This window comes from Loxodonta africana, unplaced genomic scaffold, assembly GCF_030014295.1.
Source record: "Loxodonta africana isolate mLoxAfr1 unplaced genomic scaffold, mLoxAfr1.hap2 scaffold_29, whole genome shotgun sequence".
Taxonomy (NCBI): domain Eukaryota; kingdom Metazoa; phylum Chordata; class Mammalia; order Proboscidea; family Elephantidae; genus Loxodonta; species Loxodonta africana.
This window is the reverse complement of record NW_026975011.1, coordinates 249,840-538,197: the sequence shown is the minus strand read 5'-3', so window position 1 is coordinate 538,197 and position 288,358 is coordinate 249,840. Positions and strand designations below refer to the sequence as shown.

Genomic DNA, 288,358 nt, shown 5'->3' with positions numbered 1-288,358 from the left:
AACTATTCTCAGAGGTCTCTATCCGAGAGGAAAATGCCCAAGAGTCCACAACATCTCAAGCAAAAAGTCCAAGCTCTAGGCCCAGGGAGACTCCACAACCATCAGAGAGGTCTTTTCCCTCAGCTTCCACTGAGCAGACATCTCATTCATCCAGCTAAGGGGCTGCTCCAGAGAAGCGATGGGTCAGGTGTGCATATTTCACCCAGGTGTGCTCGGTCAAGGGAGTGGCTGTTGCCTGGCAGACCAAAACCTCCTTTGCCCCCATGGGCAAGATGCCCCAGGTCTTTGAGGCTGAGCTCTCTGGGGAGAGCACCATTGGCTCTGTCCTCAGTCTGGCCAACACTGAGTCCCTGGTCAGCACTCTGGGGCCCCGGCGGGAGGGGCCCCAGGCCAGCACAACAGTGCCCAGTGTCTGAGGAGAGGAGCATGGGGAGAGCCCCTGCGCAGCCACCCCGGAGTGGCTAGTGACCCATGAGCTCCGCTTCCGCCGCTTGGCCTGCTGCCTTGTGTTCAAGTCTCAGGAGGCCCTGGTGGCTCACAGGGAGCATGACCCAGGGCTTCAGCTGCCAGGTCTTCTGTGAAGGGCTGCTGGAGAAGCAAGTGCCATGCTTAGCCCAGTTCAGGCCTGGAGGCTGCCACCAGCTGGCCAGGTGCCAGCTGATGGCCTCCAAGAAGAGGGAGGTGAGGGAGAAGAGCATGGTCTGCAGGAGCTGGAGGAGCAGCTGGAGAGGCAGAGAGAGGAGCTGAAGAGGCTGAGGCACCAGCTGGTGGGGTTGCAGAGGTGGGGGCCAGGCTGCAGAGGGTGGGGGCACAGCAGCAAAGCCAGAGAAGAAATAGTCTGAAGACCTGCTAGCACCCTGGGCCTGGGAGGAGCAGGGCATTTGTGCTGGGAAATGTGGGTCCTGTCACCAGCTGCTACCCAAAACATATGTGGTTTGAATCTACCCAGCGGCCCACGGAAGAAAAACCTAGCCATCTACTTCTGTACTATCACAGTCATTGAAAACTCTATAGAGTGCAATTCTACCCTGAAACAACTGGGTTCACCATGCGTTGAAATCAACAACAGAACCGTAGGTTTTTGTTCTGTTAAGGCCTTTATTCAGGCTGCTTTAACCCACTTGCTCTGTAAGAACCTCTCCTCCTGGCCCTGTGTCCCCACCCACCTACTCCAAGTGCACGGAGAGCTGCAATCCTAGGGGGACCTGGATGGAAGGAGCCCCAGGACAGCTGACTTCAGACACCAGGTCTGCTCAGAGGTTCCCCTGGCCCAGGAGAGTAGAGGACAGGCCTCATCTGGATGGTGAGGTCTTGGAACCCTGAGAACGAGCACAGCATAAGTAGGGGGAGAGAAATGGGATTTCAGTGGGACTTGGGATGCTGCTCTAAGGGAGCTCCAAGGGAGGTGTGCTGGTGAAGGGGGTGTCTCTGAGTTCTTTGCATATAAAGAACCAGAGAGAAGGCAGGCTGTGAGGAAACCTAACTATAGGTGAGCAGTGGGCATAAAGCCCTAACCAAGGACTCTGGGTCGCTTCTCAACATCCTCCAAGCAGAGAAAGCAGGAAGTCCTGGTTAGAAAAAGAGGAATAGGTGGTGAAATAAAGAGCTCACCCCATTCAAGTCTACTGCCCTCACTGGGGGAGTTTGGGTTTATTGCTGTGATTTAGTGTTGTTGCCTCTTTGGAGGATTGGGAGGTGGTTTAGGAAAACTCTCCTGGGTGTCACCCTTTTCTGCATAACACTAGATCTAGTAGTGTCTGCATAACTCATGCAAAGGATGAGTTCCTAGGATGTAAGGGAACTTTTTTTTCTTTTAAAAAAGCTTTTTCTGTTTGATTTTGCACATATCAATAACACTAGCTTGTTCTTTCTTTTTTTCTGTGGTATAATTTGGCCGATCCTGAGTTCAGAGAACTGGAAGAAAAAGACTGGGCTGGAACTATAGGAACAAAGGCAGACGAGGCCTCTTAACCCTGGGAGAACACAGATGGTTACAGGTGAGGCCAGCAAGGGGCAGATTCAGGCCCAGACTGTATAATGAGCAGAAAAGCCCAACTCTTAGACACATCATCAAGTCCCAGGACCTGGGAAGCCCTGGAGATGCCAGGGGCATGTCAATCCTCCTGGGAGATAAGACCCCAAATGGCACAGGGAAGCCTTCAGGGGCAAGGAAGGGAGGGCAGGGCCTCCAGGACGGGCATCTCCATCCACAGGCTGCCCTATATATATTTCTCAGTGACAGTAATGGCTTCTGTGAGGGATGGGGTCAGAGGCAGACAGAAGCGAGAGCTTTGAAACGGAGTTAATTCTGCCAGTACCTGAAGGTGAAAAAGGAAAGCCTGTGATTCTCAGAGGTACAGAACTATGAGGGGGCTGACGTATACAAGGTGGGCAGAGGTGTTTGGAGAGGTCCATCTGTCCAAAGACTTATGACCATAGTCTTCATTATCCTAAAAACAGCAATTTCCCAGTTAACTTCCTCTACGTTTAAACCAAACCCAAACCCATTGCCACTGAGTCCTGATAAAAGGCCTGGAGTGCGCAAGGGTGGTTTTTTCAGTAGAGCAATGAGGGAAGGAAGGTGGTAACAGCATACCAGACAAAGAGACTCTTCTTTGTGCCTTGTTATACTCAGTTGCACATGGTGTCCAGCGGTCATCTTTGCGTATACACATGTACATGCATTAAGGGTAACTATATTGAGCCTCACGGAATTCTTTTTGGTCCTTTCTAGGGATAGAGATCCGAACAGGTCACTGGCTCCATATACCAAACATGAAATCTGCAGAGTCTGACTTTTATACAGTCTGTGCTTGTGTTCTCTATCCAGGGATTAAAATCTTTGATCTGACATTAAAGATTGTTCTTTTCCCTATAAGAAAAAGAGGAAGACCCTCAACAAAATGGATTGACACAGTGGCTGCAACAATGGGATCAAACATGGCAACAATTGTCAGGGTGGCGCAGGATGGGGTAGTATTTCCTACTGTTGTATATAAGGTCATTATGAGTCGGAACCAACCTGATGGCACCTAACAACAACATTAAAAAAAAGTTTTAAAAATATATCTGTCATATTTTACAACTTGCAAATATCTTATAATCTTATTATGACATACGTAGCAGTACAAATTTGTAAAGAAGTTATAACACAAACCATCCCTACACAGGTATTTTGCTCCTGCTCCCCCAAGGTGTCCAGTGTTCAAAGACACATGAGTGTCCTTCCTTACATTTCTCTTTTCTGGGAGACATGTTACAGTTGTACGTATCCATGTAGATCTATTTGCATGTTTACTGTTACAGAACCTTTCACACAGTCTACCTACATTACTCCTTGCCCCTTTTTTCACTTAACATATGGCACTAATGCTATCTGTTTGGTTCTTCTAATTTTTTAACTCATATTTATACACAAAGAACGTAAATAAATGGCAGCAATGATGGTGTGCAACCTATACACTTTCATATAATTCTACAGAAATGAAAACACATACCATGTATGGTGGTTAAGCATAGTCATTTCAGTATGTTCTAGCTCCCCACCCCTTGTCCCTTCCCATAACTGAATCCAAGATAGTTCATATCAACAATCAGGTAAATGTTCTATCTTATTATTCTTGCTTAAACTGTCATATTCACACATGCAAACAAGCGCATCTACTCATTTATGCACATATATATACTCGTACCCAAATATATTCGGTTATTATTGTTTTACCCATATGGGCTCACTTTATATATATACTTCTCTGTATCTTGCTTTTTTTCTTCAATAATACTTCACAGTAATTTTACTTACTAATCTTCTATAGCTCTATTTCATTCTAATGACAACTATGTATTATTGTATGATATGGTTGTTATATTATTATTCTAATATTATTAGAATATTTGAATATAATATATTAAAATTTTATTATAATATCACATCATCAATGGACACTAATTTTATTTTTCCTTTTTTGTCATTAATAATGACCATCCTTTGTATATACTACGTGGAGCCCTGGTGGCATAGTGCTTAAGAGCCCAGCTTCTAACCAAAAGGTGGCAGTTTGAATCCACCAGCTGCTTCTTGGAAACTGTATGAGGCAGTTCTACTGTGTCCTTAGGGTTGCTATATACTATAAGATTTGCGTCTGTGGGGTAGATTCTAATGAGTGAGGTTTCCAGTTCAAAGAATGTTTTAAAAGCTTAGAGCCCTGTCTATGTCTTTCCCCTAAAAGGCTATAATAACACACCTGTCTTTGTCATCTAGTGCTGCTATAACAGACATACCACAAGTGGATAGCTTTAACAAAGAGAAATTTATTCTGTCACTGTCTAGTAGGCTACAAGTCCAAATTCAGGGTAGCTTTCTATCTCTGTTAGCTCTGGAGGAAGGTCCTTGTCATCAGTCTTTTCTTAGCCTGGGAGCTTCTCAGTGCAGGAACCTCAGGTCCAATTGCTTCCCTTTCCTTTTATCTCTTTTAAGGTAAAAGGTGATGCAGGCCACACCACAGGGAAACTCGCTTTACATTGGATCATAGTAACGGTGTTAGGATCCCACCCTAATCCTCTTTAACATAAAATTACAATCACAAATGGAGGACAATTACACAATACTGGGAATCACAGCCCAGACAAATTGATATACACAGTTTTGAGGGGACATAATTCAATCCATGACAGCACCTTCCAGCCACGTCTGAGGGCATCCTTCTTCCCACAGCCCACCCAGCCATAAGTGGTGTTGATTTTTAAATTGTGCCAGTATCACTGGGATTTTGATTGATATTTTCTTAACTATCATTGTTTTTGAAACTTTGATTATGTTTATTGGGTGTTTGGATTTTTTTCTGAATGGTCGGTTAATTGCTCATTACCAACAGTTCTGATGAGGGCCACAATACACAGACCCCGAAAAAATGGGAGAAAAGCAAAGAACAGAACTCAGATTATTGAAAAGTCCAGACTTACTTGATGAGTTGAGACTAGAGGATTCCTTGAGATTATCGCCCTGAGAAACTCTTTAAACCTTGTACTGAAACTATCCTCTGAGGCCATCTTTTAGCAAAATAGCAGATTGGCACACAAAATAAAGGGTATTATCCATCAGTATGGCACTCCATTAAAAAACCATTATATGAGGCCAAAATGTCAACCATTACTCTAAAGCAAAGGTGAGAACATAAGGGGGCAGGGAAACTAGAGTACTGGAAATGGAACAACCAGAACACAATTAAAGACACTGTTGACCACATTGTGAAAAATCTGAACGATTTTTGTGGAAATTGTCAGATGGGAACCTAATTTGCTGAGTAAAGTTTCACCAAAAACAAAACATTATTTAAAAAAATCATTGCTCATTTTCCAAGTACCAAATTTTTGCGTCTGCTTCATTTAAAGTAGGAGTAGTTATTAGTCCTTTGTCATCTACACTTCAAATTTTTTAATCTTTTGCTTATCTTTTTTTTTGCAAGCTCTTTTCCCTTCTTCAATAATTGAAATATTTTATGCTCAATTACATCTACCTTTTCTCTTATAATTTCTGGATTTCCTATATAGGTTAAGAAAATCTTACATGTAACTTCCTAATTTTCTATTAAGATTGTTGTTGATTTATATATTACATTTGTAAATCTATGTGGTATTTTGGTACACTTTTCTATAAGGACAATCGGTTGAGTCAGCACCATTTATTATATAAATCATAATTTTCCCTGGTTGAAATATCAACTCTGTCTTCGTGGTTATTAGGATCTCCCTATGGATTTTCTATTTTGTTCCATTGGTGTATTTCTCAGTTCCTAGTTTTTTTTTTAGTATAAACCCTGGTGGCGCAGTGGTTAAGAGCTATGGCTGCTAACCAAAAGGTTGGCAGTTCGAATCCACCAGGCGCTCCTTGGAAACTCTATGGGGCAGTTCTACCCTGTCCTATAGGGTTGCTATGAGTCAGAATCGACTTGACAGCAATGGGTTTGGTTTTTTGTTTAGTATAACGTATTAATTTGTTCTATTCAATGAAAGAAGGCTGCACTTACTATCCTTTTTCATATTTTGGTTGTCTATCGTATAAGGACCCCTGGTGGTACAATAGTTAAGCACTTGGCTGCTAACCGAAAGGTTGACAGTTCGAACACACCCAGCAGCTCTACAAGAGAAAGACGTGGGGATCTGCTTCTGTAAAGATTACAGCCCCTTCCCTCCCCCCTACCCCCCCAAAAAACCTAAGCGGCACTTCTATTCTGTATTCAGTTCAACAGACAACTATTTTGATATTCTAATGGAAATCGCATTATATACATATCTTAGTTTTGAAACACTTGACTTTTGTTTTACAAGTCTTCACGTTCGGGAGAACAGGCATTTTTTTCGTATTCAATCAGGTTTTGTTTTATTTACTTCAGTAGATTATTTTCTTCATATAGATCTCCTACCGTTTCTATCAAAACATTTCCCTAAGTATCTTATTGTTTTTGACACTATTTGGTACAATCAAATAGCAGAGGAAAGAGAATGGTCTATCCTTCCCATTTCCATTTTTTTGGGTGCTTATTTCTGGTCAGAAATATAGCACTGATTTTGGTATATATGTCCTGTATCCTGCCACTTTATCAGCAATTTTATATTCGTCCTCTAGGTTTGCAATTATATCAGCATTAAAAAAGTTTTAAAATCTTTTAATAGTTACCCTCGTTATTTAAAATTTCTGGCTTATTCATACATCAAAACTATATTCTGGGATAGAAGTAATTATAGCTATCTTTGTTTAGTTGCAAACTTTATCAAAATGAATGGACTGTTTTGTAGTTTATCCCACATCTGCTAAGTTTTGGGATAATTCATTGTGCACCAGTAGATAACAAACACATTGACCTTGCCGACCATGATTGCATTTAGGTTCGTGGACAAGTTGAGGAGAGTTTCATCTTCACCTATTCTTTGATGGATCCTGTCTAAGGCCAAAATTACCTGTTCTTCGCATGTTTCATGAAATCTGCTGAGAGTCATCCAGGCCTGTTATTTTCTTTGCAGGAAGATTTTTAACTCTAATCCATTTTCGACTCAACGGCAGCAGGCGAGTAAAACAATCCATTTTGCTTCATGGAATCTTCTGGCAATAATTTATTAGACAAGTTTCCAATGTGTGCTCTAGGCTGCTGGAAAGCCATCTTTAAAGATTATGTGGATATTCACTCTTTTCAGCCTTATCCAAACTCTTAATCAATCCCAGATTCTCCCCATTTCCACAAAGGTTCTTTCCTGCATCCACTCCTGGTACCAGTTCCCTCATCTCAGACTTTGTATTTTCTGAAAAGAAATGAACAGTGTGCTATCCAAGCAGTGTCGTGTCCACCGGCTCCTGAGAATACTGTCTTCAAATATTCTTTTATTTTCTATTTTTGTCTGTACTTATTACTTTCTTTTTCATACCGCATCCTTATTGTTTTAAAGTTCTGCTTTTCATGTCTGGGTCTGAAACTCAGCTGGGATTGCCTTTGTGTGTGGTGTGGTGTCCAGTTGCATGTGGGGATCAAAAGGACACATTTTTCAGGAGGGTGAGGATGGGGAGGGTGCTGACACATTGCAGGGATCACAAGAAATGTCACGGAACAATTTGTGCATGAATTGCTGAATGGCAAATTAATTTACTACCTAAATTTTCACCTAAAGCACAAGAATGTTACACACATACATCCCCATCCCCACACAGGCACATTTTGGAAGTAAAAGGCAGAGAGAGGCAGTTGGGGCGGTTGGGGCGGCCACAGTGGGTGCTGCGCTTGGGGAGAGGAGCGCTCCAGGGCTTCACCGGGTCCTGGGCCCAGCAGAGCTGGCAGAGGACCGGAGCCTGGGTCCGGTGCCTCTGGCGAAGGACCAGCTCCCCTCATACCTGCCAGCCAGCCTCTAGCCCCTGCTCTTGTCCCTCTGGGTCTCCGCCGCCAGTCTCCTCATTGCTACCACTAAAATTTAGGGGGAAGCCAACGCCACGGAGAGGGCAGCCCAGAACCTGGACTTCAGGATTTCCACGCGCACCGCCCGGCCTGCAGCACTTCCGCTGCGAATCGGTCAGCTGTCTGGTATCCCTAGGACGCTGGGCACGGGTGAGTGAGTTGTGATCACACATGGGCTTCTAAATCCACCCATAGGAGGCCCCGGGGGGTGCACTTCTGGGAGGAAAAGGCCAGGCCAAAGAGGCCACACTGTCAGGTGGACCCTCTCTTTCCAGGCTGGACTCACCGGCTGCACCGCACCGGGAAGAGTCCTCCCAAGGGCTCACCCCTAAGGCCACGATCAGACTTTGGGGATCCCCAGGCTCCCAGAGCTACAGTACTGCACGGGGAGGGTAAGGTAGTGCTTCCAGGCCACCTCCTGGCAGCAGTTCCTCCTGAATGTGACCCATTTGCCAGCCTGAATTTCTTGCACTGTTTTTCCACCAGCCTGGCATTCTGCAACAGAAGCTGCAGGGAGAGTTGCTTCATGAAGCTGCTTTGCACTGAGGTCCTGAGCCTGTGCACTCTCAGCACGAGATCCCATGATTTTAGTTGGATGATTTCTTTCCAATGACATGTTTTCCTAGATTTTCTTCTCCCCCAGCTCAGATTTTCTTCTCAGCCCTATCTATTTCTTTGTCCTTTTCCTCCCATCTCCATTTTGTTGGCTCCTAAGACATCTCTCAGTTCTTTTGCCCCCACCCTCCCTTGACCCTGCCACTGTAGACCCCTCCCTGGAAGACCCCCATGGAAGGTGCTAGAGAGTGATTCATGGGCCTCCAGCTGCTCAGGAACTTGGGGAGGGGGTATCTAGGGATCTACACTTCTAAGAAGCTCTTCAGGTAATTCTGGTCCTGATGCAATGGAAGGTTTTATTTTAGAGGTCAGCTGTGAGCAGGCCCCTACTGAGCATGGCTGTGGCAGGTTTCCCACACACCCCTCTGCTTTGCTCAGTCTGGGGGGAGACAGAAGATGGTAGAGCTAAGCTGCAAGGATTTCCTGCAGCAAAGCCTGCCCTGGTCTGGGCTAGGCAATTTGTTTCCCCAATTCTCATCACTAGCTGTGAACAGACCGTTCTCTGCTCAGACTAAAGAAGAATAACAAAATGAGCTCGAAACAGTAAATGCCTGCTTGAAGCCCTAGTTGCTAAAAAAGGGGGAGGGGGAGGGGGAACAAGAACCCAAAGGATGTGAAATGAGCCTCCTCTTTTGACATCCTGCGTGGTCCCTAACTTTCTCATCTTCCACCTCCCAAGACTGTACAAACTGAGTTCAGATCCTGGAATAAAGATCCCCAGGAATATTGCTGCTTTCATCACCCCGTGAGGGTTTCCCCAGTGCTGGCCAAAATAAGGTCTGAGAATCCTCCAGGGGCTGCCCAGGCCTGTGTACTGGACATTCAACACACCGAGGTTCAGAACCACTTCAGCTTCCCAACACTCGGGCTTGACCCCAGGGACCTGACCCAGAGGATGCTGAGACTTTCTGAAGTCAATACTCCCACCCACTCCTCAGGTTCTCCCCATCTGAGCCTCAAGATCAGTCAGGCCTCATGTCCTCTCAGCAGCATTCCTGTTAAAGGATAACTAAAGGTACTGTAAGGATCCCTGGTGGTGCACTGGTTAAAGTGCTCAGCAGCTAGCCAAAAGGTTGGTGGTTCAAACCTGGCCAGCCACTCCACAGGAGAAGAGGTGGCAGTCTGCTTCTGTGAAGATTTACAGCCTTGGAAACCCTATGGGGGCAGTTCTACTGTGTCGTACAGGGTCTCTGTGATTTGGAATCGACTTGATGACAGTGGGTTTGGGTTTTTAAGGGCACTGTGGGTTTGTGCTCTATACCCTGAGAACCTGCCCCCTCTGAAAGGTGGAAGGAGCTACTGAAAGGACACCATCGTAACCGGCATAAGCCACAGCCCATGGTGCTGAGGGAAAACTGGAAGGGAGAGAGAGGTGGATAAGTTAGAAAGGCCCGGTTCTGTAGGCAGCCAGGGGCCAGGGTGACCTGAAGCCACAAAGCTGACCAGAGACGAAAAGCTTCAAGCCCGCCCCTCCTGAGTCCATTTCTTCTTTCAGAGAAGAAAGTCTTTCCATGATCTTATTGGCTAGTCCTGAAAGGCCTTTGCTTTAACATGAAGGAGCCTCCAAAGCCTCTTGGGGCAAAGAATGACCCAGGAGACCCTACCAACCACACTCCATCCTTCCCGCAAGTCAGAGGGCCAGTAATTTCAGCCTTCCAGCTACTCCACCGATCTGATGACTTGAAACAGGATTTCACTGAAGCTCAAACATGACATAGACTGGACATACTCCTGGGTTCTCTTCTCACAGCTGATCGCCTTGTTCCTAGTTTTGTTACTAAACTTAGATACAGAATGAGAAGGGGAGCTTGTGGAATGCCTGGCATCTTAGCGGCAGTTTCTTTTTTTCTTGAAGAGAGAAGAGGTGAAAAGAAGGCAGCATTTACTGTGTCCTTTTCCATGAGTCTCAAGGAATTCTCACAAAGACCCTCTCAGGTAAGGACTGATGGGAAGTGCCTTGCTTTTCTTTTAAACTTTGCCCTGAGGCGCTTTGATTATGGAGTACATACGAAGAATTTTCCCCTTAGGGAAGCATTCTAATTCTTACCTAGACTGTAAGCAGAATGACGACATATTAAGCGCTAAGCTTGGTACATAAGGGAGTGGGAACCCCTCAAAGCAGGCCTGTGGAGAGGTTCATTCATGATTCCCTGGGAGGCACACCCATTGCTCCAGACATCTTTGAAATGCCTCCCTGGGGAAGGCCTTCAGGGCTGATTCCTGGCCACGTGGGAATTCAGTCCCATTTTTCTGTTAACAATGCTCATTTGGGGTCCAAAATGACATTAACCGGTGTCTCATTTCCAAGGCCTCTGCTGTGAGTGTGACTAAGAGATAATATGTGAATTCTTAGAAAATCCTGCAAGAAAGGTGCTTTTTAAATTCAGTATTTTTCAAACCAATGAAGTTTTCATTCTTACTGAAAAAGGAGGAAAAAAAATGCCACAAACTTGTGGCGGGGGGAGGCCGGGCGGGGATATTTACAATGAACATAACTACCTAAGGATAGGCATTCAGAATATGTTAAGATCCCTCTCAGTGAATAGAGAAAAAGCAAAAACCCAATGGAGAAGAGTCACTAGAAGGCAGATTATAGCAGAGGCACCTAAAATGGCCTATAAACCCAAGCTCCTCAGAAGTAATCAGGGATCAGCACAGAGACCACACAGAATGGTCCTTCCCACACAGGGAGCAGTCCAGGGCCAGGCCCCTGAAGGAATGTGTTATGAAGCTATCACTGAGAAAAGAGGATCAGTCTATACCACCACTGGGGCCCACTCGGCATCCTGCATGCCTTTGATGAGAGTTGCCCAGAGCACCTATGTTCTGCTTCTGGTTAAAGGAAAAAATCAAGTGATCTTATGGAGTGTGGTTTGGAAAGCATTTCTTTTAGTCCAGCTTCTCAAAATGGGTTTATGCTACCCAAGAGGAGAAAATCAGAGGGAAAACCCATACAGTGCACAGATGGGCAGACGACCTATCTATCTCCCTGGGGCCAGCCCTGAAATCCTATAGCCTATTTCAAGGTGGCACAGCATGGCCATATTGAGAGGGAAATCTCCATGGTTCCCTGAGATGAGCTCACAGCTCTGCCCATGCCCTGGCCCATTCCAGCACCACCTCTCGCCCCAGAATCTAGGATTTAGACTTGACTAATTAGCTCACCACTTAAAATTCATTGCTCAAAATCCATTTCCTTATTAAGGGTCAACCTGACCACCCATTTAAAATTGCAACCAGAAAAACTCTTCCCTCCCATTCACACTCACATGCTCCCTAGCCCTGCCCTATTTTATTACTAGCACTTATCACCTTTAACTGTCTTAGTCATCTAGTGCTGCTGTAACAGAAATACCACAAATGGATGGCTTTAACAAAGAGAAATTTACTTTCTCACAGTCTAGTAGGCTAAAAGTCCGAATTCAGAGCACCAGCTCCAGTGGAAGTCTTTCTCTCTCTGTCATCTCTGGAGGAAGGTCCTTGTCACCAATCTTCCCCTGGACTAAGAGCTTCTCTGAGCAGGAACCCCAGCACTGCTTTCTTAGTGTTATGAGATCTCCAACTCTCTGCTTACTTCTCTTTCATTTTATCTCTTGAAATAAAAGCTGGTGTAGGCCACACCCCAGAGAAACGCCCTTTACATTGGATCAGGGTTATGACCTTAGTAAGGGGGTTACAATCTCAACCTAATCCTCTTTAACATAAAATTACAATCACAAAATGAAGGACAACCACACAGTACTAGGAATCATGGCCTAACCAAGTTGAGACATATTTTGGGAAGACACAGTTTGATCCATGACATTCCACCATTTGCCCCCTAACCAAATTCATGTCCTTGCTACATGCAAGATGCACTTACCCCATCATATTACAGGAAGAGTCTTAAATCAGCGCCGAGTCTAAAATCCAAAAATTCCTCTAAATCTGTGAAATCTAGAATATAAGTTATCTGCTTTCAAATACAGTGGCAGAACAGGCGCAAGGTGTACATCTCCATTACAAATGGAGAAACTGGAAGAATAGAAGGGGTAACAAGCACCAAGCAAGTTAACAGAACACATTACATTAGCCCTAAAGGTTTTGCAGATAATCCTCTGTTCTCTGAGACCATTTACACAATGGCCCAGACCTCTGAACTCTAGGTATTGGCCACACTCTCCAGATTCTGAGTGGAAGCCCCAGAGCCCTGGGCTTCAGCTCTGCCTTCCTGACCCACTGGGATGGCAACTCTGCTCCCTCAGCTTTAGTCATACCATTCTCCTGGTCCATCTGAGTGGCAACTCCACCCTTAGAAACATCAGAAGCCATGGCTTCACTTTGAAACCCCAGAGGTCAAGGCTATACCTTTTGAGACTAAGGCAGCTCAACTTCTGACATTCCTTGTCTCTTTAACCTCTGCTTTTTGGCTTCTTGGCCTCTCGGCCCTCTGGCCTTATGCACACATCTGTCCTATTGGGGCAAGTGTTCCAAAGCTCACTAGCTCCCCCAATAAGTGCCTGGAGGCACCCCACTCTGCTAGGAAGCCTCCAGCACACAGGCTTTCTTGCTCCATGGGTCGACTCCAGTGCTGCCTGGCCCTGGTTTCCTGGGTGTGCTGCTCCTGGCTCCCTGCTGCTGCTAGTTCTCTGCTGCTGTTTCTCACCATCTGTACCTTCTCGGGTGTTACCAGTTCTCCTCACTTCCTTCTGAGTCTGTCCATTCACAGTTTCAAAACCACTTCCACATTTTAAGTATCTGTTAGAGCAGCACCTCATTCTCTTGGTATCAAATTCTTTCTTAGTCATCTAGTGCTGCTACAACAGAAATACCACAAGAGGATGGCTTTAACAAAGAGAAATTAATTTTCTCACAGTCTAGTTGTCTGATGGTCCAAATTCAGGGTGTCGGCTCCAGGGGCAGGCTTTCTCTATCAGTTTTGGAGGAAGTCTTTGTCACCTTCTCTAACTGTGCCCTATTTTATTATCAGCACTTATCACCTTTAACATAATAAATATTTCCTAGTTTATTACATTTATTATCTATTGTCTCTCCACTGGACTATAAGCTTAGTGAGGACAGGAATTTTTGTGTGCTTTATACACTGATATATCCCCCAATCATAGGTAGAACACTTCCTAGTGTAGTATGTTTTAGGTAGTTCAATATCTGTGGAATGGATACATGAATCCAAAGAAAGGCAGCTCAAACAGGGAAACTCTCTCCTATCTCTTCTCCCAATAATGGAGGCACAGCTGTCACATCTCTGGTGTCTCCAGGGCTTTCCATGCCTCTGACTTGAAGCCGAAGCTGTAGACTGGGATTTCCTGACTACTCTTTAAGCTGGAGACATGCACGTGAAATGCTCCATGTCCCCCTCCCACCACTGAGATTCATATTGACACCCCTCACCCAGGCCCAACCAACATCCCCCCTCTTTTTTGCTCTTTTGGGCACTGGATGCATCTGATCTTCTGAAGTCAGCAAGGGTTAGAGAGCCCCATGGAAAGAAAGAAAGGTCACCCCCGTGTCAAACCTATGCCCCAAAAGAGACACCAAACCCATCAGAAAATCCCAAGCCCACAGATCTTCTCAATCAATATGTCTCAAAGATGTCTCCTACAGAAGAATTCTGTGCTGACCATAGGTCATGGAGCCTCACCAGGTCTAGGAGGAGGGAGTCACAAGTTGGGCCTGCATGTATTGAGGTCAACACTTAAACCTGTGCTTCACATAGAAGTAGACTCGGCCACTTCTGACTTCACCAATCCCTGTTACTCTTCTTTGTACCTTGGTGGGCTGAACACAGTAAGGAGCTTCTGGGAACTCGGCCATGGCTCTGGCTACTGCTCTGATGTCCCCGTTGGGGTTGGGAATGAAGGATGGTTGTTCTAGGCACCTCTGATCCCCACCCCTCTCAGAGGTCTGGCCAGAAGAATTGATGTAGATGTTTCCTCTTTATTCCCTGAATCTTCTTGAATCTGAAGTCTTCATTTGGATATTCTAGGATCTCTCTCCTCAGACTGGGATCCATGGACAAGCAGCACTGGTAACACCTGGAACTTTGATGGAAATGTAGACCCTTGGGCCTCAACCCAGACCTCCTGACTCAGACTCGGCATTTTAACAGGATCCTTAGGTGATTTGGGTGCACAATGAAGTTTGGGAAACACCATGGCTGACCGGGATCTCAGAGAAGTCAAATATAATGCATGTGAGTTCTTGGGCCCTTTGCAAAATGGACTGTCATCTCTGAGGTCCGGTTTGGCCCCATCTTCCTGTCAGTAAATGAAATCTCTTTGGTCCCTCCCCAGGAGATAAGCTTCCCCAGCCTTCTAGTTGAGATCTTAGAGAGAAGTACTTAGTACCAAAGGACATGAAAAATAAACTTGAAAGAAAAATGTGTTCATTTCCAGGAGAAAAACTCAGTGCAAAGTGTTGCATTTATACTTGGTATATTTTGAATCTTAGAGGAATTCACAGTTTAAATAATTCTGTTAAAACACTTTTTGTTGTTTGCTGAATTAATGTCTACTACCGGGATTTTTTTTTTTTTTTTACTGGGACATGGAAACAACACTGATTTGCTCAACCTTGATAATGTGAATTTATCATATTATTTCAGGAAGAAAATGCACGTTTCTTCATGAACATGTAATTTAAATAGGGAATCTGCAGAGTTTTATACGTGTGTCTAATGGTTTAAGCAAGGATAATGAGATAAACTTAACAGATAAACACTAAGAGATTCTTAGTGTTAATTCCCTTGGATTCACTTGTCGGAAAAGACAGAGGAGAGTTAAAATGTGTAGAAACAGTATGCTTCAAAAGCATTAAAGATATGTCTTTTCATTTCTGTAGAGTTGTATGTGACTGTTTATAGTGTGTACCGCCCTGGTGGCACAGTGGCTAAAAGCTCGCTTGCTAACCAAAAGATTGGTGGTTCAAATCCACCAGCTGCTCCTTAGAAATCCCAAGGGCAGCTCTACTCTGTTCTATAGGGTTGCTATGAGTCAGAATCAACTTGCCGGCAGTGAGTTTGGGTTTTTTGTTTTTTAAGTATGTTCCCATTTATATATGAGTTAAAAATTAGAAGAACCAAAAAGATAGTGTTACTGCGATGCCTGCTGACTTATGGGAAACAAGATAAATTGTCAAGTGAAGAATGGTGCAGAGAGAGGCGGAGCCAAGATGGCGGACTAGGCAGATGCTACCTCGGATCCCTCTTACAACAAAGACACGGAAAAACAAGTGAATCGATCACATACATAACAATCTATGAACCCTGAACAACAAACACAGATTTAGAGATGGAGAACGAACTAATACGGGGAAGCAGCGATTGTTTCCAGAGCCTGGACCCAGCGTACCAGTCAGGTACGGCACAAGCACAGAGAACTGCTGCACCCCCCTGAACTAACCCCGGGAAGGGGACCAGCTGGTTCCGTGTGCGGCGTGGGACGCAGCCGGTAGGAGAAGTCCCCGGGAGGCAGTGACTGGTCTTGGAGCAGGAAGAGCAGTGTCCCAGCCGGAGAACCATCCCGCCGGGATTTGGACTGGATGCAGGTATGGCATAAATACAGAGAGCTGCTCCACCCCCCTGAACTAACCCCGGGAAGGGGCCCACCCGGGTCGCGCGGGCGGCGTGGGATGCAGCCGGTAGGAGAAGTCCCTGGGAGGCAACGACTGGTATTGGAGCCGGGAGAACAGCGTCCCAGCCGGGACACTCAGTGACGGCACAAGCACGGGGAGCTGCTCCACCCATCTGAGCTAACCCCGGGAGGCGGCCCAAGTGGTTCGCGAGGGTGGCACGGCCATGCGGCCGGAGGGACGAGAAGTCCCCGGGAGGCAGCGACTGATTTTGGAGTCAAGAGTGCACCGTCCCAGTAGAGGAGCCTTGACGCTGGGTGTGGGGCTGGAAGCGGAGGATCTGACCGTGACTCCAGCGGGCCGGACCCCCCGGGGGCAATCTCCACACAGCCAGCACACATAGGTGATGCGCCCGCGGGAATCTCAGATATAATAGTCATTCCAAGCAAGACAAGCAACTCTGGCTATATTCTGAGGTGCTACTCTCCTATCTCTCTGTTCCCTCCCCCACCCTCCCCAGGCGGCTTCATTAACATCCGAATAGCCTGAGCCAGAGGGAGAACTCTGATAGGGATCTGACTGCATTATTTTTAGCGGATTTTCTGGAAAAACTACTTTCCCAGTGATGGCTCGGAGTCAACAATCCATATCAAACCACTTAAAGAAGCAGACCATGACAGCTTCTCCAACCCCCCAAACAAAAGAATCAAAATCTTTCCCAAATGAAGATACAATCCTGGAATTATCAGATACAGAATATAAAAAACTAATTTACAGAATGCTTAATGATATCACAAATGAAATTAGGATAACTGCAGAAAAAGCCAAGGAACACACCGATAAAACTCTTGAAGAACTCAAAAAAATTATTCAAGAACATAGTGGAAAAATTAATAAGTTGCAAGAATCCATAGAGAGACAACATGTAGAAATCCAAAAGATTAACAATAAAATTACAGAATTAGACAACGCAATAGGAAGTCAGAGGAGCAGACTCGAGCAATTAGAATGCAGACTGGGACATCTGGAGGACCAGGGAATCAACACCAACATAGCTGAAAAAAAATCAGATAAAAGAATTAAATAAAATGAAGAAACCCTAAGAATTATGTGGGACTCTATCAAGAAGGATAACCTGCGTGTGATTGGAGTCCCAGAACAGGGAGGGGGGACAGAAAACACAGAGAAAATAGTTGAAGAACTCCTGACACAAAACTTCCCTGACATCATGAAAGACGAAAGGATAGCTATCCAAGATGCTCATCGAACCCCATTTAAGATTGATCCAAAAAGAAAAACACCAAGACATATTATCATCAAACTCACCAAAACCAAAGATAAAGAGAAAATTTTAAAAGCAGCCAGGGAGAAAAGGAAGTTCTCCTTCAAGGGAGAATCAATAAGAATGAGTTCACACTACTCAGCAGAAACCATGCAGGCAAGAAGGGAATGGGACGACATATACAGAGCACTGAAGGAGAAAAACTGCCAGCCAAGGATCATATATCCAGCAAAACTCTCTCTGAAATATGAAGACAAAATTAAGATATTTACAGACAAACACAAGTTTAGAGAATTTACAAAAACCAAACCAAAGCTACAAGAAATACTAAAGGATATTGTTTGGTCAGAGAACCAATAATATCAGATATCAGCACAACACAAGGTCACAAAACAGAACGTCCTGATGTCAGCTCAAATAGGGAAATCACCAAAACAAACAAATTAAGATTAATTAAAAAAAAAATACACATAACAGGGAATCATGGAAGTCAATAGGTAAAAGATCACAATAATCAAAAAGAGGGACTAAATACAGGAGGCATTGAACTGCCATATGGAGACTGATACAAGGAGATATAGAACAATACAAGTTAGGTATTTACTTAGAAAAATAGGGGTAAATAGTAAGGTAACCACAAAAAGGTATAACAGCTCTATAACTCAAGATAAAAGCCAAGAAAAACGTAACGACTCAACTAACATAAAGTCAAACACTATGAAAATGAGGATCTCACAATTTACTAAGAAAAACGTCTCAGCACAAAAAAGTATGTGGAAAAATGAAATTGTCAACAACACACATAAAAAGGCATCAAAATGACAGCACTAAAAACTTATTTATCTATAATTACCCTGAATGTAAATGACTAAATGCACCAATAAAGAGACACAGAGTCACAGACTGGATAAAGAAACACGATCCATCTATATGCTGCCTACAAGAGACACACCTTATACTTAGAGACACAAACAAACTAAAACTCAAAGGATGGAAAAAAGTATATCAAGCAAACAATAAGCAAAAAAGAAGAGGAGTAGCAATATTAATTTCTGACAAAACAGACTTTAGACTTAAATCCACCACAAAGGATAAAGAAGGACACTATATAATGATAAAAGGGACAATGGATCAGGAAGACATAACCATATTAAATATATATGAACCCAATGACAGGGCTGCAAGATACATAAATCAAATTTTAACAGAATTGAAAAGTGAGATAGATACCTCCACAATTATAGTAGGCGACTTCAACACACCACTTTCGGAGAAGGACAGGACATCCAGTAAGAAGCTCAATAGAGACACGGAAGATCTAATTACAACAATCAAACAACTTGACCTCATTGACTTATACAGAACTCTCCACCCAACTGCTGCAAAATATACTTTTTTTTCTAGCACACATGGAACGTTCTCTAGAATAGACCACATAATAGGTCATAAAACAAACCTTTGCAGAGTCCAAAACATCGAAATATTACAAAGCATCTTCTCAGACCACAAGGCAATAAAACTAGAAATCAATAACAGAAAAACTAGGGAAAAGAAATCAAATACTTGGAAACTGAACAATACCCTCCTGAAAAAAGACTGGGTTATAGAAGACATCAAGGAGGGAATAAGGAAATTCTTAGAAAGCAACGAGAATGAAAATACTTCCTATCAAAACCTCTGGGACACAGCAAAAGCAGTGCTCAGAGGCCAATTTATATCGATAAATGCACACATACAAAAAGAAGAAAGAGCCAAAATCAGAGAACTGTCCCCACAACTTGAACCAATAGAAATTGAGCAACAAAAGAATCCATCAGGCACCAGAAGAAAACAAATAATAAAAATTAGAGCTGAACTAAATGAATTAGAGAACAGAAAAACAATTGAAAGAATTAACAAAGCCAAAAGCTGGTTCTTTGAAAAAATTAACAAAATTGATAAACCATTGGCTAGACTGACTAAAGAAATACAGGAAAGGAAACAAATAACCCGAATAAGAAACGAGAAGGACCACATCACAACAGAACCAAATGAAATTAAAAGAATCATTTCAGATTATTATGAAAAATTGTACTCTAACAAATTTGAAAACCTAGGAGAAATGGATGAATTCCTGGAAAAACACTACCTACCTAAACTAACACATTCAGAAGTAGAACAACTAAATAGACCCATAACAAAAAAAGAGATTTAAACGGTAATCAAAAAACTCCCAACAAAAAAAAGCCCTGGCCCGGACGGCTTCACTGCAGAGTTCTACCAAACTTTCAGAGAAGAGTTAACACCACTACTTCTGAAGGTATTCCAAAGCATAGAAAATGACGGAATACTACCCAACTCATTTTATGAAGCCACCATCTCCCTGATACCAAAACCAGGTAAAGACATTACAAAAAAAGAAAATTACAGACCTATATCCCTCATGAACATTGATGCAAAAATCCTCAACAAAATTCTAGCCAATAGAATCCAACAACACATCAAAAAAATAATTCACCCTGATCAAGTGGGATTTATACCAGGTATGCAAGGCTGGTTTAATATCAGAAAAACCATTAATGTAATCCATCACATAAATAAAACAAAAGACAAAAACCACATGATCTTATCAATTGATGCAGAAAAGGCATTTGACAAAGTCCAACACCCATTTATGATAAAAACTCTTACCAAAATAGGAATTGAAGGAAAATTCCTCAACATAATAAAGGGCATCTATGCAAAGCCAACAGCCAATATCACTCTAAATGGAGAGAACCTGAAAGCATTTCCCTTGAGAACGGGAACCAGACAAGGATGCCCTTTATCACCGCTCTTATTCAACATCGTGCTGGAAGTCCTAGCCAGGACAATTAGGCTAGACAAAGAAATAAAAGATATCCGGATTGGCAAGCAAGAAGTAAAGTTATCACTATTTGCAGATGACATGATTATATACACAGAAAACCCTAAGGAATCCTCCAGAAAACTACTGAAACTAATAGAAGAGTTTGGCAGAGTCTCAGGTTATAAAATAAACATACAAAAATCACTTGGATTCCTCTACATCAACAAAAAGAACACCGAAGAGGAAATAACCAAATCAATACCATTCACAGTAGCCCCCAAGAAGATAAGATACTTAGGAATAAATCTTACCAAGGATGTAAAAGACCTATACAAAGAAAACTACAAAGCTCTACTACAACAAATTCAAAAGGACATACTTAAGTGGAAAAACATACCCTGCTCATGGATAGGAAGACTTAACATAGTAAAAAAGTCTATTCTACCAAAAGCCATCTATACATTTAACGCACTTCCGATCCAAATTCCAATGTCATATTTCAAGGGGATAGAGAAACAAATCACCAATTTCATATGGAAGGGAAAAAAGCCCCGGATAAGCAAAGCACTACTGAAAAAGAAGAAGAAAGTGGGAGGCCTCACTTTACCTGACTTCAGAACCTATTATACAGCCACAGTAGTCAAAACAGCCTGGTACTGGTACAACAACAGGCACATAGACCAATGGAACAGAATTGAGAACCCAGGCATAGATCCATCCACGTATGAGCAGCTGATATTTGACAAAGTACCAGTGTCAATTAATTGGGGAAAAGATAGCCTTTTTAACAAATGGTGCTGGCATAACTGGATATCCATTTGCAGAAAAATGAAACAGGACCCATACCTCACACCATGCACAAAAACTAACTCCAAGTGGATCAAAGACCTAAACATAAAGACTAAAAGGATAAAGATCATGGAAGAAAAAATTGGGACAACCCTAGGAGCCCTAATACAAGGCATAAACAGAATAGAAAACATTACCAAAAATGATGAAGAGAAGCCCGATAACTGGGAGCTCCTAAAAATCAAACACCTATGCTCATCTAAAGACTTCTCCAAAAGAGTAAAAAGACCACCTACAGATTGGGAAAGAATTTTCAGCTATGACATCTCCGACCAACGCCTGATCTCTAAAATCTACATGATTCTGTCAAAACTCAACCACAAAAAGACAAACAACCCAATCAAGAAGTGGGCAAAGGATATGAACACACATTTCACTAAAGAAGATATTCAGGCAGCCAACAGACACATGAGAAAATGCTCTCGATCATTAGCCATTAGAGAAATGCAAATTAAAACTCCGATGAGATTTCATCTCACACCAGCAAGGCTGGCATTAATCCAAAAAACACAAAATAATAAATGTTGGAGAGGCTGCGGAGAGATTGGAACTCTTATAAACTGCTGGTGGGAATGTAAAATGGTACAACCACTTTGGAAATCTATCTGGCGTTATCTTAAACAGTTAGAAATAGAACTACCATACAACCCAGAAATCCCACTCCTCGGAATATACCCTAGAGATACAAGAGCCTTCATACAAACAGATATATGCACACCCATGTTTATTGCAGCACTGTTTACAATAGCAAAAAGTTGGAAGCAACCAAGGTGTTCATCAACGGATGAATGGTTAAATAAATTGTGGTATATTCACACAATGGAATACTACGCAGCGATAAAGAACAGTGACGAATCTCTGAAACATTTCATAACATGGAGGAACCTGGAAGGCATTATGCTGAGCGAAATTAGTCAGAGGCAAAAGGACAAATATTGTATAAGACCACTATTATAAAATCTTGAGAAATAGTAAACCTGAGAAGAACACATACTTTTGTGGTTACGAGGAGGGGAGGGAGGGATGGTGGGAGAGGGTTTTTTATTGATTAATCAGTAGATAAGAACTGCTTTAGGTGAAGGGAAAGACAATACTCAATACATGGAAGGTCAGCTCAATTGGACTGGACCAAAAGCAAAGAAGTTTCCGGGATAGAATGAATGCCTCAAAGGTCAGTGGAGCAAGCGCGGGGGTCTGGGGAACATGGTTTGCGGGGACTTCTAAGTCAATTGGCAAAATAATTCTATTATGAAATCATTCTGCATCCCACTTTGAAATGTGGCATCTGGGGTCTTAAATGCCAACAAGCGGCCATCTAAGATGCATCAATTGGTCTCAACCCACCTGGAGCAAAGGAAAATGAAGAACACCAAGGCCACACGACAACTAAGAGCCCAAGAGACAGAAAGGGCCACATGAACCAGAGACCTACATCATCCTGAGACCAGAAGAACTAGTTGGTGCCCGGCCACAATCGATGACTGCCCTGACAGGGAGCACAGCAGAGGACCCCTGAGGGAACAGGAGATCAGTGGGATACAGACCCCAAATTCTCATAAAAAGACCAAACTTAATGGTCTGACTGAGACTAGAGGAATCCCGGCGGCCATGCTCCCCAGACCTTCTGTTGGCACAGGACAGGAACCATCCCCGAAGAAAACTCATCAGACATGAAAGGGACTGGTCAGCGGGTGGGAGAGAGATGCTGATGAAGAGTGAGCTAATTATATCAGGTGGACACTTGAGATTGTGTTGGCAACTCTTGTCTGGAGGGGGGATGGGAGGTTAGAGAGAGAGGGAAGCTGGCAAAATTATCAAGAGAGGAGAGACTGAGAGGGCTGACTCAAGAGGGGGAGAGCAAGTGGGAGTAGGGAGTGAGATGTATGTAAACTTATATGTGACAGACTGATTGGATTTGTAAACGTTCACTTGAAGCTTAATAAAAGTTATTAAAAAAAAAAAAAAGAATGGTGCAGAGAAACATGGGGGTAGAGTGTGACCTAATCTCCAGAAAAGCAAACAAACCATAGAGTTACGTGTGTACCTATACATATGTGTTCCAGCAAGCAGGAATGTGTGAAGAGGTACACATGTGTCTTTGAACATGGACACCTTGAAGAAGCAGGTAAAATTTACACATGTGGGGATCGCTCTTATTATAATTCTTATAAAAATCTGTCTTGTTAAATGTGTTATAATAAGAATACAAGAGTTTTCAAAGTAAAAAAATCATAGAAATATATACATGTATATATTTAAAGTAGTTTTATTGGCTGTTATTTTATATAGGGAAAACACTGTCATCAATACTAGATTCAGAGACTTTCATCACTGGATGAAGAGCAAACCCAGAGACGGAACAAAAGTCCCAGCAAATCTCTTGCTTGTTTTTGGAGCTAATGACCTCTTCTGGTCTCTGTACCTGCAAATGGCCAAAAAGAGTTCTGTCAGGATTAATGCAGTCATTGTTCAAACATCTACTGCATGTACATGTCTACGGGGTAAGGAAGAATGATGGATACCATGTGTGATTCATTAAGTAACACGTGGACCATTAGACCGTTCTTTCTGTGATGTCCCACTACCACGTTCCTCCCCTTGTTGATCTACTGGAAAACCCACGGTATACATTGTAGGCCTTTTTTCAGGACTCAACGTAGAGGAAGTTAACTGGAAAGACATCTTTTAAAGATAAAGAAGATTTTGTCCACTAGGTCTTTAGACAGGTGGACCTCCCAGGCAACCTCTGCATGGGATGGGAATGCAAGACCCCTCTCACTCAGTATCTCTGAGCATTTCAGTCTTTCTGTTTCTTTATCAGGAGACTGCAGAATTTACCCACTTCAGAACGCTTGCTGCCATCAACCCCAACCAGTCCCTTATAGGACCCCTCACTTCCACTCTGAGAAATAAAAGTAGGAGAGCCTGCAGGTGGAGGTGCCTGTCCTGGAGGCCCTGTCTATCCTTCCTTACCCCTGAGGGCTTCCCTGTGCCAACTGGGGTTTCATTTCCCAGGGTGGACATACCTCTGGCACCTCCAGGGCTTCCCAGGCCCTGGAACTTGATATTGTGGATGAGATTTGGGCTTTTCTGGCCCTGTGGAGCCTGGGCCTCAAGCTGCCCCTTCCTACCCTCAACCTTTGGTTATCTGTACTCTGGCTGTCTTCACCAGGATTAGAAGGTCTTGCCTTCTCTTTTGCTCCTTTCATCTCAGTCAGGCTTTTCTCTTCCAGTTCTCTGATCTCAGGGCAGTTCAGGCTAGACCACAGAAAAGAGAAAGACCAAGCAAGTGTCATTCATTATGTGTGGAGGCTGCTGGGAAAGAAATTGACTGTCATTCGTTTAGGGCTTTATGCCCACTGCTCACCTGCAGGCAGGTTTCCCCACAGCCTACTGTCTCTCTGGTTCCTTCTGCCACAAAGAACTTGGTGATGCCCCCTTCACCATCACACTTCCCTTAGACCTGTCATTACAGAGGCTCCCTCTCAGTCTCCCAAGTCCCACTGAAATCCCATTTCACTTTCCCTACTAATGCTGTGCTCATCCTCAAGGCCTCAAGAGCTCACCATCAAGATGAGGCCTGTCCTTTCCTCTCCAAGAGAGCCTCTGAGCAAACCTGGTGTCTATGGTCAGCTGTCCTGAGGTTTCTTCCATCCAGTTCCCCCTCGGGCTGGAGCTTTCCTTGCAGTTAAGGTGGTGGAGTGGGGTGGGGAGGAAGGCACATGCGAGGGTTTTACAGGTGCAGTGGGTGAAAGGAGCCTGAAAGGACGTCTTTCCAGAAGGGCCCACATTTTGAGGCCATGTCTGCCCCCTCTGTAGCCAGGTCTGCCACATCTGCAGCAGCACCAGTAGGTGCTGTAGCCTCTCCAGCCCCTATCTCTGCTCCTCTAGATGCTCCTGAAGGTGCCCGGCTCTTCTTGCCAGGACTCCAGGATGCTGACTGAGGCTTAGGTATTGTGTAGACTGGAAGCAGAGCCGATGGGGCTGTCTTTGAGAACTTGGCCTCAAGACTGGGGCAATCTTGCCCACGGAGGCATGGGTTGTTTTGGTCTGCCAGACCAGGGCTACCCTCTTCACTGTACACACTTGGGTGAAGTACACATGCTTGACTCATTGCTTTTCTGGAGTAGCTTGATGAATGAGATACCTGTTCAGAGGAAGCTGAGGAAAAAGACCTCTCTGATTCTTAAGGAGTCTTCCTGGGCCTGAAGCTTAGACTTTTTGCTTCTGATATTCTAGCTTAACTGGCACTTTCCTCTTGGGTTGAGATTTCTGATAACAGAGAGTTAATTTACATGAATCCTCTGGGCACTGGGTCCTCAACTGTAACCCAAGACCCTGGTTTCAGGTGTTCCTGGAGGCCTCTCCGTCATCACTATCCTCCATCTCTGCAGGACCTGTGGTTTCTTCCTTTTTCCCTGGGAATCTTCCACCTTTGGGGAACATCATAGTGGGAGACCAAGTCTCCTCTGGGAAGTCTTTTGTGATAATAACACTTCATAACAGAAGTCTATAGTCCTTCAAAGGACTATAATACATTGACAGTTTCTATCGCAAAGAGAGGGTCTCCACATTAATTTTTTTGCCATTTGTTGCATGCCAAATGAAATTGTTCCTTTGGAACATGAAAATGACCTCATTTGTGTGAACTTTCATAATCACACATGACTTCTCTGAGAGACATTTTCTATGAAAGTGATTTTCATAATAGATTTAGAGTGTAAACAATAAAACAGGAGAAATTGTCATCACTTTTTAAACTCTTTTCAGCCTTCTTTTAAGGGAAGGGTTTTTATAGGAGGAAGCATACTTAGAATAATTTGTATTTTATACATATATAAAGCTTCTCCTTGTATCCTTAACAACCCAGGGTAGAAGGTTAAAATTGCCTTTTTCTGAACAGAAGACCCTTACCATGTTATGAGAAGCACTCCTTCAGGGTGAGGCAGAAACAGATGTCCATTTCTGAGAGTTTTGATGCCACAAACCTCAGGTGGACAACACACAAGAACCTCACCTGAGTGTGTCTTGGTGTGTTGTAATGTCAGCCTAAGGGTCTGTGTACATTTCTGAATATGAAGGAAGGATTGGTGAGTTAATGAAGAAATGAATAGAAGCAGTTTGGGAGGGGAGTGGAAGCTCCAGGGACTGACAGAAGATGGGATGGGGGACTTGTCAAGAGGGTGTCAGAAAACCAGGAAGGAGCAGGAAGCAGGGCCAGTGAAGGGCAGCATAGGCTAGGGGGCAGCAGAGATAATGGCAATGGGGAGAGCAACAAAACTGGCCTATGATACAGTGGGAAATTAGTAATCCTAGATGAAGCTCAGGTTAAGTCAAGTAGGAATGTAAAAAATTGTATCCTGTAGCTATCTTTGCTGTGAGGGATTGTTAGGCCCTTGGGGAGAGGTGGGGAGGAGACATAGGAGGAGAAGATGAGTTCCTGGGTCTAGGGAAGGAGTCTGAAAGATCTTCTTCTGCCTTAACAGGCTGGGGCTACATAGCTTACAATGATGTGGGCCCTGTGCTTCTTCACACCACCCACTCCTAGAACCTCTTGAAAATTTTCTTAGTTCTTCACATAGTATGTTAATTCCATCTCATTAGAAAATATAATAATGCAATACACTTTTCCCTAACCACCCTTTCCTCAATCCTACATTCTCTGTCCCAGTTGTCCACTGGCTTCCTTCCTTTCCATCAGGTTTGAAGGCCAGAACAATTGAGTATTTTTTCTGCACTTATTCCAGAAATTTCTCAGAATCCTTAGTTTGATCATTGATTTATTCCTGCATTTCTTATTGACATTAGAAACTTTGGGTAATTATCTACTAAATGACAGGAAATGTTTTCTTAGGTCAGTCCTCCTATGACCCTATCTGTTCACCTCAAATCCTTCATCTTGTCCTCTCATGGCTCCCTTTTCTGTGGAAATCAGGTCCCCTAGTTTTTTTGTTTTTTTTTTTTTTTTTTTAGTTCACTAGCTCTTATCCATCTGGGAGATTTTTCCTCCCACCCTTATTTAGAGTCTTAGAGAAAGGCCTCTTTTTCTTTTATCACTGATTCATTCTGTCTGGGTGAAGATGTCCAAAAATAATGGTATTCTGAAGGATCTCTATCCCTCCTCCCAGTTACTGATGATATCTGAATCTTTCATGACTTGGAGATTCTGCTGCAGTCCTGAATTTCCGTAATTTGCTATCTAAAGACACTCTCCTGCAGGAGACCTCAGATCGACACCCTCTCCAAAGAGCAGTTGACATCTGAGTGAGCACCAAGACTTCCATAGCCCTTGTGTGACATCATAGTTGTCACTGCTCAGTTCTATGGGCCCAGTTTGAAGCAAAGCTGGGCAACAACAAAAATATGGCAACAGTTGAAGTAGGGGCTTGGGGACTGGGAGGAGGGAGATTATATATTAAAAATGAATTAAAACTTTTCCCTGCACTCAAAGAGGTTACCATCCCTTGGGAGGGAGAGATAGCATACAGGGAATGAAAATAGTGTGATGGGCAGTTGCTTCCACCAAATCCTCTCATTTAACTCAGTTTGAATCGTCTCTCCAGCCCTGGTCATACAACATCCACTCTGCATCCTTCTCAGGTCTCCTTAGCCTCTGAGGCTTCACACAGGCTGCTCCCTCTGACTAGAAGATGTTGTCTCCCTTCCCATCTGCTGGCCTACTCTCCCTGGTGAAGTATGTGGTGAAGAGAACTGACCTTGTTGGAACAGGTTAGGCTCATGACCTCATCAAAAAGCACTAAGACTCAGGACTTTTATGCAGCCAGAATAGGAGGTTTAGGAGTTGACTTGGGAAAGGCCATGACCTCTGCTTCTTCCAGACTCTGTTTTTGTTTTGGATGCCATTTAGAAAAAGATCCTGGAAATGGGGAGATCTATTATGGAAGAAATTAGGAAAGTTGGGGTGGTGGTGAGGGAAGTGCTGACTTCTCGGTGGAAAATAGAAATTTCAACACGAATACTCTAGGGGCTCGCTTTGTGTGACTCCAAACTATACAGGAGGGAGGACTGGTTGGAAAACAGAGCAAAAGATATTCTGAGCCTGTTGACAAATGCTCCACTGGCTTCACTCTGTCTCCTCAGAATTTTCTCATCAAGCCATCCCTCACCTTGTACTGAAGCCTCTAGAGAATTCTTGGGGTTTCCTGGATTCTGGGCCTTTGTCATCCCTTAACTATCCAATCATATTCCCAACTTGACTCAGGCATCACTTCCTAGTTGAGATCTCCCCTGACTCTTCTGGTAAACTTGTCCGCTTCTTGCTCTGTACGCCTTTGTATTCAAGATGCCCTTTACCACCACATAAAACACAATTCCATTTACTTGCCACAGATGGTTTTAGAAAGGTCTACACATTCTTCCTCTCTCTGTGTCCATGCCTTCTGTGAGACTCTGGAGCGCCTTTCATCAGCAACAGGAGTCTTTCTGCACCCTCAGTTGAGGCTGACCTTAGGGTTGCTTTGGCCATTAGGATAGTAGTAAACCAGACACAAGGAGAGAGTTGAAAAGACTTTGCATTGAGACTTGCCCTTTTGTTGCTCTTAAAGCCTGAGAACCCATGGGAACAGACCCAGGCCAGCCTGCTGGATGATGGGAGACCATTGGAGAGAGGATCCAGCAGTTTCACTGAGTTGATTTTAGACGAAATGGCTCCTAGCTCACCTGGAAGCGAACTGTAGACACATGAGGAATCCCTGCTGGGAGTCACTGTGCCTGGCCCAGATAGGAAGATCCCCAAGTTGACAACTGGAATAACTATGCGCTTAGTAAATGGTTTTGCTTTTAAGCACTACATTTTGGAGTCATTTGTTACACAGCAATACATAACTGATACAACTGTTACCTTGGATCTTTCTCTGATCAGGCAATGAGAGACCTTCTCTGAGTTATTTTGTCATCAAGAGTACATGGCATAGGGTCTGACATGTAGTCAGTATACAGTAGATCTTCGTTGACTTAATGGATAAATGAATAATATGAATCATAAGTGTGAATCTGCACAAAATAATATGTGAAAAAAAGCATGATATTTCTTTAAATAAACCGAATTCCAGCTCAGAGCTGACGGCTTACAGAATTGGGGGGGTGGGGGGGGGTGGATTTTAACCTTACTTATTTTTAGGTTTCCTCCTCACCCAAATATGCAATAATTCCTGGGGTCTAATGAAGGACCAAGGTTTGGAGACAGGCTTCAAAACACCCATTGCCCCAGCCTACGTGGGTGATTTCTCTAGAAGTATTGGCTCTGCTCCGTCCATTCCTAGCTGAAGCAGGAGAACCTTGGCAGGGCTGCGAACACCATGATGGGGTTTGTGTACCTATGTGCCTGCATTATCCTTTGAGGTGCTGCCATCTACCCCAGGGCACTATCAAGAAGCAGGGCCAACCCCTTTCCTATTTCTAGGACTCTGCTATCCGACCCTCACCCCTCCCCTGGGCTTCAGTTCACACAGTGTGATTACTCCAGTGAGCTGAGGCTTTTACAACAGGCTCTTCAGAGTCTCAAAGTTTCAGAGGTTCAACCCTGTGAGTCCAACTACCTCCTTGAAATGAGACAGGCAAGGAAGAAAAATATAGGAAAATTTTATTTTGAATTTAATGTCTCAATAAATTTTCTTGCCATGTGTTTTGAAAGCATCCTGCCTAAAAATTCCCCCTGTTCTCTTACAATTTGCAAGACAGTGAAAAGGGAATGTTTGATTGCATCATAATCTGCAGAGGATGTAAAGCACACATGGGGTCCATTCCTCCCGATGCTCACACTAGAGCACCCCACCCACTTGGAAATTTCTGCAAGTATTTCGGAGTCCCTCACACGTCCACAATGAACAGCTTTCAAATTCTCCTAAGCAGGAATTATTACTGTCACAGCCTGTGACCCAATAAGCAAGGTTATGTATGGGTCCAGTTGTGCCTTCCCACTAATCTACAGTGCACAATTTCACCTGTCAACCACCACATCAAAGACGTAGTGAAACCCATGTGAAATTGCTCTCCATACATTGTTGCTGTTGTGTTGTTGTTGTTAGGCGGGTCTAATCAGTTGCAGCTCATACTGACCTTATGGACCACAGATGGAAACACTGCCCAGTCCTGCACCATCCTCACAGCTGTCACCATGTTTGAGCCCACTGTTGCAGTCACTGTGTTAATCCTTCTCATTGAGGAACTTCCTCTTTTTTGCTGAGCTTCTACTTTAACAAGCACGATGTCTTTGTCCAGGGACTGGTTCCTCCTGATAACATGTCCAAAGTACGTGAGACGGAGCCTCGCCATCCTCGCTTCTTAAGAGCACTCTGGTGTACTTCTTCCAAAACAGATTTGTTTCCACTTCTGGTAGTCCATGGTATATTCAATATTTTTTGCCAACACCATAATTCGAAGGTGTCAATACTTCTTCGGCCTTCCTTATTCATTGTCCCAGCTTTTGCATGCGTATAAGGCGAATGAAAATACCATGGCTTGGGTCAGGCCCACCTTAGACCTCAGAGTGTCATCTTTGCTTTTGAACACTTTAAAGAACTCTTTTGCAGCCAATCTGCCCAATACAATAAGACATTTGATTTTTTTTGACAGCTGCTTTCCTGGGTGTTGATTGTGGATCCAAGTAAAATGAAATCCTCTACAACTTCAGTCTTTTCTCTGTTTATCGTGATGCTCCTTATTGGTTCAGTTTTGATGATTTTTGTTTTCTCTATGTTGAGTTGCAATCCATACTGTAGCCTTGTTCGCTTTCAGCAGGTAAGCTTGTGTCATCTGCATATTTCAGATTGTTAACAAGTCTTCCTCCAATCCTGATGCCCCATTCTTCTTCATATAGTCCAGCATACAGATTGAATGAGTATGGTGAAAGGATAGAATCCAGATACACACTTTCCTGACTTTAAACCAAGCAATATCCCTTTGAATGCCTCTTGGGCTATGTAGAGCTTCCTCATGAGCACAATTAAGTGTTCTGGAATACCCATTCTTAGCAATGTTATCCATAATTTGTTATGATCCACATAGTCAAATGCCTTTGCATAGTCACTAATACACAGGTCTTCCTGATATTCTCTACTTTCGACCAAGATCTACCTGACATCAACAATGATATCCCTAGTTTCACATCCTCTTCTGAATCTGGCTTCAATTTCTGGCAGTTCCCTGTTGATGTACTGCTGCAAATGTTTTTGAATGACTTTCAGCAAAATATCACTTGCATGTGATATTAATGATATTGTTTGATAATTTTTGCATTCTTTTGGGTCCCTTTCTTTGGAATGGGCACAAATATGGAACTCTTCCAGTTGGTTGGTCAGGACGCTGTCTTCCAAATGTCTTGACATAGACGAGTGAGCACCTACAGCTCTGCATCCGTTTGTTGAAACACCTCAATTGATATTCCATCAATTCCTGGAGCCTTGTTTCTGGCCAGTGCCTTCAGTGCAGCTTGTACTTCTTCCTTCAGTACCATCGGTTCTTGATCATATGCTAACTCCTGAAATGGTTAAATGTTGACCAATTCTTTTTGGTACAGTGATTCTGTGTATTCCTTCCTTCTTCTTTTGAAGCTTCTTCTGTCATTCAATATACTGCTCATAGAATCCTTTGATATTGCAAGTTGAGGCTTGAATTTTTTCTTCATTTCTTTCAGCTTCAGAAATGCTGAGCATGTTCTTCCCTTTTGGTTTTCAAACTCAAAGTCTTTGCACATGTCATTATGATACTTTACTCCATCTTCTCAAGCTGCCCTTTGAAATCTTCTGTTCAGCTCTTTTACTTCATCATTTCTTCCTTTTGCTTTAGCTACTTGCAGTTCAAAAGCAGGTTTCAGAGCCTCTTCTAACATCCATTTTGGCCTTTTATTTCTTCCCTTTCTTTTTAATGATCTTTTGCTTTCTTCATGTATGATGTCCTTGATGTTATTCCCCAACTCCTCTGGTCTTCAGTCATTGGCATTCAATGAGTCAAATCTATTCATGACATAGTTTCTAAATTCAGATGGCATGTACTCAGGATCATTTTTAGGTTCTCATGGCCCTGTTCTAATTTTCTACAGCTTCAACATGAACTTATATATAAGCAACTGAGGGCCTGTTCCATATTCAGCCCCTGGCCTTGTTCTGACTGATGATACTGAGTTTTCCATCCTCTCTTTCCACAAATGTTCTCAATTTAATTCTTGTGTATTCCATTTGACAAAGTCCACGTGTATAGTCTTCATTTATGTCATTGAAAAAAGGTTTTTGCAATGAAGAACTCATTGGTCTTGCAAAATTTTATCATGGGGTCTCCAGCATCATTTCTATCACCAAGGCCATATTTTCAGCTACTGATCCTTCTTCTTTGTTTCCAGCTTTCACATTCCAATCACCAGTAATTAACAATGCACCTTGATTGCATGTTTGATCAATTTCAGACTGCTGATGTTAGTAAAAATCTTCCATTCTTCACCTTTGGCATTCGTGGTTGGTGGGTAAATTTGAATAATAGTCTAATTAAGTGGTCATCCTTGTTGACATATGGATATTACCCTATCACTGACAGCATTGTACTTCAGGATAGATCTTGAAATATTCTTTTTGACCATGAGTTCGATTCCATTACTCTCTAATCTGTCATTCCCAGCATAGTAGACCATGTGATTTTCAGATTCAAAATGGCCAATACCATTCCATTTCAGCTCACTAATGCCGAGGATATCGATCTTTATGTGTTCTATGTCATTGTTTGACAACTTACAATTTTCCTAGATTCATACTTTGTTCATTCCATGTTCTGATTATTAATGGATGTTTGCAGCTGTTTGTTCTCATTTTGAGTCATGCCACATCAGCACATGAAGGTCCAGAAAGCTTTACTCCATCTATGTCATTAAGGTCACTCTACTTTGAAGAGGCAGTTCTTCCTCAGGCAAATTTTGAGTGCCTTCCAAACTGAGGGGCTCATCTTCCAGCACTCTATCAGTGTTCCACTGCTATTCGTAAGGTTTTCAATGTCCAATTTTTTTTTACAAGTAGACCGCCAGGTCCTTCTTCCTAGTCTGTCTTAGCCAGGAAGCTCTGTGGAAACCTGTCCACCATGGGTGTCATGGTTAGGGTTGTGTGTCAACTTGGCTGGGCCATGATTCTCTGTGGTTTGACAGTCATATGATGTTGTGATCACTCCCATGATAAGATTTTTTAAGGGGGAATCACCTCCTTGATGGAATCTGCCGTGAGTAGCCAAATAGTTGAAAGGGAGTTTCCTTGGGCATGTAGCGTACATTGACTATAAGTGGATATTCTGGCAGGGCTTGTGGGAATTTTCTCATTCAGAATCCTGCAGCTGGCCCCTGTTCGTCTGACTCTGGTTCTTGAGAGTTGAGCTAGCAGCTCCTGCAGTCTTGCCTGCCAATCTTGGGATTCCTCAATCTTCACAGCCTGCTCTCCAGCCTGCCGATCTTGGGTTGGCCAGCCCCTGTAGCAACATGAGTCAGGAGAAGCCTGTATTGTAAACTATGGACTTGAGACATTCCACCATCTACAACCACGTTAGCCACTTCCTCAATATAAATCTCTCTCTGCATATGTATTTATATGTTTTACTGATATTGCTTCTACCCAGCCTAAGACAATGGGTAACCCTGTTGATATTTGAGAGATCAATAGAATAGCGTCCAGCATCACAACAATATGCAAGCCGCCTTAGTACCATAAAATGACAGACAAAGGGAGACACCACAGATTAGCAAGTAAATACAATTAAGCCCCCGTATACCTTTTTTTCTTTTTTTTTAAACCTTGCTCCAACAACACAGTTTGTTGTCCTCTGAGGGCTTACATATTGCCGTGATGCTGGACGCTATGGCACCGGTATTCAAATACCAGCAGACTCATCATTGACAGACGGGTTTAAGTGGAGTTTCCAGACTAAGGCTGACTAGGAAGAAGAACCAAGTGGTCTACATCTGAAAAAGAGTTAGCCAGTAAAAACCTTATGAATAGCAGCAGAACATTGTCTGAGATAGTGCCAGAAGATGACCCCTTCAGATTGGAAGGCACTCAAAATATGACTGGGGAAGAGCTATCTCCTCAAAGTGGAGTCAACCTTAATGATGTGGATGGAATCAAGCTTTCAGGACCTTCATTTGTTGATGGGGCACGACTCAAAATGACAAGAAACAGCTGCAAACATCCATTAATAATTGGAACATCGAATGTATGAAGTATGAATCTACAAAGATTGGAAATCATCAGAAATGAAACAGAGTGCATAAAGATCAATATCCCAGGCATTAGCTGAAACGGACTGACATTGGCCATTTTGAATCAGAAACTCATATGGTCTACTATGCCAAGAATGACAAATTGAAGAGGAATGGCATTGCATTCATCATCAAAGGAACATTTCAAGATCTATCCTGAAGTACAAAGCTGTTAAGAAGGAAGACCAGTTAATGTGACTATTACTCGGATTTATGCCCAGTGTTACAGCTAGCCTGTCAATCCATCTCATTTGTTGAGAGTCTTCCTCTTTTTTGCTGACCCCTACTTTACCAAGCATGATATCCTTCTCCAGGAAATGGTTCCAACCACTGATATGTCCAAAGCATGTGAGATGAATTCTCGCCATCCTTGCTTGTAAGGAGCATTCTGGCTGTACTTATTCCAAGACAGATTTGTTCATTCTTCTGGCAGTCCATGGTATACCCTATAATTCTTTCCAACACCATAATTCAGTGGCATCGATTCTTCTTATTCATTGTCCAGCTTTCACATGCATATGAGGTGATTGAGTATACAGGGATCTCTAGACTTTTCGACACACACATATCAGTATGTATGGACTTCACCGTACAACGCACTAGGAATAAGGCCTCAAAAGTTGGGCATTCATAAGGAGCGTCTTTGTTCCTTGGAGGATGCTTACAAGTATATGTCTTTTGGTGAGCATATGTACCCATTTCTAATGGGTATTTATGTAGAAGTAGTATTGCTGGTTCGTAGAATATATGTATGTTCGCAGCATTAGTAAATGCGGTCAATTAGATTTTTAAGTGGTTGTACCAATTTCCACTCCCACCAACAGTAGTTGCAATTGCTCCATGTTCTACCCCCTAGTTTCCATTATCCATCTTTTTCATTTTAGCCATTCTGGTATGTATATCACATTATGACATTTTATTCGAATTTCTCTAATAACTAAAGAAGTTTAGTCCCTTTTCATATATTTGTTGGTGATATAGTTATCACCTTTTATAGAGAGTTTAAATATTTGCTTCTTTCTTTTTTTAATTTTTATTGTGCTTTAAGTGGAAGTTTACAAATCAAGTCAGTCTCTCACAGAAAAACTTATCTCTACCTTGCTACATGCTCCCAATTGTTCTCCCCCTAATGTGACAGCCCACTCCCTCCCCCTACTCTAGCTTTTCGTGTCCATTCCACAAGCTTCTAACGCCCTCTACCCTCTCATCTCCCTTCCAGACAGGATATGCCAACATAGTCTCGAGTGTCCACCTGATCCAAGAAGCTCACTCCTCACCAGCATCCCTCTCCAACCCATTGTCCAGTCCAATCCATGTCTGAAAGGTTGGCTTTGGGAATGGCTCCTGCCCTGGGCCAACAGAAGGTCTGGGAGCTGTGATCACCAGGGTCCTTCTACTCTCAGTCAGACCATTAAGTCTGGTCTTTTTATGAGAACTTGGGGTCTGCATCCCACTGTTCTCCTGCTCCCTCAGGGGTTCTCTGCTGTGTTTGTTCCCTGTCAGGGCAGTCATCACTTCTTGCCGGGCACATCTAGTTCTTCTGGTCTCAGGCTGATGTGGTCTCTGGTTAATGTGGCCCTTTCTGTCTCTTGGGCTCGGAATTACCTTAAGTCCTTGGTGTTATTAATTTTCCTTTGATCCAGGAGAGTTGAGACCAATTCATGCATCTTAGATGGCCACTTGCTAAGGTTGAGGACCCCAGATGCCACTCTCCAAAGTGGGATGCAGAATGTATTCTTAATAGATTTTATTATGCCACTTGACTTAGATATGCCCTGAAACTATTGTCCCGAAACCCCACCCCTGCTGCGGTGGACTTCGAAACATTCGGTTTATTCAGGAAACTTCTTTGCTTTTGGTTTAGTCCAGTTGTGCTAACCTCGCCTGTATTGTGTGTTTTCTCTCCCATCAGCTAAAGTACTTTTCTATTATCTAATTAGTGAATACCTCTCTTCTGCCCTCCTTCCCTCCCCCTTCTCCTAACCATCAAAGAATATTTTCTTCTCTGTTTAAACAGTTTCTCCAGCTCTTATAATAGTGGTCTTATACAATATTTCAGTCAGCATAATGCCTTTCAGATTCCTCCGTGTTATGAAATGTGTCACAGTTTCATCACTATTCTTTATCGAAGCGTAGTATTCCATTGTGTGAATATACCATAATTTATTTGTCCATTCATCCATTGATGGGCACCTTGGTTGCTTCCACCTTTTTGCTATTGTAAAGAGTGCTGCAATGAACATGGGTGTGCATATATCTGTTCGTGTAAAGGCTCCTATTTCTCTAGGATATATTCCAAGGAGTGGGATTGCTGGATTGTATGGTAGTTCTATTTTTAGCTTTTTAAGGAAGCGGCAAATCGATTTCCAAAATGGTTGTACCATTTTACAATCCTACTAGCAATGTATAAGTGTTCCAGCCTCGCCAGAACCTCTCCAAAATTTATTATTTTGTGCTTTTTGGATTAATGCCAGCCTTGTTGGAGTGAGATGGAATCTCATTGTAGTTTTGATTTGGATTTCTCTAATGGCTAATGATCTGTTAGCTACCTGAATGTTTTCTTTAGTGAAGTGCCTGTTCATATTTTTCCCATTTTTAAATTGGGCTATTTGTCTTTTTGTAGTTGAGATTTTGTAATATCAAGTAGATTTTAAAGATCAGGCGCTGATCAGAAATTTCATAGCTAAGAACTTTTTCCCAGTCTCTAGATAATCTTTTTACTCTTTTGGTGAAGACTTTGGATGAGCTAGGTGTTTGATTTTTAGGAGCTTCCAGTTATCTAGTTTTTCTTCTGCATTGTTACAAATGTTTTATATACTGTTTATGCCATGTATGAAAGCTCCCAACATTGTCCCGGTTTTTTCTCCCATGATCTTTGTTGTTTTCGATTTTATATTTAGGTCTTTGATGCATTTTGTGTTCGTTTTTGTGCATGGTGTAAGGTATGGGTCTGGTTTCATTTTTTTGCAGATGGATATGTAGTTATGGCAGCATCATTTTTAAAAAATGCTTTCTTTACCCCATTTAACTGTTTTGGGGCCTTTGTCAAATATCAGCTGCTCATATGTGGATGGATTTATACCTGGATTCTCAATTCTGTTCCATTGGTCTATATATCTGTTGTCATACCAGTACCAGGCTGTTTTGACTACTGAGGCAGTATAATATGTTCTAAAATAAGGTAGAGTTAGACCTCCCACTTTGTTCTTCTTTTTCAGTAATGCTTTACTTATCGGGGTCCTTTTTCCTTTCCATATGAAGTTGGTGATTTGTTTCTCCATCTCATTAAAAAATGTCGTTGGAATTTGGATCGGAATTCCTTTAAATCTATAGATGACTTTTGGTAGAACAAATATTTTTACAATGTTAAGTCTTCCTATCCATGAGCGAGGTATGTTTTTCCACTTATGTAGGTCTCTTTTGGTTTCTTGCAGAAGTATTTTGTAGTTTTCTTTGTATAAATCTTTTACATCTAACTTAAGATTTATTCCTAAGTATTTTATCTTCTTGGGGGCTACTGTAAATGGTATTGATTTGATGATTTCCTCTTCAATATTCTTTTTGTTGGTGTAGAGGAATCCAACTGATTTTTGTATGTTTATCTTGTATCCTGATGCTCTGCTGAACTCTTCTATTAGTTTCAGTAGTTTTCTTGAGGATTCCTTAGGGTTTTCTCTGTTTAAGATCGTGTCATATGCAAATCGAGATACTTTTACTCTTTCCTTGCCAATCTGTATGCCCTTTGTTTCTTTTTTTTAATATTTTTTATTGTACTTTCAGTGAAAGTTTACAAATCAAGTCAGTCTCTCACTTATATACACCTTACTACATACTCCCAATTACTCTCCCCCAATGAGACAGCCCCCTCCCTCCCTCCACTCTCTCTTTTTGTGTCGATTTCGCCAGCTTCTAGCCCCCTCCGCCTTCCCATCTCCCCTCCAGACAGGAGATGCCAACATAGCCTCAAGTGTCCACCTGATGCAAGTAGCTCACTCCTCATCAGCATCTCTTTCCAACCCATTGTCTAGTCCAATCCATGTCTGACAAGTTGGCTTCGGGAATGGTTCCTCTCCTGGGCCTACAGAATGTTTGGGGACCATGAACGCCAGGGTCCTTCTAGTCTCAGTCAGACCATTAAGTCTGGTCTTTTTATGAGAGTTTGGGGCCTGCATTCCACTGTCCTCCTGCTCCTTCAGGGGTTCTCTGTTGTGTTCCCTGTCAGGGCAGTCAACGGTTGTGGCTGGGCACCACCTAGTTCTTCTAGTCTCAGGATGATGTAGTCCCTAGTTCATGTAGCCCTTTCTGTCTCTTCAGCTTGTAATTACCTTGTGTCCTTGGTGTTCTTCATTCTCCTTCTATCCAGGTGGTTTGACACTCATTGATACAACTTAGATGTTTGCTTGCTAGCCTTTAAGACCCCAGACGCCACACTTCAAAGTGGGATGAAGAATGTTTTCTTAATAGATTTTATTTTGCCAATTGACTTAGATGTCCCCTGAAACCATGGTCCCCAAACCCCTGCGTGTGCTTCGCTGACCTTCTAAGCATTCAGGTTATCCCGGAAACTTCTTTGCTTTTTGTTTAGTCCAGTTGTACTGACCTCCCCTGTATTGAGTGTTGTCCTTCCCTTCACCTAAAGTAGTTCTTATCTACTACTTAATTAGTAAATACCACTCTCCCACCCTCCCTCCCTCCCCATTCTCATAACTACAAAAGAATGTGTTCTTCTTAGTTTAAACTATTTCTCAAGACCTTATAATAGTGGTCTTATACAATATTTGTCTTTTTGCAACTGACTGATTTCACTCAGCATAATGCCTTCCAGGTTTCTCTGTGTTATGAAATGTTTCACAGATTCATCACTGTTCCTTATCGATGCGGAGTTTTCCATTGTGTGAATATACCATAATTTATTTATCCGTTCATCCGTTGATGGGCACCTTGGTTGCTTCCATCTTTTTGCTATTGTAAACAGTGCTGCAATAAACATGGGTGTGCATATATCTCTTCATGTAAGGGCTCTTATTTCTCTAGGGTATATTCCGAGGAGTGCGATTGCTGGGTCGTACAGTAGTTCTATTTCTAGCTTTTTAAGGAAACGCCAAATTGATTTCCAAAGTTGTGTTACCATTCCACATTCCCACCAGCAGTGTATAAGAGTTCCAATCTCTCCGCAGCCCCTCCAACATTTACTATTTTGTGTTTTTTGGATTAACGCCAGCCTTGTTGGAGTGAGATGGAATCTCATTGTAATTTTAATTTGCATTTCTCTAATGGCTAATGATCGAGAGCATTTCCTCATGAATCGGTTAGCCGCCTGAATGTTTTGTTTAGTGAAGTGTCTGTTCATATCCTTTGCCCAATTTTTAATTGGGTTGTTTGTCTCTTTGTGATTGAGTTTTAGCAGAATAATGTAGATTTTAGAGATCAGGCACTGGTTAGAGATGTCGTCACTGAAAATTTTTTCCCAGTCTGTATGTGGTCTTTTTACTCTTTTGGTGAAGTCTTTAGATGAGCATAGGTATCTGATTATTAGGAGCTCCTGGGTATCTGGTTTCTCTTCGTCTTTTTTAGTAATGTTTTATATTCTGTTTATGCCTTGTATGAGGGCTCCTAATGTTGTCCCTATTTTTTCTTCCATGATCTCTAGCGTTTAAACTTTATGTTTAGGTCTTTGATCCATTTGGAGTTAGTTTTTGTGCATGGTGTGAGGTATGGGTCCTGTTTCATTTTTTTTGCAGATGGATATCCAGTTATGCCAGCACCATTTGTTAAAAAGACTATCTTTTCTCCAATTAAGTGACACTGGGCCTTTGTCAAATATCAGCTGCTCATATATGGATGGATTTATATCTGGATTCTCAATTCTGTTCCGTTGGTCTATGTGTCTGTTGTTGTACCAGTACCGGGCTGTTTTGACTACTGTGGCTGTATAATAGGTTCTAAAATCATGTAGAGTGTGGCCTCCCACTTTGTTCTTCTTTTTCAGTAATGCTGTACTTATCCGGGGCTTCTTTCCCTTTCATATGAAGTTGGTGATTTGTTTCTCCATCTCATTAAGAAATGTCTTTGGAATTTGGATCGGAAGTGCGTTGTATATATAGATGGCTTTTGGTAGGACAGACATTTTTACAATGTTAAGTCTTCCTATCCATGAGCAAGGTATGTTTTTGCACTTATGTAGGTCCCTTTTGGTTTCTTGCAGTAGTACCTTGTAGTTTTCTTTGTATAGGTCTTTTACATCTTTGGTAGGATTTATTCCTAAGTATTTTATCTTCTTGGGGGCTATAGTGAATGGTATTGATTTTCTGATTTCCTCTTTGATGTTCTTTTTCTTGATGTAAAGGAATCCTACTGATTTTTGTGTGTTTATCTTGTAACCTGATACTCTGCTGAACTCTTAGTTTCAGTAGTTTTCTTGAGGATTCCTTAGGGTTTTCTGTGTATAAGATCGTGTAATCTGCAAAAAGAGATATTTTTACTTCTTCCCTGCCAATCCGGATGCCCTTTATTTCTTTATGTAGCCTAATTACTCTGGCTAGGACCTCCAACACAATGTTGAATAATAGCGGTGATAAAGGGCATGCTTGTCCGATTCCTGTTCTCAGAGGAAATGCTTTCAGGCTCTCTCCATTTAGAATGATGTTGCCTATCGGCATTGTATAAATCCCCTTTATTATGTTGAGGAATTTTCCTTCTATTCCTATTTCACTGAGAGTTTTTATCATAAATGGGTGTTGGACTTTGTCAAATGCCTTTTCTGCATCAATTGATAAGATCATGTGGTTTTCATCTTTTGTTTTATTTATATGGTGGATTACATTAATTGTTTTTCTAATATTGAATCAACTTTGCATAAATTTTTTTTTTTTATGCATACCTGGTATAAATTCCACTTGGTCATGGTGGATTACTTTTTGATATGTTGTTGAATTCTACTGGTTAGAATTTTGTTGAGGATTTTTGCATCTATGTTCATGAGGGATATAGGTCTGTAATTTTCTTTTTTGTGAGCTGTCTTTAGCTGGTTTTGTTATCAGGGATATGCTGGCTTCATAGAATGAGTTAGGTAGTGTTCTATTCTTTTCTGTGCTTTGAAATACCTTTAGTATTAGTGGTGTTCACTCTTCTTTGAAAGTTTGATAGAGCTCTGCAGTGAAGCCGTCCGGGCCAGGGCTTTTTTTGTGGGGAGTTTTTGATTACCATTTCTGTCTCTTTTTTTTTTGTTATAGCTCTATTTAGTTGTCCTACTTCTGTTTGTGTTAGTTTAGGTAGGTAGCGTGTTTCTAGGAGTTCATCTATTTCTTCTAGGTTTTGAAATTTGTTATAGTACAGTTTTTCATAGTAATCTAACATGATTCTGTATTTTCAGTTGGGTCTGTTGTGATATGGCACATCTCATTTCTTATTCAGGTTGTTTCCTTTCCTGTATTGCTTTAGTCAGTCTGGCCAATGGTTTATCAATTTTGTTAATTTTTTTCAAAGAACCAACCTTTGGCTTTGTTAATTCTTTCAGTTGTTTTTCTGTTCTCTAGTTCATTTAATTCTGCTTTAGTTTTCATTATTTGTTTTCTTCTGGTGCCTGATGGATTCTTTTGTGGCTCTCTTTCCATTTGATCAAGGTGTAGGGACAGTTCTCTGCTTTTGCCTCTTTCTTCTTTATGTATGTGTGCATTTATGGAAATAAATTGACTTCTGAGCACTGCTTTTGGAATTGTTTTCCGTCACGTTGCATTCTATCAATTTCTTTATTCCCTTCTTAATGTCTTCTATAACCCAGTCTTTTTTGAGCAGGGTATTGTTCAGTTTCCAAGTATTTGATTTCTCTTCCCTGATTTTTCTGTTATTGATTTCTACTTTTATGGCATTATGGTCTGAGACGATGCTTTGTAATATTTTGATGTTTTGGATTCTACAAAGGTTTGTTTTATGACCTAATATGTGATCCATTCTAGGGAATGTTCCATGTGCACTAGAAAAAAGTGTACTTGCGGCTGTTGGGCGGACTATTCTGTATAAGTCTATGAGGTTAAGTTGGTTGATTGTAGCTATTAGATCTTCCGTGTCTCTATTGAGCTTCTTACTGGATGTTCTGTCTTTCACCGAAAGTGGTGTGTTGAAGTCTCCTACTATAATTGTGGGTGTGTCTATCTCACTTTCAATTCTCCTAAAGTTTGTTTTATGTATCTTGCAGACCTGTCATTGGGTGCATAAATATTTAATATGGTTATATCTTCCGGGTAAATTGTCCCTTTATTCATTATGTAGTATCCTTCTTTATCCTTTGTGGTGGGTTTAACTTTAAAGTCTATTTTGTCAGAAATTAATATTGCCACTCTTGCTCTTTTTTGATTGTTCTTTGCTTGATATATTTTCAGTTTGTGCCTCTAAGTCTCAGGTGTGTCTCTTGTAGGCAGCATATAGACAAATTTTGTTTTATCCAGTCTTCGACTCTCTGTCTCTTTATTGGTGCATTTAGTCCATTTACATTCAGCGTAATTATAGATAAGTATGAGTTTTATGAGTTTAGTGCTGTCATTTTGATGACTTTTTTGTGTGTCATTGACAATTTCATTTTTCCTCTCAATTTTTTGTGCTGAGAAGTTTTTCTTTGTAAATTGCGTGTTCCTCTTTTTCATAGTAGTTGAATTTATTTTTTGCTGAGCAATTATGTTTATCTTGGTTTTTATTCTGAAGTATGGAATCGTTAGGCATCTATGTGGTTACCTTAATATTTACCCCTATTTTTCTTAGTAAAAACCTAACTTGTATCATCCTATATCACCTTGGTTTCCTCTCTATATGGAAGATCTATGGCTCCTGTATTTAGTCTCACTTTTTTGATTATGGTAATCTTTTACATAATGACATCAATGATTCCCTGTTTTGAGCATTTTTTTTTAAATCAATCTTATTTTGTTTTTGTGATTTCTCTATCTGAGTTGACATCAGGATATTCTGTGACCTTGTGTTGTGTTGGTATCTGATATTATTGATTTTCTGACCAAAGTATTTCCTTTAGTAACTCATGTAGCTTTGGTTTGGCTTTTGCAAATTCTCTAAACTTGTATTTATCTGTAAATGTCTTAATTTCACCCTCACATTTGAGAGAGAGTTTTGCTGGATATATGATCCTTGGCTGGCAGTTTCTCTCCTTCAGTGCTCTATATATGTCATCCCATTGTCTTCTTGCCTGCATGGTCTCTGCCGAGTAGTCTGAACTTATTGATTCTCCTTTGTAGGTGACATTCTGTTTATCCCTGGCTGCTTTTAAAATTTTCTCTTTGTCTTTGGTTTTGGCAAGTTTGATGATAATATGTCTTGGTGATTTTCTTTTGTGATCTATCTTGTATGGGGTTCGATGAGCATCTTGGATAGATATCCTTTCATCTTTCCTGATGCCAGGGAAGTTTTCTGCCAACAGACCTTCAACTATTCTTTCTGTGTTTTCTGTTATCCCTCCCTGTTCTGGAACTCCAATCACATGGAAGTTATTCTTCCGATAGAGTCCCATATGATTCTTAGGGTTTCTTCATTTTTTTAAATTCTTTTATCTGATTTTTCTTCAACTATAAATTTTTTTTTTTTAATATTGGTGTCAATTGTCTCATCCTCCGTCGTCCCCACTCTGAATTCCAATTCCTCGATTCAGCTCTTCTGACTTCCTATTGAATTGCCTAATTCTGTAATTTTATTGTTAATCTTTTGGGTTTCTGAATGCTGTCTCTTAATGGATTCTTGCAGCTTAATAATTTTTTCACTATGTTCTTGAGTAATCTTTTTTGATTTCTTCAATTGCTTTATCAGTGTGTTCTTTGGCTTTTTCTGTAGATTGCCTTATTTCATTTCTGAGGTCATCTCTGATGTCTTGAAGCATTCTGTATATTAATTTTTTATATCCTACATCTGGCAATTCCAAGAATGTATCTTCATTTGGGAAAGATTTTGATCCTTTGATTTGGGGGTTTGTGGAAGGACTCATGGTCTCCTTCTTTATGTGATTTCATATTGACTGCTGTCTCTGAGCCATCTGTAACATATTCTAATGATTTATTTTATATTTGCCAACTGAGCCTTATCCTCTTGTTTTGTTTTCTTTCAGTACACCCAGATGGGCTACTAGATTGTGCTATCTTGATTGTTGTAACCTTTGAATCACTTATGTCCTATTACCAGATGATTTGAGCTGTTACCAGGTATATGAGCCCATGAGTCCTTTCAGTATTTTTTAATACAATCAGCTTATGTGCCCTGATAGTGAGTCACCTAGTGTGTGGTGTAGACTCTCACCTATTAACTTAGAAGAGTAGTGGTGATGGTTGTATGCACCAGATTCTAATAGCAGAAGGGGGTCACGCTCCGAGGAGGACAGGGTTCTGACAGCCTTCTTCCATGTGCCAGTGAAGTAGGAGTGTCTCTATTCTCTCGCGCTCTCTGGTGGGTGGGCTCTGCAGCTGTACCTTAGGCATGCAATGGTTGTATCTCTGAAGATTTCTTGGCGTCGCTATCCTCAGACCCCTTTAGCAGGTGGCTAGATGGTGTGGGTGGAGCTTCAGCTGTCAGTTCCTTGTTGTGGATCAGTGAGGGCTCTGTTTAGTAGGTAGAGAGGTAGCAGACCTCCAAAAGTTGCCTTTCCACTCCTCAGCTAAAACAATGACAGTCAGATCTCTATGAGAATTGCCTTTGCTTTATAATAGCCATCTGGTTCCCTGTAGGGATGAAAGCCAAAGACTGTGGATCTCTTATGCTTGGCTGCAGCTGGTTCTGTATTATTTTCCCAGTTTAGGGAAGTCAGGAAAGGATTTTTCTCTCAGTCCAGGAGAATAGGTTAGAAAAAGAAGAAAAACAAACAAAACCCCCACAGAACACTTCACTCCCTGACCCAGAAAATTCCAGTGTTGATGAAGCCAGCTGGGGCAGGGAGGGGAGGGATCAGGTAGACAGAAGAGAGTAGTGTGGCAATATAGACAAAGTTACTTATCTTGTTTGGTGAGAACTGTTTTATCTGAGATTCCAGAGTGATGTGTATCCTGTGTGCACTGGCTGGGTCGAGAATGCCCCTGAAGATTAGGGCTGCATTCCATGCTTTCGCTGTCTCAGGAAGCCACGATCAGCTCCTCCGCTCTTAGTCGAAAACACGGCTCCAAGGTATTCTGTCTGGGACAGTGCGCTCCAGGCTCCAAAACCAGTCACTGGTTCCCTGTGTTTCCTTGTTCTCCTGTCAGCAGCTTTGGTGTGCAGCCTGCGTGTGCTGGCTTGGTCCCCACTGAGGTTACTCCAGGGGCTTAGAGCTGTGTCTCATGCTTGCCCTGTCTCAGTAAGCCATGATCAGCCCCACCACTCTGGCACCAGGGAACCGCGAGAACTCAAGGCTATGGCTCGGGACACCGGCTCCAGAAGCAGTTGCTGAACAGCGTGCAGCTTTTCACTCCCCTGTCACTCAGGTCAACTCCTTAGATCTGTGTTTCATTGGCCAGGGTTCGTAGATTGTCATGTATGTAATCAATTCATTTGTTTTTTCGAGTCTTTCTTGCAAGAGACATCAGCAGTAGCTTCTACCTAGTCTGCCTAATTGTTCCCCTCCGCCCTTTGTTTCTTAATCTAGACTAATTGCTCTGGCTAGGACCTCCAGCACAATGTTGAATAAGAGTGGTGATAAAGGGCATCCTTCTCTGGTTCCCAAACTCAAAGGGAATGCTTTCAGGCTCCCTCCAATAAGATGATGTTGGCTACCAATAGCCCTTTATTATGTTGAGGGATTTTCCTTGTATTCCTACTTTGCTGAGAGTTTTTATCACGAATCAATGTTGAACTTTGTTAAATGTCTTTTCTGCATCAATCAATCACTTGATTCTTGTCTTTTGTTTTATTTATATGATGGATTACTTTAATCGTTTTTCTACTGTTGAACCATCCCTGCATAACTGGTATGAATCCCACTTGGTTGTGGTGAATTATTTTTTTTTTCATACGTTGTTGAATTCTATTGTCTAGAGTTTTGTTGAGGATGTTGGCATCTGAGTTCATGAGGGATATAGGTCTGTAATTTTCTTTTTTTGTAGTGTCTTTACCTGGTTTTGGTATCAGGGATATGCTGGCTTCGTAGAATGAGTTTGGGAGTATTCTGTCCTTTTCTATGCTCTGAAATACTTTTAGTAGTTGTGGTGATAGCTCTTCTCTGAAAATTTGGTAGAAGTCTGCAGTGAACCCATCCAGGCCAGGGCTTTTTTTTTTTTGTTGGGAGTTTTGGGTACCTTTTCAAGTTTTTCTTTTGTTATGGGTCTATTTACTTATTCTACCGTTTTTGTTAGTTTAGGTAGGTAGTGAGTTTCTAGGAATTCGTCCATTTCTTCCAGGTTTTCAGATGTGTTAGAGTACAATTTTTCATAGTGATCTGATTCTTTTAATTTCTATTGGGTCTGCTGTAATATCGCCCATCTCATGTCTTATTCAGATTATTCGATTCCTCTCCTGCTTTTCTTTTGTCAGTTTGGCCAGTGGTTTATCAATTTCGTTGATTTTTCAAAGAACCAGCTTTTGGCCTTGTTAATTCTTTCAATTGTTTTTCTGTTTTCTCTTTCATTTAGCTCTGCTCTAATTTTTATTATTTGTTTTCTTCTCTTGCCTGAGGGTTTCTTTTGTTGCTCTTTTTCTGTTTGTTCAAGTTGTAGGGATAATTCTTTGATTTTGCCCCTTTCTTCTTTTGGATGTGTGCATTTATTGATATAAATTGGCCTCTGTGCACTGGTTTCACTGTGTCCCGAAGTTCTTACAGGAAGTATTTTCATTCTCATTGGATGCTATGAATTTCTTTATTCCATCCTTAATGTCTTCTATAATCCAGTCTTTTTTGAGCAGGGTATTGTTCAGTTTCCAAGTGTTTGATTTCTTTTCCCTGCTTTTTCTGTTATTGATTTCCACTTTTATGGTCTTATGGTCAGGGACGATGCTTTGTAATATTTTGATGTTTTGGATTCTGCAAAGGCTTGCTTTATGACCTAATATGTCTTCTATTCTAGAGAATGTTCCATGTGCACTAGAAAAGATAGTATACTTGGCTACTATTGGGTGGAGTGTTCTGTTTGTATCTAGGAGGTCAGGTTGATTGATTGTGACATTTAGATCTTCCACGTCTTTATTGAGCTTCTTTCTGGATGCCCTGTCCTTCACCGAAAGTAGTGTGTTGAAGTCTCCTACTATTATTGTGGAGCTGTCTATCTCAGTTCTCAATGCTGATGGAGTTTTTTTTTTATGTATCTTGCAGCCCTGTCATTGGGTGCATGAATATTTAATATGGTTGTATCTTCTTGGTATATTGTCTGTTTAATCATTACATAGTGTCCTTCCTTATCTTTTGGGATGGATTTCACTTTAAAGTCTATTTTTTCAGAAATTAATATTGCCACTCCTGCTCTTTTTTTATTGTTGTTTGCTTGATATATTTTTTTCCATCCTTCGAGTTTTAGTTTGTTTGTGTCTCTAAGTCTAAAGTGTGTCTCTTTTAGACAGCATACAGATGGATCGTGTTTTTTAATCCATTCTGCCACTGTCTGTCTCTTTATTGGTGCATTTAGTCCATTTACATTCAGAGTAATTATGGATAGGTATCTTTATGAGTTTAGTGCTATCATTTTGAAGTCCCTTTTTGTGTGATGTTGACAGTTTTCTTTCCCACTTAACTTTATATGCTGAGTAGATTATCTTTATATATTGTCCTTTCCTCATGTTCGTTGTTGTTTTTTTTTCTGCTGAATCTTTTTTATTATTATTATTTTATTTTGATGTGTAGGATAGTTTGTCTCCTTTGTGGTTACCTTATTATTTACCCTTATTTTTCTAAATTTAAACCTAACTTTTTTTTTGTATCATTTGTCTTCTTGTCCATATAGAAGATCTATGACTACATTTCTTAAAAAAAAAAAAATTCTTAGTCCCTCTTTATTCTTTTAGTGTTGTCTTCTTTTACATAATAACATTACTGTTTCCCTGTTTTTAGTGGGTTTTTTTTCTTGATTTATTTTTGTGATTTGCATGTCTTGGTTGACTTCTGATTGCTCTGTCCAGTGTCCTAGTCTTGGGTGGATACATGATATTATTGATTTTCTAGACAAAAAACTCCCTTTAGTATTTCTTGTAGTTTTGGTTTGGTTTTTACCAATTCCCTAAACTTCTATTTATCTGGAAATGTCCTAATTTGCCTTCATATTTGATTGACAGTTTTGCTGGATAGATGATTCTTGGCTGGCATTTTTTTTCCTTTAAGTTTTTATTTATCTCATCCCATTGCCTTCTTGCCTGAATAGTTTCAGCCGAGTAGTCCGAGTTTATTCTTATTGGCTCATCTTTGTAAGTGACTTTTCGTTTATCCCTAGCTGCTCTCAAAATTCTCTCTTCATCCTTGTTTTTGGTAAGTTTGATTATAGTACGTCTTGGTGACTTTCTTTTAACTTCTACCTTATGTGGAGTTCTGTGAGCTTCTCGGATAGATATCTTCTCATCTTTCACAATATCAGGGAGTTTTTCTGATAACAAATCTTCAACAATTCTTTTTGTATTTTCTGTTATCCCTCCCTGTTCTGGTACTCCAATCACTCGTAGGTTATTTCTCTTGATAGAGTCACTCATGATTCTTAAGGTTTCTTCATTTTTTTAAATTCTTTTATCTGATTTTTCTTCAAATATATTGGTGCCAAGTGCTTCATCTTCAAGTTCAGAAATTCTGCCTTCCACTTGCTCAATTCTGATCCTCTGACTTTTTATCGATTTGTCTACTTCTGTAATTTTATTGTTAGTCTTCTGAATTTCTGATTTCTCTCTGTCTATGGATTTTTCCTGCTTATTAAATTTTTCATTATGTTACTGCATAATCTTTTTAATTTCTTCAACTGCTTTATCTGTGCATTCCTTGGCTTGTTCTGCATATTCCCTGATTTCCTTCCTGTTGCCTTATTTTGTATCCTGCCTCTGGTAAGTCCAGGAAGCCACTTTCATCTTGAAGATCACTTGATCCTCTGTTTTGAGAGCTTGTTGAGGTGAACATGCTCTCTTTTTTTATGTAACTTGATATTGACTGTTGTCTCTGAGCCATCTATAAGTTATCGTATTAGTTTATTTTATGTTTGCTTTCTGTGTTATACCTTCTTGCTTTGTTTTGTTTTGATATGCTCAAACTGGTTGCTTAAGTGAGCTAGCTTTGGTTATTTTTGCCTTTGGAGCTCTGATGTCCTGTCCCCATAGGGCTAGAGCTGTTATCAAGTAGATCAGCTCAGGAGCCCATTCGTTTTCTTGTATGAATTCACCTCAGATGTCCAGGTAGCTGATCATCAAGTGTGTGGTACAGGCTCTGTCTTACAGTCGTAGAGGGGCTTGGGTGATTGGTGTAGGTACCGGTATCTGGTTGCAGCAGGGTGTCACGCTCTGAATGAGGCAGGGAGCTGAGAATCACCCCCCAAGTGTCTCTGAGGAAAGCATGACCCTGTACTCCAGAGTGTACAGGTAGGTGCGTTCTGCAGACTGACCATTGGCACCCCATATTTTTGGTTGTAAGGGCTGGGAGGTACCAGTTATCCCTGGTCCCCTGTTGCAGGTGGCTTGGTGACCTAAGTGGAGCAAACAGTCCTTAGGCCCGTGATGTGGGTGGGTGAGGACCCTGTTTAATAGGCAAAGCAATGTCAAACATTGAACACCCACCTCTCCGCCACACAGCTGAAACAGTTGTTCTCTGCCAACAAGAGCCTATTCTCCTGATATAGGTCCACACATGTCCATGCAGAGAGGAATGTACTCAAAGTCCATGGACTGTTTATGCCTGGACAGGAGCTGCTTCTGTCCTGAGCTCCCCTGGTTAGTGGAGCTGGCAAATTTTTATTCCCCCATTTGCAAATTTATTTCTTCTCCAAGGCTGGGTGGATGGCTCTAGGCACTCAACAGTGCCTATTTCAGGCCCGGGGAAATCAGCTGCTGAATCCAGCTTGGACGTGGGGGGGGGGGTGCAGTAAAATATTGCTAGTACTTAGCTTTTGCAGAGATCACCATTCTTCTCTGGTTCTGGAGGTGTGAGTAGGCTGTGTGGCTGGCTGCTTTTCCCTGTGGAAACTATGGCTGAACACTAGTACCAGGCTGCCGCCCGCCACTCCCAGAAATGGTGCCTGAGGGCTCCATGCGATTCAGTTCCAGTAATTCCTTTCTGCTTCTTAACTGTGTCTTACTCCCCCTGCCCCTCAGTTCGTTTTCTAACCTTGCCTTTGATGTTCAGGACTCCTAGCTTGTCATAAATATACTCATTTCGCTCGTTTTTTGGGGTGTTTGTTGTAAGAGAGCTTGCTGGAAGCGTCTATTCCACCATCTTGGCCCTGCCCTGCTTATTTCTTTCTTGAACTGTCTCCTTTTTTTTTTTTTTGTATCAATTTTCCATTGTTCTTTATATATTATGGAACCAAGCCCTCAGTAGGATGTATGTATTGTAAATAACTTTAACCACTTGCCATTGGGTCGATTCTGACTTATGACGACCTCATGTGTTGCAGAGTAGAATTGCTCTCCATAGTGTTTTTAAGGCTGTGAACTTTCAGAAGCAGATCATCACACCTTTCTTCCAAGGCTATCCTGAGTGAGTTCAAACTGTCAATCTTTTTGTTAGTAGTTACTTAACCATTTGCTCCACCCAAGGACTTCTACTCTGGGGTCACACTTTCCTTTTCTTATTGATGTATTTTGATGAATTCGTTGTTGTTAGTTGTTGTTGAGTTGGCTTTGACTCATGGTGATGCCAAGTACAACAGAACAAAACGTTACCTGGTCCTGAGTTATCTTCATGATCTTTGGTATACTCTAGTCCATTATTGTGGACACTGTGTATTTTGAGTGCTTTCCTACCTAGGGGCTTGTCCTAGGCAGGGTTCTCCAGAGAAACAAAACCAGTTAAGTGTATAAATATATATGTAGACAGATTTATATCAAGGAAATGGCTCATGCAGTTGTAGAGGCTAGAAAGTCCTAAGTCTGTCGGTCCAGCTGGAGATTTCTTCTGACTCACATAGCTGCAGCGGCTGGCAAACCCAGAATCAGCAGGCCAGACAGCAGACCTCTGTCTCACAGGATGTGGAGGCTGACATATCCCAAGATATGCAAGTAAGCTGCTAGCTTAAATCTCAAGAACTGGAGTTTAGATGAACAGGAGCCAGCTGCAGGATCCAGAGCGAGCAAAAGCCCATTGAGACTGCCAGAAATTCCACCTATATTGGATACAGGCCACACCCATAAGGGAATTCCCTTTCATCTGACTGGTTGCTAATAACAGATCTCATCATGGAAGTGATTATAGTATATCACATCTCATTATGGAGGTGATTACATCACTACATTGCTACCAAACTACATCTCAACTGCCAAAGCACTGAGAATCATAACTCAGGTAAGTTGATATACAACCTTAACTATCACAGGGCTCATCTTCCAATACTACATCAGACAATATTTTGCTGTGATCCATAGGGTTTTCATTGACTAATGTTCTGAAATAGGTTGCCAGTCCTTACTTCTTAGTATGTTTTCCTCAAAAAGCTTCTCTGAAACCTGTCCACCATGGGTAAGGAAGCAGGTATTTGGAATATCAGTGGCATAGAAGGTGAATAGAAGTCCTAACTTTTAGTAGTCTAATAGCCCTTCATAAGAATCATGACTCACACTTTGTTTAGCTTTCAAGTTTACATTCCTGTACACACACAATCCTCCTTTTAATAATCTCACACCCACCCAGTGCTTCCTAAAGAAACTCTACCTTCGATAAGAGGGTTTTACTCCATAGTTCTTTAGGGTATTCTGTAAAACACCATGGCTTGAGTCAGGCGCACATTAGTTTTCAAGGTGACATCTGTGCTTTTGAACACTTTAAAGAGGTCTCTTGCAGCAGATTTGCCCAATGCAATGTGTCGTTTGATTTCTTGACTGCTGCTTCAGTGGGTGTTTATTGTGGATCCAAGCAAAATGGAGCCCTTAATGACGTCAACATTTTCTCACTTTATCATGATGTTGCTTATTGGTCCAGTTGTTAGGATTTTTGTTTTCTTTATGTTGAGATGTAATCCGTACTGAAGGCTGTAGTCCTTGATCTTCATCAGTAAGTGCTTTAAGGCCTCTTCACTTTCAGCAAGGAAGGTTGTGTCATATGCAAATCTCAGGTTATTAATGAGTCTTCCTCTAATCCTGATGCCTTATTCTTCTTCATACAGTCCAGCTTCTTGGATTATTTGCTCAGCATACAGGTTGAATAGGTATGGTGAATGGATACAATGGTGATGCACACCTTTCTTGAGTTTAAACCATCCAGTATTCCTTGCTCTGTTTAGATGACTTTCTCTTGTTCTATGTACAGGTTCCTTATGAGCACAATTAACTGTTCTGGAATTCTCATTCTTCCCAATGTTCTTCATAATTTGTTATGAGCTGGAGTAGGTCTCAGAAATAATGTGCTGTTTCTTCTGCTTGGTCCTGCATGGCTGCCTACTTCCCTAGCTGGTAGCAGCTAAGGCCTGTCTCAGAAACACTCTCTTAACGTGACCCACTTAACGTGAGTCTTCACACTGCTCCATCTTCTTTCCCATGTGTGTCTCCTGCCCTCCTCAGTGGCTGGGAAAATGATAGTAGTCCGCTGATGAGATTTATTCTTTTATTATACTTTATTTTATCATTTGTTTTTATAACACAGTACCATTAAAATCCAGGATAAGAAAAACGTTTGTATGATGAAAGTGGATAATCTCAAACTGTGCCCACAACAGAGGCCTCCCACTCCTCTGGCTTACTGTATTTTCTCCTTGTTTATTTGCTCTTCCCTCTTTCCTGATGGATGCATGGGACTACTGAGCTTCAGGACTCCTCAATTCTGCTTTTCATACCAGTGTTACTGTAATCTTGGGTTCATGGGCTGCCTTGCCACAGATTTACTCATTCTGTTTCTGTTAATTATTTTATTACTTAAAATTCTCTCATGAATTTTTCCTGCTTATAGAAGAAGTACATTCTATTTCTTGAAAACTTGGAAGCAATGGGAACATATGCAATAAATAACAAGAAAACATACCTAAGACATAGAATAAATTATTAACATTCTGGTATGTCTGTTACCTTGCTTATATTGGCATGTATGTGAATTAGAGACCCTGGTTGATGCAAATGGTTAATATGTTGAGGTGCTGACAGAAAGTTGGAGTTCAAGACCACCCAAAGGTGCTATGAAAGAGAGGTCTGGCAGTCTACTTCTGAAAACTCAGCCACTGAAAACCCTATGGAGTACAGTTCTACTCTGGCACACTTGGTAATCATCATGAATCAGAATTGACTCAATGGCAACTGGTTTTATGTGTGTATTAGAATACACATTTATGTATATTAACAAAGATTATATCCTGATATTTTCATTCAGTATTAGCCCTTTCCCATGATAAAGTTTTTTTTTAATGAGGCCATTAAATTACTTTATAATATTCTGTGTGCATGTAGTGTATGTTTTTAGCAATTTGACTATAGTTGCAATAATAAATGTGCGTGTTTCTAGTAATCTTCAAGCTATACTTACATCTTTTTAACATACATCTCTGCCTTTAAATCTTTTTGTTTAACTATTGTTTAACACTCTTTACACCTAAGAGATGATATCAGAAGCAGCCCTGATCAATTTTTCTCCCTCTTACTCAGGAAGCCCCTTAATGTATTCTAAGATATCAACTATGATTTCATGCACTTATCCTTTGTTTATTTTTCATTCAGTAAATATATTCCATGGGCCAGAAATAGTCTATGTTATGCAGATACAGTGGTGAAAGGTACGCACTGTCCCTGTCATTGTGGAGGGGACAACCCAGTGCAGGTGGGAGGAGCACTGGGGAAATGTAACAGAGACAAAGGACAGATAACCCTCCAGGAACCGCACTGGACTTCAGAGAGCTTTGTTGGCTGCTCTTCACCTGGCAGGCTTCTAGATACCAGAGTACCCTCGGGTTCAGTACTTACCCCTTTCTCCCTATTGACACCCTCTCTCTAGGATGCCTCAGTGAGTTCACCGCTGTCTATTTGTAGCTAAGGACGTGAGGTTTATACTTCCATCCATTGAAACTCCTCCTGGTCCAGACTTATATATTCAAATGTCAGCCTAACAATCCGTATTGACCACTTTATGCATTATACTGATATGTTCCTCATATGGCCATCATGAAAAGCAAATATGAAAGAAAAAGCACGAAAGTGCCTGGTACCAGTGTAGGTGCTCAATGACCATTAGCTGTTGGTAGTATCCTTGACATCTCCATGTGGGGTGAAGTTTTATTACCTGACATCACCATGTGGATGTCTAACAGCTACACCACGTTATCTAGGCTATAAAACAATTCCTGGTTCCAACCACCATTCCATTCTTATCAATGAATTTCTCAAGGCTTCGGTGATGGGAGTGGTGTTTTTCCACACAATGGACATGCTTAGGAATGGTTGGCCAGGGCCTACACAATAAATTGCTCCAGCATTCCTTTGGGTGACCATTGAGACAAGTTTCAGCCAACGAATGTGGCAAAGAATTAGAACCACTCTCAGCTGTTCATGCGAGTACTCTCAATCCAGAATATCTGGTAAATCAACTGTTAGGGATTGAATTGTGTCCCTCCAAAATGTATGTGGAAATCCTAACCCCTGTACCTGTAAATCTGACCTTGTTTGGAAATAGGGGGCCTCCTTTTATTATGTGAATGAGGTCATACCAATGTAGGGTGGGTCCTAAGCCTAACTCTTCTTAGTTATAAAAGGAGCAGAATACACACAGACACAAACAGGCGAAAAGGAAGACAGACAAAGAAGACAGATGCATCCACAAGGCCAGGAACACAAATGATTGCTGGCATCTACTAGAAGCTGAGGTAGACAAGGAAGGACCTCCCACTAAAGACATGCCCTGAATTTGAACTACTACCTACTGAACTATGAAAAAATAAATTTCTGTTCTTTAAAGCCATCCAGTTGTTATTTTTTATTATGGAGGGACTAGGTAACTAACACACATACCCGTACTTATAAGTTCACCCCAGTGCAGAACAATTTTCTTCCCTCCTTGGTCTAGCCCACCTGAACCTCCTCTTTCCCTATCAGTGTCCTTTGCTTTCACCTAAGAGTTATGACAGAGTCCGCTTGATGCTGATGCATTGAAATTTCAATTTATTTTCTATTTATGATTACTATTAATTCCAATATTTTCTACAGTTTTCAGTGGAGACAGTCTTATAATCTATAAATAGCAGTTATACTTTTTCTCTTTTTGTACTAGCTTACACTTCCACTGTTAAATGTTTAATAAAAATAATGATAGAAGCATCCTTATTTTATTGTTTATTAATTTTAAAGAGAATGTCCCACACGTCACCATGAACTATCATGCTAGTTGTGGTTTTCCACGTTTGGGGACTCCTTTTCTGTTCCATGTTTGCTCCTAGTCCTTATCTCTCCGTGTGATTGGATTTTATCAACCTGCTTTGCCCCCATCTCTTGAGGTGAACATATGTCTTCTCTTCTTTCACCTATGCATGTGGTGAATGAAATTATTAAATCTTTAATGTTCACTCAAATTTGTATGCCTACAATAAACCGCCTTGATCATGGCATGTTACATGGTTTATACTTTGCTGGCATCTTATGTAGGGTTTTGCATCTCAGTTACTGAGTGTGCTTGTCCTCTAACTCTTCTTCTACCATCCTTCTCTAATTTGTTATCTTTTTTAAACTAGCCTTAAGGATCAAGTTAGGGGAGTATCTCATGGTTTTCTAATCTCTGTTGACTATGTAAAAGATTAAAATTACTTTTTCTTGCATGTTTGCTGGAACCTGACTGGAAACGATCTAGGTCTACCATTTTCTTTGTAGGGAGATCTTGAACTACTGACCCATTTTATTTAGTTGTTAAAGGCATCTTCTGGTACTAATTTACTTAGAAAAAATTCTGATGCATGTTATAGGTTGCTCAAATCTCATCTTTAAGTATTGATTATCAGGGCTTGTAGCCTCATGCAAGCCAGTTCATCAATCCCAGATTTCCCCAAAGTCAGGCTCTGCAACTATTGCCAGTACCAATTGCCTCATCTAAGACTTATTTGCAAAGAAATATACAACAGTAGGCTCTCTAAACAGTTGTGTATCCGCAGCCTTCTTGAGTCCAAATGTGAGGATACAGTCTTCTAATACTTTTTTCGTAATTGTTCTTTTCTTAAATTTTTTCCTTTTTTCACTGCCAACCCCCCCCCCCCAGCCCCAATCTAGTAGTTTTAAAGTTGTGCGTTTCAGGTTCAAGTCTGTAATCCAGCTGGGATTCTGTGTGTGCTGCATGTGTTCATCAAAAGAACAAGCTTCTAGAAGCAGAAAGCAGGCAGTGCGACTGTTGAGCGGTTGGTGGCGTGGCAGGGAGGGGAGCTGCTGCTCATAGAGGGAACCCGAGGGAGGCAGGAGATGCCGGGCTGCCCACTGCAAGCCCACAGGCTCCAAAGAGGAGGAACCTGCGTGCGCCATGAGCCTTTTGAGACAGGCCCAAGCCCACCCAGCCAGGTGCTAACCTTGAACCTGCCAGGCTTGCGGGTTCCACCAGGACTAGGGGAAGCCTAAGGCCATGGAGGGCAAGGCCTAGGGTCTGGACCTGGGAACTGGTTCTGCCACGTGTGATCGCAGCGCTTATGCTGGGAAGGAGGGCAGGAAGCGTATCACAAAGTGCGTCCGGACGATGACCCCGTAGGGTGGGAGTTGTGGTCACCCACGGACTCTGGGTCCGCATAAGGAGGCCCCCAGGGTGCAATTCCAGGAGCAGAAGGCAAAGCCACAGAGGCCACAGTGCACCTCCCCGATGTTCCCCAGGGGCATTGACCCAAATTTGGGGAGCAGTCCTTCCTCTGGGCTAGGGACTTTGTTTCCTCCACTGTCATCACTGACTGTAAGCAGACTCTTGTCTACGCAGACTAATGAGGAATTATCAAAATGAGCTGCAAACTCCGGATTTGTTTAGGATCATAAATTAACACAAAGAAATACGCCTTTAGCAATAAGTGCCTGCTTTAAGCCCAAGTTGCCTTAAAACAAGGAATTTCATTCAGCTCCTCTGCTAATCTAGTGACTAGGAACAGGATCTCACAGGAACTCAAAGGTGTGGGGCACTAGAAATACTCCTAGGTCTGTCTGCTCAGGGCTGATTGCCTGGTTCCCAGTTTTATTATAAACCTTAGATACAGACCAGAAGAGAAGTTTGGGGCTTGACACCGACATCTTAACACCATTTCCTGTTTCTTGAGGAAGGAAGAGGTAAAATCAGTTAGCGTTTACTGTGTCCTTCTCCATCCCCGGAAATCCTCATGAAGACCTTCTCAGGTAAGGACTGACAGGGAGTAGATTGGTTTACTGTTCGACTTTGTCCTTGAGTCACTTTGTTTATGTCCTGCATGTAAACTATTGTGCACTGGTGGGAGCATTCTAATTCTTGTACAGAATGACTAGAACCCGTGCAGAATGACTATATTGTGCCTCCCTCAGGCACCCCTGTCTGCACAGCACCCCCCACCCCCAGCTGCCCAACTGCCTCTCTCCTGGCATTCTGCTCCTAGAAGCATGTTCTTTTGATGCAGAGATGCAGCACACACAGAATCCCAGCTGGATTACAGACTTGAACCCGAACACCTTATGCAGAATGACTATGAACCCCTAAGCTTAGTACTAAAGCAGGTACTTACCCTTCAGAGAAGGCCCTGGGGTGGGGGGTGTTGATACATACATTCCCCTGTGCTCCTGCTGCTCTAGACATGCCTGAAATGCCTCTCTGGAGAAGGCCTTTGGAGCAGGCTCATGGCCCACATAGGAATTCAGGCCTATTTTGTTGTTGTTGTTGTTGTTAGAACACCTCATTTAGCTTTGAAAACATTATTATCCAGTTTATTCACCGTATTGAGTACAAACATCTCAGATATTTTCAAAATTAACCCCATTCTCTAATACTAATTTGCCACCAAGAGCGTATTCCAAAGTGTTTCCAATAGGCTAGAAAATCTTTCCAAAGAGGAGACTCCTGCGCCGTGTTGTACAGTGACAGCAGGGATGGCATAATATGTTTACCCAGATACCTATCACTTTTTTTTTTATTATTGCGCTTTACTTGAAACTTTACAGAACAAGTTAGTTTCTCGTTCAACCATTTATACACAATTGTTTTGTGACATTGGTTGCAGTCCTCATGATGTGTGAGCACTCTCCTATGCTCCAGTTCCCCATTTCCATCCGCCATGATTCCTGTTCCATCCTGCCCTCTTTTCAGTGCTTTTGGGTCGGTTTTGCACTTTTGGTCTCATGCACATGATTGAACTAAGTATCATTTTCTTCACTTGTGTTATTGTTTGTTTTATAGACCTGTCTAATCTTTGGCTGAAGGGCGAACTTCAGAAGGTACTTTCCACTTTGTTGCTTTCCATAATTCCTGAAATTCCAAGTCTACCACCTGAAGAACTTCCTTTAATGTTTCATTTACAACAAGTCTGGTGGCGATGAATTCCCTTAACTTTCCTTCACCTGAGAATGTTAGTATTGTTCCTTTACACATGAAGGAAATAACAGGATATAGAAAGCTGGGTTAATGTTTCCTTTCTTTCAGTGTTGAAAAAATGTTGTTTTCACAGCCTTTTGGCCTCCATAGCTTCTGATGATGAATACAGAGTCATTGCAATTGTTTTTCCTGTGTGAAATGAGTTGTTTTCTCTCTAGCTTCTTTGAAGATATTTTCTTGGTCCTTGTTATTCCACAACCGACAGTGAGGCATTTGGGCATAAAATTATTTGAGTTTAACTTATTGCAGTTTGCATAGCTTGTTGAATCTGTAAGTTTATGTCTTTCAACAAATTGGGAAAGCGTTGAGCCAGTATTTCTTCAAATACTTTTTCCTACACCACATATTTTTTTTACACCTTATGAAATTCCAATAAATAAATGTTAGATATTTTTGGATATTTTTTGAGGCTCTGTTCATTTTTTTTTAATCTTTGTTCTCTGTTTTCAGATTGGATATTTTCTATTGAACTGTTTTCAACTCATTGATTCTTTTGTCTGTCAACTGCATTCTGCTGTTGAGAAGATCAAGTGAATTTTTTATCTCTATTATTGTGTGTTTCCTGTCTAAAATTTTCATTTCATTGGTTTCTATTTATTTCTCTATTTATCTCAAGTGTGCCTGTTACTTCTTGAGAGTGGTTAAAATAGCTTTTTAAAGTTTTTGTCTATGATTCCAAGACTGTGTGCCTTACTTAAATCTTACAGAAAATGTTGATGTTGTTTATTTTAGCAATCACATGACCCAGTTATGTTTAGGTTGCAGGTTCTTTCCCACCTTCTGTATGCTGTGGCTCAGATGTCAGTTCAGATTTTGAAGACTTTGCAGTGATATTTGGATGTAATCTATGGGAGCGTCACTCAGTCTGGGACCTTGTTGGTGTTCTAACCCATAATGCAGTTCTCAAAGGATTGATCTACTTCTTAGGGTCAGAGCAAAGCATATGCAACTGTGGGAGTGGGGAGGGGTATGAAAAACAACTTTATGGTATCCCTCTCTTGAGCCGCCTGGTCTCTGTCTCTCTGAGGCTCTCTGCTGTCTGAGAAGCTACCTTCCTGGTCCACTGGCAAGAATGTTGGGGCTTTAATCTCTTCATTCTGCCATGCGATTAAGTGACTGGGTCTGCCTATGAGGCCAAATAATGGTAGGATAGAGAAAACGTAACGGAAATTCCTCTACATTATTTGGAACTTATACACTCTGGTCAGAGAGAAGGCACACTGTTTCTGATGATACTTCGAAACAGGTATGGAGAAAAAGGCCGATGGCTTTTTTAACAGGTCGATGGCTGCATACTAGGTGTTATGGATTGAATTCTGTCTTCCAAAAATGTATATCAACTTGACTAGGCCATGCTTCCCAGTATTGTGCGATTATCCACCATTTTGTCAGCTGATGTGATTTTCCAGTGTATTGTAAATCTTACCTCTATGATGTTCATGAGCGAGGATTTGAAGCAGTTATGTTAAGGAGGCAGGGCTTAATCTACAAGAGTAAGTTGTGTTTTAAGCCAATCTCTTTTGAGATATAAAAGAGAGAAAAGAGCAGAGAGACAGGGGGAACCTCAGTACCACCAAGAAAGAAGTGTCAGGAGCAGTGCAACCTTTGGACCTAGGATCCCTGTGCTGAGAAGCTTCTTGTCCAGGGGAAGATTGGTGACAAAGCCCTTCTGCTAGGACTGACAGAGAGAAAAAGCCCTCACCTGGAGTTGGCACCCTGAATTTGGACTTATAGCCTCTTAGACTGTGAGGGAATAATTTTCTTTGTTAAAGTCATCCGTTTGTGATATTTCTGTTATAGCAGCACTAGATATCTAAGACATTAGGTTCAAGAAGATGTAGATTTCCTAGCTCTTTCACTTCCAGGGACACTATCACTAAGTAGGCAATGCCATAAATCCATGCAACAGACTATTCTGATTACTGCTTTGACTCTGCTGTCCATTATGGTAACCACACCCACCTTGTGTTTGTTGATTGAGTGCGGCCACTTGGATGCTACCACCATGGGGTCCAGTCAACTGCATTATAGTTAGGTGTCTTAATTCAGTTAGGGCAGTTCTCACTGTGGACTCTTACTTACATAAAATAGCAACCACAGAAGTCTTCAATAATGCTGGGGCTCCCTTCCCAAATTTGTACCTCACCGCTACGGTAAAAAGAGAGTCCTCTGGGCACTCCATGTGCGGGTCCGTGGGTTCAGCCTAAGAAATCCATTTTGACATGCCAATTTCCCTCATCCTTTGGATACCTTCTCCAACAGTATACAATGGCAGATCTGCCATTTCCACTTGATTTATTGTAGGCCACCACTTAATCCTTGCTTCAGAGAACCAACCTAATAAACCATTAGATCCTTTTCTAACCTCTCAAGCTGAAACACTGAATGAAGAATCTATGCTTCTGGGCTTATATCAATAAACTCATACTAATCTACCTTTATGTTGCTTGCACCATTATCCCACACCCATAATAGCCATTCCCACACCAATTCACCTGGTTTCTGTATGTATATATTGGAAAAATCAAGCAGTTCTTTTGGAGTTTAGCATACCTTCTCCTGGGTCACACTTCATAGTTCACCTTTTGGGGCTTGTTGGGACTGAAGTCTAGGTATAGGTCTGGAAGCAAAAATGGGCAGTGGCAGTGGGATGTTCAGCCGTGTCTTATAAGGCATCTGCCTAAGGTGATGCCCCAGGCAATGCCCCAGACACCACCCCAGGAGATAACTCAAACAAGACACTTCAGGCACAGCTGGGGCAATCTCATCAGATGGAAGTGGAAAGGATAATTGTTTTACTGGGAAGGGTGGCTTAGCAGACAAAGATAGAGAATTTCTTCAGATGGGAGTAAGAGGTCTGGTTCTGTTAGGAAGAGCGATTCAATAGAAATTGGAGGTTCATTGTCCCCCGCTTCCTGACTATCTGCCCATATGTCCTCATCTGAAGTTTCAGGATCCCATTTCTTCCCAATCAGTGCCCTCACTTTAACTTCAGACACCATTTGAGGCTGGATATTCAACTGGCTCTTTAATTCAGTCACTCTTATGATAAGAATCTGAGTTTATTTTTGGCAGCATTAGCCTTGTTACTATAAGAAATATGGTTTTCTTTCTGGGCACAAGCTGCAGCTTTCAGATCTTGTATGTGGTGTTTGAGCTTTGAGCCCATTTCTTTCTTTCACCAGTGTGGCTAGCAAAAGCAAAACCAACCAAGCAGCTTCCTTATTATTCTCATTCTGACAAAATTATAGAAAAGTATCCAATATGTGATCAGCTAGAGCCTTGTCTCTCACAAATATTTGATCCAGTGTAGTGGTATTTTGTGTATTTCTATTGCCACCTCACGCCATGGATTAGCAATAGCCTGTTTACTACTGGAGACTGTCAACAGTGCCTTTAAGACTAGCCAGACTTGAGATCAATTCAGAAAACTCATCCTTAAGATTTGGTTCCTCTAGAACCACTGTAGGTACCAAATGTCTTAGCCTGGGATCTCTAGAGGAGCAAAACTAGTGAAGAGGATATATATATATATATGTGTGTGTGTGTGTGTGTGTGTGTGTGTGTGTTTATATATGTGTGTGTGTTTATATACATATGTACATGTATATATATATATATATATATATATATATATATATATGGAAACCCTGGTTGTGTAGTGGTTAATAGCTACAGCTGCTAACGAAAAGGTCAGCAGTTTGAATCCACCAGGCAGTTCTTGAAAACTCTGTGGGATAGTTCTCCTCTGTCCTGTGGGTCACTATGAGTCGGAGCCGACTTGACAGCAATGGGTATACACACACACACGCACACATACATATACATAAATATATGCATATATACATACACATGTTAGTTGTTGTTGCTGTTAGATGCCTCACAATCATTGCTATGTTTGAGCCCATTCTTGCAGCCATTGTGTCAGTTCATGTTGTTGAGCGCCTTCCTCTTTTTTTCTGACCCTCAGCTTTACCAAGCACGATGAGCCTCTCCTGGGACTGGTCCCTCCTGAAAATATGTCCAAGGTACGTGAGATGAAGTCTCGCTATCCTTGCTTCTAAGGTGAATTCTTGGTGTACTTCTTCCAAGATGGATTTGTTTATTTTTCTGGCAGTCCATGGTATATTCAGTATTCTTTGCCAACACTGTATTTTAAATGAATCAGTTCTTCTTTGGTTTTCCTTATTCATTCTCCAACTTTCTCAAGCAAGTGAGGTCATAGAAAATATCATGGCTTTGCTCAGTCACACCTTAGTCCTCAAAGTGACATCTTTCCTTCTCAACACTTTAAGAAGATCTTTTGCAACAGATTTGCCCAATGCAATACATTGTTTGAATTCTTGACAGCTGCTTCTGTGGGCATTGATTGTGGATTCAAGTTAAATGAAATGCTTGATGAGTTCAGTATTTTCTCTATTTATCATGGTGTTGCTTATCGGTCCAGTTGTGAGAATTTTTGTTTTCTTTATGTTGAGGTCTAATCCGTACTGAAGGCTTTAGTGGTTGTTCTTCATCAGCAACTGCTTCAAGTCCTCTTTACTTTCAGCAAGCAAGGTCGTATCAACTGCATATCATAGGTTGTTAGTGAATCTTTCTCCAAAACTCATGCCATGTTCTTCTTCTTACAGACCAGCTTCTCAGATTATTTGCTCAGCATACAGATTGAGAAGTATGGTGAAAGGATACCACCATGACACACAACTTCCTGATTTTAAACCACACAGCATCCCCTTGTCCCACTCAAATGACTGCCTCTTGGTCTATGTACATATTCCGCATGAATACAGTTAAGTGTTCTGGAATTCTCATTCTTTGCTAAGCTATCCATAATATTCATGAGCCACACAGTTGAGTGTGCTTGCATAGTAAACAAAAATAGGTAAACATCTTACTGATATTCTCTACTTTCAGCCAAGATTCATCAGACATCAGAAATGATATCCCACGTTCCATGTCTTCCTCCGAATCCAGCTTGAATTTCTGGTAGTTCCCTGTCTATGTGCTGCCGCAACTGTTTTTAAATTGTATTCAGCAAAATTTTTCTTGTGTGTGATGTTAATGACATTGCTCAATAATTTCCGCATTGTGTTGGACCACCTCTCTTTGGAATGGGCACACGTATAGACCTCTTCCAGTCAATTGGTCAGGTAGCTGTCTTCCGAATATATTGGAATAGACAAATGAGCGCCTCCAGCACTGCGTCTGTGTGTTGAAACATCTCATTTGGTACTCCATCAATTCCTGGAGCCATGTTTTTTGCCAATGCCTTCAGTGCAGCTTGGAGTTGTTCCTTCAGTACCAGCAGCTCTTGATCCTATGCTACCTCCTGAAATGGTTGAACGTCGACCAATTCTTTTTGGTATGGTCTGTGTATTCATTTTATCTTCTTTTGATGTTTCCTGTGTTGTTCGATTTTTGCCCATAGAATCCTTCAGTATTGCGACTAGAGGCTTGAATATTTCCTCCAGTGCTTTCAGATTGAGAAATGCCAGGTGTTTTCTTCCCTTTTGGTTTTCTAACTCCAGATCTTTGCACATTACATTATCATACTTTACTTTGTCTTCTCCAGCTGCCCTTTCAAGTCTTCTATTCAGCTCTTTTACTTCATTATTCCTTCCATTCTCTTTAGCTACTGTACGTTCAAGAGCAAGATTCAGAGTCTCTTGTGACATCCTCTTTGGTCTTTTCTTTCTTTCCTGTCTTTCTAATGACTTTTTGTTTTTTCCATATATGATGTCCTTGCTATCATCCCACAACTAATCTGGTCTTCTATCATTAGCGTGCAGTGCATCAAATCTATTCTTGAGATGGTCTCTAAATTTAGGTTTGATATACTCAAGGGCATACTTTGACTCATGGACTTGTTTTCATTTTCTTCAGCTTCAACTTGAATGTGAATATGAGCAACTGATCAGCTGTTCTGCAGTCAGCCCCTGGCCAGATTCTGACTCATGATATTGACCTTCTCCATCATCTCTTTCCACAAATTTGATTCCTGTCTATTCCACCTGGAATGGTTCATGAGTATAGTCACTGTTTATGTTCCTGATGAAAGGTATGTGCAATGAATAAGTCATTGGTCTTGCCAAATTCTATCATGTGAGCTTCAGTGTCATTTCTGTCATCAATACCTTATTTTCCAACTGCTGATTTGTCTGCTTTGTTTTCAACTTTGCATTCCAATTATGTAATTATCAGTACATCTTGATTGATTAATACATCATGTTTGATCAATTTCAAACTGCAGAACTTGGTAAAAACCTTCAACTTCTTCATCTTTCACATTCATGGCTGGTGCGTAAATTTGAATAATAGTCTTATTAACTAGTCTTCCTGGTAGGCCTGTGGATATTATCCTATCGCTGGTAGTGTTGTACTTCAGGATAGATCTTGAAATGTTCTTTTTATCAATGAATATGATGCCATTCTCTTCAACATCTCAATCCTGACATAGTAGAACGTATCATTGTCTGGGTCAAAATTTCCAAAACCAAGCTATTTCAGCTCGCTGATGCCTAGGATATTGACCCTTATGCATTCCGTTTCATTTTTGAAGACTTCCAATTTCCCTAGATTCATAATTCCTTCATTCCACATTCTGATTATTAAAGGATATTTGCATCAGTTTCTTCTCATTATGAGTTGTGCCCATCAGGAAACGTCATTAAACTGGGATCTACTTTGAGGAGATAGCTCTTCCCCACTCATATTTTGAGTGCCTTCCAACCTAAGGGGTTATCCTCTGGCATTCAATCAGACAGTGTTCCACTACTATTCATAAGGTTTCACTGGCCAATTTTTTTTGAAATAGATCACTAGGTCCTCTTTCCTAGCCTGTCTAAATCCAGAGCTGCGCTCAAACCTGTCTACCATAGGTGAACCTGATGGTATTTGAAATACCGGTGGCGTAGCTTCCAACACCGCAGCAACATGAAAGCCACCACAGTACAACAAACTGACAGAAAAGTGGTGGGAGTTAAAAATCAGAAGAACCAAAAAGATAGTGCTCCTTCCACGTCTGCTGATTTAGAGGAACCATGAGAAATTGTCAAGTGAAGAATGATTCGGAGAAAAGCATAGGTAGTGTGACCTAATTTCCATAAAAACGAACAAACGAACATATTTACATGTGTCCCTGCAAAAAAGAAGCTTGTAAAAGGGTACATATGTATCTTTGCACATTGGACACTTTGGGGGAGCAGGTACAATATACTTATGTGGGGATGGCTCTTATTATAACTTGTATATACAAATCTCTATTGTTAAATGTGTTATAAGAATGTAAAACCTTTTAAAGTTTAATAACATCATACATGTGTGTGTGTATTTAAAACATTTTTTTTTGACTATTGTTTTATATATGTCTTTTAGTTATCTAGTGTGGCTATAGCAGAGATACCACAAGTGGATGGCTTTAACAAACAGAAACTTATTCTCTCACAGTTTAAGAAGCAAGAAGTTTGAAGTCAGGGCACCAGCTCTAGGAGAAAGCTTTCTCTCTTTGTGGCTCTGGGAGAAGGTCCTTATCATCTATCTTCCCCTAGTCTAGGAACTTCTCAGCACGTGGACACTGGGTCAAAAGGACATGCTCCACTCCAGGCACTTCTTCCTTGGTGGTATGAGGTCCCTCTCATTTCTGCTCATTTTTCTCTTTGTATCTCAAAAGAGACTGACTCAAGACTCACCCTAATCCTGTAGATTGTGTCCTCCCTCATTAACATAACTGCCTCTAATCCTGCCTCATTAACATCACAGAGGTTAGAATTTACAACACATAAGTAATCACATCAGATCAGAAAATGGAAGACAACCACACAATACTGGGAATCATGGCCTGGCCAGGTTGACACACATTTTGGGGGACACTATTCAATCCATAACAATAGAGAAAACACTGTCTTCAATGCCAGATTCAGAAACTTTTATCAATCTATGAAGGGCAAACACAGAAACTGAACAAAATTCAGACCAGCGAATTATTGCTTGCTCTTGGAACTAATGACTTCTTCTGGTCTCTATACCTGGTAATGGCCAAAAAGAATTCTGTGAGGATTAATTCAGTCATTGCTCAAACATCTACTGCATGTACATGTCTATAGTTAAGGAAGAATGCTGGACACCTTGTGTGATTCATTAAGTAACACAGGGATCATTGGACTACTATTCTCTTTCTCTGGTATGCCACTATCTCCTTCTCCCCTTGTTGCTCTCCTGAAAAACCCACACTTGTATATTCCAGGCTTTTATCCAGGATTGAATTTGCAGGAAGGTAAAGATATAAGTTTAAAAGATAAAGAAGATTTTGGCCACATTGTCTTTAGACAGTTGAACTTCCCAGCCAGCCTCTGTGCAGGATGGGAATTCACAATCCCTCCTACTCAGTACCTCTGAGCAGGACAAGATTTCTGTTTCATTATCAGGAGACTGTGGAATTCACCCCTCTTCAGAAAACTTACTTTCCTTTGCCTCAAACTGTCCCTCTCAATCTGTCATGGTCACTCTGAGAAATTCACACGGGCAGCCTGTATGGAAGTGCCCATCCTAGAGGCCCTGCGTTCCCTTCTTTGCTCCATAGGGCTTCCTCTGACACTTGAGGTCTCATCTCCCAGGGAGTACACACCTCTGGCACTACCAGAGATTCCCAGGCCCTGGGATACTATGGATGGGACTTGGAACTCAATCTGTTTCTTCCCATCCTCACTTTTGGTTATCTGTGTTCTGTCTTCACCAGATTTAGTAGGCCTTGTCTTCTCTTTGCTCGTTTCATCTCAGTCAGGCTTTTCTATTCCACTTCCTTGATCTCAGGACAGATCAGGTTAGACCACAGAAAAGAGAAAGACCAAGTAAACATCACTGATCTGGGAAGGGATTTGATTCTCACTGGTTTAGGGTTTTATGCCCACTGCTCACCGGCAGGCAGGTTCCCCCCAGAGTCTGGCTTCTGTCTGGTACCTTGTACTACAAAGAACTCAGTGACGAGCCCACCTTGACAATCACACCTCCCTTAGAGCTATCTTTGCAGAGGCTCTTTCTCAGACTTCCATGTCCCACTGAAATCCCATTTCTCTTTCTTTTACAAACATTGTGCTCATTCTCAGGGCCCTGAGACCTCATCTGCAGATGAGTCTTGTCCTCTTCTCTTCTTGGCGGGGGGAGCTTTTGAGTGGACCTCATGTCTTTGGACAGCTATCCTGGGGCTTCTTCCATCCTGGTGCTCTAGGGCTGGATCTCTCCATGTACTAGAAGGGGCGTGAAAGGGGCACAAGGCTAAAAGGATGGATCTTCCAGGTGAGGTGGGTTTAAGAAGCCTGAATGAAGTTCTTCCCTGAAGGGTGCATATTTTGCAGTCCAGACATCCTGCTTCTCTCAGTCTGAGAGTCCTAACACGTCTTCAGGTGCTTTCTCCTTTGATCTTGAGGCCATGCCTGCACCCTCTGCAGCCAGGTCTCCCACATGAGTAGCAGCACCAGTAGGTGTGGTAGCCTCTTCAGCCCCTGTCTCCTCCTTCAGATGCTCCTGGAGGTGCCTGGCTCTTCTTGCCAGGACTCCAGGATGCTGACCAGGGACTCAGTGTTGGCTAGACTGAGAGCAGACCTGATGGCACTCACTTTCTTCAAAAACTCGGCTTCAACACCAGGGTCCTGTTGCCGACAGGGGTGTGAGATATTTTGGTCTGGTCTGCCAGACCATGGCTAACCCATTGATCTTACACACTTGGGTAAAATACTCATATTTGACCTATTGCTTCTCTGGAGTAATTTGTTGAGTAAGAATTCTGCCTAGTAGAAGCTGATGAAAAAGACCTCGCTGATACTTGGGGAATCTTCCTGGGCTTGGAGCTTGGGCTTTTTGTTCTCATATTCTACCCTGAGTGACACTTTCCTCTTGGGTTGAGACTTGCAATAATGGAGAGTTAATTTACATGAGCCCTCTGGGCTCTGGTTTCTCAACTGTGACCTAAGTCTCTGGTCTCAGGGGTCCCTGGAGGCCTGTCCATCACCACCATCCTCCACCTCCACAGTCCCCATGGTTTCTTTCTTCTTCCCCAGGCACAGACCATACTTTAGGGAATTTACTCTGGGCAATAAAGTCTCCACCAGAAAATTTCAGTGGTGGTACTATCTTATAGCAAAAGTCTATAGTTTTTCAAAAAATTATAATACATTGATTAAAAAAAAAAAAAAACTCCAGTATTCTTTTAGTAGATTCCAATTCATAGCAACTCTGTAGGACAGAGTAGAACTCCCCACAGGGTTTCCAAGGAGCGGCTGGTGGATTCCAACTGCCAACCTTTTAGTTAGCAGCCAAAGGTTTTTTCAAGGATAGTTTGTAATATAAACAGAGGGTCGCCACATTAACAAAATTTTTTTTTTTTTTTTGTATTTGTTGGATGGAAGTGAATTTGCTCTAGGTGGAACATGGAAATTACCTCATTCTCCACACCTTCATGATAATACTTGGTTTCTCTAAAAGCTGTTTTCTATGAAAGTTATTTTTTTTAGTAAATTTAGAGTGTAAACATTGAAACAGGAGAATCGGTCTCCTCTTTGTAACTTGTTTTCATCCTTCTTTTAAGGGAAGGATTTTCATAGAAGGAATTATACTTAAAGAGACAACGTAATTTGTAGTTTTCTGTATAATTTAAAACTTCTCCTCGTACCCTTAACTAGCCTACACCAGGAGATTAAAATTGCCTTTCTCTGAACAGAAGCCCATTACCATGTCCTTCAGAGTGAGGCAGAAACAGAGGTCCATATTTGAGAGTCTGATGGCACAAACCTTAGTAGCCAAATCACAACCATGCCTCCTGTGGGGGGGGCGGGGCTTGTATATGTCAGCATAAGGGTCAGTATTTTTCTGAGTATGAGGGAAGGATTGGCGATTTAAAGAAGAAAGAGAAGGAGTTTGGGAGGAGAGTGTAAGCCTCAGTGACAGACAGAAGATGGGGTGGGGGATCTCTCAAAGGGTGTTAGAGGTCAGTCAGAAAACCAGGAAGCAGCAGGAAGCCGGGCCAGTGGAGGGCAGCACTGGGTGGAGGAGGACAGCAGAGGTAATAGTAGTGGGGAGGGCAACAAAACTGGCCTGAAAAGAGTGATATATGACTGATCCTAGATGAAGCTCAGGTTAAGAAAAGTAGGAAAATAAAAAATTCTATCCTGTAGCCATCTTTGCGGTTAGGGGTTGTTAGGCTCTTGAGAGAGGTGGGCAGGAGACACACAGGAGGGGAAGGGGAGTTCTTGGATCTAGGGAGGAGTATACAGCCCTTCTTCTGCCCTCAATGATGTGGGTTCTGGGCTCTTCAACCTACCACTCCCAGAACCTCCTGAGAAATTTCCTTAGTTCTTCACATGGTATATTAATTCCATCTCATTAGAAAATATAATAATTAAGTATGCTTTTTCTTACGCACCCTTTCCACCATCCTATACTCTCTGCCCCAGTTGTCCACTGGCTTCCTTCCCTTCCATCATGTTCAGATCCAGAACAATAGAGTGCCTTGTCTGCACCTATTCTGGAAAGCTCTCAAACTTACAATTGAATTCTTTCATTTCATCCGTCATTTATTCCTACATTTCTTATTCACAAAATAAACTTTGGTTAATTATCTACTAAATGACAGAAAGTGTTTTCTCAGGAGAATCTTCCTTATGACCTTATCCATTCATCTCAAATCCTTCATCTTGTCTTACCATGGCTCTCTTTTCAGGTGGAAGTCAGACCTTTTGTTCTGTAGCACTCAGCAATCTGGGACAATTTTTCCTCACCTTTATCCAGAGTCTTAGAGAAGGGCCTTTTCCTCTTGTGTCACTGTTTCATCCTGCTTGGGTGAAGATGTCCAAACATAATGGTCTTCTGAAGGACCTTTATCCCTTCTCCCAGCATGACCTTTGATAACCTGGGGACTCTGGCTTGCTCCTGAATTTCCTTGATTCAGTAGCTACGGTTTCTCTCCCACAAGACCTGAGGTCAACACCCTTTTCAAAAAGCAGCTGAGAGGGGGCCAAGATGGCGGACTAGGTGGACGCTCCCGCGGATCCCTCTTGCAACAAAGACTCGGAAAAACAAGGGAATCGATCACATACATAAGAATCTATGAACTCTGAACAACAAGCACAGACTTAGAGACGGAGGACGAACAAATACGGGCAGACAGCGACTGTTTTCAGAACTAGGAGCCAGCGCACCAGGCAGGTGACCTTCGGAGCTCGATCTGGGGCAGAGCCCAGGGGGGCAGACGGCACAGAAAGGGGGCCCACCCCTTCCCCCCCGAACCCATCCCGGGAGGAAGCCTAGCAGGTTGGCGCGGGCGGCGTAGGGGCGCAGCCGGAGGGAGAAACACCCGGGAGGCAGTGACTGATCTGAGAGGGGGGAGAACAGCGTCCCAGCTGGGGTGCCCTGCTGTCCGCCGGGAGTTAGGCGAGAAGCCGACGGGGCGCACGCGGGGGGGGGGTCAGCTGTGTTTCCCTGGAGTGACCCCAGGGCGGGGCCCACGCGTTCGTGCGGGAGGACGCGCACCCAGTCCGCGCGTGTGGCACGGCACACCAGAGGGAGAAATCCCCGGAGGTGTCTGGTCTCAAAACAGGGAAAGCAGCATCCCAGACGGGGAGCCATTCCGCTGCGATCTGGGCACGCGCGCGCGAGCGCGGGCGGGGCATGAGCGCGGGGTCCATTTTTATTACCCTGAATTGACCCAGAGGGCGGGAACACCTGGTCGTGCGAGTGACGCCCTCCCAGTTTGCGCGAGAGGTGCGGCACACTGGAAGGAGAAGTCCCCGGGAGGAACTGATTGGTCCCAAAGCGCAGAAAGTAGCATCCCAGACAAAGTGCCGCCCTGCTGGGGCTTGGGCGCGCGCACGAGCGGGCCGTGAGCGCGGAGTCCATTTTTATTGCCCTGAATTGACCCAGGGGGCGGGCCCACCTGGCCGTGCGGAGGAACTGATTGGTCCCGAAGCGCAGAAACTAGCGTCCCAGACGGGGTTCCGTCCTGCTGGGGCTTGGGCGCGCGCACGAGCGGGGCGTGAGCACGGAGTCCATTTTTATTGCCCTGAATTGACCCAGGGGGCGGGCCCACCTGGCCGTGCAGGTGACGCAACCCAGTTCGCGCGAGAGGTGTGGCGCTCCGGAAGGAGAAGTCCCGGGGAGGAAGTGACTGGTTCCCGAACAGGGAAAGCAGCGTCTCAACCCGGAAGTCATCCCGCTGGGATTTGGGCGCGCGCACAGGCGGGGCGTGACCGCGGGATCTAATTATAATCGCCTGAATAGACCCTGGGGGCGGGCCCACCCGTTCGTGCGGGAAACGCCCACCCAGTGCCCACGAGCGGTGCCGCGCACCGGAGGAAGTCCCCAGGAGGAAGGGACTGGTTTTCGAGCAAGGAAAGCAGTGTCCTAGCCAGGGACCCGTCCAGCCCGGATTTTGGCAAACGGGGGCGGAGCGTGAACGTGGTGTTCAGCTCTATATTCTGTGGTGCTACACTCCTAGCTCTCAGATCCCTCCCCCACCCTCCCCAGGCGACCCCATTAACATCCGAATACCCGGAGCCAGAGAGAGAATTCAGATAGGGATCTGACTGCATTTTTTTTTAGCTGACTACTGGGAAAATCTAGTTTCCCAGTGATGGCTCGGAGACAGCAGTCCATATCAAACCACATAAAGAAACAGACCATGACAGCTTCTCCAACCCCCCAAACAAAAGAATCAAAATCTTTCCCAAATGAAGATACAATCCTGGAATTATCAGATACAGAATATAAAAAACTAATTTACAAAATGCTTAAAGATATCACGAATGAAATTAGGATAACTGCAGAAAAAGCCAAGGAACACACTGATAAAACTGTTGAAGAACTCAAAAAGATTATTCAAGAACATAGTGGAAAAATTAACAAGTTGCAAGAATCCATAGAGAGACAGCATGTAGAAATCCAAAAGATTAACAATAAAATTACAGAATTTGACAACGCAATAGAAAGTCAGAGGAGCAGACTCGAGCAATTAGAATGTAGACTGGGACTTCTGGAGGACCAGGGAAACAACACCAACATAGCTGGAAAAAAATCAGATAAAAGAATTAAAAAAAATGAAGAAACCCTAAGAATCATGTGGGACTCTATCAAGAAGGATAACTTGCGAGTGATTGGAGTCCCAGAACAGGGAGGGGGGACAGAAAACACAGAGAAAATAGTTGAAGAACTCCTGACACAAAACTTCCCTGACATCATGAAAGAAGAAAGGATATCTATCCAAGATGCTCATCGAACCCCATTTAAGATTGATCCAAAAAGAAAAACACCAAGACATATCATCATCAAACTTGCCAAAACCAAAGACAAACAGAAAATTTTAAAAGCAGCCAGGGAGAAAAGAAAGGTTTCCTTCAAGGGAGAATCAATAAGAATAAGTTCAGACTACTCAGCAGAAACCATGCAGGCAAGAAGGGAATGGGACGACATATACAGAGCACTAAACGAGAAAAACTGCCAACCAAGGATCATATATCCAGCAAAACTCTCTCTGAAATATGAAGGAGAAATTAAGATATTTACAGATAAACACAAGTTTAGAGAATTTGCAAAAACTAAACCAAGACTGCAAGAAATGCTAAAGGAGATTGTTTGGCCTGATGACCAATAATATCAGGTACCAGCACAATACAAGGACACAAAACAGAACGTCCTGATATCAACGCAACTCAAACAGGGAAAGCACAAAAACAAACAAATTAAGACTAATTCTAAAAAATAAATAAATAAACAAAATAATACATACAACAGGAAATCATGGAAATCAATAGCTAAACGATCAAAATAATCAAAAAGAGGGACTAAATATAGGAGGCATTGAACTGCCAGATGGAGAGTGATACAAGGCGAAATAGAAGGATACAAGTTAGGGTTTTACTTAGAAAAATAGGGGTAAATAAAAAGGTAACCACAAAAAGGAATATCAATTCCATAACTCAAGAAAAAAGCCAAGAAAAACGTAACGACTCAATAAACACAAAGTTAAACATTATGAAAATGAGGATCTCACAAGCTACTAAGAAAAACGTCTCAGCACAAAAAAGCATGTGGAAAAATGAAATGGCCAACAACACACATAAAAAGGCATCAAAATGACAGCACTAAAAACTTACTTATCTATAATTACGCTGAATGTAAATGGACTAAATGCACCAATAAAGAGACAGAGAGTCACGGACTGGATAAAAAAACACGATCCATCTATATGCTGCCTACAAGAGACACACCTTAGACTTAGAGACACAAACAAACTAAAACTCAAAGGATGGAAAAAAGTATATCAAGCAAACAATAAGCAAAAAAGAAGAGGAGTAGCAATATTAATTTCTGACAAAATAGACTTTAGACTTAAATCCGCCACAAAGGATAAAGAAGGACACTATATAATGATAAAAGGGACAATTGATCAGGAAGACATAACCATACTAAATATTTACGCACCTAATGACAGGGCTGCAAGATACATAAATCAAATTTTAACAGAATTGAAAAGTGAGATAGACACCTCCACATATATAGTAGGAGACTTCAACACACCACTTTCGGAGAAGGACAGGACATCCAGTAAGAAGCTCAATAGAGACACGGAAGACCTACTTACAACAATCAACCAACTTGACCTCATTGACTTATACAGAACTCTCCACCCAACTGCTGCAAAATATACTTTTTTTTCTAGCGCACATGGAACATTCTCTAGAATAGACCACATATTAGGGCATAAAACAAATCTTTGCAGAATCCAAAACATCGAAATATTACAAAGCATCTTCTCAGACCACAAGGCAATGAAGCTAGAAATCAATAACAGAAAAACTAGGGAAAAGAAATCAAATACTTGGAAAATGAACAATACCCTCCTGAAAAAAGACTGGGTTATAGAAGACATCAAGGAGGGAATAAGGAAATTCTTAGAAAGCAACGAGAATGAAAATACTTCCTATCAAAACCTCTGGGACACAGCAAAAGCAGTGCTCAGAGGCCAATTTATATCGATAAATGCACACATACAAAAAGAAGAAAGAGCCAAAATCAGAGAACTGTCCCGACAACTTGAGCAAATAGAAAGTGAGCAACAAAAGAATCCATCAGGCACCCGAAGAAAACAAATAATAAAAATTAGAGCTGAACTAAATGAATTAGAGAACAGAAAAACAATTGAAAGAATTAACAAAGCCAAAAGCTGGTTCTTTGAAAAAATTAACAAAATTGATAAACCATTGGCTAGACTGACTAAAGAAAAACAGGAAAGGAAACAAATAACCCGAATAAGAAACGAGAAGGACCACATCACAACAGAACCAAATGAAATCAAAAGAATCATATCAGATTACTACATAAAATTGTACTCTAACAAATTTGAAAACCTAGAAGAAATGGATAAATTCTTGGAACAACACTACTTACCTAAACTAACACATACAGAAGTAGAACAACTAAATAGACCCATTACAAAAAAAGAGATTGAAATGGTAATCAAAAAACTCCCAACAAAAAAAAGTCCTGGCCCAGATGGCTTCACTGCAGAGTTCTACCAAACCTTCAGAGAAGACTTAACACCATTACTATTGAAGGTATTTCAAAGTATAGAAAAAGACGGAATACTACCCAACTCATTCTATGAAGCCACCATCTCCCTGATACCAAAACCAGGTAAAGACATTACAAAAAAAGAAAATTTTAGACCTATATCCCTCATGAACATAGATGCAAAAATCCTTAATAAAATTCTAGCCAATAGAATCCAACAACACATGAAAAAAATAATTCACCCTGATCAAATGGGATTTATACCAGGTATGCAAGGCTGGTTTAATATCAGAAAAACCATTAATGTAATCCATCACATAAATAAAACAAAAGACAAAAACCACATGATCTTATCAATTGATGCAGAAAAGGCATTTGACAAAGTCCAACACCCATTTATGATAAAAACTCTCACCAAAATAGGAATTGAAGGAAAATTCCTCAACATAATAAAGGGCATATATGCAAAGCCAACGGCCAATATCACTCTAAATGGAGAGAACCTGAAAGCATTTCCCTTGAGAACAGGAACCAGACAAGGATGCCCTTTATCACCGCTCTTATTCAACATCGTACTTGAAGTCCTAGCCAGGGCAATTAGGCTAGACAAAGAAATAAAGGGTATTCAGATTGGTAAGGAGGAAGTAAAGCTATCACTATTTGCAGATGACATGATCGTATACATGGAAAACCCTAAGAAATCCTCCAGAAAACTACTGAAACTAATAGAAGAGTTTGGAAGAGTCTCAGGATATAAAATAAACATACAAAAATCACTTGGATTCCTCTACATCAACAAAAAGAACACCGAAGAGGAAATAACCAAATCAATACCATTCACAGTAGCCCCCAAGAAGATAAAATACTTAGGAATAAATCTTACCAAGGAAGTAAAAGACCTATACAAAGAAAACTATAAAACTCTGCTACAAGAAATTCAAAAGGACACGCTTAAATGGAAAAACATACCCTGCTCATGGATAGGAAGACTCAACATAGTAAAAATGTCTGTTCTACCAAAAGCCATTTATACATACAACGCACTTCCAATCCAAATACCAATGTCATACTTTAAGGGAATAGAGAAACAAATCACTAATTTCATATGGAAAGGAAAGAATCCCCGGATAAGCAAAACATTACTGAAAAAGAAGAAGAAAGTGGGAGGCCTCACCCTACCTGATTTCAGAACCTATTATATAGCTACAGTAGTCGAAACAGCCTGGTACTGGTACAACAACAGGCACATAGACCAATGGAACAGAATTGAGAATCCAGATATAAATCCATCCACGTATGAGCAGCTGATATTTGACAAAGGACCAGTGTCAGTCAATTGGGGAAATAATAGTCTTTTTAACAAATGGTGCTGGCATACCTGGATATCCATTTGCAAAAGAATGAAACAGGACCCATACCTCACACCATGCACAAAAACTAACTCCAAGTGGATCAAAGACCTAAACATAAAGACTAAAACGATAAAAATCTTGGAAGAAAAAATAGGATCTACCCTAGGAGCCCTAATACAGGGCATAAACAGAATACAAAACATTACCAAAAATGATGAAGAGAAACCCGATAACTGGGAGCTCCTAAAAATCAAACACCTATGCTCATCTAAAGACTTCACCAAAAGAGTAAAAAGACCACCTACAGACTGGGAAAGAATATTCAGCTATGACATCTCAGACCAGCGCCTGATCTCTAAAATCTACATGATTCTGTCAAAACTCAACCACAAAAAGACAAACAACCCAATCAAGAAGTGGGCAAAGGATATGAACACACATTTCACTAAAGAAGATATTCAGGCAGCCAACAGATACATGAGAAAATGCTCTCGATCATTAGTCATTAGAGAAATGCAAATTAAAACTACGATGAGATTCCATCTGACACCAACTAGACTGGCATTAATTCAAAAATCACAAAATAATAAATGTTGGAGAGGCTGCGGAGAGACTGGAACTCTCATACACTGCTGGTGGGATTGTAAAATGGTACAACCACTGTGGAAATCCATCTGGCGTTATCTTAAACAGTTAGAAATAGAACTACCATACAAACCAGAAATCCCACTCCTCGGAATATACCCTAAAAATACAAGACCCTTCACACAAACAGATATATGCACACCCATGTTTATTGCAGCTCTGTTTACAATAGCAAAAAGCTGGAAGCAACCAAGATGTCCATCAACGGACGAATGGGTAAATAAATTGTGGTATATTCACACAATGGAATACTACGCATCGATAAAGAACAGTGACGAATCTCTGAAACATTTCATAACATGGAGGAATCTGGAAGGCATTATGCTGAGCGAAATGAGTCAGTTGCAAAAGGACAAATATTGTATAAGACCACTATTATAAGATCTTGAGGAATAGAAAAAATGGAAAAGAACACATACTTTTGTGGTTACAAAGGGGGGAGGGAGGGAGGGAGGGAGGGAGAGGGCTTTTTATTGATCAATCTGTAGATGGGAACTGCTTTGGGTGAAGGGAAAGACAACACTCAAAACAAGGAAGGTCAGCCTAATTGGACAGGATTAAAAGTAAAGAGGTTTCCGAGATAAAATGAAAGCTTCAAAGGATAGCGAAGCAGGGGCTGGGGTCTGGGGAACTTGGTTTGAGAGGACTTCTAAATCAATGGGCAAAATAATTCTATTATGAAAACACTCTGCATCCCACTTTGAATTGTGGCACCTGGGGTCCTAAATGCCAACAAGCAGCCATCTAAAATACATTAATTGGTCTCAACCCACCGGGAGCAAAGGCAAAGGAAGAACACCAAGGTCACACGACAACTAAGAACCCAAGAGACAGAAAGGGCCACTTGAACCAGAGACCTACAATATCCTGAGACCAGAAGAACAAGTTGGTGCCCGGCCACAATCGATGTCTGCCCTGTCAGGGAGCACAAGAGACAACTCCTGAGGGAGCAGGAGACCAATGGGATACAGACCCCAAATTCTCATTAAAAGACCACACCTAATGGTATGATTGCGACTAGAGGAATCCCAGAGACAATGCTCCCCAGAACTTCTGATGGCACAGGACAGGAACCAACCCCGAAGACAAATCATCAGGCATGAAAAGGACTGGTCAGTGGGGGGGAGAGAGATACTGATGAAGAGCGAGCTAATTAAATCAGGTGGACACGGGAGAGTGTGTTGGCAACTCTTGACTGGAGGGGGGATGGGAAGATAGAGAGAGATGGAAGAAGGTAAAATTGGCACGAAACGAGAGACTGTAAGGGCTGACTCAATAGGGGGAGAGCAAGTGGGAGAAGGGAGTAAGATGTATGTAAACCTACATGTGACAGACTGATTGGAATGGTAAATGTTCACTTGAAGCTTAATAAAAATTTAAAAAAAAAAAAAAAAAAAAAAAGCAGCTGAGATCTGAGTTAGCACCAAGGCTTCCGTAATCCTGTGTGACATCATTGCTGACACTGCTGAATTCCATGGGCCCAGTATGAAGCTAAACACGGCAACCAGAAAAACATGAAACTGTCAGGTAGGCACTTGAGAAGTGCTAGTACCAAAGTGGGAAGAAGGAGATTAAAAAAAAAAAAATAGATACCAAAAATTAATTGAAACTTTTCCGTGCCCTGTAAGGGGTTACTATCCCTTGGTGGGTAAAGAGAGCACAGGGAATAAAATAAAAAAAAAAAAGGGGGGAATGGTAACGGTATAATGGGCAGCTGCTTTCTCCCAATCCTCTCAGTTGGCTCTGTTGGAATCATGTCTGTCCAGCTCTGGTCATAAAATATCCATTCTGAGCCCCTCTTAGGTCTCCTTAGCCTCTGAGTCTTCACACAGGCTCTGCTCTCTGACTAGGTGATGTTCTTTCCCTTCCTGTCTGCTGGCCTACTCTCCCTACTGAAGTGTGAAGGTGAAGAAAACTGACCCCATTGGAACAGATGAGGCTTATGACTTACCAAAAAGCCCTAAGACTCAGGAGTTTTGTGGTCAGCCAGAATGGGAAGTTTGGGAGTTGACTTGGGGAAATCCCATGACAGACTCTGCTTTTGTTTAGGAGGCCATTTAGAAGAGAAACCAGCAAATGGGGAGACCATTTGAAGAAGAAATTAAGAAGGTTGGGGTGGTGATGAGGAAGGAGCAGACTTCTCCAAGGAAAATAAAAGTTTCAACATGGAGATGGTAGGGGCTTGTTTTGTGTGACCCCAAAAGACAGAAGAGGCAGGAATGGTAGGGAAACAATAGAACACAAGATAATCTGTGACTGTTCACAAATATAACAAATGCCCCAGTGTTTTCAGCCTGTTTCCTCAGACTTTTCTCATCAAGCCATCTCTCCCCTTTTACTGAAGCCTCTGGAAAATACTTTGGGCTTCCTGGATGCTCGGCCTTTTTTCACCCCTTAACTATTCAGTCATATTCCCAACTCGGTTCAGGCATCACTTCCTGGTTGTAGTCTTCCCTGAATCTTCTCCTGGTAGATGAGTCCACTTCTTGCTCTGTACTCCATTGTACCCAGGAAACCCTTTACCACAGCATAAAACACAATTGCATTTACTACACATTCTTCCTCTCCCTGTGCCCATGCCTTCTATGAGGCTCCGGAGCAGCTTTCATTAGCAGCAGGAGTCTTCTTCTACCTGTTAGTTGAAGGCCGACCTTATGGTTGCTTCAGCCATTGAGATAGTAGCAGAGATGATACAAGGAGAGAATTGAAAAGATTTTGCATTGAGTCTTGCCCTTTTGTTGCTCTTAAACCCTGAGAACCTGTGGGAATGACCCCAGGCCAGCCTGCTGAATGATGAGGGACCATTGGAAAGAGGATCCAGCGGTTTCACTGAGTTGATTTTAGGCAAACTGGCTCGCAGGTGACCTGGAAGCAAATTATAGACACATGAGTAAGCCCTGCTGCGAGCCACTGTGGCTGCCCAGATCAGAAGAACCCCAAATTGACAACCTGAAAAATTGTGAGCTTAGTAAATGCTTGTTTTTTTAAGACACTACATTTTGGAGTCATTTGTTACACAGCAATACGTGACTGATACACCTGTTAACTTGGCCGTTTCTCTCACCAGGCAGTGAGGTAACTTCTCTGAGTCATTTCATCACCGAGAGCATCTGGCCTAGGGTCTGATATGTAGCTGTTTATACAGGAAATCTTTGTTGACTTAATGCATGAATGAGTAATAACGAATTGTAAGTGTGAGTCTGCACAAAATCATGTATGAAAAAAAGCATGATTTTTTAAAAAAGAAAATGAATTGAGGCTCAGAACTACCTGCTTACAAAATTGAGGGGAGTTTTTAACCTCACTTACTTTTAGGGTACTCCCTCATCCAGATATGCAGTAATTCCCAGAAGGGCCAGTGCTTGGAGAAGACCTTCAACACACCCATTGCCTCAGCCTATGTGGGTGATCTCTCTAGAAGCATTCGTTCTGCTGTTTCCATTCTCAGCTAGATCATGAGAACCTTGTTGGGGCTGTCAACAGCATAACAGGATTTGTCTACTTATGTGCCTGCATCAGCCTTTGAGGTGCTGTAACCTGCTCCAGGGGAGTATCAAGAAGGATGTCCTACCCCTTCCCAATGTCTAGGACTCTACTCTATGACTGCCACTCTTCCCTGGGCTCCAGTTCACTCAGTGTGATCACCCCAGTGAGCTGAGACTTTTACCACAGACTTTTCAGAGTCTTCATGTTTCAGGGCTTCAACACTGTGAGTCCAGCTATCTCCTTGAAATGAGGTAGGGAAGGAAGAAAAATGAAGGAATATTTTATTTTGAATTTAATGTTACAATAAAATTTCTTGCCGCACATTTTTAATGGGTCCTGCCTAACAATTCTCTCTGTTCGCTTACAAGATGCAGGACGATGAAGAGGGAATGTTTGTTGTGTCATAATCTGCAGAAGGATGCAAAGTGCACATGGGGTCCATTCCCCCCGATGATCACACTAGAGCACCCCACCCATGTGGAAATCTCTGCAAGTGTTACTGAGTCCCTCACACACCCACAGTGAACAGCTTTCAGATTCTTATAAGCGGGAATTGTGTCCTAACACCAGCTGCTCCTTGGAAACCCAATGGGGCAGTTCTACTCTGTCCTATAGGGTCTCTGAGTTAGAATTGACTCGATGGCTAAGGGTTTGGTTTTTTTTTCAGGCGGGTGGTGGGAGTTTGATGTCAGTTCCATAATCGTTTTATAAAAAAATAATGACAGGGTAGGAGATGAAAGCATCAAAACAAAACTGAAATGAAATGGCTTTTTCACATTTATTGACCCCACAGAGTTTCTTTGAAGTGTTTACTTTTCACTAGGTTCAGAGGAAAGAGAGAAATCTTTGTGAGAGAGATATGGCTTGAGATAACACCAAAATTACACATTTCCCTCCCTAATGTTAGGTTACATTAAGAGCTGGTTGGCTGGTTTATCATCTGCCTGGTCCACAAAAACAGAAGGCCCATGCAGGCAGGAACTTGTCTGTTGTGTTTGTCAGAGTATCCTGGCACCTGACACCTAAGAAGTGCTAAAAAAGGATTTGAGTGAATGTGGGTGGGTTTTTATAAAAAACACTGTGTTGCTGTCTTTATTTAGTTAAATAGTGAAAACAGGGATAAAGAAAATGGAAGGCGATTATTTGTATAATTTATAGTTACATAAAATGAGAATAGAACTTGAATAATGAAGAGATAAAAAAATCATATGTACAGATCGAATGTACTCCCTTCACATTGCTTTGGAGGGAGACATTTTAAAATGGATTGTTTTTTCCCTACTGATTTATAGGTTCTATATATTAATTGAAAAGATAGTCTTTTAGGAATCACAAATATTTCTATTGAGATGCAATTCACATGCTGTAACACTGCCTTTGAAAATGTGCACAATACCGTGGCTTTAGTATATGGGCAGACTTGGCACAACAGTCACCACTGTCTAGCTTCAGAATATTTTCAGTACCCGGTAAATAAAGGCCCTTGTCAATAAAGTCACCCACATTACTCCTTTCCTCCAAGTCGTAGCAACCACTAATCTACTTTCTGTCTGTGTTGGTTTGTCTGTTCTGAACATTTCATGTAAATGGAATCATATGCAATGTGGTCATTTGTGTTTGGCTTCTTTCATTTAGGGTAATGTTCTCGAGGTTCGTCCATATTGTGGCATGTATCAGTACTTGATGTCTTTTTGTGGCTGAGTAATATTCCAGTCTATGAATATACCACAGTGTGTCTATCAGTTCATAACATTTGGGTTCTCTCCATATTTTGGCTGTTATGGATAACACTACTATGAATATTCTGTGTAAGTTTGTGTGTGAACATGCTTTTGATTCTCCTGGGTACAGGCCTAGGAGTGCAATTGCTATGTTGTACGGTAATTCTATGTTTAACTTTCTGCAGAATTCCCAAAACATTTTCCAAAACAATTGGATCGTTTTGCACTTCCACCAGCGATGTTCCAGCTTCTCCACATCCCCGCCGACACTTGTTGTCCATCCTGTTGAGTTTAACCATCTTACTGGTTTTGAAATCATAGTACACTTTAGTTTAGATTTGCATTTCCCTGATGACTAATGAGGTTACGCTTCTTTTCATGTGCTTATTGACAGTTTTTATATCTGCTTTTGAGAAATCTCTATTCAAATCCTTAGCCTGCAAAATTTTTTAGCTTTTTGCCTGTATTTTTACTATCTTCATATACTTTTTGATATGCCAAAGATCTATAGATCTTAACAGTTTTAGTCTTCATATTTTGGGATTTTTAGAAAGTCTTTCTCTTTTATCAATAAAAAGAAAACTAAAACTTCTAAAATTTTTATGGTTGCATATTTTAATTTTAAATATTTGATCCATCTGGAATTTTGTTTTGTGTAAGGTATAAGAAAAAGGATGAAAACATTTTTACAGGTGGTCTGAGTGATTACCAAATTGTTGCAAACCCTCCTTTTCCCATGACCCATATCTTAACTGCATTTTCCCGAAGTCCGTACAGAGACACCTTTTTACAAAGGGAGGCCACCATTCCCAGCCATTTCATTTTAAGGTTTGTTTTGCTGCAATTAAATCCCCCCCCCCAAAATCTTATCTACACACCTTTTATTTTAAGCTAATACAAATTTTGTGTGAATAGGACCTTGGTGAGTGTAAGATGGGCTTGAATTTATAACTGGTTCCATGTGGTGCAGCCCAGCAGACGGACAGACAGAAGCAGGGGCTGCAGAGGAGACAGAAGCTATGAGAACATGAGCCTCTAGAGATTTGCTGTGGAATTTCACATAAAGCTCTAGACTTTTCTGTGTAAACTTATCATCATATATGGACATCACCTTAGAACAGACAGAGAATAATGCTTTAAAAGTTAGACATTCCTAAGGAAGGTGTTCATTCCTTAGCGGATGCTGAGAAGTGTATGTGTTTTGGTGAAAATATGTACCCATTTCTACTGGGTATGTATCTAGAAGTAGAATTGCTGGGTCCTAGGATATATGTATGTTCACAGCTTTTGTAGATACAGACAAAACATTTTTGAACTGGTTGTACCAAATTACACTTCCACTAGCGGTAGATTAGAGCTCCAGTTACTCCATGTTATACCCAATCGTTGGTATTTTCCATCTTTTCCATTTTAGCCATTCTGGCGTGTAGGGGATAGTATCACATTGTGGCTTTTTATTAGAATTTCTCTGATAACCAGTGAAGTTTTGTCACTTTTCATATGTTTTTTGGCCATATAGAAATCTTTTATACAGTGTTCAAGTATTTGCTCATTTTTCTATCAAACTGTCTGCTTTCTTTTTCCTTTTTTCTTTTTGGGTTGTTCTTTATGTATTTCAGAACCAAGTCAGTGTAGGATATATGTATTGCAAGTAACTTCTACCACATGAATTCACCCTTGTGGCTTGTCGTGAACTTTCTTTTACAAAAACAAGCAAATGTGTAGACATAAAAGTTTATTAGGGGTTACCAGGGGCAGGAGGGAGGAAATAAAGGGGTGTTCCTGCATATGGAGACTGAGTTCTGGTTAACAGTGGTGGAAAAGTCACATTGATTAAGGGCAGGGTTGCATAGCCAATTAATGGTAATTACTGTCAGTTGTTCAATTACCAAAGGTTGTGTGGTATATTTATAACAACAATAAGCAGCTGCTGGGGCAACGGATGAGGCGTATTCTTTATTATACTTTTCTCTATTTTCTAATTTGTTTTTGTAACATGCTACTGTTCAAATTAATAAAATGTTTGCATGGTGAAAGGGGATAACAAGGTCTATCCCACCCATTACATCCTTCTAAGGTTTAAATGAGGGACTACATGCCATCAGCAGAGGCTCAGCCTTAGTTGGCACTCGAGAAATACTTGATTTCTCCCACTCTTCTGGCTCACTGTCTTCTCCCCTGGTTTATTTGCTCTTCTCTTCAGAGCTGGAAGCATGTGACCACCAGGCTTCCCGACACCATCCTTCTGCTTTCCATACCAATGTTATTGTAGTCTTGGGTTCCTGGGCAACCTCTCCACAGGTTTAATACTTTCATCTCTATTAATTTATTATTTAAATATATTCCTTTAATTTTGTCCTGCTTATAGAGGTATATTCTAGTCATTGAAAATGTGGAGACTACCCTAACACACATGGGAACACCATGAGTAAGAATAGACTCCACGGCAATGGGTTTTATATGTGTATCACACACATTTATGTATATTTACATAAATATTATATCCTGCTCATTTCACTTAATATTAGCCTAATTTTTTTATTATATTCAGCTGTGTGCAAGGAGTATAAAATTTTAGCAATTTGACTATAGTTGAAATATTAAATGTGCGTGTTTCTAGTAATCTTCAACCTATTCTTAAATCTTTTAACATAGATCTTTGCTATTGAACCTTTCTATTGAATTGTTATTCAGCATTCTTTAACATTAAGAGAGAGTCTCAGGATCAACTCAGATCATATTTTCTCCCTCTTACACACGAAGGCCCTTAAAGTATTCAGAGATTGTCGTTGTTGTTGTTAGGTGCCGTTGAGTCGGTTCCGACTCATAGCGACCCTACGCACAACAGAACGAAACACTGCCTGATCCTGCGCTATCCTTACAATCATTGTTATGCTTGAGCTCATTGTTGCAGCCACTGTGTCAATCCACCCTCTTTTCCACTGACCCTGTATTCTGCCAAGCATGATGTCCTTCTCCAGGGACTGATCCCTCCTGACAACTTATCCAAAGTATGTAAGACGCAGTCTCGCCATGCTTGCCTCTAAGGAGCATTCTGGCCGCACTTTTTCCAAAACAGATTTGTTCGTTCTTTTGGCAGTCCACGGTATATTCAATATTCTTTGCCAACACCACAATTCAAAGGCGTCAACTCTTCTTCCGTCTTCCTTATTCATTGTCCAGCTTTCACATGCATATAAAGTGATTGAAAATACCATGGCTTGGGTCAGGCATACCTTAGTCTTCATGGTGAGTCTTTGCTCTTCAACACTTTGAAGAGGTCCTTTGCAGCAGATTTGCCCAATGCAATGTGTCTTTTGATTTCTTGACTGCTGCTTCCATGGCTGTTGATTGTGGATCCAAGTAAAATGAAATCCTTGACAACTTCAGTCTTTTCTCCATTTCTCATGATGTTGCACATTGGTCCAGTTGTGAGGATTTTTGTTTTCTTTGTGTTGAGGTGTAATCCATACTGGAGGCTGTGGTCTTTGATCTTCATTAGTAAGTGCTTCAAGTCCTCTTCACTTTCAGCAAGCAGGGTTGTGTCATCTGCATAATGAAGGTTGTTAATGATTCTTCCTCCAATCCTGATGCCCCGTTCTTCTTCATATAGTCCAGATTCTCGTATTATTTGTTCAGCATACAGATTAAATCGGTATGCTGAAAGAATACAACCCTGACGCACACCTTTCCTGACTTTAAACCAATCAGTATCCCCTTGTTCTGTCTGAACAACTGCCTCTTAATCTATGTAAAGGTTCCTCATGAGCACAATTAAGTGTTCTGGAATTCCCATTCTTCCCAGTGTTATCCATAGTTTGTTATGATCCACACAGTCGAATGTCTTTGCATAGTCAATAAAACACAGGTAAACATCCTTCTGGTATTCTCTGCTTTCAGGCAGGATCCACCTGACATCAGCAAGGATATCCCTGGTTCCATGTCCTCTTCTGAAACCGGCCTGAATTTCTGATAGTACCCTGTGGATATACTGCTGCAGCCGTTTCTGAAAGATCTTCAGCAAAATTTTGCTCGTGTGTGATATTAATGATGTTGTTCTATAATTTCCACATTCGTTTGGATCACCTTTCTTGGGAATAGGCATAAATATGGATCTCTTCCAGTCAGTTGGCCAGGAAGGTGTCTTCCATATTTCTTGGCATAAACGAGTGAGCACCTTCAGCGCTGCATCTATTTGTTGAAACATCTCTATTGATATACCATCAATTCCTGGAGCCTTGTTTTTCGCCAATGCCTTCAGAGCAGCTTGGATTTCTTCCTTCAGTACATTGGTTCCTGATCATATGCCACCTCTGGAAATGGTGAATATCGACCAATTCTTTTTGGTATAATGACTCTGTGTATTACTTCCATCTTCTTTTGATGCTTCCTGTGTTGTTTAATATTTTCCCCATGGAATCCTTCACTACTGCAACTCGAGGCTTGAATTTTTTCTTCAGTTCTTTCAGCTTGAGAAACACTGAGCTTATTCTTCCCTCTTGGTTTTCCATCTCCAGCTCTTTGCACATGTCATTATAATACTTTACTTTGTCTTCTTGAGAGGCCCTTTGAAATCTTCAGTTCTTTTACTTCATCAATTCTTCCTTTTGCTTTAGCTGCTCGACGTCTGAAAGCAAGTTTCAGTCTCCTCTGACATCCATCTTGTTCTTTTCTTTCTTTCCTGTCTTTTCAGTGACCTCTGGCTTTCTTCATGGATGATGTCTTTGATGTCATTCGAAAACTGGTCTGGTCTTCGATCACTAGTATTCAATGTGTCAAATCTATTCCTGAGATGGTCTCTAAATTCAGGTGGGATATTTTTGCTCTCGTGGACTTGCTCTGATTTTCTTCAGTTTCAGCTTGAACTTGAATATGAGCAATTGATGGTCTGTTCCACAGTCTGCCCCTGGCCGTGTTCTGACTGATGATATTTAGCTTTTCCACCGTGTCTTTCCACAGATGTAGTCATTTTGATTTCTGTGTGTTCCATCTGGCGAGGTCCATGTGTATAGTCACCGTTTATGTTGGTGAAAGAAGGTATTTGCAATGAAGAAGTCATTGGTATTGCAAAATTCTATCATTTGATCTCTGGCATTTTTTTCTATCACCAAGGCCGTATTTTCCAACTACTGATCCTTCTTTGTTTCCAACTTTTGCATTCCAATAGCCAGTAATTATCAATGCATCTTGATAGCATGTTTGATCAATTTCAGACTGCAGCAGCTGATAAAAATCTTCTGTTCCTTCATCTTTGGCCCTGGTGGTTGGTGTGTAAATTTGAATAATAGTCATATTAACTTGTCTTCCTTGTAGGCGTATGGATATTATCCTATCATTGACAGTGTTGTACTTCAGGATGGATCTTGAAAATTTTTTTTTTTATTAACTTTTATTGAGCTTCAAGTGAACGGTTACAAATAGAGTCAAACTGTCACATATAAGTTTATATACACCTTACTCCATCCTCCCACTTGCTCTCCCCCAATGAGTCAGCCCTTCCAGTCTCTCCTTTCGTGACAATTTTGCCAGCTTCCTACTCTCTCTATCTTCCCATCCCCCCTCCAAACAGGAGATGCCAACACAGTCTTAAGTGTCCACCTGATACAAATAGCTCACTCTTCATCAGCATCTCTCTCCTATCCACTGTCCAGTCCCTTTCCTCTCTGATGAGTTGTCTTTGGGAATGGTTCCTATCCTGGGCCAACAGAAGGTTTGGGGACCATGACAGCTGGGATTCCTCTAGTCTCAGTCAGACCATTAAGTATGGTCTTTTTGTGAGAATTTGGGTCTGAATCCCACTGATCTCCTGCTCCCTCACAAGTTGGGGACCTTGATTTAGGCAGAACCGTTTGTAATTTGGTATCCAAAGTCGCTCTCCCACAGGAGACCTCAGACCCACAACCTCTCCAAAGAGCATTTGGGATCTGATTGAGCACCAAGGCTTCCAATAACCCTTGTGTGACATCATCGCTGACATCGCTGAGTTCTAAGGGCCCAGTTCGAATCTAAACACCGCACTAGGAAAAAATATGGCAACTGTTGTGGGAGAGGCTAGGAGGCTGGGAGGAGGGAAATTATATCTTAAAAATGAATTGAAATGTTCACTTAAAGAAGTTATCATCCAAGGGGAAGGGAACTGTGAGTTGAGGGAACAGAAGAGTATAATGAGTCGCTGTTTCTCCCAAACCTCTTCTCTGGCCCTGAATCAAATCTCTCCAGCCCTAGAAACACAATGTCCACTCTGAACACCTCTCAGGTCTCCTTTGCCACTTAGCCTTCACACAGGCTGTTCCCTCTGACTAGCAGATGTTCTCTCCCTTCCTGTTGACTGGTTCCTCCTCGAAGGTACCCAGTCTGTGCTCCTGCTTTATGTATTCAGAGCAACTAGTAATCCTCCATCATAGCACTGAGTCATAGGAGATGCTCATTTTCCAATTTGTGTCTTCCAAATGGGTTGTAAATAACTTGGGGACAAAGATGGGGTCTGCCTCATATTTGGCAGTCCCAGAAATTGAGACAGAGCCTCACCCATAGGAGATACTCAATATATATCTATTGATGAAATAAAAGAAGACTCTTCCAAAAGACTCACCCTTCGTAGCCATCCGTGCAGAATGGAGTTTTCGGTCTGTTGCCTGGAGGTACCATCACTCAGTGGTGGTGTCTAGGCCACTCTCTCTTGACCTCCTGACTCTAAACCTTGTGAAGCCTCTTGGCCTGTCCACATGCTTCTCCCTTGGAGCCACTAAAAAGGGTAGGATTACATCATCACAGAAAAGCACTGAGACTCCAGACGTCTATGGTCGACCTGCCTGGGAGGCTTAGGAGAGCCCTCTGGGAAAGGTCCACTGTCCTCTACTTGATCTCCTTTTTTGTCCAGGGGGCAATTAGAAAAGGAACAAACAAATCGTTGAAATATTTTAAGGCAGGATTTGGGAAGTTGTGCTTGGTAGGTAGAGGAGAGCCTGAGGATTTGAAGGAAAATGAAAGATGTCAACGTGGGAGCAGAGGGCTCTTTTTGTGTGACTACAGATGGTAGAATGTGGACAAGTGGTTGGAAGTATTAAAAAAAAGAAAATCTCCTAACCATCCACTCTTATTTCAAAATTTAGGTCAAGCATCACTTCCTGGTGGAAGCCTTTCCAACCCTACACCTGGTAGAATTTCCTACCCTGCTCCATACTCTATTGTATTTAAGATGCCACAACTAGGGACAAACTTGATTGCATTTACATGTTGTGATGGATAGTAAAAATGGCCACATGTTCTAATATGTATGTATCCATACTTATTATATGACTTACAGCTCCCTTTCTCAAGAGCAAGATTCTTCCTCCACTCCTTGAATTTGGACTGATTTATGATTGCTTTGGCCTTTGGGACAGTACAAAGACTAATAGAAGCAGAGACCAGATATAATTAGACACATCATGGCTTGCTCTCTTACCAAAAACCAAACCCATCACTGTCAAGTATATTCTAACTCACAGTGACCCTGAAAGACAGAGTAGAACTGCCCCATAGGATTTCCAAGGCTGTAATCTTTACAGAAGGAAACTGCCATGTCTTTCGCAGAGCAGCTGGTGGGTACAAACTGATTAACTTTCCTTTAGCAACTGAGCCCTTAACCACTGCACCACCAGGGCTCCTCCTTGCCCTCTTGCTGCGCTTCAAACCCTGAGAACCCATGGGAACAGCCCAGGCCACCCTAATAAATGACAAGAGACCATTAGAGAGAGAATCCAGCCCTGGTCATACAGTATCTACTCTGAACACCTCTCAGGTCTCCTTACTCTCTGAGGCTTCACACAGGCTCTTCGCTGTGACTAGAAGATTTTTACTCCCATCCCATCTGATGGCCTATTCTCTGGTGAAGCATGGTGGTTAAGAGAACTGACCCCATTGCAACAGCTTGGGCTTATGAGCTCACCATAAAATGCTAAGACTCAGGAATTTGTGGTCAGCCAGAATGGGAGGTTTAGGAGTTGACTTGGGGTAAGTCCATGACCCCTGCATCTTCTGGACTCTGCTTTCACTCTGGAGCCCATTTAGAAAAGGAGCTAGCAAATGGGGAGAGCATTTGAGGAACCAATTAAGAAAGTTGGGGTGGTGATGACTTCTCAGAGGAAAACAAAGGTTTCAACAGCGAAATCCTAGGGGCTCGTTTTGTGTGACTCCAAACTATAAACAGGGAGAAGTGGTTGGAAAACAGTAGAACAAAAGATGATCTGCATCTGTTCACAAATGTACCAGATGCCGCAGTGGCTTCAGCCTGTCTCCTCAGACTTCTCTCTGGAGAAGACACGGGGCTTCCTGGACCTGGGCCTTTTGTCACCCCTTAACTATCCAATTTTATTCCCAACTTGGTTCAGGCATCACTTCCTGGTTGCGCTCTTCCCTAAATATCCCCCTGGTAGATTTGTTCACTTCTTGCTCCCTACTCCATTGTACCTGCAAAACCCTTTACCACAGCATAAAACTCAATTGAATTTACCTATTGTGGTTGATGTAAGAAATGTCTACACATTCATCCTCTGTCTGTGCCCATGCCTTCTATGAGACTCTGGAGCGCCTTTCATTAGCAGTAGAAGTCTTTCTCCACCCCTTAGTTGGGGCTGACGTTATTATTGTTTTGGACATTGGGATAGTAGAAAACCTGATACAAGGAGAGAGTTGAAAGACTTTACATTGAGACTTGCCCTTTTGTTGATCTTAAACCCAGAACTCATGGGAACAAACCCAGGCCAGCCTGCTTGATGATGGAAGACCAGTGGAGGGAGGATCTAGCAGTTTCACTGACTCGATGTTATGAACTGGCTCCCAGCTGAACTGGAAGCAAATTGTAGGCACATGAGGAAGCCATGTTGTGAGCCACTGTGGCTGGCCCAGATCAAAAGAGCTCCAAATTGACAACTTGAAAAATTGTGAGCTGGAAAATTGTTGTTCTTTTAAGACACTACAGTTGGGGTCATTTGTTACACAGCAATACATGACTGATACAACTGTTAACTTGGCTGTTTCTCTCACCAGGCAGTGAGGGCACTTCTCTGAGTAATTTCATCATGAAGGGCAACTGGCATAGGGTCTCACATGTAGCTGTTATATCGTAAATCTTTGTTGATTTCATGGACGAATGGATAATATGAATTGTAAATGTGAATCAGCACAAATTCATGTGTGCAAGAAAACTTGATATTTCTTTAAATAAACTGAATTCCAACTCAGAGCTCTCTACTTACAAAATTGGGGTGAAATTTCAACTTATTTTTAGTGGTATTTTTAGTGTTGGTTTATTTTCAGGGTACCCCAGGGTCTAAAGAAGAACCGAGCTTTGGGGAAGATCTTTAACACAGCCAGTGCCCTAGCCTATGTGAGTGATCTCTCTAGAGGCTTTGTCTCTGTGGCTTCCATTCCCAGAAGCAGCATGAGAACCTTGGCAGGGCTGGGAACACCATAACGTGGTTTGTCTACTTATGTGCCTACATTACCCTTTGAGGTGCTGCCACCTACCCCACGGCATTATCAAAAAGGAGGCCTCACCACTTCCCAATGTGTAGGTCTCTGCTGTTTGACTCCCACTCTTCCCCTGCGTTCCAGTTCACTCAGCATGATTACTCCAATGAGCTGAGACTCTTACAACAGACTCTTCAGTCTCAAAGTTTCAGGACTTCAACTCTGTGAGTCCAGCTACCTCTTTGAAAGGAGGTACGGAAGGTTGAAGAACGTAGGAAGACTTTATTTTGAATTTAATGTTTCAATAAAATTTCTTGCCATGCATTTTCAAAGGGTTCTGCCTAAGAATTCCCTCTGTCCTCTTACAAGATGCAGGACGATGAAGAGGGAATGTTTGTTGTGTCATAATCTCCAGAAGGATGTAAACTGCACAAGGAGTCCATTCCCCCCGATGCTCACTCACACTAGAGCACCACGCCCACGTGGAAATCTCTGCAAGTGTTACTGAGTCCCTCAAAAATCCACAGTGAATAGCTTTCAGATTCTCATAAGCAAGAATTATTTGTGTCCATTATTTGTGTCTTAGACCAGGCACTCCTTGGAAACCCTACTCTGTCCTACAGGGTCACTGTGAGTCGGAATTGACTGCAAGAGAGTGGATTTTGTTTTTGTTTTTTTTTTTTGGGGGGGGTGGTTGATGTCAATTGCAGAATAATGTTTAAAAAAAATGTTGACTGCGTAGTAGGTAAAACCAACACGATCAAACTGAAATGAAATATCTTTTTCACACTTACTGACCTCACAGTTCCTTCGAAGTATTTACTTTCCACTGGGTTCAGAGGAAAGAGGGAACTCTTCACGAGAGAAACACAGCTGGGACACCTCCAAAATTACGTGTCTTCCTCCTGATGTTAGGTAACATTACATGCTGTTTGGCTCGTTTATCATCTGACTGCTCCACAAAAATAGAAGACCCATGCAGGCAGGACCTTGTCTGCTGTGTTGGTGAGAGTATCCTGGTTCCTGGCACCTAAGAAGCTTCCAAAAATGATCTGAGTAGGTGGGTTTTTATAAAAACCATGGTAGTGCTCTGCTTATGTAGATACAATAGTGAAAACAGGCATAAGGAAATGGAGACTAGGACTTGTATAACTCAAAGGTATATACAATGAGAACAGAACTTGTATAATGAAGAGATAGAAAAAATTAGATGTACTAATTGAATGTACCTCCTTCACTTTGGTTGGAGAGAGACATAATAAAATCGGTTTGTTTTTCCCCTACTGATTTATAGGTCCTATATATTTAATCGAAATATTAGTCTTTCGGGAGTCACAAATATTTCTATTGAGATATAATTCACCAGCCATAGCATTGACTTTTATAATGTGCCCAATTCCGTGGTTTTTAGTATATGGACAGAATTGTGCAACAATCACCACTGTCTAGCTTCAGAATATTTTCAATACCCTGTAAATAAATGCCCTATATATTAGTAGTCATCTTCATTACTCCTTTCCTCCAAGACGTAGCAACCACTAATCCACTTTCTCTTTGTTGGTTTATTCTGGACATTTCATGTAAATGGAATCATGCACCATGTGGTCATTTCTGTTTGGCTTCTTTAACTTAGCATAATGTTCTTGAGGTTTGTCCATATTGTGCCATGTATTAGTACCTGATGCCTTTTAATGGCTGAGTAATATTCCATTTTATGAGTATACTATAGCTTGTCTATCAATTCTTGACTTTTCGATTCTCTTCACATTTTGGTTATCTATAAATAATTCTACTATGAAAATTCTCTTGTAAGTTTTTATGTGAACATGCTTCAGTTCTCCTGGGTACATACCCAGGAGGGGAATTGCTATGTTGCATGCTAACTCTATGTTTACCTTTCTGAGCAACTGCCAAACTGTTTTCCAAAACGATTGGATCATGTTACATGTCCACCAGCAATGTATGAGGGTTCCAGTTTCTCCACATCCTCACCACTTGTGTTGTCCATCCTATTGATCTGAGCCATCTTAGTGGTTTTGAAAGAATAGTGCGTTTTGGTTTTGATTCGCATTTCCCTAATGGCTAATGAGGTTCAGCTTCTTTTCATGTGATTATTGACCATTTCTATATCTTCTTTTGAGAAATGCCTATTCAAATCCTTAGCCTGCAAATTTTTCTTCAGATTTTTGCCTGTATTTTTGCTTTCTTCATATAGTTTTTCATATGCCAAATATCTATATCTGTATCTTACCAGTTTTAGCCTTCACAGCTTTAGGATTTTTAGAAAATCTTTCTCTTTTACCAATAAAAAGCAAACAAAAACTCTCATAGTTTCTTCTAAAATTTTTATGGTTGCATATTTTGCTTTTAAATATGTGATCCTTTTGGAACTTCATTTCCTGTAAGTTATGAGAAAAAGGATGAAAATAATTTTACAGATGATCTAAATGATTACCAAATTGCTGCAAACACTCCTTTTTGCCTTTTTGCATAAACCTTATCTTAACTGCATTTTCCCATATTCCGTATAGAAAAGCATTTTTACAGAAGGAGGCCCGCCATTTCCAGCCATTTCATTTTAAGGTTTTGCTTTGCTGCAATAGAAATCCCTTCTGTACCTCATCTACACAGCTGTTCTTAGAGCCAATAAAATTTTTGTGTGAGTAGGACTCCGATGAATTTACAAGATGAGGTTGAAATTTATAACTGGTTCTGTGTGGTGCACCCAGCAGAAGGACAGACAGAAGCAGTAGCTGCAGAGGCAACAGAAACTATAAGAACATGAGCCTCTGGAGATTTGCTGCAGAATTTCACAGAAAGCTCTAGACTTTTCTGTATAAACTTATCATTATATATGGACATCACCTTAGAACAGACAGAGAATAATGCTTTGAAAGTGAGGCATTCAGGACAGAACTGGGGAAAAATGTAGAAAAAAATTCTAATTCAAAAAAAAAAAAAACCCAGAATTACTAGCTTGACAGAGACTGGAGAAACCCTGAGAATATGACCCCCAGACATCCTTTTAGCTCAATAATGAAGTCACTCCTGAGGTTCACCCTTAACCAAAGATTAGACAGGCCCATAAATCAAAATGAGACTCCTGGGGCATACCAGCCCAGGAACAGGGACTAGAAGGCAGGAGAGGACAGGAACGCTGGTAATAGGGGACCCAAGGTCAAGAAGAGAGAGTGTTGACATGTCTTGAAGTTGGTAAACAATGTCATAAAACAATATATGTCCTAACTGTTTAATGAGAAGTTACTTTGCTCTGTAAAACTTCATCTAAAGAACAATTAAAAACAAAAGTTAGGCATTCAGAAGGAGGGTGTTCATTCCTTAGCAGATGGTTAGACTTATGTGTTCTGGTGAACATATGTACCCATTTCTATTGGGTATGTATCTAGAAGTAGAATTGCTGGGTCATAGGATATATGTATGTTCACAGCTTTAGAAGATATGGCCAAAGCATTTTAAAGTGGTTGTACCAAATTACACTTCAACTAGCAGTAGATTAGAATTCCAGTTGCTCCTTGTTCTACCAAATAGTTGGTATTTCTTTTTTTTTTCATTTTAGGCATTCTGGTGTGTGGGGGGGGTTAGGATCACATTGACTTTTTATTAGAATTTCTCTGATAACTGGTGAAGTTTAGTCCCTTTTCATATGTATGCTGGCCATACAGAAATCTTTTATAGAGTGTTCAAATATTTGCTCATCTTTCTATTGAATTCTTTTTTTTTTCTTTATGAATCATCCTTTATATATTCTAGAACCGAGTTTGTAGTAGGGTGTATGTATTGCAAATAACTTCTGCTTCCACATGAATTCACCCTTGTAGCTTGTCATGAACTTTGAAATTAAAAAGCATGCCTTTTACAAGAACAGGCAAATGTATAGAGATGAAAGTTTATAGGGGTTCTCAGGGGCAGGAGGAAGGGAATAAAGCGATGTTATTGCATACGGAAACTGAGTTTCGGGTTACAGTGATGGAAAAATCACACTGATTAAGGGTAGGGTTGCACAGCTGGTTAATTTCTGTTGATAGTGTGTACACCTGTACAACTTGTTCACTTGGCAAAGGTTGTGTGTTATATTTATAGCAATAACAAAAATGTGTAGCTGCTGAAGCAAAATGATAGTACTCAATTGATGAGATGTATTATTATACTCTTCTCTATTTTCCCAATTGTTTTTATAAGAAAAAAAAATTTTTTTATAAGAAGTTACTGTTAAAATCAAAGGTAATAAAACGTTTGCATGATGAAAGTGGATAGCAATGTCTATTCCACCCATTGTGTCCCTCTGAAGTTTAAATGAGGAACTACATGCCACTAGCAGATGCCCAGCCTTACTTGGCACTCAGGAAATATTCATTTCTCCCACTCCTCTGACTCATGGTCTTCTCCCCTTCTTTATTTGCTGTTTTCTCTTTCCAACTGGTTGCATGTGACCACCATGCTTCCTGACTCCATCATTCTGATATCCGTACCAGTGTTATTGTAACCTTGGGATCTTGGGCAGTGGTGAAAGTTACACACTGTCCCTGCCATCAAGAAGGGGACAAGCCAGTGTGGGGGTGAGGAGCAGTGGGGAAATTCGGCCTAGAGAAAGGACAGACCACCTTCCAGGAACCACACTGGCCTTCAGAGAGATTTGTAGGTTGTGGTTCATGTGGCTAGCTTCTAGATGTCAGGGTGCCCTCAGACTCGGTGCTTAGTCCTCTCTCTCTCTATTGACGCCCTCTCTCTGGGATGCCTCAATGAGTCCACAGCCATCGGTCTGTAGCTGAGGACGTTAGATTTACACCTCCAGCCATTGCAGCTCCTCCTGGGTCCAGACTCATACTCAAATGTCAGCTTAAATCTCTGTTTGGGCCTCTCCATGTATAAAATTTGCATTATAATGGTACGTTCCTCATAGGGTTATCATGCAGAACAAATATCTTAGGAAAGGAGAAGCCCTTACTAGAGTCCTGGCACCAGTGCATGTATTCAGTAAGTGTTAGCTGTTAGTATTGTTACTTAACATCTCCATGTGGATATCTAACACCTATGCCATGTTATCAAGGCCATGAAACAATTCTTGGTCCCAACCCCATTCCACCCTTATCAATGAATTTCTCAAGGCTTGAGTGATGGGAGTCTGTGTGTTTTCCCACACAATGGACATGGTTATGAAAGGTTGGCCAGGGTCTTCATAATAAGTTGCTCCAAAGTTCATATGAGTGACTATTGAGACAAGTTACAGCCAACTAATGCAGAAAAAAACGAGAACCACTCTCAGCTGCTCATGCTAGTATTCTCAGTCCAGAATATCTGGTGAGGGTGCTATTATGGACTGAATTGTATAACCCCAAAAGGTATGCTGAAATCCTAACTGCTGTACCTGCATATTTTTGGGTACCTGTAAAAGTGACCAGATTTGGATATAGGGGATTTTTAAAATTATATTGATGAGACCATACCAGTGTAGAGTGGGTCCTAAACCTAGTCCCTTCTGAGTTATAAAAAGAGCAGAATAGACAGACGCACTCAGTGGGAGAGGAAGACAGACAATGGAGCAGATGCATCTACAAGACCAGGAACACAAAGGGTGGCTGGAAGCTGCTAGAAGCTGAAGTAGACATGAGCCATGCCCTGAATTCAGAAGCTGAAGTAGACATGAGCCATGCCCTGAATTCAGGCAGGTAGCCTCCTGAATTGTGAGAAAATAAATTTCTATTCCTTAAAGCCACCCAACTGTGTTATTTTTTTCTTATAAATCCAGCCCAGTGTAAAATAGTGCTCTTCCCTCCTTGGTCTAGTCCACCTGAATCCTGCTGTTTCCCTATCAGTGTCCTCTGCTTTCACTAAGAGCTATGACAGAGTCGGCTTGATGCTGCTGCATAGAAATTCACTTTATTTTTTACTTTATATTTATAATTAACTAGTATTAATTCTAATATTTTCTATGGTTTTTAAATTTTTCTCTGCAGACATTCCTATAATCTATGAATAATAAGAGTTATATGTTTTCTTCCTTTTTGTTTTTGTACTAGCTTGGACCTCCAGTGTTAAATATTTAATAGAAATAATGAGAGAAAGCATCCTTATTTTATTGCTAACTAATTTTAAAGAGAAAATCCCACATTTCACCAGGAACTATCATTCGAGTTGTAGTTTTCCACATTCGGGAACTCCTTTTCTGTTCCATCTTAGCTCAGAGTTCTTATATCTCAGTGTGATTGGATTTTATCACTGCTTTTTCACCGTCTCTTGAGGTGAGCCTATGTCTTTTCTTCCTTAACCTACACATGTGGTGAATTAAATTATTAAATCTTTAATGTTCACTCAAGCTTGTATGCTGAAAATAACCCCCCTTGATGCTTGCATATTACTTGCTTTATACTTTGCCAGATTTCTTTGCCAGCACTTTATGTAGGTTTTTGCATCTCAGTTGCTTAGTGTGCTTGTCCTGTAACTCTTCTTATACCTTCCTTTTCTAATTTGGTATCAATATTAAAGTAGCCTTAGGGAACAAGTTGGGGAGCATCTCATAGTTTTCTCTTCTTTATTGGCTGTGTACAAGATTGAAATGATCTGTTTTTTGCATGTTTGCTGGAACCTGCCTGAAAGTCTTCTACCAGACCCAGAAGCAGTTGGCCATCGAGTTGATTCCATCTTTGTAGGGAGATCTTGAACTACTGACCCATTTTGTGTAGTGATTAAAGGCCCCTTCTGGTGCTAATTAGAAAAATTTTCACTGCATGTTTTAGGCTGTTAGGATTTCATCTTTAAATATTATGTGGTTATCACCATTTTCTGCCTCATCCAGGCCAATTCATCAATCCCAGATTTTCCATTTTCACAAAGTAAGGTGTGTATCTACTCCTGGTACCAATTCCCTTATCTAAAACTTATTTGCAAAGAAAGATACACCCCAGCCACCTTGAGTCCATAATGTGAGGTTACACTCTCACATTATGTGATTTTTTTTTTGTAGTGGTTTTTGGTTAATTTTTTTCTTTTACATCTTCTGTAATTGTTCTTTTTCTTAATTTTTTTTCATTTACTTTTTTTTTTCATTTCCCACCTATCTAGCAGTTTTAGGAAACCTGGTGGAGTAGTGGTTAGGAGCTACAGCTGCTAACTAAAAGGTCAGCAGTTCGAATCCACCAGGTGCTCCTTGGAAACCCTACAGGGCAGTTGTACTCTGTCTTTAGGGTCACTATGAGTTGGAATGCAGTAGACAACGAGTTCTGTGTTTCAGCGGTTTTAAAGCTGTGCATTTCAGGTTCAGGTCTTTAATCCAGCTGAGACTGACTCTGGGTGCAGTGCGGTGAGATAACCAGTTGCATCTCTGCATCAAGAGAAGGCGCCTCTAGAACTAGGAGGCAGGGAGGCGGCAGTTGGGCGTTTGTGGGAGAGGGGGCGGCAGGGATGTTCAGAGAGGGGCACCCGGGGGAAGCACGAGCTCCCAGGCTGCCCCACCCCAAGCTCACCAGGAGCAGGAAAGGGCTGGTTTCAGGAGCCTTTTGTGACAGTCCCAGCCCACCCAGCCCCAAAGGACTTCAGACCCACCAGGCTGGCAGGCCTCACCAGAACTAGGGGAAGCCTAAGGCCATAGAGGGTGAGACCCAGGGTACATACCTGAGCCTGATCACAGCGCTTATGGTGGGATAGGAGGCCAGAGGAGGCATATGGGGACTTGGGTCCACGCAGTGGACACAGAAGGGTGGGAACTTGTGGTTAGCGTCAGGACCCGAACGTGGAGGCCTTCGAGATGCACTTCCGGGAGGAAAAGGCAAAGCCACAGAGGCCAGACTGCCTGGCCCCCGCCCCTGTCCCCCCTCCTACGGCGCCAGACTGGACTCACCGCCTGCGCTGCCCTGGGAGGGCTTCCCAGGGGCGGTACTCCTGGTTTGAGGAGCCAGAGAGCCTGCCCTGGTCTAGGCTAGGAAATTTGTTTCCTCTGGTCTCATCATTGGCTGTGAGCGGACTCTGGTCTGCACAGACAAAAGACATTATCAAAATGAGCTCAAGACTCCAAATTTGACTTAGATATCATAAATTAAAACAGAGAAATACAACTTTAGCAATAAGTGCCTGCCTGGAGCCCAAGTTGCATTAAACAAACAAACAAACAAACAAACAAACAAACCTATACAAGATCCCAGAGGTAGAGAGTGGTAGGACCCTCCCTCTTATGTCACTCTCCTATGCTCCCAAGCTTTCTCATCTCCCACCTCCCAAGACTGTATCAACTGCTCTGATATTTTTAGAATGAAGATTCCCAGGAATATCACTGCTCCCACCCTGTGAGGATTTCCCCAGTGCTGGGTTAGATTAAGACAGAATCCTCCTGAGGCTTCCGGGTCCTGTGTACTAGAGGGTCAACACACCGAGGTTCAGAGCCACTTCATTTTTCCTGCAATTGGGCATGACCCCAGGACATGACCCTGAGAGAGCTGACACTTCCAGAAGCCAATGACCCTCTCACTGAGTTTCTCTCTGTCTTGGTCTCAGGATCAGTCAGGACATCTTGTCACCTCAGGAGTGTTTCTGTTGAAGGACACCTAAGCAGCACTATGGGTTTGTCCCTCACACCCTGCAAACCTGCCTCGTCTGAGTGGGGTGAGGAGCTACTGAAACATTGAAATCATTAAAACTAGCAGAAGCCACAGCCCATGGTGCTGGGACAAAACTGGGAGGGAGAGAGAGGTGGAGAGGTATAAAGACCCAGTTGTGAAGGTGACCAGTGACCATGACATCCGAAGCCGCAAAGCTGACCAAAGCTAAATGGCCTCAAACCTGCTGCTCCTGAGCCCATTTCTTCTTTCAGTGGAAAAAGCCTTTTCCTGCTCTTATGCAACTGGGCTGGAAGGGCCTTTGATTTATAACATAAAGCAGCCTCCAGAGCCTCTTGGGGCAAGTGATGGTCAAGGAGGCTCTGCCCAATCCCACCCTGCCCTTCCCACTTGGTCAGAGGACCAGGAATTTCAGTCTTCCAGCTCCTGGGCTGATCTAGTGACTTGTAACAGGATTTCACTGGACCTCGAAACTTTGAAAGATGGGAAATACTGCCTGGGTCCTGGTCTCATTACAGAACTTACATACAGGATAAGAAGAGGAGTTTGGGGCTGGACACCTGACATCTTAGCAAAGGTTTCTGTTTGTTTAGGAGGGAAGAGGTAAAAAGAAGGCAGTGCCTAGTACATCCTTTTCCATGTATGTCAGGAAATCCTCAGGAAGACCCTTTCAGGCAAGAGGTGATGGGAACTGCCTTGGTTTATTTTTAAACTTTGCCGTTGAAGCATTTTCTTTATGGAGGGCATGTAAAATATTGCCCACTCGAGGAAGCACTCTAATTCTTATCTAGACTTTGTACAGAATGACTATGTATGAAAAGTAAACTTGGTACTTCAGCAAAGAGCTTACTTCTCAGAGAAGGCCCATGGGGAGATTTATACCAACTTCTGTGGTGCTGCCATTATTCCAAGGAGCCCTGGTGGTGCCAAGGTTAAGTGCTTGGCTGCTAACCGAGAGGTCAGTGGTTTGAACCCACCCAAATGCTCAAAGGAGTAAACATCTGGCAATCTTCTCCCATTAATATTGCAACTCGGAAAACCCTGTGGGGACAGTACTGCCTTCACACTGGGCTGCAATGACGCAGAAATCCACTCGATGACACCTAGCAACAAGAACAAGTCATTGCTACCAATATGCCTGAAACGCCTCTCTGGGGAAGGCCGGCATTCAGAGCCAGCTCATGGCCACATCATAATTGAGACTCATTTTTTTGTTACCACACCTTATTTTGGGTCCCAAAATATAGTTTCCAGTTGCTTCACCAGACTTGACTACAGACACCTGTCAGATATTGTCAAAATTAATTCCGTTCTCTTATACAAGAGTATATTCCCAAGCGTTTCCAAGAGACTGGAAAAACTTTCCAAAGAGTCATGTCCAGAGCCATGTTGTGCAGTGACTACAGTATTAACACAGTATATTTACCCACATAGTGCCCACGTTTTCTCCTTTCCTGAAATACGGCTGAAATTCCAAGTCTACCACCTGAACCACTTCCTTTAGCGTCTCTTTTAGGAGAAGTCTGGTGGCGATGAATTCTCTCAGCTTTCCTTCCCTAAGAATGGCACTATTTTTTCTTTAGTCCTGAAGGTAATGATCGGATATAGAAATCTGGGGTAATGTTTCTGATCTTTCAGTGTTGAAAAAATGTTGTTTCACAACCTTTCAGCCTCTGTGGTTTCTGATAATGAAGAAAGAATCATTCAAATTATTTTTCCCATGTGAAATCTATTGTTTTCTCTCTAGCTTTTTCCTGGGTATTTTCTTGGTCTTTGTTATTCTGCAGTTGATTATGATGTACTGTATTTTTATGCAAATAATGCACACAGTATAGATATTTTTTGAGAACTGAGCCCTCCCCTTCCCAGGTGCTCTTATAAGAACAGTACCTGATTTTATTTATTTTTTACATGTTGGTGTAAAAAATTAGCATAGCATGCTTGCAAATATGCCATTTTTGGGGGAAGCGTGTAGTTTGCAAAAAACACGTAACAATATTTGCATAAAAATATAATACTTTTGCATAGAATTCTTTAGGTTTAACCTGTTGGGGTTTGCTGAGCTTCTCAATCTGTAATTTTATTCTTTACCCAGTTTGGGAAGTGCTCACCTAGTATTTCAACAAATCCGTTTTTCTACAGAACACATTTTCTCAACTTCTCCTGGAGTTCCAATAAATAAATAGGCTTTTTCTCTAATTCTTGAGGCTCTGTTCATTTTTTCCATATTTTTTCTCTCTTTTCAGAATAAACATTTCCTTTTCAATATTAAGCTTTTTTTCTCCGTCATCACCATTCTGCTGTTGAAACTATCAAATGAATTTTTTTATTTCCACCATTGTATTTTTAACATATTAAATTTTTATTTGCAAATAGCATCTATTTATCTTTCCATTTATTTGAATATTACCCCTGTTATTTCTTGGAGAATGATTATAATAGCATTTTAAAATCTGTGTCTTATAATTTCGAGACTATAAGACTTGCTTAAATTTTATGGAGATTTTTTTTTTTTAACAGTCAGTTGACCCAGTTATATTCCAGCTGCAAGTTCTGTCTTGTCTTCTGTATTCTATGGCTCAAATGTTATTTCATTTTTTGAACCATTTGCAGCTATATTCCAGTCTAGTCTATGTGAGTTCCACTCGTCTGGAATCTTGATGGTCTTCTAACCCATACTGCGGCTCTTAAAGGATTTGATAACCCTTCTTAGGGTTAGGGCAATGCATATGCATCTGGGGGGTGAACCAGGAGTTCATAACAAGTTCATAGAATCTCTTTCTTGCACAGCCCCCAGTCTTTATTTCTCTGCTGCTCTCTGAGTTCTGAAGGAGTGCTTTCCTGGCCCACTGGCAGGAATGCTGGGGTTTTAATCTCCTCATTCTGCTGTGCACATAAGTGACTGGTTCTACCTATGGGGCCAAAGCACTGGACAACCAGCAGTTTGAACCTGTCAAGAAGTGCCTCAGAAGACAAGCCTGGCGATCTGCTTTTGAAAAGTCTCAGCCTTTGAGGTAGAATTGACTAGGTGCCAATTAACAGCAGAGAGAGAGAAAATATAATGGAGCATCCTCTACAATATTTCGCTCTTCTGTACTCTGGTCAGAGAAAAGGATTCTCCTCTACCAGAGTTTCAGGTGTCTGCCCATCTGCCCACCTGCCCGTCTCTCTCCTTTACGAACCGTCTGTCCCATTTACATGAGAGAGGGCTTCTCTCGAGCTGTTTCTGTCCACAATGGGTGTGCAGCTCTGAGATTTAGGCTCATTTAATTTCAACCTCTGGAATGTTCATACTTTATATTCTGGTTCCCCTCAACCCCATCCACCTTCAACAATTTCCTTTGCAGAGTCCTAAGATAGTGTCCCATGCATTTGTCCAGATACTTAGCTGTCAGATACCAGCATAGCCACTGGGGGCAGTGCTGTTGTGGTTGCGGGGGAGGGACTGTACACTGAAGGAGCTGCAAGACCTGGCTGCCTTGTGTGAGCAGGACGGGGGTGTGCTGAGGGACGAGTGCTGAAGGTGCTGAATCAAGGGGAGTTTAATATAAAGTTGGGTCAAGGAGAGTTTGTTGATATGGGGAACTCTCTCCTAAGAAGGATTTTTTGCCATAGCGAGGGCTCTGGAAATGGGCTTCATAAGCTGTGGGTTTGCTCTTGGATGCTTGGAAAAGGCAATGGCCCACTATCTATGAAATAGAAATGCCAGTCCTGCTGTGTCAGATGTGGGAAGATGGGGTAAAAGTCTCCAATATGTGTCCGTGCCAGAGTTAGTTTCTATAAGACCATTTCTCAGAGGTCCTGAAGGACACCCATTTCATCAAAATAGTAAGGAATTCAGAGATGAGGGGAGCAGCAACAACACTGAGCTCACTGATATCTGTCTTCTCTAGGGGGTCCCTGGGTGCCACAAACAGTTCAGAGCTCATCCACTAGCTTAAAGTTTGGCAGTTTGAACCCACCCAGGGATACCTCAGAAGACAGGCCTGGTAATCTCCTTCTAAAGGGTCACAGCCTTGGAAACCCTATTGAGCAGTTCTACGCTGCACACATGGGGTTGTCGTGAGTTGGAAATGACTTGACAGCAACAAACAACAACAATTCTCTATTGGCTGAGATTGTTAGTGGGAGCTGGGCTACCTCATACCAATATAAGTAATGGGATCCCAGCCCAACAGAGGCCAGGTAGAAGTACTTACCTGTCAGAAACAAGTTTTTTGTGATTACAACAATGGCCAGCAGGTCAGAGTATTAGTTACCTATTGGGGCATAATAGATTATCCCCAAACTTAGCAGATGTGAGATAAATGGAAAAATATTCAATTCATGCTGATAAATTTGGAACTAGACAAAGATTTTGGTAAGACTCAACATACTTTTAAGGTGAAGGGTTAAACCAGAAATTTAAATAACTGGTATAAGTACAAAAACAGATTTTCAAAATAATGATGATATAATTGCATACCCGAATAAAAGACAAGTACTTCAAAATCAATGGTTTCTCTCCCATGTGGACATAAGGGACTGAAATTGGCAAGGGTGGGAAGGGCTGATCGTTCTCTTTCCCCTAGTACTTGACAGTGGCAAACTGTGTCCAAAACTATAAAATATTTAGGAAAACATTGTTTTGACTGGAGCAGCAAAGGACCTATACAAAGAAAACTAATGTATTAAGGTAAATAAAATGGAACCTGAATATGTGCATAAAATATGCCATATTTCCAAATGGGAAGTCTTGTTAATTAAATGGAGGTCCCAAAACTAATACATAAATGGAATGCATTTCCAGTTAGAATATTCAGGTAGTTGTTTTTTAATTGTATACACTAATCGTAAGCTACAAATAGTACAATAGATAACAAAGAATGTTGTCGTTTGGAGCCTTGGACAAGATTTTTGACTCATAGCCCTCCCATTTGACTGCCCAATAGGCTTTTATAGGCTGTAATCTTTACGGGAGCAGACCGCCAGGTCTTTCTCCCTCAGAGCCAGTGGATGGGTTCGACCTGCCAAACTTTCTTTCATTTAGCAGTCAAGCACTTAGCCATTGCAACAGCAGGGCTGCACTACCAAAGAATAGACAAGAAAAACATGAAATAGCAGAATAGTAACAGATGTCTACCCAATCAAGTAGCAGAACAAATCAATATTACATAGCATAGAAACTGACAAGTAGACAATTGCAATAGAAAATCTACTAAGAAATCACAATAACCATTCATACAAAGGTGGTGTGAAAATTGTATTTATTTAATAAATGGTGCTGACTCAACTGATCTGGGGGACAAAACTTGCAAAAATATGATACACAAATCATAGGTTTGGAAAATTATGTGAAAGTAGATAAGGATTAATAAAAATTTACATTTTACACAGAAGGATAAAGGTTAAGTACTTGAAAAATGAGCAGTGAATTCAAACAGATCATTCAGAGCAAATCCACATGCCCAATATACATAATCCAAGTTGCTCAAAAACACAGGTAGTTAAAAAAATATTAAGGTGTCAGTGAAACTGGCCCAATTTAAAAAGCAACACCACCTATAGCTGGCTGGGCTGTGGGGAGAATGAAACCCTGAGACATGGCTGGAAGGGTGCTTTATGACAGCCTCTAGGGGAAAGACATGGCCATGGCCCTGTACTTTTAACATTCTTTGAACTGGAAATCTCACTCCGTGGAGTCTACTCCACAGAATCGAATCCTATACTATACAAAGGCTGTTTATTATTAACAATGACAAAACATTGACTGTCCGTTGGTGGTGGAATGATAGAGAATGTATGGTAAAACTACATCATCAATAACATAGGGAGTCATTAGAATGAAAAAGAGCTGTCGTAGTTAAGTAGGAGAAATCTCTGTGAAGTGTTATTAAAGTTTACTGAAAAAATTAAGGTGCAGAGAAGTATATAAAAAACGAGCACATTTGTGTAAAACAATAGCAATTGTTTGAATACGCTTGAATACCTGTTCACATATATGTGTGTGTATAAATGAACAGACGAGGGTGCATGTATGTCTGTGTGTGCTTATTTAAGTAAGGATAAGACAGACTACTTACCACATGGTCGAAATGAATTACCTTGGCTTCACTCGTGGGAAAGAATGGGGGAGGAGAGCTGGAAAATGCAGGAAGAGTGGACTTAAAAAGCTTAGGTGATAAAATGTTTCCATTTTAGTAGTGTTACGTATGAGACGAACAAATCTGTCTTGAAAGAAGCTGGAATGTTCCTTAGAAGCAAGGATGGCTTTAGACATGTTATCAGAAGGGACCAGTCCCTGGAGAAGGACACCATGCTTGGTAAAGCAGAGGTCCAGCGAATAAGAGGAAGACCCTCAATGAGATTGACTGACAGTAGCTACAAGAGTGGGCTCAAATATAGCAACCAGGACCAGGCAGTGTTTTGTTGTGTTGTGCATAGGGTCGCTGTGAGTCAGAGCCAACTCGATAGCACCTAACAACATGTCTAAGTCTAGATAAAGTGTACTATAATTGTTATTATCTATTTAATTTATGTGTGTAACTTAGAAGACATAAAAATGTAGAGTTAGTGCCATATCTAATGACTTACAGAGAATCAAGATAGAATGTCAAGTGAAAGAAGGGGCAAGAGCAATGTGGGTAGAGTGTGACCAAGTTTCCATAAAAGCAAACACCCCAGCAGATCTACTTGTGTACCTGTGACTGTGTATACATGTCCCAGCAGAGAAACCTAGGGAAGGGTACACATGTGTCTATTAACGTTGGATACCTCGGGGGAGCAGGAGCAATATATACATGAGGGTGGGACTCTGCATGTAATTTTTCATTATACAAATTTGTATTCTTAAACATGTAATGAAAAAGAATTTCATAGCTTTGGAAATCAGTAAGTGACATAGACATATATTTTTAAATAGGTGAAAATTCTCTGTGACAGACAAAGATTTTAATCACTGAAAAGAGAGCATACCACAGACAGTAATAATCACAATCAGTGGATTTCTTGCATGTTCCTGGAGCCAATGTGCTCTTCTGGTATCTGTAACTAGAAATGAGCAAAAATAATTTGGGGAAGTCAATCACCTCTTACAAACACACATCTACAGCTAAATGAAGGAGAATGGACACCATGTGCAGTTCACTAGGTAGCTCATGTGCCTCTAGAAGATTCTCTTTCCCGGATATGCTGCCACTACCTCCTCCCCACCTTGCCACACCGAATAACCCACCCTTGTGCATTCTAGACCCTTTTCAGGACTGAGCATAGATGACGTCAACTGAGAAGATAGTTGAAGAAGAGAAGAGAGTTTGATGAAAAGATTTCAGAAAGCAGTACCTCCCCAACCAGCTTCTCCCCAACCTGGGAATGCCAACCTCTCCCACTCTGATACCTTTGAGAATCTCTGATTTTCCTTTTGGATCCTTAGGAGACTGCCAAATTCACCTGTCCCAAAAGCCTTCACTGCCCTCTATCTCTGACGCTGTTCTATTCAGGAGCTGTCTCTGTCACTCTGAGAAATCCACACAGGACAGCCTGTGGTTGGAGGTGCTCATTCTGGAGGTCCTGCCCTCCCTTCCTGTGCCCCCGAAGGCTTCCCTGTGACAGTAGAGGTCTCATCTTCCAGGGAGATGGCTATGTCCCTGTCATGTCCAGACCTGGGACCTGATGCTATGGCTGAGATTTGGGCTTTTCTGTCCACTACTTAGTCTGGGCCTGAATCTGCCCCTTTCCACCCTCACCTCTGATCACCTGTGTTCTTGCTGTTCTCTCTGGGTTTAGAAGCCTGCCCTCTGTTTGCTTCTTTCCTCTGAGTCGACCTTTTTCTTCAATTCTTTGACTTCAGGACAGGTCAGGTTAGACCACAGAAAGAAGAAAAAAATATTAGCAAGCTTCATTAACATGTCAAAAACCTGAAAGAATAGCTTGATTTAGAGGAGAGGAAAAAGTTCCAAAGCTCTACTCCTTACCTTAGGACATGCTATACAGAAAATATCCTGCAATCACTGGATCAACTCTTATCCAGAAATGGAAAACACCCAGGAGGATTTTTCTACACCAACTCCCCTTTCCACTCCCGTAATCCTAATCATAAACCCAAATTCACCCTGGGAAGACAGAAGACATGACCGGGGTGAGCTCCTTTTCCTCCACCCCGCCCTCCTGTCCTCCTTCCAAGCCCTGCTTCTTCCTCTGCCTGCAGGCTGCTGGGAAGGGACTCAGAGTCCTTGGTTTAGGGCTTTATGTTCACTGCTCACCTGCAGGCAGGTTCCGCACAACCTGTGGTCTCTCTGATTCGTTCTCCTGCAAAGAACTCAGTGACACCCCATGACCGTCACACCTCTCTTAGAGCTCTCCTTGCAGGGACCCCTTAGCCTCCCAAGTCCCACTGAAATCCCATTTCCCTTTCCCTACTTATGCTATGCTCATCCTCAGAGTTCTGAGACCTCACCATCCAGGTGAGGCTGTCCTCTCCTCTTCTGGGCCAGGGGAGCCTCTGAGGGGACCTGGTGCCTGCGGTCAGCTATCTGGGGTTTCCTCCATCCAGATCCTCCTAGGGCTGGAGGTCTCTGTGCACTCGGGGTGGGAGGGTGGGTATCTTCCAGGGGAGCTGGGTTAAACGAAACTGAATGGAGGTCTCTCCTGAAGGGCCCACATTTCCAGCCCAAAGGCCCTGCTCCTCCTAGTTCGGGGGTGCTAGAGGGTCTTCCGGCACTTCCCACTCTGGCCTTGGTGCTGCACCTGCGCCCTCTGCAGCCTGGCCTCCTGCCTATGCAGCCTCACCAGCTGGTCCCTCAGCCTCTTCAGCTCCTCTCTGCTTCTATAGCTGCTACTCCAGGCGCCTGCAGACCACTCTCTTCTCCCTTACCTCCCTCTTCTTGGCGGCCATCAGGCAGCATCTGGCCACCTGGTGGCAGCATTCGGGCCTACAGGAATCTGGAAGGCATTATGCTGAGTGAAATTAATCTGTGGCAAAAGGACAAATACTCTATGAGACCACTATTATAAGAACTCATGAAAAGGTTTAAACACAGAAGAAAACATTCTTTGATGGTTAAGAGGGTGGAGAGTGAGGGAGAGGGGGATTCACTAACATTGTGAAAATGTCAGTTCTACCCAAAACCATCTACAGATACAATGCAATCCCAATTCCAAAAACAGTTTTTTAACAGTAACTGTACTGGGTTTTGTAGACAAATCTTAGGTGAAGGGAAGGACAACACACAATACAGGGGAAGTCAGCACAACTGGACTAAACTAAAAGCTAAGAATTTTCCTGATCACAACCAAATACTTTGAGGGACAGGATAGCAGGTTCGGTGGTCCGGGGACCATGGATTCGGGGGACATGTAGGCAATTGGCATAAGGAAGTTTATTAAGAAAATGTTTTGCATCCAGTGTCGGTGAATGGCATCTGGGGTCTTCAAAGTTACTAAGCAGCCATCTAAGATTCAGAGATAAGAGGTTTGGGAGAAACCACAGCCCATGACACTCTGTTATCATTCCCTGAACTCACATTTCTCTTTCCAATAGAATGGTAACCTATTTGAAGGCAGGGAAAACTTTCAATTCATTTTTATTACATACTTACTATTAAGTTTCCCCCAATCCTCCCAACACCTCCAAAAGCTGCCATGTTTTTCTTGTTTAGGTTCAAACTGGGCCCTCGAAACTGAACAATGTCAGCAATGATGTCACACAAGTGTTGGGGGGCCTTGGTGCTTGCTCAGATCCAACTGCTCTTTGGAGAGTTTGTCGATCTGAGGTCTCCTGTGGGAGAGCAATTTAAGCTACCAGTTCACAGAGAGTGATTCCTCAGTCGGAGTTCCCAACTCGTGAGAGCTTGGAACAGAGGGGTGAACATCCTTTGGGGGACCTTTTTTTGTTTGTTTGTTTACCTTCACCCAGTCAGGATGAAATGGCAATATGGAAAGGAGAAACCTCTAAGACTCGAGGCAGGGGTGGGAGAAAAATTCTTCCTGATTGACCGGACGTGCGTGGCAAAGAGTCTGATTTCACCAGACAAGATTTGGAGACAAGATACAGATTTTGAATGAGGAGATGAAGTGGCTATCCCAGAGAAAGTACTTGCTGTCATTTAGTAGACAACAAAACTGTGATATGAATAAAGGAATGAGCGAGTGAACCAAAGAACACGACTGTAACTCTAAGGCCCTTTCTGAATAGGCACAGACAAGCTACTCAATTGTTCGGGCTTGGGAACCTCCTACTTTATGTTGAGGAAGCCACTGGGCAACTGGGAGGGGGGCAAAGAGTGTTTAGGGAGATCAGTTATTCATTTTTATCATATTTTCAAATAAGATTGAATTAATATGTCATGTCAGGAATAACGAAAGAAGTAAAATTTCTCAGGAGCTTATGAAAGTGGGTGGTGTGAGGAAGCACTGTATCTGTACCACTGTGAACTATGCTGTCCCAGCCTGGGCTTGGGCAGAAGAAGATTAGGACAGACCCCATCCCCCTAGATCCAGGGAATTCCCTTCTCCTCTTCCAAGGCTTAACACCCAGTCACAGCAAAGCCTCACTTCAGGATAGTATTTTAAATCCCTACGCTACTTAGCTTGAAGTATAGGTTAAGGAGGTGAAGGTGCCTAAGTGATGCAGTTTGTGCTCTACAGCTAACCTACAAGTGGGCGGTCTGAACTCACCCAGGAGTACTGGGAAGAAAAGATCTGGAGATCTGCTTCTATTAAGATTACAATCCAGAAAACCCAATGGAGCAGTTCTACTCTGTAACACATGGGGTCGCCACAAGTCAGAATAGACTTCATGGCAAATGACAACAAACTGAACCTGAGCTTCTGTGATTCCTAATTGTGCACCCTTTCCTCAGGCAGTGTCTGCCCCAGCCCTGTTTCCTGTTTCCTCCTTGGTCCTCTGCCTGGCCTCTAACTTGCTTCTGACAGATTTTGCTACTTTTCACCTCATGCCACACTCGCTCACCCAACCTGGCTCCGTCTGTTTTCTTTGTTCATCCTGAGGTCTCGAATCCTTCCCTCATGTTCAGAAATGTGCATAGATAGACCTTATGTTGACACATACAACCCTCCTAGACACACACAGGTGAGGTGGTTGTGTCTTAGCCTCTCAGGTTTGTGGCATCAAGGCTTTCGGCCGAACATATGTCTTCTGCAGCACTCTGAAGTCACTCATCTAATAAGGACGTGGTAAGGGGCTTCTCTTCAATTGCTTTCAAGAGGAAACAATTTTAACCTGTTACTGTGGCTTCGTTAAGAAGGTACAAGGAAGAGGTATACCTGTCAGGGTCTTAACTAAATATACAAATTATTCTCTAACTTTTAAGTATAATTCCTTCTATGAAAGGTTTCCCTTAAAAAGAGGTGAAAATTTCTCCCATTTGCGTGTTTAAATTTACTAAGAATATCACTTTCGTAGGAAATTCCTTTTGGAGAAGTCACAAAATATTATAAAATTTCAAGAAAATGAGGTCATTCCCATGTTCCAAAGGAGCAAATTCACTGAGCATTCAGCAAATAAAGGGGGGAGGGAGCACATTGGATGATCCTCTATTTACAAATATAAAATCCCAAGATGTATTATAGTGTTTTCAGAGTGTACATCTTTGTTCTAAGGTACTACTACCGTTAGTGTCATTGTGGCCAGGGGATTCTGTCTCCCACAGCAGCGCCCCCAAGAGGAGTGAGAGATCCCAGGATGGAAGGAGAATTGATGGGGTTTTCCAGAGGTGGAGGATGGTGGTGATGGGCAGGCCCCAGGTATCCCTAAGGCCAAATCCTTGGGCTCATAGGTGAGTCTTCCCAAGACCCAGAGATCAGGTAAATTAACTCTGTTCTCAGAGGTCTCAACCCAAGAGGAAAGTGCCATGGAGCCAACAACATCCACAGCAAAAAGCCCACGCTCCAGGCCCATGAAGATTCCACAACCATCAGAGAGGTCTTTTCCCTCAGCTTCTGCTGAGCAGACCTCTCACTCATCCAGCTATGGGGCTCCTCCAGAGAAGTAATGGGTCAGGAGCCCATACTTCACCCAGGTGAGCAGTCAAGGGCATGGCCGTGGCCTGGCAGACCAAAACCTCCTTTGCCACCATGGGCAAGATACTACAGGTCTTTGAGACCCAACTCTCAGAGGAGAGCACAATTGGCTCCACTCCCAGTCTGACCAACACTGAGCCCCTGGTTAGCGCTCTGAAGCCCTAGCAGGAGGAGGCCCACACCCCAGAGCTCAGTTTCCAGGGGAGAAGCATAAGGAGAGGCCCCATGTGGCCACCCTGGAGTGGCTGATGACCGGTGAGCATGGCTTCCACTGTGTGGCCTATTGCTGCGTGTTCGAGTCCCAGGAGGCCCTGGTGGCCCACACGGAGCATGGCGTGAGCCAGGACTTCAGCTGCAGGGTCTTCTTTGAAGAGCTGCTGGAGAGGTGGCTGCCACCCTCACCCCAGCACAGGCCCCAACGCTGCCACCAGCTCGCCAGGCATTGCCTGATGGCCACCAAGAAGAGGGAGGTGAGGGAGAAGAGAACGGTCTGCAGGTGCCTGGAGGAGCAGCTGAAGAAGCAGAGAGAGGAGCTGAAGAGGCTGAGGCACCAGCTGGAGAGGACGCAGAGGCAGGAGCCCTGGCTGCAGAGGGCACTGGTTTAGCACCAAGGCCAGAGGCCGAAGTGCCTGAAGACTCTCTCTCCAGCCCCCTGGGACTGGGAGGAACAGGGCATTTGGGCTGGAAATGTGGGTCTTCTCATCAGCTACTACCCAAAAGGTTTGTGGTTTCAACTCACACAATGGACTGTGGAAGAAAGGCCTGGTGATCTACTTCCTTATTATCACAGTCATTGAAAACCCTACTGAGTGCAGTTCTACTCTGAAACAAGTGAGGTCTCCGCGAGTTGCAATCAACACCATAGCAACAGGTTTTTGGTCTATCAAGACCTCCATTCAGAGTCCTTTAACTCACCTCCCCTGTAAGAACTTTCCCTCCTGTCCCTATGTCCCCACTGTCCCATGCCAAGTGCATGGAGATCTCCAGCCCTAGAGGGATCCAGATAGAAGAAGTCCCAGGAAAGTTGACCGCAGACACCAGGTCCACTCAAAGGTTCGCCTGGCCTAGGAGAGGAGAGGACAGGCCTCATCTGGATGGTGAGGTCTTGAAACCCTGAGGATGAGCACAGTGTAAGTAGGGAAAGAGAAATGGGGATTCAGTGGGACTTGGGAGGCTGAGAGGGGGCCCTGCAAAGACAGCTCTAAGGGAGGTGTGATGGTGGAGGGGGTGTCACTGAGTTCTCTGCAGTAGGAGGAGCCAGAGAGCTGGCAGGCTGTGGGGAAACCTGTCTGCATGCGAGCATTAGGCATAAAGCCCTCAACCAAGGACTGCAGTTTCCCTTCCCAGCAGCCTCCAGGCAAAGGAGAAGGAGGGCCTTTCAGGAGGAGAGAAGGACTGGTAAAGTGAGCTCACCCCATCCACTACTGGCCTCACAGGGGAGTTTGGGTTTGTGATTAGGATAAGTTGTTGTTGCCTCTTTGGGCAAGTATAGTGGAAGATGGTTTGGAAAATTCCACTGGGTGGTCTCCTTTTCTGGAAAACTGTAGATCCAGTAATTACTGGGTAGTTCCTGCACAGCATCTCCCAGGAGGTTAGGGGCAAAATTTGGAACTCTTTCTTTTCTTTAAAACAGGTTTTACCCTCTGACTGTGAACATGTCAAAGACATTTTTGGTTTTTCTTCTTTCTGTGGTATAACCTGGCCTATCCTGAGATCAGAGGACTAGAAGAAAAAGCCTGACTGAGATGAAAATAGCAAAAGAGAGGGCAAGAAGACAGACGATCAGAGGTAAGGGTGAGAAGGGGCAGATTCAGGCCCAGACTCGATAATGAGCAGAAGAGCCCAAGTTTCAGCCACAACAGCAAGCACTAGGAACTGGGAAACCCTGGAGGTGCCAGGGGTATGTCCTTCCCTCGGTGATGAGACCCCAAGTGGCACAGGGAAGCCCTCAGGGGCAAGGAAGGGAGGGCAGAGCCTCCAGGACAGGCATTTCCAACCACAGGCTGCCCTGTTTATACTTCTCAGAGTGACAGACTCTCCTGCGAGGGACATGGTCAGAGGCGGAGGAAGCGAGGGTTTTCAGGCGAGGTGAATTCTGAAGTCTCCTGATGATCAAACAGAAAGCCCTGGATGCTCAGAGGTACAAGAGAGTGAGGGGGCTGGCATTCCCACAGTGGCCATAGGCTGGCTGAGGGGGTCCTACTGTCCCTGGAGCTACTGGTCAAAATATTTTCCTTAAAAGCTGCATCTTTCCAGTTAACTTCCTCTATGTTCAGTCCAGGAAAAGGTATAGCATGCAAAGGGTACGTTTTCCAGCAGAGCAACAAGTGGAAGGAAGTGGTAGTGGCATATCAGGGAAAGAGAATCTTCTAGTCGTCTATGAGTTACCTAGTGAACTGCATGTGGTGTCCAGCCTTCTTCCTTTATCTGTAGACATGTACCTGCAAGAAACGTTTGAGGAGTAACTTCATGGACCCTTACAAAATTCTCGCTGGTCATTTCCAGGTGTAGAGACCAGAAGAGCTCATTGTCTCCAAGAACAAGCGTGAAATCTGCTGGATCTGACTGTTGAGCAGTCTGTGGTGTGCTCTTCTTCCAGTGATTAAAATCTTTGTGTCTGTTGTTAAAGATATTTTCCCCCTGTTCAAAAAAAATCCAACAAAATGTTTTTAAAATAATGTATCTATGATGATGTTTATCAACTTTCAAAGCTCTAAAAGTCTTTTGTATAACACCTCTAAGGGTACAGATTTGTATAATGAAAAAGTTACAATCATGGTCCCACCCTCATATGTAATTTGGTCCTGCACCCCCAAGGTGTCCAAAGTTAATAGACACATGTGTATCTTTCCCTACATTTCTCAGCTGGGACACATACACACAGTCACAGGTTCACAAGTAGATCCCCTGGTTCGTTTGCTTTAACGGAAATTGTGTCATACTCTACCCACAGTGCTCTGTAAATTGCTGATTCCCTGAAGGTCATTAGGTATGACACTAACACTACCTTTTTGGGTCTTCTAAGATTGAACTCATATTTACACATAAAGCATTTAAATAGATGAGAACAATTACTGTGTACACTATCTAGACTGACTCATATATAACACTACTAAAGTGGAAACACATATCACCCGTGCTTTCTAAGTCCACTCTTCCTGCATGTTCTAGCTCTCCTCCCCCCCAGTCCTTTTCCAGAAGTGAATCCAAGGAAATTGAGGTTAACAATGTGGTAAGTAGTCTCTCTTACCCTTGCTTATACAAGCACACACAGACACAAATGTATCTTCGTCTGCTCATTTACACACTCACATAAACACAAACAGGTATTCAAGCATATTCAAACAATTGCTATTGCTTTACCCAAATGTGCTCATTTTATACAGACTTCTCTGCACCTTGATTTTCTCCTTCAGTAATACTTCACAGAGATTTCTACTATTTAACTACTCTAGTTCTTTTTCATTCTAATGACTCCTAAATTTTATTGATTTAGCTCTACCATAAATTATCTATCTTTCCATCATCCATGAGCAGTCGATTTTTTGCCATTATTAACAATAACCATCCTTTGTATACTAGAGGATTTGCTTCCATGGGATAAATTCCAAAGGGTGAGATTTCTAGGTCAAAGAATGTTTCAAAATTACAGAGCCATGTCCATGTCTTTCCCCTAAAGGCTGTCATCATGCACCTTTCCAGCCATGTCTGAGGCACCCTTCTCCCCACAGCACCCCCGGGCCCCAGCCATAGGTGGTGTAGATTTTTAAATTGTGCCAGTTTCACTGGGACTTTGATAATTTCTTCACTACCAGTGTTTTTGAACAACTTCGATTATGCTTATTGGTCACTCGTATTTGCTCTGAATGGTCTTTTGAATTCATTGCTCATTTTGCAAGTCCTCAATTTTTGTCTTCCTTGTATAAAACGGAAATAGTTGTTAATCCTTATCATCGACATTTCCCATAATTTCCCAGATCCATCGCTGATGTATCACATTCTTAGAAGTTTTTTTTTTTTTTTTTTTTTTACCCAGAATGATCAGTTGAGTCAGCAGCATTTATAAGATAAACCATAATTTTCCTGAGTTGAAATACCACCTCTGTATTAACGGTTATTATGATAATCTCTGTGGATTTGCTACTTTGTTTCCTTGGTCTAGCTTTCAGTTCCTATGCTATGTAATATTCCGTTAGTTGATGAAGCAGCCTCCTTCTTTTTCATGTTTTTGTTGTCTGTTCTTTGGTATCTATTATACTATTTGCATCTTAAGATTACTGTATACAATTCAACAAATAACGAGGTAAATATTCTAATGGGAATTGCAATACATTTGTATGTTGATTTTGGGGGACTGCCATTGATTAAACAAGACTTCCCATTTGAGAAAACATATTTTTTGCATTCTTAAGGTTTAATTTTATTTCTTCCTCTACATGAACTTTCTTCAAATAGATTCTTTTCTGTTCCGGTCAAAACAATGTTTTCCTAAGTAGTTTATGATTTTGGACACAATTTGATGCAATCATGTAGTAAAGAAAATTGTCTTTATTCCTCCCACCCTGATACTTCCAATTTTGGGCACTATGTCTAGACTGGAGAGAAGTCATTGATTTTGGTATATTTGGCTTGTCAGTTTACCAAAATTTTTATCCTCATTTTCTAGGTATGCAATTATATTTTCATCATAAAAAGAAGAAAATCTGTTTTAATATTTAATTCATTACTTAACTTTTCTAGCTTATTAATTCACCTAGAAAAGTATGTTGGGTCATAAAAGTAATAACAGTATATTTGTCTACTTCCAAATTTTATTAGCATAAATGGAGTATTTTTCCATTTATCTAATATCTACTATGTTTTATGATAATTTTTTATGCCCCAGTAGATAATATATTGACCTGCTGACCATTACAGTAATGACATACACCTTGTTTCTGATAGTTAAGTGCTTCCACCTGGCTTCTGCTGCTCTGGGACCCCATTATTCCCATTGCTACTAGGCAGCTGTCTCCCACCCACAACCTAAGCCTCCAGAGAACAGACATCTCTAAGTTTCACTTTGCTGCCACTCCCCTGCACCATGCATTCCTTATTGTTCTGATGAGAGGAGTGTCCTTCAGGACTTCTCAAAAATGGTCTTAAGAGAACTCACTCTGGATGTCCATGTGTTGGAGACTTTCCCCCATTTTTCAACATCTGACACAGCAGTAACGGCATTTTGATGTCATAGAATGTGGGCCATTGCCTTTTCCAAGCTTCCAAGCACAATCCCTGTAGCATATTAAACCCATTTCCAGAACCCCCACAATGGCAATAAATCCTTTTTAGGAGAGAGTTCCCCCCATATCAACAAACTCTCCTTGACCCAACTTTACATTAAACTCCCCTTGACTCAGCACCTTCAGCACTCCTCCCTCAGCACCCCCCGGTCCTGCTCACACAAGGCAGCCAGGTCTTGCAGCTCCTTCAGTGTACAGTCCCTCCCCCTAACCACAACTAACACTTCCCCGGTGGCTATGCTGGCATCTGACAACTAAGTATCTGGACAAATGCATGGGATGCTATCTCAGGACTCTGCAAAGGAAATGGTTGAAGGTGGCTGCGGGAAGAAACCAGAACATAAAGTATGAATATTCCAGAGGCTGAAATTAAATGAGCCCAAATCTCATAACTACACTCAGGTTGTGGATAGAAATAGGTCCAAGACAATCCTTCTTTCTATCATGTGGGGGGTAGACGGTCTGTAAAGGAGAGAGATGGGCAGGCAGGCAGGGGGGCAAACACCTAACACTCTAAGTCCAAAGAGTGTAGAGGAATGTCTGTTACGTTTTCTGTCTCTATCATACCATTATTTGGCCCCATAGACAGACCCAGTCACTTAACCGCGTGGCAGAATGAAGAGATTAAAGCCCCAACATTCTTGCCAGTGGACCGGGAAGGTAGCCCATCAGAAGTCAGAGAGCCTCAGAGAGATAGAGAGGAAGCAGCTCAAGACAGGGATTTCATAAAGTCGCATATAAAGTCACCTCTAAGTTGACTCGACGGCAATGGGTAAGTTGCCCATTCATAGATCTGATCCTAAGAACCATTGCAAACCTTTGAGCACTGTATTATGGGTTTGAACACCATCTAGGTCCCAGACTGAGTGGCACTCACATAGATAAGTCCTCAAAATATTTTAGTCCTCTTAAGCTTTGAAAATTCAAAAGACATTTGAGCCACAGCATACAGGAGATGAGACAGAACTTGCAGCCTGAACATAACTGGGTCTATTCCTTGCTAAAACAAGCAAACAAAAAAATGACAATTTCCATAAGATTAAAGCAGGACTCATAGCATTGGCATAACAGAAAAAGTGTAAAAAGGTATTGTAACCGTGCTCTAAGAAGTAACAGGAAGAGTTTTTTTTTTTTTTTTTTTTTTTTAACAAATGGCAATGTAAATATTATCACTAAAGAAAAAGAAGGTATTTACAAATGACAATTTTTGATGTGAGAAAAATTTAGGTATGAATACACTAATAGAAATTAAAAATTCACTTGATGGCTCAATAGCAGAATGTAGATGGCATTCTGTGTAGGTGTTAAGTATTTGAAAAAATCTGGGCTGAACAGTTCCCAATTTTGGTGAAAGACATAAACTTACAGATTTAAGAAGCTCAGGACATGCCAACAAGTTAAATTCAAAGAACTTTATGCCCAAATAAGTCATAATCAACTGTAGAATAGCAAAGACAATGAAATGCCTTGGAAGAAGTTAGAGAGAAAACAACACATTTCACAAAGGGAAAAAAAATTTTTCAATTACTCTACATTTCTCATCCGAAACCATGGAGGTCAAAAGACTGCAACAACATTTTTTCAGTGCTGAAAGGAAAGAATCTTTAACTCAGAATTCTATATCCAGGGAAAATATCCGTCAGGAATAAAGGAAAATAATGACATTCTCAGCTGAAGGAACTCTAAAGAGAATTCATAACCACCAGACTTAGTGTAAGCACTAAAGGAAGTTCTTCAGGTGGCAGACTTGGAATTTCAGGAATTATGGAAAGCAGCACAGTGGTAAGTATCTGGGTGAACACTCTATGCCAACCTTGCTGTCGCTACACAACATGGCGCAAGACTGCCCTCTTTGGAAAGTCTTTACAGCTTGGTGGAAACACTTTGGAATACACTCTTGGTGGCGTCTCAGTACTAGAGAATGAAATTTACTTTCAAAATATGAGAGATGTCTGTAGCCACATCTGGTGAAAAACTGGATAATAACATTTTGGACACCAAATGAAAGACGGTAGCAAACAAACAAACAAAATGAGTCTGAATTCCCATGTGCCCATGAGCCGGCTCTGAAGGCCTTCCCCAGGGAGGCATTTCAAATACATCTGGAGCAATGGCAGCAACCTCTCCTCGGGCCTTCTCTGAAGGGTAACCACTTGCTTAAGTACCAAGCTTAGTGGTTAACACATAGTCATTCTGTGGACAGTCTAGCTAAGAATTATAATGCCTCCTTGAGAGGAAAGCATTTTAAACAAATGACATAAACAAGTGCCTCAAAGACAAAGTTATAGTAAACCAAGGCATTTCCCATCAGTCTTTTTACCTGAGAGGGTCTTTGTAAGGATTTCCTGTGGCTCAGAAAAAAGAACAGAGTAAACTCTGTCTTCTTTCACCTCTTCCCTCCTCAAGAAACAGGAACTGGTGCTAAGATGTCAGGGGTCAAGCCCCAAACTCCTCTCCTGGTCCCGTATCTAAGTTGTGTAATAACACCAGACAGTCAGCTATAAGAAGATGAACCCAAGGAGTATTTCCAGTCTGTGACAGGTTTGCCTTCCAGTGAAATCCTGTTTCAAATAGCTAGACCATCAGAGGAGCTCTGGTCCTCTGACCTGAGAGGAGGACAGGGTGGAGTTGTCAGAGCCTCCTTGACCATCATTCTCCCCAAGAGGTTTTGGAGGCTCGTTCATGTCATAACTCAAGGACTATTACTGCCCAGTTGCATAACTGCGAAAAAGACTTTCTCCTTTGAAGGAGCAAAGGGCCCAGGAGGGGCAGGTGTGAGGCTTTTCTCTTTAAGTCAGCTTTGTGCCTTCAGGTCACCGGCCCCTGGCCACCTTCACAACCGGCCTTTTGAACTCATCCTCATCTCTCCCTCCCAAATTCCCCCAGCACCCTGGGCTGTGGCTTCTGCAGGTTTCAATGGTGTCCTTTCAGTAGCTCCTTGTCCCCCGCTGAGGGAGCAAACCCACAGTGCCATTAAGTGTCCTTCAGTATGAACATTGCTGAGGGTACACGATGGTCTGACTGATCCTTAGACCCAGATGGGCAGAACTTTGGGTGGGGGGTCATTGTCCAGAAGTCTCAGCTTCCTTTAAGTGGCTCCAAAGTTCAGTGTGTTGACTGCCCAATACACAGGTGGGGGAAGCCTGTGGAAGATTCTCAGTCCTAGTTTCACCCAGCACTGGGAAAACCCTAAGGGGGGAGAGCAGTGATATTCCTGAGGATCTTTATTCTAAAACTCTCAAAGCAGCTGATATAGTCTTAAGAGGTGGGAGATGAGAAAGCTTGGGACCATGGGAGGGTGGCAAAAGAAGGAGACTCCTATCACTCCCTCTGTGGTCTTGAGTAGTCCTTTCTTCCTTCCTCCCTTCCTTCCTCACACCCTCCTCCTTCCTTCCTTTCTCCTGCTTTTCCTCCCTTCCCTCCCTCCCTCCCTCTGTCGCTTCTTTCCTTCCTTCCCTCCATCCCTCCCTTTCTCCCCCTTTCTTCCCTCTTCTTCTTCTTCTTTTTTTTTTTTTTTTAATGCATCTCGGGCTCCAAGCAGACATTTGTTGCTAAAATCGTATTTCTTTGTGTTAATTTATTATCCTTAACTCAAATCTGGAGTATGTAGCTCATTTTGATAATTCCTCTTCTGTCTGCACAGAGAAGAGTCTGCTCACAGCCAGTGATGAGAGGGGAGGAAACAGTTTCCCTAGCCAGGGCTGGCTCTGCTTTTTCGCCTACTAGGGGTGAGGCCCCTGGGGGTGAGGCCCCTGGGGAGCCTTTCCCAGGGAAGCAGGGCAGGCAATGAGTCCAGCCTGGGGCTGCAGCCAGGCTGTGTGGCCTCTGTGGCTTTGATTTCTCCTCCTGGAAGGGCACCCTGTGGACTTCCTATGGGAGGACAATGAGTCCATGGGTGACCACAACTCACCCCTCCTTCCTGTCCTCTGGACCCACGTCCTGATAGGCCTCTTGCCCTCCTTCCCAGTATATAAGCGTTGTGATCAAGCGTGGCAGGAAAAGTCCTCAGGGCCAGACCCTGGGCCTTGGCCTCCATGGCCTTAGGTTTCCCCGAGTTTTGGTGGGACCTGTAGCCTGGCGGGGGTCTGGGGCCTTGAGGTGCTGGACCGGCTGGGCCTGTCCCAAAAGGCACAGGAGGCCGGGCTCTGTCCAGCAGCCCCGCGTTTGCGGTGGGGCTGTCCGGGACCTCGCGCCACCCTCGCGCCCCTCTCCGCGCAGCCCCGCCCCCCCCAACTGCCCAACCGGCGCCCTCCCCGCCTTCTGGTTCTAGAAGTGTGTCCTCTTGCTGCGTAGATGCAACTGGGCACCGCACTGCACACAGAGTCAATCCCACCTGGGTTGAAGACCTGAACATAAAACCCACAACTTTAATACTACCAGATGGAGGAGGAGGGAAGGGATGAAAAAAGAAAGTAGAGAAAGAAAGTTTTAGCAAAAGGACAATTAGAAAAAAAGTATTAGAAGATTATATGCTCACATTATGGATTCACGGAGCCTGTGCACACAAAATTGCTTGGATAGCACACTGTGATATCTTTCTTTGGAAATAAGACTTAGATACGGGGATTGGTGCCAGGAATAGTTGCAGAGGCTGACTTTGGGAAAAGGGGGGAAAATTGGCATTGATTAGTTGGTCTGAATGAGGCTGAAAACCGTGAAAATCAAGATAATATTTAAAGATAGAATTCTAGTAGCCTAGAACAGGCAGCAGAAATTTTTCTAATTACTACCAGAAGAGGCCTTTAATCACTAAACAACATGGATCAATAGTTCAAGATCTCTGTACAAAGAAAATAATAGGCCTAGATAATTTTCAGTCAGGTTACCATCAAACATGCAAGGAACAGGTAATTTTAAACTTGTACATAGGCAACAAAGAATAGAAAACCATGAGACACTCCTCCAACTGGATCTTAAGGCTAGTTTAATAAGGATAACGAATTACAGAAGGATGGTAGAAGAAAAGTTACAGGACAAGCTGACTAAATAACTGAGATGCAAAAACCTACGTGAAGTGCTGACACAGGAAATCCAGCACAGAATAAAACATATAATATGCCATGATCAAGATGGTTTATTGTAGGCACGCAGGTTTGAGAGAACATTAAAGATTTAATAATTTAATTCACCACATGTATAGGTGAAAGAAGAAAAGACATAGGGTCACCCGAAGAGATGGGACAAAGCAGTTGATAAAGTCCAGTCCCTGTGAGAGATAAGAACTCTGAGCAAACACGGAACAGGAAAGGAGTTGCCTGACCTGGAAAACTATAATTAATACGGTATTAATGGGAGATGTTGGACATTTCCTTTAAAATTAGCAATAAAATAAGAATGCTTTGTATTATTTTTATTAAACATTTAAAATGGAGATCTAAACTCATACAATAAAAAAAGACACAAAAAAAGAAAGAAAAGGTATAACTTTTATCATATGTAGATTACAGAGCAGTCTCCATAGAAAAAAATTCAAAACTATAGAAAGTACTGTAATTAATAAAAATTAATCATACATACGAGGAAGCCTCGTGGCACAGTAGTTCTGTGTTCAGCTGCTGAGTGAAGGATGGGCGGTTCAAACCCACCAGCCGCTCTTCATCAGAAAGATGTGGCAGTCGGCTTCTGTAAAAATGTACAGCCTTGGAAACCATATGGGGCAGTTCTACTCTGTCCTACAGGGTGACTACGAGTTGGAATTGACTGGAAAGCAGTAGGTAATCATAAATATAAAATAAGAATATGTGTTTTCACCACAATTAAAAATCAATCAATCAATCAAATTTCTATCCGTCAGCCCGAAGCCGACCCTGCCAATGCTCTCGCGTGAGGGCAGAGGACACTGATAGGGAAAGAGCAGGATTCTGGTGGGCCGCACCGAGGAGGAAGGGGGCAGGGTGGTTCAGTGGTTGAATTCTTGCCTTCCATGCAGGGGACCCCAATCAATTCCCGGCCCATGCACCGCACGCACGGTTACCACCATCTGTCAGAGGAAGCTTGCTTGTTGCTGTGATGCTGAACAGGTTTCAGCAGAGCTTCCAGACTAAGATGAATGAAGAAGAAAGAGGTGGCAATCTATTTTTGAAAATCAGCCAGTGAACACACTACGAATCACAACAGTCCCATCTCATTATGTACAGCATCACCATTAGTCAGGGGCTGAGTAAAGAGCAGCTAACACCAACAACGAATACCAAGGAGGAAAGAACATTATTTTACTTTGGGCTAAATTTATCATCTTGGTGCCTGTAGGAGTTACCATAACAACAGCAAATAAACGACTATTGGGTGGCTTTAAAAGAGAAATATATTTTCTCACAGTTTAGGAGGCCAGAAGTCTGAATTCAGAGCATAGCTCCGGGCAGGGAGGGGAGGTACTTCCTCCTCTATTTCAGCTTCTAGAAACTGCCAACAATCCTTAGAGTTCCCGCACTGTAGAGGCATTTGTCTCCACTGTCTGCCTTCCTCTGCCTCGTGTGTATTTCTGTGTCTATTCCACACATTTTCTTAGCTCAGAAGTGACTAGGTTTAGGACCCACGGTACACTGTTATGGCCTCATTAACATAACAAAGGGAGCCCACTATTTACAAGCTGGGTCATATTTACAATTGCAGGAGTTAGAATTTCAACACATATTTTTGTGGGACACAATTCAGTCCATAACAATAGTCTTACCAGATATTCTGGATTGAGAGTCCTAGCACGAGCAGCTGAGGATGATTCTAATTCTTTGCTACATTAGTTCGCTAAAGCTTGTAGCAAAGTTTGCCCATTCAAATGTCTAAGCAATTCATTAGGTAAGACCCGGCCAAACTTTCCTAAACATATCCACTGTGTGGAAGAAAACACATACTACCATCATGGAAGTCTGGAGAAATGCATTAATAAAAGTAGAGTAGGGCTTGGGACCAAGAATTATTTCATGGCCTTCATAACATGTGATAACCGTTAGACGTCTACCTGGAGACGTCAGGTAATAATACTAACAGCTAACACTTATTGAGTACGTGCACTGGTGGCGCCAGGACTCTTGTAAGAGCTTCTCCTTTCTTAAGATATTTGTTCTGCATGATAGCTGTATGAGGAATGTATCATTATAATGTACATTTTATACATGAAGAGGTCGATACAGAGATTTATGCTGACATTTGGGTATAAGTCTGGGCCCAGGAGGAGTTGAAATGGCTGGAGGTGGAACCTTGACTTAAATAATAAATAAGTGAATAGAAATGGAAGCACTACATCTGTGGAGAGGCTGCCCATGAGCCCAAGATTACAGTGCATTGGTAAGGAAAACAGAATTGTGAAGTCCTGAACCCTGTAGCCATATATAGCCCTCAAGGTCTTAGTAGAGCAATAAGGAAAAGAGAGAGAGCCAGAGGAGAGAAGAACACATTCCCTGAGTGACATAGGAGGCTGGGCCCTCCGCTATGTTCACATGTCATTCCTCATTTAACCCTTAGATTGATACAGTGTGTGAGATAGGTATTATTACTCACTTTTAACATTGCAAAGGTTTTATTTTCTCTGACTTAACAGTAATGAGTGTTTATGGAAACAAACGAGAAACTAGAGAAAAGTATACTTAAAGGGGAAATCTCATCAATTGACTACTATTATTTAGTCAGACCACTGAGGAAGTTGTTGTTAGGTGCCATCCAGTCATTTTTGACTCATAGTGACCTGATGTGACAGAATAGAACTGCTCCATATGTTTTTCTGGACTGCAATCTTTATGGAAGCAGATTGCCAGGTCTTTCTCCCATGGAGGTGCCTTGTAGGTTTCAACTGCCAGCCTTTCAGTCAGGGAGCACTTAACCTTTGCACCACCAGGGCCCAGGAGATATGCATGGAAAAAGAAAATAGAACATCATTAAAAGAGTCAAGCAGAGAGGCGGGGCCAAGATGGCGAACTAGGTGGACGCTACCTCGGATCCCTCTTGCAACAAAGACTCAGAAAAACAAGTGAATTGATCACATACATAACTATCTACAAACCCTGAACAACAAACACAGATTTAGAGATGGAGAACGAACAAATACGGGGAACCAGCGACTGTTTTCGGAGCCTGGAGCCAGCGTCCCAGTCAGGTAACTTTGGCGCCGGGCTTAGGCCTGAGCCCAGGGGAGATGAACACAAAATCTTGTGACGGTGCAAACAAGGGGCGCAGCCCTACCCCCTGAACCGACCCCGGGAGGGGGCCCAGCCGGTCCGCGAGGGTGGTGTGGCGACGCGGCTGGTGGGAGAATTCCCCGGGAGGCAGTGACTGGATTTGGAGCCGGGAGTGCAGCATCCCAGCCGGGGAACCTTGGCGCCGGGCTTTTGACTGGGCGCTGTCACAGCGCAAGCACCGGGCGCAGCCCTACTCCCCTGAACTAACCCCAGGAGGGGCCCCAGCCAGTCCGCGGGGGGGGCGCGGTGACGCGGCTGGTGGGATGAGAAGTCCCCAGGAGGCAGCGACTGATTTTGGAGGCGGGAGTGCGGCATCCCAGCAGGGGAACCTTGACGCTGGGCTTTGGACTAGCAGCAGAGGATCTGACCACGGCTTCAGCAGGCCAGACCCTCGGGGGCAATCTCCACACAGCCGGCACACATGGGCGACACACCCCGTGGGAATCTCAGATGCAATAGTCATTCCAAGCAAGATAAGCAACTTTGGCTATATTCCGGGGTGCTACTCTCCTGTTTCTCTGAACCCTCCCCCACCCTTCCCAGGCGGCTTCATTAACATTGGAACTTCCTGAGCCAGAGGGAGAATGGCTCCGGCTCCGTGGAAGCTTTGCTTTTCCCTTTTTTTTTTTGTTTTGTCTTTTCCTAACCCATTCTTCCGGCCTGAGAGAAGGAACCACAAAAAAACCAGGGACCAAAAATCCATCCCTAATTGGACTAAAAACACAGAACTAGCTACAGCCAAACATGATCCAAATCTCGGACTTTCATCCTTAAAGGGAACAAGGTGGCAGTTATAATCCAAAGGCAGTTCTGATAGGGATCTGACTGCATTTTTTTTTAGCGGATTTTCTGGAAAAACAAGTTTCCCTGGTCTGATATCTCTGCTTATTCAATAGAGCCCTAACTGACCCACAACAGGGAACTGAGGGCTGAAGCTCCCCCAGACCACCTAGCCTCTGGCCTTAGGGGTCTAAGGAGGGTGACACCTACCAATCAGTAGAGGTACTTGCATTGGGGGCCTAAGGTACAGCTGCAGTGCCCTCCCACCAAGGTGCTATAGGAATAGAGACACACCTACCTCACTGACACCTGGGGGAAGCCTGTCAGCATCCTGCCCCCCCCCGGAGGGTGAACCCCAGCTGCTAATAAAATCTGGTGCACACAACTGTCACCACTAATTCTCAAGGTGGATAGGTGTTAGGGTGCAGTACACACTTGATGACCCAAAATCAGATTCTACTCAATAATAGTGAATAGACTCAGGCATATATATCTGGCAACAGCCCAAACCAGCTGGTAATAGGTCATAAGTAAGTCAAGGGCTACAACAATCAAGACAGCACAATCTAGTAGCCCATCCATGTATATTGAAAGAAAACAAAACAAGACTCAGTGAGCAATTATAGAATAAACCACTAGTATATCTTAGTGATGGCTCGGAGACAGCAGTCGATATCAAACCACATAAAGAAGCAGACCATGAGAGCTTCTACAACCCCCAAACAAAAGAATCAAAATCTTTCCCAAATGAAGATACAATCCTGGAATTATCAGATACAGAATATAAAAAACTAATTTACAGAATGCTTCAAGACATCAGGGATGATCTCAGAAACGAAATAAGGCAAACTGCAGAAAAAGCCAAGGAACACACTGATAAAACAGTTGAAGAACTCAAAAAGATTATTCAAGAACATAGTGGAAAGATTAATAACTTGCAAGAATCCATAGAGAGACAGCATTCAGAAACCCAAAAGATTAACAATAAAATTACAGAATTAGACAACGCAATAGGAAGTCAGAGCAGCAGACTCGAGCAATTAGAATGCAGACTGGGAAATCTGGAGGACCAGGGAATTAACACCAACAAAGCTGAAAAAAAATCAGATAAAAGAATTTAAAAAAATGAAGAAACCCTAAGAATCATGTGGGACTCTATCAAGAAGGATAACTTGCGTGTGATTGGAGTCCCAGAACAGGGAGGGAGGACAGAAAACACAGAGAAAATAGTTGAAGATCTGCTGACAGAAAACTTCATTGACATCATGAAACATGAAAGGATATCTATCCAAGATGCTCATCGAACCCCATTTAAGATTGATCCAAAAAGAAAAACACCAAGACATATTATCATCAAACTTGCCAAAACCAAAGATAAAGAGAAAATTTTAAAAGCAGCCAGGGAGAAAAGAAAGGTCTCCTTCAAGGAAGAATCAATAAGAATAAGTTCAGACTATTCAGCAGAAACCATGCAGGCAAGAAGGCAATGGGATGACATATACAGAGCACTGAAGGAGAAAAACTGCCAGCCAAGGATCATATATCCAGCAAAACTCTCTCTGAAATATGAAGGCGAAATTAAGATATTTACAGATAAACACAAGCTTAGAGAATTTGCAAAAACCAAACCAAAGCTACAAGAAATACTAAAGGAAATTGTTTGGTCAGAAAACCAATAATATCAGATACCAGCACAACACAAGGTCACAGAACAGAACACCCTGATATCAACTGAAATAGGGAAATCACAAAAACAAATTAAGATTAATTAAAAAAAAATGCTCAGAACAGGGAATCATTGAAGTCAATATGTAAAAGATCACAATAATCAAAAAGAGGGACTAAATACAGGTGGCATAGAACTGCAGTATGGAACTCTTATACACTGCTGGTGGGAATGTCAAATGGTACAACCACTTTGGAAATCTATCTGGCGTTATCTTAAACAGTTAGAAATAGAACTACCATACAACCCAGACATCCCACTCCTCAGAATATACCCTAGAGAAATAAGAGCCTTCACACAAACACATATATGCACACCCATGTTTATTGCAGCTCTGTTTACAATAGCAAAAAGCTGGAAGCAAACAAGATGTCCATCAACGGATGAATGGTTAAATAAATTGTGGTATATTCACACTATGGAATACTATGCATCGATAAAGAACAGTGACGAATCTGTGAAACATTTCATAACATGGAGGAACCTCGAAGGCATTATGCTGAGTGAAATTAGTCAGAGGCAAAAGGACAAATATTGTATAAGACCACTATTATAAGATCTTGAGAAATAGTATAAACTGAGAAGAACACATACTTTTGTGGTTACGAGGTTGGGAGGGAGGGTGGGAAAGGGTTTTTTACTGATTAGTTAGTAGATAAGAACTGCTTTAGGTGAAGGGAAGGACAATACTCAATACAGGGAAGGTCAGCTCAACTGGACTGGACCAAAAGCAAAGAAGTTTCTGGGATAAGCTGAATGCTTCAAAGGTCAGCGGAGCAAGGGTCGGGGTTTGGGGACCATGGTTTAAGGGGCCTTCTAAGTCAATTGGCAAAATAATTCTATTATGAAAACATTCTGCATCCCACTTTGAAACGTGGCGTCTGGGGTCTTAAATGCTAACAAGCGGCCATCTAGGATGCATCAATTGGTCTCAACCCACCTGGAGCAAAGGAGAATGAAGAACACCAAAGTCACACGACAACTAAGAGCCCAAGAGACAGAAAGGGCCACATGAACCAGAGACCTACATTATCCTGAGACCAGAAGAACTAGTTGGTGCCTGGCCACAATCGATGACTTCCCTGACAGGGAGCACAACAGAGAACCCCTGAAGGAGCGGGAGAACAGTGGGATGGAGACCCCAAATTCTCATAAAAAGACAAGACTTAATGGTCTAACTGAGACTAGAGGAATCCCGGCAGTCATGGTCCCCAAACCTTCTGTTGGCACAGGACAGGAACCATCCCCGAAGACAACTCATCAGATATGAAAGGGACTGGACAGTGGGTAGGTGAGAGATGCTGATGAAGAGTGAGCTAATTATATCAAGTGGTCACTTGAGACTGTGTTGGCATCTCCTGTCTGGAGGGGGGATGGGAGGATAGAGAGAGTTGGAAGCTGGCAAAATTGTCACGAAAGGAGAGACTGGAAGGGCTGACTCATTGGGGGAGAGCAAGTGGGAGTACGGAGTAAGGTGTATATAAAGTTATATGTGACAGTCTGACTTGATTTGTAAACGTTCACTTGAAGCTCAATAAAAGTTAATAAAAAAAATGAGTCAAGCAGAATGGTGGTGGGAGTATCTCTAATACAGGGCTTAGCTGCTACCAGTTAGGAAAGCAGACAGAAGTATATGATCTACAAGGAAAAATGGCAGGTTATTTCTGACTCCTACCCCAGCCCTCACCCTCACCTCCCACTTTGGCCTGCCTAGTGAGCAATAAACATAAGAAAAGGGGCTAGACATCTTTGGTCATCATGCAAACACAAATGCAAATATAAAGTGACAATATTATACTACCCCATACCAAACAGGATGGGTAAAATGAAAAAGATACTAAATCCCAAATTTTGAGTAGAATGGAGGAACTGGAACTCTAATCTACTGCAGGGGAGAGTATAAACTGGTACAACCATTTTAAACAATTATTTGAAACTATCTATAATTTATAATTCAGCAAATTTACTTCTAGACAAATACCCATCAAAAATGAAAATATATGTTCACCAAAATACATATACTTGTAAATAACCTCCAAGGCATGAATATATTCCATATAAATGCCTATGGCTTAGGGTGTTACTCCCTGTGGATAGTAAAGTTGATATACAGATTTATCTTCATATGGACAAAAATTCTAGAGCCCTTTGTAGAACAAAATAGCAAATCCCAGAGAAGCATGTTCTCATGGCTTAAGACATCCTTGTGGCTTCTATTTACACCTCTCCTGCTTTGAGGCTGGAACACATAGACCCAGTTATGAAATCAACCTTGCTTGTTAATTTTGCAAAATTCCGCACACCTCAAAATTTTTGTGAGTTTAATAGAGAAAAGATCACAGATGGATAAATGAAAAAAAGAGAAGGGGTATATTTTGCACCAAAGCAATATATTTAAAATGAAATGGTGAGAATGGTGGGCTTCCTTTTTCTGAAAATGCTTTTCAATTTGTTTGATGGTGGGGAGCAGAGGAACGAGATGTTTTATTCAAGAACTAGTTTTCTGGGCAATTTGGTAACTACCTAAACAATAACCTCTAAAAATAAATATTTTGATCCATTGACTTGCTGCTTACACCTAGTTATTTCCAGTTAGATCACATATTTAAATTTAAAATACAAAAAATAAAAAGTTTTTAAGAAATATGGCATTTTTGCTTAATTTTTTAATTGTTAAAGAGGAAGTGCATTCTAAAATACTCAAAGGCATAAAATAGAAAGGTGATAAGTTATGTGTAAGAAAAGATAACCAAATAGAGAAGTAGTAACTTTGGCGAAGGATAAAAGAGTACAAAATACTGGGGAAACCAGCAGAACTGTATAACTCAGGGTCATGATAGCTCCATAAACACATCCAAACTCCCTGAGGGACCAAATTACTGGTCTGAGGGACCTGGGGACCATGGTCTCAGGGAACATCCAGCTCAACTGGCATAACATAGCTTATAAAGAAAATATTCTACATTCTACTTTGGTGAGTATCATCTGGGGTCTTAAAAGCCTGTGAACAGCCATCTAAGATACTCCACTGGTCTCACCCCTCAGGAGCAAGGGAGAATGAAGAAAACCAAAGACACGAGGGGAAGATTGGTCCAAGGGACTAATGGATCACAACTACTATGGTCTCCACCAGACTGAGTCCAGCACAACTAGATGGTGCCAGGCTACCACCACTGACTGCTCTGACAGGGATCACAATAGAGGGCCCCAGACAGAGCTGGAGAAAAATGTAGGAAAAAATTCTAACTCACGAAAAAAGACCAGACTTACTGGCCTGACAGAGACTGGAGAAACTGCAAGAGTATGGTCCCCAGGCATCCTTTTAGTTCAGTAATGAAGTCACTCCTGAGGTGCGCCCTTCAGCCAGAGATTAGAGACTATGGCCCACAGACACTTGCTAACCCAGAACTGAAGATACTCCCAAAGTCTACCTTTCAGCCAAAGATTAGACAGGCTTATAAAACAAACAATAACACACGTGAAGAACATGCTTCTTAATTCAATCAAGTGTATGACACCAAATGGGCATCACCTGTTCAGGTCAACTGGAGGAATGGACACGGGAAACCTGAGGTGTAAAGGGAAAGTGGGAGCATGCTAATAGATAGTGGGGATTGAAACCAATGGCAACAAAACAATTTGTGTATAAATTTTTGAATGAGAAACTAATTTGTGCTGTAAACTTTCACCTAAAGTAAAATAAAAATGTATCACTCATAAAGGCAAACTTAAAGTTAAATAAACAGAAGCTATATATTTTTTTATACCTCAATCGGGGTTACTATAAAATCCCCAATTAATAAATGGGCAAGGTCAATGATTCCACTTTAAGACAGAAGATTGAATACACATACTTACCTCCTTTAATTCCTTAAAGTCCACTAAAATAGCCATAGAAAAATCATTTTTTAAAGGAATTAATATGCAAGTATAAGACTGGGAGAGGCAACCAAGAACATTGATTCCTGAGCTGTCAGTAGGGCATGAGACCTGATTTGTAGTGTAATTACTCAAAAAGGCTCAGCAAATAATGACACCTCATCCTACTTTTGAAGTGACAGTGAATGTGATGCGAAAAACAATATAGTTGAAAAAACTTAATGTAATGGCAAATGGCAGAGTAGAAAGCACCAAGTATTGGTCTTTCCAGCAAAACAGCATTAAGCTTGAAAAAAAAAGTCAGAATCATCCTTTTCAGTGGTCTGCAACCTAATCAGATACTTAGGGCAACCAGAGAACTACTCGATGAAGAGAGTGGCTGCTGAGCTTTAGTAAGAGAGCAACATGGGGGAACCAGCTAACACCACCCATTCCTCAGCATGACCACAGACATGTGGGCAGTAGCTTTTATTCTTGGAGTGGCTAACTGATGCCACCATGGACTATAAGAACCTTGTCCTCCAAAAATTTGGAGTTGTACATTTTGGTGGGTCAGGGGGTTACCTGAGGGAACACTGAGGATGTTTTTGCCCTGTTTTAGCCCCTTCAGGATCCAGTGGCTGAAAGAGATATAAACAAAAAAACAAACATGCTGCCATAGAGTCATTTCCAACCAACAGCAACCCTATAGGACAGAGTAGAACTGCCTCATAAGATTTCCAAGGAGCAGCTGTTGCATTTGAACTGCCAACCTTTTGATTAGCAGCCGAGCTCTTAACCACGGTGCTAACAGGGCTTCTAAAGAGATATACACACCTTAAAAAAAAATCTCCATATTTAAGGAAATATCTGTAAGGTCACAAACTGACCACAGAGATAATGGAACAGATGCTTGACTGACCACTCACAGGTGAAATATAGACTTTACATACATAATTTAAAAATCCACTTTGCAAATGGATGGCTCAAGCCCTCAACAAGCAACAGCAGTAACCATGATGAGGGAGAGAATATAATTTCCAGAACTGCCACATTTTAATAGTCAAAATTTCCATTTCTCAACAAAAAATTCCAGAGCATACAAAAAAACAGAAAAATATGGCTCCTATAAAGTAAAGAAAAATATCTGACAGAAACAATCCCTGAGGGAGCCTAGACATTGGAATTACTGGTCAAAGACATTAAATCAAATATCTTAAATATACTCAATGAAATAAAGAAAGCCATGAATAAAGAGGTAAATCACAAGAACAATGTATGAACAAACAGAAAATGTCCACAATGGTATAAATCAAACCGGTTGCCATTCAGTTGAACCTGACTCATTGTGACCCTATAGGACAGAGGAGAACTGCCCCATATGGTGTCCAAGGAGAAGCTGGTGGATTCCAGCTGCCAAACTCTTAACCACTGCACCAGCAGGGCTCTAATAAAGATATAGAATTTTTTTTTCAGCTGTTGTGCTTTTCATCTTCATGATTTCCATTTGGTTCATTTTTATAGTTTCTATGATATAGTCTCACTCATGATGACATAGTTTCTATAATAAAGGAATAGAAACTATAAAAATGAACCAAATGGAAATTATGAAGCTGAAAACACAACGGCTGAAATAAAAATTCACTAGAGTGGCTCAATGACAGATTTGAACAGGCAGAACACAGAGTCATCAAATTTGAAGACAAGGCATTTGGAATTATCCAGTCTGAAGGGGGAAAAAAGAATAAGAAAAATGAACAGAACCTGAGGTTCCCGTGGGACATCAAACACACCAATAAACATATCACACCAAAACCAAACCCATTGCCGTTGAGTCGATCCCAACTCATAGCAACCTTGTAGGACAAAGTAGAACCACCCTCATAGGGTTTCCAAGGCTGTAAATCTTTATGGGAGCAAGCTGCCACATTTTTCTCCCAGAAACACATCATGGTCATCCCAAAAATAGAGGAGAGAGAGAAAGGTGCAGAAGCAAAAATAACAGCCGGACACTATCCAAATTTGATGAAAGACGTAAATCACTGGCCTTGGCTCAAACCCATGAGTTTCCAGGGTTTTAAGAGCAGCTATAGGGCAAGCCCCAAAGCCCAAGTCCTTTCAGTTCTCTTCTTCTATCAGGTTTGGTATTGGCCAATGGCCAAAGGTGTCATGAGTTCAGTTGCGATTCAAGAGGTTAACAGACTTCTGCTTTTGATGAAAGCAGCTTCCAGGTCATTTTCCAAAGGCATGGAAAACAAACAGGAAAAATATGTGGCCATACTGTATTCAGGTACAATAAAGAAAAGCGCTTGAGTGTTTTCTGAACTATGGCAAGGAATTTCTTGAGTACAAGAATCTCCCAGAGTAGGACGTAGTTCTGTTGTACATAGGGTCGCTATGAGTCGGAATCGACTCAATGGCACCTAAAGACAACAGCAACAGGGAGTAGGATATTCTACCAGGAATAGTGTCAAGAAAGGCTTCAACCAAGAAGTGATGCTTGAAACATTAAAAGGGCACAGGTACAGAGGCAGCAAGAATGAGTGGCCACTTTTACAATCAATCACAAGAAGCAAATAAAATCAAGTGTGTTCTGAGCTATGGCAAATTGTTTCTAAAACACAATGGAGTACACAGCAGGAAGTGAGGAGTTATACCAGTAGTAGGGTCAGAAAAGAGTTTACCAGGAAGTGATGCTGAACCAAATGTGGAAATATCAGTAGTTAAAAAGTAGGAAATGGCCCAATATATTCAGGAAACCCCAAGTATTCTCCTGAGGCCGCAGTGCAAGGTGATGGGTATCATGAACATAAAAATTCTGAGGAGACAGGGTGAAGCTATTGGGGCATTTTTGCTGCATTTCTGAGCAAGAAACATCTTCTTTTGTCCTTTTGTGTTTAGAGATGCTTGTCCCGGTTCTACCCTTTGCAGTCACACAAAACAATCCCCCTCTCTTCCTCATCTGAGAGCTTTCGTTTTCCTCCAAGTTATCAGATTCGCTTCTGTTCACCAACAAAACTTTCTAAAACCCCTTCTCAAATGGTTTCAACAATTTTACTGGTTACTTTTCTAAATAGCCCTCTAGAACAAAATCAAATGTGCAGCAAAGCAGAGAACAGTGGGCTTTTTCCTGAGGGCTCTGCTAGGCCTCCCACGTAGGTTGACCATGGAGGTCCTTATACTCATTGCTTTTCTGTGAGGCCATAATGCTAACCCTTTTCCAGAAGGCCCAAGAGAAAGCATGGGAAGGGGGTAAGTGTACCATATTCTGGGTCTCAGAGCCAGGAAGGTCAATGAATTTGGGTCAACAGCCTACCCATGAGTGATGGTGCCTTTAGGCACCACATCAAAGAGTTCTATTCTGCACTGATTTTCTGTAAAGGATGGGTCTTTTGGGGGACTCATCATTCATTGATCCAACTAATATATGTCAAGTATCTACTACATGTCAGATACTATCCTACTTTCTGGGACTACACATATAAGGCAGACCTTGTGTTTGCCCCTAAGTTGCTTATAATCCTTCTAAAGGAGATAGATTTTTAAATGAGGATCTCACGTGAACAGTTGAGTGGGGTGGGGAGGGGGAGTGTTATCATGTAGGGATTATAGACTGATCTGATATACTTAGAGCACGAATATCAAGTAGTTTAGGCAGACTTAGCAAGCTGTGACATGAAGTATAACAATGTTGTTGTTGTTGCTATGTTCTATCAACTCGATCCTAACTCCTACTGACCCCACGTGACAGAGTAGAACAGCCCCATGAGGTTTCCAAGGCTGTAATCTTTATGATAGCAGATAGCCAGCTCTTTCTGCTTTGAAGCCACTAATTGGGTTTGAACTGACATCCTTTTCCTTAGTAGCCAACACTTAACAATTGCACCACCAGGCCTTCTCTAACAGTGAGCATTCACACAATCTTAGTCTGTGGCAGTCATTGTTGTTAAAGGTGACATCCTCTCAACAACGGTATAAGAAAGATAGAGTTCTCTTAATCTGACAGGTGATGGGAGTGAGGCATAGAGAGGTTAAATGCCTCATCCAAGGTCATATGGCAGGTATATGGAGACACTGGGACTCAAGCCCAGGAGTTTGGTTGGGGTCTGCTGTCTTCACCATCATGGTTCACCACGGAGAAGAAGGGAGGGGAGAGAACATCTTCCATTCAAAGAGAACAGCCTATGTGAAGCCTCAGCTGCAAAGGAGGCCTGCGAGGGCTTCAGAGTGGACATGTGTTTCTAGGACTGGAGCAAAGTGGTTCAAACAGTGTCAGAGGAGTGGCTTGGGGAACAACGGCCGTTATACTGTTATCATTCCCTGGACTCTCAAGTCACCCCAATGGATATCAACCTGTTTAAGGGCAGGGGAAAGGTTCAATTCATTCTTTCTATATTATTTCCCTTAAAATAACTTCCTAACCCCTGCCAGAAGAGTTGCCACATTTTTCTTGTTGCCGTGTATGGATTCACAATGGGCCCTTGGAACTGAGAGATGTCAACAATGATGTCACACAGGAGTTACTGGAAGCCATGGTGTTCACTCAGATCCCAACGGCTCTTTGGAGAGGTTGTTGATCTGAGGTCTTCTGTGGGAGAGCGACTTAAGCTACCAGTTGCCAGACAGTGTTTCCTAAATCAAAGTCGTCCAGCTAGTGAGAGTTTGGGACATCTTCTCTAACTGGGAGGAGGGAGAAACCTCCTTCAGAAAACCATCCTTTTTGGCTCATCTTTACCCAGGGATGGAGCGGCGGGATGCAACAAAGAGGCCTTTCTCTAAGAATTGAGGTGGGAGGAAAATTCTTCCCAATCAATTAGAGCTGGCCGTGAGGGGTTGTATTTCCCCGAAAAAGAAGGCCACAAGGAGAGAAGATGAAGCCTTTGATGTAGGATGACAGGGTCACTAAGGTTTTTGTTGAGAAAGTACTTCCTGCCATTTAGTAGACAATTAAGCAAAGTCGGTAATGTGAAGGAATAAATTCGTTAATCATAAAATTCTACTGTAACCTGAGGGTTTTTCAGAGTAGGGAGGAGAAGACACTCAATATTTTAGGCCTATGGTATTCCTGCTTCTATCTCTGGGATTGAAGGAGGCAAGTGGTCACCTAGGGCAGTGGGTGAAGGGCCAGGAAGAACGGTGGTTATGGAGACTTGTACTTATTTTTAATATGTTCTAATGAGATCGAATTGATAAGTCATGTGATGAACTAAAAGAATTAAAGGTATTTGAGGAGTTTTGGGAGTGGGTGGTGTGAGAGAACACAGTACCCCACGCTGACCCAGAGTTCCCGGTCGCTGTGAGCCCCAACAGTTCCCAGCCTGGACTCAGGCAGCAGAAGGTCTGGGCATGACTTGCTGCCTGAGCTTCAGGGACTTGCCCTTTTCCTCCAAGTTCTAAAGTTCTATTTAGACTTGAAGTTTTAAAATTTTACCACACTGAACTTGAGCTTATGCTGTAAATCCTGGTGGCGCACCCTGATACTATAACCTCTTCCACCACCCACCCCTTTTTCTTCTCTGCTTTTCTCCTGTGCTTCCCTACAGTGGCTGAGCCCTGCTTTCTTCTCCCTCTTTGGTCTCTGTATCTCTCTAACATACTCCTGGGAGGTCCCTCCTCTCTATCCTGTGTCTCACCTTGGAGTTTTCATAGAGAGATAGTATTACACAACCTACCTCCATCTCTTTCTTCTCTCTGAGCTCTCCAGTCCTTCCCTCAGATACAGAAAAACCTACAGACCTTAAGCTGACATGGACAACCCACCCAGACACACCCAGGTGAGGTAGTTGTATTTGACCACTGACATCTGTGGAATCAAGACTCTCAGATACGTAGTCATCTGTTTTCTGCCTGAGGACTTGAAAGAGTTCATCTAAGATGGACCTGTAGAGGGGACGTCTGTTTACAGAAAGATTAGTTTAACCCTCTGTTGCTTGCTTAGGAAGGGTAGAAGGAAGAGGTATACATGTAAAACTTTTAACAAAGTATACAAATTTTCTTTCTCTTTAGGTACGGCACCTCTATAAAAAGTCGTCCCTTCAAGAGAGTTAAAAGAGATGAGCATTTCTCCTGTTGAAAGTTGACTTGTTAAATATGGTAAGAAAATCACCGGCGTAGAAGAAATCTTTAGGAGAAGTTTCAGACTGTTAAAAAGGTTCAGGGAAATGAGGACATTTACATGTTCCAAAGAGGAAATTCACTTGGCATTCAACATATCAATGCCACGAAAAAATTAACTTGAAGATTCTTTGTTTACAAATATGAAACCCCACAATACTATTTTCAAAGGGCATGAACTTTTGTTACAAGGCACTACTATCACTAGGAGGGGACCTTTGGTGGCACAAACCGTTTGCTCTCTACAGATAAATGAAGGGTTAGTGGTTCCAACTCACACAGGTGCGTCCTGAAAGAGAGGCCTTGCTTCTGCTTTCATAATGATTACAGCCAAGAATACTCTATGGAGTGCAGCTTTCCTCTGTAACACATGGTGTAGCCATGAGTCAGAATCACTGCTTGGAAATGGCTATTATCATTGGTACCATTTTGCAGAGATTTTATTGCTCACAGCAATGCCCCCAAAAATATGGTAGCTTCTGTGGAAAGAGAGAAGGGACGAGGTCTGCAGAGGTGGGGCATGCTGGTGATGGAGAGGCCTCCAGGGATTCCTGAGACCAGAGCCTTCGGTTCCTATCTGAAGATCAGGGCCATGAGAGCTCATATAAATTAACTATTCTCAGAGGTCTCTATCCAAAAGGAAAATGCCCAAGAATCCACAACATCTCAAGCAAAAAAACCCAAGCTCTAGGGCCGGGAAGACTCCACTACCATCAGAGAGGCCTTTTCCCTTCTCAGCTTCCGCTGAGCAGACATCTCATTCATCCAGCTAAGGGGCTACCCCAGAGAAGCGATGGGTAAGGTGTGCATATTTCACCCAGGTGCGCACGGTCAAGTGGGTGGCTGTGGCCTGGCAGACCAAAACCTCCTTTGCCCCCGTGGAACAGATGCCCCAAGTCTTTGAGGCCGAGCTCTCTGAGTAGAGCACCGTCGCCGTGCCCCCAGTCTGGCCAACACTGAGTCCCTGGTAAGCACCCTGGGGCCTTGGAAGGAGGGGCCCCAGGCCCGCACCACCGAGCCCAGCGTCTGAGGAGAGGAGCATGGGGAAAGCCCCCACGCAGCCACCCCGGAGTGGCTAGTGACCCATGAGCACAGCTTCCGCTGCTTGGCCTGCTGCCTTGTGTTCAAGTCCCAGGAGGCCCTGGTGGCTCACGTGGAGCATGGAGTGCGCCAGGACTTCAGCTGCCAGGTCCTGTGTGCAGAGCTGCTGGAAAAGGAACTGCCACCCCTCACCCCCACGCGAGCCCAGAGGCGGCCACCAGCTGGCCAAGGCCACTTGATGGCCTCCAAGAAGAGGGAGGTGTGGGAGAGGAGTGCCATCTGCAGGAGTTTGGAGGGGCAGCTGGAGAAGCAGAGAGAGCAGCTGAGGAGGTTGAGGCACCAGCTGGTGAGGTTGCAGAGGGAGGAGGCCAGGCTACAGAGGGTGGGGGGCACAGCAGAAGAGGAAGAGCCTGAAGACCTGCTAGCAACTTGGGACTGGGAGGAGCAGGGCATTTGTGCCGGGAAATGTGGGTTGTCTCATCAGCTGCTACCCAAAAGATATGTGGCCCACGGAAAGAAAGGCCTGGCAATCTACTTCTGTACTATCACAGTCGTTGAAAACTCTGTGCAGTGCAGTTCTACTCTGAAACACCTGGGTTCACCATGCATTGAAATCAACAAGACAGTAGGTTTTTGTTCTGTTAAGGCCTCTGTTCAGGCTCCTTTAACCCACCTGCCCTGTAAGAACCTCTCCTCCCAGCCTGTGCCCCAACCCAACTACTCCAAGTGCATGGAGAGCTGCAATCCTAGGGGGACCTGGATGGAAGGAGCCCCAGGACACCTGACTGCAGACACCAGGTCTGCTCAGAGGTTCCCCTAGCCTAGGAGAGGAGAGGACAGGCCTGATCTGGATGGTGAGGTCTCAGAACCCTGAGAATGAGCACAGCATAAGGAGGGGGAGGAGAAATGGGATTTCAGTGGGACTTGGGAGGCTGAGGGGGACCCTGGAAAGACAGCTCCAAGGAAGTGTGCTGGTGAACGGGGTGTCACTGAGTTTTTTGCATAGAAGGAACCAGAGAGACAGTAGGCTGTGGGGAGACCTGCCTGTAGGTGAGCAGTGGGCATAAGGCCCTAACCAAGGACTCTGGGTCACTTCTCATCATCCTCCAAGCATAGAAAGGAAGAGGTCCTGGTTGGGCAAAGAGGAGGAGGTGGTGAAATAAAGAGCTCACCGCATTCAAGTCTACTGCCCTCGCTGGGGGATTTGGGTTTATTGCTGTGATTTAGTGTTGCCTCTTTGGAGGAAACCCTCATGGTGTATTGGTTAAGTGCCAGGGCTGCTAACCAAAGCGTCGGCAGTTCGAATCCACCAGGTACTCATTGGAAACTCTATGGGGCAGTTCTACTCTGTCCTATAGGGTCACTATGAGTCGGAATCGACTTGGCGGCACTGGGTACTGGGCCTCTTTGGACTGGACTGGGAGATGGTTTAGAAAAACTCTCCTGGGTGTCACCCTTTTCTGCGTAACAGTTGATCTAGTAGTGTCTGCATAACTCATGCAAAGGATGAGTTCCTAGGATGTAAGGGAACTTTTTTTTTTCTTTTAAAAAAGATTTTTCTGTTTGATTTTGCACATATCAATGACACTAGCTTGTTCTTTCTTTTTTTCTGTGGTATAATTTGGCCAATCCTGAGGTCAGAGAACCGGAAGAAAAAGACTGGGCTGGAAGTATAGGAACAAAGGCAGACGAGGCCTCTTAACCCTGGGAGAACACAGATGGTTAGAGGTGAGGCCAGCAAGGGGCAGATTCAGGCCCAGACTGTATAATGAACAAAAAAGCCCAAGTCTTAGACACATCATCATGTCCCACGCCCTGGAAGCCCTGCAGGTGCCAGGGGCATGTTGACCCTCCTGGGAGATAAGACCCCAAAATGGCACAGGGAAGCCTTCAGGAGCAAGGAAGGGAGGGCAGGGCCTCCAGGACGGGCATCTCCATCCACAGGCTGCCCTGTGTATATTTCTCAGTGACAGTAATGGCTCCTGCGAGGGACGGGGTCAGAGGCAGACAGAAGCGAGAGCTTTGAGACAGGATTAATTCTGCCAGTACCAGAGGATGAAAAAGGAAAGCCTACGGTTCTCAGAGGTACAGAACTGCCAGGGGCCTGATGTTTACAAGGTGGGCAGAGGTGTCTGAAGAGGTCCACCTGTCTAAAGACTTATGGCCATAGTCTTCATTATCCTAAAGCAGCAATTTCCCAGTTAACTTCCTCTAAGTTTAAACCAAAGCCAAACCCATTGCCACTGAGTCCTGATAAAAGGCCTGGAGTGCTCAAGGGTGGGTTTTCCAGTAGAGCAATGAGGGGAGGAAGATGGTAATAGCATACCTGACAAGAAGACTCTTCTTTGTGCCTTGCGTTACCTACTCAATTGCACATGGTATTCAGCCCTCATCTTTGCGTATACATGTCTACATGCATTAAGAGTTACTGTATTGAGCCTCGCAGAATTCTTTTTGGTCCTTTCTAGGGATAGAGATCAGAAGAGGTCACTGGCTCCATATACCAAACATGAAATCTGCAGAGTCTGACTTTTGTACAGTCTGTGTTTGTGTTCTCTATCCAGGGATTAAAATCTCTGATCTGACATTAAAGATTGTTTTTTTTCCTACAAGAAAAAGAGGAAGACCCTCAACAAGATGGATTAACACAGTGGCTGCAACAATGGGATCAAACAGCAACAGGTGTGAGGATGGTGCAGGATGGGCTAGTATTTCCTACTGTTGTACATAAGGTCATTATGAGTCGGAACCAACTTGATGGCACCTAACAACAACAACAACATAAAAAAATAGTTTTAAAAACATATATGTCATATTTTACGACTTGCAAATATCTTATAATCTTATTATGACATACGTAACAGTACAAATTTGTAAAGAAGTTATAATACAAGCCATCCCTACATATGTATGATGCTCCTGCTCTCCCAAGGTGTCCAGTGTTCAAAGACACATGTGTGTCCTTCCTTACATTTCTCTTTTCTGGGACACATGTTACAGTTGTACGTATCCATGTAGATCTATTTGCATGTTTGCTGTTACAGAACCTTCAACACAGTCTACCCACATTGCTCCTTGCCCCTTTTTTCACTTGACATTTGATCATGGCTCCCCTGTAAGTCAGTAGATATGGAACTAATGCTGTTTGGTTCTTCTAATTTTTTAACTCGTATTTATACACAAAGAATGTAAATAAATGGGAACAATGACAATGTGCAACCTATACACTTTCATATAACTCTACAGAAATGAAAACACATAGCAGCTATGATCTTTAAAAAAATCTGCTGCCATTGAGTCGATTAAGCATAGTCTTTTCAGTATGTTCTAGCTCCCCACCCCTTGTCCCTTCCCATAACTGAATCTAAGATAGTTCATATCAACAATCAGGTAAGTGTTCTATCTTATTATTCTTGCTTAACTATCATACTCATACATGCAAATAACCACATCTACTCATTTATGGACATATATATATATACATATAAAAAAATTTTTTTATATGCTTATATAAATACATTTGGTTATTTGTTATTGTTTTACCCATAGGGGCTCACTTTATATATATACTTCTCTCTGTCTTGCTTTTTTTTCTTCAATGATACTTCACAGTGATTTCACTTACTAATCTTCTATAGCTCTGTTTCATTCTAATGACTACCATATATTATTATATGATATGGTTATTATATTATTATTCTAATATTACTGGAATATTTGAATATTATGTATTAAAATTTTATCATAATATCACATCATCAATGGGCAATAATTTTATTTTTCCTTTTTTGTCTTTAACAATAACCATCCTTTGCATATACTACATGGAGCCTTGGTGGCACAGTGGTTAAGAGCCCAGCTGCTAACCAAAAGGTTGGCAGTTCAAATCCACCAGCTGCTCCCTGGAAACTGTATGAGGCAGTTCTACTGTGTCCTGTAGGGTTACTATATACTCTAGGATTGTATCTGTGGGGTAGATTCTAATGAGTGACATTTCCAGTTCAAAGAATGTTTTAAAAAGTATAGAGCCATGTCTATGTCTTTCCCCTATGAGCCTGTAGTAACGCACCTGTCTTTGTCATCTAGTGCTGCTTTAACAAAAATACCACAAGTGGATAGCTTTAACAAAGAGAAATTTATTCTCTCACTGTCTAGTAGGCTGCAAATCCAAATGCAGGGTGCCTTTCTATCTCTGCTAGCTCTGGAGAAAGGTCCTTGTCATCACTCTTTCCTTGGTCTGGGAGCTTCTCAGTGTGGGAATCTCAGGTCAATTGCTTCCCTTTCCTTTTATCTCTTGTAAGGTAAAAGGTGGAGCAGGCCACACCCCAGGGAAACTCCATTTACACTGGATCATAGTAAGGGTGTTAAAATCCCACCCTAATCCTCTTTAACGTAAAATTACAATCAAAAGTGGAGGACAATTACACAATACTGGGAATCATGGCCCAGACAAATTGATATATACCTTTTGGAGGGGACATAATTCCATCCATGACAGCACCTTTCCAGCCATGTCTGAGGGCATCCTTCTTCCCACAGCCCACCCAGCCATAAGTGGTGTTGATTTTTAAATTGTGCCAGTTTCACTGGGATTTTGATTGACATTTTCTTAACTATCAGTGTTTTTGAAACTTTGATTATTTTTATTGGGGATTTGGATATTTTCTGAATGGTCGGTAATTGCTCATTACCAACAGTTCTGATGAGGGCCACGATACATAGATGCTGAAAAAGTGGGAGAAAAATGAAGAACAGAACTCAGGTTATTAAAAAGTCCAGACTTACTGGACCAGTTGAGACTAGAGGACTCCCTGAGATTATCACCCTGAGATACTCTTTAAACCTTGTACTGAAACTATTCCCTGAGTTCATCTTTTAGCGAAATAGCAGACTGGCACACAAAATAAAGGGTATTATCCATCAGTACGGCACTCCATTAAAAAGCCATTATATGCAGCCAAAATGTCAACCATTACTCTAAAGCAAAGACGAGATGATAAGGGGGCAGAGAAACTAGAGTACTGGAAATGGAACAACCAGAACACAATTAAAGACACTGTTGACACGCTGTGAAAGATCTGAATGATTTTTGTAGAAATTGTCAGACAGGAACCTAATTTGCTGCGTAAAGTTTCACCAAAAACATAATAAAATATTATTAAAAAAAAATCATTGCTCATTTTCCAAATGCCAAATTTTTGTGTCTCCTTCATCTAAAGTAGGAATAGTTATTAGTCCTTTGTCATCTACGTTTCAAATTTTTAAATCTTTTGCTTGTTTATCTTTTCTTTTTTCTTTTTTTTTTGCGAGTGATATTTTCCTCTCTTCAATAATTGAAATGTTTTATGCTCAATTACATCTACCTTTTCTCTTAGAATTTCTGGATTTCCTATATAGGTTAAGAAAATCTTACATGTAACTTCGTAATTTTCTGTTAGGATTGTTGTTGATTTATACATTAAATTTGTAAATCCATGTGGTATTTTGGCACACTTTTCTATAAGGACAATCAGTTGAGTCAGCACCATTTATTATGTAAATCATAATTTTGCCTAGTTGAAATATCAACTCTGTCTTCGTGGTTATTAGGATCTCCTTATGAATTTTCTATTTTGTTCCATTGGTGTATTTCTCAGTTCCTAGTATAAACCCTGGTGGCGCAGTGGTTAAGAGCTATGGCTGCTAACCAAAAGGTTGGCAGTTCAAGTCCACCAGGCGCTCCTTGGAAACTATGGGGCAGTTCTACCCTGTCCTATAGGGTCACTATGAGTCAGAATCGACTCGACAGCATGGGTTTGGTTTTTTGGTTTATTATAATGTATTAATATGTTCTATTATTCAATGAAACAAGGCTGCACTTACTATCCTTTTTCATATTTCAATTGTCTGTTCTTTGGTATAAGGAGCCCTGGCGGTGCAATGGTTAAGCACTTGGCTGCTAACCGAGAGGTTGGCGGGTCGAACGCACCCAGCAGCTCTACAGGAGAAAGACCTGGGAATCTGCTTCTGGAAAAATTACAGCCCCCTTCCTTCCCCCTCAGAAAAAAACCCTAAGTGGCAGTTCTACTCTGTGTTCAGTTCAACAGACAACTATTTTGATATTCTAATGGGAATCACATTATATATATATCTTAGTTTTGAAACACTTGACTTATTTTACAAGTCTTCACGTTTGGGAGAACAGGCATATTTCTTTGCGTTCATTCGGGTTTTGTTTTATTTACTTCAGTAGATTATTTTCTTCATATAGGTTCCTTACCGTTTCTATCAAAACATTTCCCTAAGTATCTTATTGTTTTTGACACTATTTGGTACAATCAAATAGCAGAGAAAAAAGAATGGTCTATCCTTCCCATTTCCATTTTTTCGCGTGCTTATTTCTGGTCGAAAATATAGCACTGATTTTGGTATATATGTCCTATATCCTGCCACTTTATCAGCAATTTTATATTCGTCTTCTAGGTTTGCAATTATATCAGCATTAAAAAAGTTTTAAAATCTTTTAATAGTTACCCTCGTTATTTAAAATTTCTGGCTTATTCATTCACCGTCAAAACTATATTCTGGGATAGAAGTAATTATAGCTATCTTTGTTTAGTTGTGAATTTTATCAAAATGAATGGACTGTTTTGTAGTCTATCCCACATTTGTTAAGTTTTGGGATAATTCGTTGCGCACCAGTAGATAACAAACACATTGACCTTGCCGACCATGATTGCATTTAGCTTCGTGGGCAAGTTGGGGAGAGTTTCATCTTCATCTATTCTTTGATGGATCCTGTCTAAGACCAAAATTAACTGTTTGCATGCTTCATGAAATCTGAGAGCCAACCAGGCCTGTAATTTTCTTTGCAGGAAGATTTTTAACTCTAATCCATTTTCGACTCAACGGCAAGTAGCGACAACAACAATCCATTTTGCTTCATGGAATCTTCTGGCAATAATTTATTAGAGAAGTTTCCAATGTGTGCTCTAGGCTGCTAGAAACCCATCTTTAAAGATTATGTGGATATTCACTCTTTTCAGCCTTATCCAAACCCATTGATCAATCCCAGATTCTCCCCATTTCCACAAAGGTCCTTTCCTGCATCCACTCCTGGTACCAGTTCCCTCCTCTCAGACTTTGTATTTTCTGAAAAGAAATGAACAGTGTGCCACCCAAGCAGTGTCGTGCCCACAGGCTCCTGAGTCCAAAATAGGGAGGATACTGTCTTCAAATATTCTTTTATTTTCTATTTTTGTCTTTACTTAATTTCTTTTTCATACCGTATCGTAATTGTTTTAAAGTTGTGCTTTTATGTCTGGGTCTGAAACCCAGCTGAGATTCCCTTTGTGTGTGGTATGTTGTGGTGTCCAGCTGCATGTGGGCATCAAAAGGACACATTTTTCAGGAGGGTGGGGATGGGGAGGGTGCTGACACATTGCCGGGATTGCAACCAATGTCGAGGAACAATTTGTGTATGAATTGCTGAATGGCAAACTAATTTACTATGTAAATTTTCACCTAAAGCACAAAAATGTTATACACACACACACACACACGCACATTGTGAAACTAAAAGGCAGGGAGAGGCAGTTGGGGCGGTTGGGCCAACCACAGTGGGTGCTGCGCGCGGGGAGAGGAGCACTCCAGGGCGTCACGGAGTCCTGCGCCCAGCAGGGCTGGCAGAGGACCTGAGCCTGGGTCCGGTGCCTCTGGCGAAGGGCCAGCTCCCCTCATACCTGCCTGCCAGCCAGGCTTCAGCCCCTGCCCTCATCCCTCTGGGTCTCCCCCACCAGTCTCCTCATTGCTACCACTAAAATTTAGGGGGAGGCCAATGCCACGGAGGGGGTGGCCCAGAACCTGGACTTCAGGAGCTCCGCGTGCACCGCCGGGCCCGCAGCACTTCCGCTGCGAATCAGTCAGCTGTCGGGTATCCCTAGGACGCTAGGCACGGGTGAGTGAGTTGCGATCACACATGGGTTTCTAAATCCATCCATAGGAAACCCCGGGGGGTGCACTTCCAGGAGGAAAAGGCCAGGCCAAAGAGGCCACACTGTCAGGTGGACCCTCTCTCCAGTCAGGACTCACCACCTGCACCGCACTGGGAAGAGTCCTCCCAAGGGCTCACCCCTAGATTGAAGGCCACGATCAGACTGTGGGGATCCCCAGGCTCCCAGAGCTGCAGCACCCCACGGGGAGGGTGAAGTGGTGCTTACAGGCCAAGCCCTGGCAGCAGTTCCTCTTGCATGTGACCCCTTTGTCAGCCTGAATTTCTTGCACTGTTTTTCCACCAGCCTGGCATTCCGCAACAGAAGCTGCAGGGAGAGTTGCCTCATGAAGCTGCTTTGCACTGAGGTCCTGAGCCTGTGCACTCCCAGGACGAGGTCCCATGATTTTAGTTGGGTGGTTTCTTTCCAATGACATGTTTTCCTAGATTTTCTTCTCAGCCCTATCTAGTTCTTTCTTCTTTTCCTCCCACCTCCATTTTGTTGGCTCCTGTGACATCTATCAGTTCTTTTGCCCCCACCCTCCCATGACTCTGCCACTGTAGACCCCACCCTGGAAGACCCCCATGGAAGGTGCTAGAGAGTGGTTCATGGGCCCCTAGCTGCTCAGCAATTTGGGGAGGGGGTATCTAGGGATCTACACTTCTAAGAAGCTCTTCAGGCAATTCTGGTCCTGATACAATGGAAGGCTTTATTTTAGAGGTCAGCTGTGAGCAGGCCCCTACTGAGAATGGCTGTGGCAGGTTTTCCACACACCCCTCTGCTTTGCTCAGTCTAGGGGAGACAGAAGAAGATAGCAGAGCTAAGCTGCAAGGATTTCCTGCAGCAAAGCCTGCCCTGGTGTGGGCTAGGGAATTTGTTTCCCCCATTCTCATCACTAGCTGTGAGCAGACTGTTCTCTGCTCAGACAGAGTTAACAAAATGAGCTCGAAACAATAAATGCCTGTTTGGAGCCCTAGTTGCTAAAAAAAAGGCGGGAGGGGGGGAATGAAACAAGAATCCAAAGGACGTGAAATGAGCCTCCTCTTTTGACACTCTGCCTGGTCCCTAACTTTCTCATCTTCCACCTCCCAAGACTGTACAAACTGAGTTCAGATCCTGGAATAAAGATCCCCAGGAATATTGCTGCTTTCGTCGCCCCGTGAGGGTTTCCCCAGTGCTGGCCAGAATAAGGTCTGAGAATCCTCCAGGGACTGCCCAGGCCTGTGTACTAGACATTCAACACACTGAGGTTCAGAACCACTTCAGTTTTCCAACACTCGGGCTTGACCCCAGGGACCTGACCCTGAGGAAGCTGAGATTTTCTGAAGTCAATACTCCCACCCACTCCTCGGGTTCTCCCCATCTGAGCCTCAGGATCAGTCAGGCCTCATGTCCTCTCAGCAGTGTTTCTGCTAAAGGACAACAAAGGGTACTGTAAGGAGCCCTGGTGGCACAGTGGTTAAAGTGCTCAGCGGCTAGCCAAAAGTTTGGTGGTTCAAACCTGCCAGCCACTCCACAGGAGAAGAGGTGGCAGTCTGCTTCTGTGAAGATTTACAGCCTTGGAAACCCTGTGGGGCAGTTCTACTGTGTTGTACAGGGTCTCTATGAGTTGGAATCGACTTGATGGCAGTAGGTTTGGGTTTTGAAGGACACTGTGGGTTTGTGCTCTATACCCTGAGCACCTGCCCACTCTGAAAGGTGCAAGGAGCTACTGAAAGGACACCATCATAACTGGCAGAAGCCACAGCCCATGGTGCTGAGGGAAAGCTGGGAGGGAGAGAGAGGTGGATGAGTTAGAAAGGCCCGGTTCTGCAGGCAGCCAGGGGCCAGGGTGACCTGAAGCCAGAAAGCTGACTGAAGACGAAAAGCTTCAAACCTGCCCCTCCTGAGTCCGTTTCTTCTTTCAAAGTCTTTCGCTGCTCTTATTGGCTAGGCCTGAAAGGCCTTTGCTTTAACACGAAGGAGCCTCCAAAGCCTCTTGGGGCAAAGAATAGCCCAGGAGGCCCTGTCAACCACACTCCGTCCTTCCCGCAAGTCCGAGGGCCAGTAGTTTCAGCCTTCCAGCTCCTCCACCGATCTAATGACTTGAAACAGGGTTTCACTGAAGCTCAAACATGACATAGACTGGAAATACTCCTGGGTTCTCTTCTCACAGCAGCTGATCGCTTGGTTCCTAGTTTTATTAGAAAACTTAGATACGGGACGAGAAGAGGAGATTGTGGAATGCCTGACATCTTAGCGCCAGTTTTTTTTTTTTTTTTTCTTGAGGAGAAAAGAAGGCGGCATTTACTGTGTCCTTTTCCGTGAGTCTCACGAAATTCTCACGAAGACCCTCTCAGTTAAGGACTGGTGGGAAGTGCCTTGCTTTTCTTTTAAACTTTGTCCTGAGGTGCTTTGATTATGGAGCACATATGAAGAATTTTCCCCTCAGGGAAGCATTCTAATTCTTACCTAGACTGTAAGCAGAATGACGACATTTTAAGCACTAAGCTTGGTACATAAGTGAGTGGGCACCCCTCAAAGCAGGCCTGTGGAGAGGTTCATTCACGATTCCCTGGGAGGCACACCCGTTGCTCCAGACAACTTTGAAATGCCTCCCTGGGGAAGGCCTTCAGGCCTGGTTCCTGGCCACATGGGAATTCAGTCCCGTTTTTCTGTTAACACTGCTCATTTGGGGTCCAGAATGATATTGCCCAATGTCTCATTTCCAAGGCCTCTGCTGTGAGTGTGACTAAGAGACAATATGGGAATTCTTAGAAAATCCTGCAAGAAAGGCACTTTTTAAATTCAGTATTTTTCAAACCAATGAAGTTTTCATTCTTACTGAAAAAGGGGAAAAAATGCCACAAACTCGGGGGGGGGGTGGTGGGTGGGGATATTTGCAATGAACATAACTACCTAAGGATAGGCATTCAGAATATGTTAAGATCTCTCTCAGTGAATAGAGAAAAAGCAAAAACCCAATGGAGAAGAGTCACTAGAAGGCAGATTATAGCAGAGGCACCTAAAATGGCCTATAAACCCGAGCTCCTCAGAAGTAATCAGGGATCATCACAGAGACCACACAGAATAGTCCTTCCCACACAGGGAGCAGTCCAGGGCCAGGCCCCTGAATGAACGTGTTATGAAGCTATCACTGAGAAAAGAGGATCAGTCCGTCTATACCACCACTGGGGCCCACTCGGCATCCTGCATGCCTTTGACCAGAATACCTAGGTTCTGCTTCTGGTTAAGTAAAAAAACCAGGTGACCTTATAGAGGGGTTTGGAGAGCATTTCCCTTAGCCCAGCTTCTCAAAACGGGTGTCTGCTGCCCAAGAGGAGAAAATCAGAGGGAAAACCCATGCAGTGCGCAGATGGGGAGATGACCTATTTCCCTGGGGCCAGCCCTGAAATCCTATAGCCTATTTCAAGGTGGCACAGCATAGCCATATTGAGAGGGAAATCTCCATGGTTCCCTGAGATGAGCTCACAGCTCTGCCCATGTCCTGGCCCATTCCAGCACCACCTCTGGCCCCCAGAATCTAGGATTTAGATGTGACTAATTAGCTCACCATTTAAAATTCATTGCTCAAAATCCATTTCCTCATTAAGGGTTACCCTGACCACCCATTTAAAATTGCAACCAGGGAAACTCTTCCCTCCCATTCACACTCACATGCTCCCTAGCCCTGCCCTATTTTATTACTAGCACTTATCACCTTTAACTGTCTTAGTCATCTAGTGCTGCTGTAACAGGAATACCACAAGCTGATGGCTTTAACAAAGAGAAATTTATTTTCTCATACCCTAGTAGGCTAAAAGTCCAAAATCAGAGCACCAGCTCCAGTGGAAGTCTTTCTCTCTCTGTCATCTCTGGAGGAAGGTCCTTGTTACCAATCTACCCCTGGACTAGGAGCTTCTCTGTGCAGGAACCCCAGCACTGCTTTCTTGGTGTTATGAGATCTCCAACTCTCTGCTTACTTCTCTTTCATTTTATCTCTTGAAAAGAAAAGGTGGTGTAGGCCATACCCCGGAGAAACTCCCTTTACATTGGATCAGGGATGTGACCTTAGTAAGGGGGTTACAATCCCACCCTAATCCTCTTTAACATAAAATTACAATCACAAAATGAAGGGCAAGCACACAATACTAGGAATTATGGCCTAACCAAGTTGACTCATATTTTGGGAAGACACAGTTTGATCCATGACATTCCACCCTTTGCCCCCCAACCAAATTCATGTCCTTGCTACATGTAAGATGTATTTACCCCATCATATGACAGCAAAAGTCTTAAATCAACTCCTAGTCTAAAATCCAAACATTCCTCTTCATCTGTGAAATCTAGAATATAAGTTTTCTGTTTTCAAATGCAGTGGCAGGACAAGTGCAAGCTGTACGTTTCCATTACAAATGGAGAAACTAGAAGAATAGAAGGGATAACAAGCACCAAGCAAGTTAACAGAACACATTACATTATCCCTAAAGGCTTTGCAAATAATCCTCTGTTCTCTGAGACCATTTACACAATGGCCCAGCCCTCTAGACTCTAGGTATTGGCCACACTCTCCAGATTCTGAGCGGAGGCCCCAGAGCCCTGGGGTTCAGCTCTGCCTTCCTGACCCACTTTGATGGCAACTCTGCTCCCTCGACTTTAGTCATACCATTCTCCTGGTCCATCTGAGTGGCGACTCCACCCTTAGAAACACCAGAAGTCATGGCTCCACTTTGAAATCCCAGAGGTCAAGGCTATACCTTTTGAGACTAAGGCAGCTCAGCTTACAGTGTTCCTTGTCTCTTTTAACCTCTGCTTTTTGGCTTCTTGGCCCTCTGGCCTTATGCCCACATCTGTCCTATTGGGGCAAGTGTTCCAAAGCTCAGTAGCTCCCCCGATAAGTGCCTGGAGGCACCCCACTCTGCCAGGAATCCTCCAGCACACAGGCACTCAGCTCTCTCGCTCCTTGGGTTGACTTCAGCACTGCCTGGCCCTGGTTTCCTGGGTGTGCTGCTCCTGGCTCCCTGCTGCTGCTGGTCCTCTGCTGCTGTTTCTCACCATCGGTACCTTCTCCGGTGTTACCAGTTCTCCTCACTTCCTTCTGAGTCTGTCCATTTACAGTTTCAAAACCACTTCCACATTTTAAGTATCTGTTAGAGCAGCACCCCATTCTCTCAGTACCAAATTCTGTCTTAGTCATCTAGTGCTGCTACAACAGAAATACCACAAGAGGATGGCTTTAACAAAGACAAATTTATTTTCTCACAGTCTAATAGGCTGGTGATCCAAATTCACGGTGTCAGCTCCAGGGGAAGGCTTTCTCTATCAGTTTTGGAGGAAGTCTTTGTCACCTTCACTAATTGTGCCCTATTTTATTACTAGCACTTATCACCTTTAACATAATAAATATTTCCTAGTTTGTTACATTTATTATCTATTGTCTCTCCACTGGACTATAAGCTTAGTGAGGACAGGAATTTTTGTGTGCTTTATGCATTGATATATATCCCCCGATCATAGATAGAACACTTCCTAGTGTAGTATGTTTTAGGTAGTTCAATATTTGTGGAATGGATGCATGAATCCAAAGAAAGACAGCTCGAATAGGGAAATTCTCTGCTATCTCTTCTCCCAATGATGGAGGCACAACTGTCATATCTCTGGTGATTCCAGGGCTTTCCATGCCTCTCATTTGCAGCCAAAGCTGTAGACTGGGATTTCCTAACTACTCTTTATGCTGGAGACATGCACGTGAAATGCTCCATGTCCCCCTCCCACCACTGAGATTCAAGTTGACACCCCTCACCCAGGCCCAACCAACATCCCCTCTTTTTTGCTCTTTTGGGCACTCGCTGCATCTGATCTTGCGATGTCAGCAAGGGTCAGAGAGCCCCATGGAAAGAAAGAAAGGCCCCCCCGTGTCAAATCTGCGCCCCAAAACAGACACCAAGCCCATCAGAAAATCCCAAGGCCACAGATCTTCTCATCAAATTTGTCTCAGAGGTGTCTCTTATGGAAGAATTCTGAGCTGACCACAGGTCATGGAGCCTCACCAGGTCTAGAAGGAGGGAGTCACAAGTTGGGCCTGCATGTATTGAGGTCAACACTCACACCCGTGCTTATGATAGAAGTAGACTCGGCCACTTCTGACTTCACCAATCCGTATTACTCTTCTTTGTACCTTGGTGGGCTGAGCACAGGAACCCAGCCATGGCTCTGGCTACTGCTCTGATATCCCGGTTGGGTTTGGGAATGAAGGATGGTTGCTCTAGGCACTTTTGACCCCCACCCTTCTCAGAGGTATGGCCAGTTGAATTGATGTAGATGTTTCTTCTTTATTCCCTGAATCTTCTTGAATCTGAATTCTTCATTTGGATATTCTAGGACCTCTCTCCTCAGGCTGGGATCCAGGGACCAGCAGCACTGGTAGCACCTGGAACCTTGATGGAAATGTAGACTCTTGGGCCTCAACCCAGACCTCCTGACTCAGACTCATCATTTTAACACGATCCTTAGGTGATCTGGGTGCACAGTGAAGTTTGGGAAGCACCATGACTGACCTGGATCTCAGAGAAATCAAATATAATGCATGTGAGTTCTTGGGCCCATTACAAAAGGGATTGTCATCCCTGAGATCTGGTTTGGCCCCATCTTTCTGTCAGTAAGTGAGATCTCTTTGGTTCCTTCTCAGGAGATAAGCCTTCCCAGCTTCTAGTTGAGGTCTTAAAGAGAAGTACTTAGTACCAAAGGACATGAAAAATAAACTTGAAAGAAAAATGTGTTCATTTCCAGGAGAAAACCCAGTGCAAAGTGTTGCATTTATACTTGGTATATTTTCAATCTCAGAGGAATTCACAGTTTAAATAATTCTGTTAAAACATTTTTTGTTAATTGACTGCTGAATTAATGTCTACCACTGGGACATGGAAACAACACGGATTTGCTCAACCTTGGTAATGTGAATTTATCATATTATTTCAGGAAGAAAATGCACGTTTCTTCATGAACGTGTAATTTAAATAGGGAATCTGCAGAGTTTTATAACTGTTTAACGGTTTAAGCAAGGATAATGAGATAAACTTAACAGATTCTTAGTGTGAATTCCCTTGGATTCACTTGTCGGAAAAGACAGGCAGAGGAGAGTTAAAACATATAGAAACAGTATGCTTCAAAAGCATTGATGATATGTCTTTTCATTTCTGTAGAGTTGTATGTGACTGTTGACAGTGTGTACTGCCCTGGTGGCACAGTGGCTAAAAGCTCGCTTGCTAACCAAAAGATTAGTGGTTCAAATCCACCAGCTGCTCCTTAGAAACCCAATGGGCAGCTCTACTCTGTTCTATAGGGTTGCTATGAGTCGGAATCAACTTGCTGGCAGTGAGTTCGGGTTTTTTGTTTTTTTGGTATGTTCCCGTTTATATATGAGTTAAAAATTAGAAGAACCAAAAAGATAGTGTTACTGCGATGTCTACTGACTTATGGGAAACAAGATAAATTGTCAAGTGAAGAATGGTGCAGAGAAACATGTGGGTAGAGTGTGACCTAATCTCCAGAAGAGCAAACAAACCATAAAGCTACGTGTGTACCTGTGACTATGCATATGTGTTCCAGCAAACAGGAATGTGTGAAGAGGTACACATGTGTCTTTGAACACGGACACCTTGGAGAAGCAGGTAAAATTTACACATGTGGGGATGGCTCTTATTATAATTCTTATAAAGATCTGTGTTGTTAAATGTGTTATAATAAGAATACAAAAGTTTTCAAAGTAAAAAAAAAATCATAGAAATATATATATGTATATATTTAAAACAGTTTTATTGGCTGTTATTTTATATAGGCAAAACACTGTCATCAATACTGGATTCAGAGACTTTCACCACTGGATGAAGAGCAAACTCAGAGATGGAACAAAAGTCTCAGCAAATTTCTTGCTTGTTCTTGGAGCTAATGACCTCTTCTGGTCTCTATACCTGGAAATGGCCAAAAAGAGTTCTGTCAGGATTAATGTAGTCATTGTTCAAACATCTACTGCGTGTACATGTCTTCGGGGTAAGGAAGAATGCTGGACACCATGTGCAATTCATTAAGTAACAAGTGGACCATTAGACAGTTTTTTCTCTGATGTCCCACTACCCCGTTCCTCCCCTTGTTGATCTACTGGAAAACCCATGGTATACATTGTAGGCCATTTTTCAGGACTCAACATAGAGGAAGTTAACTGGAAAGATACATCTTTTAAAGATAAAGAAGATTTTGTCCACAAGGTCTTTAGACAGGTGGACCTCCCAGGCAGCCTCTGCATAGGATGGGAATGCAAGACCCCTCTCACTCAGTATCTCTGAGCATTTCAGTCTTTCTGTTTCTTTATCAGGAGACTGCAGAATTTACCCACTTCAGAATGCTTGCTGCCATCAACCCCAACCAGTCCCATATAGGACCCCTCACTTCCACTCTGAGAAATAAAAGTAGGACAGCCTGCAGGTGGAGGTGCCTGACCTGGAGGCCCTGTCTATCCTTCCTTACCCCTGAGGGCTTCCCTGTGCCAACTGGGGTTTCATTTCCCAGGGTGGACATACTTCTGGCACTTCCAGGGCTTCCCAGGCCCTGGAGCTTGATATTAAGGATGGGACTTGGGCTTTTCTGGGCCTGCAGAGCCTGGGCCTCAAGCTGCCCCTTCCTACCCTCAACCTTTGGTTATCTGTACTCTGGCTGTCTTTACCAGGTTTAGGAGGCCTTGCCTTCTCTTTTGCTCCTTTCATCTCAGTCAGGCTTTTCTCTTCCAGTTCTCTGATCTCAGGGCAGTTCAGGCTAGACCACAGAAAAGAGAAAGATGAAACAAGTGTCATTGATTATGTGTGGAGGCTGCTGGGAAAGGAATTGACTGTCATTGGTTTAGGGCTTTATGCCCACTGCTCACCTGCAGGCAGGTTTCCCCACAGCCTACTGTCTCATTGGCTCCTTCTGTCACAAATAACGTGGTGATGCCCCCTTCACCATCACACTTCCCTTAGAGCTGTCATTACAGAGGCTCCCTCTCAGTCTCCCAAGTCCCACTGAAATCCCATTTCACTTTCCCTACTAATGCTGTGCTCATCCTCAAGGCCTCAAGAGCTCACCATCCAGATGAGGCCTGTCGTTTCCTCTCCAAGAGAGCCTCTGAGCAGACCTGGTGTCTATGATCAGCTGTCCTGATGCTTCTTCCATCCAGTTCCCCCTCCGGCTGGAGCTCTCCATGCAGTTAAGGGGATGGAGTGGGGTGGGGAGGAAGGCACATGTGAGGATTTTACAGGTGTAGTGGGTGAAAGGAGCCTGAAAGGATGTCTTTCCAGAAGGGCCCACACTTTAAGGCCATGCCTGTACCCTCTGTAGCCAGGTCTCCCACATCTGCAGCAGCACCAGTAGGTGCTGTAGCCTCTCCAGCCCCTGTCTCTGCTCCTCTAGATGCTCCTGAAGGTGCCCGGCTCTTCTTGCCAGGACTCCAGGATGCTGACCGAGGCTTAGGTATTGTGTAGACTGGAAGCAGAGCCGATGGGGCTGTCTTTGAGAACTTGGCCTCAAGACTGGGGGCATCTTGCCTACGGAGGCATGGGATGTTTTGGTCTGCCAGACCACGGCTACCCCCTTAACTGTACACACTTGGGTGAAATACACATACTTGGCTCATTGCTTCTCTGGAGTAGCTTGATGAGTGAGATATCTGTTCAGAGGAAGCTGAGAAAGAAGATCTCTCTGATTCTTAAGGAGTCTTCCTGGACCTGAAGCTTACGTTTTTTGCTTCCGATATTCTGGCTTGAGTGGCACTTTCCTCTTGGGTTGAGACTTCTGATAATAAAGAGTTAACTTACATGAACCCTCTGGGCACTGAGTTCTCAACTGTGACCCAAGACCCTGGTTTCAGGTGTCCCTGGGAGCCTCTCCATCATCACTGTCCTCCACCTCTGCAGGACCTGTGGTTTCTTCCTTTTTCCCTGGGGACCTTCCATCTTTGGGGAACATCACTGTGGGAGACCAAGTCTCCTCTGGGAAATCTTTTGTGATATTAGCACTTCATAACAGAAGTCTATAGTCTTTCAAAGGACTATAATACACTGATAATTTCTATTGCAAAGAGAGGGTCTCCACATTAATTTTTTTGGCATTTGTTGAATGCCAAATGAAATTGTTCCTTTGGAACTTGAAAATGACCTCATTTGTCTGAACTTTCATAATCACACATGACTTCTCTGAGAGACATTTTCTATGAAAGTGATTTTCATAACAGATTTAGAGTGTAAACAGTGAAACAGGAGAAATTGTCATCACTTTTTAAACTCTTTTCAGCCTTCTTTTAAGGGAAGGGTATTTATAGGAGGAAGCATACTTAGAAAAATTTGTATTTTATATGCATATAAAGCTTCTCCTTGTATCCTTAACCAACCCAGGGTAGAAGGTTAAAATTGCCCTTTTCTGAACAGAAGGCCCTTACCATGTTGCTATGAGAAGCACTCCTTCAGGGTGAGGCAGAAACAGATGTCCATTTCTGAGAGTTTTGATGCCACAAACCTCAGGTGGGCAACATACAAGAACCTCACCTGAGTGTGGCTGGGTGTGCTGTAATGTCAGCCTAAGGGTCTGTGTACATTTCTGAATATGAAGGAAGGATTGGTGAGTTAACGAAGAAATGAATGGAAGCAGTTTGGGAGGGGAGTGAAAGCTCCAGGGACAGACAGAAGATGGGATGGGGGACTTGTCAAGAGGGTGTCAGAAAACCAGGAAGGAGCAGGAAGCACGGCCAGGGGAGGGCAGCATAGGCTAGGGGGCATCAGAGATAATGGTAGTGGGGAGAGCAACAAAACTGGCCTGTGATACAGTGGGAAATTAGTAATCCTAGATGAAGCTCAGGTTAAGTCAAGTAGGAATGTAAAAAATTCTATCCTGTAGCTATCTTTGCTGTGAGGGATTTAGGCCCTGGGGGAGAGGTAGGGAGGAGACATAGGAGGAGAAGATGAGTTCCTGGGTCTAGGGAAGGAGTCTGAAAGACCTTCTTCTGCCCTAACAGGCTGGGGCTGCATGGTTGACAATGATGTGGGCCCTGTACTTCTTCACACCACCCACTCCTAGAACCTCGTGAAAATTTTCTTAGTTCTTCACATAGTATGTTCATTCCATCTCATTAGAAAATATAATAATGCAGTACACTTTTCCCTAACCACCCTTTCCTCAGTCCTACATTCTCTGTCCCAGTTGTACACTGGCTTCCTTCCTTTCCATCAGGTTTAAAGGCCAGAACAATTGAGTATTATTTCTGCACTTATTCCAGAAATTTCTCAGAATCCTAAGTTTGATCATTGATTTATTCCTGCATTTCCCATTGACATTACAAACTTTGGTGAATTATCTACCAAATGACAGGAAATGCTTTCTTAGGTCAATCCTCCTTATGACCCTATCTGTTCACCTCAAATCCTTCATCTTCTCCTGTCATAGCCCTGATTTCTGTGGAAATCAGATCCCCTAGTTCCCTAGCTCTCACCCATCTGGGAGATTTTTCCTCCCACCCTTATTTAGAGTCTTAGAGAAAGGCCTCTTCTTCGTTTATCACTGATTCATCCTGTCTGGGTGAAGACATCCAAAAATAATGGTATTCTGAAGGATCTCTATTCCTCCTCCCAGTTACTGATGATATCTGAATCTTTCATGACTTGGAGACTCTGACGTAGTCCTGAATTTCCTGGATTTGCTATCTAAAGACACTCTCCTGCAGGAGACCTCAGATCGGCACCCTCTCCAAAGAGCAGTTGACATCTGAGCGAGCACCAAGACTTCCATAGCCCTTGTGTGACATCATTGTTGACACTGCTCGGTTCTATGGGCCCAGTTTGAAGCGAAGCTGGGCAGCAAGGAAAATATGGCAACTGTTGAAGTAGGGGCTTGGGGGCTGGGAGGAGGGAGATTATATATTAAAAATAAATTAAAACTTCTCTCTGCACTCAAAGAGGTTACCATCCCTTGGGAGGGAGAGAGAGCATACAGGGAATGAAAATAGTGTGATAGGCAGTTGCTTCCACCAAATCCTCTCATTTAACTCAATTTGAATCGTCTCTCCAGCCCTGGTCATACAACATCCACTCTGCACCCTTTTCAGGTCTCCTTAGCCTCTGAGGCTTCACACAGGCTCTTCACTCTGACTAGGAGATGTTGTCCCCCTTCCCATCTCCTGGCCTACTCTCCCTGGTGAAGTATGTGGTGAAGAGAACTGACCCTGTTGGAACAGGTTAGGCTTATGGCCTCACCAAAAAGCCCTAAGACTCAGGACTTTTATGCAGCCAGAATAGGAGGTTTAGGAGTTGACTTGGGAAAGCCCATGACCTCTGCTTCTTCCAGACTCTATTTTTGTTTTGGATGCCATTTAGAAAAAGATCCTGGAAATGGGGAGATCTATTATGGAAGAAATTAGGAAAGTTGGGGAGGTGATGAGAGAGGTGCTGACTTCTCGGTAGAAAATAGAAATTTTAACACGAAGATGCTAGGGGCTCGTTTTGTGTGACTCCCAACTGTATAGGAGGGAGGACTGGTTGGAAAACAGAACAAAAGACGATCTGTGCCTGTTGACAAATGCACCAGTGGCTTCACTCTGTCTCCTCAGAATGTTCTCATCAAGCCATCCCTCACCTTGTACTGAAGCCTCTAGAGAATTCTTGGGGTTTCCTGGATTCTGGGCCTTTGTCATCCCTTAACTATCCAACCATATTCCCAACTTGGTTCAGGCATCACTTCCTAGTTGAGATCTTCCCTGACCCTTTTCCTGGTAAATTTGTCCACTTCTTGCTCTGTACACCTTTGTATTCAAGATACCCTTTACCACCACATAAAACACAATTACATTTACTTGCCACAGATGATTTTAGGAAGGTCGACACATTCTCCCTCTCTCTGTGTCCATGCCTTCTGTGAGACTCTGGAGCGCCTTTCCTCAGCAGCAGGAGTCTTTCTGCACCCTCAGTTGAGGCTGACCTTACGGTTGCTTTGGCCATTAGGATAGTAGTGAACCGGATACAAGGTGAGAGTTGAAAGGACTTTGCATTCAGACTTGCCCTTTTGTTGCTCTTAAAGCCTGAGAACCCATGGGAACGGACCCAGACCAGCCTGCTGGATGATGGGAGACCATTGGAGAGAGGATCCAGCAGTTTCACTGAGTTGATTTTAGATGAAATGGCTCCTAGCTGACCTGGAAGCGAATTGTAGACACATGAGGAAGGCCTGCTGCGAGTCACTGTGCTTGGCCCAGATAGGAAGATCCCCAAATTGACAACCAGAATAACTCTGAGCTTAGTAAGTGGTTGTTCTTTTAAGTGCTACATTTTGGGGTCATTTGTTACACAGCAATACACAACTGATACAACGGTTAACTTGGCTCTTTCTCTGATCAGGCAGTGAGGGACCTTCTCTGAGTTATCTTATCATCAAGAGTACATGGCATAGGGTCTGACATGTAGTCAGTATACAGTAGATCTTTGTTGACTTAATGGATAAATGAATAATATGAATCATAAGTGTGAATCTGCATAAAATCCTGTGTGAAAAAAAGCATGATATTTCTTTAAATAAACTGAATTCCAGCTCAGAGCAGCCTGCTTACAAAATTGGGGGGCGGGGGGGGGACGGGGTGGTGGATTTTCACCGTACTTATTTTTAGGTTTCCTCCTCATCCAGATATGCAATAATTCCTGGGGTCTAATGAAGGACCAAGGTTTGGAGACAGGCTTCAAAACACCCATTGCCCCAGCCTACGTGGGTGATTTCTCTAGAAGTATTGGCTCTGCTCCTTCCATTCCTAGCTGGAGCAGGAGAACCTTGGCAGGGCTGCGAACACCATGATGGGGTTTGTGTACCTATGTGCCTGCATTATCCTTTGAGGTGCTGCCGTCTACCCCAGGGCACTGTCAAGAAGCAGGGCCAACCCCTTTTCTATTTCTAGGACTCTGCTATCCGACTCTCACTCCTCCCCTGGGTTTCAGTTCACGCAGTGTGATTACTCCAGTGAGCTGAGACTTTTACAACAGGCTCTTCAGGGTCTCAAAGCTTCAGAGGTTCAACCCTGTGAGTCCAACTACCTCCTTGAAATAAGATAGAGAAGGAAGAAAAATATAGGAAAATTTTATTTTGAATTTAATGTTTCAATAAATTTTCTTGTCATGTGTTTTGAAAGCGTCCTGCCTAAAAATTCCCCCTGTTCTCTTACAATTTGCAAGACAGTGAAAAGGGAATGTTTGATTGTGTCATAATCTGCAGAGAATGTAAAGCACACATTAGGTCCATTCCTCCTGATGCTCACACTAGAGCACCCCACCCACTTGGAAATTTCTGCAAGTATTTCGGAGTCCCTCACACATCCACAATGAACAGCTTTCAAATTCTCCTAAGCAGGAATTATTACTGTCACAGCCTGTGACCCAATAAGCAAGGTTATGCATGGGTCCAGTTGTGCCTTCCCACTAATCTACAGTGCACCATTTCACCTGTCAACCACCACATCAAAGACGTGGTGAAACCCATGTGAAATTGCCGTACATTGTTGCTGTTGTGTTGTTCTTGTTAGGTGGATCTAATCAGTTCCAGCTCATACTGACCTTATGGACCACAGATGGAAACACTGCCCAGTCCTGCACCATCCTCACAGTTGTCACCATGTTGGAGACCACTGTTGCAGTCACTGTGTTAATCCATCTCATTGAGGAACTTCCTCTTTTTTGCTGAGCTTCTACTTTATCAAGCACGATGTCTTTGTCCAGGGACTGGTTCCTCCTGATAACATGTCCAAAGTACGTGAGACAGAGCCTCATCATCCTCGCTTCTAAGGAGCACTGTGGTCATACTTCTTCCAAAACAGATTTGTTTCTACTTCTGGTAGCCCATGGTATATTCAATATTTTTTTGCCAACACCATAATTCGAAGGTGTCAGTACTTCTTCAGCCTTCCTTATTTATTGTCCCAGCTTTTGCATGCATGTAAAAAAAAAAATGCATATAAGGCGATGGAAAATACCATGGCTTGGGTCAGGCCCACCTTAGACCTCAGAGTGTCATCTTTGCTTTTGAACACTTTAAAGAACTCTTTTGCAGCCAATCTGCCCAATACAATAAGACATTTGATTTTTTTGACAGCTGCTTTCCTGGATGTTGATTGTGGATCCAAGCAAAATGAAATCCTCTACAACTTCAGTCTTTTCTCTGTTTATCATGTTGCTGCTTATTGGTTCAGTTTTGATGATTTTTGTTTTCTTTATTTTCACCATACTTATTCAATCTGTACGTTGACCAAGTAACCTGAGAAGCCAGACTGTATAGAAGAATTTGGCATCAGGATTAGAGGAAGACTCATTAACAATCTGTGATATGCAGATGACAAGACCATGCTTACTGAAAGTGAAGAGGACTTGAAGCACTTAGTGATAAAGATCAAAAACCACAGCCTTCATTATAGATTACACCTCAACATAAAGAAAACAGAAATCCTCACAACCAGATCAGTAAGAAACGTCATGATAAAAGGAGAAAATATTGAACTTGTCAAGGATTTCATTTTACTTGGAGAGACAATCAAAGCAGCATTCAAGAAATCAAATGACGTGTTACTTTAGGCAAATCTGCTGCAAAAGACTTCCTTAAAGTGTTAAAAAGCAAAGATGTCACTTTAAGGACTACGGAGTGCCTGATCCAAGCCATGGTGTTTTCAACTGCCTTATACGTGTGTGAAAGCTAGACAAGGAGTAAGGAAGACCAGAGAAGAGTTGGTGCCTTTGAATAATGGTTTTAGTGAAGAATATTTAATGTACCGTTGACTGCCAAAAGGAGAAAAAAATCTGTCTTGGAAGAAGTAGAGCAAGAATGTCCTACTGAGCAGTTACATCTCTCTTAGAGGGTTGCTGTAAGTTGGAATCAACTCAATAACAATGGGTTTCATTTGGTTTAAGTGGCATTCAAGGCAAAAATGTTTTATATAAATATCACCAAATACATTTCCTAAATATAAATTGATAATTTAAATTTTGTTGCATTTTTGATTTTATAAGAAAATAAAATTTATAACTCTTCAGGGTTATACTTTATCTATATTAATGGGGTGCCAATTATACTTTCTGAGCATTCTTTTTAGTTTATATGATTTTTCAGTTGAATCTAATAGTGTTTCAGGATGATTATATCATACGTAAATACCATTCGTTTTTGCTAGCTTTTCAAAGGTAAGATTTTTTGGTTCCAGTGTTGATATCCAGATCTACGATTTCCAAGAAAAATGTTGAGTATTGGATCCTTAATGTTTGATTCTAACATTGATGGAAAACATTAACAGTGTTTTATTTTCCATTTAAAATATGTATGCATTTTATCATATTACAGATTTTTTTCTGCCTCTTCTAGACTATTAAAAAAAATTAGTATGTTTGTATTTAGTGTTCTATGGGAATTTGTATTATTTTTTACCAAAAATGTTTCTCCTCCACTGATGTGATGTCGGGGTTTTTCTCTAATTTGGAGTATTCATTGACTTCTCTCTTTCTCTAACATCTTATATACAACACTTTCTGTTGGTTGTATCTTCAGAATAGATTCCATATCTGCCCACTTCTAAATTACTCCCTTGCCAACACCCTGGGCCTGGCTGCCATTACAGCTTGCTCAGACACTGAAAGGGCCTCCTAACTGCTCTCCCAACTTTCAATTTTTCCCTCTAGAGTCTAATCAGACAACAACCAGGGAGAAGTTCTTAAAACATTACTCAGGTGACATGTCTCTCTGATCAAATCTTTTCAAAGATTTTAAATAAATCCAAGTCCTTTAGGCTGCCATGATAATCTTTTGGACATATCTCTCACCTCACTACAGAGCACCCCTCTCTCCCTTGATTTCTGCTGTGCATCCTCCTTATTTTGTTTCATTGCCTCCAGGCCTTTGGACTGGGGTTGGTTCTCTCTCCTAGTATTTTTTTTTTTTTTTTTTTGCATATTTTCCTGTTGGTTGTCTCTCCCCTTTCATTCAGATCTCTGCTCAGATATCACTCTTAAGAAAGGACTTTGCTGACCAACTAATTTAACCTATAAATTAACATTCTACTTCAATGCCTTGCTCATTTTGTAAGCATTAGCATTACTTTGAGTTTTACTGTATCTCTATTTGTATATGCATTTTTTGTGTATTTCTACATTGGAATGTAAGTTTCTGCTGGGCAGAGAATTTGTCTGATGGTTTACTTCCATTTCTATGGGACCTGAAACAGCAGTTGACAAACAATATGCACTTACTTAATATTTTTTAATGAATGGATGATTGTACTGGTCCTATTGTAGGACCATCTTAGGAATTTTGTAATTACAAATATATGTTTAAAATACAGTATCTTTTTATCTACTGATAGCACACATTTTCTGGGATTTTATTTATGGTATTAAATAATATGCATAAGTGAGACTTGTCCAACTTTATATTTTTGTTCTCTTTGTTATCAAATGTTTCAGTGATAATGCCATAAATATTCATGATATATTGATAACAATTAAGTAGCAACTACAATATACCAAGCAGTGTTCTACACATTTTGTTTATAATAAGTCACTTAACTTTCACAGGGAGTCCCTAGTTGCACGAATTATTAAGCTCTTTGCTGTTAACCAAAAATATTTGTGGTTTCAATCTGCCCAGAGGCACCTCAGAAGAAAGACCTAGTGATCTACCTCCAAAAGGTCACAGCAATTGAAAGCCCTACAGAGTACAGTTCTGCTCTGACACACATGGGCTTGCCATGAGATGAAATCAGTTGGATGGCAACTAGTTAATCCTCACAACGTCAAGACCTATTACTTCTATTGAATCTGTTACTGTTATTACTGCCATTGTACAGATGACAAAGTTGAGGCTCAGAGAGGTTAAGTAACTTGTCCTTGGTCATGCAACTAGAATTTGTATGATTATTATTAATCACATGGTTTTGTTCTATTTTATATTCTCCATTGTCTAAACAGAAGCATCGCAAAAGGGGGGCAGAGGAGGGCACGTGCGCCAGGGTCCAAGTCCAAGGGTGCAGCAGACAAGGTACAGAATGCTTTTAGGCGCCACAAATATGAAAGCCAGACAAGAGGGGGGACATTTCTGCTGACTCATCAACATCTATTCGTCTTGAAATTTGGGATAGGGAAAGGCTGAACTTAGAGATTGCCCCTGGAAATGCCTTACCCTCACTATGCCCTGTGTCTGAAATATATTACAAAGTATAAGAATTGCAAGTTTCTTGATATTTTGATAAAAGTAACATAAAAATTATACGACAGTGATTTGCTTTGGATTTTACTAGTTCAGTAGCTTTCTAGTTTAGGTATTTTCTATTCAGTATTTTTTTTGTATTTTATTGATTATATTTTGCTAATGTATATCTGTGAACAGACTTACACGCGTGTATATGAACGCACACATGCATGCACACACTCCTACACTCGTGAACACACATATCCACTCAAGGATTTCATGGATAAAATTAAAATATTGACATGAAGGTAGATCTCAATAATTCTCGAGATATAGAAAGTTAATGGTTAAGAAGACTAAATTCCACCAATACTGTTTATATATTCTATGCAAATCTAATAAAAATCACAACAAAATTTGTAAAGAAAATGACAAACTAATTCTAAAACTTATGTAGGTATGTAAAGGCCCAATAGTAGCTAGAGTAGTACTAAAAAATAAGTAACAGCCCCTACCAGATACCTGACATTTTGTAATAAATGAACAGTGCTGTGTCCTTACTTAAATAAACAGACTTCTCATTTGACTAAATCTAGTTTATGTCATTGTTTAATTTCTATCTCTATGCTTACAACTACCAAATTCATATCTCCAAATAGAATCTCTTCCCTGAAATCCATGGTTGAATATCAACTTCCAAGTTAATATCTCCATTAGGATATATATTAAGTATTCAAAATTGACTTATTTGAAGTTTAAAGGTTGATTAGGCTCTCCAAGATATTTTCCTGCTCAATCTTCATCCTATCAATAAATGATGCCTTTATTCAACCAAAGCTTTAGTAGCATCCCTGACTCCACTGTTCTCTCAAAGAATGCATTATTCAGCATTTCCTCATTGTCTTCAGGATTTTGCTACTTTTGCTATTTTCCATAGTTGATGGTTCAAGTCATCATACTTACTCACCTGTACTTTTGTAATATCTATCTAAATGGTCTTACTGTGCCCATCTTTGTACCATAAAGCACATGGAATAATCCATTTAAAGTATGTTAGATTTTATTAAGGTTCTATTCAATTTTACAAAAACCTGAGTTGAATGGAAAGCTTTTAAAATTAAACTCAAGGCCCAACTCCACCTGGCCTCCATTATTGTATGCTCCTCAATTCCTATTACATCACTGGGCTCTTTCATTGTATTACAGCTATATTTTGCTGAGGTTTCTTCTATTTTAGGGCTTTAGCCAGTTCATTTACTTTGAGCAGTCTGCTTCTAGAAATGATAGAGAGACTTCATCCCTGAACCAGTTACTATCTTGTCTTTTTACCCTACTTTTTAAATTTTTCTTCAGATAGCAAGGCACCATCTTACTATATATATGTAATTATGTGTATCTATTTCTGTCTATCTACTACTAGAAAAAGAATCGATGCATGCAAACTCCAGCATTGATGAAGAATGTTGAATATACCATAGACTCCCAATAGAATGAATGTTTACTCATTCAGTCTTAGAAGAAATACAACCAAAATGTACCTTAGAAATTAGGATGGTGTCTTAGTCATCTAATGCTGCTATATCAGAAATACCACAGGAGGATGGCTTTAACAAAGAAAAATTTATTCTCTCACTGTCTAGTAGGCTACAAGTCCAAATTCAGTCGTCAGCTCCAGGGGAAGGCTTTCTCTGTCTGCTCTGGAGGAATGCCCTTGTCATCAATCTTCCCTTGGTCTGGGAGCATCTCAGTGCAGGAATCTCAGACCCAAAGGACATGCTCTGCTTCAGCACTCCTTTCTCGGTGGTATGAGGCCCCCATGTCTCTCTTCTCACTTTGCTCTTTTGTATCTCAAAAGAGATTCACTTAAGACACTACCTGATCTTATACATTTCATCAACATAACTTCTGCTAATCCATCTTATTACATCATAGTGATAGGGTGTACAACACTTAGCGAAACCACATCAGATCGTAAAATGATAGGCAATCATAGAATCACACAAGGTAATCATGACCTAGGCAAGTTGACAGATATTTTGGGGGGGGGACACAATTCAATCCATGACAGATGGTGAGACTTCAAATTGCTTACTTTGAACATGTCATCAGGAAAAACCAATTGCTAGAAAAAGGTACCATGTTTGGTAAAGTAGAGAGCCAACCAAAATGGGGGAAACCCTCAGTGAGACGGATTAACCCAATAGCTGCAACAATGGACCCAAAATACCAAAGATCATGAAGATGTTACAGGACATGGCAATCTTTCATTTTATGATGCATAAAGTCACCATAACTCGGAACCAACTTGATGGCAGCTAACAACAACTAGAATGCATATACTTTGACATCCTGCTTTGGTATCTGAAAAAAATATTTGTGTCCAGAAAGTATTTCTTGGATGAGTGAATGCAACTTGTGTAGATTAGATTATTAAAAAAAAAAAATTATTATTATTAGTCACCAAATATTGACATTATTCCTGTGCTTGCCCCCACACACATAGACCTACACTGTCTCCATGGGAGGAGTATATTTCCTGACCCACTGACACTAGTCTTGGCCATGTTACTTGGTTAACGGAATGTGGATATGAGTGTGAGTGTGGTGTTTCCCAGCCTAGTCTGTAAGAGACTTCTCCTCTGAAAGCTTGAAGTTCTACCATGAGATGAACATGCCTCAAGTGTCTGCTGCCCCTTCAACTTGTCCAAGGAAATTAAGAGATGCATGGAAACAACCTGAACTCAAAACCTAGCTGATCTGTAGAGTTGCATGAAATACTTTTTATTATGTGTCACTAAGATTTTGTGGTTGTCTTTTATGCATCATTATTGTAGTAAAATTCTGACTAATATCCCAACCCAGTGCCTTCGAGTCGATTCCATGACTAATATAGGAACATGATATGGAAGCCAAATACAGACCTAATGGTATATGAAATATATGATTAATTCACTATACCTAGAAACAAGGGAGAGGGTTATCCTTGGTGCATTCTGAGTAGCGGGGTATTTCTCATCTCTTTCACGTCAGGATTTGCCATATGACTTGCTGGGCAAATGGAATATGAGTGAAGTGAAAGATTCCACATTCAAACAGAAGAATTAAGTGCCATTTACCTGGTTCCAGGCATATTCCTATGCATTTGCCATGATAGTGGCTAACATAAGAGCTGCTAACCACAAATGAAATTAGAAAAGATGATAATACAGAGCAGATTTGCACTTGACTCACACCCAAGGGGTATTATAAATGAGAAATATCCCCACATTTTAAGTCAATGAAACTTGTGGATTGTCAATCAACTAGGATAGAGTTCAAGCCCAGTTCTAAGGATATAACCTAACCATTTCACCAATAACAGTAATCCCATTTGTCGTGATTATTTCTGGAGCATGAATTAAACCAGATGTTGTCTAATTAGGTCAATTGTTTATTTATTCTAGAAGGGGTTCATGCACCTGTAATTATTATACAAGTTTGAACTCAGGTTTTTTTTTTAACCCAGTTCACACAAATTTTAACTGATTTAGTGATAATGCAAAAAAAGTGCTTTTGCTGATGATAATGGTGATGATATACACCCGTCCCAATCCATATGTATTTTATATAATTAATACTGACAGAAGCTTGGGTGAAACTTTGACTTGCTCTACAAACATGACTAGAAACCAGTGAGATATCACAGGTGTCTCCTATGAACAATAGGCATATTGGTTTTTACAGACCCTAAACCAAAGATGTCTCTATAATAGCTGACTTGAATATCATATTTTTAATACCATTAGGTGACCATTAATATATATATATTTATTAACTTTTATTGAGCTTCAAGTGAACGTTTACAAATCAAGTCAGTCTGTCACATATAAGTTTACATACATCTTACTCCGTACTCCCACTTGCTCTCCCCCTAATGAGTCAGTCCTTCCAGTCTCTCCTTTCGTGACAATTTTGCCAGCTTCCCACTCTCTCTATCCTCCCATCTCCCCTCCAGACATGAGATGCCAACACAATCTCAAGTGTCCACCTGATATAATTAGCTCACTCTTCATCAGCATCTCTCTCCCCCCCACTGTCCAGTTCCTTTCATGTCTGATGAGTTGTCTTCAGGGATGGTTCCTGTCCTGTGCCAACAGAAGGTCTGGGGACCATGGCCGCCAGGATTCCTCTAGTCTCAGTCACACCATTAAGTATGGTCTTTTTATGCGAATTTGGGGTCTGCATCCCACTGATCTCCTGCTCCCTCAGGGGTTCTCTGTTGTGCTCCCTGTCAGGGCAGTCATCTATTGTGGCCGGGCACCAACTAATTCTTCTGGTCTCAGGATGATGTAGGTCTCTAGTTCATGTGGCCCTTTCTGTCTCTTGGGCTCTTAGTTGTCGTGTGACCTTGGTGTTCTTCATTCTCCTTTGCTCCAGGTGGGTTGAGAGCAATTGATGCACCTTAGATGGCCGCTTGTTAGCATTTAAGTCCCCAGACACCACATTTCAAAGTGGGATGCAGAATTTTTTCATAATAGAATTATTTTGCCTATTGACTTAGAAGTCCCCTTAAACCATGGTCCCCAAGCCCCCGCCCTTGCCCCGCTGACCTTTGAAGCAGTCATTTTATCCCAGAAACTTCTTTGCTTTTGGTCCAGTCCAATTGAGCTGACCTTGCATGTATTGAGTGTTGTCATTCCCTTCACCTAAAGAAGTTCTTACCTACTAATTAATCAGTAAAAAAAACCCTCTCCCTCCCTCCCTCCCCCCCTCCCCGTGAAATATTTCATAGTTTGGAGGAATCTGGAGGGCATTATGCTGAGTGAAATTAGTCAGTTGCAAAAGGACAAATATTGTATGAGACCACTATTATAAGAACTCAAGAAATAGTTTAAACAGAGAAGAAAATATTCTTTGATGGTTATGAGGTTGGGGAGAAAGGGAGGGAGAAGGATATTCGCAAATTAGATAGTAGACAAGAACTATTTTAGGTGAAGGGAAAGACAACATACAATAAAGGAGAGGTCAGCATAACTGGACTAAATCAAAAGCAGTTTCCTGAATAAACCAAATGCTCCAAAGGCCAGAGTAGCAGGGGCAGCAGTTGGGGGACCATGTTTTCAGAGGACATCTAGGTCAATTGACATAATAAAATCTATTAAGAAAACATTCTGCATCCCACTTTGGTGAGTGGCGTCTGCAGTCTTAAAAACACTATCAAGCGGCCATCTAAGATGCATCAATTGGTCTCAACCCACCTGGAGCAAAGGAGAATGAAGAACACCAAAGATACAAGGTAATTATGAGTCCAAAAGACAGAAATGGCCACGTAAATCCAAGACTACATCAGCCTGAGACTGGAAGAACTAGATGGTGCCCATCTACAACCGAAGACTGCCCCGACAGGGAACGAAACAGAGTATCCCTGACAGAGCACGAGAGCAGTGAGATGCAGACCTCAAAGTCCCGTAAAAAAATTAGACTTAATGATCTGACTGAGACTAGAGGAACCCTGGAGGTCATGGTCTCCAGACCTTCTGTTGGCCCAAGACTGGAACTATTCCCAAAGCCAACTCTTCAGACAGGGATTGGACTGGATTATAGGATAGAAAAAATAGTGGTGAGGAGTGACCTTCTGGTCTCAAGTGGACACATGAGACTATGTGGGCAGCTCCCGTTTGGAGGGGAGATGAGAAGGCAGAGGGGGACAGAAAGTGGCTGACTGGACACGGGGAATACAGGGTTGAGAGGAGTGTGCTTTCTCATTGGTGGGAGAGGAACTAGGAGTACATAGCAAGCTGTATACTAATTTTTGTATGAGAGACTGACTTGATTTGTAAAGTTTCACTTAAAGCACACACACAAAAGATGGAAAGAATACACAGAGTCACAGTACCAAAAGAAATGGTCAATTTTCAGTCGTTTCATGAGGTGGCATATGATCAAGAACTGGTAGTAGTGAAGCAAGAAGTCCAAGCTACACTGAAGGCACTGGCGAAAAACAAGGCTCCAGGAGCTGACAGAATACCCACTGAGTTGGTTCAACAAACAGATGCAGCCCTGTACATGCTCACTCCACTATGCAAAGAAATTTGGAAGCTAGCTACCTGGCCAACAGACTGCAGGAGACGCACGTTTGCGTCCATTCCAAAGAAAAGCGATCCAACAGAATGTGGAAGTTATCAAATGTAAATCATAGTATTAGTAAATATGGTAAACAAACAAACAAAGAAACTCTATTTTTCTACAGTGAATATGACATTCTATCCCCAGGAGATCCAGTGAGTTTATGATGTTGTTGTTAGGTGCTGTTGGGTCAGTTCCAACTCATAGCGGCCCTGTGTACAACAGAACGAAACAGTGCCCAGCCCTCGGCCTTTCTCACTGCGATGTTTGAGCCCACTGTTGCAGCCACCGTCTCAATCTGTCTTATTGAGGATCTTTGTCTTTTTCACTGACCGTCTACTTTACCAAGCACGATGTCTTTTTCCAGGGACCGATTCCTCCTGATAATATGTCCAGAGGACGTGAGACCAAGTCTTGCCACCCACCTTTCTAAGGAGCATTCTGGCTGTACTTCTTCCAAGACAGGTGTGTTCATTCTTCTAGCAGTCCATGGTATATTCATTATTCTTCACCAACAACATAATTCAAGTTTCAATTCTTTTGTCTTCCTTATTCATTGTCCAGCTTTAGCTGCATATGAGGCGATTGAAAATATCATGGCTTGGTTCAGGCACACCTTAGTCCTCAAAGTGACATCTTCAATTTTTAACACTTTAAAGAGGTCTTTTGTAGCAGATTTGTCCAATAAAATATGTCGTTTGATTTCTTGACGGCTGCTTCCATGGGTGTTGATTGTGGATCCAAGTAAAATGAAATCCTTGATGACTTCAGTATTTTCTCTGTTTATTGTTCCAGTTGTGAGGATTTTTGTTTTCTTTATGTTGAAGTGTAATCCATACTGAAGGCTGAAGTCTTTGATCCTCATCAGCAAGCGCTTCAAGTCTTCTTCATTTTCAGTAAGCAAGGTTGTGTCATCTGCATGTCTAGGCTGTTAATGAGTCTTCCTCTAATCCTGAGGCCCCTTCTTCTTCATATAATCCAGCTTCTTGGACTGTATGGATTATACGTTTTTTTAAAGACACTGAGTTTTTGGTAATTTACTATGGCAGCCCTAGAAAATGAATACAGAGCCCTTCACCAAGAACAAGTCAAGTTAGCACCAAAAATGCTCCTGTAAGGGTAGCCACGTAACATGAGACATGGCAGTTTTAAAAAGTATGAAGTAAAACTCTCAGCTTTGACAGACAAAGGGCTCCTCTAAGACTAAGTTCATTGCTGTTGAGTCGATTATATCTCATAGCGACCCTAAAGGACAGAGTAGAATTGACCCATAGGGCTTCCAAGGAGTGGCTGGTAGATTCGAACTGCTTGAATAAGTATTGTGAAAAAATACAACCCTGACACACAACTTTTCTGAGCTTAGTATTAAAACAAAACAAAACAAAACAAAGTCGCTATCGAGTGGATTCTGACTCATAGGGACCCTATAGGACAGAGTAGAGCTTCCCCACAGGGTTTCCAAGGAGCGACTGGTAGATTCAAACTGCAGACCTTTTGGTAGCACCCAAATGCATAATCATCGCACCACCAGTGGCTTTCAAATCAGCTATAGGCTGATGATCTCCAAATTCTTAGAACCCAGAAAACTACTCTACCTCAGAGTGGTATCCACAGCTGGGAACTGTTCTCCACACTTGGATGACCTCAGACATCCAAATCTAGCATGTCCAGAAAAAATCTTTTGGTCATTTTCTCAAGTTTGTTCCTCCATGGTTTTCCACATGGTAGAGAATAGCTCTGGTGACCATGCGCTCATGGTAGCCTGAATTCTAGAAGTCACCTTTGATTCTCCATTCCCCTCATCCCATACGTCTGATCCACCAGCAATTCTTGGCAGCTCAAGCTCCAAAGTACACCTCAAGCCTGCCCACTGTTCCCACCTGCACTACCACCATCACTCCTCACCCTGACCACTGCAGAAGCATCCTGACTGGTCCTCTGTATTTGCTGTCTTCAAGTTATCCTGGGCTACAGTTAATTCCTGGGACACATTTTTTCTCAAGACCATTGAACAATAGAAGGAGAAGGGCATTTAGTTGTATGCTACCTCCTCTGCTTGAGCTGCATGCCCCTCAGAAATCACTTTTCACTGTCCACTCTATAATGTCTCTTTTCCAATTTCCTGTCTTTGGCCGCACTGCTTTGATAGCGTGCATGCATGCGTGCTTTAGGGGTCATGTAGACAGCTGCTTGGAGGAATTTTTCTTAGTACAATCATGATTGTGTGCCATCAAGAGATTCTGACTCATATCAACCCTGTACGACAGCTTAGAACTGCCTCACAAGGTTTCCTAGGTTGCAGTCTTTATGGCGCAGCCCTGGTGGCACCGTGGTTAAGAGCTCGGCTGCTAACCAAAGGGTGGACAGTTCGAATCCACCAGTTGGTTCTTTGCAGAAAGACATGGCAGTCTGCTTCTGTAAAGACTTACAGTCTTAGAAACCCTATGGGGCAGTTCTGCTCTGCCCTATAGGGTCAGTATGAGTCGGAATTGATTCAACAGCAACTGGTTTGGATTTTGTTTGGTTAGAATCTTTATGGGAGCCCATCTCCAGATCTTTTCAACCCTTGAGCTGGTGGGTTCCAACGGCCCACCTTTCAGTTAGCCAAGCACTTAACCGTTGCACCTCCAATACTTAACTCTGCACGCGAGAGGGCCCTCTCCTGACGTCTCCCGTCTCCTCACCCCGCACACCTTGGCGTTGTCCTTGCTTCTAGACCCCACCCTTCCCTCTGGAGGCCCAACCCCCCCACGCCCGCCCCACACCCGGGCCGCTGGGCGGGGCCGGCAGCCATGTTCCTCGCCCTCCAGCCAGTTACTCCCGGAAGCCCTGGGACGGGTGGTGAGGGGCCCGGGCGGATGGCGCGCCTTAGAGAGGATGCTGTTCGTGCTGCTTTCCGTGCCGTGTTTTCTGAAAGGTATGAAACTCCGGCAGCTGGGTGGAGGGACCAGCTCCCAGACTGAACAAGCCTGGCCCCTCGAAGGTGTGGAGGGAAGGCGCCAGGAGGGCGGTTCCCAGTCCCAGCATCCCGTGGGCTCCAGAGGTTGGAGAGTCCGGACGTTGGGTTAGCAGCTGGCATCGACCTTTCCAGGGTACCCCGTCCCGAGTGATCCCCAGGGGCGGATGCGGCTCGGGGGCGGGCGGACGCAGCCACTCTAGGGGCTCCGAGAGGGAGCCTCTGGCCCGGGAGACTCAGCTGGTCTGCAAATTTGCATCCCCATGGATTTGCGGGGGGCGGGGGTGGGGGTCCAGCCGCGGGATCCAGCTGCGGAGTGCCCTCGGGCCTGGGGGCTTGAAGGGCTTGGGGAGAAAGGCTGTGTCCAGGGCTGCGCCCAGGTCCCTACTCTGCCCGGGGCGGGTTTGCGGGCCAAGCTGGGGGATGGGCGCCTGCCCCCCCCGCCCCCCACCTGCTCCCTCTGCCAGAGGGGAAACCAAGGCCCAGAGTTCGCCCAGGGGTGGTGAGATTCCAGACTGAGGGCGGGGCACTCGCCCCCATTCGTCCTCCCACCCCCACCAGACTCCGTAGGGTGCCAGGGACAGGGGAGAGAGGGATCCCCCGCCCAAGGCCATGCTGCCCCTTATTGTTTTGGGCGCTGTGCCTGGGAGGCTGAGGCACCCCGCGCCCTCGCCCGCGCCCGGCTGGTCTACTCTCGGGGCTGGGGCGTCGGCGGGGCCCCGGCCCCACCGGGAAAGGAAGGGGTCCTGGGAATCTGTGGAGCAGCGTGGGGATCCTACTCCTTGTGGAAGCAGCAGCGATTCAGTGTCTGTTAACAGTGTGGATGCCGGGTCCCGCTCCCCCTCTGGGTGGCGGGGGTGGGGGTAGCAGGAAGGGGTCCTGAGCAACCAGGTCGTTTGTTAACTTAAACATTTGTGCGGCGCTGTGTACCAGTCGCTGTGGATGCGGTCTCTGGTGCTGAGGGGATTTGAGGGTTCCTCACACTGGCGGGATTTGGAGCCTCTACCCTGGTGGCAGTGGGTTCAGTGGGTTACCCTGGTGGCGTAGTGGTTAAGTGCTAAGGCTGCTAGCCAAAAGATTGGCCATTTGAATCCACCAGGCACTCCTTGGAAACTCTGTGGGGCAGTTCTACTCTGTCCTATAGGGTCGCTATGAGTCAGAATTGACTCGAAGGCAACGTGTGTTTTTTTTTTTTTTTTTAGGTTGGAGGAGATTAGGTGTCTCTCGGGCTGACATTTGAAGGTCTGGAGCTGGCCGTTTATGAGGGTTTATAAGGGTTTTAAGAGCTCCGGCCATGGGTGCCAACCCGATCTTCCAGCCCCTGCGGACGGACTGCCCCCCCCCCGCCCTGGGGGGATTGGCTGCTCTGGGACCCGGAGCCCAGAGGACAGTGAGAAGCTGACAAACGTGAGTGATGCCCTGCAGGCTCCAGTAGGAGGGGCAGCCCTGCTCACATGGTCTCAATACGGGCAGTCGGCTTCGTGCTTGGGGGGTGGTTTCCGGATGTTCACTCGTGTCCCCCTACCCCGTGCAGGGCGACAACTCTCCTCTGGACGGGGACCTAGTAGAGGCCTGCAGGGCATCAGGGTGTGGAGGGGCAGAGCTTGGGCGGGGAGGGTGCGGCCCTGCAGGTTCCTGTACATGACCACGGCAGGGGGGTGCGGGTCGTGAAGGCTGGGCCTGGTCGAGGACCCACTAGGTCTCACAGAAGGAGTGGGTTAGGATAATAACAGCATTAATGGGAGTATTGAGAGAGCGCCCTGGGGCGTTGGGTCCCTCGGGAAGAAAAGCTTCTGCTATCGCCACTGGAGCGGTACCCAGGTTGGTGCCGGCTTAGGTCCAGGAGGTTCCCATGCACGGAGGGCCTGGTGGGCAGAACAGAACCGGCGGTGCGCGCGCCCTCTCGCGGCCTTGCGCCAAATCGCTGAAGTTCAGTGTCAGGTGATTCTAAGCCACGGTTTTGGAACTGAATAGTGAAGCAGAGCAAAGAAATGATGCAGTGCCTTGATGGGCCCGGTGGAGACAACAAGAAGCAAAGCACAGCTCAAACTTCAAAATTCCACTGAGTGTTAGTACGATTTGGAGGGAGAAAATAGACGGAGAGTCGAGAGGCCCATAGATGCAGAAGGGTTGGAGGATTAGGGTTAGGGGTTAGGGTTTGGTGTTAGGGGTCCAGGTTTGGGGGTTAGAGGTTTGGGAGTCAGGTTTAGGGGTATAGGTTTTAGGTGGTTGGGGGTTGGGGTTAGGGCTGGGGTTACTAGGCTCGGGCACAAGTGGTTTAGGGTTAGGGTTAGAGTGAGGCTGAGGTTGATTCCCAGTCTTGTGTACCGTCTCTTCCTTCACCAGAGTTACCACATATCTGTCGTTTGGTTGGAAACCCTGATGGCGTAGTGGTTAAGAGCCACCGGTGCTAACCAAAGGCCTGCAGTTCAAATCCACCAGGTGCTCCTTGGAAACTCTATGGGGCAGTTCTAATCTGTCCTATAGGGTCTCTATGAGCTGGAATCAACTCGACGGCAGTGGGTTTGGTTTTTTTGGTTATTGTTTAGTTGACTTTTCTCTACCCACTCTTCGTCTCCCTGGTGAACATCAAAGATTGTTTCTGTGCGTAAATGTTTTCATGATAGTGGTCACTTACTGTATATGTCGTTTTGTGATTGACTTAGTATGATGCGCTCCAGATTCATCCATGGTGTGAGATGTTTCGGAGATTCATCATTGGTCTTTATTGTCGTGTAGTGTTCCACTGTGTGTATGTACCGTAGTTTGTTTATCCGTTCCTCTGTGGATGAGCACTTAGGTTGTTTCCATCTTTTTGCTACTGTGAATAATGTTGCAGTGAACACGGGTGTGCATATGTCTATTCCTGTGACTGCTCATGGAAACCCTGGTGGCTAGTGGTTAAGTGCTATGGCTGCTAACAAAAAGGGTTAGGGTTTGGGCTTAGGGATGTTAGGGTTAGGGTTGTTAGAGTTAAAGTCCTTAGGGTTTGGGGTTAGGGGTTGGGGTTTGGGGGTTAGAGTTTAGGGTTGGGTTTTTTGGTTAGGGTTTTTGGGTTGGGGTTAGGTGTTAGGTTTAGGGTTTGAGGTTAGAGTTTGGAGTTACAGGTTAGGTGTTAGGGGTTGCAGTTTGGGGTTTAGGGTTTTGGGGGTTTAGGGTTTTGTGGTTTAGTCATTAGGGTTTCGGTTAGGTTTTAGGGATTTAGGTTTAGGCTTGGGGTTGGGTTTGTTTGGGATTTGTGGTTTGGGGTTAGAGGGTTGGGGTTAGAGGGTGGGTGTTAGAGGGTTGGGGTTTAGAGTTTGGGGGTTAGAGATTGAGGGAGTCAGGGTGAGGGGTTAGAGGGTGAGGGGGTTAGAGGTTGAGAAGATTATAGAGTGAGGGAGTGAGAAGGTGAGGGTGTGAGGGGGTGAAGGTTAGGGTTTAGGGTTAGAGGGTTTAGGCTTAGGGTTCAGAGGCTTAGGGTTGGGGGTTAGGGTTTTTGGGTTCAGAGGTTGGGGTTGGTGTTGTGGTTAGGGTTAGAGGGTTAGGGTTAGAGGGTTAGGGGTATAGTTTAGAGGTTTAGGGTTATTGGTTAGGGCTAGGGTTTAGGGGTTCAGGTTTAGGGGTTTGGGATGGGTTTGGGGTAAGGTTTTAGAGTTTAGGGTTAGAGGGTTAGGTTTAGGGCTTAGGGCTTAGAGTTTAGGGTTTTAGGACTTAGGGTTTAGGGCTTAGAGCCTAGGGTTTAGGCCTTAGGGTTTAGGGTTTAAGGCTTAGAGTGAGGGTTAGGGCTGGGAGCTGGGGTTAGGGTGTAGGTTTTACGGTTTAGAGTTAGGGTATTAGGGTTAGAGGGTTAGATGACTTAGGCTTTAAGTTAGGGTTTAGGGGTTAGTGGTTGGGGTTAAGGGTGTTAGTGTTTAGGGTTTTGGCATTTAGGATGTTAGGGTTAAATGTGTTAGGGCTAAGGGTGTTAGGGTTTCGCGTGTTATGGTTTAGGGTTTAGGGTTGTGTTTTAGGGTTAGGCTTAGGCTCATTCTTAGGTTTAGGGCTAGGGATTTGAGGTTTAGTGTTTGGGGTTGGGTTTGGGGGTTGGGGTTAGAGGGTTAGAGTTAGAGGGTTAGGGTTTTGGGTTAGGGTTTCATGTTAGCGTTAGAGGGTTAGGGTTGGAGGGTTAGGGCTAGAGTAGTTAGGGTTAGGGTTGTTAGGGTTAGGGTCGTTAGGGTTAGGGTGATTAGGGTTTAGGGTTAGGTGTTAGGGTTTAGGGCTTACGGTTAGGTTTTGGGTTTGGGCTTTGGGGCTTGAGGTTTGGGTTTAGGGTTTTGGGCTTAGAGTATAGGGTTTAGTGTGTATGGTTTTTGTGTGTAGTGTTTTGGGGTGTAGGTGTTTAGACTGTAGGGTTTAGGGTATATGGTTACGGTTTGGGTTAGGGTTAGAGTTCAGGGCCTTGGTGGTTAGGACCTAAAGGCTTAGGGTCTTAGGGGCTTTGGGGCTCAGGGCTTAGGGGCTAGAGTTAGAGGGCTAAGGCCAGAGGGCCAGAGGGCCCGAGGGCCAGGGTTATGGTTTGATTCCTGGCTGACAGTTTTTTTCCTTCAATATTTTATATAAGTCATCCCATTGCCTTCTTGCCTCCATCATTTCTGCTGAGTAGTCCAAGTTTATTATTATTTACTTTCCTTTGTTGGTGACTTCTTTTATCCCTAGCCTCTCTTAAAATTCTCTTTATATTTGATTTTGGCAAGTTTGATTATTATATGTCTTGGTCACTTTCTTTTGAGATCTACCGTATGTGGAATTCGATGAGCATCTTTCATGATATCAGGGAAGTTTTCTGCCAACAAATCTTCAACAGTTCCCTCTGTATTTTCTGTTAGCCCTCCCTGTTCTGGTACTCCAATCACTCATAGTTATTTCTCTTGATAAAGTCCCACATGATTCTTCAGATTTCTTCATTTTTTAAATTCTTTTATCTGGTTTCTCTTCAAATATATTGGTCCCAAGTGTTTTATCTTCAATCTCAGTAATTCTGCCTTCCCGTTCTTCAATTGTGCTCTTCTTACTTTCTGTTGAGTTTTCTATCTCTGTAATTTTATTGTTTATCTTCTGAATTTCTGATTGCAGTCTCTCTATGGTTTCTTGCAGCCTATTAAATTTTTAATTATGTTCTTGAGTAACCTTTTTAATTTCTTCGGCTGCTTTATCTGTGCGTTTCATGGCTTGTTCTGCATTTTGCCTCATTTCCTTCCTGATGTCTTTAAGAGTTCTGTATATTAATCTTTTGTATTCTGCATCTGGTAATTCCAGGATTGCACCTTCATCCAGAAGATTCCTTGAGTCTTTGTTCTGAGAGCTTGTTGAAGCAATCATGGGTCAGCTTTTTTTTTATTTTAATAATTTTTGTTGTGTTTTACGTGAAAGTTTACAAATCAAGCCAGTCTCTCACATGAAAACTTATACACAACTACTTACATATTCCCAATTACTTTCCCCCCAATGGGAGAGCCCACTCCCTCCTTCCACTCTTTCTTTTCGTGACCGTTTTGCCAGTTTCTAAGGCCCTCTACCCACCCATCTCCCTTCCAGGCAGGAGATACCAACATTGTCTCAAGTGTCCACCCAAACCAAGTAGCTCACACCTCACCAGCATCCCTCTCCAACCCATTGTCTAGTCCAATCCATGTCTGATGAACTGGCTTTGGGGATGGTTCCCGTAGTGGATAAATGGAAGGTGTGGGGGCCATGATCACTAGAGTCCTTCCAGTCTCAGTCAGACCATTAAGTCTGGTCTTTTTATGAGAATTTGGGGTCTGCATCCCACTGTTCTCCTGCTCCCTCAAGGGATCTCTGTTATGTTCCCTGTCAGGGCAGTCATTGGTTGTGGCCCGGCACTATCTAGTTCTTCTGGTCTCAGGATGATGTAGTCTCTAGTTCATGTAGTCCTTTCTGTCTCTTGGGCTCGTTATTATCTTATGTTCTTGGTGTTCTGCATTCTCCCTTGATCCAGGTGGGTTGAGAATCATTGATGCATCTGAGATGGCCGCTTGTTAGCATTTAAGACCCGAGACGCCACATTTCAAAGTGGGATGCAGAATGTTTTCTTAATAGATTTTATTATGCCAGTTGACTTAGATGTCGCCTGAAAACATGGTTCCCAAACATCTGCCCCTGCTTTGCTGACCTTTGAAGCGTTAGGAAACTGCTTTGGTTTAGTCCAGTTGTGCTGACCTCCACTGTGTTGAGTGTTGTCCTTCCATTCACCCATAATAGTTCTTGTCTATCTCTTTAGTAAATACCCCTCTCCTACCCCCCTCCCTCCCCCTCTCATAACAACAAAGGAATATGTTCTTCTCAGTTTAAACTATTTCTCAAGATCTTATAATAGTGGTCTTATACACTATTTGACCTTTTGCAACTAATTTCACTCAGCATAATGCCTTCCAGGTTTCTCCATGTTATGAAGTATTTCACAGATTCATCACTGTTCTTTATCAATGTGTAGTATTCCATTGTGTGAATATACTATAATTTATCCATTCATCCATTGATGGGCACCTTGGTTGGTTCCATCTTTTTGCTATTGTAAACAGTGCTGCAATAAACATAGATGTGCATATATCTATTTGTGTAAAGGCTCTTATTTCTCTAGGATATATTCCGAGGAGCGGGATTGCTGGGTTGTATGGTAGTTCTATTTCTAGCTTTTTAAGGAAGCACCAAATTGATTTCCAAAGTGGTTGTATACCATTTTACATTCCCACCAGCAGTGTATAAGTGTTCCAGTCTCTCCACAGCCTCTCCAACATTTATTATTTTGTGTGTTTTGGATTAATGCCAGTCTTGTTGGAGTGAGATGGAATCTCATTGTAGTTTTGATTTGCGTTTCTCTAATGTCTAATGATCGAGAGCATTTCCTCATATATCTGTTAGCCGCCTGAATGACTTCTTTAGTGAAGTGCCTGTTCATATCCTTTGCCCATTTTTTAATTGGGTTGTTTGTCTTTTTGTGGTTGAGTTTTAGCAGAGTCATGTAGATTTTATAGATCAGGCGCCAGGCGGAGATGTCTTATCTGAAAACTTTTTCCCAGTCTGTAGGTGGTCTTTTTACTCTTTTGGTGAAGTCTTTAGATGAGCATAGGTGTTTGATTTTTAGGAGCTCCCAGTTATCTGGTTTCTCTTCGTCATTTTTAGTAATGTTTTGTATTCTGTTTATGCCATGTATTAGGTCTACTAATGTCCCTATTTTTTCTTCCATGATCTTTATTGTTTTAGATTTTATGTTTAGGTCTTTGATCCATCTGGAGTTAGTTTTTGTGCATGGTGTGTGGTATGGGTCCTGTTTCATTTTTTGCAGATGGATATACAGTTACGCCAGCACCTTTTGTTAAAAAGACTGTCTTCTCCCCAATTAACTGACACTGGGCCTTTGTCAAATATCAGCTGCTCATATGTGGATGGATTTATATCTGGATTCTCAATTCTGTTCCATTGGTCTATGTGTCTGTTGTTGTACCAGTATCAGGCTGTTTTGACTACTGTGGCAGTATAATTGGTTCTAATATCAGGCAGAGTGAGTCCTCTCACTTTGTTCTTTTTTAGTAATGCTTTACTTATCCACGACTTTTTTCCCTTCCATATGAAGTTGGTGATTTGTTTGTCCATCTTTTTAAAAAATGTCATTGGAATTTGGATCGGAAGTGCATTGTATCTATAGATGGCTTTTAGTAGAATGGACAATTTTACAATGTTGTCTTCCTATCCATGAGCAAGGTATGTTTTTCCAATTACGTAGGTTTCTTTTGTTTTTTTGCAGTAGTACCTTGTAGTTTTCTTGGTATAGCGGTTTTGGTTTTTGGTGAGGTTTATTCCTAAGTATTTTATCTTCTTGGGGGCTGCTCTGAATGGTATTCATTTGATGATTTCCTCTTCAATGTTCTTTTTGTTGATATAGAGGAATCAACTGATTTTGTACGTTTATACTGTAACCTGAAACTCTGCTGAACCCTTCTATTAGTTTTAATAATTTTCTTGAGGATTCCTTAGGGTTTTCTGTGTATAAGATAATGTCGTTGGAAAATAGAGATAATTTTACTTTTTTCCTTACCAATCTGGATGCCCTTTATTTCTTTGTCTAGCCCAGTTGCTCTGGCTAGGACCTCTAGCACAATGTTGAATAAGAGCGGTGATAAAGGGGATTCTGGTCTGTTTCCCCTTCTCAAGGGAAATGCTTTCAGGCTCTCCATTTAGGATGATGCTGGGTATTGGCTTTGTACTAATACCCTTTATTATGTTGAGGAATTTTCCTTCTATTCCTATTTTGCTGAGAGTTTTTATCATGAGTGGGTGTTGGACTTTGTCAAATGCCTTTTCTGTATCAATTGATAAAATTATTTGGTTCTTGTCTTTTTTTATGTGGTGGATTACATTAATTGTTTTTCTAATATTGAACCAACCTTGCATACCTGGTATAAATCCCACTTGGTGATGGTGGATTATTTTTTTGATACGTTGTTGAATTCTATTGGCTAGAATTTTGTTGAGGATTTTTGCATCTATGTTCATGAGGGATATAGGTCTGTAATTTTCTTTCTTTGTGTTGTCTTTAGCTGGTTTTGGTATCAGGGTTATGCTGGCTTCAGAGAAGGAGTTAGGTAGTATTCCGTCCTTTTCCATGCTTTGAAATACCTTCGGTAGTAGTAGTAAGTCTTCCCTGAAAGTTTGGTAGAACTTTGCAGTGAAGCCGTCAGGTCCAGAGCTTTTTTTGGTTAGGAGTGTTTTGATTACCTTTTCAATCTCTTTTTTTGTTATCGGTCTATTTAGTTGTTCTACTTCAGTGTGTGTTAGTTTAGGTAGGCAGTGTGTTTCTAGGAATTCATCCATTTTTTCTAGGTTTTCAAATTTGTTAGAGTACAATTTTTTGTAGTAATTTGATATGATTGTTTTAATTTCAGTTGCATGTGTTGTGATATGGCCCATCCCATTTCTTATTCGGGTTATTGGTTTCTTTTCCTGTATTTCTTTAGTCAGTCTGGCCAGTGTTTTATCAATTTTGTTAATTTTTTTCAAAGAAGCAGTTTTTGGCCTTGTTAACTCTTTCATTTGTTTTTCTGTTCTCTAATTCATTTAATTTTGCTGTACTTTTTATTTTTTGCTTTCTTCTGGTGCCTGACAGTTTCTTTTGTTGCTCTCTTTCTGTTTGTTCAAGTTGTAGGAACGGTTCTTTCATTTTGGCTCTTCTTTAATATGTGTGCCTTTATTGATATAAATTGACCTCTGAGCACTGCTTTCACCATGTCCCAAAGGTTTTCATAGGAAGTGTTTTCAGTCTCGTTGAATTCTGTGAATTTCTTTATTCCCTCCTTAAGGTCTTCCATAACCCAGTCTTTTTTGAGCAGGGTATTGTGCAGTTTCCAAGCATTTGATTTCTTTTCCCTGGTTTTTCTGTTATTGATTTTTACTTTTACGGTCTTTTGTTCAGAGAAGATGTTTTGTAATATTTCAGTGTTTTGCATTCTGCAAAGGCTTGTTTTATGACCTAATATGTGATCTATTCTAGAGAATGTTTCATGTGCACTAAAAAAAAAATTATACTTTGCAGCTGTTGGGTGGAGTGTTCTGTATAAGTCTATGAAGTGAAGTTGTTTAATTGTAACAATTAGACCTTCTGTGTCTCTATTGAGCTTCTGACTGCATTTCCTACCCTTCACCGAGAGTGTTGTGTTGAAGTCTCCTACCATAATTGTGGAGGTGTCTATCTCACTTTTTAATTCTGTTAACGTTTGTTTTATGAATGTTGTGGCTCTATCATTGGGTGCATAAATATTTAATATAGTTGTATCTTCCTGGTAAATTGTCCCTTTAATCATTACGTAGTGTCCTTCTTTATCCTTTGTGGTGGATTTAACTCTAAAGTCTGTTTTGTTGGAAATAAATATTGCCTCTCCTGCTCTTTTTTGATTGTTGTTTGCTTGATATATTTTTATCCGTCCTTTCAGTTTTAGTTTATTTGTGTCTCCAAGTCTAAGGTGTGTCTCTTTTATGCAGCATACAGACTGATAGTGTTTTTTTATCCAGTCTGCAACTTTCTGTCTCTTTATTGGTGAATTTAGTCCGTTTACATAAGTGTAATTATAGATAAGTATGAGTTTAGCGCTGTCATTTTGATGCCTGTTTTTGACAATTTCATTTTTCCATTTACTTTTTTGTGTTGAGTTTTCTTTGTAGAATGTGTGTTCCTCCCTTTCATAGTAGTTGAATTTATTTTGCTGAGTCGTTATGTTTATCTTGGTTTTTATTTTGAAGTATGGAATTGTTAGACCTCATTGTGGTTACCTTAATATTTACCCCAGTTTGACTAAGTAAAAACCTAACTTGTTTCACCCTATATCACCTTGGTTTCCTCTGCATATGTAAGATCTATGCCTCCTGTATTTAGTCCCTCTTTTTTGACTGTTGTAATCTTTTACATAATGACATCAATGATTTCCTGTTTTGAGTAATTTTTTTTTAATTAATCTTATTTTGTTTTTGTGATTTCCCTATCTGAGTTGATATTAGGATGTTTTGTTCTGTGACCTTGTGTTGGTATCTGATATTATTGATTTTCTGACCAAAGAATTTCCTTTAGTAATTCTTGCAGTTTTGGTTCGTTTTTTGCAAATTCTCTAAGCTTGTGTTTATCTGTAAATATCTTAATTTCACCTTCATGTTTTAGAGTTTTGCTGGATGTATGATTGTTGGCTGACAGTTTTTCCTCTTTGAGTGCTCTATATATGTCATCCCATTGCCTTCTTGGCTGCATGGTTTCTGCCGAGTAGTGCAAACTTATTGATTCTCCTTTGTAGGTAACTTTTCGTTTATCCTTGGGTGCTTTTAAAATTTTCTCTTTATCTTTGGTTTTGGTATGTCTTGGTGATTTTCTTTTGGGATCTATCTTGTATGAGGTTCGATGAGCATCTTGGGTAGATACCTTTTCATCTTTCACGATGCCAGGGAATGTTTCTGCCATCAGATCTTCCACTATTCTCTCTGTATTTTCTGTTATCCCTCCCTCTTCCGGAACTCCAATCACACGCAAATTATTCTTGAGAGAGTCCCCCATGATTCTTAGGGTTTCTTCATAGTTTTAAATTCTATTTGATTTTTCTTCAACTATATTTGTGTCAGTTGCCTTATCCTCCAGCTCCCCCACTCTGCATTCCAGTTCCTCGAGTCTGCTCCTCTGACTTCCTATTGAGTTGTCTGTGTGACTTTATTGTTAATCTTTTGGATTTCTGAATGCTATCTCTCTATGGATTCTTACAGCTTATTAATTTTTTTACTATGTTCTTGAATAATCTTTTGGATTTCTTCAACTGCTTTATCCGTGTATGCCTTGGTTTTTTTGTAGATTGCCTTATTTCATTTGTGAGGTCATTCCTGATGTCTTGAAGCATTCTGTATACAATTTTTTTATATTCTACATTTGGCAATTCTAGGAATGTATCTACATCCGGGAATGATTTTGATTCTTTGATTTGGGGGTTTGTAGAATCAATCATGGTCTGCTTCTTCATGTGATTTGATGTCGACTGCTGTCTCTGAGCCATCTATAAGATTTTGTAATATTTTCTTTTATATTTGCTCACTGAGTCTTATCTTGTTGTTTTGTTTTGTTACAATACACCCAGATGGGCTACTAGATTGTGGTATCGTGATTGCTGTAGCTTTTGAATCACTTACATCCTATTACCAGCTTGCCTGAGCTGTTACCAGGTATATAAGTGTATGAGCCCATTCACTATTCTTGAATAGAATCAGCTCAGGTGTCCTGATAGCTGGTCCCCTAGTGTGTGGTGTAGGCTCTCACCTATTATCTTAGAGGAGTAGTGGTGATGGTTGTATGTGCCAGTTTCTATTAGTGGTAGGGGGTCACATTTCGAGGAGGGCAGGATGCTGACAGCCTTCCTTCAAGTGTCAGTGAGGTAGGTGTGGCTCTATTCTCTAGAGTGCTCTGGTGGGTGAGCTCTGCAGCTGTATCTTAGGCACCCAATACTTGGGTAGACGTCACTATTCTCAGACTCCTCTAGCAGGTGGCTAGGTGGTGTGGGTGGAGTTTCAGCCCTCTTTTCGCTGGTGTGGACCAGTGAGGGCTCTGTTTAATAGGTACAGAGGTATCTGACCTCCAAAACTTGCCTTTCCACTGCCGAGCTAAAACAATTATGGTCAGATCTCTATCAGAATTACCTTTGCATTATAATAGCCACCTAGTTACCTGTAGGGTGAAAGCCAAAGACTATGGGTCTCTTAATGCCTGGATGGAGCTGATTCTGTATTGTTAATTGCAGTTTAGGGAAGTCAGGGAAGGATTTTTTCTTTGATTGTTAAATGGTACTTTTCTCAGGCCAGGAGAATGGGTTAGAAAAGAAAGAAGAAAAAAAAAATCGAGCAGTGCACTTCACTCTCTGGCACAGGGAATTCCAGTCTTAATGAAGCTGGCTGGGGCAATGAGGGGTGGAATCAGATATATAGAAGAGAGTAACCTGGCAAAATATACAAAGTTACTTATGTTGTTTGGTGAGGACTGTTTTTTCTGAGATTCCAGAGCGTTGTGTAGCTTGCGTGTGCTGGCTGTATCCCTGCTGAGACTGTCCCAGAGGGTTAGGGTTGCGTCCATGCTCACACCATCTCAGGAAGCCACAATCAGCTCCCCCACACTTTGTCCAACACCCAGCACCAAGGTTTCCTTTCTGGGGCGCTGCACTCCAGGCTCCAAAACCAGTTGCTGCTTCCCCGTGGTTTTTCATTTCCCTGCCAGCCACGTCTGTGTGGAGCCTGCGTGTGCTGCCTGGGTCCCCTCTGAGGTTGGTCCTGAGGTTAGGCCTACATCCGTGCTTCCCTGTCTCAGTAAGCCACAATCAGCCCCACCACTCTGACACCAGGAAACCGTGAGGGCTCAAGGCTGTGGCGTGGGACACTGGCTCCGGAAGCGGTCGCTGCTGCAGTGTGGCTTTTCACTCCCCTGTCACTCAGGTCAACTCCTTAGTTCTGTGTTTGATGGTCAGGGTTTGTAGATTGTCCTTTATGTAATTGATTCACTTGTTTTTTCGAGTCTTTGTCTCAAGAGGGATAAGCGGAAGCTTCTACCTAGTCAGCCATCTTGGTCCTGCCCCCGTGTCTGCCTCTTTATGTGATTTGATATTGACTGTTGTCTCTGAGCCATCTATAAGTTATTGTATTAGTTTATTTTATGCTTGCTTTTTGTATCCTAGCTTCTTGCTTTGTTTAGTTTTGGTATACCCAAATAAGCTGCTTGAGTGCGTTAGGTTGATTATTTTCACTTTTGAAGCTCTAATGTACTATCACCAGATGGCTAGCACTGTTACCAGATATATGAGCCTAGGAGTTCATTTATTTTTCTTGTATGGATTCAACTCAGGTGCCCAGGTAGTTGGTCATAAAGTGTGTGGTACAGGCTCTGTCCTACAGTCTTAGAGGGGCAGGGGTTATTGGTGTAGGCAGAAGTATCTGGCTGCAGTAGGGGGTCAGGCTCTGATCAAGGCAGGGGTCTGACAGCTGTCCTCTGAGTGTCTGTGAGGAAAGTGCATCCCTGTTCTGTAGAGCACACGGGTGGGTTCTGCAGAAGGGCAGTGGGTACCCAATGCTTTTGGTTGTAAGTTCTGGGCGGTACTACTTATCCTTGGAACCCTATCACAGGTGGCTAGGTATTGTGAGTGGAGCCACCAGTCCTTAGGCCCCTGATGTGGGTAGGTGAAGACCCTGTTTAATAGGCAAAGCAGTGTCAAACATCAAACACCCATCTTTCCACCGTCCAGCTGAAACCATTGCAGTCTGGCAACAAGGGCCTATTCTCCTGAAATGGGCCCACACAGGTCCATGCTGGGGTGAAAGATATTCAAAGCCCATGGACCGTTTGTGCCTGAACAAGAGCTACTTCTGTCCTGAGCTCCCCAGCTTAATTGAGCTGGCAGATTATCTTTCCCCCAGTTGTGAACTTATATCTTCTTCAAGGACGGAAGAATGGCTCAGAGTGCTACCGGGGCCTATCTCAGGCCCAGGGAAGTTGACAGCCACTGAAGCCGGCTTGGGGGCTGGGGGCGTGGTAAAATAAACACAAGTAATTAGCTTTTGCCGAGAGTGCCGTTCTTCTCTTGTTCTGCAGGTGTGAGTAGTCTGTGCAACTTGCTGTCTTTCCCTGAGTGAAGCGCCTCTGGAACGCTACTGCCAGCCTCACTGCAGTCGCTCCAGGGAATGGTGCCTGAGGGTTCCTGGCAATTCAGGTCCAGTAACTCCTCTCCACTTCTGAATAGTCTCTCCCTCCCTCTGCCGTTGAGTCCATTTTCTAACTTTGCCTTTGATGTTCAGGGTTCCTAGCTTGTCATAAATATAATCGCTTCACTTGTTTTTTCGGGTCTTTTTTGTAAGAGGGATCACTGGCAGCGTCTCACTAGTCTGCCATCTTGGCCTCGCCTCTCTAATATAATCAACAATTTTTTTAAAAAAGAAAGAAAAGAGTGAAACCTGTAGAAACAACAAATAACAGAATGAGATCCACAGAAAAACTAGATATTTGAACTATCAGACAAAAACAGTGAAATAACTCTATTATGTTCAAAGAAATAAAGGCAAGACTTAGAAATTTGGCAAAAAACTAGAAACTACGAAAAAGATAAACTTAGAAAGTCAACTGAAAACTACAGCTGAAGTTAAAATCTTAATGTATGTATATAACAGCAGATTACAAATGCTGAAGAGAGATTTAGTGAACTGGAAGACATGTTGGAAGAAAATAGAGGCATAGACAAAAGGAAAAATATATATAATATAAAAAGGAATAAGATACAGAGAATACAATGAGAATATCTAGCATAAAATACTTTAAGAAGGAAGAAAAAGAATGAGGCAGAAAAACTGAGATCATTGCTGAGAATTTTCCTCAAATGATTAAAGATATCAAGTCACGGATTCTAGAAGACTTACAAAACCCAAACCAAAAAAAAAAGAACAAAGCCACTGCTGTCAAGTCGATTCTGACTCAAAGCGACCCTATAGGACAGAGTAGAACTGCCCCGTAGAGTTTCCAAGGAGCGCCTGGTGGATTCGAACTGCTGACCTTTTGCTTAGCAGTCGTAACGCTTAACCACTACGCCACCAGGGTTTCCTTATAAGACCCATGTAGGGTAAATACAAAGAAATTCATAGTAGGACTGCTGAAGCTAAAGACAAAAAACCCCACAAAAAGCAAATAATTGAACACTACTAAAAGATTATCTTTAAAGGACAAAGAAACTGACCGATGACTTCTGTACAGAAATAGTGAAAACCGTAAGACAATAAGATGGTATATTTAAATTATAGAGAGAAAATCCATGGCAACCCAGAACTCTATGCTGAGGAAAAACATCCTTCATGAACGAGCAAAGACCTTTTGTTTTCAGACAAACAAAACCTAGATAAGTTAACATCAGCATGCCCACATTAAAGAAAATTCCAAAGGTATTCTTCAAGCAGAAAGAAAATAGGGTGAAAGGCTTAAGATGCAAGAAGGAATGAAAGTTAATGAAATGGGTAAAAATAGAGGATTACTGACTGCATAACATAATAAGAATAGACTTTATTGGGTTTAAAATATGTAAGAAATTAAAATGTGTGATAACGACAGCATTTTGACTTTTATGGCTTTATGGTCAGGAAACATGCTGTGTAATATTTTGATGTCTTGGATTCTGTTAATGCTTGCTTTGTGGCCTAATACGTGGTCTATTCTCAAGAATGCTCCATGAGCGTTAGAAAAGAAAGTTTACTTGACTACCGTTGGGTGAAGTGTTATGTTTAAGTCTATGAGATCAAGTTGGCTGATTGTGGTAGTTAGATCTTCCGTGTCTTTATTGAGCTTGTTTATGGATATCCTGTCTGTCATCAGAAGTGGTATGTTGAAGTCTTCGACTATTATTGTGGAGCTATTTCTCTTTTCAATGCTGTTTGAGTTTGTTTTATGTATTTTGGAGCCCTGTCATTGGGTATGTAAGTATTTATTATGATTTTGTCTTCCTGGTATATTGACCCTTTAATCATTATATAGTGTATTTCCTTTTCCTTTGTGGCGGATTTTACTTTAAAGCCTGTTTTATCAGAGATTAATATTGCCACTCTTATTTTTTATTGTTGTCTGCTTGATATATATATATATTTCCATTCTTTGAGATTTAGTTTGTTTATGTCTTTGAGTCTATGGTGTGTCTCTTGCAGTCTGCATACAGAAGGATCATGTTTTTTAATCCATTCTGCTACTCTCTGTCTCCTTATTGGTGCAATTAAACCATTTACATTTATCGTAATTATTCATAGTTATGAGTTTAGTGCTGTCATTTTCGTCTTTTTTGTGAATGTCTTGTTGACATTTTCCTTATTCCACCTAATTTTCTCTGTTGAGTCGTTGTTCTTTGTGCATTTTCTTTCCATCCTCTTCATTTTTGTTGCCTTTGTATTTACTGCTAATTAATTTTTTCTGTGCTGAATCGTTTTTCTTTTTAGTCTTTCATCTTTTTCCTTGTTGTTGCTTTTGTATTTGCCGAAAATTTATGTTTTCCTTGTTTTTTTTATTTTAATGTGTAGGATTGCTAGTTTCCTTTGGGTTACCTTAACATTTACCTCTGTTTTTCTAAATTTAAACCAATCTTTTATTTCTTTATATCGTCTTGACTTCCTCTCCATATGAAAGATCTATGACTACATTATTTAGTCCCTCTTTTTTCTCTTAATGTTGTCATCTTTTACAGATCGATGTCTCTGTTTCTACATTTTCAGTGTTTTAGCTTTGATTTATTTGTGACATCCCTACGTGGGTTGATATCTGGTTGTTCTGTCCCGTGTTCTAGTGTTGGGTTGTTAGCTGATGTTATTGATTTTCTAACTGGAGAACTCCCTTTATTATTTCTTGTCATATTGGTTAGGTTTTTAAAAATTCCCTAAACTTCTGCTTATCTGGAAATGTCCTAATTTCACCGTCATATTTGAGACACAGTTTTGCTGGATATATAGTTCTTGGCAGGCAATTTTTTTTTTCCTTCAGGGCTTTGTATATGTCCTTCTTGCCTGCATGGTTTCTGCTGAGTAGTCCGAGCTTAGTCTTACTGACCCTTCTTTATAGGTGACTTTTTGTTTATCCCTAGCTACTCTTAAAATTCTCTCTTTATTTTTGGTTTTGGCAAGCAAGATTATTATATGTCCTGGTGACTTTATCTTGGCATCTACCTTGGGTGGGGTTCAGTAAGCATCTTGGATAGATATCTTCTTATTTTTCACAAGATCAGTGAAGTTTTTAGCCAAAAAGTCTTCAACAGTTCTCACTGTGTTTTCTGCTATCCCTCCACCCCCTGCCGCAATTCTGGTGTTCCAATCACTCTTGATAGAGTCCCGCATAATTCTTAGAGTTTCTTCAATTTAAAAAAATTACTTTATCTGATTTTTCCTCAAATAAGTTGGCGTCAAGAGCTTTATCTTCAGTCTCACTAATTCTGACTTCCAGTGCCTCAATTCTGCTCCTCTCATTTTCTATTGGGTTGTCTAATTCTGAAATTTTATTGTTACTCTTTTGGATTTGCTTGCTGTCTTTCTATGGATTCTTGCAGCCTGTTACATTTGTCATTATATTCTTGTGTAACTTTCTTAAGTTCCTCTATTGTTTTATCTGTGTGTTCCTTGGCTTGTTCTTCGTTTTGCCTGATCTCCTCCTGGATCTCTTGAAGGGCTCAGTCTATTAATCTTTTAAATTCTACCTCCAGTAATTCCTGGAATTTTTCTTCATTTGGAAGATTTCTTGATTTGTTGTTTTGGGAGCTTCCTGAATCCATCATGGTCTGCCTCTTTATGTTATTTGATATTTACACTTGTCTCTGAGCCATCAATAAGTTATTATATTCATTTATTTTATGTTTGCATACTGAGTCGGAACCTACTTGATGGCACTGGGTTTGGTTTTGTTGTTGTTGTTGTTGTATTGTGTCCTAGTTTCTTGTTTTATTTTAATATGCCCAAATAGGCTGCTTGGTTGAGCTAGTTTGATTATTGGCACCTTTGAAGCTCTTACATCCAGTCACCAGCTGATCAGAGCTGTTACTAGGTATGTGAGCCTAGGAGCCCTTTTACTTTTCTTGTATGGATTCAGCTCAGTTGTCCACGTAGTCGGTCACCAAGTGTGTGGTGTAGGCTCTCACCTACAGTCCTGCACAGACAGGGTTGATTGGTGTAGGTACAGGTGTCTGGCTACTGTGGGGGGAATGACTGCCCCTGAGTGTCTGGGAGGAAAGCATGTCCCTGTTCCCTAGAGCACATAGGTGTGTGGGTTTTACAGCCAGACCATGGGCACCCAATGCTGTTGGTTGTAAGGACTGGGATTCACCACTTATTCTTGGACTCCTGAATTGGGTGGCTAGGTGACGTGGGTGGAGCCACCAACCCTCAGGTCACTGATGTGGGTAGGTGAGGACCCTGTTTAATTGGCAGAACATTGTCAAATATCCCGAACCTGCCACTCCACTTTATAGCTGATAGAGTTGAAAATAGGCTTCAGGTATATACCCTGTTGTAGTGTGCTAATGAGGGCCTACGCTGTTGAAATGGGCCCACACAGGTCTATGCAAGGGTGAAAGTCTTTGGACCCCTTATGTCTGTGCCTTTCCTGAGTTCCTGGCTTAGGGAAGCTGGCAGATTATTTTTTGTTGTTTGTTCCTGCTCCAGGGCATGTGATAGTTCCTACTTCTGGCCCAGGGGACCCAGAAATAGCCGAAGCTGGTCTAAGACTAAAAACAGAGAGGGAGGAAGCAGGTAAATGGGAGAGATGTTCTTCCCAAAGGGGATGATTTTTGATTTGTGTGGCATTTTAAATGCATGTACTTATCTTTTGCCAACTTAGCACTGCTTTTCACTGGTTCTGGAGACTTGTGTAGACTTTCTACCACTCAGTCTCTTCTGATGTGAAAAACATGTCCCGAGCGTCACTGCTTGTGTCACCGCACATGCCATCCGATCCAGCCTGCAGGGTGCTGGTTTCTGCCGGGTCAGATCTGTCCACCTCTCACTGCTTCTGAACCATATCCCCCTCCCCCTGCCACTAAGTCCAATTCTGTAACTTCACCTTTGATGTTCAGGGCTCCTAGATTGTCATATATAATCGATTTACTTCTCTGGGTCTTTGTTATAAGAGGGGCTACACAAAGCATCTGACTATTCTGCCATCTTGGCCCCACCCCTACAAGAGACATTTTTCATCACATTCCTGAATCTGACACTATCACAGAAACTTATCTCTGAGAAAATGAAATAGGGATGAGGCAGTAGGCAGAACAAACCTGTTGGGTTGGAGTCGATTCTGATGCATAATGACCCTATAGGTCAGAGTAGAACTGCCTCATAGGGTTTTCAAGGAGCGGGTGTTGCATTTGAACTACTGGGCCAGAGTATATTTGGAGCACTGGTGGTGCAGTGGTTAAGAACTCAGCTGCTAACCAAAAGCTTGGCAGTTCGAATACATTAGCTGCTCCATGGAAACCCTATGGGGGCAATTCTATTCTGTCCTATAGCGTTGCTATGTGCTGAAATCAATTCACCAGCAATGGGTTTGGTTTTTTGGTTTACACGCCTACATGAGTAAAATTTGTCTTCAATCTCTAAACTTAATTCTAATGTAAGAATGAAATTGTAGCACTTCTCCATAAAGGTTTATCTTAAGTCATCAGGATAAAAACCAAACCCACTGCCGTCGCGTCGATTCTGACTCATCCCGCCCCTATAGGACAGAGTAGAACTGCCCGATAGAGTTTCCAAGGAGCGCCTGGTGGATTTGAACTGCTGTCCTCTGGGTTAGCATTCGTAGCACTTACCCACTGTGCCACCAGGGTTTTCTCGTCAGGATAAGCCTGTGCTGGTTTATTGGGTACCTTCAGGAATTCTTCATCAGTTATATTCACATTAAGAAGGAAAAAAATATCAGAAGGAACTTCATACATCTTCACCCTTCATTTCATGCAAGATTCAGGTGTGTCAGTGAGGATGGTTGTGTGAAATTGATCCCTGGCACTCAATACTTCTGGAGCATTTCTGTCATTTACTTGTTTCTTTTAATGCTTCTGCAACAATAAACTGCTTGATAATCAGTATTTGGCAGTATTTGTTTTATTGTGTTTTCAAAATATTCTCTTATGTAAATATCTTGTTAATAGCTGGTAGAGATCCATGCATGTCTATAAATTTACTTCTGAATCTTGGAGAATTGACTCGTCAAATGAAAATAATGCAATATATTATTATACATAACAAACATAAATATATGGGCTGTGTTTACATTTTGTTGGTGACGTTTTAAGCTTCTGTTCTGGTATCTCCTTTTTGTGACTGGTCTTCAGCAATATTCTCTATGGCACCTAGAATCTGAGTGTGTGATTCCAGGATTGCACTCGTTGCTATAGCATGTGCTTCCCAGTGGGTATTAGAAAGACATTTTAATGCTGATCATTTCCTATGAAGAGCTCATCGGTGAATAGAGATGGCAAAAAATTTGTAAAATATCTGAATAGAAGAAAAAATCATTTTTTTGACAAAAATCCATTGTGATACATCCTACAAAATTAAGTGAATATGCAGCACCTTGGTATGAAAATGGCATATTCATTACATTCCAGAATTTTCTGTTGCATGCCTTTATAATGCAGTGACATTTCACAGCATTGTCATAGGATTGGTCTCTGCACTTAGAAAAATCAATTTTGCAAGTTTCTCCTAATTAGTGAAACACTTGGTTTGCAATGTCTTTGAGGGCTAATGCGATGTGTTCTCCTGACTCGCTTGGTGCATGTTACGCCTTCTTTCCCTCAAGTTTCTTCAGTTTGTAATGCAAATGTCTAGCTTGTGCCTTTTATGCCATTGTACCTTTGGAAGCAGATAACTTGTGTCCTAGATTTCACAGATGAAGAGGGATTTTTGAATTTTGGACTTGGACTTGATTTAAGACTTTTTCTATGCTATGATGGGATGAGGAAACCCTGGTGGCGTAGTGGTTAAGTGCTATGGCTGCTAACTGAAAGGTCGGCAGTTCGAATCTGCCAGGCGCTCCTTGGAAACTCTATGGGGAAGTTCTACTCTGTCCTATAGGGTCGCTATGAGTCAGAATCAACTGGACGGCAGTGGGTTTGGTTTTGGTTTGTGATGGGATGAATATGTTTTCCATTTGCAAGAATGTGATTTGGGGTGGGGGCCAAAGGGTATAATGTCATGGATTGAATTATGTCCCCCCAAAATGTGTGTATCAACTTGGATAGGCCATGTGAGGTTGTCCTCCATTTTGTGATGGTAATTCTATGTTGAGAGGATTAGGGTGGGATTTTAACACCTCCCTGATCCGAGATACAGGGAGTTTCCCTAGGGTGTGGCCTGTACCACCTTTTATCTCTCAGGAGATGAAAGGAAAGAGAGTTGGGGACCTCATACTACCAAGAGCAGAGCATGTCCTTTGGACCCGGGGTCCCTGCGCCTGAGAAGCTCCTTGACCATGGGAAGATGGAGGACAAGGACCTTCTTCCAGAATCAACAGAGAGAGAAAACCTTCCCCTGGAGCTGACGTCCTGAATTGTAACCTTTTTTTTTTTTTTTTAGACTGTGAGAAAATAAATTTCTCTTTGTTAAAGCCATCCGCTTATGGTATCTGTTATGGCAGCACTAGATGACTAAGAGAGCGATGATTTTAGCTTCTGTTTTGGTGTTTCCTTTTTGTATCTGGTCTTCAGCAATATTCTGTGTGGCACCTAGAATTGTACTTGTTGCTATAGCATGTGCTTCCCAATGTGTATTAGACATTTTAATGCTCAATCATTGCCTGAATGTGTTTTAAGAACAGCTCATCAGTGAATAGAGGTGGCAAAAAATTTGTAAAGTAACTGAATATTAGAAAAAATATCAATTGCTTTTGGACAAAAAAAATCTATTGTGATACATCCTACAAAATTAAGTGAATGTGCAGCACCTTGGTATGAAAAGGGCATATTAATTTCATTCCAGAATTTTCTGTCGCATGCCTTTAAAATGCAGTGACGTAATGGCAGCATTGTCACAGGATTGGTCTCTGCACTTAGAAAAATCAATTTTGCAAACTTCACATAATTAGTGAAACACTTGCTTCACAATGTCTTTACTAGTATGATTTTTTAGATTTTTTAAGCTAGCAAATGTGATAAATCACCACACAGGTTTTCTGTCTGTTGGAGATATGGATCTTTAAACAATACTTAGCTGGCCTGTATGAGAAGGCTCAGAAGTGGAATCCACAGACAAAATAAAATATCGAGCTATACTTATTTCACTGACAGTGGTTGATTGAACTTCATCACTTATCAAGATTATAAATTTTTTACACATTATTTTAGAATTATAGGATGGATTGCCCTTTCCTGTGTTACCGTATTTTGAGATGTGACTCGTTAAAAATAGATCAAATGAGCAACAAGTTGAAGCCAACTTTAAAATTTTCCATTTCGTGGGGACCCAAAGACTTCATTTCTTTTTCACGAAGATAGTCCACATTCAGTGATTGTTAGGAAAACAAAGACACATTACAAAATGGCTTTTCAACACTGATGTTCATTAATTTGTGATTCCAGTTCATAAATTAAGCCAGAACAATGTGTTTGGTTTAAATATGATAACATAATCTCTGTGAATTGAACTATTTTCATGTTTACCGATCCTATTCAATTTGCACCAATTGCTAAATTCATCTGTAACAATTCGAGAATTAAATGAGGATGACGGGTTTGTTTGTTTGGTTAGTAGGTTTGCAAACAAAACAATACACAGAGCTGACTGATGGAGATTGCAGTAGCCACTCCCTCTTATAATTTTCATCATTAACATTGCACTCTAGAAAAAATTCTGGCTACAGAAGTTTGTTTACCGTCCAGAAATTTTCAACACAAATTTACAAGTGGACAAATGTGATGTTGACAATCACTTGGGCCTCTTTTGATCCAGTAATTTACTTCATTGGAAGAAAATTATTCCACAAGGCAGGATCTGCATTTCTGTTATTTATGGGGTCTGCAGATGTGACAATTTAATACTCTTAGTTTCACTTTCTAGATCATTACTAATTTCTTTTTTTTTTTTACTACAGCAAGAAATAGTTGCAGAATTTGGAACAAATTCTGTTATATTTGTATTGCCATCGTTAATTTCAGCACTAGTGGTACTAGTAAGATGATTTCCACCCATTAAGCACGTACCTTTAATGCAAGAAGTCTCTGCTGATTTATTACATTCTAAAAACGAATTTTGGAATAGTCTTTAGGGATTCACAGATCATTTTCTTTTTATCTTCTGCAGGCTTCCATTTTTGTACAGCACTTAGTTATTGCCGTTTCATTTTGCCTGGATTGAAAATTAATGTCACTTTTTAAATTTGATTCTACCATAACAATAAATTTGAATAATAGAAAATAAATTTATAAAACCGGAAGTTTATAAAATAAAATTTACTTTAGAATTTAGATATTAACACAAAAAAATTTATATTTGAAAATTAAATAACTCATTGCTGTGGATTAAATTTTAACTAACAGTGACCCTATTGGACAGAATAGAACTGCACAGTAGGGTTTCTAAGGAGAGGCTGGTTGAGACCTTTTAGTTTCAGCCAAGCTCTTAACCACTGTTCCACCAGGGCTACATTTGAAAATTAGTAAGTAAAAATGTTAATTTGGACCATGAGATTTTGTTCTTGAGGTCTTAGATAGTCCAAAGAAATAGTACATGATATCCTTCTCCATGGACTAATTCCTTCTGAAAACAGGTCCAAAGTATTGTAGGATGTAGTCTAGCCAGCCATCTTTGCTTCTAGGCTAGGGTACATTCTCGTTATACTTCTTTCAGGATAGATTTTTTCCTTCTTTTGGCAGTTCATGGTATATTCAGAATTCTTCACCAACACAATTAAAAGGCATCAATTCTTCTACGGTCTTCCTTATTCATCAGCCAGCTTTCCCACACATACGAGGCCACTGAAAACACCTTGGCTTGGATCGGTTGCATCTTAGTTTTCAAGGTGATGTCTTTGCTTTTCAACACTTTGGAGGTCTTTTGGGCCGATTTGCCTGATGTCAGTGCATCTTTTGATTTCTTAACTGCTGTTTCCATGGGTGTCGATTGTGGATCCAAATAAAATGAAATCCTTGACAACTTCAGTCTTTTCTCCGTTGATCATGATGTTGCTCATTGGTCCAGTTGTGAGGATTTTTGTTTTCTTTATGTTGAGGTGCAATCTCTACTGAAGGCCGCGGTCTTTGATCTTCATCATTAAGTGCTTCAAGTCCTCTTATCTTTTAGCAAGCAGGGTTGTGTCATCTGCAAAATGCAGGTTGTTAGTGAGTCTTCCTCCAATCCTGATGTCGTGTTCTTGGTAAAGTCCAGCTTCTCACATTATTTGCAGATTAAATAAGTATTGTAAAAGAATACAACCCTGATACACACCTTTCCTGACTTTAAACCACGCAGTATCACCTTTTTCTGTTTGAACGTCTACCTCTTGATCAGGTTCCTCATCAGCACAATTAAGTGTTCTGGAATTCCCACTCTTTGCAATGTTATCCATAATTTGTTATTACCCAAGCAGTCAAATGCCTTTGCATAGTCAATAAAACACAGGTTTAAACATCTTTCTGGTATTCTCTGCTTTCGGCCAGAATCAATATGACATCAGCTGTGATATCCCTCCTTCCATGTCCTCTTCTGAATCCTGCTTAAATTTCTGGCAGTTCCCTGTCAATGTACTGCTGCAGCTGCTTTTGCATGATTTTTAGCAGAATATTACTTGCATGTGATATTAATGATATTGTTTGATAATTTCCACATTTGGTTGGATCACCTTTCTTAGGAATCGGCATAAATATGGATCCTTTCCAGTTCGTAGGCCAGGTAGCTGTATTCCAAATTTCTTGGGATTAGACAAGTGAGCGATTCCAGTGCTGCATCCATTTGGTGAAACATCTCAGTTGGTATTCCACCAGTTCTCGGAGGCTTTTTTTTCTCACCAATTCCTTCAGTGCAGCATGGACTTCTTCCTTCAGTATCATCGGTTTCTGATCATATGCTACTTCCTGAAATGGTGGAAGGTCGACCAATTCTTTTTGGCATAGTGACTGTGGGTATTACTTTCATCTTCTTTTGATGCTTCCTGCGTCATTTAATATTATACCCGTAGAATCCTTCAGTATTGCAACTCAAGGGTTGAATTTTTTCTTCAGTTCTTTCAGCTTGAGAAATGCTGAGTGTGTTCTTCCGTTTTGGTTATTCATCCCCAGATCTTTACACATGTCATTATAATACTTTTTCTTCTCAAGCCACCCTTTGAAATCTTCTGTTCAGCTCTATTACTTCGTCATTTCTTCCTTTCCCTTTAGCTACTCGACATTCAAGAGCAACGTTCAGAGTCTCTTCCGACATCCATTATGGTCTTTTCTTTCTTTCCTGTCTTTTAAAGGACCTCTTGCTTTCTTCATGTGTGATGTCCTTGATGTCATTCCACAACTCACCTGGTCTTCAGTCATTAGTGTTTAACACATAAAATGTATTCTTGAGGTGGTCTCTAAATACAGGTGAGATATACTCAAGGTCATACTTTGGCCCTTTTTGACTTATTCTACTTTTCTTCCGTTTCAACTTGAACTCCCATATGAGCAATTGATAGTCTGTTTCACAATCGATCCCTGGCCTTGTTCCGACTGATGATATGAGTTTTCCCATCTTCTCTTTCCACAGATGTAGTCAGTTTGATTCCTGTGTATTCCAACTGGTAAAGTCCACGTGTATAGCTGCCGTTTATGTTGGTGAAAAAAAATATTTGCAGTGGATGAGTCACTGGTCTTGCAAACTTCTTTCATGAGATTTCTGGCATCATTTCTATCAGCAATGCTGTATTTTTCAACTACTTTTCCTTCTTTGTTTCCAACTTTAACATTCTAATGACCAGTAATTATCAATGCATCTTGATTGCACGTTTGATCAATCTCAGACTGCAGAAGTTGTTTAAAATCTTCAATTTCTTTGTCTTTGGCATTGGTGGTTGGTGCATAAATTTGAATAGTCATATAAACTGGTCTTCCTTATAAGTGTATGGATATTAGCCTATCAGTGACAACATTGTACTTCAGGCTAGATCTTGAAATGTTCTCTTTGATGATTAATGTAACGTCATTCTTTTGACTCTGGTGGAATATCCGTGTTTGTAAAACTGCTCACAGACTGTTTCACCAGAGAGTTTTCTGGTACTGCAATATCTACCACTAATCTCTGTGATCCCTGTGAATTGGCAAAATAAGAATAGTGCTATAGATTTCTTCCAAATACAGAAAACATAATTATGAAAATGTTCTTGCTATTGATTATGTTCTTTACCAATCCGTTCTGATGGGATTTTTGATACTTCACTCGAAAAACGAGTCCAAGGTACTGTGATGTGATTGTTTACTTTGTGTGGCCTTTCTAGCCATGGTCTTATAACATCTACCCTGGTACTTGGGCAGGACTGTGTGATAGGGTAATTGTGGCTCACCAAGGGGATTGTTTAGTTTTCCCTTCAAAGAGAACCAGTTCCAGAGCAAAGAGGAGGATTCAACTCCCATCAAGGAAGAACAGCCAGGAGCTGAGCATATATTATGGACCTGAGATCCCTGCACTGAGAAGCTCCTAGAAGCAGGAGACTGAGATAGAGAGAGGAAGCTGTAACCCTGAAGACGGTAAGATGCCATGGCAGGAGAGACCAAGCAACAGGGACCCGGGTATAGGAGATGATGGCCCATGGAGAAGGAAAGCTGAGTGCCTTTGGAGAGAGTCCCAAGGCCAGGCAGAGGCACACCTATGAGCACAGGAGGGAAGAGGCTGTCCTAATAGAAGAACTGTATTCTGAGTATCTTTGAGCCTGAGTTATAACTGTTACTTCCCTAATAAACCCCATAATCATGAATATGGACTGTGAGCTCTGTGTGGCCGTTGCAATGAATTATTGAACCCAGCAGAGAAGTAGGGAGTGCTGTGTGAGGGACAGTTGGTGTCAGGGTTAGTGAAGATGGTGGAGAGAGGATAGTTTTTTCACCAATGCCTTCAATGCAGCTTCGATTTCTTCCTTTTATACCATCAGTTCTTGATCTTATGCTACCTCTTGAAATGGTTGAAAATTATCCAGTTCTACTGCAGTACTATATTAATATCAGACAAATTATACTTCAGAAAAAGGAGTATTATTGGGAATAGGTAGGGACATAACAAAATAAAGGTTCACTTCTCCAAAAAGATAAAACCATCCTAAATGTGTACATATTTAACAACAGGGCTCCAAAATACAAAAACTAATAAATCTGAAAGGGGAAATGGACAAATACGCATTTGTAATTGGTATCAGTACTTTTCTATCAATAATTAATAGAGCCCTGCTAGTCGAAGTCCAAAGCATCTGTATGAACCACTCATGGATGTCTATGTGTGTGTGTATGTATATAGTATAAAGAGAAGTAATACAGAAATAAACATAGAGTCCTTGGGAGGTGCAAACGGTTAATGCATTCAGCTGCTAACCAAAATGTTGGAGGTTTGAGTCCACCCAGAGGCACTTCGGAAGAAAGGCTTGGCGATCTACTTTTGAAAAATTAGCCGTTGAACTGACACACTTGTGTGTCACTACTACTCTGACACACATGGGGCGAGGGGTCACCATGAGTCAGATCAGCTTGATAGCAATCAAATGATTTTTTTATTCATTCTGCCAGTGTTTGTCTTTTAATTGGTATCTTAGGCTGAGTTCTCTAGAGAAGCAAAACCAGTGAGATATATATATGTATGTATTTATATATAAATAGATTTATATCAAGGAAATGGTTCCCGAGGCTGTAGAGGCTGGTAAGTCTCAAGTCCATGGGTCAGGCTGGTGGCTTCTCCTGACTCACATAGATGCAGGGACTGCAGAACTCAAGATCTGCAGGTCATACAACAGGTCTGTGGCTCACAGGCTGCAAAGGCTGACAAATCTCAAGATCGGCAGGTAAGCTGGCAGGCCGCGGCTCACAGACTGCGGAGGCTGATGAATCCCAAAATTGGAAGGTAAGCTGAGAGTTCAAGTCCCAAAAACTTGAGATCAGATGAAGAGGAGACAGCTGCAGGATTCAGAGTGAGCAAAAGCTCAAGAGCCTTGCCAGAAAGTCCACCTATATTGGATGCAGTCCACACCCCTGAGGAAACTCCCTTACATCTGATTGGCTACTCACAGCAGATCCCATCATGGAGGTAATCACATTATATCACATCTCATCATGGAAGTGATTGCATCGTTTTACGACTGCTAAACTACATCATAACTGCCAAAGCACTGAGAATCATGGTCCAACAAAGTTGACACACAACTTTAATGATCCCAATTGTGAATTTAATCTATTTATATTTAAAGCGATTAATGATAAGGAAGGACTTATATCTTCTACTTTGTAATAGTAGGTGATATACGTATTTTGTTTCTCATTTTCTTCACTACTGTCCACTTTTGTGTTTGAATGATTTTTTTTCAAGTGTACAATTTTGATCCTCTCCTTGTTTCCTTTCCTTATATTTTTTAACTTCTTAGTGGTGAGCATGAGGATTACAATTAATATTTTATATTTATAACAATCTTCTTTTAATTAATACAAATTTAGCTTCAACAGTATAGAAAATTCTGCTTTTATTCAGCTCAGTTACCTCCCCTACTTACGTTGCTGATACAAAAATTGCATCTTTATACATTGTGTGTCCATTAAGAGAGATGTGTAAGTATTTTTATGCATTCGTGCTTTAAATCATATATGAAAAAAAGAGAGGCGTGATATAAAAATATTACTGACTTTGTTTTATCTAAGTAGTTACCTTTACGGAGTCTTTGTTTCTTTTTATGGCTTCCAGTTACTGTCTAGTGTCCTTCCATGCCAGCCAGGATGATTCCCTGTAGCATTTCTCATAAGGCAGTTCTGCTGCTAACATACTCCCTCAGGTTTTGTGTATCTGGGCATGTCTTAATTTCGCCTTCATTTTTGAAAGATAATTTTGCTAGATATTGACATCTTGGTTCATAGTTTTGTTTCTGTATTTTTTTTCCAGTATCTTAAATACATCATCCCACTATTTTCTCATCTCAATGGTGTCTGATGAAAAATCAACAGTTAAACTTGTTGAGACTCTCTTCTTGTACATTAGGGGTCACTTATCTCTTGCTACTTTCAAGTTTCTGTCTTCGTCTTTTGACATTTTGATTATGTCTCTCTGTGGATATCTATGTATTTATTGTCATTTGAGTTTATTGAGCTTCTTGGATATCTAGATGACATTTGGGAAACTTCCAGTCATTACGTTTTCAAATATTCTTTCTGTCCTTTCATCTTTCTTTCCTTTCTGGGACTCCTTAATGAGTATATTGGTATGCTTGATGTTGTCCCGCAGGTCCCTTAGGCTCTGTTCATTCTCTTCATTCTTTTTCCTTTATGCTCCTCAGTTAGAACAATTTCAGTTGTGCTTTTTCAAGTTTACATTTTCCTGCTTTCTTGCTCAAATCTGCTGTTGAGCTCCTCTAATGAAAATTTTATTTCAGCTATTCTACTTTTCAGCTCTATAATTTCTATTTGGTTCTTTTGTATAATATTTCTTTATTAATATTTTCTACTGGTTCATACATTCTTCTTTTGGTTTCCTTTTTTTTTTTGTCTATGGTTTCTTGAGCTCTTTGAGGAAATTTAAGACAATTGGTTTAAAATCTTTGTCTAGTAATCCCAGTATCTGTGTTTCCTTAGGGATGCTTTCTGTTCATTCTCTTCTTTCTTTCTTCTTAACAAATGAACCATCCTTTTCTTTTTCCTTTTATGACTTAAAATAGTGTGTTGAAAACTGGATATCTTAAATATTATAATGTAACTCTGGAAATCAGATTCCCTCCAGTCATTAGGGTTTGCTTTTTTTTTTTTTTAATTGTTGAGGGCCAGTCATCCATTTGCTTAGTGATGTTTCCAAACTATTTCTGCAAAGATTGTATGTCTTCTCATGTGTGGACACTGAAGTTCTGTTCTGTTATGACAGCAGTCAGTTCATGACCTGACAGTGATTTCTTTAAATACTTGTAGCCAAAAAGAAAAAGTAACATTATCCCAGTCTTTGCAGATTGGCTCTGAACTGGGGTGTTCTTTCAGTGCTAAGCAAGAGCGCCTAAAACTCTGCCTTAGCCTTCACTTCCTGCCCCCGTGGAGCCCAAAGATCAGCCAGAGGTGCAAGCCTAAAGCTTTGTCAGGATCTTTATGAGCATGTCTTCATCCTTAGGCAAGAATATTGCACTCCAGATTCCTCAGTATATGTGGTAGCCCTTCAAAGCCCTTAAACCACCAACCATTGTCCTCTCAGCCCCCTTTTTTCCAAGCTTTTGGATGTCTCTGCTGTTTTCTCTGTCCTTCATCCTTTGACCCTGGAGGTAGGACCAATTCTTATACCTTTGTACTGCTCAGTTTCCATCACATCATACCTTTTTTCTTATGTGCTGTTGAGTCAGTTCTGACTCATAGTGACTATAGGATGGAGTAGAACTTCTCCAAAGGGTTTCTAAGGCTGTAATCTTTATGGAAGGAAACTGTCATATCTTTCTCCTGTGGAATAGTTGGTGGATCAAATCAAAAGATTTAACAGCTGAGTGCTTAACCACTGCACTACTGGGGCTCCTTTTGACATCATGCATCATAATAGATTTTTAACACACCCCTCAGAAACATAGAAGTCCATAAATTGTCAAGGATACAGAAGATTTAACATGTATAAAAATACCAAATTGATATATGTGTATGTGTGTGCATTATCTAACCACTAAAGAATATACATTCATCTCATGCATATACATAGTGTTTATAAAAATTAACTGTATACTGTGTTATAAAGCAAGTCTCAACAAATTTCAAGAGTCTGCAATAATATAGAGGATACTGTGTAAGTACAGCATAATTAAAAAAAAAATCTTAGAAAAAGAAAATACAAAATCTCCATGTGCTTGGATATTTTAAAATACTAGGCGTTAGAAAAGACATCATAATGAAAATTAGAATATATTTTGAAGTGAACAATTATGAACATAGTGCATATAAAAATTGGTGCAGTACAGACAATATAAAATAGGAAACTTATAGCCTGAAAAATATAATTGGAAAGAACAAATTTTGAAAAATAAGTGAGTTAAACATCCATTCAAAATGTTGGGAAAAAAACAGAAACAAACATTCATAGGAATTTTTGTTTCTATTAATGATTGGATACATGCAAAAGACGATCAACGAAGACTAAAGTTGATTCTTAGAAAATGCTAGTAAAATTGAGAAACTTTAGGCAAGATTGATCAAGTGAAAAAGAATGAAGGTATAAATAACGAATATCAGGAATTAGAAAGAAAATGACTACAGATCTTGCAGAACTTAAAGATAATGTGAGAATGTTATGAACCATATTAGCTAATAAATTTGCAAATTTAGGTAAAGTAGGCAAACGTATCATACCATGTAAGTTAATAACAACGATTCAAGAAGAAACAGGAAGCAAAAGTAATTCCACAATTGTTAATAGAATTGAATTGGAGCTCAAACTATTCTCAAAAAGAAAACTTCATGTCAGATGGCTTTTCCTGCAAATTCTGCCAAATATTCAAGAAATACTTCACAAATTCTTCAATATAAAATGAAATATATACCCAAACTCATTTTATAAAGCTTGTAGAATGAATATTGATACCAAAACCTGACAAGAGCAGCACAAGATGGGAAAATTACAGGCCAATGTCACTGATGAACATAGATGCAAAATATAAAAATAAATAGGCAAAACAAATCCAGCAATACTCTAAAGAAGAATATATTATGACCAAGTTCGGTCTATCCCAAGAATTCAAGGTTAGTTTAACATTCAAAAATGAATCAGTATAATTTGCCATATGTACAGGAAAAATAAATGTGATTATACTAATAGGTGTAATAAAATAAGTATTTGATAACCTCCAGCATCCACTCATGTTTTTTAAAAGAACATCTAGCATGCCATGAGACCAGAAGAACCAGAAGGTTCCCGGCTACTGTCGCTGAACATTTTGATCAAAGAGTCCATAGAAAAGCCCTGATCAAAAGGGGGAAAATGCAGAACAGAATTTCAAATTCTCATGAACCCTAGACTTTTTGGAGCCATTGAGGGTGAATGAACTCCTGAAACTATTGCCGTGAGATAATCTTTAAACATTACACCAAAAGCATTCCGTTGAATCATCTTAAAACTGAAGTATAAAAAAGGAAACACCATACTGTTGCTGTTGAGTTGATTCCGACTCAGAGACCCTGTAGGACAGAATAGCACTGCCCCATAGAGTTTCCAAGGTGTAGGTGGTGGATTCAAACTGCTCTTCTTTTGCTTGGCTACCGTATCACTTAACCACTGTGCCACGAGGGCTCCAGAACATTAGCTACTTAACGAATAAAAATGGTCTACCTTGAGCATATGCTCTTTTAAGAACTGTCTATATGGCATCAGATTGACAACAGCTACTGAAAAGATTAGATAGGAACCTTAAGGAGCAGTGGGTTTATGCTAATGACAGAGGAACTACTCAGAAAAGGAGGGTAAGAATGGTTGCACAACTTGAATGTAACCAGTGTCGTTAAATTGTACAGGTAGAAACTGTTGAGTTGGTGTATGTTTTGCTGCATATATTCTCAACCACAAAAAATACATTTACAGGTAATAATTAACAAAAAATGTCAAGGAGAGCTAAATATTTTGAAAATAAGACAGAGTTGCATGTGAGGGAATGAGTGGGGTGAGCTGTTTTAGATTAATAGTTAGTAAAGGCTTATGGGATCAGGATATTTGAGGAGATAACTGACCTATATCAAAGGAGAGAATAGCTGTATGAAGTTCTGGAGGGAGGATATTGCCAATAAAGGAAAGAGTTGTTTCTGAGGCCCTTAAATAACCAAGTGTTCTGGCATGTTTTGAGGAAGCTCAGGAAATAAGTCATGGCTAGTGTGGAGTGAACCGAGGGAAGACTGTTAGGAAATGAGGTTAGTATGGTGGGCAAGCCCCGCATCATGAAAGACCATGGGAAGGATTTGGGAATTTTTCCTAATTGCCATGAGAAGCCACTGAGGTGATGCTGTTATGTAGACTGTAAGAGGGAAGATCGGTGGCATGGAGTCCAGTTTTAACCAAGAGATGATGGTGGCTGTAAGGTGGAGGTAGTGAGAAGTGGATAGAGTCAGGATTTATTTTAAGGTAGCGCCAAGAGTCCAGAATATGTGTCAATGGATTGGATACAAGATTTGAATAAAGGAGAGAAATCAAGGATGATTTCTAGGTTTTTGTCCTGAACAACCCAGACGATAGTGAGAACATTTGCTGAGATAAGGAAGACTGGGAGGTAGATAAGACACTTGGACGAAGAATTTTATTTGAACCACATTAAGTTTGAGATGCCTAGTAGACATTCAAGGGGAGATGTGAGGTCAGCCATTTGTGAAGGAACAACAGGGCAGAGTATGTAAATGAGGGTATCCTAGGGCTCAGGTGGAATTGACTGCCATGAATTGGCTCAGATAACCTAGATAGTGAGAAGTAATGAATGATGTTACTTAAACAGGGCATGGAAATCAATGAAAAAGGTGTGGGAGTGGCAGGGAGGCTAAGGTAGAGAAGTTTCTCTCTCCCTAAACCTGATTAGCTGGATTTGAAGACATCATAAGTTCCTGTACGAGAAATATCCAGCAAATTACCAGTTGATTTAATAAATTGATAACAAAGTCTACCTTTCAGCCAAAGATTGAAAAACAAACAAACCAATTACCATCCAGTGAATTCTGACTCTTAGCAACCCTCTAGGACGGAGTAGAACTACCCCATACGGTTTCTAAGGAGCAGCTGTTGGATTCAAACAGCAGACCTTTTGGTTAGCAGCTGAGCTCTTAACCACTGCACCACCAGGCTCAAACCAAGAATAACACACATGAGGAACTTACTCCTTAGTTCAATCAAGTATGTAGAAATTCAAATTTGTGATTTTGGAGATTCCCCCTCTTTTTTTTCAAAGTGGGGGGCATTGAGATGGAGGATTTTCCTATGCCCACCATCCTAAGGGATTTAATTAACCCATAGTTGAGACATTGTACACATCTCAAGAAATTATTACCTTTGAGAAACTTGAGGGTGAGTAGGCATATCACCTGGCTCCTCTTAAACTCCTTTTAAAAACCTGACTTGAAGACTCACCTGCCTTTTTGAATAAGTGCCAGCTTGAATAGGCAGGGTTCAGGGAATTGCCAACCAAAGGTATGGTTTCTCCAGAGGCCTCCAAGGGGTGTAAAAGAAGAGTGGAGCCAGACCCCGTGCTTGGGACACACCGTTGGTATGAAATATTTGAGTGTGTGTGTGGTGAGGGGAGCACTCGGTGTGGGAGAGTGGGGTGGGTGGGTAATAGGGAAATGCCTGTTTTTTTTGTTTTTTTTCTGGTTTTAAGAAACAGTTTTTTACTTTTTTTTTTTTAATTACAACGAACAGTTCAGTGGAGACGTGTTCCTTATCTGCACGGGCTAGTGGAATTGCTGATAGCTGAGAATGTAGCCTGCTCCCCAAGTGCGAGTTGGCATTTTGGAGAGAAATCTTGATGTTTGGAGCACTGACTGGCCCTGCCTTTTCTAAATAATTAAGGGTGGTGGGGTGGTGGTAAGAGAAAGAGGATGGTCTATGAACACTGACCCTGGAAAATTAACTCCCAAGTGTGTGGGTTGTGGATAACAGGAAAAGAACATCACCCGCAAATGACAGCAGCGCCTTTATTTATTTATTTATGTTTCTTTTTAGTTCTGAGTTGTTTTTAAGCCACAAATTAATGGGGCCACCATGAGTTTTCAGAGAATGAGTTTTACAAAAATCTAAGTGTTTTAAATATTGCAAGGATTTACTTATATATGCTGTATATGAGAAAAGTCCTTACAGTTACAGGGAGGAGAAAGAAAGTATATTCAGGAATTAAATTTTCACAGTTCTCTGAATTCTTATATTTCTCTTGTTGTCCATTTTTCTTTTTTTGTCCTTCATCCACCTCTTCCACCTTTACCCACTGTCTTCATCATCTAGTGCTGCCATAACAGAAATACCATGAGTGGATGGCTTTAACCAAGAGAAATTTAATACCTCACATTAAAGTAGGCGAATAGTCCAAGGCATCAGCTCTAAGGGAAAGTTTTCTCTCTCTTTCGGCTCTGGAAGAAGGTCCTTGTCCTTAGCCTTCCCATGGTCAAGGAGCTTCTCAGGTGCAGGGACCCTGGGTCCAGAGGACATGCTCTGCTCCTGGTGCTGCTTTCTTGATAGTCTGAGGACCCCAACTCTCCGCTTGCTTCCCTTTCCTTTTACCTCTTGCGAGATAAAAGGTGGTGCAGGCCACACCTCAGGGAAAGGTGACCTGAGTGAGGGTGGTGTTACAATCCCACCCTAATCCTCTTACAGTAAAATTACAATCACAAAATGAAGGACAACTATGCAATAGTGGGAATCATGGCCTAACCAAGTTGAGACACACATTTTTTAGGGTCATAATTTAATCCAAACCAAATCAAACTTGTCACCATCAAGTTGATTCCAACCCATACAGACCCTAGTTGATATTAACTCATAGAGACCCTATAGCATAGAGTAGAACTACCTCATAGAGTTTCCAAAGACTAGTTGGTGGATTCGAACTGCTGACCTTTTGGTTAGCAGCTGAGCTCTTAACCACTATGCCACCAGGCCTCCTCTTGATACACAGTCCACCCTAATACACCACTGTGTTAGAAAAAGGTTTTGCTATTCTGAAATAAGAACTTTTTACTATACTTTTGTGTTCGTGGTTGCTTTTGATATGTCTTTAAGCACTGAACAGTTAACTCATACCCATTAAAAACCCATTGCCACTGAGTCTATTCCAACTCATAGCGGCCCAATAGGGCAGAGCGGAACTGTGCCATAGACTTTCCAAGGAGCGCCTGGTGGATTTGAACTGATGACCTTTTGGTTAGCAGCTGTAGCTCTTAAACAGTACACCACCAGTGTGGGAGGGGTTTAATTGATAACATGATGTCTGGGCTCCAAGGGAGATGGAATGGATGTGCAGGAGAAGGGCATGCAGAGTCAGCCTGTATAGTCCCCTGAACTCTGTTCAAGATCATAACACACCTCAGTAATCACTTGAATCTAAACATACAACTTTAACAGTTGATGTAAATGACTTTACACATGAATTTTGGAACGCAACTATTTCTCGATGGAAGTTTCTTCAACTAAGCTGTTTGTATTCCCTTAATAATTATGAAAGCTAACATTTATTGTGTTCATTCTGTGTGTAAGGCCTTTTTCTAAGTGCCTTGTGTGTTTTATTTAACCTGCGTAACAACCTTTTGAATAAGACCCATTTTAGAAATGGGAAACTGAGGCAGTGAGAGGTAAAGTAACGTGCCCAGATCAACCAGCTGATAGATTGAGTTAGGATTTAAACCCAGGCAGTTTGTTTCAGAATTTGCTTATGTAATCACTGTACATGACAGCAGTGAGCCCTAGTGGCTGTGTGGCTAAAGAACTTGGCTGCTAACTGAAAGGTCAGTGGTTCGAACCCACCAGCCTCTCTGCAGGAGACAGATGTGGCAGCTTGCTTCAGTGAAGACTTACAGCCTTGGAAACCCTATGTGGCAGTTTTACTCTGTCCTTTGGGGTCACTATGAGTTAGAATCGACTTGATGACAGTGGGTTTTGGCACATAATACTAATGTGCAGTGTATTCTGTATGCCGTGTATATGTTCAGAAACTAATTTTCCCAACATTTATGCCATATATAGATTACCAATCCAGTTGCCGTTGAGGAGATTTTCACTCATGACGACCCCGTGAGTTTTCAGAGTAGGACTGCCCTCCATACGGTTTTCAATAGCTGTGACCATTTGGAGGTAGATTGCCAGGCCTTTCTTCCAAGGCAACTGAGTGGATTTAAACTGCCAACCTTTCAGTTAGTAGCTGAGCACTTAACTCTTTGTGCCACCTAATACATATATATACTAGGAGGTTTTCCTCCTTATTTGTACTTTAATGTTTTGTAGCCTCTTATGAATACTTGTTCCTGGCAGTGAACTAGATGCTAAAGAACAGAATAGGCACATGTAACCCTCTCTCACCTTCTCCCTCCCCTCTTGCACAGAGATGAAATGAAAAGGAATTAATGAGGACAGATTATTGGATTAGGGCCCACACTCAGGGCTCTAACAGCATGGGGAGTTTCTCCTGTCACTTCAGTTCTTGTTCAGGAATTGGCACCTGCTTTTTGTGAATCACAAAGACCAGTGCTTTATATCAAGCCATTTAGATTTGGGGTATGGAGCAGTGACTTAAAAAAATTAAATTTTATTTTCAGAGATTTTTTCTATTAATTGTTTACATTTATTTTAATTGTATATTCTGAAACCGCTACAAAAAGGCATGAAATAATTGTTTAAATTTTAATTCGTATGGGTCAAAATGTATGTTAAACTACCTATCGTCGCCTTCACAGTCGTTGTTATGTTTGAGCCGATTGTTGTGGCCACTTGTTACCAAGTATGACTTTCTTCTCCAGGGACCGATCTCTCCTGACAACATGTCCAAAATATGTGAGATGAAGCCTCGCCATTCTTGCTTCTAAGGAATATTCTGGCTGTACTTCTTTCAAGACAGATTTGTTCATTCTTTTGGCAGTCCGTGGTATATTCAATATTCTTTGCAAATACCGTAATTCAGTGCCTTCAATTTTTCTTTAGTCTTCCTTATTCATTGCCCACCTTTCGTGTGCGTATGAGGTGACCGAAAACACCATGGCTTGAGTCAGGGGCACATTAGTTTTCAAGGTGACATCTGTGCGTTTGAACACTTTAAAGAGGTCTCTGGCAGCAGATTTGCCCAATGCAACGTGTCGTTTGATTTCTTGACTGCTGCTTCCATGGGTGTTTATTGTGGATCCAAGTAAAATGAAGCCCTTAGTGATGTCAACATTTTCTCCGTTGTCCTGATGTTGCTTATTGGTCCTGTTGTTAGGCTGTTGGTCTGTAGTCTTTGATTTTCTTCAGTAAATGCTTTAAGGCCTCTTCACTTTCAACAAGCGAGATTGTATCATCTGCATATCTCAGGTTATTAATGAGTCTTCCTCCAATCCTGACGCCTTATTCTTCTTCAGACAGTCCAGCTTCTCGGATTATTTGCTCAGCATACAGGTCGAATAGGTATGGTGAAAGGATACAATGGAGATGCACACCTTTCTTGACTTTAAACCATGCAGTATTCCTTGTTCTGTTTAGATGACTGCCTCTTTTTCTGTGTACACGTTTCTCCTGAGAACAATTAAGTGTCCTGGAAATCTCATTCTTCCCCATGTTATCCATAATTTGTTATGAGCTGGAGTAGGTCTCAGAAATAATGTGCCATTTCTTCCAGTTGGTCCTGCACGGCTGCCTGCTTCCCTAGGTGGTAGCAAGTAAGGCCTGTCTCAGAAACACTCCCCTCCTCACTAAGCATGATTCTTCACACTGCTCCATCTTCTTTCCCGTGTGTGTTTCCTGCCCTCCTCAGTGGCTGGGGAAAATGATAGTAGTCCACTATGAGATTTATTCTTTTATTATACTTTATTTTATCATTTGTTTTTATAACATAGTTCCGTTAAAATCAAGGGTAATAAAAATGTTTGTGTGATGGAAGTGGATAATCCCACCCATTGTGTCCATCTAAAGTTTCATGAGAAAACTGTGCCCACAACAGAGGGCTCCCACTCCTCTGGCTCACTGTATTTTCTCCTTGTTTATTTGCTCTTCCCTCTTTCCTGATGCATGCATGGGACCACTGAGCTTCAGGACTCCACAATTCTGCTTTTCATACCAGTGTTACTGTAATCTTGGGTTCATGGGCTGCCTTGCCACAGATTTACTCATTCTGTTTCTGTTGATTATTTCATTACTTAAAAATCTCTCATGAATTTTTCCAGAAGTACATTCTATTCCTCAAAAACTTGGAAGCAATGGGAAAGTATGCAATAAATAACAAGAAAACATACGTAATGCATAGAATAAATTACTAACGTTCCGATATGTCTGTTATCTTACTTACATTGGCATGTATGTGTGTTAGAGTCTCTGGTTGGTGCAAATGGTTAATATCTTGAGCTGCTGACAGAAAGTTGGAGTTCAGGTCCACCCAGAATTGCTATGAAAGAGAGGTCTGGCAGTCTACTTCCGAAAACTCAGCCATTGAAACCCCTATGGAGTACAGTTCTACTCTGGCACGCTGGTGTCATCATGAATCAGAACTGACTCAATGGCAACTGGTTTTATGTGTGTATTAGCACACACATTTATGTATATTAACACGGATATTATATCCTGATATTTTCATTCATCATTAGTCTTTTCTCATGATAATTTTTTTTGTTTTTTTTAATGAGAGCATTAAATTACTTTATAATATTCTGTGTGCATGTAGTATATTTTTTTTAACAATTTGAACTATAGTTGCAATAATAAATGTGCATGTTTCTAGTAATCTTCAACGTATACTTACATCTTTTTAACATACATCTCTGCCATTAAATCTCTTTGTTTAATTATTGTTTAACACTCTTTACGCCTAAGAGATGGTCTCAGAAGCAGCCCTGATCAGTTTTTCTCCCTCTTACTCATGAAGCTCCTTAATGTATCCCAAGGTATCAACTACGAAGGATTTTACGTACTTATCGTTTATTTTTCATTCAGTCAGTATATTCCATGGGCCAGAAGTAGTCTATGTTATGCAGATACAGTGGTGAAAGGTACACACTGCCCCTGTCCTCATGAAGGGGACAACCCAGTGCAGGTGGGAGGGGCACTGGGGAAATGCAGCTGAGAGCAAGGACAGACAACCCTCCAGGAACCACACTGGACTTCAGAGAGGCTTGTTGGCTGCTGTTCACCTGGCAGGCTTCTAGATACCCGAGTACCCTTGGGCTTGGTGCCTGTTCCTCTCTCTATTGACACCCTCTCTCTAGGATGCCTCAGTGAGTTTACTGCTGTCTATTTGTAGCTAAGCATAGAGAGATAGTATTTCCATCCATTCAAACTCCTCCTGGGTCCAGACTCATATATTCAAATGTGAGCCTAGCTCTCTGTATTGACCTCTTTAGGCATTATAATGATACATTCCTCATATGGCCATCATGAAAAGCAAACATGAAAGAAAAAGCACAGGAGTGCCTGGCACCAGTGTAGGTACTCAATGAACATTAGCTGTTGGTATTATCCTTGACATCCCCATGTGGGGTGAAGTTTTATTACCTGACATCTCCATGTGAATATCTAACACCTGTACCATGTTATCTAGGCTATGAAACAATTCTTGGTTCCAACCACCATTCTTTTCTTATCCATGAATTTCTCAAGGCTTTGGTGATGGGATTGTGTGTTTTTCCACACAATGGACTTGATTAGGAATGGTTGGCCAGGTCCTACACAATAAATTGCTCTAGCATTCCTTTGGGTGACCATTGAGACAAGTTTCAGCCAACGAATGTAGCAAAGAATTGGAACCACTCTCAGCTGTTCATGCGAGTACTCTCAATCCAGAATATCTGGTAAGTCGACTGTTAGGGATTGAATTGTGTCCCTCCAAAATGTCTGTGGAAATCCTAACCCCTGTACCTGTAAATCTGACCTTGTTAGGAAAGAGGGGGCCTGCTTTTATTATGTGAATGAGGTCATACCAATGTAGGGTGGGTCCTAAGCCTAACTCTTCTTAGTTATAAAAGGAGCAGAATACACACAGACTCAAACAGGTGAAAAGGAAGACAGACAAAGAAGACAGATGCTTCTAGAAGGCCAGGAACACAAATGATTGCTGGCATCTACTAGAAGCTGAGGTAGACAAGGAAGGACCTCCCACTACAGCCATGCCCTGAATTCGAACGACCACCTGCTAAACTGTGAGAAAATAAATTTCTGTTCTTTAAAGCCATCCAGTTGTGTTATTTTTTGTTATGGAGGGACTAGGTAACTAACACACATAAGACCCGTTCTTATAAGTTCAGCCCAGTGCAGAATAATTTTCTTCCCTCCTTGGTCTAGACCACCCGAACCTGCTCTTTCCCTATCAGTGTCCTTTGCTTTCACCTAAGAGCTATGACAGAGTCAGCTTGATGCTGATGCATTGAAATTTCAATTTATTTTTTATTTATGATTACTATTAATTCCGGTATTTTCTACAGTTTTCAATGGAGACAGTCCTATAATCTATGAATAGCAGTTATACTTTTTCTCTTTTTGTACTAGCTTACACTTCCGGTGTTCAATGTTTAATAAAAGTAATGATAGAAGCACCCTTATTTTATTGTTTATTAATTTTAAAGAGAATGTCCCACACGTCACCATGAACTATCATGCTAGTTGTAGTTTTCCACGTTCGGGAACTCCTTTTCTGTTCCATATTTGCTCCTAGTCCTTATCTCTCCATGTGATTGGATTTTATCAACCTGCTTTGCCCCCATCTCTTGAGGTGAGCATATGTCTTCTCTTCTTTCACCTATGCATGTGGTGAATGAAATTACTAAATCTTTAACGTTCACTCAAATTTGTATGCCTACATGATCATGGCATGTTACGTGGTTTATACTTTGCTGGATTTCCTTTGCTGGCATCTTACGTAGAGTTTTGCATCTCAGTTACTGAGTGTGCTTGTCCTCTAACTCTTCTTCTACCATCCTTCTCTAATTTGTTATCATTTTTAAACTAGCCTTAAGGATCAAGTTAGGGGAGTATCTCATGGTTTTCTAATCTCTGTTGACTATGTACAAGATTAAAATGACTGTTTCTTGCATGTTTGCTGGAACCTGACTGGAAACGATCTAGGTCTGCCGTTTTCTTTTTAGGGAGATCTTGAACTACTGACCCATTTTATTTAGTGGTTAAAGGCATCTTCTGGTGCTAATTTACTTAGAAAAAATTCTGATGCATGTTCTAGGTTGCTCGAATCTCATCTTCAAATATTGATTATCAGGGCTTGTAGCCTCATGCAAGGCAATTCATCAATCCCAGATTTCCCCAAAGTCAGGCTCTGCAACTCTTCCCGGTACCAAATTCCCTCATTTAAGACTTATTTGCAAAGAGACAACAGTATGCTATCTACGCGGTTGTTTATCCGCAACTTTCTTGAGTCCATAATGTGAGGATACAGTCTTCTAATACTTTTTTTGTAATTGTTCTCTTTCTTATTTTTTTTTTTTGCTTTTTTCACTGCCAATAACCTCCCCCCCCCGTCTAGTAGTTTTAAAGTTGTGCGTTTCAGGTTCAAGTCTGTAATCCAACTGAGCTTCTGTGTGTGCTGCATGTGTACATCAAAAGAACACGCTTCTAGAAGCAGAAAGCAGGCAGTGCGACTGTTGGGTGGTTGGCGGGGGAGGGGGAGGGGAGCTGCTGCTCAGAGAGGGCTCCCAAGGGAGGCACGAGATGCCGGGCTGCCCACTGCAAGCCCACAGGCTCCAAGGAGGAGGAACCTGAGTGCGCCATGAGCCTTTTGAGACAGGCCCAAGCCCACCCAGCCGGGTGCTAACCTCGCATCCGCCAGGCTTGCAGGTTCCACCAGGACTAGGGAAGCCTAAGGCCAAGGAGGGCAAGGTCTAGGGTCTGGACCTGAGAACTGGTTCTGCCACTTGTGATCGCAGCGCTTATGCTGGAAAGGAGGGCAGAAAGCATATCGCAACGTGTGTCCGGACGATGACCCAGAACGGGGGAGTTGTGGTCACCCACGGACTCTGGGTCTGCATATGGAGGCCCCCAGGGTGCAATTCCAGGAGCAGAAGGCAAAGCCACAGAGGCCAAAGTGCACCTCGCCGATGCTTCCCAGGGGCATTGCCCCAAATATGGGGAGCAGTCCCTCCTCTGGGCTAGGGACTTTGTTTCCTCCATTGTCATCACTGACTGTGAGCAGACTCTAGTCTATGCAGACTAATGAGGAGTTATCAAAATGAGCTCCAAACTCCAGATTTGAGTTAAGGATCATAAATTAACACAGAGAAATACGACTTTAGCAATATGTGACTGTTTGAAGCCCAAGTTGCCTTAAAACACGGAATTTCAGTCTTTCAGCTCCTCTGCTAATCTAGTGACTAAGAACAGGATCTCACTGGAGCTCAAAGATGTGGGGCACTGGGAATACTCTGGGTCTGTCTGCTCACGGCTGATTGCCTGATCCCAGTTTTATTATACAGCTTAAATACAGACCAGAAGAGGAGTTTGGGGCTTGACACCTGACGTCTTAACACCAGTTCCTGTTTCTTGAGGAAGGAAGAGGTAAAATAAATCAGCGTTTACTGTGTCCTTCTCCATCCCCGGAAGTCTTCATGAAGACCCTCTCAGGTAAGGATTGACAGGGAGTGGCTTGGTTTACTATTTGACTTTGTCCTTCAGTCACTTTGTTTATGTCCTGCATGTAAACTATTATGCATTGACAGAAGCATTCTAATTCTTATGCAGAAGGACTAGACCTGCTGCAGAATGACTATATTGTGCCTCCCTTGGGCACCCCTGTCTGCGCAGCACCCCCCACCCCCAACTGCCCAACCGCCTCTCTCCTGGCATTCTGCTTCTAGAAGCATGTTCTTTTGATGCAGAGATGCAGCACACACAGAATCCCAGCTGGATTACAGACTTGAACCTGAAGACCTTATGCAGAATGACTATTTATGAACCCCTAAGCTTTTTTTTTTTTAAGCTTAGTACTAAAGCAGGTACTTACTCCTCAGAGAAGGCCCTGGGGGAGGTTGATACATGCATTCCCCAGTGCTCCTGCTGCTCTAGAAGTGCCTGAAATGCCTCTCTGGGAAAGGCCTTCAGATTAGGCTCATGGCCCACGTGGGAATTCAGGCCTATTTTTCTGTTAGAACATCTCATTTCGCTCTGAAAATTTTATTATCCAGTTTATTCACCAGACATGAGTACAGACATCTCATATTTTCAAAATAATCCCATTCTCTAATACTAATTTGCCACCAAGAGTATATTCCAAAGTGTTTCCAATAGGCTAGCAAGTCTATCCAAAGAGGGGAGTCCTGCGCCATGTTGTGCAGTGACAGCAGGGTTGGCGTAATATGTTTACCCAGATACCTACCACTTTTTAAAAAATTTTTATTGTGCTTTATTTGAAACTTTACAAAGCAAATTACTTTCTTGTTCAGCCATTTATACACAATTGGTTTGTGACATTGGTGGCAATATTCATGATGTGTCAATATTCTCTTCTATGCTCCAGTTCCCCGTTCCCATCCGCCATGATTCCTGTTCCATCCTGCCCTCTTTTCTGTGCTTTTGGGCAGGTTTTGCACCTTTGGTCTCATACACACGATTGAACTAAGAAACACTTTCTTCACGTGTGTTATTGTTTGTTTTATAGACCTGTCTAATCTTTGGCTGAACGGCAAACTTCAGAAGGTACTTTCGACTTTGTTGCTTTCCATAATTCCTGAAATTCCAAGTCTACCACCTGAAGAACTTCCTTAGTGTTTCATTTAGAACAAGTCTGGTGGCGATGAATTCTCTTAAGCGTCCTTCACCTGAGAATGTCAATATTTTTCCTTTACTCATGAAGGAAATAACAGCCTATAGAACACTGGGTTAATGTTTCTTTTCTTTCAGTGTTGAAAAAATGTTGTTTTCACAGCCTTTTGGCCTCCATGGCTTCTGATGATGAATACAGAGTCATTCCAATGGTTTCTCCTGTGTGAAATGAGTTGTTTTCTCTCTAGCTTCTTTGAAGATATTTTCTTGGTCCTTGTTATTCCACAATTGACAGTGAGGCATTTGGGTGTAAAATTATGTGAGTTTAACTTGTTGGAGTTTGCATAGCTTCTTGAATCTGTAAGTTTATGTCTTTCAACAAATTGGGAAAGTGTTGAGCCAGTATTTCTTCAGATATTTTTTTCTACACTATATATTTTCTCTACACCTTATGGAATTCCAATAAATAAATGTTAGGTATTTTTGGATTTTTTTGAGGCTCTGTTCATTTTTTTTTCAATATTTGTCCTCTGTTTTCAGATTGGATATTTTCAATTGAACTATTTTCATCTCATTGATCCTTTTGTCTGTCAACAGCATTCCGCTGGTCAAGTGAATTTTTTATCTCTATTTTTCCTGTCTAAAATTTTCATTTGTGAATGGTTTCTATGTATTTTTCTATTTTTCTAAGGTGTGACTGTTACTTCTTTGAGCATGGTTAAAGTAGCTTTTTAAAGTTTTTGTCTATGATTCTAAGACTATGTCTTACTTCAATCTTACAGAAAATGTTGATGTTGTTTGTTTTAGCAATCACTTGACCCAGTTATGTTCAGGCTGCATGTTCTTTCCCAACTTCTGGATGCTGTGGCTCAGATGTCAGTTCAGATTTTGAAGACTTTGCAATGATATTTGGATGTAATCTATGGGAGTGTCACTCAGTCTGGGACCTTGTTGGTGTTCTAACCCATAATGCAGTTCTCAAAGGATTGATCTACTTCTTGGGGTCAGAGGAAAGCATATGCAACTATGGGAGTGGAGGGGGGTATGAAAAACAACTTTATGGTATCCCTCTCTTGAGCCACCTGGTCTCTGTCTCTCTGAGGCTCTCTGATGTCTGAGCAGCTACCTTCCTGGTCCACTGGCAAGAATGTTGGGCTTTAATCTCTTCATTCTGCCGTGCAATTAAGTGACTGGGTCTGCCTATGAGGCCAAATAACGGTAAGATGGAGAAAATGTAACAGAGATTCCTCTATATTATTTCGTCCTTATATACTTAGGTCAGAGAGAAGGCACACTGTTTCTGGTGATACTTCCAAATGGGTATGGAGAAAAAGGCATTAACAGGTCGATAGCTGCATACTAGGTGTTATGGATTAAACTCTGTCTTCCCAAAATGTATATATCAGCTTGACTAGGCCATGCTTCCCAGTATTGTGCGATTATCCACCATTTTGTCAGCTGATGTGATTTTCCAATGTATTGTAAATCCTACCTCTATGATGTTAATGAGCGAAAATTTGAAGCAGTTATGTTAAGGAGGCCGGGCTCAATCTACAAGATTAAGTTGTGTTTTAAGTCAGTCTCTTTTGAGATATAAAAGAGAAAAGAGCAGAGAGACGGGGGACCTCAGTACCACCAAGAAAGAAGTGTCAGGAGCAGTGCATCCTTTGGACCTAGGATCCCTGTGCTGAGAACCTTCTTGTCCAGGGGAAGACTGGTGACAAAGACCTTCCCCTAGGAGTGACAGAGAGAAAAAGTCTTCCCCTGGAATTGGCACCCTGAATTTGGACTTATAAAGCCTCCTGGACTGTGAGGGAATAATTTTCTTTGTTAAAGTCATCCGTTTGTGGTATTTCTGTTACAGGAGCACTAGATAGCTAAGACACTAGGTACCAGGAGATGTACATTTCCCAGCTCTTTCACTCCCAGGGACACTATGACTAAGTAGCCATTGCCATAAATCCATGTGAGCAGACTATTCTGATTACTGCTTTGACTCTACTGTCTGTTATGGTAACCACACCCACCTTGTCTTTGTTCATTGAGTGCCACCACTTGGCTGTTACCACCATGGGGTCCAGTCAACTGCATTGTAGTTAGGTGTCTTAATTCAGTTAGGGCAGTTCTCACTGTGGACTCTTACTTACATAAAATAGCAACCACAGAAGTCTTCAATAATGCTGGGGCTTGCTGCACAAATTTGTACCTCACTGCTATGGTAAAAAGAGAGCCCTCTGGGCACTCCGTGTGTGGGTCTGTGGGTCCAGCCTAATAAATCCATTCTAACCTGCCAGTTTCCCTCAGCCTTTGGTTACCTTCTCCTACAGTATACAATGGCAGATCTGCCATTTCCACTTGATTTATTGTAGGCCACCACTTAATCCATGCTTCAGTAAACCAACCAAATAAACTATGAGATCCTTTTCTAACCTCTGAAGCTGAAACACTGAATGAAGAATCTATGCTTCCTGGGTCTATATCAATAAACTTAGACTAATCCACCTTTATGTTGCTTGCACCGTTATCCCACACCCATAATAGCCATTCCCACACATATTCACCAGGTTTCTGTATATATATATTAGAAAAATCAAGTAGTTCTTTTGGAGTTTAGCATACCTTCTCCTGGGTCACACTTCATAGTTCACCTTTTGGGGCTTGTTGGGACTGAAGTCTAGGTATAGGTCTAGAAGCAAAAATGGGCAGTGGCAGTGGGATGTTCAGCCGTGTCTTATAAGACATCTGCCTAAGGTGATGCCCCAGGCAATGCCCCAGATACCACCCCAGGAGATAACTCAAACAAGACACTTCAGGCACAGCTGGGGTAATCTCATCAGATGGAGGTGGAAGGGATAATTGTTTTACTGGGAAGGGTGCCTTAGCGGCAGAGTTAGAGAATCTCTTCAGATGGGAGTAAGAGGTCTGGTTCTGTTAGGAAGAGCGATTCAATAGAAATTGGAGGTTCATTGTCCCCCGCTTCCTGTCTGCCCATATGTCCTCATCCTGAGTTTCAGGATCCCATTTCTTCCCAATCAGTGCCCTCACTCTAACTTCAGACACCATTTGAGGCTGGATATTCAACTAGCGCTTTAATTCAGTCACTCTTATGATAAGAATCTGAGTTTATTTTTGGCAGCATTAGCCTTGTTACTATAAGAAATATGGTTTTCTTTCTGGGCACAAGTGGCAGCTTTCAGATCTTGTATGTGGTGCTTCAGCTTTGAGCCCATTTCTTTCATTCACCAGTGTGGCTAGCAAAAGCAGGACTAACCAAGCAGCTTCCTTATTATTCTTATTCTGACAAAATTATAGAAAAGTATCAAATATGTAATCAGGCAGAGCCTTGTCTCTCACAAATATTTGATCCAGTGGTAGTAGTATTTTGCGTATTTCTATTGTCACCTCCCACCATGGATTAGCAATAGCCTGTTTACTACTGGAGACAGTCATCAGTGCCTTTAAGACTAGCCAGACTTGAGAATCAATTCAGAAAACTCATCCTTAAGATTTGGTTCCTCTAGAACCACAGTAGGTACCAAATGTCTTAGCCTGGGATCTCTAGAGATGCAAAACTAGTGAAGAGAATATATATATATATATATATATATATATGGAAACCCTAGTCGCATAATGGTTAATAGCTATAGCTGCTAACCAAAAGGTTAGCAGTTCGAATCCACCAGGCGCTCCTTGGGAACTCTGTGGGGCAGTTCTACTTTGTCCTGTAGGGTCACTATGAGTTGGAAACGACTCGATGGCAATGGGTATATATATATATACACACACACATACACGCATACATATGTTAGTTGTGGCTGTTAGATGCCATCGATCCTGTGTAAAACAGAATGAAACACCACCTGATCCTGAACCATCCTCACAATCATTGCTATGTTTGAGCCCATTCTTGCAGCCATTGTGTCAGTTCATGTTGTTGAGCGCCTTCCTCTTTTTTTCTGACCCTCAGCTTTTCCAAGCATGATGAGCCTCTCCTGGGACAGGTCCCTCCTGAAAATATGTCCAAGGCACGTGAGACGAAGTCTCGCCATCCTTGCTTCTAAGGTGCATTCTTGGTGTACTTCTTCCAAGATGGTTTTGTTTATTCTTCTGGCAGTCCATGGTATATTCAGTATTCTTTGCCAACACCATATTTTAAATGAATCAGTTCTTCGGTTTTCCGTATTCATTGTCTAACTTGCTCAAGCATGTGAGGTGATAGAAAATATCATGGCTTTGCTCAGGCACACCTTAGTCCTCAAAGTGACATCTTTCTTTCTCAACACTTTAAGGAGGTCTTTTGCAACAGATTTGCCCAATGCAATACATTGTTTGAATTCTTGACTGCTGCTTCTGTGGGCATTGATTATGGATTCAAGTTAAATGAAATGCTTGATGACTTCAGTATTTTCTCTGTTTATCATGGTGTTGCTTACTGGTCCAGTTGTGAGAATTTTTGTTTTCTTTATGTTGAGGTGTAATCCATAGTGAAGGCTGTAGTGGTTGCTCTTCATCAGCAACTGCTTCAAGTCCTCTTTACTTTCAGCAAGCAAGGTCGTATCAGCTGCATATCATAGGTTGTTAGTGAATCTTTCTCCAAAACTAATGCCATGTTCTTGTTCTTCGAGACCAGCTTCTCAGAATGTTTGCTCAGCATACAGATTGAGTAAGTATGGTGAAAGGATACCACCATGACACATAACTTTCTGATTTTAAACCACAGAGTATCACCTTGCCCTACTCAAATGACTGCCTCTTGGTCTACGTAGATATTCCGCATGACTACAGTTAAGTGTTCTGGAATTCCCATTCTTTGCTAAGCTATCCATAATTTGTCATGAGCCACACAGTTGAGTGTGCTTGTATAGGAAACAAAAATAGGTAAACATCTTACTGATATTCTCTACTTTCAGCCAAGATCCATCAGACATCAGAAATGATATCCCACATTCCATGTCTTCCTCTGAATCCAGCTTGAATTTTTGGTAGTTGCCTATCTGTGTACTGCTGCAACTGTTTTTAAATTATATTCAGCAAAATTTTTCTTGCGTGGGATGTTAATGACATTGCTCGATAATTTCCGCATTGCGTTGGACCACCTCTCTTTGAAATGGGTACACATGTAGATCTCTTTCAGTCATTTGGTCAGGTAGCTGTCTTCCAAATATATTGGAATAGTCAAGTGAGCGCCTCCAGCACTGCGTCCCTGTGTTGAAACATCTCATTTGGTACTCCATCAGTTCCTGGAGCCGTGTTTTTTTGCCAATGCCTTCAGTGCAGGTTGGAGTTCTTCCTTCAGTACCATCAGCTCTTGATCCAATGCTACCTCCTGAAATGGTTGAATGTCGACCAATTCTTTTTGGTGTATTGAGTCTGTGTATTCCTTCCGTCTTCTTTTGATGTTTCCTGTGTTGTTCGATATTTTCCCCATAGAATCCTTCCTTCAGTATTGCACCTAGAGGCTTGAATATTTCCTTCAGTTCTTTCAGCTTGAGAAATGCCAGGTGTTTTCTTCCCTTTTGGTTTTCTAACTCCAGATCTGTTCACATTATTATTATCATACTTTGTCTTCTCCAGCTTCGCTTTCAGGTATTCTGTTGAGCTCTTTTACTTTATTTTTCCTTCCATTCTCTTTAGCTACTGTACATTCAAGAGCAAGATTCAGAGTCTCTTGTGACATCCTCTTTGGTCTTTTCTTTCTTTCCTGTCTTTCTAATGACTTTTTGTTTTTTTCATATATGATGTCCTTGCTATCATCCCACAACTAATCTGGTCTTCGATCATTAGTGTGCAGTGCATCAAATCTATTCTTGAGATGGTCTCTAAATTCAGGTTTGATATACTCAAGGGCATACTTTGACTCATGGACTTGTTTTAATTTTCTTCAGCTTCTACTTGAACGTGAATATGAGCAACTGATCATCTGTTCTGCGGTCAGCCCCTGGCCTGATTCTGACTCATGATATTGACCTTCTCCATCATCACCTTCCACAAATTTGATTCCTATCTATTCTGCCTGGAATAGTTCATGAGTATAGTCACCATTTATGTTCCTGACGAAAGGTATGTGCAATGAATAAGTCATTGGTCTTGCCAAATTCTATCATGTAAGCTTCATTGTCATTTCTATCATCAATACCTTATTTTCCAACTGCTGATTTGTCTGCTTTGTTTTCAACTTCGCATCCTAATTACGTAATTATCAGTACATCTTGATTGATTAATGCATCACGTTTGATCAGTTTCAAACTGCGGAACTTGGTAAAAACCTTCAACTTCTTCATCTTTCACATTCATGATTTGTGTGTAAATTTGAATAATAGTCTTATTAACTGGTCTTCCTAGTAGGCCTGTGGATATTATCCTATTGTTCGTAGTGTTCTACTTCAGAAAAGATCTTGAAATGTTCTTTTTATCGATGAATATGATGCCGTTCTCTTCAGTATCTCAATCCTGGCATAGTAGAACATATCATTGTCTACTTTAAAATGTCCAAAACCAAGCTATTTCAGCTCACTAATGCCTTGGATTACTGACCTTTATGCATTCCATTTCATTTTTGATGACTTCCAATTTCCCTAGATTCATACTTCCTTCATTCCACATTCTGATTATTAAAGGATATTTGCATCAGTTTCTTCTCATTATGAGTTGTGCCCATCAGGAAACGTCATTAAACTGGGATCTACTTTGAGGAGGTAGCTCTTCCCCACTTGTATTTTGAGTGCCTTCCAACCTAAGGGGTTATCCTCTGTCATTCAGTCAGACAGTGTTCCAGTACTATTCGTAAGATTTCACTGGCCAGTTTTTTTTAGAAATAGATCACTAGGTCCTTTTTCCTAGTCTGTCTAAATCCAGAGCTCCACTCAAACCAGTCTACCATGGGTGAACCTGGTGGTATTTGAAATACCGGTGGCATAGCTTCTAACATCACAGCAACATGCAAGCCACCACAGTACAACAAACTGACAGAAGAGTGGTGGGAGTTAAAAATAAGAAGAACCAAAAAGAGTGCTTCTTCCATGTCTGCTGATTTAGAGGAACCATGAAAAATTGTCAAGTGAAGAGTGATTCAGAGGAAAACATGGGTAGAATGTGACCTAATTTCCATAAAAACAAACAAATGAATGTACTTACATGTGTCCAAGCAAAAAGAAGTGTGTAAAAGGGTACATATGTATCTTTGGACACTGGACACTTTGGGGGAGCAGGTACAATATAATTATGTGGGGATGGCTCTTATTATAACTTCTGTATACAAATCTCTGTTGTTAAATGTGTTATAAGAATGTAACATCTTTTAAAGTTTAATAACATCATACGTGTATGTGTGTGTATTTGAAACATTTTTTTTTTTTGACTATTTTATATATGTGTTTTTTAGTTATCTAGTGTGGCTATAGCAGAGATTCCACAAGTGGATGCCTTTAACAAACAGAAACTTATTCTCTCACAGTTTAAGAAGCAAGAAGTTTGAAGTCAGGACACCAGCTCTAGGAGAAAGCTTTCTCTCTTTGTGGCTCTGGGGGAAAGTCCTTGTCATCCATCTTCCCCTGGCCTAGGAAATTCTCAGTGCGTGGACGCTGGGTCAAAAGGACCTGCTCCACTCCAGGCACTTCTTCCTTGGTGGTATGAGGTCCCTCTCATTTCTGCTCACTTTTCTCTTTGTATCTCAAAAGAGACTGACTCAAGACTCACCCTTATCCTGTAGATTGTGTCCTCCCTCATTAACCTAACTGTCTCTAATCCCGCCTCATTAACATCACAGAGGTTAGAATTTACAACACATAAGTAATCACATCAGATCACAAAATGCAGGACAACCACACAATACTGGGAATCATGGCCTGGCCAGGTTGACACACATTTTGGGGGACACTATTCAATCCATAACAATAGAGAAAACACTGTCTTCAATGCCAGATTCAGAGACTTTTATCCATTTGTGAAGGGCAAACACAGAAATTGAACAAAATTCAGACCAGCGAATTATTGCTTGCTCTTGTAACTAATGAATTCTTCTGGTCTCTATGCCTCGAAATGGCCAAAAAGAATTCTGTGAGGATTAATTCAGTTATTGCTAAAACATCTACTGCATTTGCATGTCTACAGGTAAGGAAGAATGCTTGACACTGTCTGTGATTCATTAAGTAACACAGGGACCCTTAGACTATTGTTCTCCTTCTCTGATATGTCACTATCACCTTCTCCCCTTGTTGCTCTCCTGAAAAACCCACACTTGTATATTCTAGGCTTTTATCCAGGATTGAATTTGCAGGAAGTTAAAGATATATCTTTGAAAGATAAAGAAGACTTTGGCCACATTGTCTTTAGACAGTCGAACTTCCCAGCCAACCTCTGTGCAGGATGGGAATTCACAATCCCTCCTACTCAGTACCTCTGAGCAGGACGGGATTTCTGTTTCATTGTCAGGAGAAGGCGGAATTCACCCCTCTTCAGAAAACTTACTTTCCTTTGCCTCAAACTGTCCCTCTCAGGATCTGTCACGGTCACTCTGAGAAATTCACATGGGCAGCCTGTATGGAAGTGCCCATCCTAGAGGCCCTGCCCTCCCTTCCTTGCTCCGTAGGGCTTCCTCTGACACTTGGGGTCGCATCTCCCAGGGAGTACACACCTCTGGCACTTCCAGGGATTCCAGGCCCTGGGATACTGTGGATGGGACTTGGAACTCAATCTGTTTCTTCCCATCCTCACCTTTGATTATCTGTGTTCTGTCTTCACCAGATTTAGGAGGCCTTGTCTTCTCTTTGCTCGTTTCATCTCAGTCAGGCTTTTCTATTCCAACTCTCTGATCTCAGAACAGATCAGGTTAGACCACAGAAAAGAGAAAGACCAAGCAAACATCACTGATCTGTGCAGAAGCTGCTGGGAAGGGATTCGATTCTCATTGGTTTAGGGTTTTATGCCCACTGCTCACCGGCAGGCAGGTTCCCCCCAGAGTCTGGCTTCTGTCTGCTACCTTGTACTACAAAGAACTCAGTGACGAGCCCACCTTCACAATCACACCTCCCTTAGAGCTATCTTTGCAGAGGCTCTTTCTCAGACTTCCATGTCCCACTGAAATCCTATTTCTCTTTCCTTACAGACATTATGCTCATTCTCAGGGCCCTGAGACCTCATCTGCAGGTAAGTCTTGTCCTCTTCTCTCCTTGGCGGGGGAAGCTTTTGAGTGGGCCTCATGTCTTCGGACAGCTATCCTGGGGCTTCTTCCACCCTGGTGCCGTAGGGCTGCATCTCTCTTTGTACTAGAGGGGGCGTGGAAGGGGCACAAGGCTAAAAGAGGATGGATTTTCCAGGTGAGGTGAGTTTAAGAAGCTTGAATGAACTTCTTCCCTGAAGGGTGCATATTTTGCAGTCCAGACATCCTGCTTCTCTCAGTCTAAGAGTCCTAGCACGTCTTCAGGTGCTTTCTCCTTTGACCCTGAGGCCATGCCTGCAATCTCTGCAGCCAGGCCTCCCACATGTGTAGCAGCACCAGTAGGTGTGGTAGATTCTTCAGCCCCTGTCTCCTCCTCCAGATGCTCCTGGAGGTGCCTGGCTCTTCTTGCCAGGACTCCAGGATGCTGACCAGGGACTCAGTGTTGGTTAAAGGATGTCGGCCAGTGACCACGTGTCCTCATTTCCTTTGAAGGCTTAGGCTAGTTGCCTGGGCAGAAGACAGCCAAGGTCAGTCTGAGCCTAGACACCTAGTGACCTGTGACACTGCAGCGAGTGACAGGTGTTAATTTCCATGCTCAGGTATCCGCAGGTGGCGGATTCAGAGTGGTCGGAGGAGAAGTGTAACTAGAGATCACACACTCATGAGGGCACGGGCCCAAGGTCAGGGAAAATAGCTGAGGTCGTGGAGCTCTAGCGGAGCCAGTCTAGGGCACAGGTCTCCCTCCTGTATGTGGCAAAGAGGCGATCCATGTGCCGCCTTCTGCAGACTCTGGACTTCTGGGGCCCTGGTTGTCCGGATTTCGGCCTTGTCTTCGGAGAAGTGACGTGCATGCAGTGTGCCACCGGGGGCTGTGGCCCAGCAGAAGCAAAATCTTGACAATGGGGGCTTCAGTTGACTTTGCCTGTGCTCTCCTTTGGCTGAGTGACATCGTGTGTTTCCTAGCAGGTGAAGGCATTCGTGGAGAGAGGCGGTTTCCGTGCGTGCAGGCAAAGTGTGTGCTGAGATGAGTCGCTGGAGACTGGGGTGGACTCTTCAGACCCAGGATAGGCCTCTGGCAGGTATATGTCAATGTTTTCTGCCCATGGCACTCACCCGGATATTTGCATACAATGTTATCAGTGGAATTAGTAGTCTCCAGAGAGGCTGCCACATGTCAGCAAGCTTCACCTGGCCAGGTCCGCCCAGGATGTAGCTCCCCAATCAATCACTACTCTCTAGACCTTCCAGATAGACTAGCAGATCTTCTCTGCCCATGGGCAACCAGTAGAGCCAGAGGCCTTCTCTCTTTGCTCTTTCGTCTCTAGGCATTCTATCAGGCATTCCAAGCTGTGAAGTGCCTGGGAGGAGAAGGAAGAGATTTCAGAGAATGAACACATACAGAGAGACAGGCAAGAGACGGTGAGTGGGGATGTCTTGCCTACTGATATCCTCAGGAAAGTGGGAAAATTGGACCCTGGCCTGCTATGACAATGCCCTGAAGCAGTCCGCACCAGGGGCTCCCTTGTGCCTGCATAGCCTTTCCCAGGGTGTGCTCAAATCCTGTGGCCACTAGGTGTCCTGGGTCACAATGGAGGGCCCTGTGTCATCTGCCTGTTGGGCTGGATCTCTGCCATTGGCTGAGTCTTGTCACCAGGCCCATCATAAGCTCTGCCCACTCTTCCTGTGGGGGGACTGTCTCCATGGTGATGGCAAAGAAGCCTGAGTTCCGCCCACCTGGCCTTGACTTCACCTACCTGGCCTGCTGACCCTCACTCAGACCTCTGTGTTGATCAAAATGAATGTCCGCCAGTGGCCAGGTGTCAGCATCTGGGATAAAGGATTGGGGACCTTGCCTGGGGCAGAAGGCAGCCTAGGTCTGTGGGTACCTGGAAGTCTTGTGACTTCTGCCGCTGCTGCCAGTGACAGATGGTGACTCCCACACTCACATATCCCCTGGTGGCAGAAGGATAGTGATGGGCGGAGAAACATGGCTCCGGAGCACACTTTAAATGCGGCACCAGCCAAAGGCCAGGGCAAGGAGTGGACGTCGTGGAGCTTAATTGCAAGCCAGTGAAGGGCCCAAGGATTTCTCCTATATGTGGCAAACAGGTCATCCGTGTCCCCACGTCCATAAACCATTGGACTGCAGTGCCAGACTGCCAGGATTTCGGCCTTGCCATTGGAGCCCGTCCACATACGCTGCGTTGCACCGGAGGCGGGGACATGTAGACAGCAAAAATTTGGAAAATGGCATCATCTCTTCAATTTCCCTAGCATTGGCCTTTTTCAGTGGCATGCTTTGTTTCCTAGTAGGATAAGGCACTGACGGAGAAAGGCAGGAGTATGTGTGTAGGAAAGGTGTGTGCCGAAAGGGTGACGACGTTGAGACCACGTTGGGATCTTTAGTCCCAGGAAAGGCCCCTGGCAGGTGTGGGTCAATGTTCTCTGCTCATCCGAGTTGGCGGGGGAGGTTTTCACCAAACAAAGCAGCAGAGGAATTATTCGTAGCCTGAGAGGTTGCATCTGCCCACAAGCTCCACCTGGCCAGGGTCCGCCCCTACTGTATTGCCCATGTCAATCAACAGAAGCTAAGACCTTCCAGAGAGACTACCTGCTATTGTCTACCCACCGGGAAGCGGTCCAGCCAGAAGCCTCCCCCGTTTCATCTCCAGGCTCTCTGTCAGGCCCCTCATACTTGTGATGTGTCTCAGGGGTAGAAGGAAGAGATTTCTCTGAATGAACACATCCAGAGAGGAGCCATAGATGCTGAGGAAGGGCGCCTTGTCTACTGATATCCTAGCGTAAGTGTAAAAGAGGTACCTGCCTGCTGTCCCAGTGTGTCGAACGTGTCCACATCAGGGGTTGGCTACTGTAAAATTATTCCCTGGTGCCCTCGATTTTGTGGCCAAAGACACGAGGGGCCGTTGTGTGTCCATGGGTACAATGGAGGGCTCTGCGGAACGGGCTGGTTAGGCTGGACTTCTCCTATTGGCTCAGTGTTTGTGACTCGTCCCCGTCAGAAGTTCCGCCCAGCCTTCTGGTGGCTGTCTCCATGAGGATTGGGAAAGAAGCCCTAGGCCCCGCACTCGGCCTTCACCTGGCCTACCTGGCCTCTTTACCCTCATCTAGACCGCTCTGTGCATGAAAGAAAGGATGTCGGCCACTGACCAAGCATCCTCATTTCCTTGGAAGTATTAGGCTCCTTGCGTGGGCAGAAGACAGCCAAGGTCAGCCTGAGCCTAGACACCTAGTGACCTGTGACACTGCAGCCAGCGATAGATGTTGATGTCCACGCTCAGGTATCCGCAGTTGACGGATTCAGAGTGGTCAGAGGAGAAGTGTAACTAGAGATCACACACTCATGAGGGCACGGGCCAAAGGTCAGGGAAAATAGCTGAGGTCGTGGAGCTCTAGCGGAGCCAGTCAAGGGCCCAGGCCTCCCTCCTGTACGTGGCAAAGAGGTGTCACCTTCCGCAGAGTATGCTGCCACCCGCAGACTCTGGACTGCTGGGGCCCTGGATGCCCGGATTTCGGCCTTGTGTTTGGAGAAGTGACGTGCATGCAGTGTGCCACCGGGGGCTGTGGCCCAGCAGAAGCAAAATCTTGAAAATGGGAGCTTCAGTTGACTTTGCGTGTTCTCTCCCTTGGCTGAGTGCCATCCTGTGTTTCCTAGCAGGAGAAGGCATTCGTGGAGAAAGGCAGATTCCATGTGTGCAGGCAAAGTGTGTGCTGACATGATGAGACCCTGGAGACCAGGGTGGACTCTTCAGACCCAGGACAGGCCTCTGGCAGGTATGTGTCAATGTTTTCTGCCCGTGGCACTCAACCGGGTATTTGCATACAGTGTCATCAGCAGAATTAGTAGTCTCCGGAGAGGCTACCACATGTCAGCAAGCTTCACCTGGCCAGAGTCCACCCGTGATGTAGCTCCCCAATCAGTCACTACTGTCTAGACCTTCCAGATAGACTAGCAGATCTTCTCTGCCCATGGGCAACCAGTAGAGCCAGAGGCCTTCCCCCTTTGCTCTTTCATCTCTAGGCTCTCTATCAGGCACTCCAAGCTGTGAAGTGACTCAGGGAGAGAAGGAAGAGATTTCAGAGAATGAACACATACAGAGAGAGAGGCAAGAGATGCTGAGTGGGGATGTCTTGCGCACTGATATCCTCAGGAAAGTGGGAAAATTGGACCCTGGCCTGCTCTGCCAATGCCGTGAAGCAGTCCACTCCAGGGGCTCCCTTGTGCCTGCATAGCCTTTCCCAGGGTGTGCTCAAATCCTGTGGCCACTAGGTGTCCTAGGTCACAATGGAGGACCCTGTGTCATCTGCCTGGCGGACTGGATCTCTGCCATTGGCTGAGTCTTGTCACCAGGCCCATCATAAGCTCTGCCCACTCTTCCGGTGGGGAGACTCTCTCCATGGTGATGGCAAAGAAACCTTAGTCCTGCCCACCTGGCCTTCACTTCACGTACCTGGCCTGCTGACCCTCACTCAGACCTCTGTGTTGATCAAAATGAATGTCCGCCAGTGGCCCGGTGTCAGCGTCTGGTATAAAGGATTCGGGACTGTGCCTGAGGCAGAAGGCAGCCTAGGTCTGCGGGTACCTGGAAGTCTAGTGACTTGTGACGCTGCTGCCAGTGACAAATGGTGACTCCCACACTCACATATCCCCTGGTGGCAGAAGGATAGTGATGGGTGGAGAAACATGGCTCCGGAGCACACGTTCAGTGGGGCACCGGCGAAATGCCAGGGCCAGTAGTGGACGTCGTGGAGCTGTATGGCGAGCCAGTGAAGGGCCTAAGGATTTCTCCGATGAGGCAAAATGCAGATCAAGCCAAGGAACACAAAGATAAAGCAGCTGAAGAAATTAAAAAGGTTACTCAAGAACATAATTAAAAATTTAATAAGCTGTAAGAAACCATAGAGAGACTGCAATCAGAGATTGAGAAGATTAACAATAAAATTACAGTTAGAAAACTCAATAGAAAGTAAGAAGAGCACAATTGAGGAATTGGAAGGCAGAATTACTGAGATTGAAGATCAAACTCTTGGGACTAATATATTTGATGAGAAAGCAGATAAAAGAATTTTAAATGAAGAAATCCAAAGAATCATGTGGGACTTTATCAAGAGAAATAACTATGAGTGATTTCAGTACCAGAACAGGGAGGGCTAACAGAAAATACAAAGGGAACTGTTGAAGATTTGTTGGCAGAAAACTTCCATGATATCATGAAAGATGCTCATCGAATTCCACATAAGGTAGATCTCAAAAGAAAGTGACCGAGACACATAATAATCAAACTTGCCAAAATCAAATATAAAGAGAATTTTAAGAGAGGCTAGGGATAAAGGAAGTCACCAACAAAGGAGAGTAAATAATAAAAAACTTGGACTACTCAGCAGAAATCATGCAGGCAAGAAGGCAAAGGGATGACTTACACAAAATATTGAAGGAAAAAAATTGCCAGCCAGGAATCAAACCATAACCCTGGCCCTCTGGCCCTCTGGCCCTCTGGCCTTAGCCCTCTAACTCTAGCCCCTAAGCCCTGAGCCCCAAAGCCCCTAAGACCCTAAGCCCTTAGGTCCTAACCCCCAAGGCCCTAAACTCTAACCCTAACCCAAACCCTAACGCCTATACCCTAAACTCTACAACCTAAACACCTACACCCCAAAACACTACACATCAAAACCCTACACACTAAACCCTATACTCTAAGCCTCAAACCCTAAACCCAAACCTCAAACCCCAAACCCTAAACCTAACCGTAAACCCTAATACCTAACCCTAACCCCTAACCACCCTAACCCTAATGACCCTAACTCTAACCCTCGAACCCTAACCCTCTAACGCTAACATGAAACCCTAATCCGAAACCTGAACCCTCTAACTCTAACCTCTAGCCCTAACCCTCTAACCCTAGCCCTAATCCTAACCCTAACCTCCAAACCCAACCCCAAACCCTAAACCTCAAATCCCTAGCCCTAAACCTAAGAATGAGCCTAAGCCTAACCCTATCACTTAACTCTAAACCCTAAACCATAACACTTAAAACCCTAACACGCAAAACCCTAACACCCTTAGCCCTAACACATTTAACCCTAACACCCTAAACGCCAAAACCCTAAACACTAACACCCTTAACCCCAGCCCCTAACCCCTAAACCCTAAACTTAAACACTAAACCGTCAAACCCTCTAACCCTAATACCCTAAACCCTAACCCCAGCCCCCAGCCTTAAAGCTCACTCTAAGCCTTAAACCTTAAGCCCTAAACCCTAGGCTCTAAGCCCTAAGCCCTAAACTCTAAATCCTAAAACCCTAAACTCTAAGCCCTAAGCCTAACCCTCTAATCCTAAACCCCAAAACCTTACCCCAAACCCCTAAACCTTAAGCCCTAGCCCTAACCCCTAACCCTAATCCTCTAAGCCTAACCCTCTAACCCTAACTCTCTAACCCTAACCACAACACCAACCCCAACCTCTGAACCCTGAAACCCTAACCCCCTAACCCCAAGCTTCTGAACCCTAAGCCTAAACCCTCTAACCCTAAACCCTAACCTTCACCCCCTCACACCCTCACCTTCTCACTCCCTCACTCTATAATCTTCTCACCTCTAACCCCCTCACCCTCTAACCCCTGACCCTCTAACTCCCTCAATCTCTAACCCCCAACCCTCTAGACCCCAACCCTCTAACACCCACCCTCTAACCCCAAACCACATATCCCAAACAAACCCAACACCAACCCCAACCCTAAACCTAACCTCTAACTCCTAAAACCTAACCCAAACCCTAACGACTAAACCCCAAAACCCTAAACCCCAAACTGCAACCCCTAACACCTAACCTGTAACTCCAAACTCTAACTTCAAACCCTAAACCTAACCCTAACACCTAGCCCCAACCAAAAAATCCTAACCCTAAACTCTAACCCCAAACCCTAACAACCCTAACCCTAACATCCCTAACCCCAAACCCTAACCGTTTTTGTTAGCAGCCGTAGCACATAACCACTAGCCACCAGGGTTTCCACGAGCAGTCACAGGAATAGACATATGCACACCCGTGTTCACTGCAACATTATTCACAGTAGCAAAAAGATGGGAACAACCTAAGTGCTCGTCCACAGAGGAATGGATAAACAAACTACGGTACATACACACAGTGGAACACTACACGACAATAAAGACCAATGATGAATCTCCGAAACATCTCACACCATGGATGAATCTGGGGCGCATCACACTGACTAAGTCAATCACAAAATGACATATACAGTGAGAGACCACTATCATAAAAACTCATGAAAACATTTACGCACAGAAACAATCCTTGATGTTCACCAGGGAGACGAAGAGTGGGTAGAGAAAAGCCAACTAAACAATAACCAAAAAAACCAAACCCACTGCTGTCGAGTCAATTCCAGCTCATAGCGATCCTACAGGACAGATTAGAACTGCCCCATAGAGTTTCCAAGGAGTGCCTGGTGGATTCGAACTGCAGACCTTTGGTTAGCACCGATGGCTCTTAACCGCTACGCCACCAGGGTTTCCAACCAAACAACAGATCGGTGGTAACTCTGGCGAAGGAAAGACGGTACACAAGACTGGGGAATCAACCTCAGCCTCACTCTAACCCTAACCCTAAACCACTTGTGCCCGAGCCTAGTAACCCCAGCCCTAACCCCAACCCCCAACCACCTAAAACCTATACCCCTAAACCTAACTCCCAAACCTCTAACCCCCAAACCCTAACCCCTAACCCTAATCCTCTAACCCTTCTGCATCTCTGGGCCTCTCAACTCTCCGTCTATTTTCTCCCTCGAAATCGTACTAACACTCAGTGGAATTTTGAAGTTTGAGCTGTGCTTTGCTTCTTGATGTCTCCACCGGTCCCATCAAGGCACTGCATCATTTGCTCTGCTTCACTATTCAGTTCCAAAACCAAGGCTTAGAATCGCCTGACACTGAACTTCAGCGATTCGGTGCAAGGCCGCGAGAGGGCGCGCGCACCGCCGGTTCTGTTCTGCCCACCAGGCCCTCCGAGCACCGGAACCTCCTGGACCTAAGCCGGGACGACCTGGGTACCGCTGCAGTGGCGACAGCAGAAGCTTTTCTTCCCGAGGGACCCAAGGCCCCAGGGCGCTCTCTCAATACTCCCATTAATGCTATGATTATCCTAACCCACTCCTTCTGCGTGACCTAGTGGGTCCTCTACCAGGCCGAGGCTTCAGGACCCGCAGCCCCCCGCCGTGGTCACGTAGAGGAACCTGCAGGGCCGCGCCCTCCCCGCCCAAGCTCTGCCCCTCCATACCCTGATGCCCTGCAGGCCTCTACTAGGTCCCCACCCAGGGGAGAGTTGTCGCCCCGCACAGGTGGGGGGACACGAGGGAACATTCGGAAACCACCCCTAGGCACGAAGCTGACTGCCCGATTGCCGGTATTGAGACCATGTGAGCAGGGCTGCCCCGCCAACTGGAGCCTGCAGGACATCACTCACGTTTGTCAGCTTCTCACCGCCCTCTGGGCTTGGGGTCCCAGAGCAGCCAATCCCCCGGGGGGGGGCGGTCCATCCGCAGGGGCTGGAAGATCGGGTTGGTGCCCGTGGCCGGAGCGCTTAAAACCCTTAGAAACCCTCATAAACCGTCAGCTCCAGACCTTCAAATGTCAGCCCGAGAGACACCTAATCTCCAACCTAAAAAAAAAAAAAAAAAAACACACCCGTTGCCATCGAGTCAATTCTGACTCATAGTGACGCTATAGGACAGAGTAGAACTGCCCCACAGTTTCCAAGGAGCGCCTGGTGGATTCAAACTGCCAACCTGGGTAACCACTACGCCACCAGGGTAACCCACTAAACCTACTGCCACCAGGGTAGAGGCTCCAAATCCCGCCAGTGTGAGGAACCCTCAAATCCCCTCAGCACCAGAGACCCCGTCCACAGTGACCGGTACACAGCGCCGCACAAACGTTTAAGTTAACAAACGACCTGGTTGCTCAGGCCCCCTTCCTGCTACCCCCACCCCCGCCACCCAGAGGGGGAGCGGGACCCGGCATCCACACTGTTAACAGACACTGAATCGCTGCTGCTTCCACAAGGAGTAGGATCCCCACGCTGCTCCACAGATTCCCAGGACCCCTTCCTTTCCTGGTGGGGCCGCGCCGACGCCCCAGCCCCAAGAGTAGACCGGCCAGGCGCGGGCGCGGGGTGCCTCAGCCTCCCAGGCACAGCGCCCAAAACAATAAGGGGCAGCATGGCCTTGGGCGGGGGATCCCTCTCTCCCCTGTCCGTGGCACCCTACGGAGTCTGGTGGGGGTGGGAGGAGGAATGGGGGCGAGTGCCCCGCCCTCAGTCTGGAATCTCACCCTCCCGGACGAACTCTAGGCCTTGGTTTCCCCTCTGGCAGAGGGAGCAGGTGGGGGGCGGGGTGGGCAGGCCCCCATCCCCCAGCTTGGCCCGCAAACCCGCCCCGGGCAGAGTAGGGACCTGGGCGCAGCCCTGGACACGGCCTTTCTCCCCAAGCCCTTCAAGCCCCCAGGCCCGAGGGCACTCCGCAGCTGGATCCCGTGGCTGGACCCCCCTCCCCCGCTGCAAAGCCATGGGGATGCAAATTTCCCGGACCAGCTGCGTCTCCCGGGCCAGAGGCTCCCTCTCGCAGCCCGTAGAGTGGCTGCATCCGCCCGCCCCCACGCAGCGTCCGCCCCCGAGGATCACTCGGGATGGGGTAAGCTGGAGGGGGCGACGCGAGCTGCTAACCCAACGTCCGGACTCTCCAACCTCTGGAGCCCACGGGATGCTGGGACTGGGACCCGCACTCCTGGTGCCTTCCCTCCACACCTTCGAGGGGCCAGGCTTGTTCAGTCTGGGAGCTGGTCCCTCCACCCAGCTGCCGGAGTTTCATACCTTTCAGAGAACACGGCAGGGAAAGCAGCACGAACAGCATCCTCTCTAAGGCGCGCCATCCGGCCCGGACCCCTCACCACCCGTCCCAGCGCTTCCGGGAGTAACTGGCTAGATGGCGTGGAACATGGCTGCTGGCCCGGCCCAGCGGCCCGGGTGTGGGGCGGGCGTGGGGGGGGTTGGGCCTCCAGAGGGAAGGGTGGGGTCTAGAAGCAAGGAGAATGCCAAGGTGTGCGGGGTGAGGAGACGGGAGACGTCAGGAGAGGGCCCTCTCGCGTGCAGAGTTAAGTATTGGAGGTGCAACGGTTAAGTGCTTGGCTAACTGAAAGGTGGGCCGTTGGAACCCACCAGCTCAAGGGTTGAAAAGATCTGGAGATGGGCTCCCGTAAAGATTCTAACCAAACAAAATCCAAACCAGTTGCTGTTGAATCAATTCCGACTCATAGTGACCCTATAGGGCAGAGCAGAACTGCCCCATAGGGTTTCTAAGACTATAAGTCTTTACAGAAGCAGACTGCCATGTCTTTCTGCAAAGAACCAACTGGTAGATTCGAACTGTCCACCCTTTGGTTAGTGGCCAAGCTCTTAACCACGGGGCCACCAGGGCTGTGCCATAAAGACTGCAACCTAGGAAACCTTGTGAGGCAGTTCTAAGTTGTCATACAGGGTTGATATGAGTCAGAATCTCTTGATGGCACACAACCATGATTGTACTAAGAAAAATTCCTCCAAGCAGCTGTCTACATGACCCCTGAAGCACGCATGCATGCACGCTATCAAAGCAGTGCGGCCAAAGACAGGAAATTGGAAAAGAGACATTATAGAGTGGGCAGTGAAAAGGGATTTCTGAGGGACATGCAGCTCAAGCAGAGGAGGTAGCATACAACTAAATGCCCTTCTCCTTCTATTGTTCAATGGTCTTGAGAAAGAATGTGTCCCAGGAATTAACTGTAGCCCAGGATAACTTGAAGACAGCAAATACAGAGGACCAGTCAGGATGCTTCTGCAGTGGTCAGGGTGAGGAGTGATGGTGGTAGTGCAGGTGGGAACAGTGGGCAGGCTTGAGGTGTACTTTGGAGCTTGAGCTGCCAAGAATTGCTGGTGGATCAGATGTATGGGATGAGGGGAACGGAGAATCAAAGGTGACTTCTAGAATTCAGGCTACCATGAGCGCATGGTCACCAGAGCTATTCTCTACCATGTGGAAAACCATGGAGGAACAAACTTGAGAAAATGACCAAACGATTTTTTCTGGACATGTTAGATTTGGATGTCTGAGGTCATCCAAGTGTGAAGAACAGTTCCCAGCTGTGGATACCACTCAGAGGTAGAGTAGTTTTCTGGGTTCTAAGAATTTGGAGATCATCAGCCTATAGCTGATTTGAAAGCCACTGGTGGTGCGATGATTATGCATTTGGGTGCTACCAAAAGGTCTGCAGTTTGAATCTACCAGTCACTCCTTGGAAACCCTGTGGGGAAGCTCTACTCTGTCCTATAGGGTCCCTATGAGTCAGAATCCACTCGACAGCGACTTTTTTGTTTTGTTTTAATACTAAGCTCAGAAAAGTTGTGTGTCAGGGTTGTATTTTTTCACAATACTTATTCAAGCAGTTCGAATCTACCAGCCACTCCTTGGAAACCCTATGGGTCAATTCTACTCTGTCCTTTAGGGTTGCTATGAGATAGAATCGACTCAACAGCAATGAACTTAGTCTTAGAGGAGCCCTTTGTCTGTCAAAGCTGAGAGTTTTACTTCATACTTTTTAAAACTGCCATGTCTCATGTTACGTGGCTACCCTTACAGGAGCATTTTTGGTGCTAACTTGACTTGTTCTTGGTGAAGGGCTCTGTATTCATTTTCTAGGGCTGCCATAGTAAATTACCAAAAACTCAGTGTCTTTAAAAAAACATATAATCCAAACAGTCCAAAAAGCTGGATTATATGAAGAAGAAGGGGCCTCAGGATTGGAGGAAGACTCATTAACAGCCTAGACATGCAGATGACACAACCTTGCTTACTGAAAGTGAAGACGACTTGAAGCACTTACTGATGAGGATCAAAGACTTCAGCCTTCAGTATGGATTACACTTCAACATAAAGAAAACAAAAATCCTCACAACTGGAACAATAAAAAAATCACAGTAAACAGACAAAATACTGAAGTCGTCAAGGATTTCATTTTACTTGGATCCACAATCAACACCCATGGAAGCAGCCGTCAAGAAATCAAACGACATATTTTATTGGGCAAATCTGCTACAAAAGACCTCTTTAAAGTGTTAAAAATCGAAGATGTCACTTTGAGGACTAAGGTGTGCCTGAACCAAGCCATGATATTTTCAATCACCTCATGTGCAGCTAAAGCTGGACAATGAATAAGGAAGGCAAAAGAACAGAAACTTGAATTATGTTGTTGGTGAAGAATAATGAATATACCATGGACTGCTAGAAGAATGAACACACCTGTCTTGGAAGAAGTACAGCCAGAATGCTCCTTAGAAAGGTGGGTGGCAAGACTTGGTCTCACGTCCTCTGGACATATTATCAGGAGGAATCAGTCCCTGGAAAAAGACATTGTGCTTGGTAAAGTAGACGGTCAGTGAAAAAGACAAAGATCCTCAATGAGACAGATTGAGACGGTGGCTGCAACAGTGGGCTCAAACATCGCAATGAGAAAGGCCCAGGGCTGGGCACTGTTCCGTTCTGTTGTACACAGGGTCGCTATGAGTTGGAACTGACCCAACAGCACCTAACAACAACATCATAAACTCACTAGATCTCCTGGGGATAGAATGTCATATTCAGTGTAGAATAGATAGAGTTTCTTTGTTTGTTTGTTTACCATATTTACTATCACTTACATTTGATAACTTCCACATTCTGTTGGATCGCTTTTCTTTGGAATGGATACAAACATGCATCTCTTGCAGTCTGTTGGCCAGGTAGCTAGCTTCCAAATTTCTTTGCATAGTGGAGTGGGCATGAACAGTGCTGCATCTGTTCGTTGAACCAACTCAGTGGGTATTCTGTCAGCTCCTGGAGCCTTGTTTTTCACCAGTGCCTTCAGTGTAGCTTGGACTTCTTGCTTCACTACTACCAGTTCTTGATCATATGCCACCTCATGAAATGACTGAAAGTTGACCATTTCTTTTGGTACTGTGACTCTGTGTATTCTTTCCATCTTTTGTGTGTGTGCTTTAAGTGAAACTTTACAAATCAAGTCAGTCTCTCATACAAAAATTAGTATACAGCTTGCTATGTACTCCTAGTTCCTCTCCCACTAATGAGACAGCACACTCCTTCTCTCAGCCCTGTATTCCCCATGTCCATTCAGCCACTTTCTGTCCCCCTCTGCCTTCTCATCTCCCCTCCAAACGGGAGCTGCCCACATAGTCTCATGTGTCCACTTGAGACCAGAAGGTCACTCCTCACCACTATCATTTTCCATGCTATAATCCAGTCCAATCCCTGTCTGAAGAGTTGGCTTTGGGAATAGTTCCAGTCTTGGGCCAACAGAAGGTCTGGGGATCGTGACCTCTAGGGTTCCTCTAGTCTCAGTCAGATCATTAAGTCTGATTTTTTTATGGGACTTTGAGGTCTGCATCTCACTGCTCTCGTGCTCCGTCAGGGATACTCTGTTTCGTTCCCTGTCGTAGCAGTCTTCAGTTGTAGACGGGCACCATCTAGTTCTTCTGGTCTCAGGCTGATGTAGTCTTGGATTTACGTGGCCATTTCTGTCTTTTGGACTCATAATTACCTTGTATCTTTGGTGTTCTTCATTCTCCTTTGCTCCAGGTGGGTTGAGACCAATTGATGCATCTTAGATGGCCGCTTGATAGTGTTTTTAAGACTGCAGACGCCACTCACCAAAGTGGGATGCAGAATGTTTTCTTAATAGATTTTATTATGCCAATTGACCTAGATGTCCCCTGAAAACATGGTCCCCCTACTGCTGCCCCTGCTACTCTGGCCTTTGGAGCTTTTGGTTTATTCAGGAAACTGCTTTTGGTTTAGTCCAGTTATGCTGACCTCTCCTTTATTGTATGATGTCTTTCCCTTCACCTAAAATAGTTCTTGTCTACTATCTCATTTGCGAATATCCTTCTCCCTCCCTTTCTCCCCACCCTCATAACCATCAAAGAATATTTTCTTCTCTGTTTAAACTATTTCTTGAGTTCTTATAATAGAGGTCTCGTACAATATTCGTCCTTTTGCAACTGACTAATTTCACTCAGCATAATGCCCTCCAGATTCCTCCAAGCTATGAAATATTTCACGGATTCATCATTGTTCTTGATCTATGTGAAGTATTCTATCGTGTGAATGTACCACAATTTATTTATCCATTCATCTGTTGGTGGGCACCTTGGTTACTTCCATCTTTCTCCTATTGTAAACAGTGCTGCAATGAACATGGTTGTGCATATATCTGTTCATATAAAGGCTCTTATTTCTCTAAGATATATTCCAAGGAGTGGGATTGCCATATGCTATGGTAGTTCTATTTCTAGCTTTTTAAGGAAGTGCCAGATTGATTTCCAAAGTGGCTGCACCATTTTAAACTCCCACCAGCAGTGAATAAGTGTTCCAGTCTCTCTACAACCTCTCGAACATTTATTATTTTGTGATTTGGGATTAATGGCAGCCTTGTTGGAGTGAGATGGTATCTCATTGTAGTTTTGATTTACATTTCTCTAACGGCTAATGATTATGAGCATTTCCTCATGTATCTGTTACCTGCCTGAATGTCTTCTTCGTTGAAGTGCCTATTCCTATCCTTTGCCCATTTTTAAAATGGATTATTTGTCTTTTTGTTATTGAGTTTTTGCAATATCATGTAGATTTTAGAGATCAGATGCTGATCGGAAATGTTATAGCTCAAAACTGTTTCCCAGGCTGTAGGCAATCAGTTTACTCTCCTGGTGAAGACTTTGGATGAGCATAAGTGTTTGATTTTTAGGAGTTACCTAATTTCTCTTTGGGTACTTGTACATTGTTAGTAATGTTTTTTGTTACAATCCCACCCTAATCCTCTTTAACATAAAATTACAATCACAAAATGGAGGACAACTACAGAACACTGGGAATCATGGCCTAACCAACTTGGTACACACATTTTTCGGGGGGGACATAATACAATCCATGACATCCACCTTTTAGTATATTTTGGGGACTGGCTCTTTTAGTCAGAAACAGGTTGAATAAAAGTGCTTACTTACCAGCAGTTTCCCGACAGTGTTGGTGACGGATCCCCAGTTGGATACACACAATCACACTGACTGCATTTGCGGTGCCTCAGCAAGTCCCACTTGCCTTCGTAACACTGATCTCTACAACAAAACACAGCTCTGTAAGCAAGTCAGTTAAAAATAAAGGCATTGGATATTGAACATCACTAAAGACATAAGTGCATATTGGTTCTGTGTTGGTTGCCAGAATCTAATTCTCTTAATTAATTCATATTTTTTGTAGATATTTTTCTTGCTCCATATACCCAGAGTTCTGTGTACATATAATGAACATTCTACACGTAGGTTTCTCACAAATATTACCCAATGTCATTCATTTTTTTGACCATTCACTCAATGTTCAAGAATAAATTGAAGTATAGGAAATATTCTTATGGTTATTTAACTCTAAGGATGAAGAAATTGCATAGCGGGTCTTGGCTCCCTTTAGAAATTCTCTACCTGATGCAGTTCCACACAGCAACACGGACCTTCATCTCAGCACAGGAAGAAAGACAGCTTTGTCTCAATATCTGCCACTGCTCTTCACCTTCTACTAAGGTAAAAATTCTTCAGCCTGCCAAGAGCATTGTTCAAGAATTGGCTTCAAATCTCTCCTTGAAAAGTACAGTGAAAAATCTTATAAAAATGTTAAGTTTTATTATTAGGCAAACCACTATTTTGTCAAATCATCGTCTCTATATAAATTTTTCACCACTATGTGGCTTAAGGCAGCAATCAGGTGTGTAATAATGTGTATATCATTACATTTCAAATTATAAAGTGATGTTCCAATGGTTTAAAGAGTTGGAGGGACTATTGTGGCTAGAGAATATTGAATCAAAAAATATTTTGACATGAAAGTTTCAACAACAAATATGTTCCATAACTGTAGGTGTACTTGTAGATAAATATTTAATGTAATAATTCGGATGGTTAAAAAAGACAAAAACAAATAAAAACACATTAAACAGCAGAATAAGTCAATAGATGTCTATTATCATGACAGATACAAACAGAAAACAAAGAATAAAAAATAAGTGCAGCAGAGGTTACCAGCATTATGTAAAAGAGAGGAGCATCTTGACACCGAAATAAAATAGCTAGATGCTTCAAAATGTGCATCCAGCAGCTTTTCCTTTTAGCAGGTGTTGCAATTTCTGATTTATTGGAATTAAACTAGTTGTCCATGTCATTCACGTATTATTTTAGTGCAATAAATCATTTTACAAGTCCCATGCTGTAGAAAAAATGCTTAAATCATTACATAAACATAGCTTTGCTCACAACTCTTCCCATTCTGAATCCATTACTTTTCCCTTTACCACTTCCTAAATAGCTTTGAAAATCTTCGCAAAGCTGTAAACCCAAGTTCTAGTCCCACCACCATTTTATGTGATACTGATCACTCTGTATCCCTGTGAAGTCTTTTTTTTTTTTTTTTACCTCGTCACTATTGTCGACTCAACATGTTTACTGCCTTATTGCGCTCTTTACCTGTTGTTGAAGCCTTGGTATTTACTTTCAAATGTCTTTCTTATTTCTCTACCTTAACAGTTAAAACAGTGTTTCATTTTATTTGCTGTTGTTGTTTTCTTTTATTATATTTCTTCTTGTCCACTCAGAGTTCAGGCATGATTAAACATATGGGTAATTACATTTTTGTGGAGACAGAATGGGATTTAGAATCAAGTTTCAATTACCCAGGTTTTACTTCCTTCATTGACTAGCTGTATATCGGCAATACTTACTGACTATAAAACTTAATTTCAACATTTGTAAAACAGGTTACAATCTATGCTTTTTTTAGATATATACATTTTTTAAAATTTCAAAATATAAATTCACCAAAAATGATGTTAACATTTAGATTTTTCTTGTGATAAAAAAACTAAACCAAACCTGTTGTCATCAAGTTGATTCCAACTCATACCGACTCTATAGGACAGAGGAGAGCTGCGCCATAAGGGCTTCCAAGGAGTGGCTGGTGGATTTGAACTGTCGGCCTTTTGGTTAGCAGCCAGGTTGTAATCCACTACATCACCAGGACTCCTTTCTTGTAATAAGTCAGATAAATTGATAAGCTTATATTCCAGCTATGTATTTAGTGCATGAAATATGTCAAAGAGAATTATGTAATGTTTAAAAGTTTAAAATGTAAATTGATCAAAAATTATAATAAATTCCAAATAAGTAAGATAAAATGATTAGCTCCAAATCTCAGTAGGGGTTTAAATGCCTTTGAGACCAGTTGGTGCTCCTGTTTTCACCCATTCTCAATGGCACAAACTCAGCATCAGTCTCTGAATAGTGATTATGATGCTAACCCTGTAGACGATCAGGAGTGGTTAGGCTACTATTTTCACATGTTTTGCTGGCTAATAGATTTAAATTATCTTTACTGTCTAATATTTTTTATCTTTTACTTTTGGAGAACGAAGTCAATTGTTCATGTCGTATTATGTATGGTACAGCCCAGAGTGTTTGTAGTGTTCAATACTTTAAATTTCTCACCACTTTCATCATTACTTTTTTGTATAGGAAACTCAGGAATCAAATATTTTATACTGTCCAGCAATGCTTACACTGTAAGTATAAAGTGGGAGCCATTATAACGTTAAGGGAAATATCATTGATACAATGTTGGCTTTTTAATTAGGCAGATTTGTCTTTGTAATCCCACTCTGCCCTTAATTGGCTGATGACTTTAAGTATGCTTCTTTACTTTCCGTAGCCTTGATTTACTCACCCACAGAATGGGACGATGACCTTCATCTGGAAAGAATATACATATATACATATATACATATATACAGACGTATGAAGCTTACTTCTGACAATACTAACAAATATTGCTATTTTTTTTTTTTTGCCTTCTTTACTCCAAGCTTCTAGACGGTTTACTCAGTTACATTTCCTTCCTTCCTTTCTTCTTTCTTTCTATGCTGCCTCTTTTTTTTTCCCTTTCAGTTTTATTGTGAATTCATAAACGCTAGGTTGAATTTCAGTGTTTATATGCTATTGGGGGTATGCATATAAGTAAGCAAATTTAGCTTCCTGAAATTGAAATGTAGGTAATTCCTGCACTGTCTGCCTCACATGACATGCGAAAGTTATTTAAAATAGTAAGAAAATATAAATATGTTACTTATTATCTATTGAAGCCATACATCAGGCTAGATAATTTAACTGTCATGTTGAAGTGATAAATTTATAAATATGTTAATATTTTGTTATTAATGTAAGAAGAGTAAGTTAGACACCTAATATGAAGAGCAGGTAAGGATTTCAAAAGGATTGGTTCTCAGAAGAGTAGGACTAGAACAGTAATAAACAAAAGGTAAAATATGTTCGTAGCAGGAACATACAGAAGGTTGCTTCTACAATGGTGTTTAAAATAGAATAATGTATATTTGATTAGACAATCATTTATGGGAATAAAAAGATTAAGAAAATTTATCCTTACCTGCAAAATCTTAGAACCGAAAAACCAAACCAAACCCAGTGCCGTCGAGTCGACTCCACTCCTACTCATGGCGACCCTATAGGACAGAGTAGAACTGCCCCATAGAGTTTCCAAGGAGCGCCTGGAGGATTCAAACTGCTGACCCTTTGGTTAGCAGCTGTAGCACTTAACCACTATGCCACCAGGGTTTCCACAAAATCTTAGAAGCAGCAACATATTCATCATATTTCATCCAGAACATTCCTGATGTCCTGCAGTCATGCATTTAAAGTCATTTTTGCATAAACATTCATTTTTATAGCTACTTACCTTCCTGGTGATTACATCATTGGCTCATAAAGACGAGAAAAAGAACCAAATGCAATTTGGCTGTCTTGACTGGGTCCCAAAGAAGACTATTAAGTTAAACAAATGAATAGAAACATCTTAAATAAGCAATATCTTCTATGTGCAACTGCTTGTGTGTGGCACCAGGAAAATAAACACTAATCAAGGTAATTTTAATTCCCAGTGAAATGAAACATCATATGGAAACATGGGGATTTTACTCTCCCTTGATAATTATATCATCTAGAATCATCTCATGTGAGATTTTTATCATAAAGGAAGGGTCCATGGAAAGGAAATGCCTGACTGGAGCCCGCTGTGGATTATTCTTAATTGCCTCTCCACTCTCACATTCCCAAAAGGAAGGAGGATATCAGGGCTTAATATGACTCAAGTACAGCATGAAAAAATGGAATATGTTTGCAAATGTCAACACAACTATTTGTAAAATAATTAGATATTTATTAAATCATTTTGTGAGAAATGAAGTGGCTCTGATCAGACTTAAATAAATGGGTTGACTAATTTTTTTTTTGTTGTTAATATTTGAATGTACCATGCAACTAGGTTGATGGAAGTTGTATATAAAAGTTATCCAAATCACTCAGTAGGATCATTTCAAAGAATCTGAAAAAAGTTAGGAAAATAAATTTGAAATACTGTGGCACTATGAGTCAACCAGAATTACAGAGCGTTCAGTAAATTGGAGTAAAAAAAGAACTGAAGGTATCATTTTCAAGTCGATTGTTGTTAGGTGCCATCAAGTCTGTTCTGACTCATAGCCAAACTATGTATCACAGAACAAAACACTGCCTGGTCCTGTGCCATTCTTACAATCGTTACTATGCTTGAGCCCATTGTCGCACCCACTGTGTCAGTCTCTCTCTTTGAGGGTCTTCCTTTTTTTCCACTGATCCTGTACTGTACCAAGCATGATGTCCTTCTCCAGGAACTGATCTTTCCTGACAACATGTCCAAAGTATGTAAGACACAGTCTCGCCATCCTTGCTTCTAAGGAGCATTCTGGTTGTACTTCTTCCAAGACAGATTTGTTCCTTCTCTTGGCAGTGCATTCAATATTCTTTGCCAAGGCCAAAATTCAAAGGTGTCAATTCTTCTTTGGTCTTCCTTATTCATTGTCCAGTTTTCACATGCATATTAGGTGATTGAAAACACAATGCCTTGGGTCAGGTACACCTTAGTCTTCAAGGTGACATATTTGCTTTTCAACACTTTAAAGAAGTCCTTTGCAGCAGATTTACCTAATGCAATGCGTCTTTTGATTTGTTTAATTTTTTAAATTTTGTTGTGCTTTAAGTGAAAGTTTACAAATCAAGTCAGTCTCTTACACAAAAACTTATATTCACCTTGTTACATACTCCCAATTGCTCTTCCCCTAATGAGACAGCCTACTCCCTCCCTCCACTCTCTCTTTTCATGTCCATTCCTCCAGCTTCTAACCCTCTCTACCCTCTCCTCTTCCCTCGAGACAGGAGATGCCAGCATAGTCTCAAGTGTCCACCTGATCCAAGAAGCTCACTCCTCACCAGCATCCCTCTCCAACCTATTGTCCAGTCCAATCCCTGTCTGAAGAGTTGGTTTCTGTCCTGGGCCAACAGAAGGTCTGGGGGCCATGACCACCAGGGTCCTTCTAGTCTCAGTCAGACCATTAAGTCTGGTCTTTTTAGAGAATTTGGAGTCTGCATCCCACTGCTCTCCTGCTCCCACAGGGGTTCTCTGTGTTCCCTGTCAGGGCAGTCATCAGTTGTAGCTGGGCACCATCTAGTTCTTCTGGTCTCAGGCTGTTGTAGTCTCTGGTTTATGTGGCCCTTTCTGTCTCTTGGGCTCTTAATGACCTTGTGTCCTTGGTGTTCTACATTCTCCTTTGATCCAGGTGGACTGAGACCAATTGATGCATCTTAGATGGCCGCTTGCTAGGGCCGAAGACCCCAGATGCCAATCTCCAAAGTAGGATGCAGAATGTTTTCTTAATAGATTTTATTATTCCAATTGACTTAGATGTCCCTTGAAACCATGGTCCCCAAACCCCTGCCCCTGCTACTCTGGCTTTCGAAGCGTTCAGTTTCTTCAGGAAACTTCTTTGCTTTTGGTTTAGTCCAGTTGTGCTGACCTTCCCTGTATTGTGTGTTGTCTTTCCCATCACCTAAAGTAGTTCTTATCTACTACCTAATTAGTGAATATCCCTCTCCTTCCCCCCTCCCTCCCATCTCTCTTAACCATCAAAGAATATTTTCTTCTCTGTTTAAACTATTTCTCAGTTCTTATAGTAGTGGTCTTATACAATACTTATTCTTTTGTAACTAATTTCACTCAGCATAATGCCTTCCAGGTTCCTCCATGTTATGAAATGTTTCACAGATTTATCACTGTTCTTTATCAATGTGTAGTATTCTGTCGTGTGAATATACCAAAGTTTATTTATTCATTCATCCGTTAATGGGCACCTTGGTTGCTTCCATCTTTTTGCTATTTTAAACAGTGCTGCAATGAACATAAGGGTGCATATATCTGTTCCTGTAAAAGTTCTTATTTCTCTAGGATATATTCCAAGGAGTGGGATTGCTGGATCTTACGGTAGTTCTATTTGTAGCTTTTTAAGGAAGCGCCAAATTGATTTCCAAAGTGGTTGTACCATTTTACATTCCCACCAACCGTGTATAAGTGTTCCAATCTCTCCACGACTTCCCCAACATTTCTTGTTTTGTGTTTTTTGGATTAATGCCAGCCTTGTTGGAGTGAGATGAAATCTCATTGTAGTTTTGATCTGCATTTCTCTAATGGCTAATGACCATGAACATTTCCTCATGTATCTGTTAGCTACCTGAATGTCTTCTTTAGTGAAGTGTCTGTTCATATCTTTTACCAATTTTTTAATTGTGTTATTTGTCTTTTTGTAGTTGAATTTTTGCAGTATCATGTAGATTTTAGGGATCAGGCACTGATTGGAAATGTCATACCTAAAAACTTTTCCTCAGTCTGGGTAATCTTTTAACTCTTTTGGTGAAGTCTTTGGATGAGCATAGGTGTTCGATTTTTAGGAACTCCCAGCTATCTAATTTTTCTTCTGCATTGTTAATAATGTTTTATATACTGTTTATGCCATGTATTAGGGCTCCGAACAGTGTCGCTATTTTTTCTTCCATGATCTTTATCATTTTAGATTTTATATTTAGGTCTTTGATCCATTTTGAGTTTGTTCTTGTGCATGGAGTGAGGTATGGGTCTCGTTTCATTTTTTTGCAGATGGATATCCAGTTATGCCAGCATCATTTGTTAAAAAAAACTGTCTTTTCCCCGTTTAACTGTTTTGGGGCCTTAGTCAAATATCAACGGCTCATATGTGGATGGATTTATGTCTGGATTCTCAAATCTGTTCCATTGGTCTATGTATCTGTTGTTGTAGGAGTACCAGGCTGTTTTGACTACTGTGGCAGTGTAATATGTTCTAAAATCAGGTAGAGTGAGGCCTCCCACTTTATTCTTCTTTTCCAGGAATGCTTTATTTATCTGGGGCCTCTTTCCCTTCCCTATGAAGATGGTGATTTTTTCTCCATCTCATTAAAAAATGTCATTGGACTCATTAGACCTGGATTGGACTGGACAACGGATTGGAGAGAGAGATGATGAGGAGTGAGCTACTTGTATCAGGTGGACACTTGAGGCGATGTTGGCATCTCCTGTTTGGAGGGAAGATGAGAGGGTTAGAAGCTTACAAAATGGTCACGAAAAGAGAGACTGGAAGGAGGGAGCGGGCTATCTCATTGTGTAGTAAGGTGTATATAAGTCTATATGTGAGAGACTGACTTGATTTGTAAGCTTTCACTTAAAGCACAATACAAATTATTTTTAAAAAGTTGGAATTTGGCTTGGAATTGCATTAAATCTATTGATTGCTTTTGGTAGAATAGACATTTTTATAATGTTAAGTCTTCCTATCCATGAGCAACATATGTTTTTCCACATAGGTAGGTCTCTTTTGGTTTCTTGCAGTAGCGTCTTCTAGTTTTCTATGTTTAGGTATTTTACATCTCTGGTAAGATGTATTCCTAAGTATTTTATCTTCTTCGGGGCTATTGTAAGCGGTATTGATTTGGGGATTTCCTTTTCGGTGTTCTTTTCGTTGGTGTAGAGGAATCCAACTGATTTTTGTATGTTTATCTTGTATCCCGATACTCTGCTGAACTCTTCTATTAGTTTCAGTAGTTTTCTGGAGGATTCCTTAGGGTTTTCTGTGTATAAGATATGTCATCTGCAAATAGAGATACTTTTATTTTTCCCTGCCAATCTGGATGTCTTTATGTCTTTATCTAGCCTAATTGCTATGGGTAGGACCTCCAGCACAGTGTTCAATAAAAGTGTTGATAAAGGGCAAACTTGTCTGGTTCCCTATCTCAAGGGGAATACTTTCAGGCTCTCTGCATTTAGGATGATGTTGGCTATCGGTTTTGTATCAAAGCCCTTTATTATGTTGAGGAATTTTCCTTCTATTCCTATTTTGCTGAGAGTTTTTATCATGAATGGTGTCGAACTTTGTCAAATGCCTTTTCTGCATCAACTGATGAAATCATGTGATTCTTGTCTTTTGTTTTATTTATATGATAGATTACATTAATGGTTTTTCCAATGTTGAACCATTCCTGCATACGTGGTATGAATCCCATTTGGTCATGGTGAATTATTTTTTTGATATGTTGTTGAACTCTATTGGCTAGAGTTTTGTTGAGGATTTTGGCATCTAAGTTCATGAGGGATATAGGTCTGTAATTTTTGTGTGTGTGTGTGATGTCTTTATGTGGTTTTGGTATCAGGGATATGGTGGCTTCACAGAATGAGTTTGGGAGTATTCTGTCCTTTTCTGTTCTCTGAAATACCTTTAGTAGTAGTGGTGTTAACCCTTCTCTGAAAGTTTGGTAGAACTCTTCAGTGAAACTGTTCGGGTCGGAGGTTTTTTTTGGGGGGGGAGAGTTTTTTGATTACCTTTTCCACCTCGTCTTTTGTTATGGGTCTATTTAGTTGTTCTACCTCTGTTTGTGTTAGTTTAAGTAGGTAATGTGTTTCTAGGAATTCATCCATTTCTTCTAGGTTTTCAAATTGTTAGAGTACCATTTTTCAGAGTAATCTGATATGAGTCTCTTAATTTCAGTTGGGTGTGTTGTGATATGGCCCATCTCATTTCTTATTCGGGTTATTTGGTTCCTCTCCTGTTTTTCTTTTGTCAGTTTGGCCAGTGGTTTATCAATTTTGTTCATTTTTTTCAAAAACACTAGCTTTTGATCTTGTTAATTCTTTCAATTGTTTTTATGTTTTCTATTTCATTTAGTTCTGCTCTAATTTTTATTATTTGTTTTCTTCTAGTGCCTGTGAGTTTCTTTTGTTGCTGTCTTTCTATTTCTTCAAGTTGTAGAGATAATTCTTTCATTTTGGCCATTTTTTCTTTTTGTATGTGTGCATTTATTGATATAATTTGGCCTCTGAGCACCGCTTTTGCTGTGTCCCAAAGGTTCTGTTAGGAAGTGTTTTCATTCTTATTGGATTCTATCAATTTCTTTATTCCATCCTTATTTTTTTTTTTTTAATGTCTTCTATAATCCAATCTTTTTGGAGCAGGGTATTGTTCAGTTTCCAAGTGTTTGATTTCTTTTTCCTGTTTTTCCTGTTATTGATTTCCACTTTTATGGCCTCTGGTCAGACAAAATGCTTTGTAATATTTCAATGTTTTGGATTCTGCTAAGGCTTGTTTTATGGCCTAATATGTGGTCTATTCTAGAGAATGTTCCATGTGCACTAGAAAAGAAAGTATAGTTGGTTGCTGTTGGGTGGAGTGTTCTGTATATGTCTATGAGGTCATGTTAGCTGATTGTGGCATTTAAATCTTCCGTGTCTTTATTGAGCTTCTTTCTGGATATCCTGTCCTTCAGCGAAAGTGGTGTGTTGAAATCTCCTGGTATTATTGTGGAGCTATCTATCTCACTTTTCAATGCTGATAGAGTTTGTTTTATGTATATTGCAGCCCTGTCATTGGGTGTGTAAATATTTAATATGGTTATATCTTCTTGGTGTATTGTCCCTTTAATCATTATATAGTGTCCTTCCTTATCCTTTCTGATGGATTTAACTTTAAAGTCTATTTTGTCAGAAATTAATATTGCTACTCCTGCTTTTTTTGATTGTTGTTTGCTTGATTTTTTTTTCCATCCTTTGAGTTTTAGTTTGTGTTTCTAATTCTAATGTATGTTTCTTGTAGGCAGCATATAGACGGATCTTGTTTTTTAATCCATTCTGCCACTCTCTGTCTCTTTATTGGTGCATTTAGTCCATTTACATTAAGAGTAATTATGGATAGGTGTGCATTTAGTGCTATCATTTTGATGTCTTTTTTTGTGTGTTGACAGTTTCTTTTTCCCACTTGATTTTATATGCTGAGTAGATTTTCTTTATATATTGTCTTTTCCTCATATTTGTTGTTGTTGATTTTGTTTCTGCTGAGTCTGTATTTTTCCCTTGTATTTTATTTTGATGAGTAGGATAGTTTGTCTCCTTTGTGGTTACCTTATTCTTTACCCCTATTTTTCCAAATTTAAATGTAACTTCTATTTCTTTGTATTGCCATATTTTCCTCTCCATATAGAAGGTGTATGATAACATTTCTTACTCCCTCTTTATTATTCTAATGTTGTCTTCTTTTATATGATAACATTGCTGTTACCCTGTTTTGAGCTTTTTTTTTTTTAAATAATTTTGCTTTGTTTTTTTGGATTTCTCCATCTGGGTTGACTTCTGGTTGCTCTGCCCAGTGTTCTAGTCTTTGGTTGATACTGATATTATCGATTTTCTAGCCAAAGAACTCCCTTTAGTATTTCTTGTAGTTTTGCTTTGGTTTTTATGAATTCTCTAAACTTCTGTTTATCTGGAAATGTCTTAATTTCACCTTTATATTTGAGAGACATTTTTGCTGGATATATGATTCTTGGTTGGCAATTTTTTCCTTCAACTTTTTATATGTCATCCCATTGCCTTCTTGCCTGTGTGGTTTCTGCCTAGTAGTCCAAGCTTACTCTTATTGGCTCTCCTTTCTAGGTGACTTTTACTTTATCCCTAGCTACCCTTAAAATTCTTTCTTTATCTTTGGTTTTGGCAAGTTCAAGTATAATCTGTCTTGGAGACTTTCTTTTGACATCTGTCTCATGTTCAGTTAGATGAGTATCTTGGATAGATATCTTCTCATCTTTCATGACATCAGGGAAGTTTTCCGCTAAAAAATCTTCAACAATTTTCTCTGTATTTTGTGTTATCCCTCCCTGTTCTGATACTCCAATTACTCGTAGGTTATTTCCCTTGATACAGTCTGCCATGATTCTTAAGCTTTCTTCATTTTTTAAAAATTCTTTTGTCTGATTTTTCTTCAAACGTATGAGTGCCAAGTGCTTATCTTCAAGTTCAGAAATTATGCCTTCCATATGCTCAAATCTGCTTCTCTGGCTTTCTATTGGAGTTGTTTATTTCTTTAATTTTATTGTTAATTTTCTGAATTTCTGATTGCTGTCTGTCTATGGATTTTTCCAGCTTATGAAATTTTTCCTTATGTTCCTGAATAATCTTTTTAATTTCTTCAATTGCTTTATCTGTATGTTCCTTGGCTTGTTCTGCGCATTGCCTTATTTCCTTCTTGATGTTTTGAAAGGTTCTGCATATTAATGTTTTGTTTTCTGCCTCTGGTAATTCCAGGAATGCACTTTCATCTAGAAGATCCCTTGATTCTTTGTTTTGAGAGTTTGTTGAGGTGATTATGGTCTGTTTCTTTATGTGACTTGAAATTGACTGTTTTCTTTGAGCCATCTATAAGTTATTGTATTAGTTTATTTTATGTTTGCTTACTGTGTCATAGCTTCTTGCTTTGTTTTGTTTTGATATGCCCAGATGGGTTGCTTGAGTGAGCTAACTTGATTATTTTCAATTTTGGTGCTCTGATGTCCTCTCACCAGATGGTTAGAGCTGTTATCAGGCAGATCAGTCTAGGAGTGCATTCAGTTTTCTTGTATGAATTCAGCTCAGTTGTCTAGGTAGCTGATCATCAAGTGTGTGGTGCAGGCTGTGTCCTACACCCTTAGAGGGGCAGGGGTGATTGGTGCAGGTACCTGTATCTGGTTGTAGCAGGTGGTCATACTCTGAACAAGGCAGGGGGCTGAGAATCATCCCCCAAGTGTCTCTGAAGAAAGTGTGCCCCTATTCCCTAGAGTGTACAGTTGGGTGGGTTCTTTAGATGGACCATGAGCACCCAATATTTTTGGTTGTAAGGACTGAGAAGTACCAGTTATCCTCGGACCCCTTTTGTGGTTGGCTGGGTGACCTGAGTGGAGCCATCTGTCCTTAGGCCCCTGATATGGGTAGGTGAGGACCCTGTTTAATAGGCAAAGCAATGTCAAACATCAAACACCCACCTTTCCACTGCACAGCTGAAATAGTTGCTGTCTGCCAACAGGGGCCTATTCTCCTGAAATAGGCCCAGACAGGTCCATGCAGAGGGGAAAGGTTGTCAAAGTCCATGGACCGCTTATGTCTGATCAGGAGCTGCTTCTGTCCTGAGCTTCCCTGGTTAATGGAGCTGGTAAATTAAGATTTTCCCCAGTTGCAAATTTACTCCTTCTCAAAGCCCGTGAGGATGGGTCTAGGCTCTAAACAGGACCTATCTCAGGCCCAGGGAAGTCAGCCACTGAAGCCATCTTGGGAGTAGGGGGGTGGGGGTGCAGAGTGGGGATTGCAGTGAAATATATGAAGGTAATTAGCTTTTGCTGAGAGCGCCATTCTTCTCTGGTTCCGGAGGTCTGAGTAGGCTGTATGGCTGGCTGCTTCTCCCTGAGGAAACTGTGGCCGAACGCTAGTACCAACCAGCCACTGCAGCTCCTGGGAATGGTGCCTGAGGGTTCCCCATGATTCAGGTCTGGTAACTCCTCTCCACTTCTGAACCATCTCTTCCTCCCCCTGCCCCTCAGTTCTTTTTCTAAGCTTGCCTTTGATACTCAGGGCTCCTAGCTTGTCATAAATATACTTGTTTCACTTGTTTTTTTCAGGTGTTTGTTGTAAAGAGAGCTCGCTGGAAGCGCCTGTCTATTCTGCCACTTTGGCTCTGCCTCTGGAAATAGCATCTTTTGATTTCTTGATTGCTGCTGCTATGGGTATTGATTGTGGATCCAAGTAAAATGAAATCCTTGACAACTTCAATCTTTTTTCTGTTTATCATGGTTTGGCTTATTGGTCCAATAGTGAGGATTTTTGTTTTTTTATGTTCAAGTGTAATCCATAATGAAGGCTGTAGTCTTTTATTTTCCTCAGTAAATGCTTCAAATCCTCTTCACTTTCAGCAAGCAAAGTTGTGTCATCTGCATAATGCAGGCTGTAATGAGTCTTCTTCCAATTCTGATACCTCATTCTTCTTCATGTAGTCCAGTTCCTCAGATTATTTGCTCAGCACAGAGATTGAATAGGTATGGTGAAAGGACACAACCCTGACACTCACCTTTCTTGTCTGTAAACCACTCAGTCTCCCCATGTTCTGTCTGAACAATTGGCTCTTGATCCATGGACAGGTTCCTGATAACACAATTATGTGTTCTGGAATTCCCATTCTTCACAATGTTATCCGTAATTTGTTATGATCCACACAGTCAAATGCCTTTGCATAGCCAGTAAAACACAAGTAAACATCCTTCTGGTATTCTCTGCTTTCAGCCAGGATCCATCTGACATCAGCAATGATATCCCTGGTTCCACTCCCTCTTCTGAATCTGGCTTGAATTTCTTGCAGTTCCCTGTTGTTATACTGATATTCAAATCTATTAATGTCCCGTTTATCTTACCATTAATAAGGACCAGTTATAAAAATATATAAATGGTCACCTAATGGTATTAAAAATATGATATTCAAGTCAGCTATTATAGAGACCTCTTTGGTTTAGGGTCTGTCAAAACCAATATGCCTATTGTTCATAGGAGACATCTATGATATCTCACTGGTTTCTAGTCATGCTTGTAGAGCAAGTCAAAATTTCACCCAAGCTCCTGTCAGTATTAATTATATAAAATACATATGGGTTGGGACGGGTGTATATCATCGCCATTATTATCAGCAACAGCACTTTTTTTGCATTATCACTAAATCAGTTAAAATTTGTTTTAACTGGGTTAAAAAAAAAAAAAAACCTGAGTTCAAACTTGTATAATAATTACAGGTGCATGAACCCCTTTAGGAAAAATAAACAACTGACCTAATTAGACAACATCTGGTTTAATTCATGCTCCAGACATAATCACGACAAATGGGATTACAGTTATTGGTGAAATGGTTAGATTATATCCTTGGAACTGGGCTTGAACTCTATCCTAGTTGATTGACAATCCACAAGCTTCATTGACTTAAAATGTGGGGATATTTCTCATTTATAATACCTCTTGGATGTGAGTCAAGTGCAAATCTGCTCTGTATTATCATCTTTCCTATTTCATTTGTGGTTAGCAGCTCTTATGTTAGCCACTATCATGGCAAATGCATAGGAATATGCCTGGAACCAGATAAATGGCACTTAATTCTTCTGTTTGAATGTGGAATCCTTCACTTCACTCATATTCCATTTGCCCAGCAAGTCATATCGCAAATCCTGACGTGAAAGAGAAGAGAAATACCCCGCTACTCAGGATGCACCAAGGATAACCCTCTCCCTTGTTTCTAGGTATAGTGAATTAATCATATATTTCATATACCATTAGGCCTGTATTTGGCTTCCATATCATGTTCTTATATTAGTCGTGGAATCGACTCGAAGGCACTGGGTTGGGATATTAGTCAGAATTTACTACAATAGTGCATGAAAGACAACCACAGAATCTTAGTGACAAATAATAAAAAGTATTTCATGCAACTCTACAGATCAGCTAGGTTTTGAGTTCAGGTTGTTTCCATGCATCTCTTAATTTCCTTGGACAAGTTGAAGGGGCAGCAGACACTTGAGGCATGTTCATCTCATGGTAGAACTTCAAGCTTTCAGAGGAGAAGTCTCTTACAGACTAGGCTGGGAAACACCACACTCACACTCATATCCACATTCCATTAACCAAGTACCATGGCCAAGACTAGTGTCAGTGGGTCAGGAAATATACTCCTCCCATGGAGACAGTGTAGGTCTATGTGTGTGGGGGCAAGCAGGGGAATAATGTCAATATTTGGTGACTAATAATCTAATCTACACAAGTTGCATTCACTCATCCAAGAAATACTTTCTGGACACAAATATTTTTTTCGGGTACCAAGCAGGATGTCAAAGTATATGCATTCTAGTTGTTGTTAGCTGCCATCAAGTTGGTTCCGAGTTATGGTGACTTTATGCATCATAAAATGAAAGATTGCCATGTCCTGTAACATCTTCATGATCTTTGGTATTTTGAGTCCATTGTTGCAGCTATTGGGTTAATCCGTCTCACTGAGGGTTTCCCCCATTTTGGTTGGCTCTCTACTTTACCAAACATGGTACCTTTTTCCAGCAATTAGTTTTTCCTGATGACATGTCCAAAGCAAGCAATTTGAAGTCTCACCATCTGTCATGGATTGAATTGTGTCCCCCCCCCAAAATATCTGTCAACTTGCCTAGGTCATGATTCCCTTGTACGATTCTATGATTGCCTATCATTTTACGATCTGATGTGGTTTCGCTAAGTGTTGTACACCCCATCACTATGATGTAATAAGATGGATTAGCAGAAGTTATGTTGATGAAATGTATAAGATCAGGTAGTGTCTTAAGTGAATCTCTTTTGAGATACAAAAGAGAGAAGTGAGAAGAGAGACATGGGGGCCTCATACCACCGAGAAAGGAGTGCTGAAGCAGAGCATGTCCTTTGGGTCTGCACTGAGATGCTCCCAGACCAAGGGAAGATTGATGACAAGGACATTCCTCCAGCGCAGACAGAGAGAGAAAGCCTTCCCCTGGAGCTCACGACCTGAATTTGGACTTGTAGCCTACTAGACAGTGAGAGAATAAATTTTTCTTTGTTAAAGCCATCCTCCTGTGGTATTTCTGATATAGCAGCATTAGATGACTAAGACACCATCCTAATTTCTAAGGTACATTTTGGTTGTATTTCTTCTAAGACTGAATGACTAAACATTCATTCTATTGGGAGTCTATGGTATATTGAATATTCTTCATCAATACTGGAGTTTGCATGCATCGATTCTTTTTCTAGTAGTAGACAGAAATAGATACACATAATTACATATATATAGTAAGATGGTGCCTTGCTATCTGAAGAAAAATTTAAAAAGTAAGGTAAAAGGACAAGATAGTAACTGGTTCAGGGATGAAGTCTCTCTATCATTTCTAGAAGCAGACTGCTCAAAGCAAATGAACTGGCTAAAGCCCTAAAATAAGAGATGAGTTATTATCCAAAGAAGAAACCTCAGCAAAATATAGATGTAATACAATGAAAGAGCCCAGTGAGGTAATAGGAATTGAGGAGCATACAATAATGGAGGCCATGTGGAGTTGGGCCTTGAGTTTAATTTTAAAAGCTTTCCATTCAACTCAAGTTTTTGTAAAATTGAGTAGAACCTTAATAAAATCTAACATACTTTAAATGGATTATTCCATGTGCTTTATGGTACAAAGATGGGCACAGTAAGACCATTTAGGTAGATACTACAAAAGTACAGGTGAGTAAGTATGATGACTTGAACCATCAACTATGGAAAATAGCAAAAGTAGCAAAGTCCTGAAGACAATGAGGAAATGCTGAATAATGCATTCTTTGAGAGAACAGTGGAGTCAGGGATGCTACTAAAGCTTTGGTTGAATAAAGGCATCATTTAACGATAGGGTGAAGATTGAGCAGGAAAATATCCTGGAGAGCGTAATCAACCTTTAAACTTCAAATATGTCAATTTTGAATACTTAATATATATCCTCATGGAGATATTACCTTGGAAGTTGATATTCAACCATGGATTTCAGGGAAGAGATTCTATTTGGAAGTATAAATTTGGTTGTAGAAATTAAACAATGACATAAACTAAAAAAAAAAAAAAAAAACTGGATTTAGTCAAATGAGAAGTCTGTTTATTTAAATAAGGACACAGCACTGTTCATTTATTACAAAATGTCAGGTATCTGGTAGGGGCTGTTACTTATTTTTTGGTATTACTCTGGCTACTATTGGGCCTTTACGTACCTACATAAGTTTTAGAATTAGTTTGTCATTTTCTTTACAAATTTTGTTGTGATTTTTATTAGATTTGCATAGAATATATAAACAGTATTGGTGGAATTTAGTCTTCTTAACCATTAACTTTCTATAACTCAAGAATTATTGAGATCTACCTTCATGTCAATATTATAATTTTATCCATGAAATCCTTGAGTGAATATGTGTGTTCACGAGTCTAGGAGTGTGTGCATGCAAGTGTGCATTCATATACACGCGTGTAAGTCTGTTCACAGATATACATTAACAAAATATAATCAATAAAATACCAAAAAAACACTGAATAGAAAATACCTAAACCAGAAAGCTACTGAACCATTAAAATCCAAAGCAAATTGCTGTCGTATAATTTTTATGTTACTTTTATCAAAATATCAAGAAAGTTGCAATTCTTATACTTTGTAGTATATTTCACACACAGGGCATAGTGAGGGTAAGGAGTTTCCAGGGGCAATCTTTAAGTTCAGCCTTTCCCTATCCCAAATTTCAAGATGAATAGATGTTGATGAGTCAGCAGAAATGTCTTCCCCCCTCTTGTCTGGCTTTCATATATGTGGCTCCTAAAATCATTCTGTACCTTGTCTGCTGCACCCTTGGACTTGGACCCTGGTGCATGTGCCTTCCTCTGCCCCCCTTTTGCTATGCTTCTGTTTAGACAATGGAGAATATAAAATAGAACAAAACGATGTGATTAATAATCCCTCTTGCAAAAAAGACTCGGAAAAACAAGTGAATTGATCACATACATAACAATCTATGAACCCTGAACAACAAACACAGATTTAGAGATGGAGAATGAACAAATACGGAGAGGCAGCGATTGTTTTCAGAGCCTGGAGCCAGCTTACCAGTCAGCAGATTTTCTGGAAAAACTAGTTTCCCAGTGATGGCTCGGAGACAGCAGTCCATATCAAACCACATAAAGAAGCAGACCATGACAGCTTCTACAACCCCCCAAACAAAAGAATCAAAATCTTTGTCAAATGAAGATACAATCCTGGAATTATCAGATACAGAATAGAAAAAACTAATTTACAGAATGCTTCAAGACATCAGAAACGAAATAAGGCAAACTGCAGAAAAAGCCAAGGAACACACCAATAAAACTGTTGAAGAACTCAGAAAGATTATTCAAGAACATAGTGGAAAAATTAATAAGTTGCAAGAATCCATAGAGAGACAGCATGTAGAAATCCAAAAGATTAACAATAAAATTACAGAATTAGACAACGCAATAGGAAGTCAGAGGAGCAGACTCGAGCAATTAGAAGGCAGACTGGGACTTCTGGAGGACCAGGGAATCAACACCAACATAGCTGAAAAAAAAATCAGATAAAAGAATTAAAAAAAATGAAGAAACCCTAAGAATCATGTGGGACTCTATCAAGAAGGATAACTTGCGAGTGATTGGAGTCCCAGAACAGGGAGGGGGGACAGAAAACACAGAGAAAATAGTTGAAGAAATCCTGACACAAAACTTCCCTGACATCATGAAAGACGAAAGAATATCTATCTGAGATGCTCATCGAACCCCATTTAAGATTGATCCAAAAAGGAAAACACCAAGACATATTATCATCAAACTCGCCAAAACCAAAGATAAACAGAAAATTTTAAAAGCAGCCAGGGAGAAAAGAAAGGTTTCCTTCAAGGGAGAATCAATAAGAATAAGTTCAGACTACTCAGCAGAAACCATGCAGGCAAGAAGGGAATGGGATGACATATACAGAGCACTGAAGGAGAAAAACTGCCAGCCAAGGATCATATATCCAGCCAAACTCTCTCTGAAATATGAAGGAGAAATTAAGATATTTACAGATAAACACAAGTTTAGAGAATTTGCAAAAACCAAACCAAAGCTACAAGAAATACTAAAGGATATTGTTTGGTCAGAAAACCAATAATATCAGATACCAGCACAATACAAGGTCACAAAACAGAATGTCCTGATATCAACTCAAATAGGGAAATCACAAAAACAAACAAATTAAGATTAATTAAAAAAATAACAATACACATAATGGAATCATGGAAGTCAATAGGTAAAAGATCACAATAATCAAAAAGAGGGACTAAATACAGGAGGCATTGAACTGCCAGATGGAGAGCGATACAAGGCGATATAGAATGATACAAGTTAGGTTTTTACGTAGAAAAATAGGGGTAAATAATAAGGTAACCACAAAAAAGTATAACAAATCCATAACTCAAGATAAAAGCCAAGAAAAATGTAATGACTCAACCAACATAAAGTCAAACACTATGAAAATGAGGATCTCACAATTTACTAAGAAAAACGTCTCAGCACAAAAAAGTATGTGGACAAATGAAATTGCCAACACCACACATGAAAAGGCATCAAAATGACAACACTAAACACTTATTTATCTATAATTACGCTGAATGTAAATGGAATAAATGCACCAATAAAGAGACAGAGTCACGGACTGGATAAAGAAACACGATCCATCTATATGCTGCCTACAAGAGACACACATTAGACTTAGAGACACAGACAAAATAAAACTCAAAGGATGGAAAAAAATATATCAAGCAAACAATAAGTAAAAAAGAAGAGGAGTAGCAATATTAATTTCTGACAAAATAGACATTAGACTTAAATCCACCACAAAGGATAAAGAAGGACACTATATAATGATAAAAGGGACAATTGATCAGGAAGACATAACTATATTAAATATTTATGCACCCAATGACAGGGCTGCAAGATACATAAATCAAATTTTAACAGAATTGAAAAGTGAGATAGACACTTCCACAATTATAGTAGGAGACTTCAACACACCACTTTCGAAGAGGGACAGGAATTCCAGTAAGAAGCTCAATAGAGACACGGAAGACCTACTTACAACAATCAACCAACTTGACCTCATTGACTTATACAGAACTCTCCACCCAACTGCTGCAAAGTATACTTTTTTTTCTAGCGCACATGGAACATTCTCTAGAATAGACCACGTATTAGGTCATAAAACAAACCTTTGCAGAGTCCAAAACATCGAAATATTACAAAGCATCTTCTCAGACCACAAGGCAATAAAACTAGAAATCAATAACAGAAAACCTAGGGGAAAAGAACTCAAATACTTGGAAAATGAACAATACCCTCCTGAAAAAAGACTGGGTTATAGAAGACATCAAGGAGGGAATAAGGAAATTCATAGAATGCAACGAGAATGAAAATACTTCCTATCAAAACCTCTGGGACACAGCAAAAGCAGTGCTCAGAGGCCAATTTATATCGATAAATGCACACATACAAAAAGAAGAAAGAGCCAAAATCAGAGAACTGTCCCGACAAATTGAACAAATAGAAAGTGAGCAACAAAAGAACCCATCAGGCACCAGAAGAAAACAAATAATAAAAATTAGAGCTGAACTAAATGAATTAGAGAACAGAAAAACAATTGAAAGAATTAACAAAGCCAAAAGCTGGTTTTTCGAAAAAATTAACAAAATTGATAAACCATTGGCTAGACTGACTAAAGAAATACAGGAAACAAATAACCCAAATAAGAAACGAGAAGGACCACATCACAACAGAACCAAATGAAATTAAAAGAATCAGATTACTATGAAAAATTGTACTCTAACAAATTTGCAAACCTAGAAGAAATGGATGAATTCTTGGAAAAACACTACCTACCTAAACTAACACATTCAGAAGTAGAACAACTGAACAGACCCATAACAAAAAAAGAGATTGAAACGGTAATCAAAAAACTTCCAACAAAAAAAAAAAAAGCCCTGGCCCGGACGGCTTCACTGCAGAGTTCTACCAAACTTTCAGAGAAGAGTTAACACCACTACTACTGAAGGTATTTCAAAGTATAGAAAAGGACGGAATACTACCCAACTCATTCTATGAAGCCACCATCTCCCTGATCCCAAAACCAGGTAAAGACATTACAAAAAAAGAAAATTACAGACCTATATCCCTCATGAACATAGATGCAAAAATCCTCAACAAAATTCTAGCCAAAGAATCCAACAACACATCAGAAAAATAATTCACCATGATCAAGTGGGATTTATACCAGGTATGCAAGGGTGGTTTAACATCAGAAAAACCATTAATGTAATCCATCACATAAATAAAACAAAAGACAAAAACCACATGATCTTATCAATTGATGCAGAAAAGGCATTTGACAAAGTCCAACACCCATTTATGATAAAAACTCTTACCAAAATAGGAATTGAAGGAAAATTCCTCAACATAATAAAGGGCATCTATGCAAAGCCAACAGCCAATATCACTCTAAATGGAGAGAACCTGAAAGCATTTCCCTTGAGAACGGGAACCAGACAAGGATGCCCTTTATCACCGCTCTTATTCAACATCGTGCTGGAAGTCCTAGCCAGGGCAATTAGGCTAGACAAAGAAATAAAGGGTATCCGGATTGGCAAGGAGGAAGTAAAGTTATCACTATTTGCAGATGACATGATCTTATACACAGAAAACCCTAAGGAATCCTCCAGAAAACTACTGAAACTAATAAAAGAGTTTGGTAGAGTCTCAGGTTATAAAATAAACATACAAAAATCACTTGGATTCCTCTACATCAACAAAAAGAACATCGAAGAGAAAATCACCAAATCAATACCATTCACAGTAGCCCCCAAGAAGATAAAATACTTAGGAATAAATCTTACCAAGGATGTAAAAGACCTATACAAAGAAAACTACAAAGCTCTACTACAAGAAATTCAAAAGGACATACTTAAGTGGAAAAACATACCCTGCTCATGGATAGGAAGACTTAACATAGTAAAAATGTCTATTCTACCAAAAGCCATCTATACATTTAACGCACTTCCGATCCAAATTCCAATGTCATATTTTAAGGGGATAGAGAAACAAATCACCAATTTCATATGAAAGGGAAAGAAGCCCCGGATAAGCAAAGCATTACTGAAAAAGAAGAAGAAAGTGGGAGGCCTCACTGTACCTGATTTCAGAACCTATTATACAGCCACAGTAGTCAAAACAGCCTGGTACTGGTACAACAACAGGCACATAGACCAATGGAACAGAATTGAGAACCCAGATATAAGTCCATCCACGTATGAGCAGCTGATATTTGACAAAGGACCAGTGTCAGTAAGTTGGGGAAAAGATAGTCTTTTTAACAAATGGTGCTGGCATAACTGGATATCCATTTGCAAAAGAATGAAACAGGACCCATGCCTCACACCATGCACAAAAACTAACTCCAAGTGGATCAAAGACCTAAACATAAAGACTAAAAGGATAAAGATCATGGAAGAAAAAATAGGTACAACCCTAGGAGCCCTAATACAAGGCATAAACAGAATGCAAAACATTACCAAAAATGATGAAGAGAAACCCGATAACTGGGAGCTCCTAAAAATCAAACATCTATGCTCATCTAAAGACTTCACCAAAAGAGTAAAAAGACCACCTACAGACGGAAAGAATTTTCAGCTATGACATCTCCGACCAGCGCCTGATCTCTAAAATCTATATGATTCTGTCAAAACTCAACCACAAAAAGACAAACAACCCAATCAAGAAGTGGGCAAAGGATATGAACACACATTTCACTAAAGACATTCAGGCAGCCAACAGATACATGAGAAAATGCTCTCGATCATTAGCCATTAGAGAAATGCAAATTAAAACTACGATGAGATTCCATCTCACTCCAACAAGGCTGGCATTAATCCAAAAAACACAAAATAATAAATGTTGGAGATGCTGCGGAGAGATTGGAACTCTTATACACTGCTGGTGGGAATGTCAAATGGTACAACCACTTTGGAAATCTATCTGGCGTTATCTTAAACAGTTAGAAATAGAACTACCATACAACCCAGAAATCCCACTCCTCGGAATATACCCTAGAGATACAAGAGCCTTCACACAAACAGATATATGCACACCCATGTTTATTGCAGCTCTGTTTACAATAGCAAAAAGCTGGAAGCAACCAAGGTGTCTGTCAACGGATGAATGGGTAAATAAATTGTGGTATATTCACACAATGGAATACTACGCATCGATAAAGAACAGTGACGAATCTCTGAAATATTTCATAACATGGAGGAACCTGGAAGGCATTCTGCTGAGCGAAATTAGAGGCAAAAGGACAAATATTGTATAAGACCACTATTATAAGATCTTGAGAAATAGTAAAAACTGAGAAGAACACATACTTTTGTGGTCACGAAGGGGGAAGGGAGGGAGAGGGTTTTTTATTGATTAATCAGTAGATAAGAACTGCTTTGGGTGAAGGGAAAGACAACACTCAGTACATGGAAGATCAGCTCAATTGGACAGGACCAAAAGCAAAGAAGTTTCCGGGATAAAATGAATGATTCAAAGGTCAGTGGAGCAGGGGCGGGCGTCTGGGGAAAATGGTTTGAGGGGACTCCTATGTCAATTGGCAAAATAATTCTATTATGAAAACATTCTGCATCCCACTTTGAAATGTGGCGTCTGGGGTCTTAAATGCTAACAAGCGGCCATCTAAGATGCATCAATTGGTCTCAACCCACCTGGAACAAAGGAGAATGAAAAACACCAAGGTCACACGACAGCTAGGAGCCCAAGAGACAGAAAGGGCCACATGAACCAGAGACCTACATCATCCTGAGACCAGAAGAACTAGTTGGTGCCTGGCCACAATCGATGACTGCCCTGACAGGGAGCACAACAGAGAACTCCTGAGGGAACAGGAGATCAGTGGGATGCAGACTCCAAATTCTCATAAAAAGACCATACTTAATGGTCTGACTGAGACTAGAGGAATCCCGGCGGCCATGGTCCCCAGACCTTCTGTTGATACAGGACAGGAACCGTCCCCGAAGACAACTCATCAGACATGAAAGGGACTGGTCAGCGGGTGGGAGAGAGATGCTTATGAAGAGTGAGCTAATTATATCAGGTGGACACTTGGGAGTGTGTTGGCAGCTCTTGTCTGGAGGGGGAATGGGAGGATAGAGAGAGAGGGAAGCTGGCAAAATTGTCACGAAAGGAGAGACTGAAAGGGCTGACTCAATAAGGGAAGAGCAGGTGGGAGAACGGAGTAAGATGTATGTAAACTTATATGTGACAGACCGATTGGAATTGTAAACGTTCACTTGAAGGTTAATAAAAGTTAATAAAAAAATACAAAAAAAAAATGTTAAGTAAGTGCATATTGTTTGTCAACTGCTGTTTCAGGTCCCATAGAAACATAAGTAAACCATCAGACAAATTCTCTGCCCATCAGAAACTTACAGTCCAATGTAGAAATACACAAAAAATGCATATACAAATAGAGATAACAGTAAAAATCAAAGTGATGCTAATGCTTACAAAATGAGCAAGGCATTGAAGTAGAATGTTAATTTATAGGTTAAATTAGTTGGTCAGCAAAGTCCTTTCTTAACAGTGATATCTCAGCAGAGATCTGAATGATAGAGGAGAGCCAAACAACAGGAAAATATGCAAAAAAAAAAAAAAATACTAGGAGAGAGAACAAACCCCAGTCCAAAGGCCTAGAGAAAATGAAACAAAACAAGCAGGATGCACAGCAGAAATCAAGGGAGAGAAGGTTGCTGTGTAGTGAGGCGAGAGATATGTCCAAAAGATTATCATGGCAGCCTAAAGGACTTGGATTTATTTAAAATCTTTGAAAAGATTTGATCAGAGAGACATGTCACCTGAGTAATGTTTTAAGAACTTCCACCTGGTTGTTGTCTGATTAGACTCTAGAGGGAAAAACTGAAGGTTGGGAGAGCAGTTAGGAGGCCCTTACAGTGTCTGAGCAAGCTGTAGTGGCAGCCAGGCCCAGGGTGTTGGCAAGGGAGTAATTTAGAAGTGGGCAGATATGGAATCTATTCTGAAGATACAACCAACAGAAAATGTTGTATATAAGATGTTAAAGAAAGAGAGAAGTCATTGATGAGTCCAAATTAGAGAAAAACCCTGACATCACATCAGTGGGGGATAAACCTTTTTGGTAAAAAATAATACAAATTCCCATAGAACACTAAATACAAACATACTAATTTTTTTTAATAGTCTAGAAGAGGCAGAAAAAAATCTGTAATATGATAAAATGCATACATAGTTTAAATGGAAAATAAAACACTGTTAATGTTTTCCCTCAATGTTACAATCAAACATTAAGGATCAAATACTCAACATTTTTCTTGGAAGTTGTAGACCTGGATATCATGGCAAACAACACTGGAACCAAAAATATCTTACCTTTGAAAAGCTAGCAAAAACGAATGGTATTTACGTATGATATAATCAACCTGAAACACTATTAGACTCAACTGAAAAATCATATGAACTAAAAAGAATGCTCAGAAAGTATAATTGGCACCCCATTAATATAGATAAAGTATAACCCTGAAGAGTTACAAATTTTATTTTCTCATAAATAAAAAATGCAACAAAATTTATACATTTCCTAAATCTAAATTATCAATTTAGATTTAGGAAATGTATTTTGTGATATTTATATAAAACATTTTTTCCTTGAACTCCACTTAAACCAAATGAAACCCATGTTATTGAGTTGATTCCAACTTACAGCAACCCTATAAGAGAGATGTAACTGCTCAGTAGGATATTCTTGCTGTACTTCTTCCAGGACAGATTTTTTTCTCCTTTTGGCAGTCAACGGTACATTAAATATTCTTCACTAAAACCATTATTCAAAGGCACCAACTCTTCTCTGGTCTTCCTTACTCCTTGTCTAGCTTTCACACACGTATAAGGCAGTTGAAAACACCATGGCTTGGATCAGGCACTCCGTGGTCCTTAAAGTGACATCTTTGCTTTTTAACACTTTAAGGAAGTCTTTTGCAGCAGATTTGCCTAAAGTAACACGTCATTTGATTTCTTGAATGCTGCTTTGATTGTCACTCCAAGTAAAATGAAATCCTTGACAAGTTCAATATTTTCTCCTTTTATCATGACGTTTCTTACTGGTCTGGTTGTGAGGATTTCTGTTTTCTTTATGTTGAGGTGTAATCTATAATGAAGGCTGTGGTTTTTGATCTTTATCACTAAGTGCTTCAAGTCCTCTTCACTTTCAGTAAGCATGGTCTTGTCATCTGCATATCACAGGTTGTTAATGAGTCTTCCTCTAATCCTGATGCCAAATTCTTCTATACAGTCTGGCTTCTCAGGTTACTTGGTCAGCGTACAGATTGAATAAGTATGGTGAAAAGATACAAACCTGATGCACATCTTCCTTAACTTTAAACCATGAAGTATCCCCTTGTTCTGTTGGAACGATTGCCTCTTGATCTATGTCCAAGTTTCTTATGAGCAAAATTAAGTGCTCTAAATTCCCATTCTTTGCTATGTTATCCATAATTGGTTATGATCCACACAGTCGAATGTCTTTGCATAGTCAGTAAAACACAGGTAAACATCTTTCTGGTATTCTCTGCTTTCAGCTAGGATCCATCTGACATCAGCAATGATATCCCTCATTCCATATCCTCTCCTGAATTCATCTTGAACTTCTGGCAGTTCCCTGTCAATACACTGCTACAGCCACTTTTGAATGATCTTCAGCAAAATTTTGCTTGTATGTGATATTAATGATATTGTTCAAGAATTTCTGCATTTGATTGGACCTCCTTTCTTGGGAATAGGCATATATATTGGCTCTCTTCCAGTTGGTTGGCCAGGTAGCTGTCTTCCAAATTTCTTGGCATAGACAAATGAGCACTTCCAGTGCTGCATTTGTTTGTTGAAACATCTCAGTTGGTACTCTGTCAGTTCCTGGACCGTTGTTTTTTGCCATTCCTTTCAGCATAGCATGGACTTCCTGCAGTACCTTTGGATCTTGATCATATGCTACATCCTGAAATGTTGAACATTGACCAATTAGTTTTGGTATAATGACTCTGTGTATTCCTTCCATCTTTCTCTTGATATTTCGTTCAATATTTTGCCCATAGAATCCTTCAATATTGCGACTTGCAGCTTGAATTTTTCTTCAGTTCTTTTGACTTGAGAAATACTGAGAGTTTTCTTCCCTTTTGATTTTCTACTTCCAGATCTTTGCACAGTTCATTATAATATTTTATTTTGTCTTTCAAGCTGCCCTTTGAATCTTCTGTTCAGCTCTTCTACTTCTTAATTTCTTCTATTCCCATTAGCTACCGGATATTTTAGAGCAAGTTTCGAAGTCTCTTTTGACATCCGTTTTGGTCTCTTCTTTCTTTCCTGTCTTTATGATACATATAAACCAAAACCTATTGTCATTGAGTCAATTTTGACAGAGTAGAACTGTCCCATAGGGTTTCCAAAGAGCACCTGGTGGATTCAAACTGCCGACCTTCTGACTGGCAGTCATAGCTCTTAACCACTATGCCACCAGGGTTTCCTATAGCACTCCTCAAATCAACATAAAAGTATAAAAATGAGCAAAATATATGTCAGGAGAGTCCAGTAGAAGATAAGAAGGCACTACTATATTCATGGAAATTTATCTAATTTCACTAAAAAATAAATTTAAATTAAAATGGCAGTTGGAATTCATCATTTTTCCAAATGGTTTAGCAGATATTGGAAGATTTAAAAATAGTAATAGTAATGGTCCAAGGGAAAGCAGGTGCCCTCAGCCATTGTTGCAAATATGGATTGTGAAACTTTGTGATGATATATTTGCAGTTTTTTCAATATTTATATTTGTGCTAGAAATAATCCAAGTTAGGAATTCATAAAATGCAAATAAACAACTTTACATACTTTTCTTTATTACATTTTATAAGAGGATTTTTTGAATCAAAAAAAAAAAAAAAAAGGAAAGCATTCCCATGACTGTGAATTTCCATCAGTCAGGCATGAGAACATAATGTCTACTTTGAAAGCATTAGGAAAACTTATATTCTAACCTAGAAAAATATCTATCAAATATAGCTAGACAAGAATGCATCAGATGCAGGCAGGGCCAAGACAGTGGAGTAGTCAGATGCTTCTGATAGTCCCTCTTACAACAAAGACCTGAAAAAACAAGTAAATTGATTATATATATGACAAGCTAGAAGCCCTGAACATCAAAGGCAAAGTTAAGAAATTGGACTTAGCAACAGAGGGAGGGAGATATGGTTCAGAAGCAGCAAGAAGTTGCCGGACCTAACTCAGTGGGAACCAGTGCCCCTCATCCCTGATCTGCTGGTGTGACTGCAGAGGGGCTGGCAGTAGCTTTCTGTACACGGTTTCCCCAGCCACAGAGAGCCAGTGGCACAGAGTCTACTCATGCCTCCAGAATCAGAGAAGAACAGCGCTCTCTGCATAAGTGCTAGCATTTAATTCACTGCACAGGTCAAATACCTCCCTTTTCAAAAAAACTCTCCCCCATTTAACTGAGCCATCACCCCTCTGTCCCAGGCCCCCGAGCTGGCTTCAGTGACATTCGATTTCCCTGGGCCTGAGATAGGTCCTGGCATGCAACCAGAGCCACTGGAGAAGGAACAAATTAACAAACAGGGAAAAAATGATCTGATGGCTCCTCTAAGCTGGAAACTCAGGGCAGAAGCAGCTCCTGGCCAGGCGCAAGTGGTCCATAGACTTTGAATGGCTTTCACCCCTGCATAGAACTGTGTGGCCCATTTCAGGAGCTGGGTTCTTCTTACAGTGCATGGGCGTGTGGCCTAAGGTCTGACTTTAACGGTTTCAGCTGTGCAGTGGCGAGGTGGGTTCTTGATGCTTGACACTGCTCTATTAAGGAGGGTCCTCAACTACCCACATCAGGGGCCTGAGGACTGGTGGCTCCACCTATACCAGCTAGCCACCCATATCAGGGATACAAGGATAAGTGGTGCCTCCCAGTCCTTACAGTTAAAAGTATCGGGTGTCAGTGGTATGGCTGCAGAGCTCACCCGCTTGTGCACTCTAGAGAACAGGGACATGTCTTCCTCACAAACACTCAGGGAAAGGTTGTCAGCCCCCTACCTTGCTCAGAGTGTGACCACCTGATGCAACAAGAGACCTGTGCATACACCAATCGCCACTGCTCCTCAAAGACAGTAGGTGAGAGCCTACACCACACACTTGGTGACCAACTACCTGGAAATCTGAGCTGAATCCTTACAAGAAAACTGAGTGGACTTCTAGGCTCATATATCTGATAACAGCTCTAGCCATCTGGTGACAGGACATTAGAGCTTCAAAGGCTCCATTAATCAAGCCAACTAATTTGAGCAGCCTATTAAGTTTATTAAGTATTTCAAAACAAAACAAAGCAAGAAGCTAGGACACAGTATGCAAACATACAGAGACAACAGTCAACATCAAATCACATAAAGAAGCAGACAATGATCATGTCAGCAAGCTTCCAAAGCAAAGAATTGAGGAATCTTCCAGATGAAGATATATTCCTAGAATTACCAGAGATAGAATACAAAATATTAATATACAGAACTCTTCAAGATATCAGGAAAGAAAAAAATAAAAAAGAGATCAGGCAAAATGCAGAACAAGCCAAGGAACACACAGATAAAGCAGTTGAGGGAATTAAGAAGGTTATTCAAGAGAATAACAAAAAATTTAATAGGCTTCAAGAATCCTTAGAGACACAGCAGTCAGAAACTCAGAAGATCAACAATAAAATTTCAGAATTAGACAACTCAGTAGAAAGTCAAAGGAGCAGAATTCAAGAAAGTGAAGTCAGAATTAGTGAGACTGAAAACAAAATACTTGGCACCAATATATTCAAAGAAAAATCAGATAAAAGAATTTTAAGAAATGAAGAAACCCTAAGAATCATGTGGGACTCTATCAAGAGAAATAGCCTACAAGTAATCAGAGTACCAGAACAGGGAGGAAAAACAGAAAATACAGAGAAAATTGTTGAAAATTTGTTGGCAGAAAACCTCCCTGATATCATGAAAGATGAGATATCCATCCAAGATGCTCGTCTAACCCCACAGAAGGTAGATCTCAAAAGAAAGATATCAAGACATATTATAGTCAATCTTGCCAAAACCAAAGATAAAGAGAATTTTAAGAGCAGCTAGGGATAAACAAAAAGTCACCTGTGAAGGACAGTCAGTAAGACTAATCTCGGACTACTCAGCAGAAACCATGCAGGCAAGAAGGCAATGGGAGGACATATATAAAGACTTAAAGGGAAAATAATTGCCAGCCAAGAATTATATATCCAGCAAAACTGTCTCAAATATGAAGGTGAATTATGGCATTTCCAGATAAACAGAAGTTGAGGGAAATTGCCAAAACCAAACCAAAATTACAAGAAATTCTAAAGGAAATCCTCCAGTTAGAAACTCAATAACATCAGATCACAACCCAAGACAAGAACAGAGAACAGGGAAACCAGATATCATCCAAGACAGAGAAATCACAAAACTAAATCAAAGCTAAAATGCTCAGAACAGGGAAACAGACATCAGGAAGTAAAAGATGACAACATTAACTCAAAAAAGAAGGACTAAAAGATGTAGTCATAGATCTTTCATATGGAGTATGAAAATAGGGGTAAATATCAAGGTAATCACAAAGGAAAATAACAATCCTGCACATCAAAATAATAATAAAAAAAGAAAAACATGAAGACAGCAAAAACAAAAGCAACAGCAATGGAAAAGAGGAAAAGACAATACATAAAGAAAAATTACTCAGCACAGAAAATTCAGTGGAAAAAAGAAACTGTCAACAACCCCAAAAAAGACATCAAAATGACAGCACTAAACTCATACCTAGACATAATTACGCTGAATGTAAATGTACTAAATGCACCAATAAAGAGACAGAGAGTGGCAGAATGGATTAAAAAAAAATGATCTGCCTATATGTTGCCTACAAGAGACACACCTTAGACATAAAGATACAAACAAACTAAAACTCAAAGGATGGAAAAGAGATACCAAACAAACAACAACCAAAAAAGAAGAGCGGCAATATCAATTTCTAACAAAATAGACTTTAAAGTAAAATCTACCACAAAGGATAAGGAAGGACCCTTTTGTGCACCCAATGACAGGGCTCCAAAATACATAAAATGAACTCTAAAAGCACTGAAAACAGAGATGGGCAGCTCTACAATAATAGTAGGAGGCTCCAACACACCACTTTTGGTGAAGGACAGAATATCCAGAAAGAAGCTAAATAAAGACAGTGAAAATCTAAATGACACAATCAACCAACCTGATCTCATAGGCACATACAGAACACCCCACCCAACGGCAGACAAGCATATTTTCTTTTCCAATGCACATGGAGCGTTCTCCAGAATAGACCACATATTAGGTCATAAGCAAGTCTTAACAGAATCCAAAACATCAAAATATCTCGAAGCACCTTTTCTGACCGTAATGCCATAAAAGTAGAAACCAATAACATAAAGCAAGTGAAAAAAAAATCAAACACACAGAAACTGAACAACACCTTGCTGAAATACTACTGGGTTATAGAAGAAATTAAGGATGGAATAAAGAAATTCGTAGAATCAAATCAGAATGAAAACACTTCCTACCAGGACCTGTGGGACACAGCAAAACAGTGCTCAGAGGTCAATTTATAGCAATAAATGCACACATCCAAAGAAGAAAAGGCCAAAATCAAAGAATTATCCCTACAACTCAAAGAAATAGAAAGAAAGCAGCAAAAGAAGTCCTAGGGTACCAGTAGAAACAAAATAATAAAAATTAGAGCAGAATTAAATGAAATAGAAAAAAGAAAAACAATTGAAAGAGTTAACGAGACCAACAGCTGGTTCTATAAAAAGATCAACAAAATCGATAAACCATTGGCCAAATGGACAAAAGAAAAATAGGAGAGAAAGCAAATAACCCGAATAAGAAATGAGATCGGCAATATTACAACAGACCCAACTGAAATTAAAAGAATCATAACAGAATATTATGAAAAATTGTACTCCAACAAATTTGAAAACCTAGAAGAATTGGATAAATTTCTAGAAACACACTACCTACCTAATCTAACACAAACAGATGTAGAACAACTAAATAAACCTATAACAAAAGAAGAAATTGAAAAGATAATTAAAAATTCCCAATAAATAAAAGCCCTGGCCCTGATGACTTCACTGGAGAATTCTACCAAACTTTCAGAGAAGTGTTAACACCACTACTATTAAAGGTATTTCAGAACATACAAAAGGATGGAATACTCCCAATCTCATTCTAAAAAAAAAGACACCACAAAAAAAGAAAATTACAGACCAATATTCGTCATGAACTTAGACACAAAAACCCTCAGCAAAATTCTAGCCAACAACATATTGAAAAAGTAATTCACCATGACCAAGTAGGATTCATACTAGGTATGCTGAGATGGTTTAACATTTAAAAAACAATCAGTGTAATCCATCATATAAATAAAAGACAAGAACCACATGATCTTATGGATTAATGCAGAAAAGGCATTTGACAAAGTCCAACACCCATTCATGATAAAGAGTCTCAGCAAAATAGGAATAGAAGGAAAATTCCTCCACATAATAAAGGACATTTATGTAAAGCCAACAGCCAACAGCACCCTAAATGGAGTGAGTCTGAAATCATTCCCCTTGAGAACGGGAACCAGACAAGGATGCCCTTTATCATCACTTTTATTCGACATTGTTCTGGAGGTCCTAGCCAGAGCTATTAGTCTAGGAAAAAAAAAAAAAAAGCATCCAAATTGGTAAGGAAGAAATAAACTATCTCTATTTGCAGATGATATGATTTTATACACAGAAAACCCTAAAGAATCCACAAGAAAACTACTGGAACTAATAGAAGATTTCAGCAAAGTATCGGGACACAAGATAAACGTGTAAACATGCAAAAACCAGTTGGATTCCTCTATATGAGCAAAGAAAAAGCCGAAGAGGAAATCATGAAATGAATACCATTTACAATAGCCCCAAGAAGATTAAATACTTAGGAACAAATCTAACCAGAGACATAAAAGACCTATACAAAGAAAACTATGAGACACTGCTGCAAAAAACCGAAAGAGAACTACATAAGTGAAAAAACATACCTTGTTCTTCAATGGGAAGACTCAAGATTGTGAAAATGTTTATTCTACTCCAAGCAATCTGTAGATAAATGCAAGCCTGATCCAAACTCCAATGGCATTTTTTAATGAGATGGAGAAACAAACCACCAAGTTCATATGGAAAGGGAATAGGCCCTAGATAAGTAAAACAGTACTGAAAAATTAGAACAAAGTGGGAGGCCTCACACTACCTGATTTTAGTACATATTACAACACCAGGGTCGTCAAAACAGCCTGGTACTGGCACAACAGCAGGTACATAGACCAATGGAACAGAGTTGAGAATTCAGACATAAATTCATCCATGTATGAGCAGCTTGTATTTAACAAAGGCCCAAAGTCCATTACATGGAGAAAAGACAGTCTCTTTAACAAATGGTGCTGGAATAACTGGATATCCATCTGCAAAAAAATGAAACAAGACCCATACCTCTCACACCATGCAGAAAAACTAACTCAAAATGGATCAAAGACCTAAATATAAAATCTAAAATGATAAAGATCATGGAAGAAAAAATAAGAACTCTAGTAGCCCTCAAACATAGCATAAACAGTATACAAAACATTGCCAACAATGCACAAACACTGGAAGGTAAAGTTGATAACTGGGAGCTTCTAAAAACGAAACACTTACCCTCATCCAAAGGCCTCACCAAAAGAGTAAAAAGACTACCTATAGACTGGGAAAAAAAATTTGGCTACAACAAATCTGATCAGTGTCTAAATCTTTAAAATCTACAAGATACTGCCAAACTTCAACAACAAAAAGACAAATAAACCAATTAAAAAATGGGCAAAGTGTATGAACAGAAACTTCACCAAATAAGACGTTCAGGCAGCTAACAGCTACGTTAGGAAACGCTCATGATCAATAGCCTTTAGAGAAATGCAAATCAAAACTACAATCAGATACCATCTTACCACAACGAAGCTGGCTCTAATCTAAAAAACACAAAATAACAAATGTTGGAGAGGTTGTGGAGAGACTGGAACACTTATACACTGCTGGTGGGCATGTAAAATGGTACAACCACTTAGGAAATCGATTTGGCGTTTCCTTAAAAAGATAGGAGTACCATACGATCCAGCAATCCCACTCCTTGGAATATAGTGTAGAGAAATAAGAGCCCTACAAGAATAGATATATGCACACCCATGTTCACTGCAGCACTGTTACAATAGCAAAGAGATGGAAACAATCAAGGTGCCCACCAATGGATAAATGGATAAACAAATTATGGTATATTCACACAATGGAATACGATGCAACAATAGAGAAAAACAATGAATCCATGAAATATAACATGTAGAAATCTGGAAGGCATTATGCTGATTGAAATTAGTCAGTCGCAGGACAAATATTGCATGAGACCACTATTATAAGAACTCAGGAAAAGGTTTAAACACAGAAGAAAACATTCTTTGATGATTACGAGAATGGGGAAGGAGGAAGAGGGATATTCACTAATTACGGAGTAGACAAGAATTATTTTAGGTGAAGGGAAGGACAACACCATACAGGGGAAGTCAGCACAACTGGATTAATCCAAAAGCTAAGCAGTTTCCTGAATACAACGAAACACTTTGAGGGACAGAGTAGCAAGGGTGGGGGTCTGGGGACCATGGTTCAGGGGACATCTAGGTCAACTGACGTAACAAATTGTGTTAAGAAAGTATTCCACATCCCACTTTGATGAGTGGTGTCCGGGGTCTTGAAAGTTAGCAAGCGGCCATGTAAGATGCACCAATTGATCTCAATCCGCCCGGAGCAAAGGAGAATGAAGAACACCAAAGACTCAAGGAAATAACTAGATGGTGCCCGGTTACCACCAATGACTGCACTGAAAGGGAACACAACAGAGAATCTCTGATGGAGCAGGAGAAAAGTGGAATGCAGACCTCAAATTCTAGTAAAAGAGACCAGGCTAAACGGTCTGACTGAACACTGGAAGGGCTCCAGAGGTCATGGCCCTTGGACTCTCTGTTAGCCCAAAACTAAAACCATTCCGAAGCCACTTCTGCAGACAAAGATTAGACTGGACTATAAGACATAAAATGAAACTGGTGAGGATTGTACTTCTTAGATCAAGTAGACACATTGTGACCGTGTGGGTAGAGCCTGTCTGGAGGCGAGATGAGAAGGCAGAAGGGGACAGGAACTGGAGGAATGGACACAGGAAGTACACAGGGGAGAAAGAAGGAGAGTGCTGTCACATTGTAGGGAGAGCAACTAGGATCACCTTAACCATGTCTGTATAAGTTTTTTGTATGAGAAACTTACTCAAATTGTAAACTTTCACTTAAAGCACAATAAAAAGAATACTTAATATTTAAAAAAAGAATTGTTATCCATACACATTTGCTAAATATTTACTTCTGAAAAACTTCCGTATACCATAACTTCCCCATTACCCTCACTTTGTTTATGATTTTTAAACTAAGCTTAAAAATTTCAAATTAGAACAATTTTATATCTTGCTATTATTATTTCACTTAAAGTAAATTTATTGCCAATCATAGCTTTTATAACAAAATATTAATTCTTTTTCCCTTGCAAATAATTCATTTGATTGGACTATATATATATACATTTTTTCTCAATGAGTCCATTTTTCAACTTCTTGTTTATAATTTCTTTTCTTATCCACTCCAAGCCTGTAAATACAATTTACAGAATGTAGTAGCAAGTTTTGATATAAGACCCTGGATTCACTTTGGAAACCCTGGTAACATAGCGGTTAAGAGCTACAGCTGCATACCAAAAGGTTAGCAGTTCAAATCCACCAGGTACTCCTTGGAAACCCTATGGCACAGTTCTACTCTGTCGTATAGGGTTGGTCGGAGTCAGAACCCACTCGATGGCAACGGGTTTTAGGGAACTTACTTTATGCAACATAAAAAAAGAAAATATAGCCACCAATTTACATATTATTTAGGTCAACAATTAGGCTATCAAACATTTATCATTTCTTAGTCACCATGCAGGTCATGGTGCCACGAATAGTGATGTTTATGGTCTCCAGATACCAAAAGAAAAATGAGTAGTGATGGTGAACATTTAGAAATTTATTTCATCTAATAAAAAGTAAATACTTTTTTTCTGATTTTGGTGCTCTACCCACTATCATCTGATGCCTATAGCCACGTTTTCTTAGCATTAGAAATATTTGTTTGTTTTTCTGTGAAAGTAATTTACAAGTGAGAGCACCTTTCGTGAGGAAAGGGGTCATGTGCATCCTCTGAGGGAGGCTGAGGAATATACTCAGCATTGCATAATCCAGTATATCAGCTGATGCCTTATTGTTTTCCTTGGCAATTTTATTGCATACTGACAGAAACGAAACAAATTAAGAGAACAGTTTATTGTGATACACTCAGTGACTATTTTTGAAAGCTGGAAGGATATATTTATTTCTACCTTTCAAATATTTTTGATATGAAAATAAAATGGCAGAAATCTTAATGAAAAGTATAATTTCTGGGATTATTTCCTTGTCTTTGGGACTTCTAATTAATTCTATAAAACATGAGAAGAACAAAAGAATTTATTTTGTATTCTCCTATGTAATTTCCATCTATCCTGTATCAGTATTTTTGAAGATTGGGTTACTTCAGAGTTTATGTCTTATTTTGTTAGAAAAAATTTTAAAAACTACCAAGTTGTTTTAACATTGGTCTTTACCACTTACACAAATCTGATTCCCCTTCAACATTGAAATTTTACCCTCTGTGTACTTAGCTACATTCCCAAATTTCTCACTGGAATGACAAGATTTTGTTAATTTTAGATGAGTGGAATCACAAACATGAATTTTTGTCTAGAATGTGGGCAATTAGTTATAATATTCTAGTTTATGCTGTAGTATAACACCAGTGATTTAAAAAAATCTCTGTCATAAAACCACAATAGTGGATTTCTGGATCACGCTGCATGTTATCTTGGGATTTGTCCTCCCTCAGGGACACAGGCTGATGGTGCTTCCCTCATTGTGAAGCAACAGCAATTTATGGAAGATGTAAAACCCAAAACCCAGTGCCGTCGAGTCGATTCCGACTCATAGCGACCCTATAGGACAGAGTAGAACTGCCCCATAGAGTTTCCGAGACGTAAAGAACATGGAATTTCACTCACTGGCTCTTAATTCTTGCCATGGGTTACACATGTCACTTGCACTAATGTTTCACAGTCCACACGTAACTTCAAAGAAAAGGGAAGTGCAATCTAAGCTTGAGACAGGAAGGATGAAGATCAGATGACTAACCCACATTCCTAATCAAGTAGTTCACCCTTCTGGGTCCCAAGTCCTCTCCAAAGGAGACAACCAAATGTCCCATTCAGTCATGGAATAAGCTCAAAGCCCAGGATCTCTTGGTGATAAGCAGTCACCAATAAAAAAAATCACCAATAAGGTCCATCTTTTATCTGATGACCTGTGAATTATCTAAATTTCCCAGTTATCCAAATATCCAGCATGTCTTGGTTGGACAGGGACAGGATAACAGAAATAAACACTGGTATTAGGAAAGAATGAGATATCCACAGGAATCATGGGCCCCCAGAAGTTCTGAAATTCCATTAGGCAGACATTTAAAGGCCTACTATATTTCAGATGAGGAATAGTCACTGATAAGGCCACTTTTCTGCCTCCTTGGAGTAGTTTTCTCATTTATTTTTTATAGCATTGCCCCGGGTCTTCTCTCTGAGATATGCTTTTTAAAAGATTCATATTACCTTATCTGCCGTGACGAAAAACCCAACAAAAAACCCGCTGCCATTGAGTCGATTCTGACTCATAGTCACCCTATAGGACAGAGTAGAACTGCCCCATAAAGTTTCCAGGGAGCGCCTGGTAGACTCAAACTGCCAAGCTTTTGGTTAGCAGCCATAGCACTTAACCACCACACCACCAGGGTTTCCTACCTACCATGATAATTGTGGAATATGCTCTTATGGTTGCTAAAGAGTGTTTTCAACTAACTTTCTGCCCATGGTGATTGGAGTCTGTGATAAAGAGACTACCATTTGACAAATATTTACTGCCTTCTGCTGATCACATGAGGAGCACACTTCTTCACTCCATCACGCATTAACCTAGTTATGTGATAAAGTTTGCTCAATAGCATGTGGCTGAAAGTGTCTGTATACCACTTCCAAGCCTAGAGTTTCAGTGATATTATATTTTCACTTTTCTCTATTCATCATCATAAGAAAATGTCTCCAGTAGGTTGTCTCTTTCAAAAACTTATTTAAGTTTTCTAAGCCTAATTTCCTCATCTAAAAACCAGTTATCAGGAGAAAGATCACTAGCTATTTCAAAAGAGAGAACAAAATTCAGATGAGTACTTCAATAGGAGATGAAGGACTCAAGGAACCAAACAAGGGAAGCTGAATCGACCTAGAGACTCCCATCAGTATGTTGCTCCCAACACCCAGGAAACCGTCAAACAGCAGGACAAGATGGCTTCCAGGACCCCATGGGTGGGGCCCTCATGCAGAACCCAGAACCAAGGTGAGGACCAGCAGACAATATTTGAAACCATGGATAGTGTGGCTATCTCATTGGAAGTGAAATCATGGCGAGCCATGGTTACTTCCAGGAACTATAGTTGAAGTGGGGAAAGAGAGGAGGACAAATTTGCTGACTTCTGTCCTATAGCCTTTCTAATCTTCTGACAGTCTTACATTGTGATTTCCTACAAGAAATATGCTGGCAAAGGATCTTGGGAAATGTAGTTCTCCTTGGTATAGAGTCAAATAAAGTCAGTGAAAGTATCTGAAAACCAAGGAGCATTACAAAACATGCTGGCTAGTATGAAAAAATAAAAACCAATCATGTTGAGTCAATTACAACTCATAGCAACCCTATAGGGCAAAGTAGAACTGCCTTGTAGGGTTTTCAAGGAGCAGCTGGTGGATTTGAACTGCTAACCTTTTGGTAAGTGTCAGCTTTTAACCACTGCACCACCAGGACTCCAAGCTAATAATCCAAAAAATAGAGCCTGTCTTATATGGTGTGTGTGAGCATCTTCATATCTAGAGATTTTTTTTCTTTAAAGTCTGCTTTGTTTAATATTTTATAGCTAAACCATCTTTCCTTTTAATTAATATTTGTCTTACGTATCTTTTTGACCTTTTAAATTTCATATATTCTTTGTCTTTATATTTAAATATGCCTCCTTAAAATTTCACTCAAGTAAAATTTTGCTGAAGATAATTAAAAAATGGCTGCAGCAGTACATCAACAGGAAACTTCCAGAAATTCAAACTGATTCAGAAAAGGATGTGGAAACTAATGGGCTGCGCAGCTACCACAGCCTCCACCAGACTGAGTCCAGCACAACTAGATGGTGCCCAGCTTCCAACACCGACTGCTCTGACAAGGATCACAACAGAGGGTCCAGGACAGAACTGGAGAAAAATGCAGAACAAAACTATAACTTACAAAAAAAGACCATACTTACTGGTCTGACAGAGACTGGAGAAACCTCAAGAGTATGTCCCCTAAGCGTCCTTTTAAATCAGTACTGAAGTCACTCCTGAGGTTCACCCTTCAGCCAAAGGTAAGACAGACCCATAAAACAAATCAAGACTAAATGGGCACACCAACGCAGGGGCAAGGATGAGAAGGCTGGAGGGAACAGGAAAGCTGATAATGGGGAACCCAAGGTTGACAAGGGTAGAATGTTGACATGGTGTAGGGTTGGCAACCAATGTCACAAAACAATATGTGTATTTATTGCTTAATGAGATACTAATTTGCTCTGTAAATCTTCATCTAAAGCATAATTTAAAAAAAAGAGAGAGAAATCAAAATATCCACCTGATAGCATTTGGGAATTACTATTATTTCCATCATTGTTATCACATAATAACAAAGACCTGTGCATTGTTAATTATAATTACGTTTATTGTGCACTGTCAGGAACAGTACCAAGTACTTTTCATACATTGTTCATTCCGTGCCCGTATTAACCCCATTAAGTAGGTGCTATTATCACATCCAGGTTCCTGTGGATAGTAATGGGTAGGAATGTAAACCTAGGTTGAAATTCTTAACCACTGTTACATTAACTTCAGTTCTACTTCTGGCCACGGTGGTTCTGTTTTTGTATATTAATTGATTAAATGTATTGAGGAAGACTGAAACTATAAACCCAGAGAGATAAATTTGAATATGTAAGTATATAGCCAATGGAAGGATTTCAAAGGGTAATGGAATCAGGGTATTATAATGAAGAAAGATATGGATCATTAGGATGGCCGACCAAAGAGTAAGAAACACCAACTCTTCAGATGAACTATGTGAGCACTACCCAACTGGCACAATGGTAAGTTCCATCACTTGTCTTGTCAAAGAGGATATGACATACTGAAGCCATATACAGCTGTATTTCTGTATGACTTGATTCTGATCCATTGAGCAGACAACCATGTATATTGACTCTGATCTACAAGAAATATGTGCTCTGTGTACTAGGCTTTGGGTACACAGATATACGTTCCCTTTCTTTTCTTTTCTTTTTTAAATAAGTTGTGGTTAAATAAATATTAAAATTAAAAAAATCCTGATTTAAAAGAAAAAAAATAAAATGACATGGAAGGAGGGATATAATTGCTGATGTCCAGTGGATCTTGGCAAAAAGCTGAGAATACCAGAAAGATGTTTATTGTTGTTGTTATTAGGTGCAGTGGAGTCGCTTCCGACTCATAGCGATCCTATGTACCACAGAAAGAAGCACTGTCCGGTCCCGTGCCATACTTACACTCGTTGTTATGCTTCAGCCCATTGTTGCAGACACTGTGTCAATCCATCTCATTGAGGGTCTTCCTCTTTTAAGCTGACCCTGTACTTTACCAGGCATGATGTCCTTCTCCAGGGACTGATCTCTTCTGACAACACGGCCAAAGTATGTAAGATGCAGTATCACCATCCTGGCTTCTAAGGAGCATTCTGGCTGTACTACTTCCAAGACAGATTTGTTTGTTCTTTTGGTATATTAAATATTCTTTGCCAACACCACAATTCCAAGGCATCAGTTCTTCTTCAGTCTTCCTTATTCATTGTCCATCTTTCACATGCATATGAGGCAATTGAAAATACCACTAATGCTTGGAACCTGAAATATACGACGTATGAATCTAGGAAAATTGGAAATCTTCAAAAACGAAATGGAACACATAAGCATCGATATCCTAGGCATTAGTGAGCTGAAATGGACTGATATTGGCCATTTTGAATTGGATAACACATAGCCTACTATGCCAGAAATGACAACTTGAAGAGAATGGTGTTACATTTATCGTCAAAAAGAACAATTCGAGGTCTATCCTGAAGTACAGTGCTGTCAGTGATAGGATAATATCCATAGGCCTATAAGGAAGACCAGTTAATACGACTACCATTCAAATTTAGGCAGTAACCACTAAGAACAAAGTTGAAGAAATTGAATATTTTTTCAGCTTCTGTAGTCTGAAATTGAGTGAACGTACAATCAGGATGCATTGGTAATTACTGGTGATTGGAATGTGAAAGTTGGAAACAAAGAAGAACAATTGGTAGTTGGAAAATATGGCCTTGGTGATAGAAACAATGCCGGAGATTGAATGATAGAGTTTTGTGAGACCAATGACTTCTTCATTAATAATACCTTTTTTCACCGACATAAATGGCGACTATGCACATGGACCTCACCAGATGGAATACACAGTAACCAAAACGACTACATCTACGGAAAGAGACAAAGGAAAAGCTCAATATCATCAGTCAGAACAAGGCCAGGGGCTGACTGTGGAACAGAGAAATTTTTATGTGTTAATTATTGACTATTCAAAGGCATTTGACTGAGTAGATCATAAGAAATTTTGGATAACATTGCAAAGAGTGGGAATTCCAGGACAGTTAATTTTGCTCATGCAGATTCTCTACATAGACCAAGAGGCAGCAACTGGAACACAACAATGGGACACTGCTTAGTTTGAAATCAGAAAAGATGTGTGTTAGGACTGTATCCTTTCACCACACTTATTCAATCTGTATGCTGAGCAAATGATCTGAGATGGACTATATGAAGAAGGCAGCATCAGCATTAGAGAAAAACTCATAAACAACCTGCAATATGCAGAACACACAGCCTTGCCTGTTGAAAGTGAAGAGGACTTGAAGCACTTGCTGATGAAGATCAAAGACTACAGCCTTCAGTATGAATTACACCTCAAGATAAAGAAAACAAAAATCCTCACAACTGGACCAGTAACCAACCTCATGATAAACTGAGAAAATACTGACGTTGTCAAGGATTTAATTTTACTTTGATCTACAATTAACTCCAGTGGAAGCAGCGGTCAAAAAATCAAAGGATGTATTGCATTTGGCAAATTGGCTGCAAAAGCCCTCTTTAAAGTGTTAAAAAGCAAAAATGTCGCTTTGAGGACTAAGGTGCACCTGACCCAAGCTATTGTATTTTCAGTTGCCTCTTATGCATGTGAAAGATGGGCAATGAGTAAGGAAGACCAAAGAAGAATCGATGCCTTAGAATCACTGTGCTGGTGGAAAATATTGAATATAAAATGGACTGTCAAAAGAATGATCAAATTTGTCTTGGAAGAAGTACAGCAAGAATGCTCCTTAGAAGCGAGGATGGCGAGATTTTGTCCCATGTAATTTGGGCATATTATAAGGAGGAACCAGTCCCTGGAGAAGGACATCATGCTTAGTGAAGTAGAGGGTCAGCAAAAAATGATGGATTAACACAGTGGCCGCGATAATGGACTCAAACATAGAAATGATAGTTAGGTTGGGCGAAATGGGGCAGTGTTTCATTACGATGCGCATAGGGTCACTCTGAGTAGGAATCGACATGAAGGAACCTAAGAATAACAATTTAAAATACTAAAAGGTTTTCTCCAGTCTAGATTCTTTGCTTGGAACATTTCTATTTACATTTGCTGAAAAACTTGTGTTTTTCAGCTTATTAGTGTTTTTATTTTAAATTAAAAAAATCTTTATATTATTCAATGTAGTTATTTTTAGTTACCTATCTTCTCCGTGTCCCCCCTTCATCTCATTCGTGTCTTCTTTGGATTGATTATTTTTTGCATTTCACAATTTCTTTGTATCATTTAAGGCAATATGCACTTTACTTTTTTTATGTTTAGTGATAATCTAGGATAATGTACCATACACTTAATTAATCAAAAACTAATTTTATTACAACTTCATCTACTCAAACAATAAAAGGTATTATATATTTTAACTCATATCTTCACAGCTATTGCTGTCTAAGAAACCACTACGAAACTTGGCAGTTTAAAACAATAAGTTATTATCTCCCCAGGATTCTGGGTTGAGTGGGTTGGTTCTCTGCTAGAATGTCCATTTTGAAGTTGCAATCAGATACTGGCTGGAGTCATCTGAAAACCTATTGGGCTGGATGTCCAAGAATACTTCTTCACTCCCATGTCTAGTGCCGCAATGCTGCTCCATGGGACCTCTCTCTCCAGCAGACAATTATGGGCTTTTTATGTGACCTACAAGTTCTTGACCGAGTTCTCAGCCACTCTACTTGGTGCCATTCACTGAGAAAGAATTTTCTGCAGATTTCCTGGACCTACTTGAGGAGCTGGGAGGTTAATTTCTAGCTAACTCAGACAGAATTGTGTTGTCCCTTACATTCCCTGGTTTATTCAGAGTTCTTCTGAATCCTCACCTTTAGGGGCCTTGTAGTTTATCTCCTGTTGTCCATGAAACACAGAGCCATGAAAGTTGATACAGCATTGTTTTTTTATTTCCTTTGACTAATGTTCTGGTAAAGAAGCTACTTCCTTCTGCCTTATTTTTCTAATTACTGTTTTTATTTGTGTATGTGTGTGTCTGTGGTATATATATGCAGTTCTTTAATGCATGAAAGAAAAACTTAGATCCACATACCTGTAATCTGTTTCCAAGTCTGTCTATCTATCTATTCAACTAGCTCTGTGTGTTGGTTATGATACCTCATCTGCCATGTTTCCAGGCACTGAAGTCTCTGTCATGTTATTTTCACATTACTAACTTAAATTTAATCTTGATTATATATATATATTTTTAATTTTAGGAATGCTGTTTTTACAGACAGGATAGCTGTATATCAGAGAAGCTAACTTACCCAAGGTACCTGTTCTTAGTTGACTGATCCCAGACGGCAACCCCGGCCTTCTCACAGAAAAATCTAAGTGGTTTTTCCTCAACCACATTGTTTTTGATTTTTCACTTCTAGAACATCTTAAAACTTTAATCAAAGCCAAAGTGGTAAGACTTCTCTGTAATATAAAATAATTCTAAACAGATAAAAATATTATATTCAGAACAATGGTTCCAGATTATATGAAGTAGGGAAAGAGAATTATAACCCCTTTTATTCAAATGTAGTTCATATCTTTATTATGGGTTTTAGGTAACACATATATTCACCTAA

At 41.7% G+C, this 288,358-nt stretch overlaps 2 long non-coding RNA genes across 4 annotated transcripts; one reads left to right on the top strand and one right to left on the bottom strand.

The window, feature by feature from the left end:
- Positions 1–62,605: 62,605 nt before the first annotated feature.
- LOC135229365 (uncharacterized) lies at positions 62,606–232,814 on the top strand. 3 transcript variants are annotated; one of them, XR_010320147.1, is made up of 5 exons: positions 62,606–64,996; positions 218,246–218,393; positions 225,416–225,590; positions 228,634–228,674; positions 229,651–232,814. It is a non-coding gene; the product is annotated as an uncharacterized LOC135229365 (long non-coding RNA). The 3 variants fall into 3 exon arrangements; XR_010320148.1 differs by lacking the exon at positions 62,606–64,996 and having other exon boundaries at positions 215,113–218,393; positions 229,651–230,106; positions 232,364–232,814; XR_010320146.1 differs by lacking the exon at positions 62,606–64,996 and having other exon boundaries at positions 215,113–218,393.
- LOC135229393 (uncharacterized) lies at positions 105,133–119,127 on the bottom strand. Its single transcript, XR_010320149.1, has 3 exons — positions 115,123–119,127; positions 108,451–108,538; positions 105,133–107,745 (listed from the first exon to the last, which is right to left on the bottom strand). It is a non-coding gene; the product is annotated as an uncharacterized LOC135229393 (long non-coding RNA).
- Positions 232,815–288,358: the final 55,544 nt, after the last annotated feature.